Genomic DNA, 288358 nt, shown 5'->3' with positions numbered 1-288358 from the left:
GTATATTTGTTTTGCTTTTAATTAATCTTTTTGGCTCTTTATAATGTCTGCTATTAGAACATTCATTATGTTCTTGATATTGTTCAATGCAAATAACACAGGTAGAGATGTAGAACTGTTGACTCTAAAAAGATTAATTACATAACACCGTGACCTATGTAACCCCTGTGAGGGGAGACTTGTGTATAGAGTCTGACAGGAGCAGACAGTGGTTCTCAGTAACAGACAGGAAATATATATATCTTGGTACCCTGCTAGCCAGTGGATAGAAAAATATTTAGAATTGAGAGTCCTCAGTGGTTGATACCTTTTAATGGCTAACTGAAAAGATGGTAACAAATTGCAAGCTTTCGAGACTACTCTGGTCCCTTCATCAGGCATAGACTAATAGAAATTCTGAAGAATCACATATTTATGCATAACACAGCACAGAAAAATGCCATTGATAAGACAGGTGACGTGAAGCAGAATTACCATTATGTGAGTGATAAACAGTTATGTCTGTAAATATTGGAACAGTTCATAGATAAGGAGTGTGAATGGTTTACTGTCCTCTGATTGGGGTCTGGTTCTCTGTTATGATGCCCCCACACAGTCTGAGGAGCAAATTCCGTAATTGATGTAAAAATACATAAATACATGCAACACATTCATTCCTGCACTGAGTGTCAAAGGTCATCATCAGATTATATTCCCAGACTCTTCTGTCTCTCTGAGATTTGCAGTTACCCTTTAATACAAGTAATTACATGTCCATAATGCTGTGATCAGGGAGACAAAAATGTATTGCCACAGGTAGATCCATTCTTTTCTCTCGTATGGCGATGAGAGTTCATCCTTGTTCTCAGTTTCTGCCCTGTCTCCCCTACATAAAGACCCCCAGTTGGACATTTAGTACAAATAATTAGATACAGCACATTAGATGTGATGCAGCTGAAAGTTCCTCGGATATTGTAGTGCTGATGTGAATTGGGGATCTTGATCTGGTCCGTGGTCATTATAAATGGACAGGATCTACATTTTTTTCTGGTTGCAAGGAAAGGTTCCTGCAGCTGTTTGAAAGGACAGAGAGCTTCTGACAATGATACTTCTTAGATTAGGGGGCTGCCTAAAACACAGTAGTGGGGGGTCTGGAAAAATGAATTGTAAGCCGGCATGTTTTTGTAGTAAAGGTTGTAATTTCCGTGCAGCTCCCCTTAGCACCTCCAGATTTGGATTGTAGGCGACTACTAGAGGCACCCAATTATTTTCTTCTTTAGCTTTGTAATGCAGCAGGTGATTCCTTGATATTCTAGTTGCTCTTGTAATTTGTTTTTGAATTGTTCTTGGATGGTAGCCCTGATTCAAAAAGGTCTTTCCGAGGCGACCAAGGTGTTCATCTCTATACATGGGGTTGGAACATATACGATTATATCTGATGGTTTGGCTGTAGACAATAGAATTTTTTGTGTTTTGGATGGAAACTGTCCCATTTAAGGTATGTTGGGTGGTCGATTGGCTTCTGATACAGGGATGTTTCTATTTCATTGTTCTGCAGCTTAATGATGATGTCCAAAAAGTTAATTTCAGTGCAGGAGTAGTTGAGTGTTAAGTTGATGGTAGGATGAAATTGATTAAACTGTTCATGGAACATCTTTAGCTGTGGCTCAGACTCCGTCCAGATGATTAAAATATCATCAATGTAGCGGTAGTAGGCCAGAGGCCTGATGGCAGAGGCGTAGCTAGAGCTTTTGCCGCCCGGGGCTGTTCCCGAGCTTGGCCCCCTCTCTTCCCCCCCCAGCAGGAATAAGACCTCAGATGTAGAACTTTAATTGTTTCGCCGGTGAATGTTACCATCACATGATCGGGACTGCAAAAAAAAAAAAACAAGTTCTGCTTACCTGACCGCGCTCCTGCTCTCTCCACGCAGCTGAAGCGTGCACTCGCCGGCGACTGACAATGATGTCAGACGCCGGCGACATGCACACTGGGACTGACGTCAGCTGCCAGCCTCAGATTGGCTGGCGGCTGTTAACTATTGACGGGCGGGCGCGTCAATAGCGTTAAACAGCTGCAGCGCCGGCCACGGCCCGGTGACCCACGCCCAGGGCTGGCTCCAGGTTTTTGAGGGCCCCGGGCAAAAGAGTCTCAGTGGGTCCCCCCTTTAACACATACCACGATTCATGATGCCCAGATACAGCAGAGAAATCTAGGTATAGTACAATGCCAGATTTCACTTCTAACATGAGTGACAGCTATTGCAAATTCTACAGTGTATATATACAGGATAGGAGAGGTACTGTGCAGTATATATATACAGGACAGGAGGAGCGGTACTGTGCAGTGTATATATACAGGATAGGAGGAGAGATACTGTGCAGTGCATATATACAGGGGAGTGATGGTACTGTGCAGTGTATATATACAGGGCAGTGGTACTGTGCAGTGTATATATACAGGGCAGTGGTACTGTGCAGTGTATGTATACAGGGCAGTGGTACTGTGCAGTGTATGTATACAGGGCAGTGGTACTGTGCAGTGTATGTATACAGGGCAGTGGTACTGTGCAGTGTATATATACAGGGCAGTGGTACTGTGCAGTGTATATATACAGGGCAGTGTTACTGTGCAGTGTATATATACAGGGGAGTGATGGTACTGTGCAGTGTATATATTTCAGCAGCCGCCCAGGCCCCCAGCACCTGTCCTGTATATATATTATATATACTATCATACAGGCTGTACAGATACAGTATATACATATACAGGACAGGTGCTGGGGGCCTGGGCGGCTGCTGACGTATATAATATACACTATATCACCTGTGGCCGCCCCAGGTCACCCAGACTGTCAGAATACAGGGATACATCGCACTCACTCAGGGCGGCAAGGCTTGCCAAGGAGCTCCTCCGGAATCTGCCTGTTCTGATAAGTTCAGCAGCCAGCGAGGGGCGGGCGGGAGAGCAGAGCAGGAGAACGTGCTCTCTCCGCCCACAAACAATGTCACGCTGGCTGCGTTCTTAACCCCGATGTGCCTGGCCCTGCACTGACTGAAAAGATGCTTGTGCCAGCACGGCTAGATGCCCGCCCCCCGCATTGTGCTGCCCGGGGCGGCCTGCCCCCCCCTGCACCCCCCTTCCTACGCCACTGCCTGATGGGACATGAGGACAAATAGTCGCTTTCAAGCTTGGCCATGAAAATATTTGCATACTGTGGGGTCATTTTACTTCCCATTCCTGTGCCAGTCTCCTGTAGAGATATAATGTTGTCAAATTCAAACTAATTGTGGGTGAGGATGAATTTTATAATTTTCAGCACAGAATCAGCATCAGTCCCTGTGTTTTCCAGGAAGAATTTGCAGGCATTTAATCCATCCTGGTGTGGGCTATTAGAGACCTGTGGCAATACATTTTTTGTCTCCCTGATCATAGCATTATGGACATGAAATTATTTGTATTAAAAGGTAGCTTCAAATCTCAGAGAGACAGAAGAGTCTGGGAATATAAGCTGATGATGACCTTTGACACACTCAGTGCAGGAATGAATGTGTTACATGGATTTATGTATTTTTACATCAATTATGGAATTTGCTCCTCAGACTGTGTGGGGGCATCATAACAGAGAACCAGACCCCAATCAGAGGACAGTAAACCATTCACACTCCAATCTACGAACTGTTCCAATATTTATGGACATTACTGTTTATTACTCACATAATGGTAGTTCCACTTCACGTCACCTGTCTCACTTATGGCATTTTTCTGTGCTGTGTTGTGCATAAATATGTGATTCTTCAGAATTTCTATTAGTCTATGCCTGAGGAAGGGAGAGAGTAGTCTCGAAGGCTTGCAATTTGTTACCTTTTAATGGCTAACTGAAAAGATGGTATCAGCCACTGAGGACTCTCAATTCTAATTACATTTAGGTAAGAACAGACATTATTTCCGGCTTAGCTACATTGCTTGGCAGTCTGAAAGGAGAAGAGGAGCAGCAGCAGAGGACAGGGCTGATTGGCTGACCAAGCTGGAGAACAAGGGAGGATGGGACAGTGCTAGAGAACATGAGGGTTGTCAGCAATTACTGAGAAGAGACCGCAGTGATCCAGGAGGAGAGCACAGTGTGTGGACTGATAGTTCTGCAGCTCCATGTGAGAGGACTGTGAGCCTTGGTGCTGCACCACAACTGCAGACTAGGGTTGAGCGACTTTTACTTTTTTAGGGTCGAGTCAGGTTTCGCGAAACCCGACTATCTCTAAAGTCAAGTCGACTGAAATCGGCCGATTATGGCGAAAAGTCGGGGATCGACCGAAACACGAAACCCAATGCAAAGTCAATGGGAAGTTTTTTTTCTCTCTCTCTCTCTCTCTCTCTCTCTCCATCCACGCCCCTAAGACCTATGTCATCACTCTGCCCACGCTCCTTCATTGGCTGAAAAAATGGCGCCAAGCACGTCATACGAAACGCAACTTTGGCGCGAAAGCCGCGTACCGCATGGCCGACCCCGCACAGGGGTCGGGTCGGGTTTCATGAAACCCGACTTTGCCAAAAGTCGGCGACTTTTTAAAATGAACGATCCGTTTCACTCAACCCTACTGCAGACCAGTCTGGTTGCCCACCTCCTTCTGGCTTCCCATAAAGGAGAACAACTCCACCTTGTATCCCTAAGCAACTGAATTCTGAAGCTCCAGGTTGCAACCCTGTGTGCCTTCAGAACTGCCACATCATGGAGTGAGTAGCTTTCTGGGACTTTTGGTTCCACTGGGGACAATTATATAAGACATATCTATAAGTGAGCATTGCTGGGACTTGTGGTTTAGCACATTTGGAGTTATAATAGAACCAACCATGGAGGGGATCTTTTTCCTATGGCATTATGTGCACCAATGGACCATCAACTGTGTCCCAACATTGAACTGTTTCCATTGCTGCAGCCATTTATAGTTTAGTCAGTTTTATTTAGTAGAGTGCTTTTGGGATTTAAAGTGGAAGCCTTATCCCTAACATTCAGGTTATATTGCATTTGTATTTGTAGATTAATTGTTCCAACCTCATCTCTTGTGAGTGCATACAGAGTGTGGACAGGGATTTCCCAAGTCGACCCCTGGTAGAAGAGGAAAGCCCTCCTGTATCCAACTACAGCTCCCAGCAAGATTTGGGTAAAGCACTGCGCCATATTGAATTGAGAACTACCAAACACTGCCTACGGAGGCGGCTTAAAGGGGTGTTACAACTATATCAACACTGTGGTTTAAGATGGAATTCCATTCTACGATATCAAAGTGGAGAAGTGCAGGCTCTAAGTGTCAATGTCAGAACTGATTGCAAAAGTGTCTGAATGTATTTACTGCATTTATCATTGCAACCTTTAGGTTATGGTAAGAATAGAGGTTGTTTAGATAATGGGGTTTGGCTGCAAAGACTATGGTCACCTTTGTATGTCATGTTATAATTTATATATACGGAATGAGCTTATCAGTACATATCAGTGTAGAGCTAGGGGTAAAACGGTTGTCCGGTCCGAAATGAAAAGTCTGAAGTCACTCTCTGTGACTGCAGACTTGTGACTCCTCCCAGCGCATGTACTCGCTCATTGCATCTGTGTATAACGACTAGACAGCGTGCAGCCTAGCTCCATGCACTTGTATTATTTTGGTCATGGGTTTAGCCCCTTTCAATGTGGGTGATATGCAGCAAAATCTGTGATAAAAATCCAAATGTAAGCCATGTTAACTTTGCCTATGTTTTCACCACTTATTTGTGGTGGAATTTTTCCATTGCAATTGTCTTGCGTAGATATATGGAAGTGGGTCATTTACAGGTGTCTAACCTATGACCTTTAACTTGGTACTTCACAGAAACAATGTTCAACTGCAAGGCATTTACAATGAGTACATAATCTATGTAGTTATACTACAGAATAAAGGCAATAAGGGACTTTGGGGTTACACAGGGATGATGAGGCAAGTTTCTTGGAACAGACTCTTAGCACAGTTCACAATATAACTCACAGCATGTAATTGTAGGGTTTAGCTGGATAGATCAGGTGATAGTCTTAAGGCCGGAGTCACACAAGACTGTAATACGGCCGAGGTTAATGCGATAAAAAATCGCATAGCACTCGTCTCAATGTTAATCAATGGGGCAGCTCCTATTATCCGTTGTTTTCTCGGCCGTATTCAGGATCCGAGTGAAATCGCAGCATGCTGCGATTGTCAGCGTATCTCGGCCGAGAATCGCCAATAAAAGTCTATGGGGGCAAGAAAAATACGGATCACACACGGACCATCAGTGTGACTTGAGAGAAATACGCACCGGTGTTCTATAGAAAAGCCGGCAATCCAGCGCGGTGTACAGTAAAATCACACTGACAGAATAGAATAGAATAGGTAGAATAAATGTGTACACATAGTATAGGTACAGTGGGGCAAAAAAGTATTTAGTCAGTCAGCAATAGTGCAAGTTCCACCACTTAAAAAGATGAGAGGCGTCTGTAATTTACATCATAGGTAGACCTCAACTATGGGAGACAAACTGAGAAAAAAAAATCCAGAAAATCACATTGTCTGTTTTTTTATCATTTTTTTTGCATATTATGGTGGAAAATAAGTATTTGGTCAGAAACAAACAATCAAGATTTCTGGCTCTCACAGACCTGTAACTTCTTCTTTAAGAGTCTCCTCTTTCCTCCACTCATTACCTGTAGTAATGGCACCTGTTTAAACTTGTTATCAGTATAAAAAGACACCTGTGCACACCCTCAAACAGTCTGACTCCAAACTCCACTATGGTGAAGACCAAAGAGCTGTCAAAGGACACCAGAAACAAAATTGTAGCCCTGCACCAGGCTGGGAAGACTGAATCTGCAATAGCCAACCAGCTTGGAGTGAAGAAATCAACAGTGGGAGCAATAATTAGAAAATGGAAGACATACAAGACCACTGATAATCTCCCTCGATCTGGGGCTCCACGCAAAATCCCACCCCGTGGGGTCAGAATGATCACAAGAACGGTGAGCAAAAATCCCAGAACCACGCGGGTGGACCTAGTGAGTGAACTGCAGAGAGCTGGGACCAATGTAACAAGGCCTACCATAAGTAACACACTACGCCACCATGGACTCAGATCCTGCAGTGCCAGACATGTCCCACTGCTTAAGCCAGTACATGTCCGGGCCCGTCTGAAGTTTGCTAGAGAGCATTTGGATGATCCAGAGGAGTTTTGGGAGAATGTCCTATGGTCTGATGAAACCAAACTGGAACTGTTTGGTAGAAACACAACTTGTCGTGTTTGGAGGAAAAAGAATACTGAGTTGCATCCATCAAACACCATACCTACTGTAAAGCATGGTGGTGGAAACATCATGCTTTGGGGCTGTTTCTCTGCAAAGGGGCCAGGATGACTGATCCGGGTACATGAAAGAATGAATGGGGCCATGTATCGTGAGATTTTGAGTGCAAACCTCCTTCCATCAGCAAGGGCATTGAAGATGAAACGTGGCTGGGTCTTTCAACATGACAATGATCCAAAGCACACCGCCAGGGCAACGAAGGAGTGGCTTCGTAAGAAGCATTTCAAGGTCCTGGAGTGGCCTAGCCAGTCTCCAGATCTCAACCCTATAGAAAACCTTTGTAGGGAGTTGAAAGTCCGTGTTGCCAAGCGAAAAGCCAAAAACATCACTGCTCTAGAGGAGATCTGCATGGAGGAATGGGCCAACATACCAACAACAGTGTGTGGCAACCTTGTGAAGACTTACAGAAAACGTTTGACCTCTGTCATTGCCAACAAAGGATATATTACAAAATATTGAGATGAAATGTTGTTTCTGACCAAATACTTATTTTCCACCATAATATGCAAATAAAATGTTAAAAAAAACAGACAATGTGATTTTCTGGATTTTTTTTTCTCAGTTTGTCTCCCATAGTTGAGGTCTACCTATGATGTAAATTACAGACGCCTCTCATCTTTTTAAGTGGTGGAACTTGCACTATTGCTGACTGACTAAATACTTTTTTGCCCCACTGTATATATATATTTAATTCAGCGCTAGATAGCAGAAAAGCCGGTAATTCAATTGCCGGCTTTTCCTATCTCCTTCCCAAACCCGACAGGATATGAGACATGGTTTACATACAGTAAACCATCTACTATCCCTTCTTTTATTACATATTCCTCTTTAGTAATGTAAGAAGTGTCTTTGTGTCAAACTTGGGGTCTCTAGCTATTAAATTAAAGGGTTAAATCCCGGAAAAAATTGGTGTGGGCTCCCGCGCAATTTTCTTCGCCAGAGTGGGAAAGCCAGTGACTGAGGGCAGATATTAATAGCCTAGAGAGGGACCATGGTTATTGGCCCCCCCGGCTAAAAACATCTGCCCCCAGCCACCCCAGAAAAGGCACATCTGGAAGATGCACCTATTCTGGCACTTAGCGCCTCTCTTCCCACTCCCCTGTAGCGGTGGGATATGGGGTAATGAAGGGTTAATGTCACCTTGCTATTGTTAGGTGACATTAAGCCAGGTTAATAATGGAGAGGCGTCAATTATGATACCAATCCATTATTAATCCAATAGTACGAAATGGTTAATAAAACACACACACATTATTAAAAAGTATTTTAATGAAATGCAGGGGAATGTACTGTAGTTACCTCGAGTTGCGCAGATGCGCCCTCTGCTGGATGAACTCATATGACCTCGAGCGTGGGAAAATATTCTGAAAAGTTCCCACAATGCGGATTTTGCTGCGGATCCGCATCGATTTTGACGCTGCGGATTCGCAGCTGTTTTGCCTGAGTTTACAGTACCATGTAAACCTATGGAAAACAAAATCTGTAGTGCACATGCTGCGGAAAAAAACACGTGGAAACGTAGTGTTGTTTATTCCGCAGCATGTCAATTCTTTGTGCGGATTCTGCAGCGGTTTACACCTGCTCCATAATAGGAATCTGCAGGTGTAAAACCGCATGTGAAATCCACACAAAAACCGCAAAAAAAAAATGCGGTAATTCCGCAGGTAATCCGCAGTGCGGATTGGTAGGCAACCCCTACATGTACTTATGCTGGCTAACAGATGTAAATCATTCAGCTGGGGCAAGAAAAGCTAAATCTCCGAGCACTAAAAAATACTCGGAGGACCACCGAGCGTGCTCGAGAAATCTCGAGTAATGAGTATATTCGCTTATCACTATTCAATACATGAAAGACCCTGCTCTGCCTTCAATACCGGCTGACACACAGGCATCCCTAGAGCAATCATTTGAAGGAGAGGAGTTACTTCCGGTCATGAAAAGCTCCCCATCTAATAAATGCCCTGGTCCAGATGGTTACTTTGCCAAATTTTATAAAGCATTTGCTACGCAATTAACACCATTCTTAACCAAAGTATTTAATTCAGTTTCAACTTCAAATCCTTTTCCAATATTCATGAAATCCCAGTTGGGCACAAATCTCATAAACTGGCGTTATATGCAGATGACCTCCTATTTTACACCACTAATCCTAAAACATCACTGCCCTCTATTCTGAAAGAATTTGAGACATATAGCCGACTGAGTAGTTTTAAGGTAAATCTTTCTAATAGATTTTGAACATCAATATACCATAGGAGGAGGCACAATTATTAAAGGGCTCCTTTCCTTTCCATTGGGGTAATGGTTCTATGAAATATCTTGGAGTCCAATTGCCCTCAGACTTGTCCCAGTTCTTCCATCTAAATCCTGAGCCTTTGCTCATTTGTTTCAAAGCTGAGCTCAAGGCTTATGACAAAACATGATTATTCTGGTAAGTAGAATTAATGTATTAAAGATGGACATTCTTCCCAAACTGCTTTATGTATTTCAAGCGGTTCCAATTGCACTCTCCTGTTCCTTTTTAAGCAACTAAATACAGTCTGTAACAATTTAATTTGGAGATCAAAAAGATTGAGACTGGCCATTACATTTTTGGTTAGATCTAAATCTCAAGGGGGCCGGCCTCCCAAATTTTCAACTCTATCATGCTGCAGATGTGCTGGGGCAGATGGTGGACTAGTTTCATGCTGCGAATCAGAAGCATTAAGTCACACTAGAGTAATTTCTATTGTGCATAGACTTAACTTCTCTACACTGGATTTCTAAACACTTTTGTTCTTCAAAGGGACCGCTCCCCACATTAACAGTTGATCTTCTCAGAGTTTGGAACCAATTGGTAAATTTAACATCATTGACAATCCAGAATTCCCCCCTGGAGTTGGAGTGAGTAAATTCCTGGTCTTCAACTATGAAACTAGACTCAATCAGGTCCTTGCAAATTTCATTAATATATCATTGCTAAACGAGCTTAAAGCTCTCTACCCCAATCAAACCATACCTTGGTTTTCATACCTCCAGTTCCATTCATTCATTGATTCCCTTCAGCTGTTCTCGGTGCTCAAGACTGACCCTTCTCAGTTTGATTCGTTGCTGATCGGAAAAGTTGCACCCAAGCATATGATCTCCCAAATATATTATATTTTGTCATCTCAGACTAATACAGCGCTCCTATGGTTCAAGAAAGAGTGGGAGAGAGAGATTGGGATGACCTTCTCTGAGGAGCAATGGAACAAAACTTTCTTTTGCACACACAGACTACTATTGGCTTGCAAATCTCAAGAAAAAAAAATTACAAATTACAAAATCATAACTAGATGGTATCGTTGTCTAGCAGATCTTCCTAAAATATTTCCCTATGTCTTTAATAAATGCTGGATATGTGAAAATGCTGAAAGTACTATGCTTCTTATCTGGTGGGAATGTCCTCAAATAAGTGGCCTCTGGAGCAAAGTCTTTGATGTTCACAAACACATTACAGGGGAATCATCATCTAGAACTCCCCAGATTGGACTTCTTTCTATGATAACAGGGCCTTTTAAATCTATCAAAAGATGATTGCTGAGACACTGATAATCTGCCACTAGAATGGTCAATCCCAGACACTGACGTTCTAGAATCACATCCATCTATCCAATAATGGTCTCTTGAAATTGATTTTTTTGTGTAGAATGGAAAGACTCTCTGCTCATAACAAAATTAGCTCAGACAACTTTTTCCTTATTTGGTAAGGATGGATTTTATTCAGAGATTCCCCGGAATACTCCTCAATCCTTCTGTCGTGATGAAGACACAATGTATTGTACTTGTACATACTGAATCTGGGTGGATTCATAAACCTTGCTCATCTATTCTTCTCCCGTCCTCTCTTCTTGACTTTTCTATTTTGTTATAATTTTCTACTAAAAGTTATTTTCTTTCCTTTGTCAGGCTTGACAAAGCCCAACTTGATTGCAAGAAGTTAATGAACAATTTGCTATGTCATACTTTTCTTTAAAAAAAATGGGATAGTAATATGGTTTGAGCCTGCTTTGCTGCATCTTGGCTAGGACACAGGAACACATGGGCTACTTGCACAGTGAACAAGTCTGTATGATCATGTTCACACACCACCAAGAAACCTGAAGACACAAAAGAGAATAGTAAAACCAAAAACACTCAGTTTGAAAAAATGTTGCAGTAATCCGCAAGTGCTAGTAAAAGATGTAAAAAACATTTAAAAACCTGATCATCTGTCATCTGTATATAACCTGTGTGAACAGGGTTCAGAGAGGAAAAATCCATGTGTGCATACAGGGCAGAACAGCTTTTGTGCAGATAGCCCAAGTGCAAGTAGCCCATGTGTTCCTGTTTCCATTATTGTTCTCTTGTGTCTACAAGACTGGGGAGTTCCACCACTCCTCTTGGGCTATCTGCACAAAAGCTGTTCTGCCCTGTATGCACACATGGATTTTTCCTCTCTGAACCCTGTTCACACAGGTTATATACAGATGATCAGGTTTTTAAATACATCAGATAGGGATTGCATACATTAGTTAGGACTGCTCTGATAAGGGTATACCGTGAAGATTGGTAGAGCAGCTTAGTATACATTTTTTGCAAAAAACGTATCAACCAAATACCCTGTTTTTTACATCTTTTACTAGCACTTGCGGATTACTGCAACATTTTTTCAAACTGAGTGTTTTTGGTTTTACTATTCTCTTTTGTGTCTTCATCTTGGCTAGGACGTCTGACATCATTGATGGAATAGTGAATTCAGAATTACACCAGAAAATTCTAAAGGAAAATGTCAGAGCATCTGTCCGTGAGCTGAACTATAACAGAACTTGGGTCATGCAGCAAGGCAACCAAAAGCACACAAGTCAGGCTACAAAGCAATGGTTAAATCCTGTATAAATGTTATGGAAAGACCTGAAGTAAGCGGTTCATTAGAGAAAACCCACCAACAGAGCAGAAGCTGTTTTGCTGGGAGGAAATGGATAAAATGCCTCCAAACCAAAGTGAAGAGCTAATCCACAATACTGGAAATGTTAAGATGCAGTTATTGTGGGTCACACCACATCCTGAGAACAAAGGTTCACATATTTTTGCCACTCAAGGACATGATATTGGATCATTTTTTCCAGTAAAAAATAGCACAGTCAAATATTTTTCACTCGTTTGACTTGGTTCTCCTTATCTGATTTTAAGACTTGTGTAAAAATCTGAGTGTTAGGTCAAATTTATGTAGAAATATGGAAAATTGCGAAGGGTTCACAAACTTTCAAGCACCATTCTTTAAGGCTGCCGTCACACTAGCAGTATTTGGTCAGTATTTTACATCAGTATTTGTAGCCAAAACCAGGAGTGGAACAATTAGAGGAAAATTATAATAGAAACCTATGCACCACTTCTGTATTTATCACCCACTCCTGGTTTTGGCTACAAATACTGATGTAAAATACTGACCAAACACTGCTAGTGTGACGGCAGCCTAACATAGTATGTGATAACTATGCATAATATGACAAGTCCAACAGTTTCTTCACTGGCAGTTCATGGTTACATAACGTAGGAAAATTCGCTTCATACTCAGTCTCCATTGAAGCACCCCTTACATGTACCCCCCGTAGTCTTGAGTTCATGGCTTTAGGAAGCATGGCATGTGATGTCCCAATTCTGCTCCATATAACACCAACAATGAGGGTGTGCAGCGCGACACGCTCGCATGAAGCATACTCTAAACAAAGTGGAGAGAACAGATTCAGAGTCAGTGGCCTTGTAAAAACGTGTACTGAATGAGGGTGGGGGAGTAAAAACAAAGGGAATTTTATGAATTTTTTTAAATATTTCATTTTAAATAATGTTATGCTGCTAAACTTATTAGTTTCGTTGCCATAATGTGCAGAAAAAAAACAGTAATAAGTCACATGCCGTGTATGTGTTCTGAACATCTTAAATTATAGAAAACTCTGGATCAACTTTTCTAATTCATTACGAACATTGCATTGCTTTTGGCAAAGGACTTATTAAAGTTAAACTAATAATCTACAGTAAAGTCTCTATAATAATATCTCTCCTAATATAAAGTTTTAACATGTAGACTTGTTCTTGCTTATTAAAATAAAGCCTTAAGGTATAACCACTCCCTGTATCTGCTAAATCCGACTGAGGGGTCTGATGTATTTCAGGTTTATTCATAAAATATTTTCCCAGATTTAGTTCCTTTTAACTTAAATACTTCACTATATTAGTAGTACAAGGTCAAAAATAAGGTTTTGATCCCCAATCTAACAAGGTTTTCTAGACTGCGACATTGATAACTTATCCCTGGAATTGATCTTCAGATCTAAGCTCAGCTGTTACCAGGTCATGCAGTCATCAGAAGCAGTGCAGTGACTGCTCTCGGGTACTGCAGCTGAAGTCTCATTGTAATCCGGTAAATGGGAGAGGAAGATGTGGTAAGGATATACAAAGGAGCAGTGCAGTGTGCCTCGTGGTCATATGTAAAAAAACAAAAAAAACAGAAACAAAACAGTGTGCTAGTTGCTAATCTAAGTGCTCCAGTCCTGAGCTGAACCAGTAAGGAGAATATGGGGTTGGAGTTGGGGCTTTTGAAAGAATCAACAACCGCAAGATCCAACAGAATGAACCCCTTCTTGACATGTGCCGTACATATACTGCACTGCGGGAGTGCAGCTCCCGCAAAGAGAAGTATATGTACAGTGCTATGATCGCGCAAGTTCACGCTGAGCGGCGCTGCAATCAAATGTGAGTTTCAGCTCTATATGAGAGCTGGCACTCTGCAGCAACATCTACGAACAGTGCTAGCACCTATCGTGGGCATTTAACCACAGTAATGCAGCGTTCAATAGTGACAGTGACATCGCGGGGCATTGTAGACGGAGGGAGCTCCCTCTGTGCTCTCATGGGCTCAACATGATGCAATCGTGTTATGCAGATGGTCTTGTCATCAAGGGACATGGTCTCTCAACTCGTGCTGAGAGCATGAGCCGACACGCCTCCTCCTTGCATGTCAGATGCTGACGTAATGCTCTGCAATGCAGAAGCATTAAGACACAAAAGAGAATAGTAAAACCAAAAACACTCAGTTTGAAAAAATGTTGCAGTAATCCGCAAGTGCTAGTAAAAGATGTAAAAAACAGGGTATTTGGTTGATACGTTTTTTGCAAAAAATGTATACTAAGCTGCTCTACCAATCTTCACGGTATACCCTTATCAGAGCAGTCCTAACTAATGTATGCAATCCCTATCTGATGTATTAAAAACCTGATCATCTGTATATAACCTGTGTGAACAGGGTTCAGAGAGGAAAAATCCATGTGTGCATACAGGGTAGAACAGCTTTTGTGCAGATAGCCCAAGAGGAGTGGTGGAACTCCCCAGTCTTGTAGACACAAGAGAACAATTATGGAAACAGGAACACATGGGCTACTTGCACAGTGAACAAGTCTGTATGATCATGTTCACACACCACCAAGAAACCTGAAGACACAAAAGAGAATAGTAAAACCAAAAACACTCAGTTTGAAAAAATGTTGCAGTAATCCGCAAGTGCTAGTAAAAGATGTAAAAAACAGGGTATTTGGTTGATACGTTTTTTGCACAAAATGTATACTACGCTGCTCTACCAATCTTCACGGTATACCCTTATCAGAGCAGTCCTAACTAATGTATGCAATCCCTATCTGATGTATTAAAAACCTGATCATCTGTATATAACCTGTGTGAACAGGGTTCAGAGAGGAAAAATCCATGTGTGCATACAGGGTAGAACAGCTTTTGTGCAGATAGCCCAAGAGGAGTGGTGGAACTCCCCAGTCTTGTAGACACAAGAGAACAATTATGGAAACAGGAACACATGGGCTACTTGCACAGTGAACAAGTCTGTATGATCATGTTCACACACCACCAAGAAACCTGAAGACACAAAAGAGAATAGTAAAACCAAAAACACTCAGTTTGAAAAAATGTTGCAGTAATCCGCAAGTGCTAGTAAAAGATGTAAAAAATGTAAAAAACAGGGTATTTGGTTGATACGTTTTTTGCAAAAAATGTATACTAAGCTGCTCTACCAATCTTCACGGTATACCCTTATCAGAGCAGTCCTAACTAATGTATGCAATCCCTATCTGATGTATTAAAAACCTGATCATCTGTATATAACCTGTGTGAACAGGGTTCAGAGAGGAAAAAACAGGAACACATGGGCTATCAACCAAATACCCTGTTTTTTACATCTTTTACTAGCACTTGCGGATTACTGCAACATTTTTTCAAACTGAGTGTTTTTGGTTTTCCTGTTTCCATAATTGTTCTCTTGTGTCTACAAGACTGGGGAGTTCCACCACTCCTCTTGGGCTATCTGCACAAAAGCTGTTCTACCCTGTATGCACACATGGATTTTTCCTCTCTGAACCCTGTTCACACAGGTTATATACAGATGATCAGGTTTTTAATACATCAGATAGGGATTGCATACATTAGTTAGGACTGCTCTGATAAGGGTATACCGTGAAGATTGGTAGAGCAGCTTAGTATACATTTTTTGCAAAAAACGTATCAACCAAATACCCTGTTTTTTACATCTTTTACTAGCACTTGCGGATTACTGCAACATTTTTTCAAACTGAGTGTTTTTGGTTTTCCTGTTTCCATAATTGTTCTCTTGTGTCTACAAGACTGGGGAGTTCCACCACTCCTCTTGGGCTATCTGCACAAAAGCTGTTCTACCCTGTATGCACACATGGATTTTTCCTCTCTGAACCCTGTTCACACAGGTTATATACAGATGATCAGGTTTTTAATACATCAGATAGGGATTGCATACATTAGTTAGGACTGCTCTGATAAGGGTATACCGTGAAGATTGGTAGAGCAGCTTAGTATACATTTTTTGCAAAAAACGTATCAACCAAATACCCTGTTTTTTACATCTTTTACTAGCACTTGCGGATTACTGCAACATTTTTTCAAACTGAGTGTTTTTGGTTTTACTATTCTCTTTTGTGTCTTCAGGTTTCTTGGTGGTGTGTGAACATGATCATACAGACTTGTTCACTGTGCAAGTAGCCCATGTGTTCCTGTTTCCAATGCAGAAGCATTGAAGAGTATTAGATCAGCGATCTGTCAATGTGAAGTGGATGAAAGTAAAAAAAAAGTTAATAAAAATTGAAAAATATTTAAAAAAATCATAAAATAAAGAAGAAAAGAAAGAATATTAATCAAATAAATACATTTATGCAAAAAAAGGACACATTTGGTATCGCCTCCTCCAGAACGACCCAACCTATAAAACTGTCCCTCTAGTTAACCCCTTCAGTTAACATTATTAACCCCTTTCTGACATCTGACGTACTATCCCGTCGAGGTGGTATGGGCCCATATGACCACCAACAGGATACTACGTCATCACCGATCCCCTCATGAGCACGGCCGATCAGGGCCTGGTGTCAGCTGACTATCGTAGCTGACATCTGGCACTATGTGCCAGGTGCGGTCACGGACCGCTGCTGGCACATTAACCCCCAGCACACTGCGATTAAAGATGATCACAGCGTTCTGGCGGCACAGTGAAGCATCGCGCAGGGAGGGGGCTTCCTGCGTGATTCCCTGAGACCCTCGGAGCAATGTGATGTGATAGCATTGCTCCGAGGGTCTCCTACCTCCTCCTCCCTGCAGGCTCGGATCCAAAATGGCTGAGGGGACCCTTCCGCGTCCTGCAGGGAGGTAGCTTGCAAGCACCTACTCAGAGCAGGCGCCAGCAAGCCTCCTTCAGTGCCTGTGTGATCGCTGATCTGACACAATAATGTGATGTCGTCGTCCCCTTCCCTCTTGGGGCAATGTAAAAAAGTAAAAGAAAAAAAAATATTTACACGTGTAAAAAAAACAAAAAATCAGAAAAAAAAGAAAAAAAAATTGTTCCAATAAATACATTTCTTTGTCTAAATAAAGAAAAAACAATAAAAGTACACATATTGAGTATCGCCACGTCCATAGCGACCAACCTATAAAACTGTCCAACTAGTTAACCCCTTCAGTGATCACCGTAAAAAAAAAAAAAAAAAAAAAAAACGAGGCAAAAAACAGTGGAATAACACGTGATAAAAAAAAAGTGATATAAAAAAAAAACCATGGTACCGCTGAAAACGTCCTCTTGTCCCGCAAAAAACAAGCCACCATACAGCATCATCAGGAAAAAAATAAAAAAGTTATAGTCCTCAGAATAAAGCGATGCAAAAATAATTATTTTTTTATATAAAATAGATTTTATCGTATAAAAGCGCCAAAAGATTAAAAAATTATATAAATGAGGTATTGCTGTAATCGTACTGAACCGAAGAATAAAACTGCTTTATCAATTTTACCAAACGTGGAACGGTATAAACGCCTCCTCCAAAAGAAGTTCATGAATAGCTGGGTTTTGTTCATTCTGCCTCACAAAAATCGGAATAAAAAGCGATCACAAAAATGTCATGTTCCCGAAAATTGTACCAATAAAAACGTCAACTCATCCTGCAAAAAAACAAGACCTCACATGACTCTGTGGACCAAAATATGGAAAAATTATAGCTCTCAAAATGTGGAGACACAAAAACTATTTTTTGCAATAAAAAGTCTTTTAGTGTGTGACAGCTGCCAATCATAAAAATCTGCTAAAAAACCCGCTATAAAAGCAAATCAAACCACTCTTCCTCACCCCCTTAGGGAAAAAAATAATAAAATTTAAAAATGTATTTATTTCCATTTTCCCCTTAGGGTTAGGGCTACGGTTAGGGCAACAGTTAGGGTTGGGGCTACAGTTAGGGTTGGGGCTACAGTTAGGGTTGGGGCTACAGTTAGGATTAAGGTTGGGGCAAAAGTTAGGGTTGGTGCTAAAGTTAGGGTTGAAGAACCTAGAATATAAGACATAATTTCAGTTGTTTCACACTTTTTTGTTAAGTACGGTGCAGACCAAAAGTTTGGACACACCTTCTCATTTAAAATTTTTTCTGTATTTTCATGACTATGAAAATTGTACATTCACACTGAAGGCATCAAAACTAACACATGTGGAATTATATACTTAACAAAAAAGTGTGAAACAACTGAAAATATTCAGTTCTAGGTTCATATTCTAGGTTCTTCAAAGTAGCCACCTTTTGCTTTGATGACTGCTTTGCACACTCTTGGCTTTTTCTTGATGAGCTTCAAGAGGTAGTCACCGTAAATGGTTTTCACTTCACAGTTATGCCCTGTAAGGTTTAATAAGTGGGATTTCTTGCCTTATAAATGGGGTTGGGACCATCAGTTGTGTTGAACAGAAGTCTGGTGGATACACAGCTGATAGTCCTACTGAATAGACTGTTAGCTTTATTCTTGCCATAATACAAATTCTAAGTAAAGAAAAACGAGTGGCCATCATTACTTTAATAAATAAAGGTCAGTCAGTCCGAAAAATTTGGAAAACTTTGAAAGTGTCCCTAAGTGCAGTTGCAAAAACCATCAAGCGCTACATAGTCATGAAAATACAGAATATATATATATATATTATAATTATTAATATTTTTGGCTGGGAAATGGGGTTGCTATTACAAATTCAGGACAAATTAGACAACTTTTGGGGTCCAGTTTCTCCTGTTACCCTTGGGAAAATACAAAACTGGGGGCTAAAAAATAATTTTTGTGGAAAAAAAAATAATTTTTATTTTCACAGCTCAGTGTTATAAGCTGCAATGAAACACTTGGGGGTTCAAAGTTCTCACAACACATCTAGAAAAGTTCCTTGGGGGGTTTAGTTTTCAATATGGGGTCACTTGTGGGGGTTTCTACTGTTTAGGTACATCAGGGGCTCTGCAAACGCAATGTGACGCCTGCAGACCCTTCCATCTAAGTCTGCATTCCAAACGCCGCTCCTTCCCTTCCAAGCTCTGACATGCGCCCAAACAGTAGTTTTCTCCCACATATGGGGTATCGGCGTACTCAGGAAAAATTGGACAACAACTTTTGGGGTCCAATTTCTCCTGTTACCCTTGGGAAGATACAAAACTGGGGGCTAAAAAATAATTTATGTCGAAATTTTTTTTTGTATTTTCACGGCTTTGCATTATAAACTGTAGTGAAACACTTGGGGGTTCAAAGTGCTCACCACACATCTATATATGTTCCTTAGGGGTCTACTTTCCAAAATGGTGTCACTTGTCGGGGGTTTCAACGTTTAGGCACATCAGGGGCTCTCTAAAGGCGACATAGCGTCCCATCTCAATTTCAGTCAATTTTGCATTGGAAAGTCAAACGGCGCTCCTTCCCTTCCCAGCTCTGCCATGCACCCAAACAGTGGTTTACCCCCATATATGGGGTATCAGCATACTCCGGACAAATTGCACAACAACTTTTGGGGTCCAATTTCTTCTGTTACCCTTGGGAAAATAAAAAATTGGGGGCGAAAATATCATTTTTGTGAAAAAATATGATTTTTTATTTTTATGGCTCTACATTATAAACTTCTGTGAAGCACTTGGTGAGTCAATGTGCTCACCACACATCTAGATAAGTTCCTTAGGGGGTCTACTTTCCAAAATGGTGTCACTTGTGGGGGTTTCAATGTTTAGGTACAAACGCAACATGGTGTACCATCTCAATTTCAGTCAATTTTGCATTGGAAAGTCAAACGGCGCTCCTTCCCTTCCGAGCTCTGCCATGCTCCCAAACAGTGGTTTACCCCCACATATAGGGTATCAACATACTCAGAACAAATTGTATAACAACTTTTGGGGTCCAATTTCTCCTGCTACTCTTGGTAAAATAAAACAAATTGGAGGTAAAGTAAATTTTTTATGAAAAAAAAAGTTCATTTTTTTGAAACATTCCAAAAATTCCTGTGAAACACCTGAAGGGTTAATAAACTTATTGAATATGCTTTTGAGCACCTTGAGGGGTACAGTTTTTAGAATGGTGTCACACTTGGGTATTTTCTATCATATAGACCCCTCAAAGTGACTTCAAATGTGATGTGGTCCCTAAAAAAAAATTGGTGTTGTAAAAATGAGAAATTTCTGGTAAACTTTTAACCCTTATAACTCCCTACCAAAACAAAATTGGGGTTCCAAAATTGTGCTGATGTAAAGTAGACATGTGGGAAATGTTACTTATTAAGTATTTTGTGTGACATAACTCTGTGATTTAAGGGCATAAAAATTCAAAGTTGGAAAATTGTGAAATTTTTGCCAAATTTCCATTGTTTTTTTCACAAATAAACGCAGATAATATCAAAGAAATTTTACCACTGTCATGAAGTACAACATGTCACAAGGAAACTGTCAAAATCACTGGGATCCGTTGAAGCGTTCCAGAGTTATATCATGAGGGACAGTGGTCAGAATTGTAAAAATTGGCCCAGTCATTAACGTGCAAACCACCCTTAGGGGTAAAGGGTTTAAAAAAAAATTAAGAAAAATATGAGGCAAAAAAAAAAAAAATGTCTTATCATTATACCTTCAAACAAAAAATCGAATAAAAGGCAATCAAAGAGACTAATGTAAATAAAAATGGTACTGCTGAAAACATCATTGTGTCCGGAAAAACAAAAGCAACTATACAGCTCCATCAGCGGAAAAATAAAAAAGTTAGAGCTGGCAGAATAAAGTGATGCAAAAATAATTATTTTTTCTATAAAATAGTTTTTATTGGGTAAAACACTAAAACATAAAATATATAAAATATAAATGTGGTATCACTGTAATAACACTGACATGAAGAATAATGGCATCTAATCACTTATACCGCATGAGTAACGGACTAAAAAATAAATAAAACCAATTCTTCACTTGCTGTTGATTTTGTTTTTCAATTTATCTCCCAAAGATCGCAGTAAGGCTCAGCGCACATTTATTTTGCTCCTTAGCACTTTTCCAGAGCCTTTGTACTACCGGAAATGTGGAAGCGAGCATAAAAGCGCTGTCCGCCACAGTTTTGTGCACCTCTAAAAAGAAGGACATCTCTGAACAGAGGCCAGATAGAGTCCAAAGTAACTCTGCTGCCACATTATAGTGAGTGGCTCCCTCAGGGGTTTCATCTGAATCACATCACTCGGACATTTAGATGAAAATCCCAATCTAAGTGCTCAGTGTAGAGCGCCGGGTTTATGTGATCCCAAATGTTATGTAAAATGTTCCCAACAAAAGCTGTCGGGGTCGTCACGACAATACCCTTCATCCACCAGTCATTCCAAATCAGAATAAAAGCATGTTGGTACCGGATAAGAATGAGTCAGACACAATGCTGGTTCAAACTCATTGCATGCTCGTGTGTAACGTCACAGCAACTACTTTATTTTCTAATACACAACACTATATGACTTATTGGGGGAAGGTGTGCAGAGGGCGGGGTTAGGCGGGGTTTAAGCAATGTATCTAGTATTCAGTCCTTCTGGTTGGCTCTGACATCATATGATGGATCCTCCTTCCTCCACGTCACTTTAAGTTTCCATTTCTCCAGAAACGATACTTTAGCTTCAGAAACGAAAGTAGATTCTTGGCAAGTACAAAAACTAAGGCAAAGGTGAATACTGGCAGTCATCTTAAATACAATTACATATGCATTAGCAAACGTAAAGGAAAAACTTATTGTTTCACAGCATAAGAATATATAAAAGTACAAAAGTGTATAAAGACATATTTTCACCTTGACAATCCCCCTAAACACTAAGTTTTTCCCTAAAAAGAAAGATCCTTCGAGACTGTCCATGTGATGGAGAAAGGGGAAATGGATTTCTTCATCCAGACACCTCAGAAGCTCTCCCCTTGTGAGAGGCCTCCAGGCAGCTGAACCCTTCACTAGCTTCACATGGAGTTCTCCCACTATCCCTAAACTAAATCTCTTTGCATCATCTGAGAATAAAGGGTATTGTCTAACTTCTTGAGGGGGACGTACTTAGGGATCTCCCCTGGATCAGTGCTATCGTACTCTGATGGGTCTACTTCTTGGTTAAGGAAGGTGCCAGTCGGAGTTGCCTCAGTGATGACCTTTTTATACAGGGGAATAACACAACAGAGGATTATCGATCCAACTACAAGAAGGGCAATCAGTACTAGACAAGCTCGTTGAAGAAATCCTTTGAGCCCACCCAACCAACCGGAAAAGAAAGATGTCTACTCCAGCATTAGATATTAATTCTGCTGCTAACCCATTTAACTTTTTAAGGGCTATCATGGTCTTTCCATTTACCCCAGAGTTCTGGGGGATATAGGTACAACATTCCTCTCCCACCATCCCACAGACTCCTCCTTTCTCAGCTAAGATCATATCAAGGGCGAGTCGGTTTTGGAGGGTCATTCTAGTATTAGGGCTCAATTCCTCAACTATACCTTGGAAGGCATCACAGGTAAAATTGACGAACCTTTGTTCACTGTAATATATGTAATTGATCCAATCAACATTTTTGTTAATCTGCACCTGTGGGATTATAGAAGCAAAGCCAGCATAGATCTGGTTCTGGGCTTTAAATTAATCAGGCACCCCCCTTGGCACTCCAATGCCATCAACATAAACCAATGGATTTTCTTCATAACTCATGTGGAGCTGATCGAGACTTCTCCTCTTTCTGGTATATTCATCAGGTGTCTCTGGATCCCAAGGTAAAATCTTAAACTGCACAGCTAGTTTAACAAGGGTGCATTGACCTGTCCAGGCATTAGGCAACCTAGGACGGAGCTTACCATCTCCACATAACCAATAAATGTCGTACATATACTGTGTATGATTAGCTAGCAAATCAATATCTAGAGAACTGTTCTCTTTGCAGAAACCTGTCTCGAAGACCCCTACTGGTGTACCTGTAGTGTCATGGAAATTATAGCAGGTATAATTATCAGCTAATACGGTTATCCCTCCTGGGACCTTTAGTTTGGGTGCTTCATGAATTAGTGGAACATAATCTGAGCAATCAGTGGGCTTTAAACCCTTCAACAGATTCATAACACAGGCAGTAGTATTAAGTATCAGGAAAAAATAATGCATGTGTGTATAGATATATATTCGCTGCAGCACAAGCAATACATCCTACAGAGATATTCTGGACTCTTACATTGTATCTTACCCATTCTAACCATAAATTTGTCCTTGGGGCGGTTTGTGTTTCTATGGAGAAAACTTCTTGCCAACTAAGACCTGGAATGGGGATTACTTCGTTAACTATATTTTGCAAACGTTCACCTGGGCCTGTTTTAGGTGTACTGGTAACGGGGGCCTTGGTTGGTCTGAAGCTAATATCCTGGAGCTTTATATGGCCTAAGTTCCCATAGTATCCACCATTAAAAACATTATGAAAATATCTTCCCAGCACAATTGTTATCTCTGGTAACACATATATAATACTGGATAATTCCCTCTACCTCTCACTGAGTCTCGGGGCACTTGACTACATCGCAGAAATCAAATCACCAGATATTTACCGGGGCCGTTAGGTTTACCCAGAGAAAAGCGGCACCGGAATTCTTATTTACAATAGGGGCCGAGGAAGTAGGGATGAGGATAACCCCTGGCCCTAGGACCAAAAACAACAACAACATTTTTCTTTAATCACTGCTGCGGCTAGGCGCTGGTCCGGTCTCTTTTGCAGTGTGAAGCGTGGATCCAGGTGCTCTTTCCTTCAAGTTTTACTGACATAGCTTTTCACGACCATAAGACCACCAGGCTTCAAATTGTGACCAATATCGGTTTCTGCTGAATCTGGAAGGGAAAAAGAAACTAAAACATGGGTGTTAGCAACATTTTTACTAAGCTGAATAACATATTGAACAGCACAGTCAATTTCTTCTGACAACTACTGAGACTGAAAATGTGCAACTGAGAACCTAGCACCAAACAATATCTCATATGGGGACAGGCCATATTTTGCAATGGGGGTAGTACGAATGTGTAAGAGCCCTGGCCATGGAGCCGTAGTCTCCTGCATCATTTTGGTCAATTGTCCCTTCAGTGTGCCATTCAGCCTCTTAACTTTCCCACTAGATTGTGGATGGTACGGAGTATGGAGGGCTACAGTGGATCCAAGCATTGTCAGAACCTCCTGATACACATGAGAAGAAAAGTCCGGGCCTTGGTCACTTTCAGCAACTTCTGGAACACCATATCTGCATATAACTTCCATCACCAGTTTCTTTGCTGTGATTTTTGCAGTCACGTTGGTAACGGGGAATACTTCTGGCCAACTGGAGAACATGTCGACAACCACGAGACAATATTCATACCTTCCAGACTCAGACAACGTGATATGGTCCTGTCGTCCACCTGTAGCTTTTGGAAAGGATAATCGGGCTTAGCAAGATGCTTCGGGGGTACACGTTGAAGTTGACCGGGTTTGCAGGTCTGACAGATACCTCGATGTGTGGGCCCATGCGCCCACGTGACAATAGCAGGGTACATCCGCTTAGGGAGACACACAAGTTGGTCCTTTTTCCAGCGACCATGTCCATACGTGCTCCATCAGCTTTCCACTGCTTCACTTCTTCCTTTGGAGACATTCTCTGCATCGTCATTAAGCGGTCTCGCGGGTTCCGACAGAAGACCTCAGTCTGGCATAGATCATCAGGTTCCTGTAGAGTCAGTGTTTCTTGTAACTGTTTACGCTGAGAGCGTGTGGTCACCATAGCTGGTATGGTCTGTTCAACGGGTAGAAGAGCAGCGGCTTTTGCTTGCATATCCGCAAAGGCGTTACCACCAGTCTGTGGACTGTTCCTAGGACCGTGCTCCTTAACTTTGATAATGGCCACCTGAGTAGGTAATTTGATTGAGTCCATGAGGGTTTTAACAGCTTCAACATTCTTCACTGAGTCCCGGCAGTAGTAACAAACCCTCGATTGGTTCATAGGGCTCCGAAATCATGAGCAATACCAAATGCATACTGTGAGTCCGTGTATTTATTAGCCCGCCTGTCTTTGGCCAAAGTACATGCAGTAGACAGATCCTGAAGTTCTGCTTCTTGTGCTGACAGGAAGGGAGGGAGTGCAGCTCCGTGCACTACAGTGTCTTCCGTAGTAACAGCGTATCCGGTGTGAAATCTGCCAAAATCATCACCATATCTTGAACAGTCTTTCAGGGCCTTGTAGAGAAATTGCATTATGCGGGATGCGTCCGGTATCCACTGACAACAATAAGTACATAGTCCAAGGAAACGCTGGAGCTCAGTCACATCTTTTGTAGCTGACGGCTATTTTTCTTTCTTCTGTGAGGTGTCTGGCACCCTGAAGGAGACAGTGACCCAAAAATATCACTTGACCAAGGCAGAACCGAAGTTTCGAGGCCGAAACCCGACAGTTCAGATCTGCCAGATACTTGCGAAAACTAACAGTGGCAACAATGGCTTTCTGCTCTGTCTGTGTACACAACAAAAAATTACCCACATACTGAAGCAGCATGACATAAGGATATTCTAACTGACAGGGTTAAAGACACTATCCCCCCCGCTTTTTTTTTTTTTTTACAAACTGATCGGGAAAGGGCATGTAAGATACACATCTCATTATATTCATCTGCATAGGGGTTATATAAGATAAATACCATCTCACTATCATCTTGGCTCACCAACTCTCTAGGTCTGCTCAGGTGCACTTATACGTCCATCATATTATCTTTGTCTGTAAAATGGGAAAGGTTTGTTCTCAGGGTCAGCCAATTATTTTAGCGTAGCTAGCTAGTCAGAGGGCTTCCAGGGATAATACTCCTGTATCTGTCTTACACTACCTGATGTGGTTGGTTCTCTGGTGGTGGGGGTGACTAGATGACCGTTTGGGGGTGACATGACATGCTGGTCTACAGCTCCTTCCCAAAAGGATTACTGTCAGCCTACTCCCAAAAGTTAATGTCCCCACTAACCACAATCCTGTGTCAGCTTCTTATATCACTACATGTGATCTTATCTGGACAGAATTCAGCGTAATTCACTTAGGTTGGGTTGCAGCACAGATTATACAAGCATTTCTCCAGTCTGGGTTTGTCTGACCGCAATGTTTACAAATCCATCTGTCTTGTCTTGGTCTGAGAATTAACATGGCGAGAGAGATTTCCAGACACAGGGTTAAAATGGATATTGGAATATGACACTGGATTTGTGTAAGGGAGGGGGGCTGGAGCTGAAATCTGTTTCTGCTTGGGCCACTGATAAGGAAGCGAGCTGCGAGCTGTGTCCTTGAAGCTGTGGCGGGGAGGAGGGGGACTAGAGAGCGAATAAAGATCGCTGCAGCTGCTGATACAGAATGGGTTAAGTTCTTCTGAAAACTTTGGCCCCCCTTTCTCTGGCCCGCAGCACAAAGAGGAAAAATCACAAACAATTCGCGCAGGGGTTCACCCCTCCCATCGGCTATAAACACAGAGATAAGAATTTACAGCATTCCTCAACACAAAAGAAGAAAAACAACAACGCAGCTATTTGACTCCCCCCTCCCATTGGGTGTCTCAGAAAACCACACAGAGTAGCGGAATACAGCAATTCTCAGACTTAATTCATTTCTACAAAACCTTCACACAACTCATATACCAAAACACCTTAGAAAAACTAATGATTGAGATATTTTATAGCTCTGCATCCGCTCATCCTCCCTCTCCATCAACCTTTTTCCATTCCTCGTTCTTTAAACCTCGCGCAACTCGCAGATGAGCTTGCACTTGTTCTAACAGTCCTTCATCTTTCAACATTCTTGACTGCCTTCTTGCCCTCCCGTGACTCTACTATTGTCTTGACTTCCACAGCATCCTCACTTAACTCATGGGGCACGGACTTCTTCTGCTTCAAGAGACGCAACATGACTCACAGAATACTACGCCCTTCTGCAGCAGGCCGCTGACAGCAACGACAACACTGGGTCCTTAACACGGAGCCTCGCGCTCGACGTGTTATGAATAAAGAGCCTCGCGCTCAATATTTTTCCCTAACCTGAACACCAGTGATTACAGTCTGTCCTGTCACGATATTCTAAACGTTGGGAGGCTGTCTCCTAGTGAGACCCCTCCACTGTGTTTCTGGTGGTCCCCCTCTTGGGACGTCTTAATTACCGATATGTGCAAGTGTGTGCAAGTGTTTCTGGTGGTCCCCCTCTTGGGACGTCTTAATTACCGATATGTGCAAGTGTGTGCAAGTGTTTCTGGTGGTCCCCCTCTTGGGACGTCTTAATTACTGATGTATGTGCGTGCAATATCACAGAGGCTACGTCTCCTATCCCTTCCTCTAAGCCGCCCCCAATCCACAAACTTCTCAATCTTTCACTCTATCACTACTAGGTAACAGTTACGGGTAGGGTGGTTGAATGGAGTACAATGACCGGTGGAGGAGGTGTGGTGTACACGAGGACGCGCAGAATGCGACGTCTCTCAGTTGCTGGTTCGAAGCGTGGCACGGGATCGCGCTCGGTCTCACCACTCGACCGGTCACTCCCCAGACCCAAGGAGACCACAGACTAACCAATAACGGCTGAAACTCTAGCAAGTGTGACTCATACATAGTCTGTGATCTCCACTTACCGTGTTTGGAGGGTGATCAGTCCTCGAGGTCAGCCACTACGGGTGTCGTCCACGGACGTCCAGGCATGAGTCCAGGGGGTCTCGGATCGCCGGCCACGCCCCACGTTGGTTGCGCCAAATTGTCTGGGTCATCACGACAATACCCTTCATCCACCAGTCATTCCAAATCAGAATAAAAGCATGTTGGTACCGGATAAGAATGAGTCAGACACAATGCTGGTTCAAACTCATTGCATGCTCATGTGTAACGTCACAGCAACTACTTTATTTTCTAATACACAACACTATATGACTTATTGGGGGAAGGTGTGCAGAGGACGGGGTTAGGCGGGGTTTAAGCAATGTATCTAGTATTCAGTACTTCTGGTTGGCTCTGACATCATATGATGGATCCTCCTTCCTCCACGTCACTTTAAGTTTCCATTTCTCCAGAAACGATACTTTAGCTTCAGAAACGAAAGTAGATTCTTGGCAAGTACAAAAACTAAGGCAAAGGTGAATACTGGCAGCCATCTTAAATACAATTACATATGCATTAGCAAACGTAAAGGAAAAACTTATTGTTTCACAGCATAAGAATATATAAAAGTACAAAATTGTATAAAGACATATATTTTCACCTTGACAAAGCTTAAACTCGATCCACAAAAAATAAAGCTCAGGTTCATCATCTGTTAATGGAAATATACCTGGCTTCCACATTACTGGCAGCACAAAGGCTCTGGAAAAGCGCTATACAACCCCTCGCAAAAACTATGGAATCACCGGCCTTGGAGGATGTTCATTCAGATGTTTAATTTTGTAGAAAAAAAAGCAGATTACAGACATGGCACAAAACTAAAGTGAATGAAAATTTACAAGGTGATTCCATGATTTTTGTCCTCAGAATTGAGTGATTCCATAATTTTTCCCCATTGCTTGGTTAAAAAAAGTAACCATTACTGACTACTACAAGTTCTTGATTTCTTTTAGTGTTTCTTAAAGCCAGAAAGTTGCCATTTGAAATGACTTTAGTTTTGTGCCATGTCTGTGATCTGCTTTTTTTCTACAAAATTAAACAACTGAATGAACATCTTCCAAGGCCGGTGATTCCATAATTTTTGCCAGGACTTGTAGCTCCTCGACCCAAAAAGAAATTCAGCAAATTCTACGCTTCCAAATTCAAATGCCACTAACTTCTGAGCACTAGTGTGCCTAAACCACATTTAACGTCCACATGTTTGGCATTTTTGTAGCAATGACAACCTGCTTAATTTACGGGTGCCTGTCTCCAGAAGCATGAGCTGGGCAGCACAACGTACTGGTGATTACAACGTACTGTTGACAGCAGGGCCGGACTGGCCATCGGGCAGTTCTGGCAAATGCCAGAAGGGCCGATGGCAGTAGTGGGCCGCTCGAGTGCACCGCTGTCGGCACAGTTCGAGTCCCCCCCCCAGCTGTCGGCACACTCCCGGGTCGGCCCCGCATTCAACTATACCGGCGTCATAGACGCCGGTACAGTTGAATGCAATGATGGGGAGAGAGCGTCTGCTGTCGCTCCCTCTCCCATCATTCCCCGCTCTGTCTGCCGCTTACACTGCGGGTGCGCGATGACGTCATATCATCGCGCACCTGCTGTGTGACCGGGCGGGCAGACTGCAGCTGCTGAGACCGGAGGCTGGAGCAGCGTGGGGCAAGAGGAAAGGTGAGTAGAGTCAGTGTTTTTTTTTTATTATTATTACATGGCATGGCTACATTACATTCTATGGGGCTGTGCTGCATTACATTCTATGGGAAAGTGCTGTATTACATTCTATGGGGCCTGTGCTGCATTACATTCTATGGGGCTGGCTGCATTACATTCTATGGCGACTGGCTGCATTACATTCTATGGGGGCTGGCTGCATTACATTCTATGGGGACTGGCTACATTACATTCTATGGGGCTGTGCTGCATTACATTCTATGGGGGCTGGCTGCATTACATTCTATGGGGCTGGCTGCATTACATTCTATGGGGGCTGGCTGCATTACATTCTATGGGGACTGGCTACATTACATTCTATGGGGGGCTGTGCTGCATTAAATTCTATAGGGGGCTGTGCTGCATTACATTCTATGGGGCCTGTACAGCATTACATTCTATGGGGACTGGCTGTATTACATTCTATGGGAGCTGGCTGCATTACATTCTATGGGAGCTGTGCTGTATTACATTCTATGGGGGCTGTGCTGTATTACATTCTATAAGAAAGTGCTGTATTACATTCTATGGGAGCTGTGCTGTATTACATTCTATGGGGTCTGTGCTGCATTACATTCTATGGGGCTGTGCTGTATTACATTCTATGGGGAAGTGCTGTATTACATTCTATGGGGACTGTGCTGTATTACAATCTATGGGGCCTGTGCTGCATTACATTCTATGGGGCCTGTGCTGTATTACAATCTATGGGGCCTGTGCTGCATTACATTCTATGGGGACTGTGCTGTATTACATTCTATGGGGGCTGTGCTGTATTACATTCTATGGGGGTTGTGCTGCATTACATTCTATGGAGGCTGTGCTGCATTACATTCTATGGGGCTGTGCTGCATTACATTCTATGGGGAGCGGGCTGCATTACATTCTATGGGAGCTGTGCTGTATTACATTCTATGGGGGCTGGGCTGTATTACATTCTATGGGGGCTGGCTGCATTACATTCTATGGGGGCTGGCTGTATTACATTTTATGGGGGCTGTGCTGCATTACATTCTATAGGGGCTGTGCTGCATTACATTCTATAGGGGCCGTGCTGCATTACATTCTATGGGGGCTGGGCTGTATTACATTCTATGGGGGCTGGCTGCATTACATTCTATGGGGGCTGGCTGTATTACATTCTATGGGGCTGTACTGTATTGCATTCTATGGGGGCTGTGCTGCATTACATTCTATAGGGGCTGTGCTGCATTACATTCTATGGGGCTGTGCTGTATTACATTCTATGGGGGCTGTGCTGTATTACATTCTATGGGGGCTGTGCTGTATTACATTCTATGGGGGTTGTGCTGCATTACATTCTATGGAGGCTGTGCTGCATTACATTCTATGGGGCTGTGCTGCATTACATTCTATGGGGAGCGGGCTGCATTACATTCTATGGGGGCTGGCTGTATTACATTCTATGGGGGCTGTGCTGCATTACATTCTATAGGGGCTGTGCTGCATTACATTCTATGGGGGCTGTGCTGTATTACATTCTATGGGGGCTGTGCTGCATTACATTCTATGGGGGCTGTGCTGTATTACATTCTATGGGGGCTGTGCTGTATTACATTCTATGGGGGCTGTACTGTATTACATTCTTTGGGGGCTGTGCTGCATTACATTCTATAGGGGCTGTGCTGCATTACATTCTATGGGGGCTGTGCTGTATTACATTCTATGGGGGTTGTGCTGCATTACATTCTATGGAGGCTGTGCTGCATTACATTCTATGGGGCTGTGCTGCATTACATTCTATGGGGAGCGGGCTGCATTACATTCTATGGGAGCTGTGCTGTATTACATTCTATGGGGACTGGGCTGTATTACATTCTATGGGGGCTGGCTGCATTACATTCTATGGGGGCTGGCTGTATTACATTTTATGGGGGCTGTGCTGCATTACATTCTATAGGGGCTGTGCTGCATTACATTCTATAGGGGCCGTGCTGCATTACATTCTATGGGGGCTGGGCTGTATTACATTCTATGGGGGCTGGCTGCATTACATTCTATGGGGGCTGGCTGTATTACATTCTATGGGGCTGTACTGTATTGCATTCTATGGGGGCTGTGCTGCATTACATTCTATAGGGGCTGTGCTGCATTACATTCTATGGGGGCTGTGCTGTATTACATTCTATGGGGGCTGTGCTGTATTACATTCTATGGGGGCTGTGCTGTATTACATTCTATGGGGGTTGTGCTGCATTACATTCTATGGAGGCTGTGCTGCATTACATTCTATGGGGCTGTGCTGCATTACATTCTATGGGGAGCGGGCTGCATTACATTCTATGGGGGCTGGCTGTATTACATTCTATGGGGGCTGTGCTGCATTACATTCTATAGGGGCTGTGCTGCATTACATTCTATGGGGGCTGTGCTGTATTACATTCTATGGGGGCTGTGCTGCATTACATTCTATGGGGGCTGTGCTGTATTACATTCTATGGGGGCTGTGCTGTATTACATTCTATGGGGGCTGTGCTGTATTACATTCTTTGGGGGCTGTGCTGCATTACATTCTATAGGGGCTGTGCTGCATTACATTCTATGGGGGCTGTGCTGTATTACATTCTATGGGGGCTGTGCTGCATTACATTCTATGGGGGCTGTGCTGTATTACATTCTATGGGGGCTGTGCTGTATTACATTATATGGGGGCTGTGCTGTATTACATTCTATGGGGGCTGTGCTGTATTACATTCTATGGGGACTGTGCTGTAATGCTGGATACAGCTGTAATTATGTTCTATAGTCGTGTTACACTCCCCTCACTTCTTGTAACCTACAAGTGTACAAAGATATTATACAGTCACCATGCGACAAGTGGGCCTGTGTAACTTCAAACGCCAGGGCTGAATTTTAGTCCCAGTCCGGCCCTGGTTGACAGCAACGTACTGGGCAATACAATGGCAGTTTGTAATTTGCACTCAGCAACATCCACTGCTGGTTGTTTGTGGAAAAAACCCACTGAATCAATATCATCAATACACGTGTAGATAAATTCCCAAATGGGTATAATTTCCAAAATGAGTTCACTTGAGAGGGGTACCGTATTTTGCGGTTTATAAGACGCACCAGATTATAAGATGCACCCCAAATTTTAAGGAGAAAAATAGGAAAAAAACAATCCATGCATCTTATTGCTTACCGGGGGTGGTGGCTGAGGTGAAGTGGGGTCCCAGGGTTGCTGCTGACAGAGGCATGAGTGGAGCGATACTGCAGACCCCAGACTGGGGATGTTCGGATGTGCGACGCTAAGGGTGTTCGGTGGTGCAGGGGCTCCGCCGACATTTTGTGAAAGCCCGGAGCCCTCGTGCTTCCATGGTTTACTTTGTGATCGACTCGATGAAAATGGCTGTTGGGGCCGGCGCATGCGACGATAGACGAAAAGTTCTGGACTGGACCAAGGGAACCCAGTGGACGTAGTGTATATGAACTTTTCAAAAGCTTTTAATACGGTGCCACACAAAAGGTTGATACATAAAATGAGAATAATGGGGATAGAGGAAAATATGTGTAAGTGGGTTAAGAGCTGGCTCAGGGATAGGAATCGAAGGGTGGTTATTAATGGAGCACACTCGGACTGGGTTGCAATTAGCAGTGGGGTACCACAGGGGTCAGTATTGGGCCCTCTTCTTTTTAACATATTTATTAATGACCTTGTAGGGGGCATACAGAGTAGAATTTCAATATTTGCAGATGACACTAAACTCTGAAGGTTAATCAATACAGAGGAGGACAATTTTATATTATAGGATGATTTAAGTAAACTACAAGCTTGGGCTGATAAATGGCAAATGAGCTTTAATGGGGATCAATGTAAGGTCATGCACTTGGATAGAAGTAATAAGATGTATAACTGTGCTTAATTCTAAAACTCTGGGCAAAACTGTCAATGAAAAAGACCTGGGGGTATTGGTGGATGACAAACTCACATTTAGTGGCCAGTGTCAGGCAGCTGCTACAAAGGCAAATAAAATAATGGGATGCACTAAAAGAGGCATAGATGCTCATGAGAAGAACATAATTTTACCTCTATACAAGTCACTAGTTCGACCAATCTTAAAATACTGTGTACAGTTCTGGTCTCCGGTGTATAAGAAAGACATAGCTGAACTAGAGCGGGTGCAGAGAAGAGCGACAAAGGTTATTAGAGGACTGGGGGTTCTGCAATACCAAGATAGATTATTACACTTGGGCTATTTAATTTGGAAAAACGTAAGCTAAGGGGTGATCTTATTTTAATGTATAAATATATGAGGGGACAGTACAAAGACCTTTCTGATGATCTTTTTAATCATAGACTTGAGACAGGGACAATGGGGGCATCCTATACATCTGGAGGAAAGAAGGATTAAGCATATTAACAGATGCAGATTCTTTACTGTAAGAGCAGTGAGACTATGGAACTCTCTGCCGTATGATGTTGTAATGAGTGATTCATTAAGAGGGAACTGGATGCCTTTCTTGAAAATTATAATGTTACAGGTTATATACAGTGAGGCAAAAAAGTATTTAGTCAGTCAGCAATAGTGCAAGTTCCACCACTTAAAAAGATGAGAGGCGTCTGTAATTTACATCATAGGTAGACCTCAACTATGGGAGACAAACTGAGAAAAAAAATCCAGAAAATCACATTGTCTGTTTTTTTTAACATTTTATTTGCATATTATGGTGGAAAATAAGTATTTGGTCAGAAACAAAATTTCATCTCAATACTTTGTGTTCTCTCCCTCTACTAACCTACCTTTGCCTGACATTGCCATCTCCGTGTGCGGTTCCACCATTACTCCAAAGCAACATGCCCGCTGCCTTGGGGTCATCCTTGATTCTGACCTTTCATTCACCCCCTACATCCGATCACTGGCTCGCTCTTCTTACCTGCATCTCAAAAACATTTCTAGAATTCGCCCTTTTCTTACTTTCGACTCTGCAAAAACTCTGACTGTTTCACTTATTCATTCTCGTCTGGACTATTGTAACTCTTTACTAATCGGCCTCCCTCTTGCAAAACTCTCCCCGCTCCAATCTGTCCTGAATGCTGCAGCCAGGATCATATTCCTCACCAACCGTTACACCGATGCCTCTACCCTGTGCCAGTCATTACACTGGCTACCCATCCACTCCAGAATCCAGTACAAAACTACTACCCTCATCCACAAAGCACTCCATGGCTCAGCACCACCCTACATCTCCTCTCTGGTCTCAGTCTACCACCCTACCCGTGCCCTCCGCTCCGCTAATGACCTCAGGTTAGCATCCTCAATAATCAGAACCTCCCACTCCCGTCTCCAAGACTTTACACGTGCTGCGCCGATTCTTTGGAATGCACTACCTAGGTTAATACGATTAATCCCCAATCCCCACAGTTTTAAGCGTGCCCTAAAAACTCATTTGTTCAGACTGGCCTACCGCCTCAATGCATTAACCTAACGATCCCTGTGTGGCCTATTTATAATTAAAAAAAAAAAAAAAAAAAGTTCCTCGCATCATGTTCTCATACACTTTATGCAGTATTAGCCCTCTGTGTCTGTACTGCTACATACTTAGGCAGTTAACTGGTTCATGCAGCTTTACATGAACACCTGAGCCTTACACTATAGCTGGTCCGAATAACTAAAGCAATTGTTACCATCCACCTCTCGTGTCTCCCCTTTTCCCCATAGTTTGTAAGCTTGCGAGCAGGGCCCTCACTCCTCCTGGTATCTGTTTTGAACTGTATTTCTGTTATGCTGTAATGTCTATTGTCTGTACAAGTCCCCTCTATAATTTGTAAAGCACTGCGGAATATGTTGGCGCTATATAAATAAAAATTATTATTATTATTATTATTTGTAATATATCCTTTGTTGGCAATGACAGAGGTCAAACGTTTTCTGTAAGTCTTCACAAGGTTGCCACACACTGTTGTTGGTATGTTGGCCCATTCCTCCATGCAGATCTCCTCTAGAGCAGTGATGTTTTTGGCTTTTCGCTTGGCAACACGGACTTTCAACTCCCTCCAAAGATTTTCTATAGGGTTGAGATCTGGAGACTGGCTAGGCCACTCCAGGACCTTGAAATGCTTCTTACGAAGCCACTCCTTCGTTGCCCTGGCGGTGTGCTTTGGATCATTGTCATGTTGAAAGACCCAGCCACGTTTCATCTTCAATGCCGTTGCTGATGGAAGGAGGTTTGCACTCAAAATCTCACGATACATGGCCCCATTCATTCTTTCATGTACCCGGATCAGTCGTCCTGGCCCCTTTGCAGAGAAACAGCCCCAAAGCATGATGTTTCCACCACCATGCTTTACAGTAGGTATGGTGTTTGGAGGAAAAAGAATACTGAGTTGCATCCATCAAACACGACAAGTTGTGTTTCTACCAAACAGTTCCAGTTTGGTTTCATCAGACCATAGGACATTCTCCCAAAACTCCTCTGGATCATCCAAATGCTCTCTAGCAAACTTCAGACGGGCCCGGACATGTACTGGCTTAAGCAGTGGGACACGTCTGGCACTGCAGGATCTGAGTCCATGGTGGCGTAGTGTGTTACTTATGGTAGGCCTTGTTACATTGGTCCCAGCTCTCTGCAGTTCATTCACTAGGTCCCCCCGCGTGGTTCTGGGATTTTTGCTCACCGTTCTTGTGATCATTCTGACCCCACGGGGTGGGATTTTGCGTGGAGCCCCAGATCGAGGGAGATTATCAGTGGTCTTGTATGTCTTCCATTTTCTAATTATTGCTCCCACTGTTGATTTCTTCACTCCAAGCTGGTTGGCTATTGCAGATTCAGTCTTCCCAGCCTGGTGCAGGGCTACAATTTTGTTTCTGGTGTCCTTTGACAGCTCTTTGGTCTTCACCATAGTGGAGTTTGGATTCAGACTGTTTGAGGGTGTGCACAGGTGTATTTTTATACTGATAACAAGTTTAAACAGGTGCCATTACTACAGGTAATGAGTGGAGGAAAGAGGAGACTCTTAAAGAAGAAGTTACAGGTCTGTGAGAGCCAGAAATCTTGATTGTTTGTTTCTGACCAAATACTTATTTTCCACCATAATATGCAAATAAAATGTTAAAAAAACAGACAATGTGATTTTCTGGATTTTTTTTTCTCAGTTTGTCTCCCATAGTTGAGGTCTACCTATGATGTAAATTACAGACGCCTCTCATCTTTTTAAGTGGTGGAACTTGCACTATTGCTGACTGACTAAATACTTTTTTGCCCCACTGTATATACTAGATTCCTTGATAGGGCGTTGATCCAGGGAACTAGTCTGATTGCCGTATGTGGAGTCGGGAAGGAATTTTTTTCCCAAATGTGGAGCTTACTCTTTGCCACATGGTTTTTTTTGCCTTCCTCTGGATCAACATGTTAGGGCATGTTAGGTTAGGCTATGAGTTGAACTAGATGGACTTAAAAGTCTTCCTTCAACCTTAATAACTATGTTACTATGATAGAGATCTTGGCACCGAGATCTACATCTGTGCATGCGCTACCCCCGGCAGCCATTTTTCTGGAGCCAACCGCAATATAAACCATGGAAGTGTGGAGGTCCTGGGCTTTCACATAATGTTGGCAGAGCCCCTGCACCACCGAATACCTGCAGTGTTGCACCTCCAAACACTCCCTCATCCCAGCCTGTGGCTTGCAGCAACGCACCACTCTTGCCTCCTCCAGCAACGACCCCGGGACCCTGCTCCACTGCAGGTGGTAAGGTATATTCGACTTCCCCATTTTCCCCCCAAATTTGGGGGAAAAAAGTGCATCTTAAAATCTGAAAAATATGGGATCTGGTTTTCTAGCACTTAGGAGCACTGTATGTGGAATATGCAAACTACATTAGCAAAATCTGCGCTCCAGGAGGAAAATAGCACTTTGACCCTCTCAAGTCTTGCCGTATGGCTAAACAGTACTGTACATCCACATATGGGGTATTTCCATATTCAGCAGAATTTGTGGGACAAATTGGTCCCATTTTAACCCATTTCTTAGTATCAAAATGTAGAATCTGGGGTTAAACTAAATTTTGGTGGTAAAAATGTAATTCTTTTTTCTTCACTGCCCAATGGTATAAAATTCTGTGACACACCTGGGGTGTTAATATGATCACTGCATCCATAGATAAATTAATTGAAAGGCGTAGTTTCTATAATGGGGTCACTTAATGTGGGTTATGCTGTTCTGGCACCTGAGGGACTCTACCAATGTGACATGGCATCCTCAAACCAGTAGTCTCTCTCCCTGCTGGATCAGTTTTCGCCGATGTGCTGTGTCCTATCCTGGACACAGTACATCGACGATATTTTACTGATCTGGCAGGGATCATGTGATGATCTTCATAAATTTATGAGATCTCTGAATGACAATGACCAAAATATCTTCATCACCTATAAATGCGACTCAACATCTATAGAATTTCTGGACGTAACCCTCAAAAAAGATTGTAAAGGAGAGTTGCAGACAGATATTTTCCGCAAGCCTACCTCCACAAACATGTTATTACGTGCATCCTGGGGGTTCAAGGTACTCGCCTGTTGTGAATTCTGTTGTCAGGCTCCCTCCTGTGGTCATGAATGGTACTTCGGCTGGTTCTGTCCATGGACTTTCTCTGGTGCCTCTGGGTGTTTCTGAGTTTCCTTCCACAGGTGACGAGGCTAATTTGTTAGTGGGCTGCTCTATTTAACTCCTCTTAGATCTTTGCCCCATGCCAGCTGTCAATGTTGTACTATGGCTCTTGTTCGCTCCTGGATCGTTCCGAGTTCCTGTTGCTCCAGCAGAAGCTAAGTTCCTCTGTGCTATTTTGCTTGTTTGCTATTTTTTCTGTCCAGCTTGCTTTTGTCAATATTGCCTTGCTTGCTGGAAGCTCTGGGACGCAGAGGGGCGCCTCCCGCACCGTGAGTCGGTGCGGAAGGTATTTTTCCCTGCACTCTCTGCGTGGTCTTTTGTAGGTTTTTGTGCTGACCGCAAAGTAACCTTTTCTATCCTCGGTCTGTTCAGTAAGTCGGGCCTCACTTTGCTAAATCTATTTCATCTCTGTGTTTGTATTTTCGTCTTTACTCACAGTCATTATATGTGGGGGGCTGCCTTTTCCTTTGGGGAATTTCTCTGAGGCAAGGTAGGCTTTATTTTTCTATCTTCAGGGCTAGCTAGTTTCTTAAGCTGTGCCTAGTTGCATAGGGAGCGTTAGGCGCAATCCACAGCTATTTCTAGTGTGTTTTGATAGGTTTAGGGATTGCGGTCAGCAGAGTTCCCACGTCCCAGAGCTCGTCCTTATTATCAGTAACTATCAGGTCCATTATTTGTCCAAACCACCGGATCATAACACTCGCCACACATCTAGGTAAGTTCCTTGGGTGATCTAGTTTCTAAAATGGGGTCACTTCTGGAAAGGTTTGCAATCTTTAGGCACATCAGGGGCTCTCCAATCCGCTAATGATTTCAGCAAATTTTGCATTCAAAAGTCAAATGGCGCTCCTTTACTTCTGAGCCCTGCTGCGAACACCCAAATAGTAGTTTTCCTCCACATATTGGGTATTTGCATACTGAGGAGAAATTGCACAACAAATTGTATGGTGCATTTTCTCTTGTTACGTGAAACTAAAACGATTGAGGCTTAAAGAAGATTTTTTTTATTTTTACGGCTCAACATAATAAACTTCTGTGAAGCACCTGGGGGTTCAAGGTGCTCACCACACATCTAGATAAGTTCCCTGAGGGGTCTAGTTTCCAAAATGGTGTTACTTGTGAGCAGTTTTGATTATTTAGGCACATCAGGGGTTCTCCAAATGCAACGTGGCATCCACTAATTATTCCAGCAAATTTTACATTCAAAAAGTCAAATGGGGCTCCTTCCCTTCCGAGACCTGCTGTGTGCCCAAACAGTAGTTTTCCCCCACATATGGGGTATTGGCGTACTCAGGAGAAATTGCACAACAAATTTTGCAGTCCATTGTTTCTTGTTACCCTTGCAAAACTAAACAAATTGGGGTCTAAAGTAAAATTCTTGTGAAAAAGTGAAATGTTTATTTTTTTCCTTCCACATTCCGTTAATTTCTGTGAAGCATCTTAAGGGTTAATACATTTTTTGAATGTGGTTTTGAACACCTTGAGGGGTGCAGTTTTTAGAATAGCATCTCTTTGGGAATTTTCTGTCATACAGGTCTCTAAAAGTCACTTCAAATGTGATGTGGTCCTTAAAATAAAAATGGTTTAGTACATTTTGATTGAAAAATTAGAAATTGATGGACAATTTTGAACCCTTATAACTTTCTAACAAAAAAAAAGTAAAAAAAAAATGCTGATGTAAAGTAGACATGTGGGAAATGATATTTATTAACTACTTTGTGTGACATAATTCTGGTTTAAGGGCATAAAAATTAAGTTTGAAAATTGCTAAATTCTAGCCAAATTTCTGGTATTTTCACAAATAAATGCAAGTCCTGTCGAACAAATTTTATCCACTATCATGAAATACAATCTGCCACGAGAAAATAATTTCAGAATCTGTGGGATCTCGTTGAAGCATTCCACAGCATTCAATATAAATTGACACTGGACAGAATTGTAAAATTTAGCCTGTCAGGAAGGTAAAAACAGGCTTTGGAATGAGAGGGTTAAAGGGGCATTCTCAGATATTTGTTGTATAATTATCTCCTCTGTCACCCTCAAATATGTTTATACATTCATATACGGGGCTTAACACCTATAAAAAAACATTTGTGCAGATTTTACTTACATACGGTAATTAATAAAATGCTTTTTTTAAAATTAAAAACGCAGTGTGGGGGCTTAGAACTCAGTACACCATATCACCCCCTTAATTACTTCCCATTATGTTGATTGAGAGCTCTTGCTTTGGAGCGCATCTATATCTTTAAAAAAATTAAGAAATATATTTTGATTATACTTTGAACAGAGTGTGGTTTGAGTGTCATCACTTACGTGGGGAAGAAATAAGGTTTTCCATATTCCCCTTTTTTTCTTAACTGCTCCAATATCTACTCCCACAACTGTCTCTCCCTTTACCTTATTGATAGGTCTTCACTCAGTTTTTATTACTGCACTATTCTATGTCTTGTTGTGTATATATATGTGACTCTTCAGATTTTGTGTTATACTATGGCTGATGAAGAGACCCGAGTAGACTCGAAATCCTGCTATTTATTACCATCTTTTCAGCTAGCTGTTATAAAGCTGTCAACCACTGAGGACCCTAAAATATAAATATTTTTCTATATATTGGCTAACATGGTACAAAGATATATTTTTCCTGTATCCAGATTCTCCCGACAATCCGTGTAAATCGGACTGAACTCTGATGTCATTTAAGCGCTGTCCGATTTTCTCAGACCCATAGACTTGCATTGCTGATTTTGATTCTATGCTTGGATCAAGATCGGACATGTCCCCGATATATGCTCAGTTGAAGAAAATAACTGGACATGTGCACAGCCTCAGAATATCACAGATATTAGCTCTGTCCATGAAATCCACAGACATCACTTGTACTATAAAATTGGCCTGTGAACTAGCCCTAAAGTGAGTCCTTAGCCTTGAACATCGTGTCAGTGTGTACAGGTGCTTTGTTATCTTTCTCTCTCATATCTGCAGAGGCCACTCACTGCGCACAGGATCACACAGAAGCGGGCGGCTGATCCTGACAGGAGATGACAGCGGGCATATACATTGACACCGTCAGGCTTTCTCCTCGTTGCAGTCATACTAATGTACTTTGGATATGGACTAGGGATCTTGTGATAGTGTCAGTGTGCCACGTATTCTTTGTATTGCACAGATCTCTTAGATGTGAGACTAACTCATCCCTGGCTTTCAACTTTTATCCTATATACAGGTGCTTCTCACAAAATTAAAATATCATCAAAAAATTATAAATTAGAATACTTTATAACACCATCTTGAAAAATTATTTTAAAATCCAAAATGTTGGCCTACTGAAATGTATGTTCAGTCAATGCACTCAACACTTGGTCACGGCTCCTTTTGCATCAATTGCTGCATCAATGCGGCGTGGCATGGAGACGATCAGCCTTTGGCACTGCTGAGGTGTTATGGAAGCCCAGGTTGCTTTTATAGCAGCCTTCAGCTCGTCTGCATTGTTGGGCCTGGTGTCCCTCATCTTCCTCTTGACAATACCCCATAGATTCTCTATGGGGTTAAGGTCAGGCGAGTTTACCACCAATCAAGCACAGTGATACTGTTGTTTTTAAACCAGGTAAAACAGTTAAGTCCTATTATATGAGCAGGTTTTAATTGTTTACGTAGCCATGGTTTTATTTAGAACTGAAGGTTCCTCTACCACATTATCTTATGTCAATGGGTAATCACAGTTCACAGTAAAAGCAAAAAATGATTTTACTAAATTTCTAAATACGTAAATAAGTGACAATGTAGCTGAAAGTAAAAAATACATACAGGTGCTTCTCTCAAAATTTGAATATCAAAAATTTAATTTATATCAGTTCTTCAATACAAAAAGTGAAACCCATATAGAATCATTACAAACAGAGTGATCTCTTCCAAGTATTTATTTCTGTTAATTTTGATGATTATTGCTTACAGCCAATGAAAAACCAAAAGTCATTAATTCAATAAATTAGAATAAATTGACAAAAAACACCTACAAAGGCTTCCTAAGCGTTTAAAAAGGCCCCTTATTCTATTTCAGTAGGTTCCATAATCATGGGTAAGACTGCTAACTTGACAGATGTCCAGAAGGCAGTCGTTGACACACTCCACAAGGAGGGTAAGCCACAAAAGGTCATTGAGAAAGAAGCTGGCAGTTCACAGAGTGCTGCATCCAAGCATATTAATGGGAAGTTGAGTGGAAGGAAAAAGTGTGGTAGAAAAAGATGCAAAAGCAACCGGGATAACTGCAGCCTTGAAAGGATTGTTAAGAAAAGGCAATTAAAACATTTGGCAATTCACAAGGAGTGGACTGCAGCTGGAGTCATTGCTTCAAGAGCCACCACACGCAGACGTATCCAGGACATGGGCTACAAGTGTTGCATTCCTTGTGTCATGCCACTCACGACCAATAGACAATGCCAGAAGCGTCTTACCTGGGCCAAGGAGAAAAAGAACAGGACTGTTGCTCAGTGGTCCAAGGTGTTGTTTTCAGATGAAAGTAAATTTTGCATTTAATTTGGAAACCAAGGTTCCAGAGTCCGGAGGAAGAGTGGAGAGGCACACAATGCAAGCTGCTTGAGGTCTAGTGTGACGTTTCCACAATCAGTGATGGTTCGGAGAGCAATGTCATCTGAGGGTGTAGGTCCACCGTTTTTTTAGCAAGACCAAAGTCATTGCTGCAGTCTACCAGAATATTTCTGACAAGCTTTTTGGAGATGGAAAATTAATTCTGCAGCCGGACTTGGCACCTGTTCACACTGCCAAAAGTACCAATATCTGGTTTAAAAACAACAGTATGACTGTGCTTGACTGGCTAGCAAACTCACCTGACCGTAACCCCATAGAGAATATATTGAGTATTGTCAAGAGGAAGATGAGAAACACCAGACCCAACAATGCAGGCAAGCAGAAGGCTGCTATCAAAGCAACCTGGGCTTCCATAACACCTCAGCAATACCACACGCTGATCGCCTCCATGCCGCGCCGCATTGATGCAGTAATTGATGCAAAAGGAGCCTCGACCAAGCATTGAGTGCATTTACTGAACATACATTTCAGTAGGCCAACATTTCAGATTTTAAAATAATTTTTCAAACTGGTGTTATAAAGTATTCTAATTTACTGAGATAATGACTTGGGTTTTCATTGGCTGTAAACCATAATCATCAACATTAATAAAAATTAACAATTGAAATAGATCACTGTTTGTAATGACTGTATATAATATCGGAGTTTCACTTTTTGTATTGTAGAACTTATATAAATTAACTTTTTGATGATATTCTAAATATGTGAGAAGCACCTGTATTACATTTTTTTGTAAAAAAAAAATGCCATATGGATGACAACACAAATGAAAAATTGTCTGTTCTTTACTGATAAAAATGGATTTTGGTTAGGCTTATCTAAGCATGGCCTTAGGCAGGGAGCTGTCGCTATCAGTGCTGCAATTCACTTATTCTGCACAGCACTAATTTTCTTGCACATGTATGGGGTGCTTTCTTTTCAGCCAATATTGCTGTATTTTCAGCATTGGTAGCAACAGTGAAAAACATAGCAGCTAATGTACAACCAAAAGATCAATACCTTCCGCGGGCAGATCTACTTCTGTTGTCCTCTCGGGGCCGCTGCTGCTGTTGGAATAGGCTCAAAAGCATCAAACTTAGGGAAAGATTTGGTGGCAGAAATGACCATTGATTGTGGAGACTATGTGAGGGATTCTCTTATGTGGAAATTTTACTCTGCATTGCCAAAGAAAAATAGTATTGCGGTGTGCATTCTCTGCAGGAAGAGAATAAGCCATAGCCATACAGTCACAAATTTAGGAATTCTAGCTCTCCATTAGCATGTGAAGTGGCATCATCTGCTGGGAAAACGAGCTGGCCATCAATGTGTGCAAGACTGTTTTCCTCCTCATTGTCATTTGAGTAGACAGGCTGCAACCACAAGTATTACACAGTCATTACAGTCATCATCTACTGCTTGTCTTACTATTCCTCCTTTGTTCATCATCAGTAATCTATACCTGAATGCACAGCCAGAAAAGAAAACACGAGCCCAGTCATCTGCTTGTGTGCCAACTTATATCCCACATGATCAAATTGCTGGCGATGCACTTAGCGGAATGCACTACCATTATTATTTCTCCAAGAAGGATAAGGGGCGCAATAAGTGACAAAAATAAAGGATTTAGAGAATTAAAGGAAGTAGGTAGTGATGAGGCATTAAATAAATACAGAAAATTAAATAAGTTCTGTAAAAAGCAAATCAAGGCAGCAAAGATTGAGACAGAGAGACTCATTACTAGAGAGAGTAAAAATAATCCCAAAATATTCTTTAACTACGTAAATAGTAATAAACTAAAAAATGATAGTGTTTGCCCCCTTAAAAATAGTCTGGGTGAAATGGTGGATGAGGATGAGGAAAAAACCAATATGCTAAATAACTTTTTTTCATCAGTATTTACACAAGAAAAGTCCATGGCAGACAAAATGATCAGTGATAACAAAAATTTCCCATTAAATGTCACCTGCTTAACCCAGCAGGAAGTGCGGCGGCATCTAAAAATCACTAAAATTCACAAATCTCCGGGCCCGGTTGGGATACACCCCCGAGTACTGCAGGAATTAAGTACAGTCATTGATAGACCATTGTTTTAATCTTCAAAGAGTCCATGATAACAGGGTCTGTACCACAGGACTGGCGTATAGCAAATGTGGTGCCAATATTCAAAAAGGGGACAAAAACTGAACTCGGAAATTATAGGCCAGTAAGCTTAACCTCTACTGTTTGTAAAATCCTGGAGGGCATTCTAAGGGATGCTATACTGGAGTATCTGAAGAGTAATAACCTCATGACCCAATGCCAACATGGGTTTACTATGGACCGTTCGTGTCTGACTAATCTGATCAGCTTCTATGAAGAGGTAAGTTCTGGAATGGACCAAGGGAACCCAGTGGACGTAGTGTATATGGACTTTTCAAAAGCTTTTGATACGGTGCCACACAAAAGGTTGATACATAAAATGAGAATAATGGGGATAGGGGAAAATATGTGTAAGTGGGTTAAGAGCTGGCTCAGGGATAGGAAACAAAGAGTGGTTATTAATGGAGCACACTCGGACTGGGTTGTGGTTAGCAGTGGGGTACCACAGGGGTCAGTATCGGGCCCTCTTCTTTTTAACATTTATTAATGACCTTGTAGGGGGCATACAGAGCAGAAATTCAATATTTGCAGATGACACTAAACACTGCAGGGTAATCAATACAGAGGAGGACAATTTTATATTACAGGATTATTTATGTAAACTAGAAGCTTGGGCTGATAAATGGCAAATGAGCTTTAATGGGGATCAATGTAAGGTCATGCACTTGGGTAGAAGTAATACGATGTATATCTATGCGCTTAATTCTAAAACTCTGGGCAAAACTGTCAATGAAAAAGACCTGGGTGTATGGGTGGATGACAAAATCACATTTAGAGGCCAGTGTCAGGCAGCTGCTACAAAGGCAAAGAAAATAATGGGATGCATTAAAGGAGGCATAGATGCTCATGAAGAGAACATAATTTTACCTCTATACAAGTCACTAGTTCGACCACACATAGAATACTATGCACAGTTCTGGTCTCCGGTGTATAAGAAAGACATAGATGACCTAGAGCGGGTGCACAGAAGAGCGACCAAGGTTATTAGAGGACTGGGGGGTCTGCAATACCAAGACAGATTATTACAATTGGGGTTATTTAGTTTGGAAAAACAAAGGCGAAGGGGTGATCTTATTTTAATGTATAAATATATGAGGGGACAGTACAAAGACCTTTCTGATGATCTTTTTAATCATAGACCTGAGACAGGGACTAGGGGGCATCTTCTATGTCTGGAGGAAAGAAGGTTTAAGCATAATAACAGATGTGGATTCTTTACTGTAAGACCAGTGAGACTATGGAACTCTCTGTCGTATGATGTTGTAATGAGTGATTCATTATTTTATACTTAGCCACAATTCCTGTCTCTAGCCAGGGAGGCGGGTACTCACTCCCCAGCTCTAACCGCTCCTCTGCCGTCACTCCAATCTTCCTGCGCTTTTGGCGCCGCCCACTCAGCGCTTTGTACGTTTCAAAACCGGCGCCTGCGCAGTGTACTGCTGTGCTGCGCAGATGAAGTAAGCTCTGGCCGTCTGACATCCCAGCCAGGCTTGCAGACTGCGCCTGCACGGGCATTGCGGCCAGCCACCTTTGGAATCCCCGCCCCACACTGTGTTATGCATTATGCACAGTGCGGGGCGGGGATTCCAAAGGTGGCTGGCCGCAATGCCCGCGCAGGCGCTGTCTGCAAGCCTGGCTGGGATGTCAGACGGCCAGAGCTTACTTCATCTGTGCAGCACAGCAGTACACTGCGCAGGCGCCGGTTTTGAAACGTACACAGCGCTGAGGGGGCGGCGCCAAAAGCGCAGGAAGATTGGAGTGACGGCAGAGGAGCGGTTAGAGCTGGGGAGTGAGTACCCGCCTCCCTGGCTAGAGACAGGAATTGTGGCTAAGTATAAAAACACTTTATTTGGGGTATACTTGAACCTAAAACTAAAAGAGCCACCTTGTTAGAATGCAGCATTACTGCTGCACAAGGTGGCTCTTTTAGTTTATAACGGCTGGAGGGGGGTGACAGTGGCCCTTTAAATATAAGAGGGCACTGGATGCCTTTCTTGAAAAGTATAATGTTACAGGTTATATATACTAGATCCCTTGGTAGGGCGTTGACTCATGGAACTTGTCTGATTGCCGTATTTGGAGTCGGGAAGGATTTTTTTCCCCAATGTGGAGCTTACTCTTTCGCACATGGGTTTTTTTTTTGCCTTCCTCTGGATCAACATGTTAGGTTAGGCTATGGGTTGAACTAGATGGACTTAAAGTCTTCCTACAACCTTAATAACTACGTTACTAAGAAAGCCGTTCCTGCCATTTTCTGTCAAAAGTGGAGAACTTGGGCCTCTCATTGGAATTGTTGTGCAGTAAAGTACACTGCACCATCATGTGGTGCAACCATTACAGCCACGGATAGTACATGCCTTTCTCAACCCCCTGGATCAATGTTTTACGAGGCAGTGATGCACCACAGCAATGAGTCCAAGTGCTTGTGACACCTCCCTCGTTGGGCACGTCTTGTTCTAACATTAAGTGGCACTTATCCAATTCCACTATAATCCTCAATGGACATCTCATTCCCAGCTGTAATAGGGCAGAATGTGGCTTCCATTTCTCACCGCTTTCATGTGTATAATGTTAGGTTTCACTCATTTTTAGGTCACTGGTATCCCTTCACACAGGTACAAAGCTTCTTGGTGCAAACTTGAAAGTTTATTAGAATTCGTAAATTTCTCAAACAAAAAAAAAAACATTTTCCCGGCAAAACAAAATAAACAAAAAGCCCCCCCTTCCCCCCAGAAAATAAACAGTCCATATAGCAGTTTTGGCTTCACAGAGCTTGCTTGCTGGTTCACAAATATATCCAGACTTAGTCAGCCACTGGCAGGGCTGACCAGTATATAGCAGGTCGTTCACCTTGATAGACACCAAGCCAAGTCCAGAGGCATTTCCACTTCTCCTCCCAGACATAATTCTGAGGAAGTTCAGCTCTACCAGTTGTTCCTAAAACCCGGAACCAAAAATCCAGGTCCATTAACAAACCTCTCAAGACCTATATGTGCTGTATCTTTCTTTTCCAGGCGACACATACACTCCATCCAGTACCTGCCCAGCTGCAAGCCTACATGCTCCCTCTTCTGCCCAGAGCCATCATACAATGTACAAGTGACAGTACATCCGCATTCGTGTGTTGCTATCCGGGCCTATACATCCCCTTATAGTTAAAATCCTGCAGGGCCAGAAACTGCCGGGTAACGTGGGCATTGTTCCTCTTCTTCTCCGTCATCCATCTCAGTAAGGCATGGCCAGACACTAACCTAAATTTTCTGCCCAACAAATGGTACCTAAGAGCATCCAATTCTCACTTAATGGCCAGTCATTCTTTTCTCCACTATGGAGTTCTTCTCGTACGTGGACAGCTTCTGACCTAGGTAAATGAGGCACGGTGCATCTCCCTGTCAATCTCCTGGGGCAAGTCTGTGCCAGTCTGACATCCTACGTATGTGTCTGGACCACAAACTCCCTGGAAAAGTCCATTGCAACACTGGCTATCTACAGAGAGCTAGTTTCAGTTCCTGAAAGACTGCCTCAGCTTCCAAGGACCATTTATCCATTGCCAACTTCATACACTGCTCAAAAAAATAAAGGAAACACTTAAATAACAGAATATATCTCCAAGTAAATCAAACTTCTGTGAAATCAAACTGTCCACTCAGGAAACAACACTGTTTGACAATCAATTTCACATGCTCTTGTGTAAATGGAATAGACAACAGATGGAAATTATTGGCAATTATCAAGACACACTCAATAAAGGAGTGGTTCTGCAGGTGGGGACCACAGACCACATCTGAGTACTGTTATGGCTGGCAATCAGGCAACACAGCGTGCAGTAATCAGCGCACATACAGAGATCTGGCAATAACCAAAAACAATAGGACGAGCTCTGAGACGTGGAATCTCTGTAGACTGCAATACCTGATCTATCCTCACACAACTATAAGCAGCAGTGGATTGCGCCTATCACTACCTATGCAACTCGGCACTGCCTGAGGAGCTGACTAGCCTGAAGACAGAAATACAAGCCTGACTTACCTCAGAGAAATACCCCAAAGGAATAGGCAGCCCCCCACATATAATGACTGTTAGCAAGATGAAAAGACAAACGTAGGAATGAAATAGATTCAGCAAAGTGAGGCCCGATATTCTAGACAGAGCGAGGATAGCAAAGAGAACTATGCAGTCTACAAAAAACCCTAAAACGAAAACCACGCAAAGGGGCAAAAAGACCCACCGTGCCGAACTAACAGCACGGCGGTGCACCCCTTTGCTTCTCAGAGCTTCCAGCAAAAGTTAATAGCAAGCTGGACAGAAAAAACAGAAAACAAACTAGAAGCACTTATCTAGCAGAGCAGCAGGCCCAAGGAAAGATGCAGTAGCTCAGATCCAACACTGGAACATTGACAAGGAGCAAGGAAGACAGACTCAGGTGGAGCTAAATAGCAAGGCAGCCAACGAGCTCACCAAAACACCTGAGGGAGGAAGCCCAGAGACTGCAATACCACTTGTGACCACAGAAGTGAACTCAGCCACAGAATTCACAACAGTACCCCCCCCCTTGAGGAGGGGTCACCGAACCCTCACCAGAACCCCCAGGCCGACCAGGATGAGCCACATGAAAGGCACGAACAAGATCTGGGGCATGGACATCAGAGGCAAAACCCCAGGAATTATCTTCCTGAGCATAACCCTTCCATTTGACCAGATACTGGAGTTTCCGTCTAGAGACACGAGAATCCAAAATCTTCTCCACAATATACTCCAATTCCCCCTCCACCAAAACAGGGGCAGGAGGCTCCACAGATGGAACCATAGGTGCCACGTATCTCCTCAACAACGACCTATGGAATACATTATGTATGGAAAAGGAGTCTGGGAGGGTCAGACGAAAAGACACCGGATTGAGAATCTCAGAAATCCTATACGGACCAATAAAACGAGGTTTAAATTTAGGAGAGGAAACCTTCATAGGAATATGACGAGAAGATAACCAAACCAGATCCCCAACACGAAGTCGGGGTCCCACACGGCGTCTGCGATTAGCGAAAAGCTGAGCCTTCTCCTGGGACAAGGTCAAATTGTCCACTACCTGAGTCCAGATCTGCTGCAACCTGTCCACCACAGAATCCACACCAGGACAGTCCGAAGACTCAACCTGTCCTGAAGAGAAACGAGGATGGAACCCAGAATTACAGAAAAATGGAGAGACCAAGGTAGCCGAGCTGGCCCGATTATTAAGGGCGAACTCAGCCAACGGCAAAAATGACACCCAATCATCCTGGTCAGCGGAAACAAAACATCTCAGATATGTTTCCAAGGTCTGATTGGTTCGTTCGGTCTGGCCATTAGTCTGAGGATGGAAGGCCGAGGAGAAAGATAGGTCAATGCCCATCCTACCACAAAAGGCTCGCCAGAACCTCGAGACAAACTGGGAACCTCTGTCAGAAACAATATTCTCAGGAATGCCATGTAAACGAACCACATGCTGGAAGAACAAAGGCACCAAATCAGAGGAGGAAGGCAATTTAACCAAGGGCACCAGATGGACCATTTTAGAAAAGCGATCACAGACCACCCAAATGACCGACATTTTTTGAGAAACGGGAAGGTCAGAAATGAAATCCATCGAAATATGTGTCCAAGGCCTCTTCGGGACCGGCAAGGGCAAAAGCAACCCACTGGCACGTGAACAGCAGGGCTTAGCCCTAGCACAAATTCCACAGGACTGCACAAAAGCACGCACATCCCGTGACAGAGATGGCCACCAGAAGGATCTAGCAACCAACTCCCTGGTACCAAAGATTCCTGGATGACCGGCCAGCACCGAACAATGAAGTTCAGAGATAACTTTACTAGTCCACCTATCAGGGACGAACAGTTTCTCGGCCGGACAACGATCAGGTTTATTAGCCTGAAATTTCTGCAACACTCTCCGCAAATCAGGGGAGATGGCAGACACAATGACTCCTTCCTTGAGGATACTCGCCGGCTCAGATAACCCCGGAGAGTCGGGCACAAAACTCCTAGACAGAGCATCCGCCTTCACATTTTTAGAACCCGGAAGGTATGAAATCACAAAATCAAAACGAGCAAAAAATAACGACCAACGGGCCTGTCTAGGATTCAAGCGCTTGGCAGACTCAAGATAAGTAAGGTTCTTATGATCAGTCAAAACCACCACGCGATGCTTAGCACCCTCAAGCCAATGACGCCACTCCTCGAATGCCCACTTCATGGCCAGCAACTCTCGGTTGCCCACATCATAATTACGCTCAGCAGCAGAAAATTTCCTGGAAAAGAAAGCACATGGTTTGAACACTGAGCAACCAGAACCTCTCTGTGACAAAACCGCCCCTGCACCAATCTCAGAAGCATCAACCTCGACCTGGAACGGAAGAGAAACATCAGGTTGACACAACACAGGGGCACAGCAAAAACGACGCTTCAACTCCTGAAAAGCTTCCACGGCAGCAGAAGACCAATTAACCAAATCAGCACCCTTCTTGGTCAAATCGGTCAATGGTCTGGCAATGCTAGAAAAATTACAGATGAAGCGACGATAAAAATTAGCAAAGCCCAGGAATTTCTGCAGACTTTTTAGAGATGTCGGCTGAGTCCAATCCTGGATGGCCTGAACCTTAACCGGATCCATCTCGATAGTAGAAGGGGAAAAGATGAACCCCAAAAATGAAACTTTCTGCACACCGAAGAGACACTTTGATCCCTTCACGAACAAGGAATTAGCACGCAGTACCTGGAAAACCATTCTGACTTGCTTCACATGAGACTCCCAATCATCTGAGAAGATCAAAATGTCATCCAAGTAAACAATCAAGAATTTATCCAGATACTCACGGAAAATGTCATGCATAAAAGACTGAAAAACAGATGGAGCATTGGCAAGTCCGAACGGCATCACCAGATACTCAAAATGACCCTCGGGCGTATTAAATGCCGTTTTCCATTCATCTCCCTGCCTGATTCTCACCAGATTATACGCACCACGAAGATCAATCTTAGTAAACCAACTAGCCCCCTTAATCCGAGCAAACAAGTCAGAAATCAATGGCAAGGGATACTGAAACTTAACAGTGATCTTATTAAGAAGGCGGTAATCAATACACGGTCTTAGCGAACCATCCTTCTTGGCTACAAAAAAGAACCCTGCTCCCAAAGGTGACGACGATGGGCGAATATGTCCCTTCTCCAGGGACTCCTTCACATAACTGCGCATAGCGGTGTGTTCAGGTACGGACAAATTAAATAAACGACCCTTAGGGAATTTACTACCAGGAATCAAATCGATAGCACAATCACAATTCCTATGCGGAGGTAGGGCATCAGACTTGGACTCTTCAAATACATCCTGAAAGTCCGACAAGAACTCTGGGATGTCAGAAGGAATGGATGACGAAATAGACAAAAATGGAACATCACCATGTACTCCCTGACAACCCCAGCTGGTTACCGACATAGAGTTCCAATCCAATACTGGATTATGGGTTTGTAGCCATGGCAACCCCAACACGACCACATCATGCAAATTATGCAGTACCAGAAAGCGAATAACTTCCTGATGTGCAGGAGCCATGCACATGGTCAGCTGGGCCCAGTACTGAGGCTTATTCTTGGCCAAAGGTGTAGCATCAATTCCTCTCAACGGAATAGGACACCGCAAAGGCTCCAAGAAAAATCCACAACGTTTAGCATAATCCAAATCCATCAGATTCAGGGCAGCGCCTGAATCCACAAACGCCATGACAGAATACGATGACAAAGAGCACATTAAGGTAATGGACAAAAGGAATTTGGACTGTACAGTACCAATAACGGCAGAGCTATCGAACCGCCTAGTGCGTTTAGGACAATTAGAAATAGCATGAGTAGAATCACCACAATAGAAACACAGTCTGTTCAGACGTCTGTGTTCTTGCCGTTCTACTTTAGTCATAGTCCTGTCGCACTGCATAGGCTCAGGTTTACTCTCAGACAATACCGCCAGATGGTGCACAGATTTACGCTCGCGCAAGCGACGACCGATCTGAATGGCCAAGGACATAGACTCATTCAAACCAGCAGGCATAGGAAATCCCACCATTACATCCTTAAGAGCTTCAGAGAGACCCTTTCTGAACAAAGCCGCTAGTGCAGATTCATTCCACAGAGTGAGTACTGACCACTTCCTAAATTTCTGACAATATACTTCTACATCATCCTGACCCTGGCATAAAGCCAGCAGATTTTTCTCAGCCTGATCCACTGAATTAGGCTCATCGTAAAGCAATCCCAGCGCCTGGAAAAATGCATCAACATTACTCAATGCAGAATCTCCTGGTGCAAGAGAAAACGCCCAGTCCTGTGGGTCGCTGCGCAAAAAAGAAATAATAATCAAAACCTGTTGAATAGGATTACCAGAAGAATGAGGTTTCAAGGCCAAAAATAGCTTACAATTATTTCTGAAGCTCAGGAACTTAGTTCTGTCACCAAAAAACAAATCAGGAATCGGAATTCTTGGTTCTAGCATCGATTTCTGATCAATAGTATCTTGAATCTTTTGTACATTTACAACGAGATTATCCATTGAGGAGCACAGAGCCTGAATATCCATGTCCACAGCTGTGTCCTGAAGCACTCTAATGTCTAGGGGAAAAAAAAGACTGAAGACAGAGCTAAGAAAAAAAAATGATGTCAGGATTTCTTTTTTCCCTCTATTGGGAATCATTGGTGTGGCTCCTTGTACTGTTATGGCTGGCAATCAGGCAACACAGCGTGCAGTAATCAGCGCACATACAGAGATCTGGCAATAACCAAAAACAATAGGACGAGCTCTGAGACGTGGAATCTCTGTAGACTGCAATACCTGATCTATCCTCACACAACTATAAGCAGCAGTGGATTGCGCCTATCACTACCTATGCAACTCGGCACTGCCTGAGGAGCTGACTAGCCTGAAGACAGAAATACAAGCCTGACTTACCTCAGAGAAATACCCCAAAGGAATAGGCAGCCCCCCACATATAATGACTGTTAGCAAGATGAAAAGACAAACGTAGGAATGAAATAGATTCAGCAAAGTGAGGCCCGATATTCTAGACAGAGCGAGGATAGCAAAGAGAACTATGCAGTCTACAAAAAACCCTAAAACGAAAACCACGCAAAGGGGCAAAAAGACCCACCGTGCCGAACTAACAGCACGGCGGTGCACCCCTTTGCTTCTCAGAGCTTCCAGCAAAAGTTAATAGCAAGCTGGACAGAAAAAACAGAAAACAAACTAGAAGCACTTATCTAGCAGAGCAGCAGGCCCAAGGAAAGATGCAGTAGCTCAGATCCAACACTGGAACATTGACAAGGAGCAAGGAAGACAGACTCAGGTGGAGCTAAATAGCAAGGCAGCCAACGAGCTCACCAAAACACCTGAGGGAGGAAGCCCAGAGACTGCAATACCACTTGTGACCACAGAAGTGAACTCAGCCACAGAATTCACAACAGAGTACCAATGCTTTTGGGCTGATGTTTTGGTCACTTTTGAATGTTGGTTGTGCTTTCACACTCGTAGTAGCATTAGACAGACTCTACAACCCACACAAGTGGCTCAGGTAGTGCCTCTCATCCAGGATGGCACATCAATGCGAGCTGTGGCAAGAAGGATTGCTGTGTCTGTCAGCGTAGTGTCCAAAGGCTGGAGGCGCTACCAGGAGACAAGCCAGTACACCAGGAGATGTGGAGGGGGCCCTAGGAGGGCAACAACCCAGCAGCAGGATCGCTACCTTAGCCTTTGTGCAAGAAGGGACAGGAGGAGCACTGCCAGAGCCCTGTAAAATGACCTCCAGCAGGCCACAAATGTGCATGTGTCTGCACAGTTAGAAACCGACTATGAGGATGGTCTGTGTGCCCGACGTCCACAGATGGGGGTTGTGCTCACAGCCCAACACCGTGCAGGACTCTTGGCATTTGCCACAGAACCCCAGGATTGGCAAATTTGCCACTGGTGCCCTGTGCTCTTCACAGATGAAAGCAGGTTCACACTGAGCACGTGACAGACGTGACAGTCTGGAGACACCGTGGAGAGCAATCTGCTGCCTGCAACATCCTTCAGCATGACCGGTTTGCCAGTGGGTCAGTAATGGTGTGCAGTGGCATTTCTTTGGAGGGCCGCACAGCCCTCCATGTGCTCACCAGAGGTAGCCTAACTGCCATTAGGTACCGAGATGAGATCCTCAGACCCCTTGTGTGACCATATGCTGGTGTGGTTGACCCTGGGTTCCTCCTAATGCAGGACAATGCCAGACCTCATGTGGCTGGAATGTGTCAGCAGTTCCTGCAAGATGAAGGCATTGAAGCTATGGACTAGCCCGCCCATTCTCCATACCTGAATCTGATTGAACACATCTGGGGCATCATGTCTTGCACCATCTACCAACGTCACGTTGCACCACAGACTGTCCAGGAGTTGGCGGATGCTTTAGTCCAGTTCTGGGATGAGATTCCTCAGGATACCATCCGCCGCCTCATTAGGATTATACCCAGGCGTTGTAGGGAGGTCATACAGGCATGTGGAGGCCACACACACACTACTGAGCATAATTTCCTTGTCTTGAGGCATTTCTACTGAAGTTGGTTCAGCCTGTAACTTAATTTTCCACTTTGATTTTTGAGCATCATTCCAACTCCGGACCTCTGTGGGATATTAGTTGTGATTTACGTTGATAATTTTTAGGTTTTATTGTTCTCAACCCATTCCACTATGTAATGAATAAAGATTTACAACTGGAATATTTCATTCAGTGATATCTAGAATGTGGGATTTTAGTGTTCCCTTTATTTTTTTGAGCAGTGTACCTATCAGGAGATCTGTCAGAAGGGCTGCTATTTTAGTGGGAACACAGAGGGATTTTGATATTGACCCAAATAATACGGAATGTGTTTATATAGGCCACTACTGGGTGAGAGTGACCTCTCTGATTAAACAAGTATTTGGCATACATACAACTTGATCCTAGGGTGCGCATACTGGGCCTTCTGGGGGTGGGGGTAGATTTAAGATCCCCTGTGGCTACCGCCATTCTGAGAATACGGTTTCTGGCCAGGAAATTGTTAGCATTGCAATGGTTAGACCATAATCCCCCAACATTGGAGGAATTGAAAGCTAAAATTAATAATACCATATGTCTGGAGAGAGGTACTTGCATTTCATGGAACTCAATGAAAATGTTTATAAATATATGGGAACGGTGGCTGGTCACTCCTGGGATGGCATCTGTGGACCTACTCAGAATAACTGTACTAGATCGGTTGGCTATTTTGCCTTTTTGAATATTGGATGTTAAGGACATATAGATACCAATTACTTTCTGTTCGTAAACTTGTTTGTGAACATACAACCAATACTAGTTTTGTTATGATCCCTGTATTTAATAACGTGTCACCAGTCTTTGGGAAAATTTTCATTTGAAAAAAATTGATAACTTTGGCATGGAATACCTTGGCAGGTATAGCACTATATAAACTTTAAGGGTTAAATTTGTTTATTAAATTTATTGTGTTTGTACTATATTGTGTAATGTATGTAATTGTTTATAAAAATCAAATAATCAATAAAAATTTTCTGATTTAAAAAAGAAGGGCTGCTATCAGATCATCAGCATTCTGGGGATCTTCCTGGGCAACCCAGCATTGAAGCAGCCTCAGCAGAAACTATGAATCGGTCCATCACTAGTCTGTCCACCATATGGCTGGGGAAGAAGTCTCAGGCTGCAATCATCTTTGCACCAAGTGTAGGTGGTCAAACATCTGGGACTGGGGACATTTGTCCCTTTGGTAACCCCAGTGATGCACCCGTTGTGTCCTGACTGCCAGTGCTACACCTGAGCCAAAAATCTCTGCCTTCAGCTTGGAGAGTCAGGACATAATATGTGTTCTGTGGTTCCCCAGTCAGCTATGGTGCAAGAACCTCCACCCACTACTCCGGAGGCAATATCTCCCTGTCAGCTATGCTCTCGAACACCGCTAGGAACGCCTGGACATCGTTACTTGAAGTCATCTTTTGTAATGCTTCTCTTACAGTCTTCTTCTCTTGGGTCTCATCACATTGCCGTGGGACAGGGCGGTTTTCTGGACCCAGACAACTTCTGCCAGAAGATCCTTCTGCTGTTGAATCTTTTGTTGATGCTGCTGTTGTTGGATCTGCTGAATTAAGTCTGTTGGGCTCCCGCTGGGCCTGCTGCTGCAGGACCAGTTGCTCGACAACCTCCTGCATTTTGTCCAACGGTGCTTTTTCTGCTGCAGCTGCCTTTTCTCAGGACATATGGATTTACCTAGCAATCGCTTGTGCGCTTTGGGATTTATGCACTCTTTCTTTACCAATTTATGGATTCACTCTCTGGTAGCGTTCACACAGGCACCAAGTTTCTCGGTGCAAGTTGAAAGTTTTACAACTCAAACTTTCCAAACGAAAGCAAAACAGCCTTTTCCGGCAAAAAATATCAAACAGAAAATAAACAAACTAATATCATGGTGTTCCAGAAAAGAAAGCAGAAACCCACTGGCAATCCTACCTTTATGATAGACAACCGTCCACTTACTGAAACCAACAGGTACACCTACCTGGACCTAGAACTCAGCCAGTCAGGGAGCTTCAAGCAAGCCATAGAGTCACTAAAAGACAAGGCATCCAAAGCCTTCTATGCCATCAAAAGGCGTCTGTACCACCTCAAGGCACCAGTAACCGTATGGCTAAAAATTTTTGACTCCATCATTGCCCCAATATATACGGTAGTGAGGTCTGGGGCCCAGTCTCATATCCAAACTGGTCAAAGTGGGACGCTGGGCCGACAGAAATATTCCACCTAGATTTCTGCAAGCATCTTCTCCAAGTCCATCGAAGCACATCAAATAGCGCCTGCCGAGCAGAGCTGGGCAGATTCCCACTACACATCGCAATAAAGAAGAAGGCGCTGTCATTCAAGACTCATCTACAAAGTAGCAGTCTCAGCTCCTACCATCACAAAGCCCTCCTACACCAGGAAGCCTCCCAAGAAAAAGTACCCAAAGCCAGTCTGACCAAGCCATCAACCTCCATGACATGACAAAAGGTGAAATCCAGAAAACGGTACACAAAGTCAAAGAGGAATATCTCAACATCTGGAGGAACGACATAAACAAATCCAAGAAACTCACAATATACCGGAATCTACAGAGGGAGTACAAACTGGCCCCATATCCAGAGAAACTAGAAAACCCCAAAGATCGACAGATCCTGAGCCGGTACAGACTGAGCGCACACTGCCTACTCATCGAATCCGGGCGGCACCGACAGAACTACAAGCCCCGAGAGAGCAGACTCTGCCAGCAGTGCCCCCAGGAGGCCGTGGAGGATGAGGCCCACTTCCTGCTGAGGTGCCCCAAATATTCCGCAGTGAGTGACACTCACTTCAAGAGACTGTCTGATCTCCTCCCAGACTTCACTTCCAAGGAGGAGGAAGAGAAACTACCGATAATACTGGGGGAAGAGGAAAGTGCAGTGGCCGTAGCAGCGGAATATGTCAGTGCCTGCCACAGACTAAGAGGAGCCTGATATGTCATGGACTCCCGTACCCCAACACTGGACATATCCCTATCCCCCAACTAAAGAGCCTGATATGTCATGGACTCCTATACCCCACCCTGGAAACATCCCCTATCCTCTAAAAGGAATTTGATATACCCTGGACGTCTATATGCCTCCCTCCCCCACCCCCGTATTTTTACCATATGCTTTGGCAATGCTAATGTCAAGGTGAAAATATATATCTTTATACTCTTTTGTACTTTTATATATTCTTATGCTGTGAAACAATAAGTTTTTCCCCTTCATGCTTATTAATGTATATGTAACTATTTAAGATGGCTGCCAGTATTCACCTTTGCCCCAGATTCGCCCTGCTGAAGAAGCAAGTTACACATTCCGGAAGGACAAGTATAATTTCTCTGGAAATGATACTTAAAGCGATGTGGACAAGATGTGGACAAAGGAAGATTCATCAGATGATGTCAGAGCCAACCAGAAGGACTGAATACTAGATACATTGCTTAACCCCTGCATATCCCCGCCCTCTGCGCACCTTCCCCCAATAGATCATGTAGTGCTGTGTATTAGGAAATAAAGTTAGTTGCTGTGACGTTCCCACTACGTGTGGACACACGAGCATGCAATGAGTTTGAACCAGCATTGTGTCTGACTCATTCTTATCCGGTACCAACATGCTCTTAATCTGATTTGGAATGACTGGTGGATGAAGGGTATTGTCGTGACGACCCCGACACTAACATGTACTTAGTCCTGCCAATAAAGCTCATTTGAATTGTAGCAGTAATGGCTTCACAGAGCTGTCTCATCCTTTCAAAAGTATACCCAGACTTATTTAGCCACTGGCAGGAGCTGACCAGTATACAGCAAGTCTTTGACCTTCACTTAGAGAGCCAAGTCTCAGAGGTCATTCTGCTTCTCTCCCCAGGCAGTTCAGCTTCTCTTTTAACACAACTGAATCTCCTGGATTGGAGGATTTGAATGACCAGTCCCACCCTGCTCTACCAGTTGTTCCTAAAACCCGGACCCAAAAATCAAGGCTCATTAACAAACCTCTCCGCACCTATCCGTGCTGTAGCCTTTTTCTCCATGTTTCACATCACCGAGGCTAGGCACCTTGCAGACACTTAGGCTGCTCTCACACTAGCAGTATTTGGTCAGTGTTTTACATCAGTATTTGTAAGCCAAAACCAGGAGTGGAACAAATAGAGGAAAAGTATAATAGGAAAATATGCACCATTTCTGCATTTATCACCCACTCCTGGTATTGGCTTTCAAATACTGATGTAAAACACTGACCAAATACTGCTAGTGTAACTAACCACCGATCGACCAAACCACTGCACGACCAGCTCTATCCTCACCCATCCCTTGTAGATTGTGAGCCCTCGCGGGCAGGGTCCTCTCTCCTCCTGTACCAGTTATGACTTGTATTGTTTAAGATTATTGTACTTGTTTTTATTATGTATACCCCTCCTGATATGTAAATCGCCATGGAATAAATGGCGCTATAACAATAAATAATAATAATAATAATAATAGTGTGACGGCAGCCTTACACTCCCATCCTGCACCTGCCCAGCTGCAAGCCTATAGTAAGCTGAAGAGCTGCCATACTTGCAGCTGTTGAGTTTGGGTTAGCTATACAAAGTAGTACCACCTTGCATCAAGCAGCAAATTTCGACAGTTTTTTTTTTTTTGGATGAAATCTGTCATGTCCAAAAATACTATTTGCTTGTAAATATATGGTTAATCTGCACTCAGGCAGGATTTTACCATTATTTACCTGCAGATTAACACTATATCTACAGGTAAACAGGGCTTTTAAAAATGACAGTTTCCCTTTAATATTACAATAGAGGAAATTTTGTGGGTATCATCTGCGCTGCTGTACAAAAGGCAATACAAGCGTGTAGAAAGTAAAGGATGGTTTTATTTCCCCAACGCGATTCGAAGTCAAGGAGTCCTGTAGACTTTGAAATGCGTTGAGGAAATAAAACCATCCTTTACTATCTACACGCCTGGATTGCCTTTTGTACAGCAGCGCAGATACCCACAAAATTTCCTCTATTATAATACTATGATTCGGTCATTTGTTTGACCTGTGGCTCTGCTGCAGCTGTTTCGGATGAGTCTGTATGCTTGATATCGTGAAATATCAGGTGAGTGCAAACTAATCAAAAAAACCTTGATTAATCATCGGATAAGACCCTATTGGCGCTTTTCTCTCCTGTAGCGTTTCTTTGAGTTTCCCTTTAATAACATAGCTTGTGAAGGTAGTGTCAAATGCCACTATACTACGTATCTCAATCATTCTTATGTGGCTAAGAACGCCCTCCTAAACTTTCAGCAATGGACAGGCTTTACTGAGTGATTTGCAGAGTTAAAACTTGCAGGAATTCCACCTTCCATATCGTGGTCCATCGATAGAAGCAAATGGTTCCATTATGCATCAGAAAACAGGGAGGAAGTGTTATTTTGAGATCAAGCATTGGCAGATCATAAGGGACACGTCACCTTCTCAGCCACTTCAAAAAGGGCCGCCAGATTTGTGAGTAGAGACAACGGTGGCATCAACGATATCATCCCACCTATATTTATATTAGAGCTCATATTTATGTAACAAAGAATGTAGAAAGAGCTGCTTCTAAATCTTGCTCGCTGCTCTGGGGCTGTTGGAGACCCACATGGACAATCTCAGAGGAAAAGTTGGATGTGTTCCTCGGTTATACTGGCGAGCATAGAAAGCTGCATGCTTGGTTGCTTACGTGCTGACAGACGTTGATACATCAAAGGGTTGACTATTGGATAGCTATGCTATAAAATCAAAATGGGGAACTTTTCTTCCTTATACAAAGAAGGTGAATTTGGCGTGTTACCAGGATAAGCCAGCTTTCACCTAGCTGATGCCTGCTGGCCGTAAGGCTTCTGTCCACTTCATCTCCTATGCCAGCGCTACTGCTACAAAGTGTCCTCAGTAGCAGCCAATACAGTTTCTTGAGCAGATGGACCAATTTTTTTCTTTAATCTGCTGCACCAACCTAACCATAAGCAAATTGGGATGCCCGAACAACCAGGTTCAGTCACATCTGGACTGTGCATTTTCTCCGGCAGATACCCTGAGCCCTGACTCCATGAACTTCTGGGTCTGCACATAGGCCTTGATGTGTATAAACACCGGAGGGCACCTGCTCCCTAAAATCTTTGAGGTTTGGACTGGTTTTATTTTTCCTTTCGGATAGTGCAGTGTTTCTAAACACAGGCTGTTTACAACTTCCATTTAGCTTCCATAGCTATATATGTGATGTCACTGACATTACTAAGTTTAGTCTTTTCTATAAAGAGGACCTGTCACGAGGTCAAAGGTTTTTGCACTTATTTTATTTTCGCTGCTCTTGAGTATTATAATTCTCTTTTATATGGGCCATATGGTTTCAGAGATATGGACCTTTTTATTTAGCTCTAATGTTTATAGCCTTTTTCAAAGGGGCAATGCTCAAAGGATTATCTTGAGAACCATATGGTGGGTGAAAAAAAACAAAACTCTGGAGCAGTAGGAATAAAAAATGAGAGAAAAACTAGCCACTTTTCACCTGGTATCACAACCTCTTTAACCTCTTAAAGGTCTAGGGGTATTTCAGATTCGATTTTTTGCTCCCCTGCTTTGCACGGCCATAACTTTTTTATTTTTCCATCAATATGGCCATGTGAGGGCTTGTTTATGGCGTTTTTTTGAGTTGTACTTTTGAATGGCACCATTGATTTTATCATATCGTCGTGTACTGGAAATTGGGAAAGAAATTCCAAATGCGGTGAAATTGCAAAAAAAGTGCAATTCCACAATTGTTTTTTGGATTTTTTTTTACCATGTTCACTAAATGCTAAAACTGACCTGCCAATATGAGTATCCAGGTCATTACGAATTCACACCAAACATGTCTAGGTTAGTTTTTATCTAAATGGTGAAAAAAAATCCAAAGTTTGTAAAAAAAAAAAAAGTTGCCATTTTCCAAAACCCTTCGGGTATGTGCACACGTATTCTGGGTCCACTGCGGTTTTTTTCTGCAGTGGATTTCAGCAGATTTGATAAATCCGCAGTGGAAAACCGCTGCGGATTTACCGTGGTTTTTCTGCGGTTTTCACAACTGCGGTTTTCCATAGGGGCAGTTGTAAAACCGCTGCGGAATCCGCAGAAAGAAGTGACATGCTGCAGAATGTAAACCGCTGCGTTTCCGCACGTTTTTTTCCGCAGCATGTGCACAGCGTTTTTGGTTTCCCATAGGTTTACATTGAACTGTAAACGCATGGGAAACTGCTGCGGACCCGCAGCTGCGGAAACACTGCAATCCGCATCGTGTGCACATACCCTTAGAGTTTCCATGTTTTGTGATCTGGGGCAGGGTGAGGGCTTATTTTTTGCGGGCCAATCTGATGTTTTTAATGATATCATTTTGGTGTATACGATCTTTTGATTGCCTGTTGTTGCATTTTATGGCAATGTTGCAGCGACCAAAGAAACGTAATTCTGGCTTTCCATTTTATTTCTCGCTATGCCGTTTACCGATTGGATTAATTCTTTTTATATGTATTTTTGTATATTTGATTTTGTTTATTGTTTTATTTTGAATGGGGAGAAAGGGGGGCGATTTGAACTTTTATATTTTTTAAATCATTTTTTTTTTAACTTTTTACCTGCTTTAATAGACTTCATGGGAGACTAGAAGCTGCAATTCTCCGGTTGCCTCTGGTACACATAGAGCATGGCTGCAACCCCGCTGTGTAGCAGAAATGCTCAATAGCTATGAGTGCTGACCGCTGGGCGGCGCTCATAGCTATAAGGCTATGACAACCACAGAGGTCTCCTGCAGACCCAGGGTTGTCATGCCAACCCATCGGCGACCCATGGTCATGTGACACCCCAATAGGCAGGATTAATGACGCACTTCTTGTGTGTGCATTTTAAATATCACTGTCAGAGTTTGACAGCGGCATTTAACATGTTAACAGCCACAGGTAGATCGCGATTCCACCCGCTGCTGTTGAGGGCACATGACAGCTGATCAGATCAGTTGTCATATGCTGGAAAAGGTGCGGGCTCATCGCCGGAGCCGCACCAAACACGGGGAGGCGTCCAATGTCGGATATATCCGTCATTGGACGTTAAGGGGTTAAAGAACTTGAACAGAGTTGGCTTTGGTCCTAAGAGACCTTTGAGCAGGGGTGGGGAACATTTTTTTTCATACTGAGGACTAAGAACACAGCTGTGTTCGAAACGCATTCAGTGCAGTGAGAGCTGCTATGTGATTCCTTTGTTATACCACTTGTCATTGGAATCCACATTTTAATTTTTTTCATGACAATAAAGCTATTTTGGATTTTATCAGAGACTATTTCTCTTTCCTGCTGGATCTCCCTCGTTCCTTAACATTTTTTTTCTACAAAGTGCCATTTGCATATTTAGACCATAACTCACCCCTAATATGATGGCTGGAACGGCTTCTGTTTGGTGCGGCTGTGATGGTAGATGGTATGGATGATGTTGAAACTCATAACTGCTTTTCCAGATTTGTGTCGGTCTGGAGCACAGGCGACTCTTTGCAATGATAAGTTTTGTAAAGAACTCACACAGTAAGTTATACTGAACACAGATGTATGTTACACTGCAGGGGAAAATTCATAACTGCTCACGTTACATTAATAGAACTAAAGCAGTGGGTGATCTACAGTATACATAACATAGGAGACACCAAGATTGCAGTGTATACATCTCATAGGAGACACCAAGACTAATGTATACATCACCTAGGAGACACTGAAACTGTTTTATATACATCACATAGCAGACATGGTGCTGGAGAATATTAATCACATAGGATACACTGGGGTTGGAGTATAGAAATCACAGGAGTCATGAGGCTGCAGTATATACATCACAGGCGACGGGGCTGTGGTAAAAACATCACAGGAGACATGGGGCTGCAGCATAGACCTCACATGAGACATAGGGGCTGGAGTATAGAAATCACAGGAGACATGAGGCTGTGGCATAGACCTTACAGGAGACATTGGGAGGTGGTATAAACATCAATGTAGACTTGGAGGCTGCAGTATAGACATCACAATAGACATGGGGCTGTGGCATAGACCTTATAGGAGACATGGGGCTGCGGTAGAGACATCACAGGAGACATGGGGGCTGCGGTATAAAAATCAAGGAAGACATGGGGGCTGCGGCATAGACCTTCCAAGAGACATGGGGCTATGGTATAGACATCATGACAGACATGGGGGCTGCGGTATAATCAAGGGCGAAATGGGGCTGCGGTATAGATATCACAGGAGACATGAGGCTGCGGCATAGACCTTATAGGAGACATGGGGCTGCGGCATAGACCTTACAGGAGACATAGGGGCTGCGGTATAGACATCACAGGAGACATGGAGTTGTGGCATAGACCTTACAGGAGATATGGGGGCTGCAGTATAGACATTATAGGATACATGGGGCTGTGGCATAGCCCTTACAAGAGACATTGGGCTGTGGTATAAACATTAATGTAGACATGGAGGCTGCAGTATAGACATAAACATCAATGTAGACATAGAGGCTGCAGTATAGACATTACAGGAGACATGGGGCTGTGGCATAGACCTTATAGGAGACATGGGGGCTGCGGTATAGACATCACGGGAGACATGAGGTTGTAGCATAGATCTTACAGAAGATATGGGGCTGCGGCATAGACCTTACAGGAGACATGGGGCTGCAGCATAGACCTCACATCAGACAAGAAATCACAGGAGACATGAGGCTGTGGCATAGACCTTACAGGAGACATTGGGAGGTGGTATAAACATCAATGTAGACTTGGAGGCTGCAGTATAGACATCACAGTAGACATGGGGCTGTGGCATAGACCTTATAGGAGACATGGGGCTGCGGTAGAGACATCACAGGAGACATGGGGGCTGCGGTATAAAAATCAAGGAAGACATGGGGGCTGCGGCATAGACCTTCCAAGAGACATGGGGCTATGGTATAGACATCATGACAGACATGGGGGCTGCGGTATAATCAAGGGCGAAATGGGGCTGCGGTATAGATATCACAGAAGACATGGGGCTGCGGCATAGACCTTATAGGAGACATGGGGGCTGCGGTATAGACATCACAGGAGACATGGAGTTGTGGCATAGACCTTACAGGAGATATGGGGGCTGCAGTATAGACATTATAGGATACATGGGGCTGTGGCATAGCCCTTACAAGAGACATTGGGCTGTGGTATAAACATTAATGTAGACATGGAGGCTGCAGTATAGACATAAACATCAATGTAGACATAGAGGCTGCAGTATAGACATTACAGGAGACATGGGGCTGTGGCATAGACCTTATAGGAGACATGGGGGCTGCGGTATAGACATCACGGGAGACATGAGGTTGTAGCATAGATCTTACAGAAGATATGGGGCTGCGGCATAGACCTTACAGGAGACATGGGGCTGCGGCATAGACATCACAGGAGACATGGGGCTGCAGTATAGACATCACAGGAGATATGGGGCTGTGGTATAGACATTACAGAGACAAGGGGCTCCTGTTAAAATATCACAGGAAACAATGCTGATTGTGTGGGATGGGAGCGCATCACGTGCTAGCTCCACTCACAGAGCAGAGTGCCTCCAGATGCTGGGATTGACCAACATCAGAACGCAATGTTTCACTGCATGCACCGCAGTGTTCAGTAGTGAGAGCAAGAAGAAATTAAAGGGCCGGCAGCCGTCAAAACGTAGCTGCTGGCCCGAGCACTGTGGTCCCCCGGAATCTGCCCAAGGGCAGGAAAGGTCCCGCTGGCCTGAGGTTGAGAGAATGTGTTTAACACAACCCAAATGGTTTCGTGCCTCTAAACCTTAGTTTTTAAGGCTTAGAGGCACTAAACTGTACGGCTTGTGTTAAACACAATCTTATCAAAATACACAGTTTATATCCAAATTTTCTTATCTGAGCCCATTCATACCATTAAATTCATGAAACTTCAGATTAATACAGTTCTCACTTTATTTAAGAAAGTACATACTTAAATGTGAATTTAGAGGGAAAAAAAGTGTGATTCAACTAACATAAAATTATATAATCAGTCGAAGGCACAAATTCATTTCAACATACTGTATTTATGGATAAATTCACAACATTTTGTGTTAATTTTTTTACTTTAAGGGGTTTTCCCATGAACAAAGTTAATTTTAATCAACATTTTAATCAATAGATCTCTGAATAATAATAAGTTTCACAATTGGATGTGATTAAATAAAATGTTCCTGTGCTGAGATAATCTTATAAATGTGCCCCTGCTATGTACGGTGTGATGGCTGTGTCTGACCGTACAAAACATTTAAAAGCAGGCAGTTAAATGTTTTGCCTCACAGAAAGCATCAGCTGTGACCCTGTGCTGTCCTGCCTGTATACTCTTTTGCTTCCTCCCCTGCCCAGGAGCTGTAGTATGATCAGACCATGTCCCTGTATGGTCAGACACGGCCATTACACAGTACACAGCAGGGGCACATTTATAAGATTATCTCAGCACAGGAACATTTTATTTAAATACATTCCATTGTGGAAGTTATTATTATTCTAAGATCTATTGATTAAAATGTACTTTGTTTGTGGAAAACCCATTTAATGAATAGTGTTCACCATCTAATGCCCAATCATAGCCCTTAATCATGAAGTGTTCAAAAAAGGATTAAACATTTGAAAATAAGATAAAGAAAACTACAACCTATTTCTCTAAGGATGAAGGAATTTAGATAAAGTAGTGTATACTTGGCAGTGTGCATGGAAAGTGTACCCAACTCTCTGGGAAAGATGCAGCTTTTGGCAATTGACGATGTCACCAGTTTTCATGGGCCTTATGATTGGGCCATACGACATCATAGTCCACATACCGAGAAGGCTCACGAAGCCGAGTGCTGGTAATAAGATTATGATGTGGTGAACATTTCATGGACTGAAGGTGCAGTCATCTACGTATATTACTTCTGTAGTATAAAAGTCAAGTATAATTGAGGCTGCCAAATGAGACAACTGTAAAAACCATATTGTACAATAGCACTTGCATTCAGGTCTTGTCAGATGCTCGATAGCTTTAGGTTACATTGAATTTCATAGAAACACACTTAGGCAATGTTGGAGATGAATGTATTGTAGCACATTATAACGGGCAGCTGCGAAACACTATTTAAACACTGCGTAACACGTAGCACAAGAAAATGTGCTTAATATGCACTCTAACATAGAGCACAGACTCAACAAATTGTGCGACTAGACGCATTTCCTCCATAGTGGAAAAGTGCAATAGTTAAAATGATGTGGCTTTATACCAAATCTCAGACAGTCCTGTAAATGCTCGGCCTCCGATCGTACACTGATGGAATGAATCAGTTTGTAGTACTGGTCCACAAGTGTCATGCTCACGATCTATAGTAAGAAGGTATGGCGCATTGCTTCCCATAGGTGCTGCCTGACTAACGCATTTTGGTGATCCTCCAGTGTGTCGGGCAGAATGGTCCAGTGTGTTAAAAAAACACACACAATGGAGTCCATATACAAAAAAAGTGTAAGAAAAGTTGTTGGCACGTTTGTCTTTGACACAGTGAGAGAAGGTCTGACACTTCGCAGTTTCCTTCGCTTTATGGTGAATTTTAGCTCTGAAGGCGGAGAGATAAGAAAGAAAGTTGGTTCATGTTTCCGTCTGCCCCACCTTATGTCCCAATAACAGGTATTTGGAATAGTGTCTTTGTATAAAGCAATACCAAAGTGGCACCAATGAAACCATTGGCTTTAGAAGTGCAGCCATCACCTACACAATAAATGCAGCCATACCCTGGATGGTCCTACGTTCATCTGGTCACTTTGCCCTCAGTGATGTAAGAAGTTACCACCGAGCTACTTAGCGAGCAGCAGCTTTCCTGATACAATGGCTGTCTAGACTGTGTGTTGATGACAAGGGCACTTAAGTATTTTTGCATGTCCAGTAGCAGCGATGTCTCAGTCAATGTCTCAGAGGAAGACATTTCTGAAGTTTATCCTGTGCTAAGAGCTTTGGACCAAGCGTCTATAATGGGGCATAACCTCATGCTCTGGGAGGTGAAGAGCAAATTCCAAGGCAACCAGGACCGGAAACTCGAATGCCATTAACTCGCGTCTGTTTAGACGAAACTTTTCTTCCAGTTTCTACGAAGAGAGTCAAAAAAGACCCTTGTTAACAGCTCTACATTTCAAGTTTAATAGATGGCAAAAGAACGGAATACTCTAAATAACACCATTTTTGTCATTGATAGGCTACGAACCAAAGCAGACAGCCTCAAAGGACAGCTGGTACAGAGGTAGTGTATGGGTAACAGCCAAAACTTCACTTCCGGCAACCTTAGTACGAAAGAGTCTGTTGTGTGTGAACTTAACCTACGTAATGGCTGGGGTTTGCCATCAGTTATTAACCATGGGACTCTTATTAGCAAATCACCAGAAAACTTACAGCTCTGGACTGATCCCATTGTCAGTACTGCACTGATAGCATAGCATAGCATAGCACTGAGCAGATATTCCAACTAGCGAATTAACGCAACAAGGAACATTTCAATTACTTGCACGATGTCAGATACCAACTTCATCGTATGGATCAATGGGGTCTTCAGAGTATTCACACCTATTATGAGCAGTAGCTCATGTATTCTATCATGAATATGGGGTCCTGGAACAGTAAATCATCAGTCTAACAATGTATCCAATGTATTATGCCAAGTCCAGGACCTGAAGTAGTAATACATGACACGAAGCTTAAATATTGCAGAAGACAATGAAATAACATCTTGCGTCATGCACCGCCCAACGGGCCTGTTCTTTCAATGACATGACGTATCAGCTCTTCACTTAAAAACCCCGGTAAATTTCTACATGGTAGATAAATTAAGGATGATGATTGTATGAAGGACTTACATCAATGAGGTGTTTCACTTCATGCTTTCGCAGGTCACTCCCAATTTTGGCAGCCAACAGGATACAAGCTCCAGCACAAAGCTTTCTGTTCTGTTTGTTCAGCTTCCCCTTCAATGCCAGCTTCTCAAAATATACAAATGCCATGGCTACTGTGGGTTCTTCATAGCCACAATCATCCTGGGCTAACTTCCGAATGTCCCGCTTAAGGCTATGAAGACAGCAGCATAAAGAAAAATCATCACTGTAATAAGTGAGGGCTAATGGCTCCTGCTAGATTATAATTGGGATACAATACATAAAGAAGGGCGTAACAGGGATACCTAAACTATTGCAATGCCCTGCACACGAGGTAAGTGACAGCTAATCAGGAGAACTATACTACATGTCTAATATTTGCTAATATTAGAAGTATTACGCCTACTACATATTGGGATAGGATCTTGGAGATAGAGAATCCCATTTAAGATCAGGTGGCCAGGATGATTTGAAGGGTATTGAAAAGGTCTGCCTTTTGGGAAACAAAGCCACTAAATTAAAATGATTTATGCAGATGCCATTCCGGATTTCAGTACCAATTCTGATTTGTGGTAAACCTATTTTTTTTTTTTTTTTTAGGTTTTCCGCTATATCGGTCTATGAAGTCGCTTTATGGCTTGCTTAATGTTGTGGCTTTTTCCTTAAATAATAAGTATAGTAGAGAGATTGACAGATAATCATTTCATGTGATGATCATTTACAATTAGTTGCCATGACCCCTCTTGAGGGGATGCAGTTAATTTTGACTATTTTAGTTCATTTACCATCATTAAAGAACCTGTAAAACTAAAAAATGCTAATCTATTACTTTCTTATATTCCTGGAGGCGTCCATTATAAGTGTTTGGTTGACAGCCATCTAAGGTTTATGGCCTCCTTCAGGGTATGTGAATCGAAGCAGAAGATTGTTTCAGAAAAAGGCCGAAGACGTTTTTCCTGAATGGTCTTTCCTAGTGCATCTCCGGACACTTTTTTTCATTTCATGTATAACAAGGTGGCGGAGCGATCACTTCCAAAGTCTCAAGTGAATATAAAAAGTTACAAAAGACAGAGCCATATGCAATAGCTGGTAGTCTGACGATGTCGGGCATATGTTCATTCATTTGGGCGTTTTGTTTCTAGTGTGGGTTCCCAGCTGGAATCTGCCTAAAAGAGATAGTGTGCACATACCCGAAGGCCTCATTCTCACGTCAGTGCTTAGTCACGTACGTGAAAAATACGGTACTGGTGTCATCAGTGTATGGGATCAGTGTTATTCACGGACGGATAAAGAAATCTAGAAATGACAACGTTTCTCCTACGCTTTGCCATGTTAAATACGTACATTACATGGAAGCCAAGTCTTTTTTACAGACTTTGAATTGGCCCTTTTCATCTGTACTGCCGAAAAAAATGACATGGTCTCCGTGTGTTTTCCACGTACACACGGTCCGTGAAAAAACAGGGACATGTGAATAGCACCACAGATTATAATGGATACATGATCTATTCCTGAAAAAAAAAACTGGATACAACATGGATGTCTGAATAAGGCCTAACACTGCTTTGTTTCTAGCTATAAAAAGTCCCTATATTCGCTGACTGTGTCAGACAGAAAGAAAAACATAAAAGTGTTCATCCCTTTCTACAGAAAAAAAAGAGCTATATTCACTTTTCCTGGGTCCACCACCGAATCTCAATGCTGCTTCCAGTGTCTGACTGCAGCGCTGAATTCATGTTTACAGCGCTGCAGTCAATCAGTGAGCTCAGCAGCTCTGAGCAGGGGGTTCCCATGTAGACAGAACGCCCCGCTCAAAGCCACTAAGATCACTTATTGGCTGCCACGTTGTCATCATGACGTCAGCAGCGCAGCTAATGCCAGACGGCTGATGGACCTGGGAAGGTGAGCACAGCCCTTTTTTTTAAAATTTATAATAGTCTGCAGCCAAGGATTAACATTTAATGAAAGGAAACAAACCCTTTAAATAAGCCACGTCACCTTACCGAAATCCGGAGCCAATAAACGTGTGATAGGCTGACTGCTCCAGAACATGCAGATGGCAGACCACCACATAAGAAAAGGTTTGCTTTGTATTTATTCTCATTATTTGTGGGGTTAGTGTAGATTTAGCTTTACCTCTGTAAAATAAACCCATCTGCTCCTAGATTGTGTGTGAAGCTACTTCAGATTTTAACGAACCATATAAAACATCGGACTCGCGTTATATGTTGTCATATACGGGGGGCTCCGTAATACAGTTTCATGTTACCCATGTGGTTGGCATTTCCACATTATTAGTACATACCTTCTTATTTTACTGAGGGTCAGCTTAATATGAGGAAACTTCTCCTTAAACGTTTCATTCATATCTTTCTTGAGGTCAGATGGTTTCACGTATTCTAGAACCGTGGTCTGTACATGAAAGCTAGAGTCAGTGTACACAGGTGAGGACACAGTCGAAGGGAGTCTCATTTTTTTTGCCAGCAAAGCTCAACAGATTAATGCATCTTATGCTCAAAGTTCCAAAAGGGTATAATAAAATGTAGCCCTCAAGGAAGAGAAAAGGGAGCTTACTTCGATAAATCCTATCCCTACAGGCACATGTGTTATATGTCTATTATCGGAGATCGGCCTCATCAGGGGCCATTCCTTTCATAATATGGCCATTAGCTCCAGGCAAACAATTGATTATACCGGGAGGACAGAGCCAGCCAGGAAAGACTGCATCAGCGATCCATGTAATACAAGGACGACTTACGACTGCCACAATGGAACAGCTTGTACAGAGCAGCTCTACGTTCTGGCTCTTTGGAAGAAGAGGTGAGCTTCGGAAGGGAAAAGCCCCCTCCATAATGTCTATGTCCTAATAGGGTCTATAGACAGGAGTTGTCGTCAAGAAACAATCAATTTAAAATGAACCTACCACCGGGTTTTTGCTATGCTCAACTGAGAGCATCATGTCATCATAGAGACAGATATCCTGATTCCAGAAATGTATCACTCGGCTGATTGCTGTAGTTTTAATAACATCATTGTTTTCTCTGTTGCAGATCTATCAGTTCTCTGAATACTGAGCTCCATATACCCCCATCCACACCACTGACTGGCTGCTTTGTGTACACTGTGCATAGGCAGAAAGCTGCCAATCCATGATAGGGGATGGGTTTATTTATAGCTCATGAATATGGAGGACTACATGTCAGCAGGTTTACTAGTCCTCTAGTGATAATCTCCTGCTGATAAAACTGACTTTATAAGAACTACAGCAATCAGCTCAGTAAAAGACACATTGCTAGAATCAGTGTCTCTGCCACTATGTTATACTGCTCTCAGATTAGGTAGTAAAAACCTGGTGACTGATTCCCTTTAAGTAAATAAACATATATTTAGGCTGAACTTCAGAGAGAAAATTTTAATACGTATTAGGAACTTTGAGTAGTGCACATATTAAGTAATTTGAGATTTTTGTTGCCAAAAACTAACCGCAAAGAAAATATCAAATATTAACACTGATCATATAAAAGGATGACACACAAGTAGTAAATATGCATCTAAGCTTTAGGGTGAGGCCACATGTAGCAACCTAAGGGTCGACCTCTAATCGGTGCAGTTGCACATTTTTCTCTGGGAAAATATTTTGAACATGGCTGCACATCGCCTGCTATATGTGGCCTGACCCTTCAAGTGAACTATTTGATTAATAATTGGGCAAAAAACATTACTGACACTAGGCACTTGTGTCTTTGTAGGAAATTACAGGTCAACGGTGATGGTTTCAGAAGGTGACAGGTTTGTACAAGTTCACACCCGTTTTAGGACTCAGATTTTTGCAACGGCAATGTACATTTATTCCAGGAATTGGGGTGAAGTTCTCAACGATGACTTTCTGCCCTGTCTCAATAACGTCAATAGATGCGTAAACTAAAACCTTTCCTGTGATCTAATAATCAACACTAAGGGGGCTGTTATACAATCAAAGTATGTTTTAATCAATAGATCTTGAAATAATAATAATAAGCTCCACAATTAGATGTGTTTTAAAAAAATATTCCTGTGCTGAGAGGACCTAATAAATGTGTCCCTGCTGTATACCGGTATTTGCTGTGTACGACCATGCAGAGCTGCTCCAGTTCATGGTGGACGCATACCATAGCACCTAGCCAGGGGAGTATGCATAAATCACTTATGATAAGAGAGCATGCAGGCAAAACAGCAGGGGTTCGCAGCTAATTACTCCAGTAACATTTTCCCTCCTGTTTTATCACAGGAGCAAGTGTTTTCATTATGTCTCCAGCCCTCTGAGCGCATGGTAAGTCAGTGACATATAAACTCAGTGGCCGCGGAGCTTCTATGTCACTGACTTGATTTATGACGAGCTCACAGGACTGGTGGTGTGGCAGAAACACTTGCTCCTGTGATACAACAGACAAGCAGGGAAATGCCATAAACCTCTGCTGTTTAGTCTGTATGTACACCAACAGTGGCATGTAAAAGTTTGGGCACCAATGGTCAAAATTACTGTTATTGACACCAGTTAAGCAAGTTGAAGATAAAATGATATGTGAAAGGCCTAAAATTAAAGATGACACATTTCCTTTCTATTTCAGGCAAAAGAATAATATATATATCATCATTTTTTTACATTTTAAAAATTACCAAAAGGAAAATGGGCAGATGCAAAAGTTTGGGCACGCTTGGAGATTTGTGTGCTCAGAAAACTTTGACCAAGCGAAATTAGGATTATTTAGTCTAGAAAAAAGACGACTGAGGGGCGATCTAATAACCATGTATAAGTATATAAGGGGACAATACAAATATCTCGCTGAGGATCTGTTTATACCAAGGAAGGTGACGGGCACAAGAGGACATTCTTTGCGTCTGGAGGAGAGAAGGTTTTTCCACCAACATAGAAGAGGATTCTTTACTGTTAGGGCAGTGAGAATCTGGAATTGCTTGCCTGAGGAGGTGGTGATGGCGAACTCAGTCGAGGGGTTCAAGAGAGGCCTGGATGTCTTCCTGGAGCAGAACAATATTGTATCATACAATTATTAGGTTCTGTAGAAGGACGTAGATCTGGGGATTTATTATGATGGAATATAGGCTGAACTGGATGGACAAATGTCTTTTTTCGGCCTTACTAACTATGTTACTATGTTACTATGTCTCAGAAGTTATTTAGCCTATTAGGGTAACGGCTTATATTCAGTATCATAGTTAGAAAAGACTAGGTGATGTAAATTCCCCAGCTTTATAAAAACCTAGCCTCTAACTTTCTGCCAAAAAACAGCAGCCATGGGTTCTTCTAAGCAGCTGCCCAGCACTCTGAAAATGAAAATGGTGGATGCTCACAAAGCAGGAGAAGGCTATAAGAAGATAGCACTGTGTTTTCAAGTTGCCCTTTTCTCAGTATGAAATGTAACTAAGAAATGGCAGTTAACAGTGGAGGTCAAGATAAGGTCTGGAAGACCAAGCAAAATTTCAGTGAGAGCTGCTTGTAGGATTGCTAGAGAGGCAAATCAGAACCCCAGCTTGACAGAAAAAGACCTTCAGAAAGATTTTGCAGACTGTGGAGTTGTGATGCATTGTTCAATCATGGTTTGGGGTTGTGTTGCGGACAATGGCACGAGGAACATTTCACAGGTAGTAAGAAGAATGGATTCAATACATTTCAACAAATTCTTGATGCAAACGTAACAACATAACACATAAAAAAGCTGAAGTTGAAAAGAGGATGGCTTCTACCAATGGATAAAGATCCTAAAACACATGTCAAAATCCACAATAGACTACCTCAAAAGGCGCAAGCTGAAGGTTTTACAATGGCCCTTACAGTCCCCTGATCTGAACATCATTGAAAATATCTGGCTAGAACTCAAATTAGCAGTGAATGAAAGACGACCCTGGAACATCAGGGAACTGAAGAATTTTCCAAGGAAGAATGGATGAAAATCCTTCAAACAAGAATTGTGAAAGACTCTTGTCCGGTTACAAAAAGCGTTTACAAGCTGTGATAATTGCAAAAGGGGTGATACTAGGTACTAAGCATGCACTTTTGTACTTTTGCATTGGCCCATTTTCTTTTTTGTAATTTTTAAAAATATAAAAAAAAATCTGAATTTTTTTCTGTGCCTAAAATAAAAAAGATCACACATTTCATTTGTATTTTTTCAATCAGTTCATTTTTCATTGTGAAAAATGTCAAGATATATTCACATTCTGATTTTGGTTTTAGAACAATCAAAACTAAATAAAACAAGCACACAAATAAAAAAACATATACGTCATTACAAATCAAATAAATAAAAAAAAAAACCTGATCATATTAACATTCATCGTAGGGATTATCATTGCTTACTACTGTTTACATACATCTTTACAGATATAAATGAATGCCATCTGACTGGGAATGTGTCATCTTTAACTTTTGCCCTTTCAGGCTATGTGCACACGTCAGGATTCTTTGCAGAAATTTCCTGAACAAAATCGGACTTTTTCTGCAGGAAATCCACATGCGTTTTGTTTTGCGTTTTTCTCGCGCATTTTTCGGAGGTTCCCAATGCATTAAATAGCGGGAAATCCACGAAAAATCCACAAAATTAATGAACATGCTGCGTTTTTTACCGCGATGTGCACAACATGTGCACAATAATTGCGGATTGCATTCTATTAATAGGATGCTTAATGGATGCAATTTTTTTGCGGTTTTATCGCGTTTTTCGCTATAAAAACGCGATGAATACGGAACGTGTGCACACGGCCTAAGAGATAATTTCTTCTTCATCTTGCTTGACTGCTCACAACAACAGTAATTTTGACCAGAGGTGCCCAAACTTTTACATGCCGCTGTATCATAATTGACTTATGTTTTTCCCTGACCAGGAGCTGTGGAAAATGCCGGCCATGAACTCGAGCAGCGCTACATGGTGAGATGCAGAAATTAACAGTATATAACGGGCACATTTATAAGATTATCTCAGCACGGGAACATTTTTTTAACACATCCAGCTTATTACAATACCAAAATCTATTCATTAAAATGTACTTTGTGAGACAAACGCTTTAACGTCTGTAGTAAAGACTGAAAATGAATAATTCATGATCAGACTCATTTGTGAGTAATCTGTGACTACTGGGTAGAGGATTTAGTGAACGCTTACAAGTTGCTGTTAAATCGGGGCCAAATGGTGCAGTTTTGGGGGTGTTTGACCACAACGTGTTACCTCCTTTTTAAGAAAAAAGTTTAAAACTGCGTATATACATAGTGTAAACTGACCATAATGGGATATTGCATCGTAATTATTACAATCTAAGTAACCCCAACATCACCATCCGTGTGCACCCACACTCACCATGTAGGAAGGGAATATTAAGACCCGTTTATGCTTGCCACATGGCCACTGGGGATCATCCAAGAGATTTGGATCGTACTCTGTGAAGTCTCCTATGTCACTACCTGTAAGGATGAACAATAGCAAGAAAGGCTAAGTTAATCAATCATGTTAGATTTGAAGCAATAATGTTTGAGCCTATATTCATTTATGATTGCCAAAAAGTACAATAGAAAGATGCAAAGGTGTGCACCAGCTCTGGGGAGCCAAACCACCTGGAAAAGTCAGTATGATATAAAGATGGGAATCGCCCTTTATGTTTATCACTGACAATGTGGCCCCTGGAAGAGAAAAGTAGGAGCACTTCTGTTATGGACCAAATGTCTAAGTTACTGAATTCCGGACTGGAATTTTGCATTTGCAGCTCTTGTACAAATATAGGTTTCCAGATTATTGTAGACTAGAAATAAAAAAAAAAAAAAAAAAACAGGACAGGAGGTAACAAGACTGAGACCAGGATCAAAATATACAGGATTCATGTCTAGTCGATTACCATGGGGACAGATGGGTCTACAGAGAAGATGTAGATGCAAAACAATAAGACGTTTTTTCAATAAAAGGATTTGTAAACGTTTCTTCATTTTTTTTTTTACCAGTTTAGCTGCAAAAGAGCAAAAAATGAATAGAAAAAAAATATGGAGAACTGCAAGCCTTTTTGGCCCTGTCATCTATGCATCTGACAGGTTCAAAAGTGACAATGTGAAGGTGCAGTGAGCAGGTAAACCAAAAATCTTCAAATAGAACCATACGCAAGAAAAAAGCCATACAAGCCTTTCTCCACAATATGAAGTAATAAACATTTCACTAATAAAGAACCTACAATGTGCAGATTAAATGTAACAAGTACAGAGAAGAGGCTGAAACCAATATCCCGAGTGTAATTCCATTCCCCGATATAGCATTGTAAGGTATGCCACTAATGTGATCCCATCACCTGTATCAATGCTCCCCTGGATACTGTTGGCTCTCCCCAGCGTAAGGTTACGATGACTTGCATTCCGAAACTGAGAGAAGGAGCATGTGGAGTCTATGGTGTTTCTCCGGGCTCCCAAGGCATTGGTTGGGTACAAAAACTGTGTATATGATACAGTCTGGGGGAAGAAACAAATGTCAGATGCCAACATTAAACATTTACACACAGGGTTGTCCTCCTTCCTGGCACTGCTATTCATGGTTATGCAGGATGGGTCTTGTTATGTAAAGAAACAGGAGATTTATTTTTTTAAGCAATTTTTAAAATGACCAATACATAATGAGACAACTTATTGGGAACAATCCAGACTTTCTGTTTACCACAAGCACTCGATATGGAGAATTGGTAAATTTCCATTCTCTTTATGCATTAATTATGACACTAGCACAACAGAACATTTAAGCATGGAAAATAGCTGACTGATTGCAATTTTATTATATAAAGACCTAAAGCTTTAACGTAAACGGCAAATTAACAAACACCTACAGAACTGTGTCTTCATACAGTAATGTACAAACGTTTTAGGCTGGTGTAGAAAAAAAAATGCCTTAAAAAATAAAATTGTTAATAGTTTAATTTTTGTCAATTAACACAATGGAAAGTGAATGAACAAAAAAGACAAATCTAATCAATATTCGGTGCGATTGCCCTGTGAATGTTGATAAAAAAAAAAAAAAACTATTAACACTTCTATTTTTGAAAGCATTCTTACTTTGCAGCATTTTTTCCGCTGGCTTAAAACAGCACAGCACTGTATATTTTTGAAAAAACTACACGCTGAAGCGTTTCTTCTTCAAATCACTCTGTAAGTAAGTGAGTTTTTATTTAGCTGATTTTTTTATTCATTAAATTGACTGGTAAGGACAGTTCATGGTTGGACTCATGACTGCAACCAATAAGTACAAACAAAAGAATACGGCTGTATGCAAGCACTGAATATATGACACCTGAACTGCATTACTGCTATACAGAATGCACTTAGAAAAGTGAAGGCGCATTAATTAGCCAATTCACGAGAGCCCATGAGCCACGACAAGGCATACCTCAATTTGAAGGGACCCTAACCTAATAGCATACCTGTCCCTGGCTAAAAGCCTACAAATTTAAAGTGCAGGTAGGATTCATCCCTAGGCGATGGGAGTAGTGCTCAGTCAGAGAACAATAAGAATATATCGTTTTATTACTAAAGAAATCCAGTGTTTTGTCTGGTTAGAAGCAGAATGAATTGAAACATTACTGAGATAAGAAGATTATAAAGGAAACGAAGATTCAGAGCCACAAACTACTAGGAAAAAAGAAAGTGGAACATTCCATCAGTTTTGGGATAACTGGTAAAGGGGCAGATAATCCGTTACAGAATAGTGGTGGCATCTAAGAGAGGAACATAATCTAAAGCCGCGGAGAATTGAGGTTCTCAATATATTCACATAATGTGACTCCCGGAAATGCTGCAGTCATTGTGAACGAGATACTTGCACATAATCTTACATGACCAGAGCGACCCACGGTTCCTTGTCTCATTCATTACTTGTCCCTTTTGTGACATAGAATATTAATGATTAAACCGTTAGATACCAATGTACCTGTGCGCTGTTACCGCGTACATCATGTACTGAGTGATATCGTAAATGACCTTGTCTGTAGAGGACGTGAGCACATGATCAGACACGGAAAGCTCTGGTCTCGCTTCTGACTGCACTAACTTCAGGGGAACAGTTATGTTACCCATATCCCCCATGTAAGGGGCACACCCACCCTGACAATAATAAAAGGGAGGTTTCAGGAATACAAAGGGATTAAGCTGATGGCAGGGAAAAAACTATTCCCCTGGTAATTTCCTTCCCCGCACAGTCCCAGTGGGTCTTGTTGAATTGTCCTGCAGTGATCGTACAGATGTACAGATGTACATGACCACCGAAGGCCTCGTGCCCATGACCGTAAAAATCGAACAAGTGCCAGCTATCATTTTAACAGACACTACTTGTCTCCCACGTTATTCTATGGGCCACACACATCTGATTTTTTTTTCTGGTTATCGGATCACACTCCACCATTCATATCTGTGAGTCCATGGGAAAAAAATCTGACTGCACTCTGATGACATTCAAGTGCAATTTGATTTTTATGGTATAACAGAACAGTGAAGATGAGGAATTCTTTTTTTCTTCTTCACATCCCAAAGTTTTGGATCAAACTCTGATCTGAGTGCGATTAGCATAAAATCGGACAGTTTCTCGAATGAGAGATAAACGGTCGTTTGACCCTAGCCTAATGCTGACATTAGCAGTGGGTGCTGGAGCGGAGGGGAAGTTACCGAGTAAGTAATGATTTATCTTGTACTTCTTCACATTTTCTGCCATCAACTCAATTCATTTTGTAAAGAAGCATTTCCATCCAAGTTTTTATCCTTTTAATATATTGCAGTCATCATATTGTGTGGCACTGTACACTTACAATTGCTCATTTCGTTCTTCTACCCAATTCATTTTTCTCTTTTCTATTAGGTCTATGACATCACGTAATTAAAAACTGACTACCTCCTGAACCCCATTGAAAACCTCAGGAATGTAATCATGGATGATGGATAGTCACAAGCCACCAAACAAAGAAGAACTGCTTACATTTTTGCGCCAGAAGCGGTGTGAAAAACTGGTGGAAAGCATGCCAAGATGCATGAAAGCTGAGATTAAAAATCATGGTTATTCCACAAAATATTGATTTCTGAACTCTTCAGATTTCTGAACTCTAGTATTGTTGTTTCTAAATGATTATGAACTTGCTTTATTTGCATTATATGCACTGGGTTTTTTGTGTTTTTTAACCATTTTTCTTTGTCAGAAAAAAAAATACAAAATGTATTGTTTGGAAATTTGCAGTAGTTTATAGACTAAAAGAACAATCTACATTTTACTCAAAAATATACCTATAAAGAGAAAAATCAGACAAACTGAACATTTTGCAGTGATCTCTTAATTTTTGCCAGAGCTGTATATAGAAACAGGAATTCTTTTTTTCCTGCATGAGTCATCATCAGAACTACAATTCTACATCAATGCAAAGTCCTTGGCAGCCCAGCTCCACCTCCTCTTCAATTCCTGACCTAGCTGCTCCGATCTTCCCCCATCCACAGACTTTGCAGTGATGTAGAATTGTAGTTCTAATGATAACTCACGCAGGGAAAAGAAACTACGTTCTACATAAAGCTTAGGAGGATTTTTCTAGTCTGTTTTTAATCAAGTGATGTCATAGATCTAATGGAAAAGAGAAGAAGGGAAAATGAGCAATGGCAAATACACAATGGCATATAGGATGATGACTGCAATATATTAAAAACTTGGATGGGCGTGCTTCTTTAATCCTTAAATACTCGCAGAAATTATGTCACCTTAGGTTGTAATCTGCTGATTTGTGTAGATGCCAGAGTTCAGACCCAGTGATAGCCTAGCCTAACAGTATGCCATCAAAAGTCCTATAATAGGAGTTCAGCTATCATGAGAAATACAATACACACCATCCGTAATACTGGGAACCTGACTACTGGATGTCATCGGGACACAGTCCCCAGAATGGTAGAGTTTATTCTGGGTGTTTATTGAGCGCCACAGTGATGAGTTACAATTCCCCATTTATGTCTGGTAGGAAATCATTATTACCAATGACTTATACAGGAAAAAAAGACAAATACAAAGAAACATTTAATATCATACCATAGTCAAAAGCCATGGTAATCAGAGTAAGTCAAAATTTTTCTACATAATCAAAATTTTAACGCATATTGAGGAGAGCCGAGAAAGCAAATGCAATGGGTACGATTGCAGACAAGATGGAAAAAATATGCAAAAAGTCATTCTCCAAACCAACCTGAGCGTATGAGGTGCTTTACAAGCAATGCTTACATTCTCACCTTCCCATCAGCTCCAAGCTCAACTCCTTCAAGGCCAAGAATCATTTCTCTTGTATTCATTCCACCGGAGGAATGTCGCTGCCTCGTACCTTCCAGTTTTATGTCCCTGTGAATGGCATGAACACAGTGAGAGACGGTTTAACCACCATCAATATCCAACAAGCAAGAAATATTAAGCTCAGCTAGTCAATTAATAAGTTGTTATATTATCAGACAAATATACTGTATATACACACAGGCGTGTTCTAAATAAACAGCTTGGCATTATTTGGTGGTGGAATCAGGTACTACTATTTCTCCAAAATCTCCCGTGAGCGTTTTTTTTTTAACACGACAGCACCTGGCTGTGAAGTCATTGGTTGGCAATTACAAAAGGAGCTGCTAGCAGCGGATCTTGATGATTTATATGCCCAAGTGCATTCAGCGTGGCCAGAACATTCCTCAAACATCAACCTCTTCCTGACTAAGTAATTTTCTGTTTTTGAGCTTTCGTTTCTTCCTCCTCTTGGCTCAAGAGCCATAAATGTTTTATTTTTTCTGTTGACAAAGACGTATGATGGCTTTTTTTCCCCCCAGACTTGCAGCAATGATCCAGGTGATTGACAGGTCTCTCCCATAGAGATCACCTATGGTACTAGGCTAGTGTCGCCTCTGGCTATGGTCACCAGCCGATCTTCAAAGTGTATTTTCGGAGAATCGCTGGTGCATTTTAGAGAGGCACAGTCTAGTTGCACGACTGCACAAATGAACTGATGCATTGAGAAGTAAAGAAATGTGGAAAAGATTGTGCAACTGGCCACCTGCAGAGTAGCAGCAGGTGGACTTTGTGAACGCTGACATGCTCAATTAGGTACAGGCAGAAAGCCATTCCATTGTGTAGTTCTACTGATTCACAGTCCTGCAAAGTAGTTTTGTTTCAAAATACAATCTTAAGAAGTAAAATGGCAATTCTTCCATTAATTCTAATGGAAGATTATGAATGAACATACAACTGGGTATTACCATTCTGCTCGTCTAAAAACTGGACCACTATATAGTATTATACCATCCAATCAGTGTAGGGCCATAACCTGCTTCAATCTCATTATGGGCTGTTTGTTCCCATCCCCATTAATCACAAGAAGTATCTAACTGAGGTCTTTAAGGGAATCTGTCAGCAGGTCTTTCCTATGTAATCTGAGGTAGAAGCTGAGACACTGAATTTAACAATGTCATGAAAAAAACAACACAAGAAATAGACCATAAAAGGGGATCACCCAAGGCAATGGATTAAATATGAAAATTACAAATTTTATTAGAATAACACTCATGGACATAGGAAACAACCACATGGAGCACACAATTAAAAGCATTTAAAATTGGTCACACATAGGACCTAGAAACATGAACAAATGGCCCATAATAGAACCCTCCTCCTAGATGCGATCCCTCCCCAAACGCACTGTAATGGCTAATAATAATATATAGTACAGTGTAAGATGTCTGCATGAACAGCACTATTGGAATATAGGGTAAAGCAACACAACCTAAGGAGTATAGTTGTAACCATGATATATAATGCACCAGCCTGTATATCATGGTCACAACTATACTCCTTAGGTTGTGTTGCTTTACCCTATATATGAGTGTTATTCTAATAAAATTTGTAATTTTCATATTTAATCCATTGCCTTGGGTGATCCCCTTTTATGGTCTATTTCTTGTGTTGTTTTTTCATGGCTTAGTATAGCATAGACCAGGTTGGATCCCCGTTTCCTATGTGGTGCCCCCGCTCTAGTTATTATGAATTTAACAATGTGTCACTTTTTTGGCTGTGTGCTGTTTACTTACAATGAAGGTTTTATCACTAGGAGATAAACTGTAGTAAGTTCATATGGGGACTGAAGAGACCTCGACTTGCTTGCTCACTGCTTAGTAAACCCAAATCAGATGGGCATGCCAAACTTGAGAAACTACCATCAGGGAGCCATAGTAATACTGGCCTTGGACTGGTTTAATGATCAGGGAGGAAAACAATGGGTCTCGAAAGAAAGGTCTCTTTCACCACTGGTACGGACTTCACTACTTTGGACCTCTAAGATACATCGTAACTGGACCAACTCCCTACCTTTTCTGACACGTGATCAACTTAAAATTTGGGAGTCCTCTATTTTGGCACAGAGTTTCTGAAACAGCCCCGGTCCCATGACCCCAGTGTTTGACAATCCAGAGTTTCCCCTGGATGTTGGATGACCCCTGACATGGTTTGTTATGCTTGAAAAAGACCTTCGGGTCGAAACGTTGTTGTAACATGGCTCAATAAAGTTCTAATTTGGAATATTACACCCGGATGGAGCGCTGGTTCTTTACTTGTTTATTAAAGCTGAGAGTAAGTCATGGTTTGCTTTGGATTGGGAACGGGAGATTGGGCTAGAGTTTTCTTTTGAGCAATGGAAAAAAGCTTTTTTTTTTTGTGTACCATGCTCCATATATGGGGTGGTCCACCAATTAAAAGACTTTGGAATAAAGTCTTTGAATGATGTCACCAGAAACCTTTGAATAAATTTCAAAGTAACCCACAGCTGGGCCTACTCTCAATGATCGCAGGCTCCTTCAGGAGCATCAAGGTAGGACTCCTAAAACATTGCATAACGGCCACTCATACTATCATTCCTAGGAAGTGGCATTTTCAGACAGCCCCAAATATCGGGGATTGGATAGATGAAACGGAATTCCTATGTAGGATGGAGAGGCTATCCACCATTACGACACAGCGTGAGGACGCGTTTTACAAAACATGGCAGGAATGGATTAGTTTTCGCGAATCGCCTGAATTCCTAACACTCTTGGAGACAAATTAGTGACGTAGGGTAGAACAAAGATGCAGTTAACACAAACGGAAGACATTCAACTCTCCTACTTCACCCCTCAGTTCCCTTCTCTCCCACCCCCCACTTTCTTCCGTCCTCTAAATCAGACACCCCCCATTTCCTCCTTTCTCTTTTTCCGTACTTTCTATTACCTACCTTACACGCTTTTCTTCTTTTCATTTTATTTTGTTTATCGTATGTTAATGATGATAAGGAATACGATACTCAAAACAGCATTATGGCAACGCTCCGGACAATCAATGAATGGTTATTGAGTGAATCCGACTCATGTAATGCGGTTATGCTTCACTTGATTATCTTGCTGTTTTACTTGACTGTTTTGCGGTGTTTGCTTTTCTTTGTCCTTGCATGGACACTTTTTACTTTTTGTATATTACATATGAAAATATTCAATAAAAACTGTTTAAGTAAAAAACTAGGAGATAATCACTGCTCCCAGTAAACTAAGTGATACATCGCTGGAATCAGGCTCACTTGCCCTATATATTTTGCTACTCTCAGATTAAATAGCAAAAAATCTGCTGACCTATTCTCTTTGAGGGCTCTTCAGATGATGATCGTTAATAATCATGCCCCATGACCAAATGATAATTCACCCATTTGTTGTTTGCATCTTCAGTACATCTGTTGAAGTAAGCAGCTCCGTAGTATGAAGGGAGAGCAGGGAAACAAACATCGCTTGTATCTTGTATGGCAACCTGTACGATTATTGAAGCATAAATGTAAGTAAATGAGTTTGGACCGACTTCCCTTTCTGCATTTGGAGATCTTCATTTTATCTGAGGCTGCCACAGCCGGAGTTACAGAAATGTAATATTGGTGGTGAATTGCTCTCTAATAATGCAATTCCGTGTAAACACCTTCCCGTTACAAGTGATTCATAGGAAAACTCTGTATTTATAAATTATATTCCTCTGATTTCATACATAGGAACGCGGCCTTTTTTATGTGAGCCTGTAAGTGTCAGTAAAGTATGAATGAATATACGTCGATTCACGAGAATTAATCTTGCAGGGAGGGAGTAACTGTGTTTCCAGCTCGGCCTTTGAAGGAAGACAGCAACGTTTGAGTAATTGTGACCCTGAAGAAATTGCATTAGATCCCATTACTTTCCAGTTCAGGAATGTGCGTCTGCTGAATTCTGCATGATTGCATTGTCAGTAATACACAAGAAAAAGATTATTTTTCACATTTTCAGACGGCTAGGAAAGTGTAAGGCTATATTCACACTTTGCGGATTTTGCTGCGGATCCGCAGCGGATTTGACCGCTGCGGATTCACAGCAGTTTCCCATGAGTTTAGATTACAATGTAAACCCATGGGAAACAAAAAACGCTGTGCACATGCTGCAGAAAAATCCGCGCGGAAACGCTGCGGATTACATTCCGCAGCATGTCACTTCTTTTCTGCGGATTTTCACCTGCTCCAATAGAAAAAACTGCAGTTGAAAATCCGCAGAAGAAAACGCAGTAAAAACCGCGATAAATCCGCAGTAAAAACCGCGATGGGTTTTCACTGCGGATTTTGCAATTCCGCTGCGGAAAAATCCGCAGTGGAATCTGCAAAGTGTGCACATAGCCTAAAGCACACACAGCAGGACAACGAGGCGCTCGCTGGTAAAGCTACAACATCAAGCAATTATTTATGAATTATTTAGGCCGTAGATTAAATATTTAGCAAACTGAACAAAACAGATAATTTAGCCATCCTTGCAAAAGAGCGAGATTGAGACATCGCTGTCACTGCAAAGGAGCCGAGACGTAAAAACCTTCAGAACAACTTTTTTGGTTTTAAGATTAAAGGAGTATTTAGAATTCGGGCCAACCATGCCATGAAGCGTCACATTCCCCTCAGAATGGCATTTACTCCCATGATCGGTGTCACAGAACAGTTCTTTACATTTCCGTAGGCCTGTTAGGACTTGTATGTGAAAAACTATTTTTCACAGACAGACCTCACAGCCATTATCGTGTATGGGGCAAGGAAACAGATGAAATTCGCCAATGCGAGTATCAGTCCGTGAAAAGAACTAGACCGCACTCAGACTCCATTAATGTGTCATCCGTTTTTCACTGAAGTTTGAGAAACCTCCATCGGATTTTTTTTTTTTATGAGGAAAACTGATAAAACTCTGACTAAACTCTGATGAAAATCTGATCTAAAACACTGATGAAAATCAGTCAGTATTTTGCATGTGAAAAAAATCATTGATGTCTGAATAAGGCCTGACATTGTATGATTGATGTGGATAAACACTTTGCTTCCAAAAGTCAGCCTGTGCCTAATTTGACATGTGTCTACGCACCCATGAAGTTTCGTAGCCATAAAGATAGCTATAGGCCCAACTTTCAGAGACAAATCAGAAAATGTCACTATAATATATAATATATATATGATATATATATATATATATTAAGGATCCATGAGATGGGACTAGGGCCAATCACTACACTGAAGGCACCGCTCCCCTCCAGCTTTAACACCAAGTACATGCACTTCTGGAGATGTTGGCGCTAAAGCTCAATATTAGGGCAGGGCCAGACAGAAGGTCATTTTCTGTGGAAATGAATGAGAGAGCTTGAAAAATTAAAAATACAACAAGGGATTCATTTATTTTTGGGGTCCAAGCAGCCAGACATAATAATGGGAAAATCCCTTCAAAAGGAAACATGCACCCAGCACAGAATTCCTTTAGATCAATGCTTCCCAAACTTCATTCCCCCATCACGTTGTGTTTTCAGGATTTCCTCAGTATTGCACAGGGGATTCAATTATTATGAAGGCATCGGGCACTGCCACATGTTCTCACCTGTGATACTAAGGAAATCCAGAAAATAAGATGTGTTGTGAGGACGGGGTTTGGGAAAAACAGCTTTAGATTATCGATACATGATCCAAAATGAACCCACAGAGTGGTCCTAAAATGAACCCACAGATTGGTCCTAAAATGAACCCACAGAGTGGTCCTAAAATGAACCCACAGAGAGGTCCTAAAATGAACCCACAGGGTGGTCCTAAAATGAACCCACAGAGTGGTCCTAAAATGAACCCACAGAGTGGTCCTAAAATGAACCCACAGAGTGGTCCTAAAATGAACCCACAGAGTGGTCCTAAAATGAACCCACAGAGTGGTCCTAAAATGAACCCACAGAGTGGTCCTAAAATGAACCCACAGAGTGGTCCTAAAATGAACCCACAGAGTGGTCCTAAAATGAACCCACAGATTGGTCCTAAAATGAACCCACAGAGTGGTCCTAAAATGAACCCACAGAGTGGTCCTAAAATGAACCCACAGGGTGGTCCTAAAATGAACCCACAGAGTGATCCTAAAATGAACCCACAGAGTGGTCCTAAAATGAACCCACAGATTGGTCCTAAAATGAACCCACAGAGTGGTCCTAAAATGAACCCACAGAGTGGTCCTAAAATGAACCCACAGGGTGGTCCTAAAATGAACCCACAGAGTGGTCCTAAAATGAACCCACAGAGTGGTCCTAAAATGAACCCACAGAGTGGTCCTAAAATGAACCCACAGGGTGGTCCTAAAATGAACCCAGAGTGGTCCTAAAATGAACTCACAGAGTGGTCCTAAAATGAACCCACAGAGTGGTCCTAAAATGAACCCACAGAGAGGTCCTAAAATGAACCCACAGAGTGGTCCTAAAATGAACCCACAGAGTGGTCCTAAAATGAACCCACAGAGTGGTCCTAAAATGAACCCACAGAGTGGTCCTAAAATGAACCCACAGAGTGGTCCTAAAATGAACCCACAGGGTGGTCCTAAAATGAACCCACAGAGTGGTCCTACAATGAACCCACAGAGTGATCCTAAAATGAACCCACAGGGTGGTCCTAAAATGAACCCACAGAGTGGTCCTAAAATAAACCCACAGAGTGGTCCTAAAATGAACCCACAGAGTGGTCCTAAAATGAACCCACAGGGTAGTCCTAAAATGAACCCACAGAGTGGTCCTACAATGAACCCAAAGAGTGATCCTAAAATGAACCCACAGGGTGGTCCTAAAATGAACCCACAGAGTGGTCCTAAAATAAACCCACAGAGTGGTCCTAAAATGAACCCACAGAGTGGTCCTAAAATAAACCCACAGAGTGGTCCTAAAATGAACCCACAGAGTGGTCCTAAAATAAACCCACAGAGTGATCCTAAAATGAACCCACAGGGTGGTCCTAAAATGAACCCACAGAGTGGTCCTAAAATGAACCCACAGAGTGGTCCTAAAATGAACCGACAGAGAGGTCCTAAAATGAACCCACAGGGTGGTCCTAAAATGAACCCACAGAGTGGTCCTAAAATGAACCCACAGAGTGGTCCTAAAATGAACCCACAGAGTGGTCCTAAAATGAACCCACAGGGTGGTCCTAAAATGAACCCACAGAGTGGTCCTAAAAAACTAACCAGATATGTAGAAGAAGTAAGCTCAATCCCTCCAGTTCCTAAACAAAATGTAACTTCCCTAACTCTAAGGGCTCGTGCTAACGGCCACATTATCTGTCAGAGTGCAATCTGGCAAAACAAAACATTGGATAACACCCGGACCACTAGTATGCTATGGGGCCGTGCACATGTACGATTATTTCTTCAGGCAGAGTCTGTCTGAGGAAAATAATCCCTGCATGCCCGAGTTCAATCAAGTATTCAACCATGCAATTCACTGAGTGTGTGGGAAACATCAGACTGCACTCAGATGACATGTAAGTGCAGTCCGATTTCCACCCTCTGATGATAAAAATGGAGAAGATGGGGAAACTTGAAGCTCCCTCTTCTCACAGTGTTGTCAGATTCTCTCATCCAAGCGAATTGGATCACACCATGCTGACGTGCTAATCAGAGTTTGATCAGAGTATCATTTGCATAATTGGCCCGGTTCTCTCAGATGACAGAATCTACGGCGGTGAAATGGTGACGGGGAAGAGGCGGCCTATGTCGCTGCGGCCTTGTTCTCAGACCCCACACTTCGATCGCTCAGCAGAGTTGTCATTCTTCCTAAATAATTAGAACATCTCCTTCAACAAATAAGAAATTCACACACTGTACATTCTGAAATCAATGAGATTTTATTGCTGCGGACCTGAGCATCATCGTGTTGCCGTGGTAACCTTACGTTGTGAATGTTTTCCTGCATTCTGACAACCCGTGAGTCACAGCCAGTTTGTTTATCAAGAAAACTTGACAAGCGATTGAGTCAGAATTTTTGTTCCCCTCTACAACCCACGTTAAGATATGAACAGCTATAAAATAACAGAAGGTAAAATTGGAATATTTTCATCTGCTTTCAATACCTGCAATAAGGATCTACCTATAACGTCTCCATAACTTACAGATTGGTGGGGGTCCGACTCCTGAGATCACCACCGATCGCTCAAGAAACTGCTCGGAAGAAGCACTGACCTTACACCTTTTTTTTTTTTTTTTTTATCGATTCATCGGTGGGTTTATTTAGGACCCGAACCCCTACCAATCTGCACCCTGATGTATGTCACAGAAATCATCTTTTTCTTTATTAGATATATACTCTTTAAAAACTGCATAGAAAGGGATTCTAAAATCGAATTTGGAAAAGCATAGCTATTGTAGTATGAATATGATTAACAATACAAGGATTCAATGAATGGATCAGCAGCTCCGATCATCTGCTGATTATTTTCTGCTACTTTTACTGTTCTGGATGTTTTATAGTTATATACACTGGAGACATTCTGAATATATTTTAGCTAATGCAGAAAAGACGCTCCAAGTGGCGTCTCGGAGATTCTGGCTCGTCGCGCAGTGATGAATGGACGCTGAAGATCTAAACCAATAAATGTATAAACTTGGTGCAACATTGGCTTCTCCAAAAATAATCACTCTCTTGACACAATTGGACTAAAGACCAACGCAAACAATATCTTAAAGAGTTATTAATCTTAAGAAGCATAAAGATAACGTATCTGATTATGGCTGAAACATGATTTATTTATACTGCATCATTTTAACAGGGGATGCCCAACTTTGGGGACAATTTTATTTAATTGTAGTTTTTGTTGCTTATAAGTAAATGCATTTATTTAGGGTTAAAAATTATATTTGCAATTGGGTTCCATTAAAATGTTGCAGTTTCGCTTTTATGGGGTCATTGTTTCACTACACATTAAACTTTGATGTGGTCTGAGGAGCTCAGTACAAGACATAGAAAAAGAATTGGAAACTCCCAGTCAGACAGTAGTAGGGAGTTGACTGGTGAATTCTCAGTTAACTCGTTCTGCAACCAGAAAAAGACGGTGCAACAAAGGCTATAGAAAGCAAACGGTGAAACATTTGTAATGAAACCCAGTTACAACATAATAACTTTTAGCCGGAAGTACATACATTTAAGAAAAAAAATGTCCCCAAAGGTGGAAAACCCCTTTAAATAATGCTTAACGAGTCCAGTATAGGTGTACCTACCCAACATGTGTACAGTCTCGATATGGCAACACAGAAAATATGCTGCAAAAGGATCTTCTTCCACTTAACAGAACGATTCTGTGAAATCAAGAGAACATTAATGTAAATCAAAAAGCAGAACAGGTCAATGGCAGTGATAGGGCACCACTACAATGCTTCACTGTGTGCCCGAACAATAGCAGTGTACTCTGGGCACGGAGAAGGGGCAGGTTTGTGGTTCAGGGTGCTGACCAGAGAACAATAATGTTGCCGGAATCCAGTCATCAGCAACTTGTGACCTTGGACATTTTGTTTATTTCTGTGTCTCTTACGCCAAAAATTACATTGTGGCTCTAGAAACTAAAACCAATCCATGTCCAAAGCTGTAAGAATTACATCATAAATCGATACAAGAAAATCCATGTTTCCTGCTCTATTGCATTGATATATTAGGCTGGCTTCACATTTATCCTCCTTTCTGAGCACTGCTTTGTGGTTTTCATCTAGATTTGTAAAAATGGGATTCACAAGAATCCTCAACAGAGCCATTCACTATAATTAGGCAGAGGGAGTCACGTTGGACACCAACAGGCCTCCGTTTCAGTGGTGTCTGCCACTGGTGTCTGTCCAGACCTTAAAAAGGGGCTTTTTTCATATATCACAATTAACCCATGGCCTTCAAATGTATAAGAAAATAATCAAGCTCTAACCACCCATTTATTACCTGCAGTGACTCCCAGCACCGCCTTTTCGATCCTCCACACCACTCTTTATCCTGCTACAGCGTTTATGTTCATATTCCTTATGTGACCACTGCAGCCAATCACTGGTCTCAGCAATATACAGCACAAGCCCTGCACTGATTGACTGCAGTGGTCACACAAGGTGTACAGACTAGCAAAGAGACAAACTGGAATTACAATTGGCTACGAACTATGACCTAGACATAATATGCATCCTATATGTATAGGTGGACTAAACTGTAGACTCTAAGAGCCAGTTAGACAGTTTCACAATTACAGTAAAATAGGGGTTAAACGGGAGTATTGGTACACTGATGAGACTTGAACCATTACAAGACTAAACTTTAGAAGATACATGATCACTCTGTCATCTGTAGATTTATAGGTACGGAGTTATGGTGTTTATAGCCCATTTGTCACCTTTTGTGTGCTTAACACTGCATCTATATAGCTTCAGTTTTAAGAGCACCAAAGGTGACAAATGGGCTATAAACGCCATAACTCCGTACCTATAAATCTACAGATGACAGAGTGATCATGTCGCATGTCTGCGTCACATTACATCAAGATGGTAATGTCGCCTCACAACATCAGAGGAAGCATGACTCATGCGAAACGGCTGTGAGCCAAATTTTGCCTCAACATTCCTGTTATTTATGGAACCGCAATAAAAGAAACTTTTTAACGCCAAGTAGTGAGTGCCCCGTTCGTCTAGCTTTACTAGCCCCAGACTTATGTTGCATCCACATCGAATAACTGTTTTACAAAAAACTACTATGCTTCTTATTATTCTGCTGGGAACCTTGGCTTCCAGCAGCTTGAATAGATAACAATGAGGCTCAAGAAAGAATAACACAATCTACCTGGTTCTGGAGATTACATACAGAGGAAATGTGCCTGTGGTGTTACCTGCCACTCCTCGTGTCGTGCTGTCTCATGTTCTTAATAAAATGAACCTTCTTAAAGTTCTTTGGTCTGGGAGAACCGGACAGAGTCCGACATCTGAAAAATAAGTCAATTAAAGCCTGAAGTGAGATCTTACATGCCGTCTCCGAACAAAGACAGGAAGGAAAAAAAAAAATCATACAAGTGTCTGCAGTCTAGTCACATTTCACAGACAGCATAAGTGCAAAGCACAAAGCCACTCGGGACAGGAGGGAACAATCAGAATTCGCCAACATTGTAATATTGTCACTAATGGGCAAGGATTTTCCTTGTATTCACTGCGAGGGCTTCACAATAGACAATGAAAAACATGTTTAATAATACATAAAATTAAAAGGTTTTTTGTTATAAAATAAAAGTACGATTCCCGTGTTCCATTATTTAAAGTGAATAGAATAAAGCATTTTCATATAATGATACACCAAAATGTGATACCGGTGTAATTATGGCAGGTAATTCTGCGAATGACCGTTAAATCTAGGTCTTGGTTACGCTGTAAGTCAATGATTGAGGTCACAAGTTCCTTTTGGTCCTAGTGTATCGACCCCAAAGGCTTTAATGATAGCAAAGAAAACGGCAACTGGTGTTCAGGACACAAAGGACTGTCCATCTATCGGTTGGGGCGAAGGAGCTTAAAGAGTAACCAATGTTCTAATTGTTGTTTCATAAATCAAAGCTAAACATGAAAATAAGCAACTCTGTAATATTTCCAATCAGCAAAAAATTTACTTCTTTATCCTCCTGGATTGTTCATTCACTCCCAAATCAAGAATAAAACCTGTGCTCAGTGAAGACAGACTTCAGCCTTTCACCGTACTGACAGAAGATGGCTGTTGGTGCTCATAGAATTCTATGGAGAAGGCGGAGAGTTTGAGGAGCTAGAGGCAGACAGAGGCTGCAAGTTCTCCTGAAACCACAGGCTCTCCATGGAACTTTATGAGCGTCATCGGCCATTTTTCCAAGTGATGAGAAAATCTCTTGTCTTAAGACAAATTTTACCCTTGAATTGAATATGCAAATTGTCTCTTCAGAGAGGAAGAGCGCTAGTGCCACCTATTTGAAGTAACAATCCTAAAAGCCATCATCAACCCTTTAATGAGCCTTAAGTCATATCGCAAGGCTCATTAAAGGGATGATATTGACTTGCTACTTCCAATAGGTGGCACTAGAGTTCAAGTCCTCTTCCTCTCTGAAGAGACAATTTGCATATTTAATTTCCCAGAGGAGCATGCGAGGTATTTAAGTCTCCTCACACTGGCATGCCACACCTGACTTGTCACTCTCCAAAAGGAGAAATCTTATCCCTTAGATCCCTTGAATTGAGAATTCTTGGAATGAATGATTAGTCCTGAAGGAGAAACAAGCAGATTTCTCCCAGAAGATATATTACAATGTTTCTTATTTTCACAAGTACCGTTTACTAGGCCTCTTTCACACTTCAATCTTTTGGCGTCAGTTTGAATCCGCCGTTTTCATCAAATAGCGGATCCGCCATTTTTTTGGGGCGGATCCGCTATTTTCCCATAGACTTGCATTAGCGACGGATTGTGGCGGATGGTTGTCCGTTCCATCCGCCATGTGACAGATCCGTTGAAATTTGGTGGACGTCATCTAGACATTGACGGACATTGCAACGTTTTTTGTCTGCGCCGAAATGGCGGTTCATGACGGATCCGTCGCGTCCGCCATTTCCTAGAATGGCCACTTATGGGCGACGGATCTGTCGCGACCGTCATTTGGCGGATCCGTCACCCCAATCCGCTTTTTCAATTGAGCATGCTCCAAAAAGTAGATACGTTTCCCAGATACACGGATGCATCCAAAAAACGGATCCGTTAGAACCGTTTTCTCAACAATTGTGACGGATCCGTCACGATGTCGGAGCTAACTGACGCCAAACAACTGAAGTGTGAAAGAAGCCTAAGAGCTGGAACATTTTAAAAGATGATAACTCTTCAAGGCCCCCATACAAAGTAGATAGAAGCCAGCAGAATCCGTCTTTTTCAGTGGAGTCAGTCGACTAATGTGTATGGAAGCCTCTCGACTCACCACCAACAGATGAACTTCAATGGCAGATCCTTTTTTTCCCCCGTGGAGATAAGTTGCTGCCAGAGGAGTTTGGCAGAGGCTGAATTGGGTGTTTCAGTGTATGGGGGAGTCATAAGAGATGGCGGTCATTTGAATGATCATGTTTATGGCAAGCTTTCAAGCTTTTTTTCCAGCCATCATACACATTCAAGCGTGTGGTTTTTAAAAAGTTCTGAATTATACTGATAATGGAGTACTGTAGAACAGTAAAACAGGTTGCATATCCTAGGAATACCAGGGGACCCAGAAATCTCAGAGAAACTGGAGTTTGGGGAACTTCTCTTTAAAAAGAAAAAAAAACAACAAAAACCTTTACTGTGCGGCTAAAACCCAAAGCCTACCGGTAAATAGCCTGTGTAATCAAAGAAAGTTGATGTACATCCCAAGAAAAGATAAAGAAGTTTAATGTAAAGCGCCATGGAATAAATGGCGCTATAATAATAAATAATAATAATAATCACTTTTCCACCGAATGACCTCTATAATTGTGAGATGCACCAGATACACCAAAAATTACAAATGAGAAAATAGAAAGAATAGGAAATATACCTCCGTAAAGGAGCATTTTCTTCAATGTCTTCAAGTGTTTCCAGTGAAGACCGCTGAGAGATCAGACGTCGCCTATGGAGAAAACAATGCAATATATTGTTAAAAAGGATAATAAAAATCAATGACAAGTGAAATATTAGTGACAGAACAATCAGGAATAAGAAGGAAGATGACGATACCCAGTGTAGCAAAGCAGTGTCCATCTTTTTTTTTTTCAACATTATAGACCACTCACTGGTCATACATGAAGAGGAATCGGTCCGTTTGAATGCGGACAGTTCCCATGAATTCTCACGGGTTACATAAAAGGAAACAGTCATCATAAAAATGTTGTACATTATTCTGGTAGGTTGTTACAGAGCAGGAGGAGCTGGGCAGATTGATATATAGTTTACTGGGAAAAGATGTACGGTAATATAGATCATATTTTACTTACATAAACCCGTACTCATTCTTGGCTCTGAAGTCCAGTGAGCGGTCCTAATCAATGACCGATCACCTCCAGTCACAGATTAGCACCGCCCACTGGGCCTCTGAGCCAAAAATGAGCAAGAATTAAAATGATATAAAGTTTAATAGGAAAAGATTCAGTATAAATTATATTCAATTTGCTTAGCTCGTCCTGCTCTACAACATGATGCTGGCGGATCAGACTGCTTGTTCATTGTGAAAGGTTCCCTTTAAACACCTAAACTAATTCCTTAAACAGGTTTTCCCACTAACAAAGTATTTTTAATCAAAAGCTCTTTGAATAATAAGTTCCATGATTGAATGTGCTTACTTTTTTTTCCTGTGCTGCGACAATCTTATAAATGTGCCCCTGCTGTGTACTGTGTAATGGCTGTGTCTGCCCGTGTAAGAACATGGTCTGTACGTAGCATAGCTCCTGGCCAGGGAGGGACACACAAAAAATAAAAGAGTATACAGACAGGACAGCAAGGGGTCGCAGTTGATTCTTTCTGTGAGGTAAAACATTTCCCTACCTGTTTTAAACAATGTTTTACCTCAAAGAAAGAATCAGCTGTGACCTGTGCTGTCCTGCCTGTATCCTCTCTTTTGCTTCCTCTCCTGCCCAGGAGCTGGGGTATGATCAGACCATGTTCCTGTACGATCAGACACAGTCATAACACAGTATACAGCAGGAGCACATTTATAAGATTATCTCAGCACAGGAACATTTTTTTTTAAACACATCAAATTGTGGAATTTAATATTCAAAGATCTATTGACTAAAATTTTGATGAAAATTAACTTTGTTCCTAGGAAAACCCCTTTAAAGAGCCTTTTACCAACATTCCAAATACTCCAAGATCATCTTACAAAGCACTGTTGGCAGTATATTGTAAACTTGCAGAATATGCTGTAGCAGTAGTGGAGATGATTAGGGGATATCGTAGAGAAGAGGCTCCTGATCGTAGAGAAGAGGCTCCTGTGTTAGGCTATGTGCACATGTTGCGGAATGGGGTGCAGAATTTTCTGCACAAAATCCGCATCTCCTGGCAGAAACCGTAAGTGCAGATTTGCCGCGGATTTTATGCGTTTTTTATGCGGATTTTGTGCGGTTTTACCACTGCGGATTTCTATAATGAAAGGGGGCAGAAACGCTGCAGATATGCACTTCTTTTAAATCCGCAGCGTTTCCGCCTGGATTTTTCCGCACAGCTTTTTTTTTCCCCATTGATTTACAGTGTACTGTAAATCACAGTGCGGATCTGCAGCGTTTCTGCGCGGAAAAATCCGCTGCGGATCCGCACTAAATCCTCATCGTGTGCACATAGCCTTATTGTGCACTAACCGCTTGAACTACCCACATGACATTATTTTTTTGTAAATCGACAGTTGCTTTTTATTTAATTGACGGGAGGATCCAATATACAATCGTGACATGAGATTAAATACTAGATTATTAAACTTTCTGTGCATCTTTCCACAAAGCATACAATCCATTTACTATATAAAATTCATTTTTAATACAATTCTCCAATCATTTTATTATAATTATTTGTTACTCCGCACCTCCATTTATATTGTGTGGTGTGGCTACAAAGAACAGTACGATGATCTATCATAACCAGTCATCCGCTTTATTTCGGCAGCACGGTGATGAATTCGTAAGACCTTTATTATGTGGGAGTACAATACTCATTACTTTTTCCTCTGTTAAATGAGAAGGTGAAGACAAATTTGTTTTGAGTTGCACTTGTGAAGTGAAGCAGGAGACAGATCTGATCCAGACAAAACTTGACAAATGGCCAGTCCTTCCAGTACACGTCTGTATTTTGCTCCCACTCGTACAGTCCCGTCAACACATGCTTTCAGATCCACTATGTACACTGGTGACAATTAAGTGACTGCCAATGACTGGATGTAACATTACGGCTGCCAGCTTTTGTTTTTTTTAATTCAGGCGATGCCTGTAACCTTTTCACGGTAAAGCTCCAGCTCAACCTACATAAAACACAATAGGAGAGCCAAAAGTCTGATGTAATATTAGCAATAGATGTGGAAGCACGGTTACATAAGGTGACTTCCATTTAAAGGGACTTTAAACTTAAGGGCTCTATTATATCCATTTCAATACAGTTAATTATTTTCAGTAATCAGCCATTTGAGGCTGAGCTAAAGCAGATTGTCAAGGTATTAAATAGGAATTCTGACAGTATGTCCAGGAAAATGTCGGCCTCAGCAATCACTGCTTTATGTCACATTTTATACATACGATTAATATGAGACGCGCTTTTAGAAAGGTTTCATCGGTTTGAAGTTCCTTAAAAATTGTGATCTTGCAAAAATGTATCCAAATCTCTATTATTTATTGTGTCCATTTATATCAGTATGTCTTTAGTGTGGGAGGAAACCCACGCAAACATGTTGTGATGATGACCGTGGCAAGATTTAAACCCAGGACCCCAAAGCAACAGTGCTACCCTCCGTGCTGCTCTACAAACTGTGCACGCAAATAAATACAATTATTAATGTTTTCTGTTGTTCTTCTTCCAACTCCTGGAGCACTTGAATACTCCATGCATGACATGTACAGATGTTGTACACCCGGGTAATAATAGCAGAGCACAGTGCTAGCTTCTATAAAGAAAAAAAAAAGGATTGTCTTCTTTATCAAATAATACCCATAAGATAATGCAGGAAGATCTTGTTAAAACATTATGAACAGCTAACAAAGTTTGATATGTCAGAATTCAGGATTTATTTGCGATAAAAATGCTTCTTGTATTCTTCGCACAACATTGTGACATGGCCTCAAAACAACAAATAAAAGAAACTGCAACATTGATAACCAAACTTATTGGCACAAAGTAAGACAACTAACTACATGGTGCAAATTCATTAAGGAGTAAGATGTGCCCAATTCATTCAGAGATGCATGCCACTTAATGAACTAAGCGCATCTTCCAAGTGCCGTGCACCTTCAGGAGAAATGTTACCGTAATCCAGTCCTGGACTAGAGTACATTTCTTAAGTACGGTAAGTTACTGCCGAAAGTTTTCATAAATTTAAAGGGTTTTACCACAAAGAAAGTGCATTTTAAATCAATAGATCTTTAATTATTAATAATAATAATAATAATAATAAATCTTCCTGTGCTGAGATAATCTTATAAATGTGCTCCTGCTACGATCACTGCTGATTCTTTTGTTAGGGTGGTCTGTCAGACCCTCAGGGATATTGGATGGCTGCCAGATATGAGGATGCTCCAGAGCAATGATGGACAGAGACAGACGTAATCTGTTTCAGAGGCCATAAGGTTTAATGGTTACATGCAGTTATATACCCTTCTACCCTTTTCGTGCGCGAATCAGCTGTTTATTACATATGAGACCATCATTAATTCATCAGGTAATTTCCACATTAACAGGTAACCTGCGGACAGGCACGTACTGTCTTAAAGTTCATCTAACCTCACCCTTGTCAGCAATTCTAATTGATAATCAATAGTCAGCAGAATGACTTAGCAAAGCTTGGACATGTCCGGGCATATTCTGTTAGACTAAGAAATATATACCGTATGTGGATTATAAGAATATATCAAGGTGGTCCCTGATTTCCCCATCACTTTCTGTGAGGTAAAACATTTTTCTGCCTGTTTTTAAACAATGTTTTATCTAAAAAAAAAAAAATCATCTGCAATCCCATAACGTAATGTCTGTATACTCTGGGGGGTTCTATATATTTGAACCCCCAAAAAGTGACACAATTTTCAATACTGAATCCCTCAAGGTACTCAAAATTGCTTAGGAGTAGTTAATTAACCCTTCAGTTGCTTTCCAGGAATTAATGCAAATTGACATGACAGGAATGAAAAAATTTATTTTTACCACCTAAATTTTGATAACTTCTGAATAGGCAGCTATAGCCGGCAGACTTTAAGGCTGTTATTTGGCAATGAGTTGCCATGTCAAACATCAGGACCACACGATCAAGATCTTTGGGTGCCAATGGGGTTGAAGAGGGAACCAACACACTGTTAACCATCTAGATGCTGTAGTTACTATTGACAGCAGCATTCAAGGGGTTAAATGACCATATTCGGTGCCAACACTGATCGTGGCTGATGCAAGTTGTCAGATATAGTGTACAGCCGACAGCTGCTGGATTGTCACCCGTTGGAAGATGCTAGTCTCTTATATCATAGGTCAGTTAGAAGACATATTGGTGGTCACTAAGGGGTTAAACTCATCCAATTGTGGAAAATATTATTGTTCAAAGATCTATTGATTAAAATTAACTTTGCAGGAAAACTCAACATATTGTCATAGCTGGCCAGGACTGATATGAAATTGCCAAAAGTCACTATATTTTGCGCAACTTACATGTTGCACTAAAATATTGAGACTTATTGAGGTATTAAAACCTTAATCAAAGCGGCCACTTTGTCCCCAAAAATGCACAAAAGAGCCAACTCTAGGAACTGCATGCATTTAGGAAACAGAGCTTGTCTCCTGCCCTGGTTCTCTTATGTTCACTCCTATCAGAATGATGAAAATGGCCAAGAACGCTATGAACATTGCAAATTCTGTGGATATGCTGTAAATGCACAAGATAGGAATATCACTTTAAAAATAGAAATGGTAGAATACTTAGTATAGAAATTGTTCTTTTTTCCAAGTACATCACAATTACATCACTGCAGTGTGGAAGTAAAGTAAAAGGGGTGTATGGCAGCTTTTCTTTTTCAGTTATTTGCCTATTTACTAACGGTTATAGAAACCCTTTATATGTTAAAGAAAAAAAAATCAACATGTCCAACATGCTGACTTTGCATTATATGGGTCCATCACTAGAATTCTGAAAACAAATCAGCAATGTTTTTCAAACACAGAATTTTCTATTCTCCAAATGCAGCCAAGATAGCAAATGGTCTCCTTATCATTGAGAACTTATCACTCTACATTTCCCTGGAGATAGTACACAGGAAAACAAGACACAAATTGCATATTTCCTAGATATAATTACACTGGATATATTTGTGTGTACACACTATATTTAGCTCTTGTCCTGATAAGAGTAAATGACCGAGTTCAACAACTTCACAAAGTTTGTAACATCGTTGTTTTGTGTCATAGCGGAAGAAAACAAACCAATTTTGGCTCAATGCCCTGGCTGTTCAGGTAATACATTGAAAGAAAAGGTCAAATGGGTAAAGCAGAGTTCAAGAGTCCAAAACGGAAAATTACGGAGTGCTCTACAGTCTTGGCTACAGTCACGGTGGACATACCAAATATTGAACTACTTAAAATACAAATCAGGCATCACTTGACCGCCACCTTTAAAATATTATCTTAGTAGAACAATGCATAATGAAATTTACCTTATTATATGACAGTCAACCATATAGCAATACATGGTCTCCAAGTTTTGCAGTGGCTAAGATGTTGGTGGAGCACAGTCCTGACAAGATATCACGTTGGCTACTGAAGTGGAAAGACAAAATTCCACATTTCATGTATATTTGTGGTCAAATACTAGAGAAATATAAGTTAATAACATAAAATAAATCATCATTTCCTCATGTAACATGCATTACACTTCTACCAGGGTACCAACGTCATTTATTTCTGCTCCTCAATACGCCTGAAAAAATTCATTTTTCTATATGCATGCTGCCTACAGTCATGGACAAAAATTTTGAGAATGAGAGAAATATTAATTTTTCCAAAGTCTACTGCTTCATTTTTTCTAATGGCAATTTGCATATACTCCTGAATGTCAGAGTGATCAGCTTAACAGCAATTACTGTACTTGCAAAGTCAATATTTGCCCAGAAAATGAACTTTAACCCCCAAAACACATTTCAACATCATTGCAGTCCTGCCTTAAAAGGAGCAGCTAACATCGTTTTAGTGATTGATCCATTAACACAGGTGTGGGTGTTGATGAGGACAGGGCTGGCAATCAGTCATGATTAAGCAAGAATGACATCACTGGACACTTTAACCCCTTCCCGACCTGTGACACAGCGTATGCGTCATGAAAGTCGGTGCCAATCCAACCTGTGACGCATATGCTGTGTCACAGAATGATCGCGTCCCTGCAGATCCGGTGAAAGGGTTAACTCCCATTTCACCCGATCTGCAGGGACAGGGGGAGTGGTAGTTTAGCCCAGGGGGGGTGGCTTCACCCCCCCGTGGCTACGATCGCTCTGATTGGCTGTTGAAAGTGAAACTGCCAATCAGAGCGATTTGTAATATTTCACCTAAAAAACTGGTGAAATATTACAATCCAGCCATGGCCGATGCTGCAATCTCATCGGCCATGGCTGGAAACACTTTTGTGCCCCCCACCCCCACCCCACCGATCTCCCCCCCCAGCCCTCCGATCTGTGGTCCGCTCCCCTCTGTCCTGTGCTCCGCTCCCTTGTCCCCCTGTCTGCGCCCCTGTGCTCCAATCCCACCCCCGTGCTCCAATCCACACCCCCTGCACACCGATCCACCCCCCCTGCACACCGATCCACCCCCCTGCACACCGATCCACCCCCCCTGCACACCGATCCACCCGCCCGCACACCGATCCACCCGCCCGCACACCGATCCACCCCCCTGCACACCGATCCACCCCCCTGCACACCGATCCACCCCCCCGCACACCGATCCACCCGCCCGCACACCGATCCACCCCCCATGCCCTGATCTCCCCCCCCCCTTATACTTACCTAGCCTCCCGGGGTCCGTCCGTCTTCTTTCCTGGGCGCCGCCATGTTCCTGGGCCGGCAGATTCGTTCCAATGTGAAGTTTGATCACTGTGATAAAACCTATCACAGTGATCAAAGTAAAAAAACAGTAAATTACCCCCCCCCCTTTGTCCCCCATAGGTAGGGACAATAATAAAATAAAGAATTTTTTTTTTTCCCCCACTAAGGTTGGAGTTAGAACTAGGGTTAGGGGTAGGGTTAGGGTTAGGGTACGGTATGTGCACACGTATTCTGGTCCTCTGCGGATTTTTCTGCAGCGAATTTGATAAATCCGCAGTGCTAAACCGCTGTGGATTTATCGCGTATTTACCACGGTTTTTCTGCGCATTTCACTGCGGTTTTACAACTGCGATTTTCTATTGGAGCAGTTGTAAAACTGCTGCGGAATCCGCAGAAAGAAGCGACATGCTGCGGAATGTAAACCGCTGCGTTTCCGTGCAGTTTTTCCGCAGCATGTGTACAGCGATTTTTGTTTCCCATAGGTTAAATTGAAATGTAAACTCATGGGAAACTGCTGCGGATCCGCAGCGTTTTCCGCAGTGTGTGCACATACCTTTAGAATTAGGCTATGTGCACACGGTGCGGATTTGGCTGCGGATCCGCAGCGGATTGGTCGCTGCGGATTCGCAGCAGTGTTCCATCAGGTTTACAGTACCATGTAAACCTATGGAAAACCAAATCCGCTGTGCCCATGGTGCGGAAAATACCGCGCGGAAACGCTGCGTTGTATTTTCCGCAGCATGTCAATTCTTTGTGCGGATTCCGCAGCGTTTTACACCTGTTCCTCAATAGGAATCCACAGGTGAAATCCGCACAAAAAACACTGGAAATCCACGTAAAATCCGCAGGTAAAACGCAGTGCCTTTTACCCGCGGATTTTTCAAAAATGATGCTGAAAAATCTCACACGAATCTGCAACGTGGGCACATAGCCTTAGGGTTAGGGTTGGAATTAGGGTTGTGGTTAGGGTTGTGATTAGGGTTATGGCTACAGTTGGGATTAGGGTTAGGGGTGTGGGGGTTAGGGTTAGAGGTAGAATTGAGGGGTTTCCACTGTTTAGGCACATCAGGGGGTCTCCAAACGCAACATGGCACCACCATTGATTCCAGCCAATCTTTTATTCAAAAAGTCAAATGGTGCTCCCTCACTTCCGAGCCCCGACGTGCACCCAAACAGTGGTTTACCCCCACATATGGGGTACCAGCATAGTCAGGACAAACTGCGCAACAATTACTGGGGTGCAATTTCTCCTGTTACCCTTGAGAAAATAAAAAATTGCTTGCTAAAACATCATTTTTGAGGAAAGAAAAATGATTTTTTATTTTCACGGCTCTGCGTTGTAAACGTCTGTGAAGCACTTGGGGGTTGAAAGTGCTCACCACATATCTACATAAGTTCCTTGGGGGGTCTAGTTTCCAAAATGGGGTCACTTGTGGGGGTTTCTACTGTTTAGGCACACCAGGGGCTCTGCAAACGCAACGTGACGCCCGCAGACCATTCCATCAAAGTCTGCATTTCAAAAGTCACTACTTCCCTTCTGAGCCCCGACGTGTGCCCAAACAGTGGTTTACCCCCACACATGGGGTATCAGCGTACTCAGGAGAAACTGGACAACAACTTTTGGGGTCCAATTTCTCCTGTAACCCTTGGGAAAATAAAAAATTCTGGGCTAAAAAATTATTTTTGAGGAATGAAAACGTATTTATTATTTTCACGGCTCTGCGTTATAAACTTCTGTGAAGCACTTGGGGGTTGAAAGTGCTCACCACATATCTACATAAGTTCCTTGGGGGGTCTAGTTTCCAAAATGGGGTCACTTGTGGGGGGTTTCTACTGTTTAGCCACATCAGGGGCTCTGCAAACGCAACGTGACGCCCATAGAGCATTCCATCAAAGTCTGCATTTCAAAACTTCACTACTTCACTTCCGAGCCCCGGCATGTGCCCAAACAGTAGTCTACCCCCACATATGGGGTATCACCGTACTCAGGAGAAACTGGACAACAAATATTGGGGTCAAATTTCTCCTGTTACCCTTGGGAAAATTAAAAATTGCGGGCTAAAAAATCATTTTTGAGAAAAGAAATTTTTTTTTTTATTTTCATGGCTCTGCGTTATAAACTTCTGTGAAGCACTTGAGGGTTCAAAGTGCTCACCACACATCTAGATTAGTTCCTTTGGGGTCTAGTTTCCAAAATGGGGTCATTTGTGGGGGATCTCCAATGTTTAGGCACACAGGGGCTCTCCAAACGCGACATGGTGTCCGCTAATGATTGGAGCTAATTTTCCATTTAAAAAGCCAAATGGCGTGCCTTCCCTTCCGAGCCCTGCCGTGCGCCCAAACAGTGGTTTACCCCCACATATGGGGTATCTGCGTACTGAAGACAAACTGGACAACAACATTTATGGTCCAATTTCTCCTATTACCGTTGGCAAAATAGGAAATTCCAGGCTAAAAAATCATTTTTGAGGAAAGAAAAATTATTTTTTATTTTCATGGCTCTGCGTTATAAACTTCTGTGAAGCACCTGGGGGTTTAAAGTGCTCAGTATGCATCTAGATAAGTTCCTTGGGGGGGTCTAGTTTCCAAAATGGCGTCACTTGTGGGGGAGCTCCAATGCATAGGCACACAGGGGCTCTCCAAACGCGACATTGTGTCCGCTAACAGTTGGAGCTAATTTTTCATTCAAAAAGTCAAAAGGCGTGCCTTCCCTTCCGAGCCCTGCCGTGTGCCCAAACAGTGGTTTACCCCCACATATGAGGTATCGGCGTACTCGGGAGAAATTGCCCAACAAATTTTAGGATCCATTTTATCCTATTGCCCATGTAAAAATGAAAAAATTGAGGCGAAAAGAAATTTGTTGTGAAAAAAAAGTACTTTTTCATTTTTATGGATCAATTTGTGAAGCACCTGAGGGTTTAAAGTGCTCACTAGGCATCTAGATAAGTTCCTTGGGGGGTCCAGTTTCCAAAATGGGGTCACTTGTGGGGGAGCTCCAATGTTTAGGCACACGGGGGCTCTCCAAATGTGACATGGTGTCCGCTAAAGAGTGCAGCCAATTTTTCATTCAAAAAATCAAATGGCGCTCCTTCCCTTCCAAGCCCTGCCGTGCGCCCAAACAGTGGTTTACCCCCACATATGAGGTATCGGCGTACTCAGGACAAATTGGACAACAACTTTCGTGGTTCAGTTTCTCCTTTTACCATTGGGAAAATAAAAAAATTGTTGCTGAAAGATCATTTTTGTGACTGAAAAGTTAAATGTTCATTTTTTCCTTCCATGTTGCTTCTGCTGCTGTGAAGCACCTGAAGGGTTAATAAACTTCTTGAATGTGGTTTTGTGCACCTTGAGGGGTGCAATTTTTAGAATGGTGTCACTTTTGGGTATTTTCAGCTATATAGACCCCTCAAACTGACTTCAAATGTGAGGTGGTCCCTAAAAAAAATGGTTTTGTAAATTTCGTTGTAAAAATGAGAAATCGCTGGTCAAATTTTAACACTTATAACTTCCTAGCAAAAAAAAAATGTTGTTTCCAAAATTGTGCTGATGTAAAGTATACATGTGGGAAATGTTATTTATTAACTATTTTGTGTCACATAACTCTCTGGTTAACAGAATAAAAATTCAAAATGTGAAAATTGCGAAATTTTCAAAATTTTCGCCAAATTTCCGTTTTTATCACAAATAAACACAGAATTTATTGACCTAAATTTACCACTAACATGAAGCCCAATATGTCACGAAAAAACAATCTCAGAACCGCTAGAATCCGTTGAAGCGTTCCTGAGTTATTACCTCATAAAGGGACACTGGTCAGAATTGCCAAAAACGGCAAGGTCTTTAAGGTCAAAATAGGCTGGGTCATGAAGGGGTTAAAAGGAGGCTGGTACTTGGTATCATTGTTTCTCTTCAGTTAACCATGGTTATCTCTAAAGAAACACATGCAGCCATCATTGCACTGCACAAAAATGGCCTAACAGGGAAGAGTATCGCAGCTACAAAGATTGCACCTCAGTCAACAATCTATCGCATCATCAAGAACTTCAAGGAGAGAGCTCCCATTGTTGTCAAAAAGGCTCCAGGGCGCCCAAGAAAGACCAGCAAGCGCCAGGACCGTATCTTAAAACTGTTTCAGCTGCGGGATCGGACTACCAGCAGTGCCGAGCTTGCTCAGGAATGGCAGCAGGCTGGTGTGAGTGCTTCTGCATGCACTGTGAGGCGGAGACTCTTTGAGCAAGGCCTGGTTTCAAGGAGGGCAGCAAAGAAGCCACTTCTCTCCAGAAAAAACATCAGGGACCGACTGATATTCTGTAAAAGGTACAGGGAGTGCACTGCTGAGGACTGGGGCAAAGTCATTTTCTCTGATGAATCCCCTTTTCGATTGTTTGGGACATCTGGAAAACAGCTTATTCGGAGAAGAAGAGGTGAGCGATACCACCAGTCTTGTCTCATGCCAACTGTAAAGCATCCTGAAACCATTCATGTGTGGGGTTGCTTCTCAGCCAAGGGAATCGGCTCACTCACAGTCTTGCCTAAAACACAGCCATGAATAAAGAATGGTACCAGAATGTCCTCCAAGAGCAACTGCTCCCAACCGTCCAAGAGCAGATTGGCGCCCAACAATGCCTTTTCCAGCATGATGGAGCACCTTGCCATAAAGCAAAGGTGATAACTAAATGGCTCATGGAACAAAACAAAGATTTTGGTTTCCATGGCCTGGAAACTCCCCAGATCTTAATCCCATTGAGAACTTGTGGTCAACCATCAAGAGACGGGTGGACAAACAAAAACCAACAAATTCTGGCAAAATGCATGCATTGATTATGCAAGAATGGACTGCTATCAGTCAGGATTTGGTCCAGAAGTTGATTGAGAGCATGCCAGGGAGAATTGCAGAGGTCTTGAAGAAGAAGGGTCAACACTGCAAATATTGACTTGTTGCATTAACTCATTCTAACTGTCAATATAACCTATTGGTACTCATAATATGATTGCAATTATATTTCTGTATGTGATATAAACATCAGACAAACACTAATAAAAACCAGAGGGCAGCAGATCATGGGGAAATATAATTTTGGTGTCATTCTCAAAAATTTTGGCCATGACTGTACAGTGAAACACGATGGTAGCAGTGACCTTATGTGGGTCTACATGAGAGCTGCTGGTGCCAAGGAGCTACATTTCATTGATGGCATCATGAATTCACGTGTATGTATTGCTCTATAGTCAAAGAGAAGAGGCCACCCTCATTCTGTGCCCTTGGTAGACGTGCGCTTTGTTTACATAATAATGTTCTGAAACACACATCTGTTGCATTTCTGAAGAACAGGGTCGATGTGATTCAGTGGCCAAGTATGTCTCCTGATCTGAATCCAACAGAACATCTATGGGGAATTCTGAAGAGAAAAGATGCTCATCACTCTACATCCTGCATTCAAGCTCAAAAAGAGGTCGCTCTTGAAGAATGGGAAAAGACAGATGTTGAAATATGTCGCCAGCTTCTTCATTTTATGCCTAGAAGACTTGGCGCTTTCCTAAAAAATCATAGAGGTCTTACAAAATACTAGATGTAGTAGTTCTTCGTGTGCAGCGTATTCATTTTTGAAACAACTGAGTAAAACTGAAGATTTTCAAATGAAATTTATACCATTAACCTTATTTTCATGTTATGAGTAAAAAAAATGTACTATGAAACTTAGTTTTGTTAAAATGTTGCAAGCTGTCCTGGTGTCCAGTGAGATATTGATTAAAATCTTGCTTCTCAAAGGGGGGTATAGATTATTTTTCATTCTTTATTGCACGTTTCTATTTTTTGAAGGATGCAGCAAGGCCCTTTAGTGTTGGTTGGGTGAACCGGGGCTTCTATCTTGTGGGGTGCACTTATATAGTGCCTGATCTAAGGCCATGTTCACACGTTCCTGATTTCCCTGCTGTTTTTTCTGCACTAAAAACCGCAGCTCTTGGCAGAAAATGCAGGTCCTTTTTTTGGTGCGTTTTTGGTGCGTTTTTTGATGCATTTTGATGCGTTTTTCAGTGCGTTTTTTAATGCAGTTTTCTATGCAGAGTCTGTGTGTTTTCTAGGAAGTTTTTTAGGGTTAAAATGGCTGAAAATACCCTACCCCTACCCCTTACCCTAACCCTACCCCTACCCCTATTCTAACCTTAGTGGGGAAAAAAAAAATTCTTTATTTTTTTATTGTCCCTACCTATGGGGGTGACAAAGGGGGGGGGTGGGGTCATTTACTATTTTTTTTTATTTTGATCACTGAGATAGATTATATCTCAGTGATCAAAATGCACTTTGGAACGAATCTGCCGCCCGGCAGATTCGGCGGGCGCACTGCGCAAGCGCCCGCCATTTTGGAAGATGGCGGCGCCCAGGGAGAAGACGGACGGACGGACGGACACCGGGAGGCCGGGTAAGTATAAGGGGGGGAGATGAGGGCACGGGGGGGCGTCGGAGCACGGGGGGTGGCATCGGAGCATGGGGGGGTGGGATTGGGGCACGGGGGGCAGCCACACTGCAGCGGTTCTGCACCACAAACCGCAGAAAGCCCGCAGATATTTTTTTCATCTGCGGGTTTTACTGCGGGTTTGACCTCACAATGGAGGTCAATGGGTGCAGAACCGCTGCAGTTCCGCTGCAGTTCCGCAAAAAGAAGTGACATGGTACTTCTTTTTTACCGCAGCTATTCAGCGCGGCTTTTTTACTTAATTCCCGCATCATGTGCACAGTGGTTCCTGTTTTCCATAGGGTACAGTGTACTGTACCCTGCATGGAAAACAGCTGCAGAGCCGCAGCGGCAAAATCGCGGCGGTTCCGCAGTAAAAAAAGCACTGTGTGAACATGGCCTTATAGTGTGGGCGTCATTAACAAGCTGTACGCCAGACACTGCATCACACGTATCTGTGTGACTGGCGTCCAACGCAAGACTCATTTGTGTGCATTATTCATTAGGCAACCACCCCCTCCATGAAGGGTTAGGTGTGAGTGCCTTTATCATGGGGGTGATCTGACCTGGTGTTGGCAAGGCTGTTTCTTTTCCTGATGTGCTGTTTTTAACAAAAGATGGTGCACTCATTTATGCGGAGCACAGTACTTGTAAGAACGACTTGCTTTTCATACATTCTGTATTTTGAACTTCTTTTTATTGCTTCTGGTTTCCAAAGACGCCAAGCAGATAACAGAAGTGACCTTGCCACATTTCAGGCGTTTTCCACTCTGAAAATACTCTAATCTTTACAATATAAGTCAATGGCATCTTTTTGAGCATTCTGCCAGCGTCTGGAAAATGAGAATAAAAAACACAGCTGGAAAACTGCTAAAAAAAAAAAAAACGGCAGTCCCAAACATCCAAAATAGCTTAGGAAACAACAACAATAAATCATCAGGTTTGTCAACCTGCTGGCACATACCCTTAAAGAGCAATGTATTTCACCTTTCTAGGCTAGGTCTGGACCTCAGCTAGAGATATAAGATGTTATGTGGGAACAGAACAATTTCACACCTTAAAGCACTACTCTAACTTTCCTTTTATTTCACCATTGGAGTGGTATCACTAATGCATGCTCCCTGCCGGTAAAAGAAATACTTACTTCTGTTTTCGATGCCACTCCGGCCATCTTTTGCAGGTTGTTACCGCTTCAGTGTTTACTGTGTAGACCAGAAGTCACTTCTCAATATAAGTCTATGAGAGTCAGAAGGTGGTCAGGACATGGATCTCGGACATACGGTGGCTGGTAATTTATATTACAACGGGTAGTAAATACGTATTAGTGACACCACTCCAACGGCAAACAAAAAAATACCGGAACCGTGTTTTGATGAATCCGTCTCTATGTATTGTGTTTCATAGTATGTCAGTTGTCAAGTCAGAAGAGTTCTAGAGTAAAACATCTCCAGGAAACACAATCTCCAGAATTCGCACCTGGTTGAATTCAAGTGGCCTATATGGTAGATGATGTAGAAATGGAAACACCATTGCTAAGAACCAGCACATTGATGACAGGGTCTCAACTGCTTACATGTGACTTACTAAATTACTAGAGAAATTTGATATCTACCATTTCCTTGTAAAAGCGCTGATATTTCCATAAACACATCTCAAGTGTTTTGTCTTTTTGCTACACTAACCTGTAAATCCAGTTTGAAACCACTAGAACCATGAATGTCAAATGTAAAGGTCTTTGGAGGCTAGCAGAAAATGCACAAGGTAAAAGAAAAACAAACAAAAAAGAAACAACACACAAATATTCCCCATTTTGTGTAGCATTGCTCCAACCTCAATGCTTGTGTGGTCCAGTGCTGGTCTTTGGCTGTAGCGCACAGTGCCAATCACTGGCCTCTGGTCACATCTTATCCTTACCGGCACCAGTGATTGTCTGCTGGTATGGCAAACATCGCTGCGGAATGTGTGACGCGGAGGCCAATGGAGCATCGGTGGGGCAGCACTTTGAATTTTTTGTATTGCTTGTTAAAATTCAGACAAAATCTTTTTAGTACGAATGAGCAGCAATAGTTGTGGCTTTATGCATAGCAGCAGGCCCTGGTAATCCATAGCCTGATACTAGAGATATGCCAGGCACATTGATCTCCGTGCGGCTGGTATTATGCCACACTGTGACCGGCCGTCACCTCATCGTCATACAGACCGGGAGAAATGTATTGACCTTATGTTGCACTTCTATGTGTGGCAGCAGCAGTACGTGGCTCTAAGCTTTGGCATATGTAAGACATTTGGAGACTTCTATGTGTGGCAGCAGCAGTACGTGGCTCTAAGCTTTGGCATATGTAAGACATTTGGAGACTTCTATGTGTGGCAGCAGCAGTTCGTGGCTCTAAGCTTTGGCATATGTAAGACATTTGGAGACGATGTTCCCCATTTAATTATTGTAAACAAGAAACATGTACTTTAAGAAGGAAAAAAGCATTTCCCCGATAGCCCTAAAGTAATAAAAGTGAAAAACAGTGTTAAGTGGGCACTTCTAACTCTCGCGTCACTTAGCAACTGTCTAATCGGAGGAAGTCTGCTGCAATCCAGACTGTCTCAATGTGAGCTGGAGCTGCTATCTGCGCTCAACACCTGCCAAGAGGTGGAGTGGCCTCAGAGCGAAGTGGAGGAGTGTGCTCAGGACTGCATGGGAATTAGAGGCAAGCATGGACAATAGGCCGAGCAGATAAGTGGAGGCTGAGCCCAAAAACAACAACCTGTTTCCCTGTATCACAGAATTAACTGTCAGCACTGTGCTGCTCTTGTGTAACCAAGCCTTGCACATCCAGAAGCATCTGGCAGATTAAGTGTTGTCTGTTAACACATCAACAGCTTTTTATGACTAGCCAAGCACTTCTGTTTTGTGGGTGATGTTACACAACTAACCTGTAATGATGCCGATTCCGATAACACACCATGCTCACTCATCAGTTATAATGGCTACGATGGAATCATCCAATACTATGGTAAACAGGATTTCTGCAATCATGACAGATTACAACTATTAAGGGAGCAGCCACATTGCTTTAAAGCTCCACAATGAATATTCTGTTAAGGGGTTATGTCTGAATAGATTAAAACAGTATTCAGATGTGCCCCTGCTTGTACCCATCCATTAAAAAATTATACACTGCTCAAAAAAATAAAGGGAACACTAAAATACCACATCATAGATATCTCTGAATGAAATATTCCAGTTGCAAATTTGTATTCATTGCATAGTGGAATGTGTTCAGAACAATAAAACATAGCAATCAATGTAAATCAAAATGAATATCCCATGGAGGTCTGGATTTGGAATGATACTCAAAATCAAGGTTGAAAATCAAATTACAGGCTGATCCAACTTCAGTGGAAATGCCTCATGACAAGGAAAAGATGCTCAGTATTGTGTGTGGCCTCCATGTGCCTGTATGACCTCCCTACTGTACAACACCTGGGCATGCTCCTGATGAGGCGGCGGATGGTCTCCTGAGGGTTCTCCTCCCTGACCAGGACTAAAGCATTAGCCAACTCCTGGACAGTCTGTGATGCAGCGTGACGTTGGTGGATGGTGCGAGACATGATGTCCCAGATGAGGTCAATCGGATTCAGGTCTGGGGAACAATGAGACCAGTCCATAGCTTCAATGCCTTCATCTTGCAGCAACTGCTGACACACTCCAGCCACATGAGGTCTGGCATTGTCCTGCATTAGGAGGAACCCAGGGCCAACCGCACAAGCACATGGTCTCACAAGGGGTCTGAGGATCTCATCTCGGCATCTAACGGCAGTCAGGCTACCTCTGGCGAGCACATTGAGGGCTGTGCGGCCCTCCAAAGAAATGCCACCCCACACCATTACTGACCCACTGCCAAACCAGTCATGCTGAAGGATGTTGCAGGCAGCAGATCGCTCTCCATGGCATCTCCAGACTCTGTCACGTCTGTCACATGTGCTCAGTGTGAACCTGTTTTCATCTGTGAAGAGCACAGGGTGCCAGTGGCGAATTTGCCAATCCTGGTGTTCTGTGGCAAATGCCAAGTGTTCTGCACGGTGTTGGGCTGTGAGCACAACCCCCATCTATGGACGTCAGGCACTCAGACCATCCTCATGGAGTCGGTTTCTAACCGTTTGTGCACATTTGTGGCCTGCTGGATGTCATTTTGCAGGGCTCTGGCAGTGCTCCTCCTGTTCCTCCTTGCACAAAGACGGAGGTAGTGGTCCTGCTGCTGGGTTGTTGCCCTCCTACGGCCCCCTCCACGTCTCATGGTGTACTGGCCTGTCTCCAAGTAGCGCCTCCAGCCTCTGGACACTACGCTGACAAACACAGCAAACCTTCCTGCCACAGCTCGCATTGATGTGGCATCCTGTATGAGCAGCACTACCTGAGCCACTTGTGTGGGATGTAGAGTCCGTCTCATGCTACCACGAGTGTGAAAGCACAACCAACATTCAAAAGTGACTGAGATGTGGTCTGTGGTCCCCACCTGCAGAACCACTCCTTTTTGGAGTGTGTCTTGATAATTGCCAATCATTTCCATCTGTTGTCTATTCCATTTGCACAACAGCATGTGAAATTGATTGTGAAACAGTGTTGGTACAGAACCCCCAGCACCAAGAATATGTTATGCAGTATATATTATGTATAATTGGTTCTATGTGAAATGCATCAGTCCACAGGCTGCGCCCCTGGTCAGAGGGGACAAGATATTCTCCTTCTGACCTCCCCCACCTTTGTAATTCCCACAGTAAATATCAGCAGGCTCCGGCCCCCTGCGGCTATTGTAATGTATGTCTGGCCTGCTTTTTCTATTGACCTGCCCTGTGTATCTGTGTTATATATTCTGTGTGCTGTGAATAAAGTGTGTTCTTTTAGACTGAAAATACGTGGAGTAGCAGTCAGCTTTTATATGCTCTCACGTAATCAAGGAATTCCAGCCAGCGTCCTTCATTCAGAATCCAGCAAAAGCAGAGTGCACCTCCTGAAACACGGGGGGTGCTGAAAGAGGTACTACAGCACAGTAGACCCCGTTACACTGGTGGCAGATAGCGGGATGTGATACCCCTTCTACAGGAGGAAAGGAATGAATGGAAGACAACTACCAGAAGTTAAAGAGGACTACATTAAAAGATCTGGTGGAAGCCCGAGGGTTAATCGCCAGCAACAAAACAAAAGCGGATTTGATAGCAGCCATCATGGAACACGACAGTGCAGCGCCCCCCAATGTGAACGTGGAGGAGACTGAATTCCAGAGGGAGGTAAAGAACAGACTGGCGTTCTATGGCCCAAACACTGCAGTAGAGATCATACGAGAGGTGATGGCTGATGTGCGTACTGATCTGAAGGAAGAGATGGCCGAGCGGACCAGGATAGAGCTAACCAAGATGGAGATGGCAGAGCGGAGAGAGGAGAGTCAGCGAGCAAGGGGAGCTCTGGCCCCAGGTACCTTCAACAGTAAGCCACAAAAAGATCCAGTATAATGCTTTCCGACAGTTGGGGGAGGCAGAGGAAGACATTGATGACTTTCTGCAGGACTTTGAGCGGCAGTGTGCCCTTCATCAAGTGAAGCCGGAGGAACGGGTTCAGATTCTGGCCAGCAAGCTGACAGGCCGGGCAGCGGACGCCTATCGCACGGTACCTGATGAGGACTGTATGGACTATGAGCGGATCAAAGAAGTGATCTTGGCCCGGTATGCGCTGACACCAGAGGCATACCGCCAAAAGTTCCGCGGACTTATAAAACGAGTAACCGATACCCACGCTGAATGGGCCTGTAAATTACGGCGGTCACTGCTACAGTGGGTACAAGGGAGCCAAGCAACCACTAAGGAGGACGTCCTCCAGCTCTTGTTAGAACGATTCTTTAATGGACTAAACCCCGAGACACAGGAATGGCTTCAGGACAGGCAGTCAATGACTCTTGAGGAAGCCGCTCGTCTGGCCGATGAACATCATGACGCCAGGAGGCCTCAGTTGTCCGGATCAAAGATGGTCACTAGGGGTCCGCCCATGGACCTGGAGGGCCCCAAACCACCGAAGATTGTAGGGGGACCAGCTAGAAACCCGGCCTACCACAGTTCCCCTGGGGCGCGATGCCACACCTGCCGTCAGCTGGGCCACCTGCAAAGACAATGTCCCAACCGGACTCAGCATACCCAGTGGCCAAAGGCGGGAACAGCTACCTTCCGCCGGGCCGCTGTACACTGCTACCAAGGCGAAGCTGACCCGGCATTGGGGGCTACAACTAACCAAGGGGTGGAAGACATGGAGGAAGTGCTGCATGAAGCAGACCCCGTGCAGGCAGCCCGGGCAGATAATCGACAACAGCATCGACAGGTCGTGTGGGTTAATGGGAAACGCATGCAGGGACTAAGATTCCGGAGCAACTTTGACCCTTGTGAAGCCTCATCTCGTCCGGGACCAAGAGAAGACGGACCGGACAGTGGCAGTCCGTGTAGCAGGGGGAGCCACACCCACTGCCAGGATTCACCTGAACTGGGGAGTTGGGGATGGCCTTGTTGAGGTCGGCTTGATGGAGGATTTGCCTGCAGACGTTTTGCTGGGAAATGACTTGGGGCCCATGTTGTCTGCCTTCTCGGTTGCCCCTCTGGCTGAGACATATCCTGTGACCACCCGGAGACAAGCTCGAGCTGCGGAGGCGGAATCACACTCAGATGAGGCCCAGGTAAGACATCCCAGCCCTACACGTATTCCCATAGCCAGACACATTTCTTGGGCCACTCCAGATGAATTTAAGAGGTAGTTACTGGAGGATCCTTCATTGGAGGGATATCGTGGGAAGGCACAAGAGGGGAGAGGGGTACTGGAAGGGGAACAGATTATATATAGAAGCAGGGACTCCTCTACCGGATCACAGAACAGCACCACACAGGGACGAGCCCCACTATAAAATGAAAGCTGGTAGTTCCCAAGAAGTATAGGCAGGAGTTACTGCGAATCTCTCATGACATACCCTTGGCCGGGCACTTCAGCGTCAGTCGCACCAGGCATCGTCTGACACAAAACTTCTTTTGGCCGGGGGTAACCTATGATGTTCGTCAATACTGGCAGACCTGCGACAGTTGCCAGCGCATTGGCAAGAGGGGATATCGATGCATGGCCGAATTACGCCCCCTCCCCATTGTGGAGGAACCATTTAGCCGAGTAGCGGTCGATCTGATAGGGCCGTTAGCCAAACCCAGTCCATCAGGGAAAAGGTATATATTAACAGTGGTAGATTATGCCATATGGTATCCAGAGGCGGTTGCGTTACCTAACATACTGGCAGAGACCGTGGCGGCTGCCCTGCTCCAGGTTTTCTCACGGGTTGGATTTCCCCGGGAGATTATCTCAGACCAGGGTACCCAGTTTACAGCAGAGGTGACCAACCAAATGTGGAACCTGTGCGGCATAAAGTCCATTAGAAGCGCCCCGTACCACCCGCAAACCAATGGGTTGTGTGAACGCTTTAACGGGACGTTAAAACAACTCATTGGGACTTTTATCAGGACCTATAGGCACTGGGAGAAATTCTTGCCTCACCTCCTGTTTGCCTATCAAGAGGTGCCCCAAGAATCCACGGGGTTCTCCCCATTCGAACTGGTATACGGGAGACGGGTAAAGGGACCCCTAGACTTGGTGCTAGAACACTGGGAAGGGGAGGGCATCATAGAAGGGGTACCTATTGTAGCCTATGTGCTGGAATTCTGGGACCGCCTACAGGAGCTGACCCAGGCTGTACGTGGGAACATGCAGGTGGTCCAGCGGCGCCAGCGTGTATGGTACGATCGGAGGGCCAGAGAGCGCACCTTGGAAATAGGGCAGAAGGTCCTGGTGTTAGAGCCCACTAGGCAGAACAAGTTCCAAGCTGCATGGCAGGGGCCCTACCAGATAGTGGGGAAAATAGCCGACACCACCTATAATGTCGCCGATTGTGACGACCCCAGGGTTATCCGCATGTTCCACGTGAATATGCTGAAGCCCTATCGGGAGCGCCCTGAAGAGGTAGTGGCCATCTGTGCACCTGAAGCAGAGGATTTAGCCGGACTTCCCTTGCCTGATGTCTTAGGGGAGAGGACTCAGTCTAAAACATGGGACCAGGTACACTGGGGTGAAGACTTAGGTCCCCGGGAGAGACAGCAGGCGGAGGAGTTGTTGAGGCAGCGACAGAGGATGTTTTCGGGGAAACTCACCTGGCACAACACAAGGTTGAGACCCAGGATCAATCCCCCCTGCGGCAACCCCCCTTCCGCGTCCCTGAGTCTGTACGAGAAGGGATGCGACAAGAGATACAAGAGATGTTGCGTTTAGGGGTCACTGAAGAGTCAGATAGTCCCTGGGCATCCCCCGTAGTGTTAGTGCCCAAGAAGGATGGGACTACACGGTTTTGTGTAGACTATCATAAGCTCAATGAGAAGACAGTGACGGATGCGTATCCCATGCCGCGTGTGGATGACTTGTTAGACAGGCTGGCAGGGGCAAAGTATTTGACCACCATCGATCTATGCAAAAGCTACTGGCAGATTCCCCTTAGTCCTGATGCTATTCCCAAGTCACCCTGTTTGGCTTATTCCAGTTTCGAGTTATGCCATTCGGGATGAAGACTGCCCCGGCGACCTTCCAGAGGCTGGCTGACCAGCTTCTGGATGGTCTCCAGGACTATGACATACATACATACATACATTCCAAAGACATACTGATAGGGATTCTAGATTGTGAGCCCCATCGGGGACAGTGATGATAATGTGTGCAAAACTGTAAAGCGCTGCGGAATATGTTAGCGCTATATAAAAATAAAAAAATAAAAGAGATTATGAGAGATTATGCATGTGCCTACCTGGATGACATCGCCATCTACAACGCGACATGGCAAGAGCATCTAAATCACCTAGAGACAGTATTAGACAGGATCCACAAGGCCGGAATCACCCTGAACCCAAACAAGTGTCACGTGGGCAAAACAGAGGTTCAGTATTTAGGGCATTGGGTGGGAAGTGGGAAACAGAGACCAGAACCAGCCAAGATTGAGGCCATAGCCAAATGGCCCACCCCACGAACTAAAACCCAGGTCATGGCGTTTGTAGGGACAGCGGGGTATTACAGGAAATTTGTTCCCTATTATAGCAGCGTGGCCAAGCCCCTCACTGATCTCACCCGTAAGAACCAACCCCGCCAGGTAAAGCTACTTTCACACTAGCGTCGGAATTCGGCCCATCGCATTGCGTCGGGCCGAGATTCCGACGCTAGCGTTGTTAGCGCCGCACAACGGGTACAGCGGTTGCATTCTCCAGCGCATCCGCTGCCCCATTGTGAGGTGCGGGGAGGTGGGGGCGGAGTTCCGGCCGCGCATGTGCGGTCGGAAAAAGCGGTCCGTCTGGAGCAAAAAAACGTTACATTTAACGTTTTTTGCTCCCGGCGGTCCGCCACAACCGTCGCACGACGGTTGCAACGTGTGTTAATACGTCGCAATGCGTCGGTAATGTTACTCTATGGGGCAAAAACGCATTCTGCAAACAACTTTGCAGGATGCGTTTTTTCCCCTAAACGACGCATTGCGACGTATTAAAAAAAACGCCAGTGTGAAAGTACCCTAACCTGGACCCCAGAGTGTGAGGAAGCCTTCCGCCAGCTAAAGGACGCCCTCACCAATACCCCTGTATTGGCCGCACCCGATCCAACTAAACGTTTCCTTGTTCACACAGATGCTTCTATGTTTGGATTGGGGGCAGTACTAAGCCAAGTCGGGCCGGACGGCCAAGAACACCCGGTAGCTTACCTGAGTCGGAAGCTACTGCCCCGTGAAGTGAGCTATGCGGCCATCGAGAAGGAGTGTCTGGCAATAGTATGGGCACTCAAAAAGTTTTTCTTTATTTTTGCACTCAAAAAGTTACAACCATATTTGTATGGACGACAGTTTTCCCTCCTAATGGACCATAAATCCCCTAGTCTGGCTTAATCGGGTCTCCGGAGACAACGCCAGATTACTGCGGTGGAGTTTAGCGCTACAACCTCTGGACTTCACCATCCACTACAGACCCGGCAAACAAAACGGTAATGCCGATGGACTAAGTCGACAAACGGAACTTGTACCAACCCCATAAACTTCGGTCATCCCTAAACCGATCCGTTAAGGATCAGACTGTGTATGCCGATCGCGTCGCTGAAAAAGGGAGCCGTATTACAGAACCCCCAGCACCAAGAATATGTTATGCAGTATATATCATGTATAATAGGTTCCATGTGAAATGCATCAGTCCACAGGCTGCGCCCCTGGTCAGAGGGGATAAGATATTCTCCTTCTGACCTCCCCCACCTTTGTAATTCCCACAGTAAATATCAGCAGGCTCCGGCCCCCTGCGGCTATTGCAATGTATGTCTGGCCTGCTTTTTCTATTGGCCTGCCCTGTGTATCTGTGTTATATATTCTGTGTGCTGTGAATAAAGTGTGTTCTTTTAGACTGGAAATACGTGGAGTAGCAGTCAGCTTTTATATGCTCTCACGTAATCAAGGAATTCCAGCCAGCGTCCTTCATTCAGAATCCAGCAAAAGCAGAGTGGACCTCCTGAAACACGGGGGGTGCTGAAAGAGGTACTACAGCACAGTAGACCCCGTTACAAGTGTTGCTTCCTAAGTGGACAGTTTGATTTCACAGAAGTTTGACTTACTTGGAGTTATTTTCTGTTGTTTAAAGGGAACCTGTCACCCCCAAAATGGAAGTTGAGCTAAGCCCATCGGCATCAGGGGCTTATCTACAGCATTCTGTAATGCTGTAGATAAGCCCCCGATGTATCCTGAAAGATGAGAAAAAAGAGGTTAGATTATACTTATCCAGGGACGGTCCCGCTGCAGTACGATGGGCGCCGCGGTCCGATCCGGGGCCTCCCATCTTCATAGAATGACATCCTCTTCTTGTCTTCACGCTGCGGCTCCGGCGTACTTTGTCTGCCCTGTTGAGGGCAGAGCAAAGTACTGCAGTGCGCAGGCGCCGGCCTCTCTGACCTTGCCCGGCGCCTGCGCACTGCAGGGCAGACAAAGTACGCCTGCTCTGGAGCCGTAGCGTGAAGACAAGAAGAGGACGTCATCGTAAGAAGATGGGAGGCCCTGGACCGGACCGCGACGCCCATCGGATCAGACCGCCCACCCAGGCGAGTATAATCTAACCTCTTTTTCTCATCTTTCAGGATACATCGGGGGCTTATCTACAGCATTACAGAATTCTGTATATAAGCCCCTGATGCCGGTGGGCTTAGCTCAACTTCCATTTTGGGGGTGACATGTTCCCTTTAATTTTTTTGAGCAGTGTATATATAATTGAAAAACACTAAAGCACCACTCCAGCGTCTTTATTTCAATGCCAGTGGAGTGGTGTACTAATCTAAGTTGCCTGACCATAGTCTTATATTTACCAGCCTGTCTTATGACTGACCGCAAGTCAGAGGGAATGTTCACAACCTCTCAAAGCAAGTTTATGACAGGCTCAATCTGGCTCTAAGACATTCATTGAGTTGTGACTTCAGGATCGCTCCACCAAAAACTGGAGCAATGCGTCAGGTCACAAACTGTTGGATACTGACAGGAGCAGCACCGATAACAGACGAAGACGATGGCTGGTAAGTATAAGACTAGGAGCAGGGAACTTATATGAGTAGCACCACTCCAGCACACAATAAAAAAAAAGAAGCACTTAATTTCCTGCATGTCACGCTCACGCCCTGACTGGTGGGCGTGAGCCAGGGGGTTTGTGGACCCACTGTGCCACCAACCAGACTACCCTGAAAGGGGCGTGACTAGGACAGTTGCCTTGGTTTTCGCTGGAGCCTCTGATGGTGAGGTCAGGCTTGTGCAGCAGGCAGCTGCCAGGTGCTACTCAAGGGTGGTGTCTGGCTGTGGCTGCTGATCCCACCTGGTAAACAGGAACACTAGGACAGGTGTGGGCGACAGGCAGGACTGGCAGATGAGCACGGTTGATACTCGGACGAGTAGGCAAGCAGGCACGGCTGAGACACAGGGCCGGCAGGCACGGCTGAGACACAGGGCCGGAAGGCACGGCTGAGACACAGGGCCGGAAGGCACGGCTGAGACACAGGGCCGGAAGGCACGGCTGAGACACAGGGCCGGAAGGCACGGCTGAGACACAGGGCCGGAAGGCACGGCTGAGACACAGGGCCGGAAGGCACGGCTGAGACACAGGGCCGGAAGGCACGGCTGAGACACAGGGCCAGAAGGCACGGCTGAGACACAGGGCCGGAAGGCACGGCTGAGACACAGGGCCGGAAGGCACGGCTGAGACACAGGGCCGGAAGGCACGGCTGAGACACAGGGCCGGAAGGCACGGCTGAGACACAGGGCCGGCAGGCACGGCTGAGACACAAGGCAGTTGGTGTGGTGTATGAAGGAACAAGTAGAGACCTGTTCACACAGCAGAAGCTAGTACCGGAACAGACAGGAAAGAGTGGTGTATGACGGAACAGGTTGGGGCCTGCTCACACAAGAGGTGCAGGTACAGTTGCAAGCAGGAAGGAACAGGTTGGGACCTGTTCACACGGGAGATGCAGGTACGGAAACAAGCAGGAAGGAAAGGAGTATGAAGGAACAGGTTGGGACCTGTTCACACCGGAAGAGAACCGCAAGGCTGCGGATAGGAGCGGTAGAGCAGCAAGAGATAGAGCAGCAACAGAAGCTAAGCAGAGCGGAACTGCAAGGAATACGGAGAGGAGCTGCAGCAAGAGATTTCTGCAGCAGCAGGAGCGGAGCAGAGCAGAACCACAAGGAATGCGGTGAGGAGCTACAGAAAGATTTCTGCAGCAGCAGGAGCGGAGCAGAATAGAACGGAGCAGAACCGCAGGAGTGCAGAGCAGAGGTAAAGCTGCAAGAGAGCGGAACACAGGCAAAGTCACAAGGGTACAGAGCAGGAAGAGCCGCAAGAGTGTGGAGCATAAGCAAACAAGAGGACACAAGGAAAGACACAGCAGGGAAAGAAACCACAGACAGGGAGACAGAGGTAGGACAAAGTTCAGACAAGGTAATGGAACAAGACAAGGTACAAGAACAAAGACACGGACCAGGATATTCTGCCTCCTGGAGGGCAGACAACAAAATCAAGGTAAGGCTAGAACAAAGACACTGAGACCAGGATATACAGCCTCCTGGAGGGCAGACAAACAAGATCAAGGCAAGGAGAAAAGCCTCCAGAGAAGGAGTAACACCGAGCAAGGCTAGGCAGCTCAGAAGCTAGACACTATCTGAGTTTAGACATTGCACGGGCCCAGTCCACAGGGTGGAGCTGCCCTAAATACTGGAGGCCTCTTGGTAATTGGTCAGGAACACATTAGACCGGTGCGCCCTGATTCTATAAGAACCAGAGAGTTCTGGCACCGCCCCCCTATGCACACAGCCAGGAAGCATGCAGAGAGCAGGCAGAATGCAAGAGACACAGAGCATGGAGCTGGCAGCAGACAGAGACCACAACATGACCTGGAGCAGTGGGTAAGATGGTGTGTGAGAGATGAGAGGCCATGCCGAGATGCCAGCAGAGTTGTTACACTGCAGTGTATGTCCTCTTCGTTGGACATAAAAACATGGTAGACTAAAGTATTGTGTCCCATCAAAATCATACACCATTATAAAAGAGATAATGTTATTATAAAGTACAGTTCTTTCTAGGACTTTGTTTACCTTATTAAAACTAGTGGATACATATAGAGAAGAGATGTCAAACTCAAATATACAGCGGGCCAAAATTAAAAACGTGGGACAAAGTCTCGGTCCAACCTTGATATTTATTACAAAAATGTCTACAATTGAGGAAGTTTTTCCTTATCAAATATAATGATGAACCTTTTCAAATGGAAAACCCCACAAAGTATGATACCCCCAAAGTGAATTTCTCCACACACACACACGGTATGATGACCCTACTATCCCCCCCAGCAAAGTATGGTGACCCCAACACAATATGATGCCCCAACTCTGATCCCCATACAGCCCTCCACACAGTATAATAACCCCACATAGTACACAGTCCTCCTTTTAGTATACTGGTCCAACGTAATCCTCCATACAGTATACTGTGCCCCGCATAGTCCTCCATACATTATACTGGCCCCACATAATCCCCCATACAGTATAATGGGCCCCACAGTCCTCCATACAGTATAATGGGATCCACATAAAAAAGTCACCTCTTCTCATTCCCTGCTGCTCTGGTCTACACAGCGAGCGCTCTGCAGCTCTTCATTGCTCAGCATACTGATGTCATAACGCTCGCTGTGATGAAATGTCAGACACAGAAAGAGAATGATGACGGACGATGCATCAGTTGATGCTCCCTCTTCCATAATTTAATTCATAAACATAGGAAACCAGGATACTGATATAGTTGAAAGTGCAATGCCAGGTAGGGGAGGTGGAGGTGCCAGTGTAGCAGGAAAATATAATCACCCTACGGGCCAGAGATTTACCTGTGATCTAGTCGCAGATCCTCATATAATTTTTAAAGAAAAAAGACAGCCGACAGCACATCAGATAAACATCAGGATGCACGCTCCAAGTCCATAGACCCAACTGCATCCAATCCAGGTGAATGGCGGAATAAAGATTCCTCATAGAACTTATGTCTATTCTGCAAAACTATATATTGGCGATTCAATTATAAGCCCCTGACAGAGTCCTCAAGGGGTTAATGCAATGTGAACGCACACTAACACTTGATGAATGTAACTGAAGAAGACCTTTTTAAATAGGAGCTGAACTGTAGGATCCGGCAATGGCCACTAAACAATGTGATGGGGCTGTGGTGTTGGCTTAGTACATTGTTTACAACCAGCTACTGCCGGCACCGAAAACAGCGAGTGAGTGTCAGACTCCCACCAATCTGATGACCTATTATAAGGACAAATCAATATCAGAGTGGTGGAAAAGGAATTCTTCCCAAAAGGAAAGTATTCATGCTGAATAAGTCCCGTGACACAGGTCCAGTTGGATCATTTTATGTAGAAAGTTATAGGAGAAGTTGAGGAATTTTGCATAGAAATAAAACTCATGGGGTAGCTATAAGCGGGTGAAGAGGTAGAAATCATACAATCGGCACTGGGACATAAAAAGGCTCAAAAATGAAACGCCACCTAAGAAACAAGTATTGCAAATAATACACAGATGTGGTTGATATGGGAACAGCATGATATTAGGAATAGATGCAAGCATACACTACAGCAACAAATTATAAAAAAATGTATATGCCTTTCATTCATCAGGACATGAAATGGTAAAGAAACAAAGGGAAATCCTATTATAAGGTTGGCTGCCAGCTGTTCCTCATAGGGAATCCACTTGAATAAATTATATTTTTCCTAAAATGCTGTGACCTTTATAAAATTATTATATAAATGGCATGAAGAGCTTACTAGAAAAAAAAAAAATCACACGGCACACTGGACTTTGAGAACATGGGGGGTGTTTGTGTAAGCAGCAACTACCGTACTTAAAAATTGGGTTCAACATGTTTGACACTTACTTTTTTTGCAATGCAAAATGGTCCCTTGAAGAACAAATCAAAAGAACCGTGATTGAGGTGTTGGTTAGATTCCAGATTTAGGATGAATGCATTTACACCTACTATTATTTGGATGAAAATATTAAATATGGAAAAAGTCCGTCGTTTTGTTTTTCACTGTCAAAATACTCCTACTACCAGCTTTCAGAAGAGGCACATCCAGGCAGGCGGGTGTTCAGACAAGAGCTGCAAGGTCAAGCCAGCATCCATGTCTGCCCGTACAAGCACAAAGAACCATTATTTTTCACAACTAATGCTCAGACTGCCAAAGACTTTTTTCTCTCCTTACAAAGACATAAATCAGTGAAAAGAAAAACACATTTATGTCTAAAAATAGAGCATTACATAAAAATGAAAAAAGCATACTCAAGAAAACAAGGCACAAAGCAAAATGACTCATTCAGAGGAAATTAAATGAGTCACGCAGCGCACATCTAGAGTAGTTACATACAAGGCGCAAAATTTAGCAATTGGCTAAACTCATTCAGAAGGATTTACGGCACTCAAAATGAACGTTTGAGAAAGATTTTACTTACAAAATCTGTGGAAATGGCTGTGTAGGTCGTAAAACAATAAAAACTATACCCGTTTCTTAGCAATGTAAAGCGCCGAGGCTGAGAAATCTAGCTTTGAAATCACATGCAAATTAGCACAGTAGTGCGTTGGAGGTGTCTCTTCAAGTCAACTGACTCACCCCTACCTCACTTCCAGGCTAATTGGGATATGGCTTTACACCTCCCATTTTTCAGTGATGACCCATCCAATTACTACAAAACAGGTATATTTTTGTTTTTCTATGCATGATGCTATTCTTGGAGGCATTGGTATTTTTAGGAGGTATCACATGCGATATTATATTTTTTTTTTAAGCCCCCTAAGTATGTATTTTTGTTTATTGTAAAGAGGTGACATGGTGTTCCTCAATGTGGATTTTCAGTAAAATTTTGAATGGCGGCAAAACTATAGCAGGGAGGTGGGGGGTCGTAGTTCTTAGCTCCTGAATGTCGTCCTCCACATAGTTGCAAGCACTGAATCCTGACTGTCTGAGGAAGGTTAATTATTAAGTCCAAAACACACTTCTGCATGGTCTATAGATGCTTAACACAAAATTGCATAAGGAATCAACTGCCAAGTTTTAATTTAATACTTGTAACAGTTAATTATTAGTATTATTGTTAAATATTTCACATGGCATGAAAATAAATCAACAGAAAATAATCTTACAAGTAAAGTTCTGGACATGATCGAATACATTCACAGGTCCCTGATCCAATAGTCGGTGGTCACAGGACGTGAACCAGGAGATCAACCTCCTACCGGACAGCATTCGAGCACCTACTTTGATTTATAGGCCTGATACATCATTGCAGCATGATGAACTCATGGCGTCACCGGTAGGAGGCAGTTAACAGAGCGCCGTCTGACCGCCACAGACTACCAATGTGGCTGCTGGATCAGGTTCCTGTGAATCAGTTCACTCATCTCAGCTGTTTTTTTTATGCTTCTTTTTGCAGGGTTACTGCGCCAAAATGCTAGAGAAAATTGCTTCAAATAGGCTTGCGGCAAATATCCTATTTATTTGAATGTGCCTTTAGTGCACATGTAACTTGTTTACTTAAAAAAAAGCATGTTGTAAATTCTTTGGCACATTTTTGGACCAGAAATTACAGAAAAATTTCAGTATATTGTGTGGGTTTTTGTTATATTTATTCATTTTTTGGTAAGGTGTTTGCAGTGATAACGAGCAAAAAAAAAAAACACTATTTCTACACCTCCTATTAAGATTTTTAAAAAAGCATCAAATGAAAATTTAAATAAAATAAAAACCGCATCAAAGCAGTGTCAGAATCATCGTGTTCTCACTAAACTGCTCCAAAAACCAGGTGTCTGTTAGCAGCAGCTTTTGAATGGTTTTTTTTTACAATAATTAGCTATCTGTTTTTCTTTCATTTCAAACGGATCCGTTTTTTTTGTTCACTGAATCAGTTTCAAATGTAAGAAAAGGGATGGCGAATTAATGGATCTGCTTTCCATAGACTTCAATGTTAACAAAACATATCCAGTTGAAATTATTTTTTTTTAGTCAGACAAAAAAAAAAATTGTGTGTGCACAACTATTTTGTCAATGGATTGCTGCTGGTCTGAGCAAATTAAACATTGGCAAATCCGCTCACACAAGATGACATTGATCTACGGATACTGAGGGATTGCACATTTTCTGTTAGTACAATAAACCTCATTTCAAGGCAGAAACATTACTGTGTCCAACAGTTATTAGATATATGAAACTGAAATAGCTGTTGCAAAATAAAAAATAATTTTTATAAAACATTAAGCTTAAGATTAATAGGGGTGCCCAAACTTTTTCATATAACTGTAATAACTGACAATAGGTATGGATTCATGAAAGATAAGTCGTCATGTCTAACCAACATGTTGGGCTTCTATGAGGAGGTAAGTGCAAATCTGGATGTTGGTAATGTGGCTGATGTGAATTATCAGGACTTTCATAATGTACCACATAACAGCCTTATACTGAAGCAACAGAAGCAAGGACTGGGGGAATGAGGAACTATATGCAGATGGTTAAGGAATTGGCTAAATGACAGGAAACACAAATGGTACATTCTCTAAATGGGATACAGTCAGCAGTGGGGACTGCAGGGATCTGTGCTAGGACCGATTTTTTAAAATCTCTTTATTCATGACCTAGTGGATGGGATTGAGAGTAAAGTGTCAGTCACCGTGTCTGCGAATTGAGATATTGATTTGGCTTTTATCCTAAGTCATATTGCACGACTCGTTAAAGGGTTGATTGTGAGTTGTAGGATCGCTACTTCCAACAGGTGGCTCTATAGAGTTTAAGTCCTCTTTTCCTCAGAAGAGGCAATTTGCATATTATATTTCCCAGAGGAGCATTGCATGGCGAATAAGCCTCCTTACCTTGACAAGCCAGAGAAGGTATGTCACTCTCCATAAGGAGAAATGATACCTCTTAGTCCCCAGTCCAGAGCCTCTCACCTAGCCAAATTAGTTCTCATGCTTCGCACTGATGAGGGCCAACAGCCCGAAACACCGTGTCTGCGAATTGAGATATTGATTTGGCTTTTATCCTAAGTCATATTGCACGACTCGTTAAAGGGTTGATTGTGACTTGTAGGATCGCTACTTCCAACAGGTGGCGCAATAGAGTTTAAGTCCTCTTTTCCTCAGAAGAGGCAATTTGCATAGTCTTTGCTGACGACACCAAATATTACAAAACGATCTGGATAAGAAGTCTGAATGGGCAAACACTTGGTAAATGAGATTTAGTGTTGGTAAATGTAGAGTAATTCACCTAGGATGTATTAATCCTAGGTGACTACAGAAAAGGAGAAGGACTTGCGGCCGTCACAATCCGTCGGCGCGACGTATCGATGCGTCAAAAATCGTCACAAATAGTGTAAAACAGATGCAATGGATCTAGTTTTTCTACGGATCCGCTAGACGGTTCCGTTGAAAAACTAGATCCGTTACATCCTTCTTTTCCATCCGTTTTTTACGGATCCGTTTTCCATACCTCCAAATGGGATTGGCTACTGGAAAATAATGGAAACCTACGTTTGGAGTGTTTTAACACCCCATCTTTGAGAGGGTTTAGAGCAAGTGGCAGAAATGATAGGAGTTATAGCAAATATTGTGACCATCTATGCATTTATCCATCAGGCAGGCTGGTGGCAGGCATCTTGCTTGTATGCTTCTTGCTGGAACATTGAGGAATGAAGCCACATGGCAGGTTTATATAAATTTGGGGCTGTCTGGCCAATTGGCTACTAAATACTGATTTGGAGCATGCTCAGTGTAAAAAAAAAAACAGAATCCAGCGCTGGATTCCATCATTTGACGTACCATGACAGATTCTGCGTCCATAGGCTTCCATTCTAGCCAACGACGTTTGCCGCACGATCTGTCGTGGCACGTTTTTCCGACGCAGACAAAAAACGTTTCATTGTACATTTTTCCAGATGATGTGTCACCAAATTCCGACGGATCCAGTGCACGACGGACGGAACGTGTTACCATGCGTCGCGATCCGTCGCGAATACAAGTCTATGAGGAAAAACGCATCCTGCGGGCAAATTTGCAGGATCCGTTTTTTTTCACAAAACAATGCATTATGACAGCAAATGAAAGACGGAAGTATGAAAGAGGCCTAAGCTGAGCAGCAGTACTCAATGTCAAGCAGGAGCCGCAAAAGCAATCAGGATTTTAGGGTGTATAAAAAGAGAGAAAATCCTGTGATCCCATAGGGGATCTCATTTCATAGAATGATAGAGTTGGAAGGGACCTCCTGGGTCATCTGGTCCACCCCCTGCTCAAAGCAGGATTCACTAAATCATCCCAGACAGATGTCTGTCCAGCCTCTATTTGAAGACTTCCATGGAAGGAGAACTCACCACCTCTCGTGGTAGCCTGTTCCACTCAATCACCCTAACTGTCAAAAAGTTTTTTCTAATATCTAATCTGTGTCTCCTCCCATTCAGTCTCATCCCATTGCTTCTAGTCTTTCCTTGTGCAAATGAGAATAAAGATGATCCTTCTACAATGTGACAGCCCTTGAGATATTTGTAGACAGCTATTAAGTCTCCTCTCAGTCTTCTTTTTTGCAAGCTAAACATTCCCAAATCCTGTAACCGTTCCTCATAGGACACGGTTTGCAGACCGGTCACCATTCTGGTCGCTCTTCTCTGAACTTGCTCCAGTTTGTTGATGTCTTTTTTTAAATGTGGTGTCCAAAACTGGACACAGTAATCCAGATGAGGTCTGACCAAAGAGGAGTAGAGAGCAATAATGACTTCACGTGATCTAGACTGTATGCTTCTGTTAATACATCCCAGAATTGCATTTGCCTTTTTTGCTGCTGCATCACACTGTTGACTCATGTTCAGTTTATGATCTATTAGTAGTATACCCAAGTCTTTTTCACATGTGCTGTGGCTTAGCCCTATTCCTCTCATTCTGTAAATGATTTCTTCATTTTTATTGCCCAGATGTAGTACTTTGCATTTTTCTTTGTTAAAAACCATTCTGTTAGTTGCTGCGCGCTGCTCCAATTTAATTTATATCTTTTTGAATCCTCTCTCGCTCTTCTCTAGTATTAGCTATCCCTCCTAGCTTTGTGTCATCAGCAAAGTTAATTAGTGTACCCTCAACTTCTTCATTTAAATCATTGATAAAGATGTTGAACAATACAGGGCCCAGGACAGAGCCTTGTGGTACCCCACTTGAGACATTCTTCCAACAGGATGTGCAGCCATTAACATGTATAAATACATGTATGGTCAATACAAAGAACTGGCACATGACGTATTCCTTCCAAAGACCATAATAAGGACCAGGGGGCACTCATTACATGTGACAGAAAGAAGATTCTGGCTGGCAGCTAAATAGGCAGACAATATACCATATATACTCGAGTATAAGCTGACCCGAGTATAAGCTGAGGCACCTAATTTTGCCACGGAAAATTAGGTAAGCTTAATGACTAGAGTATAAGCCGGGTATGCATTGTCCCCTCATCCCTGTCCTGGTATGCATGGTTTCCCCATCCCTGTCCTGGTATGCATAGCTCCCTGGTCCCGGTCATTGTATGCATGGCTCCCCGTCCCGGTACCTTTCCTGCTGTGCATGCCTCCCCCATCGCTGTACTGGTATGCATAACTCCACGGGCCCTGTCATTGTATGCATGGCTCCCCGGTCCCTGTCCTGCTATGCATGGCTCCTTATCCCCTATCCTTCTCACCCTCCAGCGTGCCCTCGCAGCATCTTGGTGGTCCCAGAGTCTCTGCAGCATCTCAATGGTGGCTTCGGCTTCTTGCAGCTCTTCCTGTGCTAAGCAATCACGTGGCGCCACTCATTAAGGTAATGAATATTCCCTCCACGAATTTATGAATGGAGACGCGTGCATATTCATTACCTTAATGAGCGGTGCCACGTGATCGCGCCGGAAGAGCTGCTGGAAGCCGGAACCACTGAGATGCTGCGAAGGCGCCGGGACCACCGAGATGCTGTGAGGGCATGCTGGTGGGTGAGTAGGATGTCTTCTGGAAGCCGGCGGCTGTCACTGTGCGCTGCTATAAGAGAAAAGAATATTCGGCTTATACACGAGTATATACGGTAACAGCTGGGCTCGATGATTTTTTTCTGTACTTATAATATTGTGGGTTATAGATAATTCGTGACAAAAATGTGTAATTGGCGGAGAAAGGTTAAAGTTGATGAACCTAGGTCTTTTTTCAAACACACAGTGATACAAGATAAACATTCACTCATTGTTGGTTTGTTTTTTTACATTCGTGTCGTGAATTGCCCGACATGCCTGGCACAAGGCACAGCGGAGCATATGATTTGCTTGAGTGTTCCCATAAATATTTCTCCATCTACTAAAGGAAATCTTAAAAATCGTTCCTTCAGCCTTCTGATCAGATATGCTTTGGTAATAATTACATATATAATGTGTATTTCAGGACTGGACATCCAATAGACAATGTATTATATCGTATTTGGAAGTTAATGTCTGACGTCTAAACCAGCTGAATAAAGAGTGCCCCTTTGTGCCCCATCCTGAGAAATTCATGCTAATTGATGTCCTACTTTTGTAAAAAAAAAAACAAATAAAAACCCAACTCTCAATTTGAACAAATATACAACCCGAATCCACAATTTTAGATGGATTTTGTCCAGCACAATTATGAGAGTAGACTCAATCTTAAGGTCCTGGAGAAACATGGTCTATTCCTTGGCCAGATTTTTGATCTTCACCCTTCCATTCTTCTTTCTAAAACTACACAAAGCTATTTATTTATCCAATAGTCAGCACTTGTCCATGTTTCAAGAAGTACAGCCAAGCCTAAATGGCACAAAATATTAGAGAACAAAGAATGTCAGTGACTTCAAAAGATCTGCAGTGACAATGTTGTGGTAGAAACATGGAATTGGTGCATGAGCCATTACGAATCAAAGGGGTCACTATGTTCTCTCATCCGCTTTGAAGGTGAAATGCATAATGCATCCTTGATACATAATTCTTTCATAGATGATCAAATACAATTCTAAAAGGACATTACTCACTGGAGACTGGATACTGATAACTTTGAAGCAAGTAAAAAACGGTTATTGAACGCTATTCAATAATATAATAAAACTTAACAGTTGCTCTTCGACAAACCAAAAAATAATAAAAGGGTTGGAATTAAAAGTTTACATCCTTCAAAGAATTGGAAATTTTTTCAAGAAAGAGAAATATGGCACCAAAAGTAGCTTTGGCTTCCAACAAAGTGATCCAACAAATCCCAACTTCATATGTTGGTGTTGGGATAGTCTAGGGTATCCAGGAATGAAAACAAGGCGAACCAAGGTATTCAGCTGTTTGGATATAAAATTTCACCAATTTATTAATACAGTTTAAAAGGTTCCGGGTACATTAAATATATTGCATCAAGGCAAAAACCGACGCTTTTTGGACATAGAACTGTACTTGGTAAAGACAGTTCGTCCTAAACTCATTGTTTTTTGCCTTAATGCAATATTTTTAGTGTAACTAGAATCTTTTAAGTTGTACTAATAAATTGATGATATCTGATATCGAAATGACTGGACACCTTTGTTTGCTTTGCCTGCATTTAAAGCCAACCAGGGGTTTTTCCTTTCTGTGATTTTTAGCTTCAGGAGTTGCGAATTATCTACTTTAGGGAAATCCAGCAATGAATCTTCTCTATTTCCTACAGTAGGAAACACCATTGTAAAGATTTGGAAAGGGTTAAAACAATGAAGAAGAAAAAAAAAAAAACACAAAACTGGGCCCCCGCACCTATAGTATTAAACCAATATGCAGGTGCACAAATAGGCTCTGGCTAACATAAAAAAACACTATGCATCAGCAGACTGCAGTGTGAAGGATGCTAACGCACAGAGGGTTTTATTCGTATTTTAGAGAACAGATGACTGAGTCTTTTATAAAGATTCCTAGTGGCTTGACTCCTCAAAATGAACCCAAATAACTGCATTACGTAGTATTACCTGCAAAATAATCTCACAGCTCAACTATCTGTCAAGAGTTAGGACACCAAATCGTGGAGGAACTAGTGTCACTTATGCCAATAGTCTGTTCAGAGAGGAAAAGGACAGGGACTCTACTGCTACTTATAGTATGTAGTAATCCTAAAAGCCAATATACAGGTCCTTCTCAAAAAATTAGCATATAGTGTTAAATTTCATTATTTACCATAATGTAATGATTACAATTAAACTTTCATATATTATAGATTCATTATCCACCAACTGAAATTTGTCAGGTCTTTTATTGTTTTAATACTGATGATTTTGGCATACAACTCCTGATAACCCAAAAAACCTGTCTCAATAAATTAGCATATCAAGAAAAGGTTCTCTAAACGACCTATTACCCTAATCTTCTGAATCAACTAATTAACTCTAAACACATGCAAAAGATACCTGAGGCTTTTATAAACTCCCTGCCTGGTTTATTACTCAAAACCCATCATGGGTAAGACTAGCAACCTGACAGATGTCAAGAAGGCCATCATTGACACCCTCAAGCAAGAGGGTAAGACCCAGAAAGAAATTTCTCAACAAATAGGCTGTTCCCAGAGTGCTGTATCAAGGCACCTCAATGGTAAGTCTGTTGGAAGGAAACAATGTGGCAGAAAACGCTGTACAACGAGGAGACCGGACCCTGAGGAAGATTGTGGAGAAGGACCGATTCCAGACCTTGGGGAACCTGAGGAAGCAGTGGACTGAGTCTGGTGTGGAAACATCCAGAGCCACCGTGCACAGGCGTGTGCAGGAAATGGGCTACAGGTGCCGCATTCCCCAGGTAAAGCCACTTTTGAACCATAAACAGCGGCAGAGGCGCCTGACCTGGGCTACAGAGAAGCAGCACTGGACTGTTGCTAAGTGGTCCCAAGTACTTTTTTCTGATGAAAGCAAATTTTGCATGTCATTCGGAAATCAAGGTGCCAGAGTCTGGAGGAAGACTGGGGAGAAGGAAATGCCAAAATGCCTGAAGTCCAGTGTCAAGTACCCACAGTCAGTGATGGTGTGGGGTGCCATGTCAGCTGCTGGTTTGGTCCACTGTGTTTCATCAAGGGCAGGGTCAATGCAGCTAGCTATCAGGAGATTTTGGAGCACTTCATGCTTCCATCGGCTGAAATGCTTTATGAAGATGAATATTTCATTTTTCAGCACGACCTGGCACCTGCTCACAGTGCCAAAACCACTGGTAAATGGTTTACTGACCATGGTATTACTGTGCTCAATTGGCCTGCCAACTCTCCTGACCTGAACCCCATAGAGAATCTGTGGGATATTGTGAAGAGAAAGTTGAGAGACGCAAGACCCAACACTCTGGATGAGCTTAAGGCCGCTATTGAAGCATCCTGGGCCTCCATAACATCTCAGCAGTGTCACAGGCTGATTGCCTCCATGCCACGCCGCATTGAAGCAGTCATTTCTGCCAAAGGATTCCCGACCAAGTATTGAGTGCATAACTGAACATTATTATTTGATGTTTTTTTTGTTTGTTATTAAAAAACACTTTTATTTGATTGGATGGGTGAAATATGCTAATTTATTGAGACAGGTTTTTTGGGTTATCAGGAGTTGTATGCCAAAGTCATCAGTATTAAAACAATAAAAGACCTGACAAATTTCAGTTGGTAAATAATGAAATTTAACACTATATGCTAATTTTTTGAGAAGGACCTGTAGATCCTTTAAAGAGTCTTGCCACATGACTTAAGAAAAAGTCAAGACATGGTTTAGGAAGAAGCTAAACAAGACACGCATTTCTGGGTGTTTGCTCTTGATCAGTGCAAAATAGGAGGGGAACTGATAAAGCTGGGTTGGAGGCCTATGACAGATAGCGTAAGGGGTCAAGTTTTATCTTGTGGAGAGTGCCAAGTCGGAGTAAGGACTAATAGGCCATGCAATGCTTCGCCGGGAATTTAAATATGCAAATAGCTTCTTCAGAGAGGAAGAGAACAAGAATGCTTCTAAAGGTACCTTCACACATAACGATATCGTTAACGATATCGTTGCTTTTTGTGACGTAGCAACGATATCGTTAAGGAAATCGTTATGTGTGACAGCGACCAACGATCAGGCCCCTGCTGGGAGATCGTTGGTCGCTGAACAAAGTCCAGAACTTTATTTCGTCGCTGGATCTCCCGTGGACATCGCTGGATCGGCGTGTGTGACGCCGATCCAGCGATGTCTTCACTGGTAACCAGGGTAAACATCGGGTTACTAAGTGCAGGGCCGCGCTTAGTAACCCGATGTTTACCATGGTTACCAGCGTAAAAGTAAAAAAAACAAACACTACATACTTACCTACCGCTGTCTGTCCCCGGCGCTGTGCTCTGCACTCCTCCTGTACTGGCTGTGAGCGTCGGTCAGCCGGAAAGCAGAGCGGTGACGTCACCGCTCTGCTTTCCGGCCGCTGTGCTCACAGCCAGTACAGGAGGAGTGCAGAGAAGCAGAGCGCCGGGGACAGACAGCGGTAGGTAAGTATGTAGTGTTTGGTTTTTTTTACTTTTACGCTGGTAACCAGGGTAAACATCGGGTTACTAAGCGCGGCCCTGCGCTTAGTAACCCGATGTTTACCCTGGTTACCCGGGGACTTCGGGATCGTTGGTCGCTGGAGAGCTGTCTGTGTGACAGCTCTCCAGCGACGCTGCAGCGATCCGGATCGTTGTCGGTATCGCTGCAGCGTCGCTTAATGTGAAGGGGCCTTAAGTCACATATGATTGTTTTTAATTTAAAGGAGTTGTCCACCATTAGGACAGCCCCTTCTTGATCAAAATGTTTGGCCCCGATAAAATAAAGCCTACACTCCCCTCCCATGCCGCCGTGTTCTCACATTCTCGGCAGTAGCTCTTTCCGGAGCTCTCATGCGGTGTTGTGACATGTGACGCCAGCACCCAATCAGCACTGGAGTCACTGTTCCTGCCTTTAGGCAAAACGAACATGAAGAGGAAGTCCGAGATCAGTTACAACCCAGACTTCTTCTTCATGCTTGATTTGTCTGAAGGCAGGGACAGTGAAGCCAGCGCTGATTGGACGCCAGTGTTACGTGTCACAATACCACACGTGAGACCCAAGAAGGGCGACTGCCGACACTGCGGGAATGGTGCCAGCATGGGAGGGGAGCATAAGGCTCATACTCACCTGCGAGAAACTCAGATGAGTCTTGCACGTCAATGCCCAGCACTCAGGAGCGGAGCGTGCGGCCGCATAACAATAGATGCAGCCGCACGCTCCTGAGTGCCGGGTGCAGTGCCGAGCACTGACGTGCGAGACTCATCAGAGTTTCTCGCAGTTCAGTATGAGCCCTAAGCTTTATTATTTTATCGGTGCCAAGCAAGGAGTATGAGAAGAAGTTCTCCAACAGTGGACAACTTCTTTAAAGTAAAAAACGAAAATAACCAAGTTTCCAAAATTTTCGCACGACTGATAATATTTGTTTTAGCATAAAAAGGTGCTTCTTAAAAAAAAATTGCTTTGAGATTTCCTATCCACTGGTTAATTCCTATGCTTTTTAAACTGTGAAGCTGACCTTCCCAGTGAGGTGGCCCGATTTGTTGGTGAGGCACAGCAGTTTTTATCAAAGAGATCACATGTTACACAGTCTTTTCCACAGATACTGTAATCTCTGTTTTATTAATGCAATTGTCTAATTCTCTAAATAGTTTAATGTACAAGAGACAAAAAAAAAAATTATTTTGAGAATTTTCAATCTAATCATGGAGTTTCCCCACAGATGGTGATGTCCCAAATATCATCTAGGTATGTTTGAGGAGACCCCAGTAGAAAGCTTTTAAGAAGTCCACTTGTGTCATACTGGACAAATATTTTGAACAAAAACAGAATTAAACATAAAACATTGAAGGCTGTTTGAAGACAAGACTGCTCAGAAAACAGATCACTATATGTAACAAAAGTAGATCTTCTCCTCCATAAAACTAGACAATGCCACTGAAGAAAAATAAGAATGCCAAAAATGCTTTAGTTAGGCCCAAAAAATTCAGCTCTAGTTTCTCTCCCGCAATCTTGCCTTGCACGGGCGTGTACTATGGAGGACAGAGAATGAACTTCAATCCAATATTGCAGCCAGCATGCAGCCAGCGGGTGAAGAAAGGGTGAATCAAACACCCCAAAACCCCGCCCCTATGGCTGAAAATTGTTCCCTCCAAATTCAGGTGACAGAGTCCCTATAAGCCCCAGACCATGAGACTCCTCCCCATGTGACTGAACACATCACTGTGACATCACACAGGTCCTGTCAGCACATGGCGGTGCTGGCTCCGCAGGTGGAGATAAGGTGGACATCCTCCCACCCACTCTATGAATGTCCACATAAACGTCAGCCCATTTATGCAACTTAGCTTAATCCTCACACAGGGGCGGATTATCAGAGGGTCAATATGGGCGGTAGCCCAGGGCCCAGTGGTCTGGGGGGGCCCTGGGCTACCGCACAGATTGACCCTCCGCTAATGGTCTGTGACTGCCCGCCGGGCGGCGTTTGTGTGCCCCCGGACCCGGTGGGCAGAGAGAGGGGGCCCGCATTGGGCCTCTTCTCATCTGCTCACCGGGCCCCTTCCGGCGCTGCGGCGGTTTCCTATTGACGTGCGGGCACACGCCCGCACGTCAATAGTTAACAACAACAGCCGCCAGCCAATTGGAGGCTGGCAGCTGAAGTCGGCCGCAGCGCACACGTCGCCGGCGTCTGACGTCATTGTCAGTCGCCGGCGAGTGTGCGCTGCTGCAGGGAGCTCGACGCCTGGAGCGCGGACAGGTGAGGAGACTGCTTGTTTTGTTTTTTTTGATCAGTTATCGGTGGACACACTGGGGGGCAATGCTGGCCTGGAGGACACACTGGGGGGCAATGCTGCAGGACACGATGGGGGGCAATGCTGGAGACACTGGGGCACTGGGGCAGATTGGAGGACACACTGGGGGGCAATGCTGGAGACAGTGGGGCAGATTGGAGGACACACTGGGGGGCAATGCTGGAGACAGTGGGGCAGATTGGAGGACACACTAAGGGCAATGCTGGGGACACTGGGGGGCAATGCTGGAGGACACACTGGGGGGCAGTGCTGGAGGACACTAGGGGGCAATGCTGGAGGACACACTGGGGGGCAATGCTGGAGGACACACTGGGGCAGATTGGAGGACACACTGGGGGGCAATGCTGGAGACACTGGGGCAGATTGGAGGACACACTGGGGGGCAATACTGGAGACACTGGGGCAGATTGGAGGACACACTGGGGGGCAATACTGGAGACACTGGGGCAGATTGGAGGACACACTGGGGGCAATGCTGGAGGACACACTGGGGGGCAATGCTGGAGGACACACTGGGGGGCAATACTGGAGACACTGGGGCAGATTGGAGGACACACTGGGGGGCAATACTGGAGACACTGGGGCAGATTGGAGGACACACTAAGGGCAATGCTGGAGGACACTGGGGGGCAATGCTGGAGGACACACTGGGGGGGCAATGCTGGAGGACACACTGGGGGGCAATGCTGGAGGACACACTGGGGGCAATGCTGGAGACAGTGGGGCAGATTGGAGGACACACTAAGGGCAATGCTGGAGACACTGGGGCAGATTGGAGGACACACTGGGGGCAATGCTGGAGACAGTGGGGGGGCAATGCTGGAGACACTGGGGCAGATTGGAGGACACACTGGGGGCAATGCTGGAGACAGTGGGGCAGATTGGAGGACACACTGGGGGCAATGCTGGAGACACTGGGGCAGATTGGAGGACACACTAAGGGCAATGCTGGAGACACTGGGGCAGATTGGAGGACACACTGGGGGCAATGCTGGAGACACTGGGGCAGATTGGAGGACACACTGGGGCAATACTGGAGACACTGGGGCAGATTGGAGGACACACTGGGGGCAATGCTGGAGACACTGGGGCAGATTGGAGGACACACTAAGGGCAATGCTGGAGACACTGGGGCAGATTGGAGGACACACTGGGGGCAATGCTGGAGACACTGGGGCAGATTGGAGGACACTAAGGGCAATGCTGGAGACACTGGGGCAGATTGGAGGACACACTGGGGGGCAATGCTGGAGACACTGGGGGCAATGCTGGAGACAGTGGGGCAATGCTGGAGACAGTGGGGCAGATTGCTGGAGGACACACTGGGGGGCAATGCTGGAGACAGTGGGGCAGATTGCTGGAGACAGTGGGGCAGATTGCTGGAGATACTGGGGCAGATGATTGCTGGACACACAGGGGCAATGCTAGAGACACTGGGGCAGATGATTGCTGGACACACTGGGGCAATGCTGGAGACACTGGGCCAGATTGCTGGACACACTGGTGGTAATATGATGGACACACTGGGGCAGATTGCTGGACACACTGTCTGGGGGCAATATGCTGGACATACTGGGGCAGATTGCTGGAGACACTGGGGGTAATATGCTGGACACACTGGGGGTAATATGCTGGACACACTGGGGGCAGGACTGGAGGCATGGGCAGAATGGAGACACGGGGCATGATTGGAGACATGGGGCAGGATTGGATCATGGGGCAGGATGGATACGATGGAGACAGATGGGGCAGGATGGGGAGATCATATGGTGTAGAATGGATACTCATGAGTGCAGGATGGGAGAACATATGGCTGGAGCCAGGAATGAGATAAACGGGGCCAGGGTGGGGAATATTATTACCATAGGGGCTAATTAAGGGATATTATTACTGCAGTGATGTATTTACCGTATTTTATTTTTTGAGTATACAGGTCCTTCTCAAAAAATTAGCATATAGTGTTAAATTTCATTATTTACCATAATGTAATGATTACAATTAAACTTTCATATATTATAGATTCATTATCCACCAACTGAAATTTGTCAGGTCTTTTATTGTTTTAATACTGATGATTTTGGCATACAACTCCTGATAACCCAAAAAACCTGTCTCAATAAATTAGCATATCAAGAAAAGGTTCTCTAAACGACCTATTACCCTAATCTTCTGAATCAACTAATTAACTCTAAACACATGCAAAAGATACCTAAGGCTTTTATAAACTCCCTGCCTGGTTCATTACTCAAAACCCCCATCATGGGTAAGACTAGCGACCTGACAGATGTCAAGAAGGCCATCATTGACACCCTCAAGCAAGAGGGTAAGACCCAGAAAGAAATTTCTCAACAAATAGGCTGTTCCCAGAGTGCTGTATCAAGGCACCTCAATGGTAAGTCTGTTGGAAGGAAACAATGTGGCAGAAAACGCTGTACAACGAGAAGAGGAGACCGGACCCTGAGGAAGATTGTGGAGAAGGACCGATTCCAGACCTTGGGGAACCTGAGGAAGCAGTGGACTGAGTCTGGTGTGGAAACATCCAGAGCCACCGTGCACAGGCGTGTGCAGGAAATGGGCTACAGGTGCCGCATTACCCAGGTAAAGCCACTTTTGAGCTACAGAGAAGCAGCACTGGACTGTTGCTAAGTGGTCCCAAGTACTTTTTTCTGATGAAAGCAAATTTTGCATGTCATTCGGAAATCAAGGTGCCAGAGTCTGGAGGAAGACTGGGGAGAAGGAAATGCCAAAATGCCTGAAGTCCAGTGTCAAGTACCCACAGTCAGTGATGGTGTGGGGTGCCATGTCAGCTGCTGGTGTTGGTCCACTGTGTTTCATCAAGGGCAGGGTCAATGCAGCTAGCTATCAGGAGATTTTGGAGCACTTCATGCTTCCATCGGCTGAAATGCTTTATGGAGATGAAGATTTCATTTTTCAGCACGACCTGGCACCTGCTCACAGTGCCAAAACCACTGGTAAATGGTTTACTGACCATGGTATTACTGTGCTCAATTGGCCTGCCAACTCTCCTGACCTGAACCCCATAGAGAATCTGTGGGATATTGTGAAGAGAAAGTTGAGAGACGCAAGACCCAACACTTTGGATGAGCTTAAGGCCGCTATTGAAGCATCCTGGGCCTCCATAACATCTCAGCAGTGTCACAGGCTGATTGCCTCCATGCCACGCCGCATTGAAGCAGTCATTTCTGCCAAAGGATTCCCGACCAAGTATTGAGTGCATAACTGAACATTATTATTTGTTGGTTTTTTTGTTTGTTATTAAAAAACACTTTTATTTGATTGGATGGGTGAAATATGCTAATTTATTGAGACAGGTTTTTTGGGTTATCAGGAGTTGTATGCCAAAATCATCAGTATTAAAACAATAAAAGACCTGACAAATTTCAGTTGGTGGATAATGAATCTATAATATATGAAAGTTTAATTGTAATCATTACATTATGGTAAATAATGAAATTTAACACTATATGCTAATTTTTTGAGAAGGACCTGTACTGTTTTAAATGAGGGGGCGGTCCTGTTACTGTGCAGAGTGACACTATATCGCCTTTTTATCTTCATGTGGTGTAATGTAGAAGTTGTGAAAAATTAAGTAATGTGTTCTGCAAGCGGAGCTCGAGATAACTGTGTTATTTCCTGCAGAAACGAGTCCTGGCTGGAAGAAATGATGGCGGTCTGTGCTGGATGAAAGATGAAGGACTTCACCTAGAGACGTCACTGGTGAGTCAGTGTTACCTATACACTGACACTATACACTGTATACTATATACAAAGGTCCTGTGTACAATGTCACCAGTGATCACTGTATTACCTATACATTATATACAGAGCTCCTGTGTATAATACCACCAGTGATCTCTGTATTACCTCTACACAGACACTGCATACTAATTGCAGATCTCCTGTGAATACTGGCACTTATGGTGATAGTATTGTGTTTTTTTTTCATTACTGATCAGTATTGTAGTATTCAGTCACTATGTGGTGGTAATATGTGGTCTGGAAATGGTGTTGTGGTATTTATCCCTTGTATGTGCTATTTGGTCACCAAGTGGTAATATGTGGTCTGGTCATGGTGCGGTGGTATTTGTTCCTTGTATGTGATATTATTGGTCAAGATATACCTAAATTGTATTGCAGATTTTAACAAATATTTAATAGGTTACAGTAGAGAAGGGCCCGGCCATTTTTCTGGAATAATCTGGTTCGGGTATATCATGACCCCAGTCTCATGACCCCCGTTACATGACCCCCGTCTCATGACCCCCGTCTCATGACCCCCGTCACATGACCCCCGTCACATGACCGGGGGGCCCACAGTGTGTGAACAGCCCGGGGCCCTGGCTACCCTTAATCCACCCCTGTCCTCAGAACACTTAGGGTGCTGAAGGAAAATACTCAGGGTATCACATCACTGACGCCATTAAGCATAGCAGGGCTTTGGAGTCGGTAAGGCAAACCTCTGACTCAGACTCATCAATTTCCATGACACCGACTCCGACTCCACAGCCCTGAAGCATAGTGCACATATCTCCCTTCCAGTACTTTACCAGTGATTGTCACAAATAAAAATATATATTATAACTAAAGTCATCAACAGTATATACAAAAAAATTGTAAGCAATCATCATAACCAGGCAAACGAGTTTTACTACTCTACTTGAATAGGTTAGAAAAGGTGTCATAAAAATAGGAGTGGCGGCAAAGTACACCTGAAATCACCTGATGTTTGCCTACGCTGCAAACATGATGTAATTCTGACATGTCAGCATTATTAATAGCAGCAGCAGAATGTCATACACGTGTCACGTAACACAAGCCATTCTCCCTTTCAGACAGCTTTCTTATTTTGCCCTTTAGTTTCATATAGTTTCGTTGTTGAAACGCTAGACTTATTTCCCCAGATTCATCAGTCTTTGCACTCGTTTTCTGGAATAATTATGGCTTGAATACTGACTTTTGTGTTGACACTTAATTCATTAATTTAATTTGTGCCTCTTTTAAAGTTAACCACTTGGATTCTTCTGGGGTTTTTGTTTGGCATTATGGTTGCGGTTCTCCAAATGTTTTCGTTTAATTCATCATTTGCAACTTTTCGAAATATTGCAAAATTTTGGCACAATTGTAATCCAGTACCCCTAGTGGAGTACAAAATGTATCTAACTTTATTTTTCAGCAGTGAAGACTGAAGTGCAATATTTCAAAGGAAATACAGTTTTTACTCTAAAAAGGATAAAGAAAAAGGAAAAAAAAAAGAGCAACTTCAATTTTATGCAAAATTCATCAACTAGAATGCACCATTTTAAAGATTTTGATGCTAAAAACAGCAAAGAAAACTAGAAGTCAAAAAACAAAAGTCAATAATGAATAGGCCCCATCGAGTCTAACTTATAATCCTAACTTGTTGATCCGTACAAAGGTAAAAATCCTATGAGGCAGATGCTAATTTTCCTATATTAGGGAAAAAAATCCATCCGTCTCCATATACAGAAATCAGACTAGTTCCTTGGATCAACATCCCATCACAGAATTTTGTACCCTTAACCTGGCATCCCGGCTCTTTTTGTACTTGTTTAATGACTCGTCCATTAAAACATATGGGGGCAGAGAGTTCCAAAGTCCCTCTGCTTGGACAGTAAATATTCGCCATCCGTAACATGTTCTTCCCTTTCATACCCACAAGATGGGTGACAAATGTTGAATCACAAAGGGCTCTACCATGAGGATCCTACAAACTAGTATTGGAGTCACTTTCCCCAAAGAATCATATTTCCAGTTCAATTTTGCAGAACAATCAATGAAATAAAAATAGACCCCCCAAAACGGTAGTGGAATTGTTTGGGTAGCAATAGCACCATGGTCTGCCATGTACAAAAGCCTATGAAGTTCTTGTAGGTACATAAACTTTTTACTGTATTATGCAATGTTTTACTATACAGTACAAGAACTATGATTATTATCATCTCATTCATAGTGACCTGTACTATAAAAAGGAATACAATTAACCTGCATGATAAATGTCATAAGTAACTGAAAAAAAGTCTAAGAAAAGAGAAAAATATAAAACCCACACAAAGACAAAATCAAGTCACAGATGCTTAAGGTCGAAGGCTCATCTATAAGAGACGTGCTGCTCATCGAAGCTTTGTCTGCACAACACTAGCCACTGCTACAACTCTGTACAAGAGTATAACTATATATCAGCAAACTGTACATCAGATGTATAACCTGACCCTCAGTACCTTTCCAAACAAGACAAACAATTTCAGCAGGGTAGGTAATGAAATCTAAAACATAACTTTTAATGAGATCCCATAAAAAGAGGCTCCTGGCCACAATACATGTGCAGACAACCAAACCAAAAAGTGCAAAAAACAACTGTGCTCAAGATAAAAAGCTGGTATGGTCTCACCCATGTAGAGAGTTTCCTTCATCCCAGTTACAGCAATGCCACTTTACCAGGGAATGTAAACATCCCTTTCCTTTCAGCCAATGGGGTATAGATGAAAAATCGAAAAAGAGGGGTGGGGTTTTTTATTTTTAACTTTACCACTCCGTGTCATACCCCTGCATTGCTGCTGCCCTAATAAGGGCAGTACCCTAGTGTGGCCCGATTAAAAAATTACCCATAACCTTATGGGGAGGCTACATAAGGTTATGTAGCCTGCCCAATGCGTTTCCCCCTCATCAGGGGGTTAATGAAAAGTCAGGAGCAATGTCTGTACGGGTCCCTTGCACTGGCAAATGGAACCTACTGTAGACCGACAGTCAGTCCATTCAGCACCCGTCTGGGGTAAGACCCTTTTTTTTTCCAGACAGGGGTGCTGAGCGGACTGGCCAGCAGTCTAGGTTCCACTTGCCAGTGCAAGGGACCCGTACAGACATTGCTCCTGACTTTTCATTAACCCCCTGATGAACCCTCTGTACCGAGGGGGAAATGCGTTGGGGAGGCTACATAACCTTATGGGTAATTTATGAATAGGCCCACACCAGGGTAAACTATAACCCTAACAACGGTAAATTTCGGTTTTATTTCCCCACCCATAAAACCCCCCCCAAACACTAAAAATAAATCAGCAAAACATAATCAATACTTTGTGCACACGCCAAACCGATGCAATTGAAAAATATTGACTCCGGTAATAAAAACTATGCCTACATACAGCTATGTCAATGGCAAAAAAAGAGAAAGTATGGCTTTCAGGAAGCAAAGATGAAACTAGAGCCAGGACAAACACTTCAAGTAATACAACATTCAAAGAGTAGCTACCGCCAAGACAATTGTGCTCATTCACTGCTTTCAATAAATGTATTGTTTGAAATTATAGAACATTGTATGATAGTCATGTCTTTTCTTTACTGTGCAGGTTATTTCGGAAAAACGATAAAAGAATCTAAACTGACGTTAATGCAAATCTGTCATCAGGAATTTGCTAAATGAGCTACAGGCATTGTCAGGCAGCCTGCTGTTATACTGATTAAAATGATACCTGGAGTGAAGAAATCCATCTTGTGGTTCTTGTTTCATCTGTGATGACAAGGAGGCCAGAGCACGAAAAAAAATAGCCGCCCACAGTCCCACCCCAGAGCACGAGCATCTCATTATCTGAAAACTTCTACACTGATTACACAAGAACCATAGGACGGATTTCTCCATTTCAAGTATCATTTTAATCAGTGTAACAACGACAACCTGACAGTGTCTGTAGGTTACTTAGCAAAATCCTGATGACATGTTCACTTTAAACTCCCCCACATTTCTGCAAGTAAATCCAACTTATAGAAAAAAGGAGACTAACAGTGGTTTTCACTTTTGGATTTTATGGTGTTGCAATGTTTTCATGCAACGTAAATGCCTGCTTTTTTGTGTGTGCAGAAAAACTGCTGTATTTATCATTTTAAGCAAACTGGATATGATTTTCATAAAATCTAATGGGCAAAGTGCATTAAACACGCTGTTAATTGAAGGGTATTTTATATGTGGAGCGTGAAAAAAAGGATGCAAAAAAAATGTAATTAGGTTTTTAGGTCCGAAATCTTAGTTTTCCTGCACTAAAAAAAACCCCAAAATAAAAAAAACTAGAAGACTCCTTAAAAAAACAACAGGATAAACAAAATAACCAGTGCTATTGTGGATTTTGGTGAAGACCTTGCATTTTCGCAAGTGGGAGCATGGTCTTATACTTTGCATCACAGGGGTTATCCAACCTATAGAACAAAGCAGTATTGTCAGCTCACTACTCTTGATGATGGAGATCCTCCCATGCATGAAAGCCATGAGACAGGGCGACAAGATGAAACATGTCAGGCAGTACACACAGGCTCCTTATGAGGATTTTAATAGGATTTGAAAAAGGTTTTAATGAAGTGCTCCCCGAATGTATTACCTATTATTCAACCAATAACCCTACTCCTGACACTGACAATTTTCATTTCTCGCTTACGTTTTGTTCATGTTCACTTAGCCAAATGATCTTTGCCGAGATGAGTTGTAGTTTGGAATGACACCATTCACTTTACTATATAATATTGAGAAGTGAGAGAAAAAAAGTTGGATAAATGGGGAAGGGGGAAAAAAAAAGCAATTCCACTTTATCTTTTTAACCAACATTCAGTGTGTGGTAAAAGTTACCTGGACACTAAATGCTGCCGCTGTTCTGCAGAAACTGAAGTTTAATAAAATATGTTGATTAGGGTGCTCAGTGTACCTTGGTACAGCAAATAAGCTCAGTGCACTCTTTCGCCAACTGATTTGGCGTCAAAATGGACCTCTGCCTCGGACCGCAACACAATCTGCATTCAGAGGCAAGTGGCAATTGTATAACATAGCCAGCACCAACATCCAGATGGCCCAGATCACACAGCCCTTACATCACACCAAGAAGATCCCATCCATTCAGCAAAAAGATACAAACAAGTGACCTGTTTTGTAACAGATACGCTTTACGGTATGTTTCCACGTTCAGGATACGGCAGCGCTTTGGTCGCAGCACATATCCGATCCATCCAAAGCGCTGCCAGCTTTTGTATGCGTGGTGATTCCGCATGTCTTCATTGAACCATGCGGAATCACTGCATCATATACATAGGATGCTCCGTCTCCGCAAGATAAATTGACATGCTGCGGTCTAGAAAGACGCGTTCCATGTCCGGTTACACAGGGAAGCCAGAGGCGTCCCTGCACCCATAGTGGAGATGGGATTTCTTCAAATTCCCTCCACTATGCTGTAATATCTACCCGCTGCGGATTGGACGCTGCGGCTGTATGCAGCGTCCAATCCGCACCTTTTACTGACTGTGGAAACATACCCTTAGGCCTCATTCTGATTGTTTTCAATCTGAATTTTATCAGTGTTCGATCTGTGTGTCAGAATTAACGATCAGTGCTTTTCACATATGAAGAAGAAAAAAAAATGTTGTAAAGCGTCTATTCACTGCAATTTTATGGAGAGCACACCGAATGCACATCGATTCAATTACTGCGCAGTCTTTGATTTTCACGGACCTACAATCTTTTGCATGTACAGATCTGTGATGCAGATCCAAAACATACATGTCTCCGTGATTATTTTGAGGGCAAGTAATCTGCATAAAAACACGGGCATGTGAAATCCTTTATGATTTTTATGATTTAAGTTGTGCTGCTGTGATACCATAATTTCCCACGGGATCAATAAAGTGTATCGTATCGTATCGTATCGTATCGTAACAGCTCTATAAATTATAACGGGTTTATGTTCTGTCTGTGAATAACATTCTGTAGATCTCACTTTTCAGCAATCATTTCATGATCCTTACAGGGAGGACAGTCAGATGGTCAGTCCGTGGATTGCAATGCGATCATTGGGCGAGTAATACGGCAGTCTGGCTAAAACACCAATGCTGGCATGGATGGGTGGGTGGGATTAAATGGCAAGGGATGAATATTCAGTATGCATTTACATACGTTTGGCTGGGGCATCCCTGGGTAGAAGGGCTAAGGCTAGTTTCACTAGCATTCGGCAGGGCTGCAGATGAAAGCCTTCTTCCTCTGCGGAGCCCCGCCCCACTGCCACGCCTCTTCCTTCAGCTCTGCCTACATCTGCATGCGTTCTGTGTACCCCATCTTTAACATTGGTCCTGCCGAACGCTAGTGTGAAGCTAGCCTAAGAGAGCTGTCTCCCTGGGTAGCAGGGCTAAGAGAGCTGTCTCCCTGGGTAGCAGGGCTAAGAGAGCTGTCTCCCTGGGTAGCAGGGCTAAGAGAGCTGTCTCCCTGGGTAGCAGGGCTAAGAGAGCTGTCTCCCTGGGTAGCAGGGCTAAGAGAGCTGTCTGTTATGACCTGGTGGTCAGGACAATAATGGACCTGGTGGTTAAGAGAACACGGAATGACCTGATAGTTACTGATAATAAGGACGAGCTCTGGGACGTGGGAACTCTGCTGACCGCAATCCCTAAACCTATCAAACACACTAGAAATAGCCGTGGATTGCGCCTAACGCTCCCTATGCAACTCGGCACAGCCTAAGAAACTAGCTAGCCCTGAAGATAGAAAAATAAAGCCTACCTTGCCTCAGAGAAATTCCCCAAAGGAAAAGGCAGCCCCCCACATATAATGACTGAGTAAAGATGAAAATACAAACACAGAGATGAAATAGATTTAGCAAAGTGAGGCCCAACTTACTGAACAGACCGAGGATAGGAAAGGTTACTTTGCGGTCAGCACAAAAACCTACAAAAAGACCACGCAGAGGGCACAAAAAGACCCTCCGCACCGACTCACGGTGCGGAGGCGCTCCCTCTGCATCCCAGAGCTTCCAGCAAGCAAGACAACAAATTAAATAGCAAGCTGGACAGAAAAATAGCAAACCAAAGAAATACAAGCTGGAACTTAGCTTCTGATGGGAAGACAGGTCACAAGAACGATCCAGGAGTGAACAGACCAATACTGGAACATTGACAGGTGGCATGGAGCAAAGATCTAAGTGGAGTTAAATAGAGCAGCAGCTAACGAATTAACCTCGTCACCTGTGAAACTCAGAAACACCCACCAGAGGAAGTCCATAGACAGAACCAGCCGAAGTACTATTCATGACCACAGGAGGGAGCCCGACAACAGAAATCACAACAGTACCCCCCCCCCTTGAGGAGGGGTCACCGAACCCTCACCAGAGTTCCCAGGCCGACCAGGATAAGCCAAATGAAAGGCACGAACCAGATCGGCAGCATGAACATCAGAGGCAAAAACCCAGGAATTATCTTCCTGACCATAACCCTTCCACTTGACCAGGTACTGGAGTTTCCGTCTCGAAACACGAGAATCCAAAATCTTCTCCACCACATACTCCAACTCCCCCTCAACTAACACCGGGGCAGGAGGATCAACGGATGGAACCACAGGCGCAACGTATCTCCGCAATAACGACCTATGGAACACATTATGGATGGCAAAAGAAGCAGGAAGGGCCAAACGAAATGACACAGGATTGTTAACCTCAGAAATCTTATACGGACCAATGAAACGAGGCTTAAACTTAGGAGAGGAAACCTTCATAGGAACATAACGAGACAACAACCAAACCAAATCCCCAACACGTAGTCGGGGACCCACACAGCGCCGGCGGTTAGCGAAACATTGAGCGTTCTCCTGGGACAATGTCAAATTGTCCACCACATGAGTCCAAATCTGCTGCAACCTATCCACCACAGTATCTACACCAGGACAGTCTGAAGACTCAACCTGCCCTGAAGAGAAACGAGGATGGAAACCAGAATTGCAGAAAAACGGCGAAACCAAAGTAGCCGAGCTGGCCCGATTATTAAGGGCGAACTCAGCCAACGGCAAAAAGGACACCCAATCATCCTGATCAGCAGAAACAAAGCATCTCAGATATGTTTCCAAAGTTTGATAAGTTCGTTCGGTTTGGCCATTTGTCTGAGGATGGAAAGCCGAGGAAAAAGACAAATCAATGCCCATCCTAGCACAAAAGGATCGCCAAAACCTTGAAACAAACTGGGAACCTCTGTCAGAAACGATGTTCTCCGGGATACCATGTAAACGAACCACATGCTGGAAAAATAATGGCACCAAATCAGAGGAGGAAGGCAATTTAGACAAAGGTACCAAATGGACCATCTTAGAAAAGCGATCACAAACCACCCAAATGACCGACATCTTTTGAGAGACGGGGAGATCCGAAATAAAATCCATAGAAATATGCGTCCAGGGCCTCTTCGGGACCGGCAAGGGCAAAAGCAACCCACTGGCACGAGAACAGCAGGGCTTAGCCCGAGCACAAGTCCCACAGGACTGCACAAAAGAACGCACATCCCGCGACAAAGACGGCTACCAGAAGGATCTAGCCACCAAATCTCTGGTACCAAAGATTCCAGGATGCCCAGCCAACACTGAACAATGAATCTCAGAGCTAACTCTACTAGTCCATCTATCAGGGACAAACAGTTTCTCCGCTGGGCAACGGTCAGGTCTATCAGCCTGAAATTTTTGCAGTACCCGCCGCAAATCAGGGGAGATGGCAGACAAAATTACCCCCTCTTTGAGAATACCCGCCGGCTCAGGAACACCCGGAGAGTCAGGCACAAAACTCCTTGACAGGGCATCAGCCTGCACATTCTTAGAGCCCGGAAGGTACGAAACCACAAAATCAAAACGGGAGAAAAATAATGACCATCGAGCCTGTCTCGGATTCAACCGTTTGGCAGACTCAAGATAAGTCAAATTCTTGTGATCTGTCAAGACCAACACGCGATGCTTGGCTCCCTCAAGCCAATGACGCCACTCCTCGAATGCCCACTTCATGGCCAACAATTCACGATTACCAACATCATAGTTACGCTCAGCAGGCGAAAACTTTCTAGAAAAGAAAGCACATGGCTTCATCACCGAGCTCTCAGAACTTCTTTGCGACAAAACAGCCCCTGCTCCAATCTCAGAAGCATCAACCTCAACCTGAAACGGAAGCGAAACATCTGGCTGGCACAACACAGGGGCAGAAGAAAAACGACGCTTCAACTCCTGAAAAGCCTCTACAGCCGCAGAAGACCAATTGACCACATCAGCACCCTTCTTGGTCAAATCAGTCAACGGTTTAGCAACACTAGAAAAATTAGCGATGAAGCGCCGATAAAAATTAGCAAAGCCCAGGAACTTTTGCAGGCTCTTCACAGATGTCGGCTGAGTCCAATCGTAAATGGCCTGGACTTTAACAGGGTCCATCTCGATAGTAGAAGGGGAAAAAATGAACCCCAAAAATGAAACCTTCTGAACTCCAAAGAGGCACTTTGACCCCTTCACAAACAAGGAATTCGCACGAAGGACCTGGAACACCATTCTGACCTGCTTCACATGAGACTCCCAATCATCCGAAAAGACCAAAATATCATCCAAATACACAATCAGGAATTTATCCAGGTACTCTCGGAAGATGTCATGCATAAAGGACTGAAATACTGATGGAGCATTGGAAAGCCCGAATGGCATAACCAGGTACTCAAAATGGCCCTCGGGCGTATTAAATGCTGTTTTCCATTCATCGCCTTGTTTAATACGCACAAGATTATACGCCCCTCGAAGATCTATCTTGGTGAACCAACTAGCCCCTTTAATACGAGCAAACAAATCAGACAGCAACGGCAAAGGATACTGAAATTTGACTGTAATTTTATTAAGAAGGCGGTAATCAATACAAGGTCTCAAAGAACCATCCTTCTTGGCCACAAAAAAGAACCCTGCTCCTAACGGTGATGACGACGGGCGAATATGGCCTTTCTCCAAGGATTCCTTTATATAACTCCGCATAGCAGCGTGTTCTGGCACAGATAAATTGAACAATCGGACCTTAGGAAACTTACTACCAGGAATCAAATTAATTGCACAATCGCAATCCCTATGAGGAGGTAGGGCACTGGCTTTGGGCTCATCAAATACATCCCGATAATCCGACAAAAACTCTGGAACTTCAGAAGGAGTGGAAGACGAAATAGACAAAAATGGAACATCACCATGTACCCCCTGGCAACCCCAGCTGGACACAGACATAGATTTCCAGTCCAATACTGGATTATGAACCTGTAGCCATGGCAACCCCAAAACGACCACATCATACAGATTATGCAACACCAGAAAGCGGATATCCTCCTGATGTGCAGGAGCCATGCACATGGTCAATTGGGTCCAATACTGAGGGTTATTCTTGGCCAAAGGCGTAGCATCAATTCCTCTCAATGGAATAGGATACTGCAAGGGCTCCAAGAAAAAACCACAGCGCCTAGCATACTCCAAGTCCATCAAATATAGGGCAGCGCCTGAATCCACAAATGCCATAACAGAATAGGATGACAAAGAGCAAATCAGAGTAACAGACAATAGAAATTTAGACTGTACCGTACCAATGGTGGCAGACCTAGCGAACCGCTTAGTGCGCTTAGGACAATCGGAGATAGCATGAGTGGAATCACCACAGTAAAAACATAGCCCATTCCGACGTCTGTGTTCTTGCCGTTCAGCTCTGGTCAAAGTCCTATCACATTGCATAGGCTCAGGCCCATGCTCAGATAGTACCGCCAAATGGTGCACAGCTTTACGCTCACGCAAGCGTCGATCGATCTGAATGGCCAAGGACATAGACTCATTCAGACCAGCAGGCATGGGAAATCCCAAAGAGAAAAGGAGTTTGTAGCCAGCTCACCGGTAAATCACCGCAGGTGCACGGAACTCCGCTGCAGGAAGACGATCCAATCATCAGAGAAAAGAAAAAAAAAAAGTTGAATTCCAGCTCCTTAAAACATGACGTTTATTGTATCCAAATAAAAAATCCAAATGTCCATGGTGTGCAACCTCCCACCGGTAAGTGCCTGGGATGACAGAGATAAACGGCTACGCGTTTCGATCGGAGTGATCTTTATCAAATCCCACCATGACATCCTTAACCCCTTCATGACCTTGGGATTTTTCTTTTTCCGTGTTCGTTTTTCACTTCCCTCCTTCCCAGAGCCATAACTTTTTTATTTTTCCGTCAATTTGGCCATGTGAGGGCTTATATTTTGCGGAACGAGTTGTACTTTTGAACGACATCATTGGTTTTAGCATGTCGTGTACTAGAAAACGGGAAATAAATTCCAAGTGCGGTGAAATTGCAAAAAAAGTGCAATCCCACACTTGTTTTTTGTTTGGCTTTTTTGCTAGGTTCACTAAATGCTAAAACTGACCTGCCATTATGATTCTCCAGGTCATTATGAGTTCATAGACACCTAACATGACTAGGTTATTTTTTATCTAAGTGGTGAAAAAAAATTCCAAACTTTGCTAAAAAAAAAAAAAAAAAAAAAAAATTGCGCCATTTTCCGATACCCGTAGCGTCTCCATTTTTCGTGATCTGGGGTCGGTTGAGGGCTTATTTCTTGCGTGCCGAGATGACGTTTTTAATGATAGCATTTCGGTGCAGATACATTCTTTTGATCGCCCATTGTTGCATTTTAATGCAATGTCGCGGCGACCAAAAAAACATAATTCTGGCGTTTTGAATTTTTTTCCCGCTACGCTGTTTAGCGATCAGGTTAATGTTTTTTTTTTAGTTGATAGATCAGGCGATTCTGAGCGCGGCGATACCAAATATGCGTAGATTTTATATTTTTTTTATTGATTTATTTTGATTGGGGCGAAAGGGGGGTGATTTAAACTTTTATATTTTTTTAATTTTTTTTTCAACTTTTTTTTTTTACTTTTGCCATGCTTCAATAGCCTCCATGGGAGGCTAGAAGCAGGCACAGCACGATCGCCTCTGCTACATAGCAGCGATCTGCTGATCGCTGCTATGTAGCAGAAATGGAGGTGTGCTATGAGCGCCGACCACAGGGTGGCGCTCACAGCCACCGGCGATCAGTAACCATAGAGGTCTCAAGGACCTCTATGGTTACAATGGAGACGCATCGCCGACCCCCGATCATGTGACGGGGGTCGGCGATGACGTCATTTCCGGCCGCCCGGCCGGAAGCGGTAGTTAAATGCCGCTGTCTGCGTTTGACAGCGGCATTTAACTAGTTAATAGGTGCGGGCAGATCGCGATTCTGCCCGCGCCTATTACGGGCACATGTCAGCTGTTCAAAACAGCTGACATATCCCGGCTTTGATGCGGGCTCACCGTGGAGCCCTGCATCAAGGCAGGGGATCTGACCTCGGACGTACTATCCCGTCCGAGGTCAGAAAGGGGTTAAGGGCTTCAGAGAGACCCTTTCTGAAGATTGCTGCCAGGGCACATTCATTCCACTGAGTGAGCACAGACCACTTTCTAAACTTCTGACAATATATCTCCGCTTCATCCTGACCCTGACACAGAGCCAGCAAGATTTTCTTTGCCTGATCCACTGAATTAGGTTCGTCATAAAGCAATCCAAGCGCCAGGAAAAACGCATCAACATCACGCAATGCCGGATCTCCTGGCGCAAGGGAAAATGCCCAGTCTTGAGGGTCACCACGTAACAAAGAAATAATGATCTTTACTTGTTGAACAGGGTCACCTGAGGAGCGAGGTTTCAAGGCAAGAAACAATTTACAATTATTTTTGAAATTCAAGAACTTAGATCTATCACCAAAAAACAAATCAGGAATTGGAATCCTAGGCTCTGACATCGGATTTTGAACCACAAAATCTTGAATGTTTTGTATCCTTGTAGTGAGATTATCCATCCAAGAGGACAGACCTTGAATGTCCATGTTTACACCAGTGTCCTGAACCACCCAGAGGTAAAGGGGAAAATAGAGACAAAACACACTGCAAAGAAAAAAAAATGGTCTCAGAACTTCTCTTATCCCTCTATTGAGATGCATTAGTACTTTGGGCCACCTGTACTGTTATGACCTGGTGGTCAGGACAATAATGGACCTGGTGGTTAAGAGAACACGGAATGACCTGATAGTTACTGATAAGGCCGGCTTCACACTTGCGAGTTTTACGGACGTAAGAGCGCAGAAACTACGTCCGTAAAACTCGCAAAAAATACGGCACAATTATTCTCTATGCCCCTGCTCCTATCTGCCGTATTTTACTGATCAGTATTATACGGCTTTCTACGGCCGTACAAAATCGCAGCATGCTGCGTTTGTCACCGTACTGCGCAAGAAATACGCCAATGAAAGTCTATGGAAGCGTGAAAAATACGGATTACACACGGACAAGCAGTGTGACTTGCGAGAAATACGCAGCGGTGTTAGAGAGAAAAGCCGGTAATTCAGTGCGGTGTACAGTAAAATCACACTGACAGCTTACAGTCCAATAGGTAGAATAAATGTGTACACATATATATATATATATATATATATATATATATATATATATATATATATATATATGTCAGTGAGACACATATATGTATATATATTAATATTTATTCCAGCGCTATACAGCTTGAAAGCCGGTAATTCAATTACCGGCTTTTTCTTTCTCCTTCCTAAAACCCGACATGATTTGAGACATGGTTTACATACAGTAAACCATGTCTTCTCTCCATTTTTTTTGCAGATTCCACACTACTAATGTCAGTAGTGTGTATCTGCAAAATTTGGCCGTTCTAGCTCTTAAAATAAAGGGTTAAATGGCGGAAAAAATTGGCGTGGGCTCCCGCGCAATTTTCTCCGCCAGAGTAGTAAAGCCAGTGACTGAGGGCAGATATTAATAGCCTGGAGAGGGTCCATGGTTATTGCCCCCCCCCTGGCTAAAAACATCTGCCCCCAGCCACCCCAGAAAAGGCACATCTGTAAGATGCGCCTATTCTGGCACTTGGCCACTCTCTTCCCATTTCCGTGTATCGGTGGGATATGGGGTAATGAAGGGTTAATGCCACCTTGCTATTGTAAGGTGACATTAAGCCTAATTAATAATGGAGAGGCGTCAATTATGACACCTATCCATTATTAATCCAATTGTAGTAAAGGGTTAAATAAAACACAAACACATTATTTAAAATTATTTTAATGAAATAAGAACAATGGTTGATGGAGTATTTTATTCTACGCCCAATCCAGTCACTGAAGACCCTCGTTCTGTAAGTAAAAAAACATAATAAACCAACAATATACTTACCCTCCGCAGATCTGTAACGTCCAACGATGTAAATCCTTCTGAAGGGGTTAAAACATTTTGCAGCAAGGAGTTCCGCTAATGCAGGCTGCTCCTTGCTGCAAAACCCCGGGGAATGAGGCTAAATATAAATCAATGATCTATATTTAGCTTCATTTGCGGTGAGGCGCCCTCTGCTGGATGTTCATAGATCGTGGGAACTTACCTAGAAAGCTCCCAGGACAGATGTTTTTAGCCAGGGGGGGGGCCAATAACCATGGACCCTCTCCAGGCTATTAATATCTGCCCTCAGTCACTGGCTTTACTACTCTGGCGGAGAAAATTGCGCGGGAGCCCACGCCAATTTTTTCCGCCATTTAACCCTTTATTTTAAGAGCTATAACGGCCAAATTTTGCAGATACACACTACTGACATTAGTAGTGTGGAATCTGCAAAAAAAAAATGGAGAGAAGACATGGTTTACTGTATGTAAACCATGTCTCAAATCATGTTGGGTTTTAGGAAGGAGAAAGAAAAAGCCGGTAATTGAATTACCGGCTTTCAAGCTGTATAGCGCTGGAAAAAATATTAATATATATAGTATATATTAGTATATATATATATATATTTTTTTTCTTTTTGGGACACATGGATCACTTCTATAGCGGTATGTTGGTTTTGCAAGCCTGCGAGAAAACCACGCAGTACGGATGCCATACGGATTACATACGGAGGATGCCATGCGCAAAAAACGCTGACACACCCTGCCTAAGGAGGAGCTACGGACCACTATTTTCGGGACTTTTCAGCGTATTACGGCCGTAATATACGGACCGTATTTTCATACGCTGAGTGTGAAGCCGGCCTAATAAGGACGAGCTCTGGGACATGGGAACTCTGCTGACCGCAATCCCTAAACCTATCAAACACACTAGAAATAGCCGTGGATTGCGCCTAACGCTCCCTATGCAACTCGGCACAGCCTAAGAAACTAGCTAGCCCTGAAGATAGAAAAATAAAGCCTACCTTGCCTCAGAGAAATTCCCCAAAGGAAAAGGCAGCCCCCCACATATAATGACTGTGAGTAAAGATGAAAATACAAACACAGAGATGAAATAGATTTAGCAAAGTGAGGCCCGACTTACTGAACAGACCGAGGATAGGAAAGGTTACTTTGCGGTCAGCACAAAAACCTACAAAAAGACCACGCAGAGGGCACAAAAAGACCCTCCGCACCGACTCACGGTGCGGAGGCGCTCCCTCTGCATCCCAGAGCTTCCAGCAAGCAAGACAACAAATTAAACAGCAAGCTGGACAGAAAAATAGCAAACCAAAGAAATACAAGCTGGAACTTAGCTTCTGATGGGAAGACAGGTCACAAGAACGATCCAGGAGTGAACAGACCAATACTGGAACATTGACAGGTGGCATGGAGCAAAGATCTAAGTGGAGTTAAATAGAGCAGCAGCTAACGAATTAACCTCGTCACCTGTGAAACTCAGAAACACCCACCAGAGGAAGTCCATGGACAGAACCAGCCGAAGTACCATTCATGACCACAGGAGGGAGCCCGACAACAGAATTCACAACAGCTGTCTCCCTGGGTAGCAGGGCTAAGAGAGCTGTCTCCCTGGGTAGCAGGGCTAAGAGAGCTGTCTCCCTGGGTAGCAGGGCTAAGAGAGCTGTCTCCCTGGGTAGCAGAGCTCAGAGAGCTGTCTCTGGGTAGCAGGGCTCAGAGAGCTGTCTCTGGGTAGCAGGGCTCAGAGAGCTGTCTCTGGGTAGTAGGGCTCAGAGAGCTGTCTCTGGGTAGTAGGGCTCAGAGAGCTGTCTCTGGGTAGTAGGGCTCAGAGAGCTGTCTCTGGGTAGTAGGGCTCAGAGAGCTGTCTCTGGGTAGTAGGGCTCAGAGAGCTGTCTCTGGGTAGTAGGGCTCAGAGAGCTGTCTCTGGGTAGCAGGGCTCAGAGCTGTCTCTGGGTAGCAGGGCTCAGAGCTGTCTCTGGGTAGCAGGGCTCAGAGAGCTGTCTCTGGGTAGCAGGGCTCAGAGAGCTGTCTCTGGGTAGTAGGGCTCAGAGAGCTGTCTCTGGGTAGTAGGGCTCAGAGAGCTGTCTCTGGGTAGTAGGGCTCAGAGAGCTGTCTCTGGGTAGTAGGGCTCAGAGAGCTGTCTCTGGGTAGTAGGGCTCAGAGAGCTGTCTCTGGGTAGTAGGGCTCAGAGAGCTGTCTCTGGGTAGTAGGGCTCAGAGAGCTGTCTCTGGGTAGTAGGGCTCAGAGAGCTGTCTCTGGGTAGTAAGCTAAGAGCTTTTTCTGGGTAATGGAGCTAAGAGAGCTTTAGGCCATGTGCACACGCTGCGGATTGCATTGCGGAATTTTCCGCAGCGGATTTGATTAAATCCGCAGTGCGAAAAGTACTGCGGATTTATCGCGTTTTTTTGTGCGGTTTCCACTGTGGTTTTAGACACCTGCGGATTTTTAATATGGAGAAGGTGCCAAACCGCTGCGGATTCCGCACAAAGAATTGACATGCTGCGGAAAATAAAACGCAGCGTTTCCGCGCGTTTTTTTCCGCAGCATGTGCACAGCGGTTTTTGTTTTCCATAGGTTAACATTGTACTGTACACCACATGGAAAACTGCTGCGGATCCGCAGCGTCAAAACCGCTGCGGATCCGCAGCAAAAACCGCAACGTGTGCACATACCCTTATCTGGGTAATGGGGCTAAGAGAGCTGTGCCAGATCTCAGAATACAAGATAAACTGCTCCCTATGCAACGTACTGGCTGCATCTGCTCTGATTCAAATATGAAATCACAAAAAAGTCCTGGCTGCCTATGTTCACAGTTTTTGCTGGCTGAATGGGACCACTGCGTTCATCATTGGTGCAGCCTGACTTTGTTCACCCCTTGGGCTGCCTGACTGTGATCACTGCTTTCACAATTGTGCAGGCTGACTGTGCTAAATGCATTCACTGTTTGTGCACGCTGACTGCATTCAAAGATGGCACCTGCTCCATGCACTGGAGCCGCCTCTCTATTTACCACTGACTACATCTGCTCAGACTTGAAGATCGCATGGGCCCCCTGTGCCGGGGCTCTAGGGGCGGACACAGACAGCTTGGGGCCCCTGTGCAGGAAATGGGTATGGGACCCCCTCCTTTTAAGGTGGCAAAGCTACATATATACATTATATATGCCGTATATATATATATATATATATATATATATATATATATATATATATATATATATATATATTATATATACACATTATATGTATATATATATATATATATATATATATATATATATATATATATATATATATATATATATATATCTCTTAGATGGTGGCCCAATTCTAACGCATCGGGTATTCTAGAATATGCATGTCCACGTAGTATATTGCCCAGCCACATAGTATATTGCCCAGCCACGTAGTATATTGCCCAGTTACGTAGTATATTGCCCAGCCACGTAGTATATTGCACAGCCACGTAGTATATTGCACAGCCACGTAGTATATTGTCCAGCCACGTAGTATATTGCCCAGCCATGTAGTATATTGCACAGCCACGTAGTATATTGCCCAGCCATGTAGTATATTGCACAGCCACGTAGTATATTGCACAGCCACGTAGTATACAGCACAGAGCCATGTAGTATACAGACTTAAAATAAAAAATAAACATATACTCACCCTCCGTTGAAGTCCTGGCCCTGTGTGCGGTGCACGCGGCAGCTCCCGGTCCCAGGGTTGGTATGGGCGCAGGACCTGTGATGACCGTGACATCATGGCAGGTCCTTGTCGCATACCATCCTTGCCACCGGAACCTGCCGCTTGCATGGAGCGGTTACCGGAGCGTCGCGAGGAGCGGGAAAGGCGCCGGAATGTCAGTATATGATGATTTTTTATTTTTTTTTAATTATTTTTAACATTAGATCTTTTTACTATATAGGCTGCATAGGCAGCTTTAATAGTAAAAAAGTTGGTCACACAGGGTTAATAGCAGCGTTAATGGAGTGCGTTACACAGCGGCATAACGCGGTCCATTAGCGCTGCCATTAACCCTTTGTAAGCGCTGACTGGAGGGGAGTACGGAGCGGGCACTGACTGCGGGGACGGGGAGGAAGGAGCGGCCATGTTGCCGCCGGACTGCGCCCATCGCTGATTGGTTGTGGCAATGGACGTGGGCGTTTTGCCACGACCAATCAGCAACTTGGATTCCATAACAGACAGAGGCCGCGACCAATGAATATCCGGGACAGACAGAAAGACGGAAGTGACCCATAGACAATTATATAGTATAGAAACTGACCATGTACCAGAGCCTACAGAGACTACAGACTGGCGCCATATCTGGAGAAACTCCCGGACCCCAGAGACCGCCAGATCCTGAGCCGATATAGACTCAGCGCCCACAGTCTGGCCATCGAATGTGGCCGACACAGGCAGAGCTACAAGCCCAGGGAGGAAAGACTGTGCCAACACTGTGACCAGGAGGCCATAGAGGACGAAACCCACTTCCTGCTACACTGCTCCAAATACTCAGCAGTGAGGGACACTCACTTCAGGAGACTCTCACATCTCTTCCCAGACTTCATCACAATGAAGGAGGAAGAGAAAACATATATCCTGCTGGGAGAAGAAGAGAGAGCAGTGGAGATAGCAGCGCGGTATGTGAGCGAATGTCATAGACTGCGAGAAAGAGAACTATGATGCCATGGACTATAGCCCCCCACAATGGATCTGCCCCATCCACCTCCCCTATGCCATGGACTATACCCCCCACAATGGATCTGCTCCCATCCACCTCCCCTATGCCATGGACTATAGCCCCCACCCTGGATCTGCCCCCATCCACCTCCCCTATGCCATGGACTATAGCCCCCACAATGGATCTGCCCACATCCACCTTCCCTACAGCTCCTACCCAACATCCCCACAGTCCCTATCCCTATTGCCTTTATACACTTGCTTTGGCAAAACTGATGTGTATTTGGTCCTGCCAATAAAGCTTCTTTGAATCTTGAATCTATATATATATATATATATATATATATATATATATATATATATATATATATATATATATACCGTATATACTCCAGTATAAGCCGAGATTTTCAGCCCAAATTTTTGGGATGAAAGTGCCCCTCTCGGCTTATACTCGAGTCAAGGTGTGTGGCAGGGTCGGCGGGTGAGGGGGTGAGGGCGCTGAGGCATACTTACCTAGTCCCAGCGATCCTGGCGCTGTCCCTGCTGTCCCACGGTCTTCGGTGCTGCAGTTCTTCCTCTATCAGCGGTCACGTGTGACCGCTCATTAGAGAAATGAATAGGCGGCTCCACCTCCCATAGGGGTGGAGCCGCCTATTCATTTCTCTAATCAGCGGTAACGGTGACCGCTGATAGAGGAAGAAGCTGCGGCACCGAAGACAGCTGTCCGGGAGAAGGAGCCGGACGCCGGGACCAGGTGAGTATCGCATATTCACCTGTCCACGTTCCAGCCGCCGGGCGCCGCTCCATCTTCCCGGCGTCTATCTGCACTGACTGTGCAGGTCAGAGGGCGCGATGACGCATATAGTGTGTGCGGCGCCCTCTGCCTGATCAGTCAGAGCAGAGAGACGCCGGGACCGGACGTCGGGAGCTGCAAGCAAGAGAGGTGAGTATGTGTTTTTGTTTTTTTTTTACTGCAGCAGCAGCAGCGACAATGGCAGAGCATCTATGGGGAAGTATGAACGGTGCAGAGCACTATATGGGGCACAGCTATAGGGCAATAATGAACGGTGCAGAGCACTATATGGGGCACAGCATAGGGCAATAATGAACGGTGCAGAGCACTATATGGAGCACAGCTTTAGGGCAATAATGAACGGTGCAGAGCACTATATGGGGCAGAGCTATAGGGCAATAATGAACAGCGCAGAGCACTATATGGGGCACAGCTATGGGGAAATAATGAACGGTGCAGAGCACTATCATCATCATCATTGCCCTCTCCATCAACCCAATCATTGCCTTCTGCCCCATCACCCCCATCATTGCCCTCTCCTCCACCTACACAGCACCATTCACCTCTCTGCACACACATGAACCACACTACACCACACCTCACCTCTACGCACGGTATCCTGAAGCCACACCATCGCTGGCAGCTTCGTGTCTCGCACAGCCGTGGCGCTAAATGATTATGTCATTCCGCCACTACTGTGCGAGACTGGAAGCGTGGGAAGGAAGCAGGAAGGATCCCTGCAACTCTGCTCCACTGCCATTTTCTCTTGCAGGCAGCGGAGCTGCAGGGATTGCTCCCTGCCCGCCGCACATGAGGGCAATCTGGCCGGGGCCTCCCAGAGCCTCGGGCCCGGATTAACTGGCCAGATTGCCCTCATTATTAGCCACCCTGCAGGGGTCCCCCAGAGCCTCCGGGCCCCGTTGCAGCCACCCCGATTAAACAGGCGGTATATCCGCCCATGGCCGTCTCTGCCCCTCTGCTAAGCACTGACTGTCGCCAAAGAATGTACTCAGTACTTAGTAGAGGGGGTGGTGCCATCACATATTTTGAGTTCTGGCTCACATTTCAACACTGCTCCAACCGGCTCTCAGCTTTCCACGTATGGAGAGCTGGTTGGAGACATGTTGAAGTGTGTCCTGACCTCACTGGCCCTATAGAATGACATGGCAGGCTGGATTTGGTGCACGGGTCTTGAGTTTGACATCTCTGAGTTATACTATCCTTATACATCAATGCAAACTCAAATATTTCAACTCTACTCTATTTTAATGTTAGACCAAGAAGTTTTCCAAGCTCAGGCTTCAAAAGTAACTAGGTTCAGCTCCTGACGAAGACAGCGAAACGTGCGTAGGTGCAGCAGGTCGGGGGTTCTATTTACATCTCGTTATGTGAGCATTGGCTTTAGCTGCACTTAGTCACTTTAGTGTTTGCACAGCAGGTTTCTTCCCAACACTAATCTCACTTTAATTGATATTCGGCATAGCTTCTAGTGTATAGGTACCGTCACACTTAGGCTACGTTCACACTAGCGTTCTGCTAGTGTGCGTCGCCTTAGCGTCGGGCGACGCAGCGGCGACGCACGCGTCATGCGCCCCTATGTTTAACATGGGGGACGCATGCGTTTTTGTGTGTTGCGTTTTGCAACACTTGCGTCTTTTTTGCCGCTAGCGTCGGACCAAGAAAACGCAGCAAGTTGCATTTTTCTTGCGTCCGATTTTCGGCAAAAAACGACGCACGCGTCGCAAAACGCAGCGTTTTTGCGTGCGTTTTGCCGCGTTTTTGTGTGCGTCGTGCGTTGCGTCGCCGACGCAGCGGCGCGCAACGCTAGTCTGAACGTAGCCTTAGCGACGCTGCAGCGATACCGACAACGATCCGGATCGCTGCAGCGTCGCTGTTTGGTCGCTGGAGAGCTGTCACACAGACCGCTCTCCAGCGACCAACGATGCCGGTAACCAGGGTAAACATCGGGTAACTAAGCGCAGGGCCGCGCTTAGTAACCCGATGTTTACCCTGGTTACCATCCTAAAAGTAAAAAAAAACAAACACTACATACTTACCTACAGCTGTCTGTCCTCCAGCGCTGTGCTCTGCACTCCTCCTGTACTGGCTGTGAGCACAGCGGCCGGAAAGCAGAGCGGTGACGTCACCACTCTGCTTTCTGGCTGACCGACGCTCACAGTCAGTACAGGAGGAGTGCAGAGCACAGCGCTGGAGGACAGACAGCTGTAGGTAAGTATGTAGTGTTTTTTTTTTTTTACTTTTAGGATGGTAACCAGGGTAAACATCGGGTTACTAAGCGCGGCCCTGCGCTTAGTTACCCGATGTTTACCCTGGTTACCAGTGAAGACATCGCTGAATAGGTGTCACACACGCCGATTCAGCGATGTCTGCGGGGAGTCCAGCGACCAAATAAAGTTCTGGACTTTCTTCCCCGACCAGCGACAGCACAGCAGGGGCCTGATCGCTGCTGCCTGTCACACTGGACGATATCGCTAGCGAGGACGCTGCAACGTCACGGATCGCTAGCGATATCATCTAGTGTGACGGTACCTTATCTTCCACCTCACACATGAGGATAAATCCTAATAGTATGGAGATTTGGATTAGTGGCTAGATTATTTCAACGCCTTTTGTCCATATTGCAGCCTCTGATTCAGTGTGCTGCCATATATTTAACTCTTGGTGCACTTTCTAGGGCCTGACTTACAATAGTCATTATTTTATATGATTAAGTGTGTACTTATGTGAATCGCATTGATCTCTCTTACTTAATTTGGAAATAATTTTTGCCTTGCTCATATATACGGTAGTTAACCCCGTGGTGCTGCATTTAGTAGTGCTACTCTGTTTTAACCTATGTTAGATATTTGTATCAATAAAAATTGTTAATCATGGTTAGAATACTCTTTTTCCTTTCTTTGCTTTAATATGTTCAGTCTGGTTTGTGTTCTATTTTAATGTTACAGTATGTCTGATATTGTTTGAATTTTAAAGTTCCGTGGAGTATGTTGTTGTTTATGGTCTGATCTCCTTAACAATAATACTTTTTAATTCTAAAGCACCATTTCTTAACTGTCCACAGAACCTATGATAAAGGATTAATTGCTGGGATCTCACTGATCTCTGGAACGACGGTCCTTTGTCTATTGTTATAGAGCGTTTGAAGGAGAGACAGTAATACACGCACACTACTGCTCTATTCATTGTCTAAGGGAATGATGGAGATGGTTGACATAGTTGTCTGTCATTGAAAATTTCCATTACTAAAAGACACTGAATTCAGGTGTAGGTAGTGCACATAAAGGACCTCACCTTATCAGGAGTCCAAACGTTGGTATCCTCCAGCGAACATACATTTTTTCCCTATTCGGTGGCTTGAGCAGAAATTCCATTTGTGTTCCAACTCAACTCTGTTAATGCTCTTGTAGAGAATAAACAATTTTTTATGTGCAAATGTAAAAAGCACAAATAATAATAAAAAAAGGGCTTTTACAAATGCTCCTTTCTCTTTATGAATTTTGAAAATGGAGATACAAGCACCACTTATATTGGAGGTTGCATCTCTAGGACTTGTAGCTTCCATGAACATCATACCCACTGTAAGGGTGTGTCTACAAAAAGCAGATTTGCTTCAGCTGAAATATCAATTCCATATCTCTGAATAGAGATGTTGCTTCAGTTTGTGGAGGTTGCATGACAGGTTCCCTTTAAAACTTAGTTAAAGCTGAACTATCATCTTTTATATTATAAATGTGTGAAAGGAGCGGTTTCATCATCATCAGGAACTGTGATAGAAGACATCTCTCTCCCCTTACATTTTCCTGTGGAGAACTTCAGTGGCATGGCCCATACAGTTTCCTTATACAAGACCATCTAAATGATGATGATGACTTCTTAAAAAAACAAAACATAACGGCATGCAATTCCCACAGATCACCATGTGATATAGTTTCAGATAGAAAGGAACAATTAAATAAGGTAATAATAACTAAAATATATCAAATCACTAAATGCCTGCTTAAATATCAGGGAAAGTACTTTGGGGAAAACAATATTATTTTCATGCTACCAGGGTTGGTTTTGGGGGGTGACCAGAGAAATAGAGAGTGCCGCTAACATCTAGGCTGTTGCACATGCTTCTATGTTTTTATAGGGAACCTGTCACCTCAAATTGGAGGATTATGTAAATGCCTTTTTTCCGATCCAATGGGCGGCGTTTCATCTTAATTTCTCCACCCCATCCGTCCCTGTTGTCCGCAATATGTTCAAGATTTAGAGTATTTGTCCTCCATAGTTCGCGCATGCGCAATGCAATATTCGCTCGCGCACGTGCAGTATGCTTTGCCCAATTGCGGGCAAAGCTGAAAAGCATTACTGCGCATGCGCCCGTGCACTATGTCCCAGAACACAGCAAAATATGTCTGGAACATAGTGCACGGGCGCATGCGCAGTAATGCTTTTCGGCTTTGCCCGCAGTTGGGCAAAGCATACTGCGCGTGCACGAGCGAAGATTGCATTGCGCACACGCGAACTATGGCGGACAAGTACTCTAATTCTCGAACATATTGCGGACAACAGGGACGGATGGGGTGGAGAAATGAAGACGAAACACTGCCCACCGGACCGGAAAAAGGCATTTACATATCCTGCCAATTTGAGGTGACAGGTTCCCTTTATGAGTGAGGGTCATAAAGCGGGCTAAGCCATTACTATTGTAACTCAAGCTTACAATGAAATGAACTCCATAGACTGTTATAATTATCACTTTTTGCTTCAATATTTTTGTGGACAAATAAATTACAACATAATAAAGTGTGGCTGTAACAACTTCCAGACCACAATTACAATCTACTGTTTAACAACACAAAAAAAGACTTGAAAGTCACTAAGACATAATCTGGCAGATCCTAGCTGACAACATACCATGATAAATAGCAGAGAGGACTAAAACAATAGTGTACTACAAAGCAAGAGATGTTATGGCTTATTCAAGCAAAATGACATCACATCAAAAAAATGGAATTATCCCTTTCAGACTGTGGAATGGTTAGGCATAATGGGAGATGTGACCGAAATCTAATGCGGGACCAGATTGTTCATGACATCAGCCTAACCATTTCTTAAGTACATATGACTATTGTTTCAATCCTAAAAAAGGAACACTTGAGACAAGAGATGAAGGATGCCAGGTCAGAAATGGCATAAACATGCAAGATTATATGTAAGTGTAGATGGTAACATCTGCAGAAGTTCATCTAAAGTGCACAATCATCCCTACAGTCACCGGGCCATCTGCCTATTGTCCACATGTTGTCTGTGTCCTCTGTATAGGTCAGCATGTTTGGCACACTGCTGTCACTTGTTGGCTAACGTTTATGGCCAATGTCCAGCGTATTCTAAAGGGGAGCGGTATAAAACTGGAGATGTATGCTCATGGCCTCATTCTATATGTCCATGGCTGTCCTTCAGCACCATCAAGCTTTGATTTGTACGCTCTGCTGGTCGTTGCGGTAGTGGTTTGTAGCAAAATTTCTCATCAACCCAGATACAGTATATTTGACTTTTTCTACTAACATGGAGGCTGGCATAAATGATTAAAGGGGACCTGTCACCACTCCGGTTTGTTTTAGTACCCATGAAACAACAATTCTGGAGCATCATTTCTCATAACTTTGCACTCTCGTAATCTGGGCATTATAATATAGTCTTGTCAAAGGGGCGGGTTAGAGACAGGCTGTTCTCATAGGATCTGAGACACTGGCATTAAAGGGAATCTGTCACTAGGTTTTTGCTACCCCATCTGAGAGCAGCAGAATGTAGAGGCAGAGATCCTGATTTTCGGGATGTGTCACTTACTGGGCTGCTTGCTGTAGTTTTGATAAAAAATCAATGCTTTATCAGCTGAAGCTCACCACTAGAGGACTAGTAAACCTGTTAAGATGTCCTCAAAATTCATGAGCTGTGTATGACCTCACCACCACCACCGATGATTAGCAGCTTTCTGCCTATGAACAGTGTACACAGACAGCTGCCAATCAGAGGTGTGGACAAGTATGGTGGGGTTCTGGAAGAAGGCAGACATATTTTTCTAATTCTAGACAATGCCTGCAAGGTGTGTTGTAAGCCATACCAGTCCTATCTTACAGAATGGCTGAAGACACAGGGCTCCATTCATGAATGTGTTTGACAGTTTTCGGGTGTGAAACACCTTCAAATGTCACGAAGTTGCCCCAAAATTATGTGACTTTTGGCATTTTCACGGCAGTTTTGGTCAATTGCACCAAAGTGGTTGGAGTTAGGACTGGTCAGTCAAATTCGCGAAAAGTTGTGGCATACCATACCCCAGAAATGTTACTCCAGACTGGTGTAACGTTTCTTGTGGAGGAGTAAGCTGGTTGTAAGATATGAATCATTTATTAAATATCATGTGCCCTTTAACAAATTAGACGCATCTCATGCCTCTCGCCCGCAGTCTTTAATGATGTATGACAGACGAAGCCGGGCAGGGAACACATCAAGTAGACACATAGAGATACAAAAAATATCCATCAGAATAATAGAGATTGGTAAAGGGGTTGTTGATGCGGACTGGAGTGGCGCGGACATCACACATGTACACACCGGCCAGGATGTGCGTTTGTTTCACAGGTATTATGGCCATGTCCTATACTAATATGACCGATGCACAAGGCCTACCGTACTGATTATGTATGTGACACAGGTAGTACATGTATGGGCGCCGGTCACTGCCAAATTTGAAAAGGAGCAGTATCGGACATCCACTAACAAAATAGTGTTTACGTAGGAAAGTGGGACACAAAATGTAAATGACCTAAAATAAACTCAGCAGTTACTCACTCTCCCTGGGTCCAGCGCTGCTCTTCCTATGATCCTGGTGTTTCATGTCAACAACACACAGCAACGCTATAGTCAGTGACTGAGCTCAGCAGTTGTGCCGAGGTCGACGCCATGTGCCGCTGAGCACCAAGATCAGCACCTGGCTACAGCGGTGACAACAGGGTCAGAGAAGCGGTGTTGGACCGAGGGAAGGTGAGTACCTGTTGAGTTTGCCATCTCTGAATGGGAAAGTGCTGCGCAATTTGTTCGTTCTACAAAAATATAAATCTATTATTTTAGGGATTTTACGCACTTTGGGGCCTACTTTCCTGAAAGTGGACAACCCCTTTAATATAATAAATGCCCTGCACATAAATACACATTTGTAACACGTTCCTTACCGTGATCTCTGGATTTCAAAGGCACTTCCGCCTCCACATTGGATTTGGTCACTGCAGCTGAAAATGGGAGCAGCAGAAGTCCTGCAGAATGCAGCAGGTAGAATGGCAGAGGTGAGAGAGTTCAGGCGGCCCCTGCTCCCTGCACAAGGTGGTGGGGGGACAGGGATCCCTGCAGCATTGCTGGTAAAAGCATCCTCCTCCTCTTCCTCATCATACTCACTTAAGTGGTGTTTCTTCCCCTGCTCCATCATCTCCTGCCTCCCACCCAACGCACAAGGCAATGGTCCTGATGGTGAGGTCACTGCTGTCTTGCTGTGTTGTGTAAGGAGTTGATGATTATTAGCAGGCAATGTATTAAGAGATGTATTATGCATGGCTTCTTTTTCTGCAAGCTGGAAAGTCTGTCGGATTTTGCTCACTGCACATGCAGTGCCCTCCCTTGTTGCACCATTACCCTGCAGGGGTCGCCCATCCAGTGAGATGTTGGTGAGGAAGGAAAGGGCAGCCTGTCTCCTGCGAGGATCCATGCGCTGTTGCCTTCTAATATGATCCAGACTATATGAGCCAGGAGACTGCATTGACCCCCCAATCAGCCCATTGATACTGCTTTTACTGCTCGTGGCAGTGGCCATGGTTGTTGTATTTGAAAAGATCAGTGAAGGCTGCAGGATTGCTTCATAGCAGCAGAGCACGAGCATGCACGCCAAAGAACAGCGCACACAGCAGCAAGGCACTGCTTGTTATTGCTGGGTGTTGGGCGGGATCACAGATGACATGCTTCCTTTCTTCCCCTCCCCTGTTTATGTCTACTGCACGTGTGCAATAATGGGATGGTTCTCCCCCAATTTACTGCCAAAAGTGGCTTTTTACAGATCAACTGCTCCCCCTAGTGAGCATTTTAGGTACTACATTGAAAAACATCTGCACTGGCAAAACAGTTTTCCCTCCCCTGCTTGAGCATGTGCCTTCTCTTGTGTAAAACAGGACTATTTAGAAAGAGACTGAACCCCTATAAAATGCATGTGGAAGTAGGCGGAGTTAAGGAAAAAAGTCTGCAGCACCAAGCTGAAGACTCAAATGCTAATGTGAACCCGGCCTTAGTGGAGAATGTGCTGTGTAGCCCACCTGATCTAATAGTATGGGAGTTATTGACAGGCATGATGGTCAACACGTGACCATGTGACTGGCACAGTATACCGTGGCTTGCAAAAGTATTGGTCCTCACTCCCACCTCCCTTGATTTTTTACCTAGTTTGTTACATTACAACCTGTGTTTAAATATGTTGTAATCCGATTTGTGTGTGATGCATAAGCAATAAAATAATCTAAGTTGGTTAAGTGAGAAAAATATAGGCAAATTAAATTAAATTTATGGGATCCAATAACTAAAAATTGGCACGTGCATTCACCTCTTTTGCAATGGAGCCCCTAAAAATTTCTGGTGCAAACAATTCCCTTCATAAGTCACATACTTAGTGACAGGAAGTCCACCTGTGTGCAATCTAAGTGTCCCATGGGCTGTCAGTATATACACACCTTTTCTGAAAGGCCACAGAGGCTGCAACACCATTAAGAGACACCACTAACTAAACAACACCATGAAGACCAAGGAGATCTCCAAACAAGTCAGGGACAAAGTTGGTGAAAAAGTCAGGGTTGGGTTAAAAAAAAAAATATCCCAGTCTCTGATGATCCCTGGAGCACCAACAAATCCATTATCATCAAATGGAAAGAACATGGTACCACAACAAACCTGTCAAGAGAGAGGGCCGCTCACCAAAACTCTCAGCCGGGGCATAGAGGGCACTGATCAGAGAGTCAGAATCATGAAGGAGCTGCCGAGTTCCCACGCAGTGACTGGAGTATCTATCCATACGATCACAATAAGCCGTACACTTCGTGGAGGTGGCCTTTATGGGAGAGTGGGCAGAAAAAGCTTTTACTTACACACAAAAATTGTAAGGCTTGCTTTGAGTTTGCCAAAAAACTCGTGGGAGACTCTCCAAATATATGGAGGAAGGTTCTGAGGTCATATGAGACTTTCAGCTGTCATCTTGTGTGTGGGAGATCATACTGTTTGTTGGCAAGCTATGGGGCACCTAATATACATGAAAAGGGGAAAGTATGGGGATGGCTGTGGAGACTGAAGAATATGAGGGGTTAATGGCATGCCAATTGACAGTAGCATATCCAGGATTATAGATTATAATCCTCTTTCAAAGTGTGAAGCTGAGAAAGAACACCTGGATCAGCTACAGCAGCTCAAAAAAATACAAATTCACACTTCCAGCAGCCTAGCTGGTGCCATGGCACTCTTGGCAGGATGAACTGTTTCTCCAGTCTCTTTGGAACCATAATTTCATAAGGAGATTATGGAGTTATCATACATCCTAACCATATACTGGTTACATTTTTAAGATCTCTGGAAGGGTCTTAATCCGTTTTAGTACCCCACGGCAGGGAGATACATCGAGCGGCTATTAGGAGCCAGGTAGCAAAATCGTGTTTAGTCTCCAAGTGTAAAGGGGCCTCAGCCGGATCCGATGGTGTCCAAACCGCTGCCCTATGACCTTCAGTTGAGAAGTTATGACATCATAGGTTTTGGAGTTTCAGCTACCAAGGCTACAGAGGAAGGGGACAAAAGCTATCCTGGGGGTGGAAAAGAGAGTGACCGACCAAGGGAAAAAGTGCTCCTGTGATGCCATGTGGCCTTTGCTACACTTCTGAAGGGGGGGGGGGGGGTGAAACACGATGGGCGTCATGTTGGAAGAAACCGGAAACAGCTGGCACCCCACACCTCACATGTGGTCCAGCTCACTGAAAATAAAGCTGGTAACTGACATGTTTCATTGCTTATACCTTTTGTACTACCACCTGTATATGCATATCTGACCATTATATATATACTAGCTGAAGAGCCCGGCGTTGCCTGGGCATAGTAAATATCTGTGGTTAGTTATAGCCCCAAAAAAGAAGAGAATGTCCAGCTTCACTGAATCCGTAGAAAATAGTTTTCTTTATTCACAAACTTTAAGCATAGAGGATACAGACTTCAGCACGAACCATATGGGTAAGAATCTCAATGCGTTTCTGGAGACTAAGCTCCCTTAATCATGGACTCTTTTTTACGGATTCAGTGAAGCTGGACATTCTCTTCTTTTTTTGGACTTTATACGCCTGGAAACAGCGGGTCCATGCTCCTGAAGTTTGGTTTATGCATCACGGGTGAGCTGGCTTATATTTCTTCTTTTGGTTAGTTATAGCACCTCACTTCTCTTATTTTCCCATCACGCCTCTCATTTTCCCCCTCACATCTCATTTTTTTCCCCCTCACTCCTCTCATTCCCCCCTAAGGCTGGTTTCACATTTGCGTTTTTGGCGCTGCGTTTTAGCGCAAAAAAACGCATGCAGTTTTTTTTCCTAAATTTAACATTAAAAACGCATGCGGTTTTTTTGTATGCGTTTTGCCGCGTTTGACGATGCATGCGTCGTTTCTCTGCTTGCGTTTGGTTGCAGAAATGCAACATGTAGTAATTTCTAGAGGCGTTTTTTGCCGCAAAAACCATGCTTTTTTTGCGGCAAAAAAACGTATTGCTGTCTATGTAAACGCATGCGTTTATAGCACATGCGTTTGGATGCGTTTTTAAACGCATGCGTTTCCATAGAAAAAAACAAGTCTACACACTGATAAGCCACCCACCACCATCAAGGTGATAAAGGGATCCAAACCCTAACCCTAATCCTAACCCTAACCCCCCACCATCAAGGTGATAAAGTGATCCTAACCCTAACCCTAGGGATCCAAACCCTAACCCCCCACCATCAAGGTGATAAAGTGATCCTAACCCTAACCCCCCACCATCAAGGTGATAAAGTGATCATAACCCTAACCCTAGGGATCCAAACCCTAACCCTAACACTATTCCCCCACCATCAAGGTGATTAAATGATCATAACCCTAACCCCCCACCATCAAGGTGATAAAGGGATCCTAACCCTAACCCTAGGGATCCAAACCCCAATCCTAACCCTAATCCTAACCCTAACCCCCCACCATCAAGGTGATAAAGGGATCCTAACCCTAACCCTAGGGATCCAAACCCTAACCCTAATCCTAACCCTAGCTATTTCTAGTGGGTTTTCTAGTTGATTTTGATGATTGGCAGCTGTCACACACTTCTCATCATGCGTTTCAAAAATGCAAACGCAGGAAAAAAACGCATGTAAACGCATCAAAATGCCGCGTTTTTTTTACCGCATACGAAAACGCATGCGTCTAAAAAATGCAGCGTTTGCACGCGTTTACATGCGTTTTTTTCACCACCTGCGTTTGCGTTTTTAACGCTGCGTTTTTAAACGCAAATGTGAAACCAAACTAACACCTGTCATTTCGACCTCACATCTGTCATTTTCCGATCACGCCACTATTTTCCCTCACTCCTCTCATTTTGCACTCACATCTTTTCATTTTCACCTCACACCCCTCATTTTCACCTAACACCTCTCATTTTCCCCTCAGTATATACAGGTTTGTCATCTCCCTTATATATAGTTATATAGTATACACCTGTATGTCATCTCCTGTATATAGCATATACCTGTATGTCATCTCCCCTGTAAATAGTATATACCTGCTGTATGTCATCTCCTCCTGTATACTGTATATACCTATGTGTCATCTCCTCCTGTATATAGTATATACCTGCATGTCATCTCTTCTGTATATACTATTTACCAGTATGTCATCTCCTCCTGTATATAGTATATACCTGTGTGTCATCTCCCCTGTATATAGTATATACCTGTGTGTCATCTCCCCTGTATATACTATATACCTGTGTGTCATCTCCCCTGTATATACTATATACCTTTGTGTCATCTCCCCTGTATATACTATATACCTGTGTGTCATCTCCCCTGTATATAGTACATACCTGTATGTCATCTCCTGTATATAGTATATACCTGTGTGTCATCTCCCCTGTATATAGTACATACCTGTATGTCATCTCCTGTATATAGTATATACCTGTGTGTCATCTCTCCTGTATATAGTATATATCTGTGTGTCATCTACCCTGTATATAGTATATATCTGTATGTCATCTCCTCCTGTATTAGGTCATGTTCACATGTTATTTGGTCAGTATTTTTACCTCAGTATTTCTAAGCTAAATTGGCAGCCTGATAAATCCCCAGCCAACAGGAAGCCCTCCCCCCTGCCAGTATATATTAGCTCACACATACACATAATAGACAGGTCATGTGACTGACAGCTGCCGTATTTCCTATATGGTACATTTGTTGCTCTTGTAGTTTGTCTGCTTATTAATCAGATTTTTATTTTTGAAGGATAATACCAGACTTGTGTGTGTTTTAGGGCGCGTTTCATGTGTCAAGTTGTGTGCGTTGAGTTGCATGTAGCAACTTTTGTGAGATGAGTTTTGTGTGGCGACGTGTGTAGCAACTTTTTGTGTGTCGAGTTGCATGTGACAGGTTAGTGTAGCAAGTTGTGTGCAGCAAGTTTTGCGCATGGCGAGTTTTGTGCGTGGCGAGTTTTATGTGTGGTGCGTTTTGAGTATGTACAAGTTTTGTGTGAGGCAACTTTTGCATGTGTTGCAACTTTTGTGCATGTGGCAATTTTTTCGCGTGTGCAAGTTTTGCGTTAGCCTAGTTTTGCATGTGGAGAGTTTTGCGCGTGGCGAGTTTTGAGCGGTGACTTTTGTGTTTCGACTTTTATGTGGCGAGGTTGATGTATGTGTGGTGAAATGTGTGCTGAGGGTGGTATATGTGTTCAAGCACATGATAGTGTGTGGCGCATTTTGTGTGTGTGTTCATATCCCCGTGTGTGGTGAGTATCCCATGTCAGGGCCCCACCTTAGCAACTGTACGGTATATACTCTTTGGCGCCATTGCTCTCACTCTTTAAGTCCCCCTTGTTCACATCTGGCAGCTGTCAATTTGCCTCCAACACTTTTCCTTTCACTTTTTCCCCATTATGTAGATAGGGACAAAATTGTTTGGTGAATTTGAACGTGCGGGGTTAAAATTTCGCCTCACAACATAGCCTATGACGCTCTCGGGGTCCAGACGTGTGACTGTGCAAAATTTTGTGGCTGTAGCTGCGACGGTGCAGATGCCAATCCTGGACATACATACACACACACATTCAGCTTTATATATTAGATAACCATTGTGTATATAGCATTTTGTCTAGGGATTTCTTAAGGGGTTTAAATATCTAATTTGTCCTTGCACTGCTCTTTTTATTTCGATCCACAAATCTACACATCCATAGCCTTGGTTTAACTTCACGTGCCAACGGGGCTTGTTTCTGGCCTGACAATCCAGTTAACGGACCAGGATTATATCCAACGAGGAACTGGTGACAGCCCTATCGAAGGCTCCATTTCATTGATGCAGTTAAAGGGTCCTCTCAGCCTGTCAGGATTGTGAGCCAGTGTTGTGCCAATCCAGTGGCTGTGTAGGCTTAATTTTTTTTACTCCCTGTGCCTTCCTGAGCCGTGTGGACAGAGGTTGTGAGAGTAAAACTATGCCAAGCTGACGTTATATATCCCCAGGGTGACCGGAACGTCACTTTGCTGCAATTGAGGAGACCCCACCGTGTGAGTTCTCTGATGTAATTGTGACGTCAGATGGGGTAGCAAGGTGTGGTTCTTCACAGAGACATCATACTTTTGGGAGGGGACACTAGGGGCATCATACTATGTGTCAAAGTTGAACAAAGTGATATATGCAATCTTATGTCATATTCCAGACAAAATTCATGCTTTTCTTAATATGTAAATTAACTGTTATGATCTATGGGCCAGACAATGATCTCCCTGAGAATCTGCCTCCAGAGTTTATAATAAATCAAAGCAGTCAGTTACTGTAGAGGCAGTTTCTCTGGGAGATCATTGTCTGGCTATTAAATGTTTGGCCCCGATAAAATTAAAACCCTAATGGCTCCATTACGGTAGGCGAGTATATGTTTTTTTATTTTATTGGGGTCAAACATTTTGTTCAAGGCATTGTTAATTTACATATTAAGAAAAGCATGGATTTCTCTAGAATAAAGGTACCGTCACACTAAGCGATGCTGCAGCGATACCGACAACGATCCGGATCGCTGCAGCGTCGCTGTTTGGTCGCTGGAGAGCTGTCACACAGACCGCTCTCCAGCGACCAACGATGCCGGTAACCAGGGTAAACATCGGGTAACTAAGCGCAGGGCCGCGCTTAGTAACCCGATGTTTACCCTGGTTACCATCCTAAAAGTAAAAAAAACAAACAGTACATACTTACCTACAGCCGTCTGTCCTCCAGCGCTGTGCTCTGCACTCCTCCTGTACTGTCTTTGTGAGCACAGCGGCCGGAAAGCAGAGCGGTGACGTCACTGCTCTGCTTTCCGGCTGACCGACGCACACAGCCAGTACAGGAGGAGTGCAGAGCACAGCGCTGGAGGACAGACGGCTGTAGGTAAGTATGTACTGTTTGTTTTTTTTACTTTTAGGATGGTAACCAGGGTAAACATCGGGTTACTAAGCGCGGCCCTGCGCTTAGTTACCCGATGTTTACCCTGGTTACCAGTGAAGACATCGCTGAATCGGTGTCACACACGCCGATTCAGCGATGTCTGCGGGGAGTCCAGCGACCAAATAAAGTTCTGGACTTTCTTCCCCGACCAGCGACAGCACAGCAGGGGCCTGATCGCTGCTGCCTGTCACACTGGACGATATCGCTAGCGAGGACGCTGCAACGTCACGGATCGCTAGCGATATCGTCTAGTGTGACGGTACCATAAGACATCAGTATTAGGTATTATTTTATTTAACTTTCTATGCCTTGCGTGATCATATAGACACTTAGGAGGGTTGATCCTACTGACAGATACCCTTTCAATGTGGCACCAACATAAGATGACATTTTTGCTACAGTTCATTAAATTTCTAAGCTGCCACATTTAAATTGTAACAGTTTCAGAACTTGCGTCTGAATGTCTGTGTCTGCCTATGAAGCTTCCTTCCTCCTCTCTCCATAGAACTTTACAAGCACCAACTGTCATCTCTTCTCTCAGTATTGGGAAAAAAAATCTGTATTCACTGAAGACATCTTTGCTTGTAAATTGAGAATGAAAGCTCAGTCTATTGATTTATAGAAAAAATAAAATTATGGTTACTTCTTAACTATAAATGCTCTTACATTACCTAGTGGAATCAAGTAGGAGTAATAATGATGTAGACCATGCAAACACACAGGTTTCGGCTCTCAAACTGGAGATTAACACAAGTCTAAGATCTCCAAATGCAATGTCTGGAGCACTAGAAATATGTTCTCCTAAAGGTACCGTCACATTAAGCGACGCTGCAGCGATATAGACAACGATGCCGATCGCTGCAGCGTCGCTGTTTAGTCATTGTGTGGTCGCTGGAGAGCTGTCACACAGACAGCTCTCCAGCGACCAACGATGCCGAAGTCCCCGGGTAACCAGGGTAAACATCGGGTTACTAAGTGCAGGGCCGCGCTTAGTAACCCGATGTTTACCCTGGTTACCATTGTAAATGTAAAAAAAAAAAAAAAAAAACACTACATACTTACATTCCGGTGTCTGTCGCATCCCCCGGCGTCAGCTTCCCTGCACTGTGTAAGCGCCGGCCGTAAAGCAGAGCGGTGACGTCACCGCTGTGCTCTGCTTTACGGCCGGCCGACGCTGACACAGTGCAGGGAAGTTGACGCCGGGGGACGCGACAGACACCGGAATGTAAGTATGTAGTGTTTTTTTTTTTTTTACATTTACAATGGTAACCAGGGTAAATATCGGGTTACTAAGCGCGGCCCTGCGCTTAGTAACCCGATGTTTACCCTGGTTACAAGTGAACACATCGCTGGATCGGCGTCACACACGCCGATTCAGCGATGTCAGCGGGTGATCCAGCGACGAAATAAAGTTCCAGACTTTCAGCTCCGACCAGCGATGTCACAGCAGGATCCTGATCGCTGCTGCGTGTCAAACACAACGATATCGCTATCCAGGACGCTGCAACGTCACGGATCGCTATCGTTATCGTTCTAAAGTTGCTCAGTGTGAAGGTACCTTAAGTGAGATATCATGATTCACTATCTTGAGGTCTAATGGACAGATCTAGGTTTGGCTAATGCCCAGAAAACACTACTTACTGAAATGCATTGTGCCTACTGAACATTTGATGGAGGAGGGTTAATAGTAAGGGATGGTTTTTCAGGTGCTGGCCTAGGTCCTTTCTATTCAGTGAAGAGAATTCTTAATATTCATCATATGGAGACATTTTGGACAATGTTATGCTTCCATCTTTGGCAAAAGTTTGGGAAGGCCATTCCAGTTCTACGATAAATGCGCCCCGGTAACCAAAGTAAGGTCCAGAAATTTTAAAGCTTTCACAAATTATAGACTTTTTTCAAATTGAAAGCAAATTAGTATGCTTCTAATTTTTGGGAGAGTTTTTTTTATCTTCTTAAAGTATTTGCTGAAATGGTTTTTAAAGGGTTTTGGTTTGCAAGAGTTTTTTTTTTTTCTCCTTAAGTGTTTTTTGTAACATTTTAGTAGTAAATTACCTTGTTTGGTGCCAATTTCACTGGGATCAGGGTCAAAAAGGGACATGTACTTTTTTCAAAAACACTTTGGGGGGTAAAAAACAAAACCAAACCTCGAAAATTACTCGCATAAAGTTCAAAGTGGATTTCCCATAGAAATGAATAGGACATTAAGATAAATATTATTTAGCTTGATATGTTATGTTGATAGTTATGTATATATAGTTATGTATATAGTTATGTTGATAGTTATGTATATATGTTGATAGTTATGTATTTTATACATAACTTGATAAATTCGAGAGGATATGGGGTCCTTGGTTGTCCACTCCAGAGTTACCCTCAAACCTCTTACTCAGAGATGGAGATAGTATTGCAAATACTTTTTCTTAAGTCTAGTTTTGAAAAATGTACTCCTATACGTATTTGAGACAAAGAGGGAAATTTTCTCTGTTTTGTTAATGTTTAATTTAGTAATGATGCAATGTGAAATTACATCTAATACCCTTTCTTTTTATTCTGTAATGTAAAATGGTACAGCTATGTTTGATAATCGAAAATGGAAAATTATTTAACCCCTTTCTGACATCGGACGTATTATCTCGTCCATGTGACCTGGGACTTAATTTCCATGAACGGGAGAATACGTCATATGCGATCAGCCACGCTTACGGAGGGAGTACGGCCAATCGCGGACGGGTATCAGCCGATTATCACAGCTGACACCCAGGACATTAACCCCCGGAACACTGCGATCAAACAAGATCGCAACGTTCCAGTGGCATAGGGAAACATCGCGCAGGGAGGGGGCTCCCTGCTTGCTTCCCTGAGACACTCAGAACAACGCGATGTGATCGCGTTGTTCCAAGGGTCTCCTCCCTGCAGGCCCCCGGATCAAAGATGGCTGTGGGGTCCTTCCGAGTCCTGCAGGAAGATGGCTTGTCAGTGCCTGCTGAGAGCAGGCGCCGGCAAGCCTCCCTGCACTGCCTGTCAGATCGCTGATCTGACACAGTGCTCTGCAAAGTGTCAGATCAGCGATCTGACTTTATACAGTGATGTCCCACCCAGGGACAATGTAAAAGAAAAAAAATTAACATGTGTAAAATATATATTTTTTTTTAATTTCTAAATAAAGAAAAAGTATATATATTTTTCCCAAAAAATATTTTTTTTTATGTAAATGAGAAAAAATTAAAGTACACATATTTAGTATTACCGCGTCCGCAATGACCCGACCTATAAAACTGTCCCACTAGTTAACCCCTTCAGTGAACACCATAAAAAAATAAATAAAAAACGAGGCAAAAAACAATGCTTTATCATCATACCGCTGAACATAAAGTGGAATAACACGCGATTAAAAAGATGGATATAAATAAACATGATACCGATGAAAAAGTCATCTTGTCCCACAAAAAAAACGAGCCGCCATACAGCATCATCAGCAAAAAAGTAAAAAAAAGTTATAGCCCTCAGAATAAAGCGATGCAAAAATTATTTTTTATATAAAATAGTTTTTATTGTATAAAAGCTCCAAAACATAAAAAATAATAAATGAGGTACTGCTGTAATCGTACTAACCCGAAGAATAAAACTGCTTTATCAATTTTACCACACGCCGAACGGTATAAACACCCCCCAAAAGAAATTAATGATTTACTGGTTTTTGTTCATTCTGCCTCCCAAAAATCATAATAAAAAGCGATCAAAAAATGTCATGTATCCGAAAATGGTACCAATAAAAACGTCAACTCGTCCCGCAAAAAACAAGACACCACTTGACTCTGTGGGCCAAAATATGGAAAAATTATAGCTCTCAAAATGTGCTGATGCAAAAACTTATTTTTTGCAATAAAAAGCATCTTTCAGTGTGTGACGGCTGCCAAACAAAAACCCGCTATAAAAACCCGCTATCAACAGTAAATCAAACCCACCTTTCATCACCCCCTTAGTTAGGGGAAAAAAATAAAATAAAATGTATTTATTTCTATTTTTCATTAGGGTTAGGGTTTGGGATAAAGTTAGGGTTTGGGCTAGAGATGTGGTTAGGGTTTGGATTACGTTTATAGTTGGGATTAGTGGTGGTGTTAGGGTTAGGGGTGTCAAGTTTTAGGGGTGTGGTTAGGGTTATGGGTATGGTTGGGATTAGGGCTAGGGCCGTGTTCGGGTTAGGGGTGTGATTAGGGCTATGGTTGAGATTAGGGGTGTGTTTGGGTTGGAGTTAGAATCGGGGGTTTCCACTGTTTAGGCACATCAAGGGCTCTCCAGACGCGAAATGGCATCCGATTTCAATTCCAGCCAATTCTGCATTGAAAAAGTAAAACAGTGCTCCTTCCCTTCCGAGCTCTGCCCTGCGCCCAAATAGTGGTTTACCCCCACATATGGGGTATCAACGTACTCAGGACACATTGCACAATTGCAGAACAACTTTTGGGGTCCAATTTCTCCTGTTACCCTTGGGAAATAAAAAAAATTGGGGGGCGAAAAGATCATTTTTGTGAAAAAATATTTTTTATTTTATGGCTCTACATTATAAACTTCTGAGAAGCACTTGGGGGTTCAAAGTGGTCACCACACATCTAGATAAGTTCCTTAGGGAGTCTACTTTCCAAAATGGTATAATTTGTGGGGGGATTTCCACTGTTTAGGTACATCAGGGGCTCTCCAAACGCGACATGGCGTCCTCTCTCAATTCCAGCCAATTCTGCATTGAAAAGTTAAACGGTGCTCCTTCCCTTTTGAGCTCTGCCATGCGCCTAAACGGTGGTTCCCCCCACATATCGGGTATCTGCGTACTCAGAACAAATTGTACAACAACTTTTGGGGTCCAATTTCTCCTGTTATGCTTGATTAAATAAAACAAATTGGATCTGAAGTAAAAAAATTTGTGAAAAAGTTAAATGTTCATTTTTTTTTTAAATATTCCAAAAATTCCTGTGAAGCACCCGAAGGGTTAATAAACTTCTTGAATGTGCTTTTGAGCACCTTGAGGGGTGCAGTTTTTAGAATGGTGTCACACGTGGGTATTTTCTATCATATAGACCCCTCAAAGCGACTTCAAATGAGATGTGGTCCCTTAAAAAAATGGTGTTGTAAAAATGAGAAATCGCTGGTCAACTTTTAACCCTTATAACTTTCTAACAAAAAAAATTTTGGTTCCAAAATTGTGCTGATGTAAAGTAGACTTGTGGGAAATGTTACTTATTAAGTATTTTGTGTGACATATCTCTGTGATTTAAGGGCATGAAAATTCAAAGTTGGAAAATTGCGAAATTTTCTAAATTTTTGCCAAATTTCATTTTTTTCACAAATAAATGCAAGTAATATTGAGGAAATTTTTAACACGGACACGAAGTACAAAAGGTCACGAGAAAATGTCAGAATCACCAGGATCCATGCAAGCGTTCCAGAGTTATAACCTCATAAAGGGACAGTGGTCAGAATTGTAAAAATTGGCCCGGTCATTAACATGCAAACCACCCTTGGGGGTTAAGGGGTTAAAAGAGAAATTAGTATGAAGTGTTTACCAAACAGTTTTATACAAATTATCTCTTCAGAGATGAAGAGAACTAGAACTTTAGTGCCACCTGTTGGAGGCAGCAATCCTACAAGTCAATGTCAACCCTTTAACGAGCCTTGTCACATGACTTAGGAATAAGCCAAACCAGAATCTCAATTTGCAGACACTGTGTTTCGGGGTACTGCCCCTCGTCAGCGCAAGGTGGAGATCTGGTTTGGCTGTGTGAGAGGCGTCCGACCGATATCCAAACAGTTTTGAAGCGGTTTTTGAAGGATCCATTAAAAAAAACTCCTAAAAAAAAAAAAACCTGTAGGAACCACACTTCTGGGTATATTCATGCACTCAATTTGCAAAAGGGAAAAACAGTTGTTGATTTTGAACATAATTCATGTCAGCTAGAACTTTGTTGTTTTTTTGTGCCGAAGTTTGGCATATAAATAAGCTCCACAGTACAAAAATACTAATCTGTAGCTAATCCTGACTTTTTTTTTTCCAGAGAATGAAATACCCAATTTATTTGTTAGCTGGATGGTTGTAAATCTTCCTTTAGATTTAGGCATGGAATCTAAATCTGATAGCTTAAAAACATGTGCACTAGAGAGCAGCAAATCGGATTCGTGTAGAATTGTTAGGAAGTTATTGAACTCAGCTTGTTCGAACAATTTGCTTCATGCAAATTGCCTAATTGCCAAATTGCCATAATTGCATCAGCCAGAGAAGGACCACATATCCTCAGGTGAGACCAGGTGGGCTTCCGCATGACAAGTTGCAGCTATCACATCACATGGTATAGTACAGTCAATCAGGAGAGACTATCAAAGCCTGTATAAAAAGCAGAGGCAAGGAATACAGCAGCCATTTGTGGTGAATCTGCATAGTGATGTCATAGCACATAGGACATATAGTATGTGACAGCACAATAATAAAGATTAGTGTGAGGAACAGACTGCTGGTTACCATCGGTTTACCTACAGTCATATTTGCTGAGGTCACTTTGACATTACTAAAGCAGCATTTGTGTTAAACAGTTGAATGGGCTTTCATACAGCACATATTTTCAGGGCAGTTGGAGGCTTTGGAATACTTGGTTATCTTAATTGGTAGGTCTTTATTATCCAGGCCTCTTTTTGGGATGTAACTCATCTAAATCTAACTATCACCACTTTCATTTTAGTGCAGTTCTCAATTTCACCTCCACAACTTGACTTTGGTTTCATCACAATCCTCTGAATCCTCCCCGTAACACTCTCCACCATACAATGTAGGCCAGAGTGGAAACTCCTTTGTCTGAATTAATGATGAGCGAGCGTACTCGGATAAGGTTTTTCTCCGAGCACGCTCGTGTCCTAATCGAGTATTTTCGGCGAGCTTGCAAAAAAAAAATGCTCGAGTCGCTGCGGCTGCATATCTCGCAGCTGTTAGACAGCCGCAATACATGTAGGGATTGCCTAACAAACAGATAACAGATAACATTCTCCTTGTATTAGCCTATCCCAGAGGCATCTATCAAACTACCAAAGGAGCGATTGAGAATCATCACTCGGTAGAACACATTAACACTGTTTCAGAGTCATGTGACTACTTAGAAACATAGTTATTAACCCCTTTACCCCCAAGGGTGGTTTGCACGTTAATGACCAGGCCAATTTTTACAATTCTGACCACTGTCCCTTTGTGAGGTTATAACTCTGGAACGCTTCAACGGATCCCAGTGATTCTGACATTGTTTTCTCGTGACATATTGTACTTCATGACAATGGTAAAAATTATTTGATAGTACCTGCGTTTGTGAAAAAAACGGAAATTTGGCGAAAATTATGAAAATTTCGCAATTTTCCAACTTTGAATTTTTATGCAATTAAATCACAGAGATATGTCCCACAAAATACTTAATAAGTAACATTTCCCACATGTCTACTTTACATCAGCACAATTTTGGAACCAAACATTTTTTTTGTTAGGGAGTTATAAGGGTTAAAAGTTGACCAGCAATTTGTCATTTCTACAACACCATTTTTTTTTTAGGGACCACATCTCATTTGAAGTCATTTTGAGGGGTATATGATAGAAAATACCCAAGTGTGACACCATTCTAAAAACTACACCCCTCAAGGTGCTCAAAACCATATTCAAGAAGTTTATTAACCCTTCTGGTGCTTCACAGGAATTTTTTGAATGTTTAAATAAAAATGAACATTTAACTTTTTTTCACAAAAAATTTAATTCAGCTCCAATTTGTTTAATTTTACCAAGGGTAACAGGAGAAAATGGACCCCAAACATTGTTGTACAATTTGTCCTGAGCACGACAATACCCCACATGTGGGGGTAAACCACTGTTTGGGCGCATGGCAGAGCTCGGAAGCGAAGGAGCGCAATTTGAGTTTTCAATGCAAAATTGACTGGAATTGAGATGGGACGCCATGTTTCGTTTGGAGAGCTCCTGATGTGCCTAAACATTGAAACACCCCACAAGTGACACCATTTTGGAAAGTAGACCCCTTAAGGAACTTATCTAGATGTGTGGTGAGCACTTTGACCCACCAAGTGCTTCACAGAAGTTTATAATGTAGAACCGTAAAAATAAAAAATCATATTTTTTCACAAAAATTAACTTTCCACCCCCAATTTTTTATTTTCCCAAGGGTAAGAGAAGAAATTGGACCCCAAAAGTTGTTGTACAATTTGTCCTGAGTACGCTGATACCCCATATGTGGGGGTAAACCACTGTTTGGGCGGATGGGAGAGCTCGGAAGGGAAGGAGCGCTGTTTGACTATTCAATGCAAAATTGACAGGAATTGAGATGGGACGCCATGTTGCGTTTGGAGAGCCACTGATGTGCCTAAACATTGAAACCCCCCACAAGTGACACCATTTTGGAAAGTAGACCCTCTAAGGAACTTATCTAGAGGTGTGGTGAGCACTTTGACCCACCAAGTGCTTCACAGAAGTTTATAATGCAGAGCCGTAAAAATAAAACAAAAAATTTTTCCCACAAAAATTATTTTTTTAGCCCCCAGTTTTGTATTTTCCCGAGGGTAACAGGAGAAAGTGGACCCCAAAATTTGTTGCCCAATTTGTCCTGAGTGCGATGATACACCATATGTGGGGGGAACCACTGTTTGGGCGCATGGGAGGGTTCGGAAGGGAAGGAGTGCCATTTGAATGCAGACTTAGATGAAATGGTCTGCAGGTGTCACATTGCGATTGCAGAGCCCCTAATGTACCTAAACAGTAGAAACCCCCCACAAGTGACACCATTTTGGAAAGTAGACCCCTTAAGGAACTTATCTAGATGTGTGGTGAGCACTTTGACCCACCAAGTGCTTCACAGAAGTTTATAATGTAGAACCGTAAAAATAAAAAATCATATTTTTTCACAAAAATTAACTTTCCACCCCCAATTTTTTATTTTCCCAAGGGTAAGAGAAGAAATTGGACCCCAAAAGTTGTTGTACAATTTGTCCTGAGTACGCTGATACCCCATATGTGGGGGTAAACCACTGTTTGGGCGGATGGGAGAGCTCGGAAGGGAAGGAGCGCTGTTTGACTTTTCAATGCAAAATTGACAGGAATTGAGATGGGACGCCATGTTGCGTTTGGAGAGCCACTGATGTGCCTAAACATTGAAACCCCCCACAAGTGACACCATTTTGGAAAGTAGACCCCCTAAGGAACTTATCTAGAGGTGTGGTGAGCACTTTGACCCACCAAGTGCTTCACAGAAGTTTATAATGCAAAGCCGTAAAAATAAAACAAAAAATTTTTCCCACAAAAATTATTTTTTAGCCCCCAGTTTTGTATTTTCCCGAGGGTAACAGGAGAAATTGGACCCCAAAATTTGTTGTCCAATTTGTTCTGAGTGCGCTGATACCCCATATGTGGGGGGGGGGGACCACTGTTTGGGCGCATGGGAGGGCTCGGAAGGGAAGGAGCTCCATTTGGAATGCAGGCTTAGATGGAATGGTCTGCAGGTGTCACATTGCATTTGCAGAGCCCCTAATGTACCGAAACAGTAGAAACCCCCTACAAGCGACACCATTTTGGAAACTAGACCCCCTAAGGAACTCATCTAGATGTGTTGTGAGAGCTTTGAACCCCCAAGTGTTTCACTACAGTTTGTAACGCGGAGCCGTGAAAATTGAAAAAAAAAAATCTTTCCCCCAAAAATTATTTTTTAGCCCCCAGTTTTGTATTTTCCCGAGGGTAAGAGGAGAAATTTGACCCCAAAAGTTGTTGTCTAATTTGTCCTGAGTAGGCTGATACCCCATATGTTGGGGGGAACCACCGTTTGGGCGCATGGGAGGGCTCGGAAGGGAAGGAGTGCCATTTGGAATGCAGACTTAGATGGAATGGTCTGCAGGCGTCACATTGCGTTTGCAGAACCCCTAATGTACCTAAACAGTAGAAATCCCCCACAAGTGACCCCATATTGGAAACTAGACCCCCATGGAACTTATCTAGATGTGTTGTGAGAACTTTGAACCCCCAAGTGTTTCACTACAGTTTATAACGCAGAGCCGTGAAAATAAAAAATCTTTTTTTTTCCCACAAAAATTATTTTTTAGCCCCCAGTTTTGTATTTTCCCAAGGGTAACAGGAGAAATTGGACCCCAAAAGTTGTTGTCCAATTTGTCCTGAGTACGCTGATACCCCATATGTTGGGGTAAACCCCTGTTTGGGCACATGGGAGAGCTCGGAAGGGAAGAAGCACTGTTTTACTTTTTCAACGCAGAATTGGCTGGAATTGAGATCGGACGCCATGTCGCGTTTGGAGAGCCCCTGATGTGCCTAAACAGTGGAAACCCCACAATTATAACTGAAACCCTAATCCAAACACACCCCTAACCTTAATCCCAACAGTAACCCTAACCACACCTCTAACCCTGACACACCCCTAACCCTAATCCCAACCCTATTCCCAACTGTAAATGTAATCTAAACCCTAACCGTAACTTTAGCCCCAACCCTAACTGTAGCCTTAACCCTAGCCCCAAACCGAACTTTAGCCCCAACCCAAACTGTAGCCCTAACCCTAACCATAGCTCTAACCCTAACTTTAGCCCCAACCCTAACTGTAGCCTTAACCCTAGCCCTAACCATAGCCCTAACCCTAGCCCTAACCCTAGCCCTAACCCTAACCCTAGCCCTAACCCTAGCCCAAACCCTAACCCTAGCCCTAATGGAAAAATGGAAATAAATACATTTTTTTAATTTTTCCCTAACTAAGGGGGTGATGAAGGGGGGTTTGATTTACTTTTATAGCGGGTTTTTTAGCGGATTTTTATGATTGGCAGCCGTCACACACTGAAAGACGCTTTTTATTGCAAAAAATATTTTTTGCGTTACCACATTTTGAGAGCTATAATTTTTCCATATTTTGGTTCACAGAGTCATGTGAGGTCTTGTTTTTTGCGGGACGAGTTGATGTTTTTATTGGTAACATTTTCGGGCACGTTACATTTTTTGATCGCTTTTTATTCCGATTTTTGCGAGGCAGAATGACCAAAAACCAGCTATTCATGAATTTCTTTTGGGGGAGGCGTTTATACCGTTCCGCGTTTGGTAAAATTGATAAATCAGTTTTATTCTTCGGGTCAGTACGATTACAGCAACACCTCATTTATATCATTTTTTTATGTTTTGGCGCTTTTATACGATAAAAACTATTTTATAGAAAAAATAATTATTTTTGCATCGCTTTATTCTCAGGACTATAACTTTTTTTTTTTTTTGCTTATGATGCTGTATGGCGGCTCGTTTTTTGCGGGACAAGATGACGATTTCAGCGGTATCATGGTTATTTATATCTGTCTTTTTGATCGCGTGTTATTCCACTTTTTGTTCGGCGGTATGATAATAAAGCGTTGTTTTTTGCCTCGTTTTTTTTTTTTTTTTTCTTACGGTGTTTACTGAAGGGGTTAACTAGTGGGCCAGTTTTATAGGTCGGGCCGTTACGGACGCGGCGATACTAAATATGTGTACTTTTATTGTTTTTTTTTTATTTAGATAAAGAAATGTATTTAGGGGAATAATATTTTTTTTTTTTTTTTCATTATTTAGGAATATTTTCTTTTATTTTTTTTTTACACATTTTGAAATTTTTTTTTTAACTTTTTTACATTGTCCCAGGGGGGGACATCACAGATCAGTGATCTGACAGTTTGCACAGCACTCTGTCAGATCACTGATCTGACATGCAGCGCTGCAGCCTTCACAGTGCCTGCTCTGAGCAGGCTCTGTGAAGCCACCTCCCTCCCTGCAGGACCCGGATCCGCGGCCATCTTGGATCCGGGGCTGGAGGAAGCAGGGAGGGAGGTGAGACCCTCGCAGCAACGCGATCACATCGCGTTGCTGCGGGGGGCTCAGGGAAGCCCGCAGGGAGCCCCCTCCCTGCGGGAAGCTTCCCTATACCGCCGGCACATCGCGATCATCTTTGATCGCGGTGTGCCAGGGGTTAATGTGCCGGGGGCGGTCCGTGACCGCTCCTGGCACATAGTGCCGGATGTCAGCTGTGATAAACAGCTGACACCCGGCCGCGATCGGCGGCGCTCCCCCCGTGAGCGCCGCCGATCGCGCTGGACGTACTATCCCGTCCATGGTCATGGGGGCCCACCCCACCTCGACGGGATAGTACATCCCATGTCAGAAAGGGGTTAAGGTTGAAGGAAGACTTTAAGTCCATTTAGTTCAACCCATAGCCTAACCTAACATGCCCTAACATGTTGATCCAGAGGAAGGCAAAAAAAAACCCATGTGGCAGTGAGCTCCACTTTGGGGAAAAAAATTCCTTCCCGACTCCACATACGGCAATCAGACTAGTTCCCTGGATCAACACCCTATCAAGGAATCTAGTATATATACCCTGTAACATTATACTTTTCAAGAAAGGTATCCAGTCCCCTCTTAAATTTAAGTAATGAATCACTCATTACAACATCATACGACAGAGAGTTCCATAGTCTCACTGCTCTTACAGTAAAGAATCCGCGTCTGTTATTATGCTTAAACCTTCTTTCCTCCAGACGTAGAGGATGCCCCCTTGTCCCTGTCTCAGGGATAAAAAGATCATCAGAAAGGTCTTTGTACTGTCCCGTCATATATTTATACATTAAAATAAGATCACCCCTTAGCCTTCGATTTTCCAAACTAAATAGCCCCAAGTGTAATAACCTATCTTGGTATTGCAGACCCCCAGTCCTCTAATAACCTTGGTCGCTCTTCTCTGCACCCGCTCCAGTTCAGCTATGTCTTTCTTATACACCGGAGATGAGAATGGAACACAATATTCTAAGTGTGGTCGCACTAGTGACTTGTATAGAGGTAAAATTATGTTCTCCTCATGAGCATCTATGCCTCTTTTAACGCATCCCATTTTTTGATTTGCCTTTGTAGCAGCTGCCTGACACTGGCCACTAAATGTGAGTTTGTCATCCACCCATACACTGGGTTAAGCTGGTGACATTTAATGGGGAATTTTTGTTATCACTGATCATATTGTCTGCCATGGGATTTTCTTGTGTAAATACTGATAAAAAAGTCATTTAACATATTGGCTTTTTCCTCACCCTCATCCACCATTTCACCCAGACTATTTTTGAGGGGGCCAACACTATTATTTTTTAGTTTCTTACTCTTACTATTTATGTAGTTAAAAAATATTTTGGGATTATTTTTACTCTCTCTGGAAAGAAGTCTCTCGGTCTCAATTTTTGCTGCCTTGATTTGCTTTTTACAGAATGTATTTAATTTTCTATATTTATTTACAGGAAAGATATATATCTTGGTACCGTGTTAGCCAGTAGCCATTTTCAGTTAGCCATTAAAAAGGTATCAACCACTGAGGACTCTCAATTCTAAATATTTTTCTATATTTATTTAATGCCTCATCACTACCTACTTCCTTTAATTCTCTAAGGCTGTGTGCACACGTTGCAGAATGGGGTGCAAGTTTTCTGAACAAAATCTGCATCTCCTGGCAGAATCCGCAGGTGCAGATCTGCCACGGATTTTATGCGTTTTTTTATGCTGAATTGATGCAGATTTTCTGCGGATTTCTATAATGGAAGGGTGCAGACACGCTGCAGATCCGCACAAAAGAAGTGACATGAACTTATTTTAAATCCGCAGCGTTTCCGCGCGGATTTTTCTGCACAGCTTTTTTCACATTGATTTTTTTCACATTTACATTGTACTGTACATCACAGTGCGGATCTGCAGCGTTTCTGAGCGGAAAAATCCGCTGCGGATCCGCACTAAATCCGCATCGTGTGCACATAGCCTAACTGCTTTCTTTTTGTCACTTATTGCGCCCCTTACAGCTCTATTTAGCCATAGTGGTTTGCTATTTCTAGTATGTTTATTCCCATACGGTATATACTGTGCAGGGGTCCTATTCAGGATGCTAATAAACGTCTCCCATTTTCTTTGTGTATTTTTAGGTCTCAGGATATCGTCCCAGTTAATTGCACATTTGCCCTCCTGACGTTTAGTGTCCTTGTAAGCAGGCGCGGGCTGGCCCAGGTGGCAGAAATGCATATGCCCCCCGGGCCGGTGTCTAAGCAGCTGCACAGGGCCGCTGGAGGACTGGCAGTGACTAATACATAGCGCACCTGTAGTGCGTGATGGTGTCATCCCGCCAGCAGCCCTGACATGCAGGCTGCAGGGGTATGTGATGAGCAAGCTCCTATGCGCCACTGCCACTCTGAGGGAGAGAGCCAGCAGCCAAGATGAAAGGTCAGCATACCGCCATACCCGCCTGTGTGTGCACGGAGCTCCGGCTTCTCCTGCGCTTATCTGCTATCCCGGCAGAGAAGGAGAGATGCCGGGACAGTGCAGAGCTGTGAGCAGGAGAAACTGAAGAGCTGCACATGGACATCAGCCGCCCCTGCACCACAGAGGAGAGTGTCTGTGACTGTGTATGAGGAGAGAGTGTGTGTGTATGAGGAGAGTGTGTGTGTGTGTGAGCTGCGTGCGTGTGTGTGTGAGCTGCGTGCGTGTGTGTGTGAGCTGCGTGCGTGCGTGTGTGAGCTGCGTGCGTGCGTGTGTGTGTGAGCTGCGTGCATGTGTGCGTGTGAGCTGCGTGCATGTGTGTGTGTGAGCTGCGTGCGTGTGTGTGAGCTGCGTGCGTGTGTGTGAGCTGCGTGCGTGTGTGTGTGAGCTGCGTGCGTGTGTGTGAGCTGCGTGCGTGCGTGTGAGCTGCGTGCGTGTGTGTGAGCTGCGTGCGTGTGTGTGCTGCGTGCATCTGTGAGCTGCATGTGTGTCATTATACAGTGGGGCCGTGCGTGTGTGTGTCATTATACAGTGGGGCCGTGCATGTGCCTGTCATTATACAGTGGGGCCGTGCGTGTGCCTGTCATTATATAGTGGGGCTGTGCTTGTGCCTGTCATTATACAGTGGGGCTGTGTGTGTGTGTGTGTGTGTCATTATACAGTGGGGCCGTGCGTGTGCCTGTCATTATACAGTGGGGCCGTGCGTGTGCCTGTCATACAGTGGGGCCGTGCGTGTGCCTGTCATTATAGAGTGGGGCTGTTGCGTGTGTGCGTGTGTGTGTGTGTGTCATTATACAGTCGGGCTGTGCGTGTGTGTGTCATTATACAGTGGGGCTGTACATGTGTGTGTGTGTGTATGTCATTATATAGTGGGGCTGTGTGTGTGTCATTATACAGTGGGGCTGTGCGTGTGTGTGTCATTATAGAGTGGGGCTGTGCGTGTCATACAGTAGGGCTGTGCGTGTGCCTGTCATTATATAGTGGGGTTGTGCGTGTGTGTCATTATACAGTGGGGCTGTGGGTGTGTGTTTGTCATTATACAGTGGGGCTGTGCGTGTGCCTGTCATACAGTGGGGCTGTGCATGTGTCATTATACAGTGGGGCTGTGCATGTGTGTGTCATTATACAGTGGGGTTGTGCGTTTGTGTGTCATTATACAGTGGGGCCGTGCGTGTGCCTGTCATTATACAGTGGGGCCGTGCGTGTGCCTGTCATTATAGAGTGGGGCTGTTGCGTGTGTGCGTGTGTGTGTCATTATACAGTCGGGCTGTGCGTGTGTGTGTCATTATACAGTGGGGCTGTACATGTGTGTGTGTGTGTATGTCATTATATAGTGGGGCTGTGTGTGTGTCATTATACAGTGGGGCTGTGCGTGTGTGTGTCATTATAGAGTGGGGCTGTGCGTGTCATACAGTAGGGCTGTGCGTGTGCCTGTCATTATATAGTGGGGTTGTGCGTGTGTGTCATTATACAGTGGGGCTGTGGGTGTGTGTTTGTCATTATACAGTGGGGCTGTGCGTGTGCCTGTCATACAGTGGGGCTGTGCATGTGTCATTATACAGTGGGGCTGTGCATGTGTGTGTCATTATACAGTGGGGTTGTGCGTTTGTGTGTCATTATACAGTGGGGCCGTGCGTGTGCCTGTCATTATACAGTGGGGCCGTGCGTGTGCCTGTCATTATAGAGTGGGGCTGTTGCGTGTGTGCGTGTGTGTGTGTGTGTCATTATACAGTCGGGCTGTGCGTGTGTGTCATTATACAGTGGGGCTGTACATGTGTGTGTGTGTGTATGTCATTATATAGTGGGGCTGTGTGTGTGTCATTATACAGTCGGGCTGTGCGTGTGTGTGTCATTATAGAGTGGGGCTGTGCGTGTCATACAGTAGGGCTGTGCGTGTGCCTGTCATTATATAGTGGGGTTGTGCGTGTGTGTCATTATACAGTGGGGCTGTGGGTGTGTGTTTGTCATTATACAGTGGGGCTGTGCGTGTGCCTGTCATACAGTGGGGCTGTGCGTGTGTGTCATTATACAGTGGGGTTGTGCGTGTGTGTGTCATTATACAGTGGGGTTGTGCGTGTGTGTCATTATACAGTGGGGCTGTGCGTGTGTGTATGCCATTATACAGTGGGGCTGTGTGTGTATGCCATTATACAGTGTGGCTGTGCGTGTGTGTGTGTGTCATTATACAGTGGGGCTGTGTGTGTGTGTCATTATACAGTGGGGCTGTGCGTGTGTGTGTGTCATTATACAGTGGGGCTGTGTGTGTGTCATTATACAGTGGGGCTGTGTGTGTGTCATTATACAGTGGGGCTGTGCGTGTGCCTGTCATTATACAGTGGGGCTGTGCGTGTGCCTGTCATTATACAGTGGGGCTGTGTGTGTGTCATTATACAGTCGGGCTGTGCGTGTGTGTGTCATTATACAGTGGGGCTGTACATGTGTGTGTGTGTGTATGTCATTATATAGTGGGGCTGTGTGTGTGTCATTATACAGTGGGGCTGTGCGTGTGTGTGTCATTATAGAGTGGGGCTGTGCGTGTCATACAGTAGGGCTGTGCGTGTGCCTGTCATTATATAGTGGGGTTGTGCGTGTGTGTCATTATACAGTGGGGCTGTGCGTGTGCCTGTCATACAGTGGGGCTGTGCATGTGTCATTATACAGTGGGGCTGTGCGTGTGTGTCATTATACAGTGGGGTTGTGCGTGTGTGTGTCATTATACAGTGGGGTTGTGCGTGTGTGTCATTATACAGTGGGGCTGTGCGTGTGTGTATGCCATTATACAGTGGGGCTGTGTGTGTATGCCATTATACAGTGTGGCTGTGCGTGTGTGTGTGTGTCATTATACAGTGGGGCTGTGCGTGTGTGTCATTATACAGTGGGGCTGTGCGTGTGTGTGTCATTATACAGTGGGGCTGTGTGTGTGTCATTATACAGTGGGGCTGTGTGTGTGTCATTATACAGTGGGGCTGTGCGTGTGCCTGTCATTATACAGTGGGGCTGTGCGTGTGCCTGTCATTATACAGTGGGGCTGTGTGTGTGTCATTATACAGTGGGGCTGTGCGTGTGTGTGTGTCATTATACAGTGGGGCTGTGTGTGTCATACAGTGGGGCTGTGTGGGTGTCATTATACAGTGGGGCTGTGGGTGTCATTATACAGTGGGGCTGTGCGTGTGTTTGTGTCATACAGTGGGGCTGTGTGTGTCATACAGTGGGGCTGTGCGTGTGCCTGTCATTATATAGTGGGGTTGTGCGTGTGTGTCATTATACAGTGGGGCTGTGGGTGTGTGTATGTCATTATACAGTGGGGCTGTGTTTGTCATTATACAGTGGGGCTGTGCGTGTGCCTGTCATACAGTGGGGCTGTGCATGTGTCATTATACAGTGGGGCTGTGCGTGTGTGTGTCATTATACAGTGGGGTTGTGCGTGTGTGTTATTATACAGTGGGGCTGTGCGTGTGTGTATGCCATTATACAGTGGGGCTGTGTGTGTATGCCATTATACAGTGTGGCTGTGCGTGTGTGTGTGTCATTATACAGTGGGGCTGTGCGTGTGTGTGTCATTATACAGTGGGGCTGTGCGTGTGTGTGTCATACAGTGGGGCTGTGTGTGTGTCATTATACAGTGGGGCTGTGTGTGTGTCATTATACAGTGGGGCTGTGTTTGTCATTATACAGTGGGGCTGTGCGTGTGCCTGTCATACAGTGGGGCTGTGCATGTGTCATTATACAGTGGGGCTGTGCGTGTGTGTGTCATTATACAGTGGGGTTGTGCGTGTGTGTTATTATACAGTGGGGCTGTGCGTGTGTGTATGCCATTATACAGTGGGGCTGTGTGTGTATGCCATTATACAGTGTGGCTGTGCGTGTGTGTGTGTCATTATACAGTGGGGCTGTGCGTGTGTGTGTCATTATACAGTGGGGCTGTGCGTGTGTGTGTCATACAGTGGGGCTGTGTGTGTGTCATTATACAGTGGGGCTGTGTGTGTGTCATTATACAGTGGGGCTGTGCGTGTGCCTGTCATTATACAGTGGGGCTGTGCGTGTGCCTGTCATTATACAGTGGGGCTGTGCGTGTGCCTGTCATTATACAGTGGGGCTGTGCATGTGCCTGTCATACAGTGGGGCTGTGTGTGTGTCATTATACAGTGGGGCTGTGCGTGTGTGTGTGTCATTATACAGTGGGGCTGTGTGTGTCATACAGTGGGGCTGTGTGGGTGTCATTATACAGTGGGGCTGTGGGTGTCATTATACAGTGGGGCTGTGCGTGTGTGTGTGTCATACAGTGGGGCTGTGTGTGTCATACAGTGGGGCTATGTGTGTGTCATTATACAGTGTGGCTGTGTGTGTGTGTGTCATTATACAGTGGGGCTGTGTGTCATTATACAGTGTAGCTGTGTGTGTGTCATTATACAGTGGGGCTGTGTGTCATTATACAGTGTGGCTGTGTGTGTGTGTCATTATACAGTGGGGCTGTGTGTGTCATTATACATTGGGGCTGTGTGTCATTATACAGTGTAGCTGTGTGTGTGTGTCATTATACAGTGGGGCTGTGCATGTGTCTGTCATTATACAGTGGGGCTGTGCGTGTGTGTGTGTGCCATTGGTGCATTCACTCTGTCATTCTTTGGACTGCAGACTTGTGCTTCTCACATTGCTGGCAGTGCTGTGGTCATTTGGCGGGTGTGTGGCTGTAAGTTTGTGATTTGCATACATGCGGTCACATGCCGACCAGACTTGCATGGCCTAATGCAACTGTATTGAACAAGGCCCAAAACAGTCTAGTCGAAATGTGGCTGGGAATATATACAGGTCCTTCTCAAAAAATTAGCATATAGTGTTAAATTTCATTATTTACCATAATGTAATGATTACAATTAAACTTTCATATATTATAGATTCATTATCCACCAACTGAAATTTGTCACGTCTTTTATTGTTTTAATACTGATGATTTTGGCATACAACTCCTGATAACCCAAAAAACCTGTCTCAATAAATTAGCTTATTTCACCCATACAATCAAATAAAAGTGTTTTTTAATAACAAACAAAAAAAACATCAAATAATAATGTTCAGTTATGCACTCAATACTTGGTCGGGAATCCTTTGGCAGAAATGACTGCTTCAATGCGGCGTGGCATGGAGGCAATCAGCCTGTGACACTGCTGAGATGTTATGGAGGCCCAGGATGCTTCAATAGCGGCCTTAAGCTCATCCAGAGTGTTGGGTCTTGCGTCTCTCAACTTTCTCTTCACAATATCCCACAGATTCTCTATGGGGTTCAGGTCAGGAGAGTTGGCAGGCCAATTGAGCACAGTAATACCATGGTCAGTAAACCATTTACCAGTGGTTTTGGCACTGTGAGCAGGTGCCAGGTCGTGCTGAAAAATGAAATCTTCATCTCCATAAAGCATTTCAGCCGATGGAAGCATGAAGTGCTCCAAAATCTCCTGATAGCTTGCTGCATTGACCCTGCCCTTGATGAAACACAGTGGACCAACACCAGCAGCTGACATGGCACCCCACACCATCACTGACTGTGGGTACTTGACACTGGACTTCAGGCATTTTGGCATTTCCTTCTCCCCAGTCTTCCTCCAGACTCTGGCACCTTGATTTCCGAATGACATGCAAAATTTGCTTTCATCAGAAAAAAGTACTTGGGACCACTTAGCAACAGTCCAGTGCTGCTTCTCTGTAGCCCAGGTCAGGCGCCTCTGCCGCTGTTTATGGTTCAAAAGTGGCTTTACCTGGGGAATGCGGCACCTGTAGCCCATTTCCTGCACACGCCTGTGCACGGTGGCTCTGGATGTTTCCACACCAGACTCAGTCCACTGCTTCCTCAGGTTCCCCAAGGTCTGGAATCGGTCCTTCTCCACAATCTTCCTCAGGGTCCGGTCTCCTCTTCTCGTTGTACAGCGTTTTCTGCCACATTGTTTCCTTCCAACAGACTTACCATTGAGGTGCCTTGATACAGCACTCTGGGAACAGCCTATTTGTTGAGAAATTTCTTTCTGGGTCTTACCCTCTTGCTTGAGGGTGTCAATGATGGCCTTCTTGACATCTGTCAGGTCGCTAGTCTTACCCATGATGGGGGTTTTGAGTAATGAACCAGGCAGGGAGTTTATAAAAGCCTCAGGTATCTTTTGCATGTGTTTAGAGTTAATTAGTTGATTCAGAAGATTAGGGTAATAGGTCGTTTAGAGAACCTTTTCTTGATATGCTAATTTATTGAGACAGGTTTTTTGGGTTATCAGGAGTTGTATGCCAAAATCATCAGTATTAAAACAATAAAAGACGTGACAAATTTCAGTTGGTGGATAATGAATCTATAATATATGAAAGTTTAATTGTAATCATTACATTATGGTAAATAATGAAATTTAACACTATATGCTAATTTTTTGAGAAGGACCTGTATATCGCATGCTTGCAGTCACAAGACCACCTATTGCCGGCACCAGAGAATCTTCATAGCGCATGATATGAGGATTCACACATAGTGTCTGTAGACATGTAGCATAAGATCCGACAACCCCTTTAAGGATGAGCCGCTACTCATGGGCCACTGCTGTGTGCTTGCCCCCCAGGCTAAAATTTGCCAGTCAGCCCCTGCTTGTAAGGCTGGGATCACACTTGCGAGAAACACGTCTGTGTCTCGCATGTGAAATCCAAGCTCTGGCACCGGCACTTGGGAGTGGAGCGAGCGGCCGCATACCAACACATGGAGCCGCACGCTCCGCTCCACAGTGCCGGCGCCAGAGCTTGGATTTCACATGCGAGACACGGACGTGTTTCTCGCATGTGTGATCCCGGCCTAAACCCTATACTACACATCTTATTAAAGGATACATGAAAACTTATTATTTTGTGATCACGATTACCCAAGTGACCCCCAACCCTTATATTTGATATGCGTTCTGGCCTGTTGGTTAACATTAGGTCTAGTAGTGCCCCCCTTCTTGGGTCCTGAACCAGTTGTACTTCATTCCCTCTCCGCTGACATCCCCACTATCATCTTGGGTGACTTCAACATCCCCATTGACACTTCCCTTTCAGCTGCCACTTAGCTTCTATCTCTCACTCAATGGTCTTCTACAGCCACCCACAAAGATGGCCACACACTGGACCTCATCTCCACCCACCTCTGCTCCCTATCTAACCTAACTCACCTCTTCCTCTTTCTGACCACAACCTACTCACATTCTCTTCCCTCTCCACTCCTTGTCTACAATCCCCAACCCACAAACTTGCACACCCTAAAAGAAATCTTAAACACCTCGATCTACACTCACTCTCTGAATCCCTTCTCCCTCTTACAGAAATAAGTTCCCTACACAATGCGGATGCTGCTGCCGCTCTATATAACACCACAATAGCTGTACCTTTGAACTCTGTTGCCCCTCACACATACCAAAGCTCTCAAAATCAACAGACAGCCCTGGCTCACCAGCCTGACCAAAGAACTGAGGCGAGCTTCCAGGGCTGCTGAACGGGGACGGAAAAGATCCCACTCCAATGAGCACTTCATCGCACTCAAACAGCCTCTCACTACTTTCAAGGCCACACTCACCACAGCTAAAGAAACCTACTTCTCATCTCTCATATCCTCCCTGTCTCACAACCCTAAACAGTTATTCAACACCTTCAATTCTCTCCTCCATCCCCCAGCACCTCCTCGCTCCCCTCTCATCTCAGCTGAAGACTTTGCCTCATTTTTCAAGCAGAAGATTGATAACATCAGAGACAGTTTTGGTCGACAACGCCCAGAGCCCTTCCTCCCAACTGTCCAGCCTTCCACCTACAAATACAACTTCTTCACCATTACAGAAGATCGACTCTCCACTCTACTCTCAAGATCGCATCTCACCACCTGTGCACTTGACCCGAACCCATCCCACTTCATCCCAAACCTCACCAGTCTTCATCCCAACCCTAACCCACCTCTTCAACCTATTACTAACAACTGCCGTTTTCCCCTCAAGCTTTAAACATGCTTCAATCACACCTATCCTCAAAAAGCCCTCTCTTGACTCATCCTCTGTATCTACAGTACAGACCAAAAGTTTGGACACACCTTCTCATTTAAAGATTGTTCTGTATTTTCATGGCTATGAAAATTATAAATTCACACTGAAGGCATCAAAACTATGAATTAACACATGTGGAATGATATACTTAATAAAAAAGTGTGAAAACTGAAAATATGTCTTATGTTCTAGATTCTTCAAAGTAGCCACATTTTGCTTTGATGACTGCTTTGCACACTCTTGGCATTCTCTTGATGAGCTTCAAGAGGTAGTCACCAGAAATGGTCTTCCAATAATCTTGAAGGAGTTCCCAGAAATGTTTAGCACTTGTTGGCCCTTGTGCCTTCACTCTGCGGTCCAGCTCACCCCAAACCATCTCCATTGGGTTCAGGTCTGGTGACTGTGGAGGCCAGGTCATCTGGCGTAGCACCCCATCACTATCCTTCTTGGTCAAATAGCCCTTACACTGCCTGGAGGTGTGTTTGGGGTCATTATCCTGTTGGAAAATAAATGATGGTCCAACTAAACACAAACCGGATGGAATGGCATGCTGCTGCAAGATGCTGTGGTAGCCATGCTGGTTCAGTATGCCTTCAATTTTGAATAAATCCCCAACAGTGTCACCAGAAATGCACCCCCACCCCATCACACTTCCTCCTCCATGCTTCACTCTGGGAACCAGGCATGTAGAGTACATCCGTTCACCTTTTCTGCATCGCACAAAGACAAGGTGGTTGGAACCAAAGATCTCAAATTTGGACTCATCAGACCAAAGCACAGATTTCTACTGGTACAATGTCCATTCCTTGTGTTCTTTAGCCCAAATAAGTATCTTCTGCTTGTTGCCGGTCCTTAGCAGTGGTTTCCTAGCATCTATTTAGGGGCAGCATGGTGGCGCAGTGGTTAGCACAGCAGCCTTGCAGCGCTGGAGTCCTGGGTTCAAGCCCCACTAAGGACAACATCTGCAAAGAGTTTGTATGTTCTCTCCGTGTTTGCGTGGGTTTCCTCTGGGCACTCCGGTTTCCTCCCACATTCCAAAGACATACTGACAGGGAATTTAGATTGTGAGCCCCAATGGGGACAGCAATGATAATGTGTGTAAAGCGCTGCGGAATATGTTAGCGCTATATAAAAATAAAGATTATTATTATTATTATCTATTTTACCATTAAGGCCTGCTGCACAAAGTCTCCTCTTAACAGTTGTTGTAGAGATGTGTCTGCTGCTAGAACTCTGTGTGGTATTGACCTGGTCTCTAATCTGAGCTGCTGTTAACCTGCGATTTCTGAGGCTGGTGACTCGGATAAAATTATCCTCAGAAGCAGAGGTGACTCTTGATCTTCCTTTTCAGGGGCGGTCCTCATGTGAGCCAGTTTCTTTGTAGCACTTGATGGTTTTTGCAACTGCACTTGGGGACACTTTCAAAGTTTTCTTAATTTTTCAGACTGACTGACCTTCATTTCTTAAAGTAATGGGCACTCGTTTTTCTTTACTTAGCTGCTTTTTTCTTGCCATAATACAAATTCTAACAGTCTATTCAGTAGGTCTCAACCCCATTTATAAGGAAAGAAATCTCACTTACAAAACCTGACAGGGCACACCTGTGAAGTGAAAACCATTTCCAGTGACTACTTCTTGAAGCTCATCAAGAGAATGCCAAGAGTGTGCAAAGCAGTCATCAAAGTAAAAAGGTGGCTACTTTGAAGAACCTAGAATATAAGACATTTTCAGTTGTTTCACACTTTTTTGCAAAGTATATAATTCCACATGTGTTAATTATGTGTTAATTAATTCATAGTTTTGATGCCTTCAGTGTGAATGTACAATTTTCATAGTCATGAAAATACAGAAAAATCTTTAAATGAGAAGGTGTGCCCAAACTTTGGTCTGTACTGTAGCTATCGCCCTATATCACTTCTCTCCTATGCCTCAAAACTACTGGAACAACACATCCATCTTGAACGGTCCTCCCATCTCTCTTCGTGCTCCCTCTTCGACCGCTTACAATCAGGCTTCCGGTCACACCACTCCACTGAAACTGCCCTAAGGTCACCAATGACCTATTAACCGCCAAGAGCAAGCGACACTACTCTGGCCTCCTCCTCCTGGACCTGTCCTCTGCCTTCGACACAGTGGACCATTCCCTATTATTACAGACCGTCTCATCCCTTGGCATCACAGCCTTGGCCCTATCCTGGATCTCGTCATACTTAACAGACCGGAGTTTCAGTGTCTCCCACTCACACACCACCTCCTCACCTCGCCCCCTATCTGTCGGAGTCCCGCAAGGTTCAGTCCTAGGGCCCCTGCTCTTCTCCATTTACACCTTTGGCCTGAGACAGCTCATAGAATCTCACGGCTTTCAGTATCATCTCTATGCTGATGATACACAGATCTACACCTCTGGACCAGATGATACCACCCTACTAACCAGAATCCCTCAATGTATGTCCCCAATTTCATCCTTCTCTGCTAGATTTCTAAAACTTAACATGGACAAAACAGAATTCATCATCTTTCCTCCATCTCACCCAACCCCCCCCCCCCCCCCCCACAATGAACCTATCTATTACGGTAAACGGCTGCCCACTCTCCCCAGTCCCACAAGCTCGCTGCCTTGGTGTAATCCTTGACACTGATCTCTCCTTCAAACCACATATCCAAGCCCTTTACAGTTCCTGCTGCCTTCAACACAAAATTATTTCACAGATCCGTACATTCCTAAACAAAGAATTTGCAAAAAACCCTAGTCCATACCCTCATCTCCCGCCTTGACTACTGCAACCTCCTGCTCTGTGGCCTCCCCTCGAACACTTTCGCACCCCTCCAATCTATCCTAAACTCTGCTGCCTGACTAATCTACCTGTCCCCACACAATTCCTCGACCTCTCCCCTCTGTCAATCCCTTCACTGGCTCCTTATTGCCCAAAGACTCCAGTACAAAACCCTATCCATGACAAAGCCATCCACAACCTGTCTCCACCATACATCTGTGACCTCGTCTCCTGGTATTTACCTGCCCGCAACCTCTGATCCTCACAAGATCTCCTTCTCTACTCCCCTCTTATTGCATCTTCCCACAATCGCATACAAGATTTCTCTCGCGCATCACCCCTACTCTGGAACTCTCAACCACAACATATCAGACTCTCGACTACCATCGAAACCTTCAAAAAGAACCTGAAGACCTACCTCTTCCGACAAGCCTACAACCAGCAGTAACCACCGATCGACCAAACCACTGCATGACCAACTCTACCCTCACCTATTGTATTCTCACCCACCCCTTGTAGATTGTGAGCCCTCGCGGGCAGGGTCCTCTCTCCTACTGTACCAGTATTGACTTGTATTGTTTAAGATTATTGTACTTGTTTGTATTATGTATACCCCTCCTCACATGTAAAGCGCCATGGAATAAATGGCGCTATAATAATAAATAATAATAATAATGTGACTGAGCACATTACACTACTCCATCTGATGCCTGGTATTGTGCTTGGTGATGTAATGCTTGAATTCAGCTGCTCAGTCATGGAAAAACATGCCTTCAAGTTCCTAGCATTGTGCTGATGTTAAGGAGGTTATACACTACATTTTCATTGATGACCTATCTTTAAGATACGTCACTTGGGGAGCTGGCCATCTTCTGATAGTGGCCACCGCAGGGTACTACACATTCGCCTCCTATTCATTTGAATAGGAGGTAGATATGAGGTACCAAGCTTTGACCACTGCCAAAAGGTAAACAGCTTCGCAAGAGAGTACTTCCAGCCGATACTGAGAGAAGCTCATTGGCGGGGATAACGGGTGTCGGTCCCCGATCGATCAGACATTGATGATCTATCCTAAGAATACATCAATGAAAAAGTAGTGGACCACCTCTTTACTGTATGAGGTTTGGACTCAGCCGAGTGATGGTACCTCAGCACCTGTGGACCCCGTTCTGTAAATTTGTTTGGTTGTAACAGATTTCATGTTCCTAACCTATTCCACTTTTCAATAATATCGCTAACAGTTACTCTTGGAATATCAAAGAAGAAAAAAGTGTCACAATCTGATTTGTTCCACCAGTGACAGTCATGCTTGAACTCAGTGAAACCTCTAGAATGAGCCATTGTATCTCAAGAGTTTATAAAGGCACCTGTATGGCGAGGGATGGGATTCTATGCAGAAGTGTGATGGAATGACAAAATATCTGATTTTAGTAATGAAGAGATGTGTCCCAAAACTTCTGTTAGTGTAAATATAACAGAATATGTGGAGGATTTTAAATTGTGTAACTGCTCTATTTACTGTTCTTATAAATGTGAGGGGCAATGAATACATTTGCACCCGTAAATCAATTCCACTTTGTTTGGAGGTGTTTACTAACCTTGTTATGCAAAGGCCCTTTAATACACTTTTCATTTAAAAAAAAAAAAAACATTTCAAAAAAGGCTAAAATATTAAACTTTGCTCGCAGAAAGTACAAATGTGAGCCTAGGCTTATTTAATAAAATCTCTGGTGATCCCAATAAAACATCTTAAATGCCACAGAGTAAAGCAGTGAGTGTAATGAATGAATTCAGTGTTCGTGGGTATAAAGCTCAGTATCCTTAGTGCGCGGGGATTACATGTACAGTAGATGTTCTCATTATGTAACACTGGAGATCCACAATAACTTGATTAGTCTCTCAGAATAAACGTGGACCCACCTGACCCATACGAGCAAGCCAATACTAATCGGACGGGAGCCATGTGATAACGATTGTTAGATTTATGCCCAATGTGTTTGTTATCAGAATCCCCAGCAGCGACCGCCACATGACAGATGGCTTTAATGAGGCAGAGATGCAGTTTTCAAACTGACTGCCTAAAAATTCAATTTTGGGCAATTTTCACCCGTGTAACAATGGCCGCTGAGTGGGACTCTACCATCATAAAAATGGCAAAAAAAATTTTTGTGTGTTACATTTTGCCCTGTGTATGGAACAGTCAAACCCTTATTTAAATCAGCCTTATTTTAATAGGAGACGACTTTAGGATACGTTCCAGGGATGAGTATTTGATGTTGCGGATTTTCTGCACCTATTAGGTAGATTAGGTTACTTGTGTTATTTTCATTGCATTTTTGAGTACATTCTTTTTATACACGTTTTGATCACATTTTGAACCATACGGTTTTTGTCTCTTTTTGGTATGTAATTTTTTTTTTTAAATAAAGCTACTTTCTTTTTGATACCTCCTTGTATTTGGCTGTGACAAGATTTTATTGATACAGTCAAATGTGGATTATGTGCATTTTTAGTGCATTTCTGAAATGGAAATGCACTACAGATGCAAATTTTGTGGGGAAAATCTGAACATAAAGCTCAGTGTACCCGCAAGAGAAATTGACATGTTGCATTCAGTTTACACAGAGTAACAAAAAAAAAAAAAACAATACAGAGGGGAATGAGATTTCTATAAATCCCATCCACTTTGCTGGAACTGTAAAATACTGTTTTTGAACTTAACCGTAAAGTGATTGTCCACTTTTGAACTCTAATTCATTTTAAATGGGCTTAACCTTTTTACCCCAAGGGTGGTTTGCATGTCAATGACCAGGCCAATTTTTACAATTCTGACCACTGTCCCTTTATGAGGTTATAACTCTGGAACGCTTCAACGTACTTCATGATAGTAGTAAAATTTCTTTGATATTACCTGCGTTTATTTGTGAAAAAAACGGAAATTTGGTGAATATTTTGAAACTTTCGCAATTTTCCAACTTTGAATTTTTATGCAATTAAATCACAGAGATATGTCACACAAAATACTTAATAAGTAACATTTCCCACATGTCTACTTTACATCAGCACAATTTTGGAACCAAAATTTTTTTTTGTTAGGGAGTTACAAGGGTTAAAAGTTGACCAGCAATTTCTCATTTTTACAACACCATTTTTTTTTTAGGGACCACATCTCATTTGAAGTCATTTTGAGGGGTCTATATGATAGAAAATACCCAAGTGTGACACCATTCTAAAAACTGCACCCCTCAAGGTGCTCAAAACCAAATTCAAGAAGTTTATTAACCCTTCAGGTGTTTCACAGGAATTTTTGGAATGTTTAAATAAAAATGAACATTTAACTTTTTTTCACAAAAAAATTACTTCAGCTCCAATTTGATTTATTTTACCAAGGGTAACAGGAGAAAATGGACCCCAAAAGTTGTTGTACAATTTGTCCTGAGTACGCCGATACCCCATATGTGGGGGTAAACCACTGTTTGGGCGCATGACAGAGCTCGGAAGCGAAGGAGGGCAATTTGAATTTTCAATGCAAAATTGACAGGAATTGAGATGGGATGCCATGTTGCGTTTGGAGAGCCACTGATGTGCCTAAACATTGAAACCCCCCACAAGTGACACCATTTTGGAAAGTAGACCCCCTAAGGAACTTATCTAGAGGTGTGGTGAGCACTTTGACCCACCAAGTGCTTCTCAGAAGTTTATAATGCAGAACCGTAAAAATAAAACAAAAATTTTTTCCCACAAAAATTATTTTTTAGCCCCCAGTTTTGTATTTTCCCGAGGGTAACAGGAGAAATTGGACCCCAAAAGTTGTTGTCCAATTTGTCCTGAGTACGCCGATACCCCATATGTGGGGGGGAACCACCGTTTGGGCTCGGAAGGGAAGGAGCGCCATTTGGAATGCAGACTTAGATGGAATGGTCTGCAGGCGTCACATTGAGTTTGCAGAGCCCCTAATGTACCTAAACAGCAGAAACCCCCCACAAGTGACACCATTTTGGAAAGTAGACCCCCTAAGGAACTTACCGTATATACTTGAGTATAAGCCGAGATTTTCAGCCCATTTTTGGGGGCTGAAAGTCCCCCTCTCGTCTTATACTCGAGTCATACCCGGGGGTCGGCAGGGGAGGGGGAGTGGGGGCTGACTAGTTATACTTACCTACTCCCGGCGCGGTCCCTGCAGTCCCTGCTTCTTCCACCACTGCATCTTCTTCCTGTGCTGAGCGGTCACATGGTACCGCTCATTACAGTCATGACTATGCGGCTCCACCTCCCATAGAGGTGTAGCCGCATATTCATGACTGTAATGATCGGTAACTGTGACCGCTCAATACAGGAAGAAGATGCAGGGGTGGAAGAAGCTGGGACGCGCAGGGACCGCGCCAGGAGCAGGTAAGTATATGGGGAGGGGAGCGCTGCGCGATATTTACCTGCTCCTCGTTCCGGTGCGGCTCCGTCTCCAGCGTCCTCTGGCTGTGACGCTCAGGTTAGAGGGCGCAGTGATGTAGTCAGTGCACGCCCTCTGCTGAGCGTTCGTGCTGGAGACGGAGCCGCACGAGGAGCAGGTAAATATTGAAAGCGCCTGCGTCCTTGAGCAAAGGGAGGGGAGTATGTGATTTTTTTTTCTTGCAGCAGCAGCATTATATATGGCACAGCTTTATATGGAGCATCTGTGGGGCCATAATGAACGGTGCAGAGCATTATATATCGCACAGCTTTATATGGAGCATCTATGGGGCCATAATGAACGGTGCAGAGCATTAGATATGGCACAGCTTTATATGGAGCATCTATGGGGTCATAATGAACGGTGTAGAGCATATATGTGGGGCACAGCTTTATATGGAGCATCTATGGGGCCATAATGAACGGTGCAGTGCATTATATGTGGCACAGCTTTATATGGAGCATCTTATGGGGCAATAATGAACGGTATGGAGCATCTATTTTTATTTTTGAAATTCACCGGTAGCTGCTGCATTTCCTACCCTAGGCTTATTCTCGAGTCAATAAGTTGTCCCAGTTTTTTGTGGCAAAATTAGGAGGGGTCAGCTTATACGTGGGTCGGCTTATACTAGAGTATATATGGTATCTGGATGTGTGGTGAGCACTTTGACCCACCAAGGGCTTCACAGAAGTTTATAATGCAGAGCCGTAAAAATAAAACAAAAATTTTTTCCCACAAAAATTATTTTTTAGCCCCCAGTTTTGTATTTTCCCGAGGGTAACAGGAGAAACTGGACCCCAAAAGTTGTTGTCCAATTTGTCCTGAGTACGCTGATACCCCATATGTGGGTGGGAACCACCGTTTGGGTGCATGGGAGGGCACGGAAGGGAAGGAGCGCCATTTGGAATGCAGACTTAGATGGAATGGTCTGCAGGCGTCACATTGCGTTTGCAGAGCCCCTAATGTACCTAAACAGTAGAAACCCCCCACAAGTGACACCATTTTGGAAAGTAGACCCCCTAAGGAACTCATCTAGATGTGTTGTGAGAGCTTTGAACCCCCAAGTGTTTCACCACAGTTTATAACGCAGAGCCGTGAAAATAAAATATATTTTTTTCCCACAAAAATTTTTTAGCCCCCGGTTTTGTATTTTCCCAAGGGTAACAGGACAAATTGGACAACAACTTTTGGGGTCCAATTTCTCCTGAGTACGCTGATACCCCATATGTTGGGGCAAACCCCTGTTGGGGCACACGGGAGAGCTCGGAAGGGAAGAAGCACTGTCTTACTTTTTCAAACAGAATTGGCTGGAATTGAGATCGGACGCCATGTCGCGTTTGGAGAGCTCATGATGTGCCTAAACAGTGGAAACCCCCCAATGTCTAACTGAAACCCTAATGCAAACACACCCCTAACCCCAACGGTAACCCTAACCACACCTCTAACCCTGACACACCCCTAACCCTAATCCCAACCCTATTCCCAACCGTAAATGTAATCCAAACCCTAACCCTAACTTTAGCCCCAACCCTAACTGTAGCCTTAGCCCTAACCCTAGCCCTAACGGGAAAATGGAAATAAATACATTTTTTTAATTTTTCCCTAACTAAGGGGGTGATGAAGGGGGGTTTGATTTACTTTTATAGCGGGTTATTTAGCGGATTTTTATGATTGGCAGCCGTCACACACTGAAAGACGCTTTTTATTGCAAAAAATATTTTTTGTGTTACCACATTTTGAGAGCTATAATTTTTCCATATTTAAGTCCACAGAGTCATGTGAGGTCTTGTTTTTAGCGGGACAAGTTAACGTTTTTATTGGTAACATTTTCGGGCACGTGACATTTTTTGATCGCTTTTTATTCCGATTTTTGTGAGGCAGAATGACCAAAAACCAGCTATTCATGAACTTCTTTTGGGGGAGGTGTTTATACCGTTCCGCGTTTGGTAAAATTGATAAAGCAGTTTTATTCTTCGGGTCAGTACGATTACAGCGATACCTCATTTATATCATTTTTTTGTGTTTTGGCGCTTTTATACGATAAAAACTATTTTATAGAAAAAATAATTATTTTTGCATCGCTTTATTCTGAGGACTATAACTTTTTTATTTTTTTGCTAATGATGCTGTGTGGCGGCTCGTTTTTTGTGGGACAAAAGGACGTTTTCAGCGGTACAATGTTTATTTATATCCGTCTTTTTGATCGCGTGTTATTCCAGTTTTTGTTTGGCGGTATGAGAATAAAGCGTTGTTTTTTGCCTCGATTTTTTTTTTTTACGGTGTTCACAGAAGGGGTTAGCTAGTGATATAGTTTTATAGGTGGGGTCGTTACGGACGCGGCAATACTAAATATGTGTACTTTTATTGTTTGTTTGTTTTTTATTTAGATAAAGAAATGTATTAATAGGAACAATTTTTTGGGGAATTTTTTTTTTACACATTGGAATATATTTTTTTTTACACTATAACATTGCCCCGGGGGTGGGGGGGGACGGGCATCATGTCATAGTGTAAGATCGCTGATCTGACACTTTGCTGTGCAGTGTGTCAGATCAGCGATCTGACATGCACAGCTCCAGGCTTCAGAGTGCCTGCTCTGAGCAGGCGCTGTAAAGCCACCTCCCTCCCTGCAGGACCCAGATGCCACGGCCATCTTGGATCCGGGCCTGCAAGGAGGAGGAGGAGGAGGTAAGAGACCCTCGCAGCTGTGGGGGTCTCAGGGAAGCCCGCAGGGAGCCCCCTCCCTGTGCGATGCTTCCCTATACCGCCGGCACACCGCGATCATGTTTGATCGCGGTGTGTCGGGAGTTAATGTGCCGGGGGCGGTCCGTGACCTCTCCTGGCACATAGTCCTCCGTATTCATGATTTTTATTGGGGTTTTCTTGCTATAATTTTAAAGCTGAGAGGGTTTTCCTAACCAACCTTGCAGAAGCACCCCCTAGCTGTGAGTTTTGTCTGATTGGTTCAAGAAAATAGGGGGGAACCCACGTCGGGTTTTTCATTACGGTAATTTATTTCCGAACAATTGCATCTGGCGGCTGTGGAATATGTCATGATTCCAATGGCAGGGAATCACAAAAGGACAAGCACCAACGAGCTCTAGGGTGATGGAACCTGAGCTGACCGCGACCCTAAACCTGAACACACAAATAACAATAGCCGGGGAACGTGCCTACGTTGATCCTAGACGTCTCGCACCAGCCGAAGATCTAACTTCCCCTATTAGAAGAAACACAGACCTCTCTTGCCTCCAGAGAAATACCCCACAGAAATAGCAGCCCCCCACATATAATGACGGTGAAATGAGAGGAAGGCACATACACAGTATGAAATCAGATTCAGCAAAATGAGGCCCGCTAAAACTAGATAGCAGAGGATACAAAAGTAAACTGCGCGGTCAGCAAAAAACCCTTCAAAAAACCATCCTGTAATTACTTGAACTCATGTTCCAACTCATGGAACATGAGGAGCAATTACAGCCCGCTAGAGCAACCAGCAGCAAAGAAACAATTATATGCAAGCTGGACAAGACAAAAATAAATCAAAACGTGGAACAAGAAAATCAAAAACTTAGCTTGTCCTGAAGATTACTGAAGCCAGAAGCTGTGGTAACAAAACACTCTGATAACCTTGATAGCCGGCGGGGAAATGACAAGAAAGCCCGGTTAAATAGGAAACTCCCAAATCCTAATAGAACAGGTGGACAACACCAGAGACAGCAGAACACAAATCACCCAGTACCATCAGTAACCACCAGAGGGAGCCCAAAAACAGAACTCACAACAGTAACCCCCCCTTGAGGAGGGGTCACCGAACCCTCACGAGAACCACCAGGGCGACCAGGATGAGCCCTATGAAAAGCGCGGACCAAATCATCAGCATGAACATCAGAGGCAACCACCCAAGAATTATCCTCCTGACCAGGACCCTTCCACTTGACCAAATATTGGAGTTTCCGTCTGGAAACACGAGAATCCAAGATCTTCTCCACAACATACTCCAATTCTCCCTCCACCAGCACCGGAGCAGGAGGCTCAGGCGAAGGAACAACAGGTACCTCATACCTCCGCAACAACGACCGATGGAACACATTATGAATAGCAAACGATGCCGGGAGATCCAAACGAAACGACACAGGGTTAAGAATTTCCAAGATCCTATAAGGACCGATGAACCGAGGCTTGAACTTAGGAGAAGAGACCTTCATAGGAACAAAACGAGAAGACAACCACACCAAGTCCCCAACACGAAATCGAGGACCCACGCGGCGACGGCGATTAGCAAACTGCTGAGCCTTCTCCTGGGACAACTTCAAATTGTCCACCACATGACCCCAAATCTGATGCAACCTATCCACCACCATGTCCACTCCAGGACAATCAGAAGGCTCCACCTGACCAGAGGAAAAACGAGGATGAAACCCCGAATTACAAAAGAAAGGAGAAACCAAGGTAGCAGAACTAGCCCGATTATTAAGGGCAAACTCGGCCAGCGGCAAAAAGGTAACCCAGTCATCCTGATCAGCAGAAACAAAACACCTCAAATAAGTTTCCAAGGTCTGATTAGTTAGCTCCATCTGGCCATTCGTCTGAGGGTGGAATGCAGACGAAAAGGACAAATCAATGCCCATCTTAGCACAGAACGTCCGCCAAAATCTAGACACAAACTGGGATCCCCTGTCAGAAACGATGTTCTCCGGAATCCCATGCAAACGAACCACGTTCTGGAAAAACAGAGGGACCAACTCAGAGGAGGAAGGCAACTTAGGCAAGGGTACAAGATGAACCATTTTAGAAAAGCGGTCACACACAACCCAGATGACGGACATTTTTTGAGAGACAGGGAGATCCGAAATAAAGTCCATGGAAATGTGCGTCCAAGGCCTCTTCGGGATAGGCAAAGGTGACAACAATCCACTGGCTCGAGAACAGCAAGGCTTAGCCCGAGCACAAACCTCACAAGACTGCACAAAAGAACGCACATCCCTAGACAAGGAAGGCCACCAAAAAGACCTGGCCACCAAGTCTCTAGTACCAAATATTCCAGGATGACCTGCCAACGCAGAAGAATGGACCTCAGAGATGACTCTACTGGTCCAGCTATCCGGAACAAACAGTCTCTCAGGCGGACAACGATCAGGTTTACCTGCCTGAAACTCCTGCAAAGCACGTCGCAAGTCTGGGAAGACGGCCGACAAAATCACCCCATCCCTAAGGATACCAGTGGGCTCAGAATTTCCAGGGGAGTCAGGCACAAAACTCCTAGAAAGAGCATCCGCCTTCACATTCTTTGAACCTGGCAGGTATGAAACCACAAAATTGAAACGAGAGAAAAACAGTGACCAACGAGCCTGTCTAGGATTCAGACGCCTGGCAGACTCAAGGTAAATCAGATTTTTGTGATCAGTCAAGACCACCACACGATGTCTAGCACCCTCCAGCCAATGACGCCACTCCTCAAATGCCCACTTCATGGCCAAAAGTTCCCGATTACCCACATCATAATTCCACTCAGCGGGCGAAAATTTTCTAGAAAAGAACGCACATGGCTTCATCACCGAGCAATCGGAGCTTCTCTGTGACAAAACCGCCCCCGCTCCAATCTCGGAAGCATCAACCTCAACTTGGAAAGGAAGTGAAACATCAGGCTGACGCAACACAGGAGCAGAAGAAAACCGGCGTTTAAGTTCCTGAAAGGCCTCCACAGCCGCAGGAGACCAATCAGCAACATCAGCACCCTTCTTAGTCAAATCCGTCAAAGGCTTAACAACACTAGAAAAATTAGTTATAAAACGACGATAGAAATTAGCAAAGCCCAAGAACTTCTGCAAACTCTTAAGAGATGCAGGCTGCGTCCAGTCACAAATAGCCCGAACCTTGACGGGATCCATCTCAATAGTAGAAGGGGAAAAAATATACCCCAAGAAAGAAATCTTCTGGACTCCAAAGAGACACTTTGAGCCCTTTACAAACAAGGAATTAGCCCGCAGGACCTGAAACACCTTCCTGACCTGCTGAACATGAGACTCCCAGTCATCAGAAAAAACCAAAATATCATCCAAATACACAATCATAAATTTATCCAGATATTCACGGAAAATATCGTGCATAAAGGACTGGAAGACTGAAGGAGCATTAGAAAGTCCGAAAGGCATTACCAAATACTCAAAATGGCCCTCAGGCGTATTAAATGCGGTTTTCCACTCATCACCTTGCTTTATTCGTATAAGATTATACGCACCCCGGAGATCAATCTTAGTGAACCATTTAGCCCCCTTAATGCGAGCAAACAAATCAGTCAACAAAGGCAAAGGATACTGATATTTTACGGTAATCTTATTCAAAAGACGATAATCTATACAAGGTCTCAAGGACCCATCTTTCTTGGCCACGAAAAAAAAAACCTGCTCCCAAAGGGGACGAAGATGGACGGATATGTCCCTTTTCCAAGGACTCCTTAACATAATCCCGCATAGCAGTATGCTCTGGCACTGACAGATTGAACAAACGACCTTTAGGAAATTTACTACCAGGAATTAAATCTATAGCACAATCGCAATCCCTGTGAGGAGGAAGCGAACTGAGCTTAGGCTCCTCAAAAACATCCCGATAATCCGACAAAAATACAGGAACCTCAGAAGGAGTAGATGAAGCGATAGAAATCGGAGGTGCATCATCATGAACCCCCTGACATCCCCAGCTTAACACAGACATTGTTTTCCAGTCAAGGACTGGATTATGAGTTTGTAACCATGGCAGACCAAGTACTAGAACATCATGTAAATTATACAACACCAGGAAGCGAATCACCTCCTGATGAACGGGAGTCATACGCATGGTCACTTGTGTCCAGTACTGAGGTTTATTCATAGCTAAAGGTGTAGAGTCAATTCCCTTCAAAGGAATAGGGACTTCCAGAGGCTCAAGACTAAACCCACATCGCTTGGCAAATGACCAATCCATAAGACTCAGGGCAGTGCCTGAATCTACATAGGCATCGACGGAAATGGATGATAATGAGCAAATCAGAGTCACAGACAGAATGAACTTAGACTGTAACGTACTAATGGCAACAGACTTATCAACCTTTTTTGTGCGTTTAGAGCATGCTGATATAACATGAGCTGAATCACCACAATAAAAGCACAACCCATTTTTCCGCCTACAGTTTTGCCGTTCACTTCTAGACTGAACTCTATCACATTGCATTGTCTCAAGTGCCTGTTCAGAAGACACCGCCAAATGGTGCACAGGTTTGCGCTCCCGTAAACGCCGATCAATCTGAATAGCCATAGTCATAGACTCATTCAGACCCGTAGGCGCAGGGAACCCCACCATAACATCTTTAATGGCCTCAGAAAGGCCATCTCTGAACTTCGCAGCCAGGGCGCACTCATTCCACTGAGTAAGCACTGACCATTTCCGAAATTTTTGACAATATATTTCTGCTTCATCTTGCCCCTGAGAGAGAGCTAATAAAGCTTTTTCAGCCTGAATCTCTTGGTTAGGTTCCTCATAGAGCAAACCCAATGCCAGAAAAAACGCATCCACATTAAGCAACGCAGGATCCCCTGGTGCCAATGCAAATGCCCAATTTTGAGGGTCACCCCGCAGGAAAGATATAATAATCTTAACCTGCTGAGCAGGGTCTCCAGAAGAGCGAGATTTCAAAGAAAGGAACAGCTTGCAATTGTTCCTAAAATTCAGAAAACTAGATCTATCTCCAGCAAAGAACTCTGGAATAGGAATTCTAGGTTCAGACATAGGAGCATGTACAACAAAATCTTGTATATTTTGAACCTTAGCAGCAAGATTATTCAAGCTGGAAGCTAAACTCTGGACGTCCATGATAAACAGCTAAGGTCAGAGCCATTCAAGGATTAAGAGGAGGAAAAAAAAAAAAAAAATCAGCCAGGCTGCAATTAGGGCTAGGCAGCAACCTCAGAGGAGAAAAAAAAAAAACTTCCTCAGACTACTTTTCCTCCTACTTCAGCCCAAACATTTTTGGCCGGCTATACAGTCATGATTCCAATGGCAGGGAATCACAAAAGGACAAGCACCAACGAGCTCTAGGGTGATGGAACCTGAGCTGACCGCGACCCTAAACCTGAACACACAAATAACAATAGCCGGGGAACGTGCCTACGTTGATCCTAGACGTCTCGCACCAGCCGAAGATCTAACTTCCCCTATTAGAAGAAACACAGACCTCTCTTGCCTCCAGAGAAATACCCCACAGAAATAGCAGCCCCCCACATATAATGACGGTGAAATGAGAGGAAGGCACATACACAGTATGAAATCAGATTCAGCAAAATGAGGCCCGCTAAAACTAGATAGCAGAGGATACAAAAGTAAACTGCGCGGTCAGCAAAAAACCCTTAAAAAAAACCATCCTGTAATTACTTGAACTCATGTTCCAACTCATGGAACATGAGGAGCAATTACAGCCCGCTAGAGCAACCAGCAGCAAAGAAACAATTATATGCAAGCTGGACAAGACAAAAATAAATCAAAACGTGGAACAAGAAAATCAAAAACTTAGCTTGTCCTGAAGATTACTGAAGCCAGAAGCTGAGGTAACAAAACACTGTGATAACCTTGATAGCCGGCGGGGAAATGACAAGAAAGCCCGGTTAAATTGGAAACTCCCAAATCCTAATAGAACAGGTGGACACCAGAGACAGCAGAACACAAATCACCCAGTACCATCAGTAACCACCAGAGGGAGCCCAAAAACAGAACTCACAACAGGAATACCCCAATCATTTGCACCTACTGTCACTTATTAGCGGCAGCAGGTGTCAGATGATGAGGGTAAGAGTCCCAAAAGCACCAACCTGCTGTCATCGTTTGGACTTTAATATAACGCTCATCATTCTCCTCTGCCCACCGGCAGAGCAGGGGTGAATGATGAGAGCCTGCTTCAGCACCTGCCACCGGGGAACAGCGCTTACTGCAGCACTTCTTCTCCGATGCCGATGTGTGTCACACGGAGGACATCAATGTGTGTTCTCCGTTTGCGGGACGTTTTGCTGACCGTGCGGACGGTAAAAATTGGACATGTCAGCGTGTTTTGAGAAGGGACACGGTCCGTGGAAACACACTGACATGTGCACAGACCGGTGTATGTGTCTCCGGTACACGTGAAAATTGTCACCACACATACCGGAGACACGGACGTGTGAAAGAGGTTTTACCTTGAAAAATATTTCAGGAAAACTTTTAGAGACCAAGAATTTAAACGGGTTGTGTAGAGTTCTTAAAATTGCAAAGTAATTGCGAAAACAAACTTTGCAATTTATCTCTGGGTTCTCAGGCACAGAGGCATTTCAAATCCTATAGTGTACAGCTCATTGCTTATGGTACATTGCACCCTGCAGTCTCAGAGTGGCCGTTACCTGGGTGAGGAGCACACACCGCAGTAAGTCTACTTGCACTGCTCTGAAGCTGGCCGAGAACATGACAAACACAACAAGAACCTTGTAATACAATCTATACACACACACGTTCATAAACTGCAAAAAAATCCTCTGCAGATTCTATAACCAATCTGCATATGTGACGTAGATTTGACTGCACATCACCCTACCTCATTAAGAAGAATTGTACAAGGTGAAATTGGCACTGACAATCTGCACAACGATAAGCACATTGAAGATATGAAAAACAGCAGCACGTTCTAATTTTTGTCAAGATTTGCTCTGCAATGTGTGAATGGGGTTTTGAAAACACCATTCACTTGTACTGTAAATTGCTCCGGATTTGCCGTGCAGAATTAGCTCTGTAAATCCTGAACGTGTACAAATACCCTGTGTTTCCGGTAGTGGTGTCACGTACGTAATACCATGTTCTACTGGCGACCACAGACAGAAACAGTATATGGCTCCTTTGCAGTCCCATAGCTCATCATAATGCACAATTCCACATGCTTTGGAGATATAAATGGCTCCTCTTACTTCTTGGGTCCCTCTGCGCCTGCACAGGCTGCACCATTGATATGTCCGCTGCCGACATGGTCACCTCGTGGTTGACACAATTTTATGGCTAATTTCTGTATTGGCACTTCCATTTACTACAACTCCTGGCAAAAATTATGGAATCACCGGCCTTGGAGGATGTTCATTCAGTAGTTTAATTTTGTGGAAAAAAAAGCAGATCACAGACATGGCACAAAACTAAAGTCATTTCAAATGGCAACTTTCTGGCTTTAAGAAACACTAAAAGAAATCAAGAACAAAAAATGTGGTAGTCAGTAATAGTTACTATTTTAGAACAAGCAGAGGGAAAAAATTATGGACTCATTCAATAATGTGGGAAAAAAATTATGGAATCACCCTCTAAATTTCAATTCCCAAAACTAACACCTGCATCAAATTAGATGTGCTCGTTATTCTGCATCTAAAAAGGAGTGATCACACCTTGGAGAGCTGTGGCACCAAGTGGAGTGACATGAATCATGGCTCCAACACGAGAGATATCAATTGAAACAGGAGAGGATTATCAAACTCTTAAAAGAGGGTAAATAATCATGCAATGTTGCAAAAGATGTTGGTTGCTCAGTCAGCTGTGTCCGAAATCTGGACCAAATACACCAAGGAAGACATCAAAGCGGCAAGACCGGAAACTTAAACCAATATGTCTCCAAAACAGGAAATGCACAACAAAACAAATGAACGAATGGGAGGAAACTGGAGGCAACGTCTGTGAGGCTACGTTCACATTAGCGTTGTGCGGGGCAGCGTCGGGCGCAGCCGCGGCGACGCATGCGTCATTCGCCCCTATATTTAACATGGGGGGCGCATGGACATGCGTGGTCTTGCGTTTTGTGACGCATGCGTCATTTTGGCGCAACTGTCAGGGCGCAGAGGACGCTGCATGATGCAGGTTTTTCTGCGCCAAAAATCATGCAAAAATGAACGCATGTGTCACAAAAAGCTGCGTTGTGCATGCGTTTTTGCATGCGTTGTGCCGCCGACGCTGCCCCGCACAACGCTAATGTGAACATAGCCTGACTGAACTGTAAGAAACCGCCTAAAGGAAATGGGATTTACATGCAGAAAAGCTAAACGAAAGCCATCATTAACACCTTAACAGAAAAAAACAAGGCTACAATGGGCTAAAGAAAAGCAATCGTGGACTGTGGATGACTGGATGAAAGTCATATTCAGTGATGAATCACGAATCTGCATTGGGCAAGGTGGTGATGCTGGAACTTTTGTTTGGTGCCATTCCAATGAGATTTATAAAGATGACTGCCTGAAGAGAACATGCAAATTTCCACAGTCATTGATGATATGGGGCTCCATGTCAGGTAAAGGCACTGGGGAGATGGCTGTCATTACATCTTCAATAAATGCATAAGTTTATGTTGATATTTTTGACATTTTTCTTATCCCATCAATTGAAAGGATGTTTGGGGATGATGAAATCATTTTTCAAGATGATAATGCATCCTGCCATAGAGCAAAAACTGTGAAAACATTCCTTGAAAAAAGACACAAGGTAATTGTCATGGCCTGCAAATAGTCCGGATCTCAATCCAATTGAAAATCTTTGGTGGAAGTTGAAGAAAATGGTCCATGACAAGGCTCCAACCTGCAAAGCTGACCTGGCAACAGCAATCAGAGAAAGTTGGAGCCAGATTTATGAAGAGTACTGTCTGACACTCATTAAGTGAATGCCTCAGAGACTGCAAGCTGTAATAAAAGCCAGAGGTGGTGCAACAAAATACTAGTGATGTGTTGGAGTGTTTTTTTTGTTGGTTTTTCATGATTCCATAACTTTTTCCCACATAATTGAGTGAGTCCATAATATTTTCCCTCTGCTTGTTCTAAAAAAGTAACAATTACTGACTACAACATTTTTTGTTCTTGATTTCTTTTAGTGTTTCTTAAAGCCAGAAAGTTGCCATTTGAAATGACTTTAGCTTTGTCTCATGTCTGTGATCTGCTTTTTTCTACAAAATTAAACAACTGAATGAACATCCTCCAAGGCCGGTGATTCCATAATTTTTGTCAGGGGTTGTAGGTGTGATCCCCGAATCAAGACAATCGGCTCTGAACACTACAAATCAGGAAATCTTACTGCTTCCGTGCTTTCAAAACAACGGCTCCTGAATAACATCCAGTGCTGCCACTAATACGACTAAAAGGGCTCAACAAGAATCACAAATTTTGTAAAGATAAGTTACTCAGTGACAGCTGCATATGAGGTCTTACTATTGCTAGCTCGGAAAACCACATACAGACAGGCCGGCAATAATATACAGTGAGGGAAATAATTATTTGATCCCTTGCTGATTTTGTAAGTTTGCCCATTGAAAAAAAGACAAGAACAGTCTATAATTTTAAGGGTAGGTTCATTTTAACATTGAGAGAAAGAATATCAAAAAAAAAAAACATTGTCTTGCTGGAAGACCCAGCCGTGACCAATTTTTAATGTCTTGGTGGAGGGAAGGGGATTGTCACTCAGGATTTTACGGTACATGGCTCCATCCATTCTCCCATTGATGTGGTGAAGTAGTCCTGTGCCCTTAGCAGAGAAACACCTCCAAAACATGTTTTCTCTTCCATGCTTGACAGTGGGGACAGTGTTCTTGGGGTCATAGGCAGCATTTCTCTTCCTCCAAACACGGCAAGTTGAGTTAATGCCAAAACCTCAATTTTTGTCTTATCTGACCACAGCACCTTCTCCTAATCACTCACAGGATCATCCAGGTGTTCATTGGCAAACTTCAGATGGGCCTGAACATGTGCCTTCTTAAGCAGGGGGATCTTGCGGGTACTGCAGGATTTTAAACCTTTACGGCATAATGTGCTACCAATGGTTTTCTTGGTGACTGGTCCCAGTCCTAGTTTTAGGCTGACCTCTCACCTTCCTCATCATCAAGGATACCCCACAAGGTGAGATTTTGCATGGTGCCCCAGATCAATGTCGATTGACAGTCATTTTGCATTTCTTCCATTTTCTTACTGTTGCACCAGCAGTTGTCTTCTTCTCACCCAGCATCTTACTTATGGTTTTGTAGCCCATACCAGCTTCGTGCAGGTCTATGATCTTGTCGGTGACATCCTTAGAAAGCTCTTTGGTCTTGCCCATGTTCTATAATGCTGTAGAATAAGCCCCTGGTCTAACCTGAAAGAGAAGAAAAACATATTATATTCACCCACGGGGCAGTCCGATCCGATGGGTGTCGCAGGTCCGGGTCCGGCACCTCCCATCTTCATGCAATGTCGTCATCCTGCTTGCTTCGTGCCACGCGCCTGCGCAGGCGTACTGATCTGCCCTGTTGAGGGCAGAGCAAAGTACTGCAGTGCGCAGGTGCTGGGAAAGGTCAGAGAGGCCCAGCGCCTGTGCACTGCAGTACTTTGCTCTGCCCTCAACAGGGCAGACCAGTACGCTTGCGCAGGGGAACAGCACAAAGCAAGCAGGATGACGACATCGCATGAAGATGGGAGGCGATGGACCTGCGACACCCATCGGACCGCCCCCCGGGTGAGTATAATAAAACTTGTTTTTTTTCTCTTTCAGGTCGGACCGGGGGCTTATCTACAGCATTATAGAATGTTATAAAAAAGGAAAGAGCACAAAAAACACAGTCCTGAAGTCCAAGATGGTATAGTCAATGTACAAAAAATCTTTATTAGTAATCAGAAAAATGGGGCTAAGATGTACACACAGAACCAAAATCCATCTAGAATGCTGTAGATAAGCCCCGAAAGGTAGTGGCCGCATCTTATAGCAGCAAAACCTGGTGACAGGCTCCCTTTAATGGTTGGTAAGGGATCAAATACTTATTTCTCACAGCAAAATGCAAATAAATTCATATAATTTATGCAATGTGATTTTCTGGATTTTATTTTTGATATTCTATCTCTCAATGTTAAAATTAACCTACCCTTAAAATTATACATTGTTCATGTCTTTGTCAGTGGGCAAACTTACAAAATCAGCAAGGGATCAAATACTTATTTCCCCCACTGTATATAATCACTGAGTTTTACAAAATTTATGGCATCGCTGTAACTTTCGCCTTTGCTCAGTGCAGCACATTTACTGAAATATGCTTCTTCATCAACTGAAGTGACAAATCCAGATAGGGTTAAAGGAAGCAAATGATTTATGACCTACGGAGCATGTAAATCAACAAATGAAGATGGCACTACGGCTTCTTGGAGTGCACAGCTCTTGTAATGAGCGGCTTCATCTGCAGAGTGGGTCACAGGTCACTGCGTGCCCCTCATACGTCCTACTGAATAGTGAAATCACTTGGCACTTTCCCAACCAGGCTGAGAAGCGAGAGGTTTTTCATGTGATAAAGCTGAAAGGAAAATCTACAGACAGAAGAAAATGTAACTTCAACATTATCATTTAAAAGGCAAAGTTCACACAACTGTATAGGAGAAAACAATTGTCTGATTTTCATAAAAAAAAAAAAATCATGGACGATTATTCAGTCAGTATTGTCATCTTTTGTTTCATACATCAGGAGTGAATAAAATGTAAAAGATCAAAAGCAGTTTACGATATTAAATAGCAAAGTATCCATAAAAATGGTTGCTCCCTGTGGTATCAATTATTTTTATTGATATAGGAGTCTGTATTTGGCCTTTTATTGTAGGCTGACGTATAAAAAACGATGCCATATGGATGAAAATGCAGATGTAAATCATCTGGTTTTTTTCTGGATGATCAAACAATTGTTTATATGCTCGTGTGATCTTACCCTTATTGTAATAAAGGTATATTTGCCTTTTAATTATAAGTGACTTTATAACTTCGGGTAGGGCTACACGGGAATACTGGTCATGTGACATGAAAATTATGGTGTGAATTTGCATCAAATGATTGCCAATGAGGACATGCTGTGATCCATGACCTGCCACGATGCGCCCATCCCAAAAAGTTCCAACCAATATTGCTATGCATAATCACATTTTAGATTGTGCATGCTTACCCATGAAACAAAGGGAAATCCCACCACACTTCACCTCACCCGGGAGGATTTCCCTTTGTTTCATGGGTAAGCATGCACAATCTAAAATGTGATTATGCGTTTTATGGTTACTTTTCTGGGAATAGGGTGATATGTTATTGATGCTCTGTTGAGCTCTTTACTATTCTCGGAACCTAATGATTTATATATATTGTGTGCATCCTTTAGGGATGAATTCCTGTTAAACCACATGTAACCTGACGTACCGTCATGTCTCCTCTGTCTTCTTCTCCTGTTTGATATATACTGCATACAGCAGATATAAGTACATATGTTTTTGGTATTTACCGTATATACTCGAGTATAAGCCGAGATTTTCAACCCAAATTTTTGGGCTGAAAGTGCCCCTCTCGGCTTATACTCGAGTCACGGTGGGTGGCAGGCTCGGCGGGTGAGGGGGAGAGGGCGCTGAGGCATACTTACCTAGTCCCGGCGATCCTGGCGCTCCCCCTGCCGTCCCACGGTCTTCGGGTGCTGCAGCTCTTCCCCTCTTCAGCGGTCACGTGGGACCGCTCATTAGAAAAATGAATATGGACTCCACTCCCGTAGGGGTGGAGCTGCATATTCATTTCTCTAATCAGCGGTAATGGTGACCGCTGATAGAGGAAGAGGCTGCGGCACCGAAGACCAGCTGTCCGGGAGAAGGAGCGGGACGCCGGGAGCAGGTAAGTATCGCATATTCACCTATCCACGTTCCACACGCCGGGCGTCACTCCATCTTCCCGGCGTCGCTCCATCTTCCCGGCGTCTCTGCGCACTGACTGTACAGGTCAGAGGGCGCGATGACGCATATAGTGTGCGCGGCGCCCTCTGCCTGATCAGTCAGTGCGGAGAGACGCCGGGACGAGACGCCGGGAGCTACAAGCAAGAAAGGGGAGTATGTGGTTTTTTTTTATTATTGCAGCAGCAGCAATGGCAGAGCTTTCTATGGTACATCAATGGGGCAATAATGAACGGTGCAGAGCACTATATGGCACAGCTATGGGGCAATAATGAACGGTGCAGAGCACTATATGGCACAGCTATGGGGCAATAATGAACGGTGCAGAGCACTATATGGCACAGCTATGGGACAATAATGAACGGTGCAGAGCACTATATGGCACAGCTATGGGACAATAATGAACGGTGCAGACTATATGGCACAGCTATGGGACAAAAATGAACGGTGCAGAGCACTATATGGCACAGCTACGGGGCAATAATGAACGGTGCAGAGAACTATATGGCACAGCTAAGGGGCAATAATGAACGGTGCAGAGAACTATATGGCACAGCTAGGGGGCAATAATGAACGGTGCAGAGCATTGTATATGGGGAACAGCTTTATATGGAGCATCTATGGGGCAATATTGAACTGTATGGAGCATTATATGGGGCTCCTGATTCAATATGGATATTCAAAAACATAACCTACTGATGTCTCAATTAATTTTACTTTTATTGGTATCTATTTTTATTTTTGACATTAACCGGTAGCTGCTCCATTTTCCACCCTAGGCTTATACTCGAGTCAATAAGTTTTCCCAGTTTTTTGTGGCAAAATTAGGGGGGGTCGGCTTATACTCGGGTCAGCTTATAATCGAGTATATACGGTATTTGTATAATAAATTTTGGATGTGTTTTTTAAATATGTTGTTTGGGACTGGTTTACTCCATTTTTTTCTGTTTCAACACTTCTGGAGTTGTCCAATTGAGTGGTTGACCTTGGGGCATCCAGGGAGAGTTTTATACTCTCAGGTTGACTATAAATTGGTGCATTTTGATTACGCATATACAATATTGCTATGTGGTGTAACAAGCAACTTTGCCGGCACACGCTTTAATGTACCATATTTTTCGGATTATAAGACGCACTTTTTTCCCCCCCTATCAACGTGCTGCTGCTTGGTGTCCTAGTGGTCTCATCTCCCGAGATCTCGATCTGCGCATGCGCAGCCTCCCGGCGGCCATTTTCCCGGAGTCCACCGCCGCTGCACAGGAGTCAGGATGGAAACCATGGAATAACTTGCGGAGGGCTCTGGCCTTTTACAAAATGTCGGTAGAGCGCGGCGTAGCACCGGGGATACGGCGCATTACCGGGGACACGGCGCAGCATCGGGGACACGGCGCAGCACCGGGGACACGGCTGTTATGGACCTGGTGGTTAGGAGCACCCGGAACGACCTGATGGTTAAACTCACACAGGACAAGCTCTGGGAAGTGGGAGCTCTGCTGACCGCAACCCCTAATCCTATCACACAACTAGAAATAGCCGTGGAGCGTACCTAACACGACCTAGACGCCTCTTCACAGCCTAAGAACTAACTAGCCCTAAAGATAGAAAATAAAGCCTACCTTGCCTCAGAGAAATTCCCCAAAGGAAAAGACAGCCCCCCACATATATTGACTGTGAGTTAAGATGAAAGTCACAAACACAGAAATGAAACAGGTTTCAGCAAAGGGAGGCCAGACTTACTAAACAGACTGAGGATAGGAAAGGTATCTTTGCGGTCAGCACAAAACCCTACAAAAAGACCACGCAGAGTGTGCAAAAAGACCTCCACACCGACTCACGGTGCGGAGGTGCCACTCTGCATCCCAGAGCTTCCAGCTAGCAGGGCAAGATCATGATAGCCAGCTGGACAAGGAAACAATGAACAAATAAATAACTAGCAGGGACTTAAGGTACCGTCACACTAAGCGACGCTGCAGCGATACCGACAACGATCCGGATCGCTGCAGCGTCGCTGTTTGGTCGCTGGAGAGCTGTCACACAGACCGCTCTCCAGCGACCAACGATGCCGGTAACCAGGGTAAACATCGGGTTACTAAGCGCAGGGCCGCGCTTAGTAACCCGATGTTTACCCTGGTTACCATCGTTAAAGTAAAAAAACAAACACTACATACTTACCTACCGCTGTCTGTCCCCGGCGCTCTGCTTCTCTGGTCTGGCTGTGAGCACAGCGGCCGGAAAGCACAGCGGTGACGTCACCGCTCTGCTTTCCGGCTGCCCGGCGCTCACAGCCAGACCAGAGAAGCAGAGCGCCGAGGACAGACAGCGGTAGGTAAGTATGTAGTGTTTGTTTTTTTACTTTAACGATGGTAACCAGGGTAAACATCGGGTTACTAAGCGCGGCCCTGCGCTTAGTAACCCGATGTTTACCCTGGTTACCAGCGAAGACATTGCTGAATCGGTGTCACACACACCGATTCAGCGATGTCTGCGGGGAGTCCAGCGACGAAACAAAGTTCTGGACTTTCTTCCCCGACAAGCGACAGCACAGCAGGGGCCTGATCGCTGCTGCCTGTCACACTGGACGATATCGCTAGCCAGGACGCTGCAACGTCACGGATCGCTAGCGATATCGTCTAGTGTGATGGTACCTTTAGCTTCTGCTGGAGTAGACAGGTCACCAGAAAGATCCAAGAGCGAACTGAACCAGTACAAGAACATTGACAGCTGGCATGGAGTAACGATCTGAGTGGATTTAAATAGAACAGCCAGCCAAAGAATATACTACGTCACCTGTGGAAGGAACCTCAGAAGCAGCAGCTCCACCCACAGCCACCAGAGGGAGCCCATGGACAGAACCCACCGAAGTACCATCCATGACCACAGGAGGGAGTCCGATAACAGAATTCACAACACACGGCGCAGCACCGGGGACACCGGCAGCGGCGTGCTGCAATTTGGAACACTAACTCATCCCAGCCTGCAGCATTGCCCCACTCTTGCCTCCTCCAGCAGCGACCCTGGGACCCCGCTTCACCACAGCCACCACCTCCGGGAATGCCATAAGACGCATGGATTATAAGAGGCACCATTTTATTAAAAAAAAGTTTTTTCCTCTTTGTCTACTCGAAATTTAGGGTGTGTCTTATAATCCGAAAAATACGGTAAGCTGTGTGAAACGTGCATGAGACCTGTCTGCGATTTAGCTGTGGCTTCCCCCCCCCCCAGCTTTAGAAACAGAGCCATGAAATCAAAGTGGCAGTTTTTAGCCACGCAACTTGTCTCGGGGCGCTTTCACATTGCGCTTATCTTCACATTCATGGCTCCTGTCAGGACTTGTGTCCAATCTCCCCTTGCAATACGGGACTCGGACATTTTCACCAACAGGGCCATAGACTTCTCCTCCAGTAGGTGTATACGCCCATAAATGATGCGCGTCTGTTATGAACTGGTGATTTAGAACCACAATGGACCTGGTGGTTAAGAGCACTGAAAATGACCTGATAGTTACTAATAACATAGGACGAGCTCTGAGACGTGGGAACTCTGCTGACCACAATCCCTAATCCTATCACACCACACTAGAGGTAGCCGTGGAGCGCTCCTGACCAGACCTAGGCGCCTCGGGCACAGCCTGCGAAACTAGCTAGCCCTGAAGATAGAAAAATAAACCTACCTTGCCTCAGAGAAATTCCCCAAAGGAAAAGGCAGCCCCCCACATATAATGACTGTGAGTAAAGATGAAAATACAAACACAGAGATGAAATAGATTTTAGAAAAGTGAGGCCCGACTTACTGAATAGACCGAGGATAGGAAAGATAGCTTTGCGGTCAGCACAAAAACCTACAAACAACCACGCAGAGGGCGCAAAAAGACCCTCCGCACCGACTAACGGTACGGAGGTGCTCCCTCTGCGTCCCAGAGCTTCCAGCAAGCAAGACAAACCAATATAGCAAGCTGGACAGAAAAAATAGCAAACAAAAATAACACAAGCAGAACTTAGCTTATGCAGGGCAGACAGGCCAAAAGAACGATCCAGGAGAGAGCAAGACCAATACTGGAACATTGACTGGAGGCCAGGAACAAAGAACTAGGTGGAGTTAAATAGAGCAGCACCTAACGACTTAACCTCGTCACCTGAGGAAGGAAACTCAGAAGCCGCAGCCCCACTCACATCCACCAAAGGAAGCTCATGGACAGAACCAGCCGAAGTACCACTCATGACCACAGGAGGGAGCCTGACCACAGAATTCACAACAGTACCCCCCCCTTGAGGAGGGGTCACCGAACCCTCACCAGAGCCCCCAGGCCGACCAGGATGGGCCAAATGAAAGGCACGAACCAGATCGGCAGCATGAACATCAGAGGCAAAGACCCAGGAATTATCTTCCTGACGATAACCCTTCCACTTAACCAGGTACTGGAGTTTCCGTCTCGAAATACGAGAATCCAAAATCTTCTCCACTATATACTCCAACTCCCCCTCAACCAAAATCGGGGCAGGAGGATCAACGGATGGAACCACAGGTGCCACGTATCTCCGCAACAATGACCTATGGAATACATTATGGATGGAAAAAGAAGCTGGGAGGGTCAAACGAAAAGACACAGGATTAAGAACCTCAGAAATCCTATACGGACCAATGAAACAAGGCTTAAACTTAGGAGAGGAAACTTTCATAGGAATACAACGAGACGACAACCAAACCAAATCCCCAACACGAAGTCGGGGACCCACACAGCGCCTGCGGTTAGCGAAACGTTGAGCCTTCTCCTGGGACAATGTCAAATTGTCCACTACATGAGTCCAAATCTGCTGCAACCTATCTACACCAGGACAGTCAGAAGACTCAACCTGCCCTGAAGAGAAACGAGGATGGAAACCAGAATTGCAGAAAAACGGCGAAACCAAAGTAGCCGAGCTGGCCCGATTATTAAGGGCGAACTCAGCCAAAGGCAAAAAGGACACCCAATCATCCTGATCAGCAGAAACGAAACATCTCAGATATGTTTCTAAGGTCTGATTGGTTCGTTCAGTTTGGCCATTTGTCTGAGGATGGAAAGCCGAGGAAAAAGACAAATCAATGCCCATCCTAGCACAAAAGGCTCGCCAAAACCTCGAAACAAACTGGGAACCTCTGTCAGAAACGATGTTCTCCGGAATGCCATGTAAACGGACCACATGCTGGAAAAACAATGGCACCAAATCAGAGGAGGAAGGCAATTTAGACAAGGGTACCAAATGGACCATCTTAGAGAAGCGATCACAAACCACCCAAATGACCGACATCTTTTGAGAGACGGGGAGATCCGAAATAAAATCCATAGAGATATGTGTCCAGGGCCTCTTCGGGACCGGCAAGGGCAAAAGCAACCCACTGGCACGAGAACAGCAGGGCTTAGCCCGAGCACAAATCCCACAGGACTGCACAAACGAATGCACATCCCGCGACAGACGGCCACCAAAAGGATCTAGCCACCAAATCTCTGGTACCAAAGATTCCAGGATGACCAGCCAACACCGAACAATGAACCTCAGAGATAACTCTACTCGTCCATTTATCAGGGACAAACAGTTTCTCCGCTGGGCAACGGTCAGGTCTATCAGCCTGAAATTTTTGCAGCACCCGCCGCAAATCAGGGGAGATGGCAGACAAAATTACCCCCTCTTTGAGAATAACCGCCGGCTCAGGCAAACCCGGAGAGTCGGGCACAAAACTCCTAGACAGGGCATCTGCCTTCACATTCTTAGAGCCCGGAAGGTACGAAACCACAAAGTCAAAACGGGAGAAAAACAGCGACCAACGAGCCTGTCTAGGATTCAACCGTTTGGCACACTCGAGATAAGTCAAGTTCTTGTGATCAGTCAAGACCACCACGCGATGCTTAGCTCCTTCAAGCCAATGACGCCACTCCTCGAATGCCCACTTCATGGCCAGCAATTCTCGATTGCCAACATCATAATTACGCTCAGCAGGCGAAAACTTCCTGGAAAAGAAGGCACATGGCTTCATCACCGAGCCATCAGAACTTCTCTGCGACAAAACAGCCCCTGCTCCAATCTCAGAAGCATCAACCTCGACCTGGAACGGGAGCGAAACATCTGGCTGGCACAACACAGGGGCAGAAGAAAAACGACGCTTCAACTCCTGAAAAGCTTCCACAGCAGCAGAAGACCAATTGACCACATCAGCACCCTTCTTGGTTAAATCAGTCAACGGTTTAGCAATACTAGAAAAATTATTGATGAAGCGACGATAAAAATTAGCAAAGCCCAGGAACTTTTGCAGACTCTTCAGAGATGTCGGCTGAGTCCAATCATAAATGGCCTGAACTTTAACAGGGTCCATCTCGATAGTAGAAGGGGAAAAAATGAATCCCAAAAATGAAACCTTCTGAACACCAAAGAGACACTTTGACCCCTTCACAAACAAAGAATTTGCACGCAGGACCTGGAACACCATTCTAACCTGCTTCACGTGAGATTCCCAATCATCCGAGAAGACTAGTGTTGAGCGATACCGTCCGATACTTGAAAGTATCGGTATCGGATAGTATCGGCCGATAACCGAAAAATATCGGATATCGCCGATACCGATACCAATACAAGTCAATGGGACATCAAGTATCGGAAGGTATTCTCATGGTTCCCAGGGTCTGAAGGAGAGGAAACTCTCCTTCAGGCCCTGGGATCCATAGGGATGTGTAAAATAAAGAATTAAAATAAAAAATATTGATATGCTCACCTCTCCGGCGGCCCCTGGACATCACGCTGCTAACCGGGTGGCTTCTTTGTTTAAAATGCGCGCCTTTAGGACCTGCGAATGACGTCCCGGCTTCTGATTGGTCGCGTGCCGCCCATGTGACCGGCACGCGACCAATCAGAAGCCGCGACGTCATTCGCAGCTCCTGAATTCCTAGAATTAGGAGTTTTTGTGAATGAGAATGACATCGCGGCTTCTGATTGGTCGCGTGCCGGTCACATGGGCGGCACACGACCAATCAGAAGCCGGGACGTCATTCGCAGGTCCTAAAGGCGCGCATTTTAAACAAAGAAGCCTCCCGGTTAGCAGCGTGATGTCCAGGGGCCGCCGGAGAGGTGAGCATATCAATATTTTTTATTTTAATTCTTTATTTTATTTTACACATCCCTATTGATCCGATACCGATACCCGATATCACAAAAGTATCGGATCTCGGTATCGGAATTCCGATACCGCAAGTATCGGCCGATACCCGATACTTGCGGTATCGGAATGCTCAACACTAGAGAAGACCAAAATATCATCCAAGTATACAATCAGGAATTTATCCAGGTACTCTCGGAAGATGTCATGCATAAAGGACTGAAATACTGATGGAGCATTGGAAAGCCCGAATGGCATAACCAGGTACTCAAAATGGCCCTCGGGCGTATTAAATGCTGTTTTCCATTCATCGCCCTGTTTAATACGCACAAGATTATACGCACCACGAAGATCTATCTTGGTGAACCAACTAGCCCCCTTAATCCGAGCAAACAAATCAGACAGCAGCGGCAAGGGGTACTGAAATTTGACTGTGATTTTATTTAGAAGGCGGTAATCAATACAAGGTCTCAACGAACCATCCTTCTTGGCCACAAAAAAGAACCCTGCTCCCAATGGCGACGACGACGGGCGAATATGACCCTTCTCCAAGGATTCCTTTACGTAACTCCGCATAGCGGCGTGCTCAGACACAGACAAATTAAACAGTCGACCTTTAGGAAACTTACTACCAGGAATCAAATCGATAGCACAATCGCAATCCCTATGCGGAGGTAGGGCACTGGACTTGGGCTCATCAAATACATCCCGGTAATCTGACAAGAACTCTGGGACCTCAGAAGGGGTGGATGATGAAATAGACAGAAATGGAACATCACCATGTACCCCCTGACAACCCCAGCTGGACACAGACATTGATTTCCAATCCAATACTGGGTTATGGACTTGTAGCCATGGCAACCCCAACACGACCACATCATGCAGATTATGCAACACCAAAAAGCGAATATCCTCCTGATGCGCAGGAGCCATGCACATGGTCAGTTGGGTCCAGTACTGAGGCTTATTCTTGGCCAAAGGCGTAGCACCAATTCCTCTCAATGGAATAGGATACTGTAAAGGCTCCAAGAAAAACCCACAGCGCCTAGCATACTCCAAGTCCATCAAATTCAGGGCAGCGCCTGAATCCACAAATGCCATGACAGAATAGGATGACAAAGAGCAGATCAAAGTAACGGACAAAAGAAATTTCGACTGTACCGTACCAATGGTGGCAGACCTAGCAAACCGCTTAGTGCGCTTAGGACAATCGGAGATAGCATGAGTGGAATCACCACAGTAAAAACACAGCCCATTCCGACGTCTGTGTTCTTGCCGTTCAACTCTGGTCAAAGTCCTATCACATTGCATAGGCTCAGGTTTATGCTCAGATAATACCGCCAAATGGTGCACAGTTTTACGCTCACGTAAGCGATCGATCGATCTGAATGGCCAAAGACATAGACTCATTCAGACCAGCAGGCATAGGAAATCCCACCATGACATCCTTAAGGGCTTCAGAGAGACCCTTTCTGAAAATTGCTGCCAGCGCACATTCATTCCATTGAGTGAGCACAGACCACTTCCTAAACTTCTGACAATATATCTCTACCTCATCCTGACCCTGACACAGAGCCAGCAAATTTTTCTCTGCCTGATCCACTGAATTAGGTTCATCATACAGCAATCCGAGCGCCAGAAAAAACGCATCAATATCACATAATGCAGGATCTCCTGGCGCAAGGGAAAATGCCCAGTCTTGAGGGTCGCCACGTAATAAAGAAATAATGATCTTAACTTGTTGAACTGGGTCACCAGAGGAGCGGGGTTTCAAAGCCAGAAATAGTTTACAATTATTTTTAAAACTCAGAAATTTTGCTCTATCTCCAAAAAACAAATCAGGAATAGGAATTCTAGGTTCTAACATAGAATTCTGAACCACAAAGTCTTGAATATTTTGTACTCTTGCAGTGAGATGATCCACACAAGAAGACAGGCCTTTAATGTCCATCACTACACTTGTGTCCTGAACCACCCAAATGTCTAGGGGAAAAGAAAGACAAAACACAGTGCAGAGAAAAAAAAAATGGTCTCAGAACTTCTCTTTTCCCTCTATTGAGAAGCATTAGTACTTTGGGCCTCCAGTACTGTTATAAACTGGTGATTTAGAACCACAATGGACCTGGTGGTTAAGAGCACTGAAAATGACCTGATAGTTACTAATAACATAGGACGAGCTCTGAGACGTGGGAACTCTGCTGACCGCAATCCCTAATCCTATCACACCACACTAAAGGTAGCCGTGGAGCGCTCCTGACCAGACCTAGGCGCCTCGGGCACAGCCTGAGAAACTAGCTAGCCCTGAAGATAGAAAAATAAGCCTACCTTGCCTCAGAGAAATTCCCCAAAGGAAAAGGCAGCCCCCCACACATAATGACTGTGAGTAAAGATGAAAATACAAACACAGAGATGAAATAGATTTTAGCAAAGTGAGGCCCGACTTACTGAATAGACCGAGGATAGGAAAGATAGCTTTGCGGTCAGCACAAAAACCTACAAACAACCACGCAGAGGGCGCAAAAAGACCCTCCGCACCGACTAACGATACGGAGGTGCTCCCTCTGCGTCCCAGAGCTTCCAGCAAGCAAGACAAACCAATATAGCAAGCTGGACAGAAAAAATAGCAAAAAAAAAAATAACACAAGCAGAACTTAGCTTATGCAGGGCAGACAGGCCACAAGAACGATCCAGGAGAGAGCAAAACCAATACTGGAACATTGACTGGAGGCCAGGAACAAAGAACTAGGTGGAGTTAAATAGAGCAGCACCTAACGACTTAACCTCGTCACCTGAGGAAGGAAACTCAGAAGCCGCAGCCCCACTCACATCCACCAAAGGAAGCTCATGGACAGAACCAGCCGAAGTACCACTCATGACCACAGGAGGGAGCCTGACCACAGAATTCACAACACGCGTCCAAGCACATGGTCACTCGGACGCAACCCACGAACATGAAGATAAGCGCAATGTGAAACCACCCAGAGTCGCTGTGCAGCTCCAACATTAGTTCAGGTTCAGACGGATGTATTTTAAGGTCTGTTTACTGACTACAACACCTGAAACCGTGGGTCTCCATACCTGAACTACCTGCCTCATAGGCATACAGTGGGTACGGAAAGTATTCAGAGCCCTTAAAAATTTTCACTCTGTTTCATTGAAGCCATTTGGTAAATTCAAAAAAGCTCTTTTTTTCTCATTAATATACACTCTGCACCCCCATCTTGACTGAAAAAAAAACAAATGTAGAAATTGTTGCATATTTATTAAAAAAGAAAAACTGAAATATCACATGGTCATAAGTATTTAGACCCTTTTTTCAGACACTCATATTTAAGACACATGATGTCCATTTCCTTGTGATCCTCCTTGAGATGGTTCTACTCCTATATTGGAGTCCAGCTGTGTTTAATTAAACTGATAACACTTGATTTGGAAAGGCACACACCTGTCTATATAAGACCTCACAGCTCACAGTGCATGTCAGACCAAATGAGAATCATGAGGTCAAAGGAACTGGCCAAGGAGCTCAGAGACAGAATTGTGGCAAAGCAAAGATCTGGCCAAGGTTACAACGGAATTTCTGCAGTACTCAAGGTTCCAAAGAGCACAGTGGCCTCCATAATTCTTAAATGGAAGAAGTTTGGGACCACCAGAAGTCTTCCTAGACCTGGCCATCCAGCCAATATGAGCAATCGTGGGAGAAGAGCCTGGGTGAGAGATGTAAAGAAGAACCCCAAGATCACTGTGGTTGAGCTCCACAGATGCAGTATGGAGATGGGAGAAAGTTCCACAAAGTCAACTATCACTGCAGCCCTCCATCAGTCGGGCCTTTATGGCAGAGTGGCCCGACGGAAGCCTCTCCTCAGTGCAAGACATATGAATGCCCGCATAGAGTTTGCTAAAAAAAAAAAAAAAAAAACCACACATGAAGGACTTCCTGACTGTGAGAAATAAGATTCTCTGGTCGGATGAGGCAAGGACAGACCTTTTTGGTGATAATTCTAAGAGGTATATGTGGAGAAAACCAGGCACTGCTCATCACCTGCCCAATACAATCGCAACAGTGAAACATGGTGGTGGCAGCATCATGCTATGGGGGTGTTTCTCAGCTGCAGGGACAGGACGACTGGTTGCCATTGAAGGAAAAGTGAATGCGGCCAAGTACAGAGATATTGTGGATGAAAACTTCTTCAAAAGTGCTCTGGACCTCAGACTTGTTCGAAGGTTCACCTTAAAACAAGACAAGGACCCTAAGCACAAAGCTAAAATAACGTTCGCAATCCAACCTAACGGAACTGGAGAGGATCTGCAAGGAAGAATGGCAGAAGATCCCCAAATCCAGGTGTGAAAAACTTGTTGCATCATTCCCAAGACGACTCATGACTGTACTAGCTCAAAACGGTGCTTCTACTCAATACTGAGCAAACGGTCTGCATACTTATGACCATGTGATATTTCAGTTTTTCTTTTTTAATAAATGTGCGAACATTTCTAGATTTCTGTATTTTTCAGTGAAGATGGGGTGCAGAGTACATTTTTTTCTCATTAATGAACTTTTTTGAATTTACCAAATGGCTGCAATGAAACAGAGTGAAAAATGTAAAGGGGTCTGAATTCTTTCCGCACCCACTGTATATGACAATAACTTTGGATCAACAGTCCCTTGGCCAGCCCATGTATTTTGGTCTGCACACAGACAAGAAAATATGGCCATCTGAATCCTGCCATTTCATCAGCTGAGTACAGTCAATTCACAGCGTGAACCGTCAGAATAGAATAGAAGAAAAAAAATGGTGTGGGGTTCCCCATATTTTTCTTAACCAGCTGAATGAAAGCCGACAGCTGGAGGCTGATTTTTATAGTTTGGGAAGGGGGTAATAAACATGCAGCTTCCCAGGCTATTAATTTTAGCTCACAGCTATTTACTTAGCTTTTACTTGATATTAACACAGGGTGACCCCCTGAAAAAAAGTTACGTAGGGTCCCCCTATTATTTACCCCTTAAGCCCCAAGGGTGGTTTGCACATTAGTGACCGGGCCTATTTTTACAATTCTGACCACTGTCCCTTTAAGAGGTTATAACGTTGGAACGCTTCAACAGATTCTGGTGATTCTGACAATGTTTTCTCGTGACATATTGTGCTTCATGATAGTAGTAAAATTTCTTTGATATTACCTGCGTTTATTTGTGGAAAAAAAAAACGGAGATTTGGCGAACATTTTGAAAATTTCGCAATTTTCCAACTTTGAATTTTTATGCCCTTAAATCACAGAGATATGTCACACAAAATGCTTAATAAGTAACATTTTCCACATGTCTACTTTACATCAGCACAATTTTGGAACCAAATTTTTTTTTTATTAGGGAGTTATAAGGGTTAAAAGTTGACCAGCAATTTCTCATTTTTAAAACACCATTTTTTTATTTATTTTTAGGGACCACATCACATTTGAAGTCATTTTGAGGGGTCTATATGATAGAAAATAACCAAGTGTGACACCATTCTAAAAACTGCACCCCTCAAGGTGCTCAAAACCACATTCAAGAATTTTATTAACCCTTCAGGTGTTTCAGAGGAATTTTTGGAATGTTTAAATAAAAATGAACATTTAACTTTTCACAAAACATTTACTTTAGCTCCAATTTGTTTTATTTTACCAAGGGTAACAGGAGAAAATGGACCCCAAAAGTTGTTGTACAATTTGTCCTGAGTACGCCGATACCCCATATGTGGGGGTAAACCACTGTTTGGGTGCATGGCAGAGCTCGGAAGGGAAGGAGCGCCATTTGACTTTTCAATGCAAAAGTGACTGGAATTGAGATTGGACGCCATGTTGCGTTTGGAGAGCCACTGATGTGCCTAAACATTGAAACCCCCCACAAGTGACACCATTTTGGAAAGTAGACCCCCTAAGGAACTTATCTAGAGGTGTTGTGAGAGCTTTGAACCCCCAAGTGTTTCACTACAGTTTAACGCAGAGCAGTGAAAATAAAAATTCTTTTTTTTTTTCCCACAAAAATGTTTTTTTAGCCCCCCAAATTTTTATTTTCCCAAGGGTAACAAGAGAAATTGGACCCCAAAAGTTGTTGTCCAATTTGTCCAGAGTACGCCGATACCCCATATGTTGGGGTAAACCCCTGTTTGGGCGCACGGGAGAGCTCGGAAGGCTAAGGAGCACTGTTTTACTTTTTCAACGCAGAATTGGCTGGAATTGAGATTGGACGCCATGTCGCATTTGGAGAGCCCTGATGTGCCTAAACAGTGGAAACTCCCAATTGTAACTGAAACCCTAACCCAAACACACCCCTAACCCCAACACACCCCTAACCCTAACCACACCCCTAACCCTAATCCCAACCGTAAATGTAATCCAAACCCTAACTGTAGCCCCAACCCTATCTTTAGCCCCAACTTTAACTGTAGCCCTAACGGGAAAATGGAAATAAATACATTTTTTTAATTTTATTATTTTTCCCTAACTAAGGGGGTGATGAAGGGGGGTTTGATTTACTTTTAAAGCGGGTTTTTTAGCGGATTTGTATGATTGGCAGCTGTCACACACTAAAAGACGCTTTTTATTGCAAAAAATAGTTTTTGCGTCTCCACATTTTGAGAGCTATAATTTTTCCATATTTTGGTCCACAGAGTCATGTGAGGTCTTGTTTTTTGCAGGACGAGTTGACGTTTTTATTGGTAACATTTTCAGGCCCATGACATTTTTTGTTCGCTTTTTATTCCGATTTTTGTGAGGCAGAATGACCATAAACCAGCTATTCATGAATTTCTTTTGTGAGGTACGTTTATACCGTTCCACGTTTGGTAAAATTGATAAAGCAGTATTATTCTTCGGGTCAGTACGATTACAGCGATACCTCATTTATATCATTTTTATATGTTTTGGCGCTTTTATACGATAAAAACTTTTATAGAAAAAATACCGTATATTCGAGTAAAAGCCGAGATTTTCAGCCCAAAAAATGGGCTGAAAGTGCCACTCTCGGCTTATACTTGAGTCTTGGAAGGCGGGAGGGTCGGCGGGTGAGGGGGAGCGACGCCTGTCAAATACTCACCTGCTCCCAGCGCTCCTGACGCGGTCCCTGCATGTCCCACGGTCTTCGGGCGCCTGCAGCTTCTTCCCCTGTTCAGCGGTCACTGGTACCGCTCATTAAAGTTATGAACAAATTATTTTATTTACTTACTGATTGATACAAGAATGTGCAAATTGTATTCCCCTTTTTTTTTTTTTTTTTTTTTTTTTTTGTGTGTGTTTTATCTAAATTTTATATCTGTATTGTCAAAAAAGTTTAATAAAAGCATTATTGGAAAAAAAAAAGTTATGAATATGGACTCCACTCCCATAGGGGTGGAGCCGCATATTCATTACTGTAATGAGCGGTACCAAGTGACCGCTCACTACAGGAAGAAGCTGCCGCTCCTGAAGACCGTGGGACATTCAGGGACCGCTTCAAGAGCACCGGGAGCAGGTGTGTATGCCATATTCACCTTTCCGCGTTCCACCGCCGCCTCGTCTTCCCGTCCTCTTGCTTTGACTGTTCAGGTCAGAGGGCGCGATGACGTATTAGTGTGCGCGCCACCCTCTGCCTGAACAGTCAGTGCGGAGAGACGGGACGCTGAGGAGCATTTTTTTTTTTTTAGTGCAGCAGCATTACATGTGGCACAATGCATGGCAAGAACTGCATGGAGCGTCTATGGGGCATCTATGGGGCCATAAGTGCATGGAGCATTATATGGGGCCATAAAGATCTGCATGGAGCATTACATGGGGCATCTATGGGGCCATAACTGCATGGAACATTATATGGGGCATCTATGGGGCCATAACTGCATGGAGCATTATATGGGGCATCTATGGGGCCAAAAAGAACTGCATGGAGCATTATATGGGTCCATAACTGCATGGAGCATTATATGGGGCCATAACTGCATGGAGCATTATATGGGGCATCTATGGGGCCAAAAAGAACTGCATGGAGCATTATATGGGGCATCTATGGGGCCAAAAAGAACTGCATGGAGCATTATATGGGGCATTTATGGGGCCATAACTGCATGGAGCATTATATGGGGCATCTATGGGGTCAAAAAACTGCATGGAGCATTATATGGGGCATATTTTGTATGGAGCATCTTATGGGGCCATAATGAACTGTATGGAGCATTATATGGGGCCTATTTTGTATGGAGCATCTTATGGGGCCGTAATGAACTGTATGGAGCATTATATGGGGCTCTTGATTCAATATGGATATTCAAAAACACAACCTACTGATGCCTCAATTAATTTTACTTTTATTGGTATCTATTTTTATTTTTAACATTTACCCGTAGCTGCTGCATTTTCCACCCTAGGCTTATACTCGAGTCAATTAGATTTCCCAGTTTTTTGTTGCAAAATTAGGGGGGGGGAGGGGTCGGCTTATACGAGTACATATGGTAATTATTTTTACATCGCTTTATTCTGAGGACTATAACTTTTTATTTTTTCGCTAATGATGCTGTATGGCGGCTCGTTTTTTGTGGGAGATGACTTTTTCAGCGGTACCATGGTTATTTATATCCATCTTTTTGATCGCGTGTTATTTCACTTTTTGTTCGGCGGTATAATAAAGCATTTTTTTTGCCTCTTTTTTTCTTATGGTGTTCACTGAAGGGGTTAACTAGTGGGACAGTTTTATAGGTCGGGTCGTTACGGACGCGGTAATGCTAAATATGTGTACTTTTATTTTTTTTATTTAGATAAAGAAATGTATTTATGGGAACTAATTATATATATATATATATATATATATATATATATATATATATATATATACAGTTAGGTCCATATATATTTGGACAGAGACAACATTTTTCTAATTTTGGTTATAGACATTACCACAATGAATTTTAAACAAAACAATTCAGATGCAGTTGAAGTTCAGACTTTCAGCTTTCATTTGAGGGTATCCACATTAAAATTGGATGAAGGGTTTAGGAGTTTCAGCTCCTTAACATGTGCCACCCTGTTTTTAACCCCTTCACGACATGCACTGTACATCTACTGCGCATGCCGTGAATCCCCCTTTGATGTGGGCTCCGGCGGTGAGCCCACATCAAAGTCGCGACATGTCAGCTGTTTTGTACAGCTGACATGTGCGCGCAATAGCGGCAGGTGAAATCGCTATTCACCCGCCGCTATTAACCTGTTAAATGCCGCTGTCAAACACAGACAGCGGCATTTAACTACCGCATCCGGCCGGGCGGCCGGATATGACGTCATCGCCGACCCCCATCACATGATCGGGGGTCGGCGATGCATCAGGAAGGTAACCATAGAGGTCCTTGAGACCTCTATGGTTACTGATGCAGGCCTGCTGTGAGCGCCCCCCTGTGGTCGGCGCTCACAGCACACCTGCATTTCTGCTACATAGCAGCGATCTGATGATCGCTGCTATGTAGCAGAGCCGATCAGGCTATGCCAGCTTCTAGCCTCCCATGGAGGCTATTGAAGCATGGCACAAGTAAAAAAAAAATGTTTTTAAAAATATGAAAAAAATATAAAAAATATAAAAGTTTAAATCACCCCCCTTTCGCCCCATCCTAAATAAAACAATAAAAAAAAAACCAAACCTACACGTATTTGGTATCGCCGTGTTCAGAATCGCCCGATCTATCAATTAAAAAAAAGCATTAACCTGATCGCTAAACGGCGTAGCGAGAAAAAAATCCGAAATGCCAGAATTACGTTTTTTTGGTCGCCGCAACATTGCATTAAAATGCAATAACGGGCGATCAAAAGAACGTATCTGCGCAAAAATGGTATCATTAAAAACATCAGCTCGGCACGCAAAAAATAAGCCCTCACCCGACCCCAGATCACGAAAAATGGAGACGCTACGGGTATCGGAAAATGGCACTTTTTTTTTTCTTTTTTTTTAGCAAAGTTTGGAATTTTTTTTCACCACTTAGATAAAAAATAACCTAGTCATGTTAGGTGTCTATGAACTCGTAATGACCTAAAGAATCATAATGGCAGGCTAGTTTTAGCATTTAGTGAACCTAGCAAAAAAGCCAAACAAAAAACAAGTGTGGGATTGCACTTTTTTTGCAATTTCACCGCACTTGGAATTTTTTTCCCGTTTTCTAGTAAAAGACATGGTAAAACCAATGGTGTCGTTCAAAAGTACAACTTGTCCCGCAAAAAATAAGCCCTCACATGACCATATTGACGGAAAAATAAAAAAGTTATGGCTCTGGGAAGGAGGGAAGCGAAAAACGAACACGCAAAAATGAAAAAGGGCCGCGACTTGAAGGGGTTAAAGGGACCAAAAGTAATTGGACAATTGACTCCAAGGCTATTTCATGGACAGGTGTGGGCAATCCCTTCGCTATGTCATTCTCAATTAAGCAGATAAAAGGCCTGGAGTTGATTTGAGGTGTGGTGCTTGCATTTGGAAGGTTTTGCTGTGAAGTAAACATGCTGTCAAAGGAGCTCTCCATGCAGGTGAAACAAGCCATCCTTACGCTGCGAAAACATAAAAAACCCTTCCGAGAAATTGCTACAATATTAGGAGTGGCAAAATCTACAGTTTGGTACATCCTGAGAAAGAAAGAAAGCACTGGTGAACTCATCAATGCAAAAAGACCTGGGCGCCCATGGAAGACAACAGTGGTGGATGATCGCAGAATTATCTCCATGGTGAAGAGAAACCCCTTCACAACAGCCAACCAAGTGACCAACACTCTCCAGGAGGTCGGCGTATCAATATCCAGATCTACCATAAAGAGAAGACTGCATGAAAGTAAATATAGAGGGTTCACTGCACGGTGCAAGCCACTCATAAGCATCAAGAATAAAAAGGCTAGACTGGACTTTGCTAAAAAGCATCTAAAAAAGCCAGCACAGTTCTGGAAGAACATTCTTTGGACAGATGAAGCCAAGATCAACCTCTACCAGAATGATGGAAAGAGAAAAGTATGGTGAAGGCGTGGTACAGCTCATGATCCAAAGCATACCACATCTTCTGTAAAACAATGTGGAGGCAGTGTGATGGCTTGGGCATGCATGGCTGCCAGTGGCACTGGGTCACTAGTGTTTATTGATGATGTGACACAGAACAGAAGCAGCCGAATGAATTCTGAGGTATTCAGAGCCATACTGTGTGCTCAGATCCAGCCAAATGCAGCAAAACTGATTGTCGTCATTTCATACTACAGATGGACAATGACCCAAAACATAAAGCCAAAGCAACCCAGGAGTTTATTAAAGCAAAGAAGTGGAATATTCTTGAATGGCGAAGTCAGTCACCTGATCTCAACCCAATTGAGCATCCATTTCACTTGTTAAAGACTAAACTTCAGACAGAAAGGCCCACAAACAAACAGCAACTGAAAACCACCGCAGTGAAGGCCTGGCAGAGCATCAAAAAGGAGGAAACACAGCGTCTGGTGATGTCCATGCGTTCAAGACTTCAGGCAGTCATTGCCAACAAAGGGTATTCAACCAAGTACTAAAAATGAATATTTTATTTAAAATTATTGAATCTGTCCAATTACTTTTGGTCCCTTTTAAAACAGGGTGGCACATGTTAAGGAGCTGAAATTCCTAAACCCTTCATCCAATTTTAATGTGGATACCCTCAAATGAAAGCTGAAAGTCTGAACTTCAACTGCACCAGAATTGTTTTGTTTAAAATTCATTGTGGTAATGTCTATAACCAAAATTAGAAAAATGTTGTCTCTGTCCAAATATATATGGACCTAACTGTATATGTATTTTTTTTTTAGCACATCTAAATATGCTTTTTTTTTACATTATAACATTGCCCCAGGCGGGACATCACTATATAGTGACAGATCGCTGATCTGACACTTTGCAGAGCACTGTGAAAAATCATCGATCTGACGTGCACTGCTGCAGGCTTACAGGTGCCTGCTCTGAGCAAGCGCTTGTAAGCCACCTCCCTTCAGGACCCGGAAGTAGCCCGTGGCCATTTTGGATCTGGGGCCTGCAGGGAGGAGACGCTCGGTATAAGGTGGGCACATCGCCTTGTACCGAAGGGTTTCAAGGAAGCCCACAGGGAGCCCCCTCCCTGCGTGATGCTTCCTTATGCCCCTGGAACGCTGCAATCATGTTTGATTGCAGTGTTCCGGGGGTTAATGTGCCAGGGGCGGTCCGTGACCGCTCCTGGCACATAGTGCCGAATGTCAGCTGCATATGACATACTATTATATTTGACCGCTCATCAAAGAATCCAGATGTAGTCGAGTTGGGCTTGTCACAGGACAAATGGATTATCGGCCGACAGGTGAGGATTTTTTTGGGATATTAATAAATGAATAAAAGAGGATTGTTGAGTTTTTATTTCAAATAAAGGATTTTACTCTGTCTTTATTACATTTTACTATGGTGTTAGTAATGGGAGTGTCTTATAGACACCTATCCATTACTAACTCCTGGGCTTGATGTCAGATAACATTACAAAGGTGACATCAACCCCAATACTATTACCACCACACCAGGGCAAGTGTGAAGAGCGAGGCAAAGCGCCAGAATTGGCACATTTAATCAATGCGCCATTTCTGGGGTGGCTGAGGGCTGATGTTCTTAGTCTGGGAGGGGCCTAGCCTGTGCTTGGTCACTGTATTTTTCGCTTGTATATATCAACTAGTAAGCGGCTTCCAAGTGGAAACCACCTGAGGAGTGGGCCAGTCACTTCTTTTAAGTACTTTGTATCTTTGCAAATGTGAGGCGGTTAAAAGATGATCAAAAGACTTAATATATGGATAGCGAGTAGTTTTTACCTTACACGGCATACTGTATCTTCATTTTTTTTTAAGGTTTATTGAGTGCTTTCTTAGCTGGGTTATGGAGTCACGGTCCGGGGCCTCCCATCTTCTTACGATGACGTCCTCTTCTTTGCTTCCTGCCACGGCTCCGGCGTACTTTGTCTGACCTGTTGAGGGCAGAGCAAAGTACTGCAGTGCGCAGGAGCCGGGCCTCTCTGACCTTTCCGGATACCTGCGCACTGCAGTACTTTGCTCTGCCCTCAACGGGTCAGACAAAGTATGCCTGCGCTGGAGCGTGAAGACAAGAAGAGGACGTCATCATAAGATGGGAGGCCCCGGACCGGACCGCGACGCCCACCGGATCGGATCGCAGCAAGACTGCCCCTGGGTGAGTATAATCTAACCTCTTTTTCTCATCTTTCAGCATACATCGGGGCTTATCTACAGCATTACAGAATGCTGGGCTTAGCTCAGCTTCCATTTTGGGGGTGACATGTTCCCTTTAATTTTTTTTGAGCAGTGTATATATAATTGAAAAACAGGGCAGACAAAATACGCCGGCGCCGCAGCGTGAAGACAAGAAGATTATGTCATCCTATGAAGATGTGAGGCCCCGGATCGGACCGTGGCGCCCATCGCACCACAGCGGGACCGCCCCTGGGTGATTATAATCTAACCTCTTTTTCTCATCTTTCAGGTTACATCGGGGGCTTATGTACAGCATTCCAGAATGCTGTAGATAAGCCCCTGATGCCGGTGGGCTTAGCTCACCTTGATTTTGGGGGTGACAGGTTCCCTTTAACAGGTAGAGAGTCTGTAAGCTGGCGGGCAGGACCCTCACACCTCCTGGTATCTGCTATTATGTAGTGTCTTTATTGTCTGTACAAGTCCCCTCTGAAATGTAAAGTGCTGCGGAATATGTTGGCGCTATAGAAATAGATTATTATTACATAGTAGCATGTGGGCGAGCGCTAGGGTATTGTGGCTTTACTGTAACAAGGTGCGGAGAGTTGATGCAGTGTATGGATGCGCTCAGCCTCTCGCTGCAGCTCCTGGGTCCGGAGCATATGGTCCCAGTGTCACCTATAGTCCCCACATCCAGGGACAGTATAGGGGGCTGAAGAATCGGGGTCCGACATCCCCACTGTACAGAGGTTGATGGCTGAACACAACGGCTGCAGCAGCCATAGGACAATACATACATGTCTATACACCCAGCGATAATAATTAGCAATACGCTGCACTGGTGACGTCACATGCACAGTGCCGGCTGATGACGTAACACTGGAGAATAAAGCCTCCTCACCTGGCCCTGGGGATGTCCATGGCGCTGGAGAGCAGCCCCTGCAGGGGGTCAGGGCAGGACGTCCTGGGGAAGGCAGCTGGCAGAATGCCATAAGTGAAGGAGTTGAGGCGCCCCCTGATCACAGGCGCCATGGACACAGGAGTAAAGGCGTCCTCAGCCTCTGCCAGCTCCAGTCCTGCCCCCGGCCCCTCGTCCTCCTCCGCCGGACACACGGGGACAAGTTGTGGAGGGGCCCAGCTGGCAGTGCCCTGCGGGACGTGCGCGGGGGTGACAGGTAGCGGAGCGCCGTCCTCTGCTGCACCTGCCTGACTTATCGCCTGCAGAGGGCGCCCGTCCAGAGAAATGCTAGTGAGGAAGGAGAGGGCAGCCTGTCTCCTGCGGGGGTCCATGCGCTGCTGCTGCTGCCTCCTGACGTGCTGCAGGCTGCGGACACCGGGGGACTGCACGGCGCCTCCTATCATGAGCCCATTACTGCAGTTGGCAGCCGCCATGGCGCATGTGTGAGCGGAGCGCCCGGTGCAGAGCACACCGTGCAGAGCACACCGTGCGAGCGCTGCAGCAGCGCCTGTAGTGCTGGAGCGGGGCGGGTCTGAGGGCAGGATCCGTCCTCCGGTGTGAGCGCTGCAGCGGGGGCCGCCACTTCCTCCATGTGCTGCGGCCGGGCTCTTGTCATCTGCCGTCAGCTCCGAGATCTGCTGCTCCGGCACAGGGCTCTGTATGGCGGAATACGCACAGTGCGGCCATGTAGCGGTAGTGCCGCATTCTCCTAAAGATTTTATAATGAGTCCCTCCTCCAAGTGCTCCTGCGCTACTGATTCTGGAACAGTTCGTCTTTTTTCCTGTGCTCCTCCATCCTCCCACCTAGGAAATAAAAAAGCACATTTCTAAGTTCAGCCAACTGGGCGTGCGCCAGACTTCTCTGGGGGGCGTGTACTAGACTTCTCTGCAGGCGCGCTAGAGTTCTCTGCGGGGGTGTACCAGACTTCTCTGGGGGCGTGTACCAGACTTCTCTGGGGGCGTGTACCAGACTTCTCTGGGGGCGTGTACCAGACTTCTCTGGGGGCGTGTACCAGACTTCTCTGTGGCCATGTACCAGACTTCTCTGGGGGCGTGTACCAGACTTCTCTGGGGGCGTGTACCAGACTTCTCTGTGGCCGTGTACCAGACTTCTCTGTGGGCGTGTACCAGACTTCTCTGTGGCCGTGTACTAGACTTCTCTGGGGGCGTGTACCAGACTTCTCTGGGGGCGTGCGCTAGAGTTCTCTGGGGGCGTGTACCAGACTTCTCTGTGGGCGTGTGCCAGACTTCTCTGGGGGCGTGTGCCAGACTTCTCTGTGGCCGTGTACTAGACTTCTCTGGGGGCGTGTACCAGACTTCTCTGGGGGCGTGCGCTAGAGTTCTCTGGGGGCGTGTACCAGACTTCTCTGTGGGCGTGTACCAGACTTCTCTGGGGGCGTGTGCCAGACTTCTCTGGGGGCGTGTACCAGACTTCTCTGGGGGCGTGTACCAGACTTCTCTGGGGGCGTGTACCAGACTTCTCTGGGGGCGTGTGCCAGACTTCTCTGTGGGCGTGTACCACACTTCTCTGGGGGCGTGCGCCAGACTTCTCTGGGGGCGTGTACCAGACTTCTCTGTGGGCGTGTGCCAGACTTCTCTGTGGCCGTGTGCCAGACTTCTCTGTGGCCGTGTGCCAGACTTCTCTGGGGGCGTGTACCAGACTTCTCTGTGGGCGTGTACCAGACTTCTCTGTGGGCGTGTACCAGACTTCTCTGTGGGCGTGTACCAGACTTCTCTGTGGCCGTGTACTAGACTTCTCTGGGGGCGTGTACCAGACTTCTCTGGGGGCGTGCGCTAGAGTTCTCTGGGGGCGTGTACCAGACTTCTCTGTGGGCGTGTGCCAGACTTCTCTGGGGGCGTGTGCCAGACTTCTCTGTGGCCGTGTACTAGACTTCTCTGGGGGCGTGTGCCAGACTTCTCTGTGGGCGTGTACCACACTTCTCTGGGGGCGTGCGCCAGACTTCTCTGGGGGCGTGTACCAGACTTCTCTGTGGGCGTGTGCCAGACTTCTCTGTGGCCGTGTGCCAGACTTCTCTGTGGCCGTGTGCCAGACTTCTCTGGGGGCGTGTACCAGACTTCTCTGTGGGCGTGTACCAGACTTCTCTGTGGGCGTGTGCCAGACTTCTCTGTGGGCGTGTACCAGACTTCTCTGGGGCCGTGTACCAGACTTCTCTGGGGGCGTGTACCAGTCTTCTCTGTGGGCGTGTACCAGGTTTCTTTGTGGGCGTGTACCAGACTTCTCTGGGCGTGTACCAGACTTCTCTGTGGCCGTGTACCAGACTTCTCTGTGGCCGTGTACCAGACTTCTCTGTGGGCGTGTACCAGACTTCTCTGTGGGCGTGTACCAGACTTCTCTGTGGGCGTGTACCAGACTTCTCTGTGGGCGTGCACCAGACTTCTCTGTGGGCGTGCACCAGACTTCTCTGGGGGCGTGTGCCAGACTTCTCTGCGGGCGTGTGCCAGACTTCTCTGCGGGCGTGTGCCAGACTTCTCTGTGGGCGTGTGCCAGACTTCTCTGTGGCCGTGTACCAGACTTCTCTGCGGGCGTGTACCAGACTTCTCTGTGGCCGTGTACCAGACTTCTCTGGGGGCGTGTGCCAGACTTCTCTGTGGGCGTGTACCAGACTTCTCTGGGGGCGTGTGCCAGACTTCTCTGGGGGCGTGTACCAGACTTCTCTGGGGGCGTGTGCCAGACTTCTCTGTGGGCGTGTGCCAGACTTCTCTGTGGCCGTGTACCAGACTTCTCTGGGGGCGTGTGCCAGACTTCTCTGTGGGCGTGTACCAGACTTCTTTGGGGGCGTGTGCCAGACTTCTCTGTGGGCGTGTACCAGACTTCTCTGTGGGCATGTAGTACCAGACTTCTCTGTGGCCGTGTACCAGACTTCTCTGGGGGGGTGTGCCAGACTTCTCTGTGGGCGTGTACCAGACTTCCCTGGGGGCGTGTACCAGACTTCTCTGTGGGCGTGCGCCAGACCTCTCTGGGGGCGTGCGCCAGACTTCTCTGTGGGCGTGCGCCAGACTTCTCTGGGGGCGTGTACCAGACTTCTCTGGGGGCGTGTGCCAGACTTCTCTGTGGGCGTGTACCAGACTTCTCTGGGGGCGTGTGCCAGACTTCTCTGTGGGCGTGTACCACACTTCTCTGGGGGCGTGTACCAGACTTCTCTGTGGGCGTGTACCAGACTTCTCTGTGGGCGTGCGCCAGACTTCTCTGTGGGCGTGCGCCAGACTTCTCTGTGGGCGTGCGCCAGACTTCTCTGGGGGCGTGCGCCAGACTTCTCTGGGGGCGTGTGCCAGACTTCTCTGCGGGCGTGTGCCAGACTTCTCTGGGGGCGTGTGCCAGACTTCTCTGCGGGCGTGTGCCAGACTTCTCTGCGGGCGTGTACCAGACTTCTCTGTGGGCATGTAGTACTAGACTTCTTTGTGGGCATGTAGTACTAGACTTCTTTGTGGGCATGTAGTACTAGACTTCTCTGTGGCAGGATCCGTCCTCCAGTGTGAGCGCTGCAGCGGGGGCCGCCACTTCCTCCATGTGCTGCGGGCTCTTGTCATCTGCCGTCACCTCCGAGATCTGCTGCTCCGGCACAGGGCTCTGTATGGCGGAATACCGCACAGTGCGGCCATGTAGCGGTAGTGCTGCATTCTCCTAAAGAAGCTCACACTGGATTTTATAATGAGTCCCTCCTCCAAGTGCTACTGATTCTGGAACAGTTTGTCTTTTTTCCTGTGCTCCTCCATCCTCCCACCTAGGAAATAAAAAAGCACATTTCTAAGTTCAGCCAACTGGGCGTGTACCAGACTTCTCTGGGCGTGTACCAGACTTCTCTGTGGGCATGTACCAGACTTCTCTGTGGCCGTGTACCAGACTTCTCTGTGGCCGTGTACCAGACTTCTCTGGGGGCGTGTGCCAGACTTCTCTGTGGGCGTGTACCAGACTTCTCTGTGGGCGTGTACCAGACTTCTCTGGGGGCGTGTACTATACTTCTCTGTGGGCGTGTACCAGACTTCTCTGGGGGCGCGTACCAGACTTCTCTGCGGGCGGGCGCCAGACTTCTCTGCGGGCATGTGCCAGACTTCTCTGCGGGCGTGTACCAGACTTCTCTGTGGGCATGTACCAGACTTCTCTGTGGGCATGTACCTGACTTCTTTGGGGGCGTGTACCAGACTTCTTTGTGGGCGTGCACTAGACTTCTCTGCGGGCGTGTGCCAGACTTCTCTGCGGGCGTGTGCCAGACTTCTCTGGGGGCCGGCGCCAAACTTCTCTGTGGGCGTGTACCAGACTCCTCTGCGGACATCCGCTAGACTTCTCTGCGGGCGTGCGCTAGACTTCTCTGTGGGCGTGTACCAGACTTCTCTGTGGGCGTGTATCAGGCTTCTCTGCGGGCGGGCGCCAGACTTCTCTGTGGGCGTGCATTAGACTTCTCTGTGGGCGTGTACCAGACTTTTCTGTGGGCGTGTACCAGACTTCTCTGGCGGCGTGTACTAGACTTCTTTGTGGGCGTGCACTGGACTTCTATGTGGGCGTGTTCCAGACTTCTCTGCGGGCGTGTGCCAGACTTCTCTGGGGGCCGGCACCAAACTTCTCTGTGGGCGTGTACCAGACTCCTCTGCGGCCATCCGCCAGACTTCTCTGCGGGAGTGCGCTAGACTTCTCTGTGGGCGTGTACCAGACTTCTCTGTGGGCGTGTATCAGGCATCTCTGCGGGCAGGCGCCAAACTTCTCTGTGGGCGTGCATTAGACTTCTCTGTGGGTGTGTACCAGACTTCTCTGTGGGCGTGTACCAGACTTCTCTGGGGGCGTGTTCCAGACTTCTTTGTGGGCGTGCATTAGACTTCTCTGGGGGCGTGTACCAGACTTCTCTGTGGGCGTGTACCAGACTTCTCTGGGGGCGTGTACCAGACTTCTCTGGGGGCCGGCGCCAAACTTCTCTGCTGGCATGTACCAGACTTTTCTGTACCAGACTTCTCTGCGGGCGTGCACCAGATTTCTCTGTGGGCGTGCATTAGACTTCTCTGTGGGCATATACCAGACTTCTCTGCGGGCGTGTACCAGACTTCTCTGTGGGCGTGTACCAGACTTCTCTGTGGCCGTGTACCAGTCTTCTCTGCGGGCGTGTACCAGACTTCTCTGCGGGCGTGTACCAGACTTCTCTGCGGGCGTATGCCAGACTTCTCTGTGGGCATGTACCAGACTTCCCTGCGGGCATGTACCAGACTTCTCTGGGGGCATGTACCAGACTACTCTGCGGGCATGTACCAAACTTCTCTGTGGGCATATACCAGACTTCCCTGCGGGCATGTACCAGACTTCTCTGCGGGCATGTACCAGACTTCTTTGTGGGCGTGTACCAGACTTCTTTGTGGGCGTGTACCAGACTTCCCTGCGGGCATGTACCAGACTTCTCTGTGGGCATATACCAGACTTCTCTGCGGGCGTGTTCCAGACTTCTCTGCGGGCATGTACCAGACTTCTCTGCGGGCATATACCAGACTTCTCTGCGGGCATGTACCAGACTTCTCTGCGGGCATATACCAGACTTCCCTGCGGGCATGTACCTGACTTTTCTGGGGGCGTGCGCCAGACCATCTCCTATGTTCTCACATTTTTCAGGAGAAATCCTCCTTACTGGGACTTTTTGACCTCATTCTGGGTATATTATCCTATACTATTTTTTTTCAATGTCGCCACCCCAGGTTTCTTGATCCTTATAAAGACAACACTGCAGCAGTCGGGTATGTGTATGCATCATATCTTCTTCCCCTCCCCCTCCTACCTACTAACCATGCACGATTCACTTTTTTGGTTATGAGATATGTTGTATTATTTGAGACTATGTTTATAGCTGTATAGTTGGTTACTATGTATTTTCTTTTATTCACCAATGTTGTAATTAAGTATAGGTCAATGCTGACCGATACGTTTATTAACATTGTACTGCTATAAATAATTCTTCACCATACCTACATAAGTTGAGTGCCAAATTTTATTTCTAACTATACTATTGGTCTGGGAACCTGTTTGAGCACCAACACAGCTGTGCCACAATATACTTTCTACTGGAGATAATCGAGACCTGAAATTCTTATTCGCCAGCTATGTCAAAATGATGCGATTATAGTAACATAGTAACATAGTTAGTAAGGCCGAAAAAAGACATTTGTCCATCCAGTTCAGCCTACATTCCATCATAATAAATCCCCAGATCTACGTCCTTCTACAGAACCTTATGTGATGTGGAACAGCTCAGACTGTTGAGCCCCTTTCAATTGCTTTAGTCCGTACAGTACACAGCCTATATACAGATCTGTCTGACACTCCATATACAGACCGCAATGCCCAACCTGACCGCGGGTGTCCCAACTCGAATTTACAGCCTCAGTCACACTTGTAGCTGTAAGATCGGGTTGAGAGATCCAGTGTCCATCCGGGCATGGCGGTCTGTACATAGAGTGTGACATACTCCCGTCTGACAGCTTAGAGCTCATGCAGATGTTCGGTCCATTCACGGACCTTTAATGCCCAGGCTGGCCACAGCTCTCCCGACCCGAGCTGGATACCCTCATATATTTCTGGAGTGGGATTTCTGGCATAGGGAAAATAGCTGGGCTGTGGCGTCATGTCCGTATCCGGCTCAGCACAATTTGGTGCAGCTGGAAGAAGCTGGTGTAAAGATGTCAAAAGTTGGAAAATTAAGGCTGAACTCTAAATTGCACCTAAATTTGGTAACATCAAAGCTTCTACACTACAATTCTGGCACGAAATCTTTAAGGAATCGGACTCAATGGTTTTTTATCCAACTGTGCAAAAGTTATCCGTTCATTTAGGAGCACTAAGGCTACGTTCACATTTGCGTTGTGCGCCACTGCGTCGGCGACGCAGCACACAACGCAAATAAAAACGCACCAAAATGCATGCAAAAACGCTGCGTTTTGCGACGCATGCGTAGTTTTTTGCCGAAATTTGGACGCAAGAAAAATGCAACTTGTTGCGTTTTCTTGGCCCAACGCTTGCGGCAAAAAAAACGCATGCGTCGCACAATACAGCACACAAAAACGCATGCGTCCCCCATGTTAAATAAAGGGGCGCATGACGCATGCGTCGCCGCTGCGTCGCCCGACGCAAACCCGACGCAAACACGCAAAACGCTAATGTGAACGTAGCCTAACAGGTCACCTGTTTTGAAAGTGACTGGCTTTTTGGCTTTTTTCAACAAGTTGTGCTAATGGTCTATTAATTTTGGATCATCAACAGGTTTGCTGTTTACAAAATGAAGAAATAATGACTTTTTACCAAGCCATCCAATAATTATCCACTTTTTTGAGAAGCAGGAAAAGTTTAACTGCTTTACAACTGAAGAAGTAATGGCTTCACAAAAAGCAATTATGCTCTGCCGGTCTGTCCTCGCTGAGGCGGTGTTATCGCGCACTTAGGTGATGCGACTACTCACGGTGGTGCCTCGTGTGTAGAAGGGTAGAAGGGGTGAACGATGTGTGAACACAGGACGCCGTGCTTTTTCACTTGTTTTGCGGTGCGGGAGACATGAGACCCTGTGTCTCCCAGTTGTCAGGAAACGCAGAACGCTACCTTACCTGTTGTTATTCAGTGGTAGAAATGTGTGCATCCTTCTGTACAGGTGAGCAGGGAGTGCCTCCATGGACATGACTGGGAGGAATGCATGATTATCCTTAGATTTGGCCTGCTATTTAACCCCTTCATGAAATGCTCTGTACTAGTACTCCCCCTTTTATGTGGGCTCTGGCGCTGAGCCAACATCTTTCCCAGCACATGTCAGCTGTTTTGAACAGCTGACATATGCCTCTAACAGCTGTGGGTGGAATTGCGATCCACCCACAGCTGTTAACCTGTTAAATGCCACCGGTAATCTCTGACAGCGGCATTTAACACGCTCTTACGGCAAGCGTGCCGGAAATCCACCCATCAGCGCCCGTGTCACGTGATCGCAGGTCACCGATGGAATGGTATGACAACCAGAGGTCTCTAGCAGACCTCTATGGTTGTCATAGCCAGACTGCTATGTGCGCCGCCCAGTGGTTGGCGCTCATAGCAAGTGAGCAATTCTGCTTCATACAAGCGATCTGATCATCACCTGTATGTAGCAGAGCCGATCAGATTTATGGCAGCTTCTTGTCTCCTATGGAGACTATTGAAGCATGCAAAAATTAAAAAAAAAAGTTTCTAAAAATATAAAAAATATATAAAAGTTCTAATCACCCCCCATTCGCCCCATTCAAAGTAAAACAATAAAAAAAAAAAAACATACACATATTTGGTATTGCTGCATTCAGAACTGGCCGATCTATCAAGGTGTAAAAAAAAGTGCAATCCGTAAATGGAGTAGCGAAAAAAGTAAAAACGCCAGAATTAGGTTTTCTTGGTCGCCGCAACATTGCATTAAAATTCAATAACAAGCGATCAAAAGATCGTATCCACACCAAATTAGTAGCATTAAATATGTCAGCTCAGCATGCAAAAATAAGCCCTCACCCAACCCAACATCATGAAAAATGGAGACTCTACGGGTATCGGAAAATGACTCAATTTTTTTTTTTTTACAAATTTTGGATTTTTGTAACCACTTAAATAAAAGAGTACCTAGACATGTTTGGTGTCTATGAGCTCGTAATGACCTGGAGAATCATAATGGCAGATCAGTTTTAGCATTTGGTGAACAATGGTAAAAAAATCCATAAAACAGTTGTGGAATTGCACTTCTTTTTAAATTACACCGCACTTGGATTTTTTTTTCCTGTTTTTGAGTACATGACATGGTAAAACCAATGATGTTGTTCAAAAGTACAACTTGTCATGCAAAAAATAAGCCCTCACATGGCCATATTGATGGGAAACTTAAAAGTTATGGCTCTGGGAAGAACGGGAGCGAAAAAAAGAAACGCAAAAATGAAAAAGGGCTCCGTCATGAAGGGCTTAAACCCTGCTTCTAGTCCAGTTCAGTGCTGTTTATTCAGTTCTCTTGCTCAGTGGTATGGTGAGTGCTTCCTGGTATGGTGAGTGCTTCCTGGTATGGTGAGTGCTTCCTGGTTGGACTTGGGTTGCTTCTCAGTAGTTGCTAATGGTCGTTATTGGTTCTTCTTTCTAAGCTATTGTCCCAGAGTTTCCCTTTGGTTTTCATTTGTTTTTTTTTGCTAGCTTTGGATTTATTTGTGCACCTTACTCTACATCATCCACGTCACCACATGCCCGCTATCCTGCAACAGCAGTCTATGAAGGGCTCGTGAAGTCCCCTCCCCTTCGGCAGTGGTTGAAGAATATCCTGGCTCTTAAGGTCTAGCCTACCAGTGGAGGCTTGCGCAAAGTGCGTCTGTGACTGTGCTTTTGCTGGTCTGATGTGAGTTGCTATAGAATAATTTATTCCTGTACATAACACATTTCCATGCAGATCTATCTCCAATTCAGTCTCTCAACCCTTTACTGACCCAAATTCGTCAGCCTCATGTCTGTCAATGGAACTGCCGAGCTTAGGTCAGGACACCAATGTCCGGTTTATGGATCACAGGCAATACTTAGACCATAAAATATGGATGTGTTAAAGCGACTGGAGATATTTTTCTATCTAGTAATGGGTAAAAAAAAACCTGGTAGATCCATCAAACCCAATGGCATCGGATCTAGTATGCTTCAATTTGACTTATTATATAACCTATTAATAAGACAGGTTAAGAATTTATTTAGGCTAGTGTTTCATATTCTTGTACCCAGCTTGAGTAAGGTATGACCGACTAATAAACTTGGTGGCTGTTTTGGGCTCTCAATGTTTCAGAATATGAACCACACCAGCTAGGGCTTGGTTAGATTTCAGCAACAATCTATGCCAGTGGAGCGCCCCCAGACACAGGGCCACAAGTCACTCGGTACCGGTCCCTTCTTCTTCGGTCCTGCGGTTGTCACGGTGGCTGGACCCGGTCGTGACCCTGCTAAGGGGCGTCCAATGAAGGTGGTAGTACAGTCTGTCAGGGGTTCGTGACGCCACCTGTGGTGTTCGGTCAGGGTGACCGACGCTGCTGTGGGGTCCGCTGGGGTGATGGAATGGCAGCTGGATGGTATACCTTCCCACAGGTGAAGTATGTCCCCAGGGCTTCCCAGTAAGGTGGATGGTGATGGTGTGAGGTGCAGGCAATAACGAGGACACAAGGTTGCAGTCTCTTTACCTTTTTACTGAAGGCTTCAATATACTCAGTCCAGAGCACGTTCAACCGGGCTATCAGAGACCGGCCGGTCCGATGAGCACATCCAGAGTTTCCCTCGCAGATGGAAATCGTTGCCTACCAATAGCGCCTGTGTGTTGTAGTCCTACCCTGCTGAGCATTCGGAATAGTCCTCACAACTGCTGTTCTCTTTCGTTCGTTCTCTACAGCTTTCTCTCTCTCTCTCGTTCTTTGGTTCCAGATGTTGCAAGTTTCTAACGTCCCCCAGGTATATTTTGGCTAGGACGCCACCCGTATGACGGGAAGGCTTGGAGGTCTTCCGGGACCCTAAAGACGCCCCTCTCCCAATGTTGCCCCTTATGTCTTCGTAGGTGTAGAAGGTAGACAGCCAACCTATAATCAACTGTCCAGCGGAATTTGAAGTAAGGCCTGAAGTCAGTTACTCCTACGGTGATCCGGCCACCGACTACGCGCCTCAGTAAGATGTTGCCTTTCCCTCTCGGCACGACTCTTACTGGCTCTCCTTTGTGCTGATCTCGTTTACATGTTTCCACAATATCCTTCCCTTCTTGTCTCTTTCTTAGGATACCGCCGCAAGGTGTGCAGGCGCGGTTCCGTTACGTTCTGTTCTGTTCGCTAGGCACCTGCCAGGTTCCCACGCCTGAGAGGGACCCCCCTGTGCCTTCTCCCTTCAACACCCCCTGCCACGGGATGTTGCCTGGTTCCAACCCAGTCAGCTTCTCACTAACTTCCTCCCCAGCCCCTAGTTTTACCAGTGTGAGGAGTGGCCCAATAAATAAAGCCTTTTTCTCCCCCTAGTGGCCGGAGTGTGAAGTGTAATGTGTTCTGGTGATACCTGGTCAGGAGAACTCCTTAGTGCCATCAGACGTACCGCTGCTCCCCTTAGTGGCAGAGCGCTATACTGCAACGACCAGGTCTCTGGGGCGCTGCAACAGCATTCTAGTGTACATAACACTAAATGTGTTGCATGTCAATAGACTATGTCAATTTTACAAAACTCACCCACCTTTTTAGCCAAGGGATTGCTAAAATGAGAATGAGCAAAGAAAGTCCACTAACTCACCACCAGGTGCACAGATCACATTACCTGTAGACAGTATTGAAAAGAAGAAAAAACAACCAGCTGCAACAATCCAGTAAAATTTCGTTTTAGCTTTATTGAGTAATCCACAGAAAATAGAACAGACATAGGTCAATAAAAATTACACGTTTCTGGAGTGACCATCTCAGTCTCCTGACCTCAATATCATTGAGCCACTCTGGGGAGATCTTAAGCGTGCAGCTCAATCTAGACAGCCCAGGAATCTACAGGAACTGGAGACTTTTTGCCAAGAAGAGTGGGCAGCTTTACCTTCTGAGAAAATAAAGAGCCTCATCCACAACTACCACAAAAGACGTCAAGCTGTCATTGATGTTAGAGGGGGAAATACACGGTATTAAGAAATGGGGTATGTGTATTTTTGATCAGGGTCATTTGGATGTTTTGGGTTGTCATTATGATTTAAAAAGAGAAAACACAGTAGTTTGACAATAAATGGCTTCACCCAACCACTAACCATGAGTGGAGAAAAAGTTTTGGTGTTATCATTCATACTCTCTCAAAAAAGGCCAAGAAAGCAAAATTCTGCTGGGGGATGTAAACTGTTGAGCACAACTGTATGTAAAAAATGGTTGTATTGCCTCCACGTTGACATCCCAAATGAATAATAGGTCGTCAATGTAACGGCCATACCAATGGCTCTCTGAGTATCCTCCCCTGTCACCAAACAAGAAAATTATTTTCTCAATAAGCAATTTAAACATTGGCTAATGACGGGGCGACCTTAGTTACCAGCAAAGCACCATGTACAGCAGGGGTGTCAAACTGCATTCCTCGAGGGCTGCAAACCATGCGTGTTTTGAAGATTTCCTTAGCATTGCACAAGGTTCTGCAATCATTATGTGTGTAGGCAGGGCCGGCTCCAGGATTTTGTGGGCCCCGGGCAAAAGAGTCTCAGTGGGCCCACATACCACGATTCATGATGCACAGATACGGAGGAGAAATATAGATATATTACATAGGGCCTAGCCTTCCCCCTCATCCTTCACATAGGCAGATATGCACACACACAATACGCAGACATGTACACACACACACCCACACACACACACACACACAATACGCAGACATACACACATCTACAGTATGCAGACATGCGCACTCACACACACACAATACGCAGACATGCACACACACAAATACGCAGACATGCACACACACACACAATACGCAGACATGCACACACACAATACGCAGACATACACACACACACACACTATGCAGACATACACATACAGTACGCAGGCATGCTGCACACACATACAGTACTCAGACATGCACACACACACGCAGCACTCAGACATGCACACACACAATACGCAGACATGCGCGCACACACACACAATACGCAGACATACACACACACACAATACGCAGACATACACATACAGTACGCAGACATGCTGCACACACATACAGTACTCAGACATGCACACACACAATACGCAGACATGCGTGCACACACACACAATACGCAGACATACACACACACACAATACGCAGACATACACATAGAGTACGCAGACATGCTGCACACACATACAGTACTCAGACATGCACACACACACACAGCACTCAGACATGCACACACACACAATACGCAGACATGCGCACACACACACAATACGCAGACATGCACACACACACAATACGCAGACATGCACACACACACACACAATATGCAGACATACACATGCAATACGCAGACATGCATACAAATACAATACGCAGACATGCACACAAATTCAATACACAGATATACACATACAATACGCAGATATTTACATACATATATTTGAAGACAAATTCACAAAAATACATAAATATGTACAGCCAAACACACTGATATACACAGATATGCACATCATACAGGCATACACAGACATACAGACACAACACACAAGCCTCACTCACCTCCCCCAGGCTTGTCACCCATCAGGCTCCTCTGGCATGTGGATATGGAGGGAGTGCTGCTTGATCGATGGCCGTCACTTAAACAGACATGGCCACCCACAGTGAACGCTGCAGCTGTGTCTGTTACTAATGATGCGGTCAGGCAGACACTGTGCCTTTAACTTTGCTTGTGTGTCCGCCCGGCCGCGTCATTACTAGCAGAAGCAGAGACATCGCTGCAGAGTGCACTGTGCGCGGCCATGTTTATTTAAGTGACGGCTGAGCTCAAGTAGTGGCGGAGCTGCTGGGGGAGCAGCCCGGGCTCCCTGGTATCCCGGCCACGAGTGGGCCCCCCCATTTGTTCAGGGCCCCGGCATTTGCTCCGGTACGCCAGGTGCTGACGCCGGCCCTGTGTGTAGGTGATTAAATTATCACCTGTGCAGTACAAGGAAATCCTGAAAACATGACCTGTTTGCAGCCCTCGAGGAATGCAGTTTGACACCCCTGATGTACAGTACAGACCAAAAGTTTGGACACCTTCTCATTTAAAGATTTTTCTGTATTTTCATGACTATGAAAATTGTACATTCGCACTGAAGGCATCAAAACTATGAATTAACACATGTGGAATTATATACTTAACAAAAAAGTGAGTGTGAAACAACTGAAATTATGTCTTATATTCTAGGTGCTTCAAAGTAGCCACCTTTTGCTTTGATGACTGCTTTGCACACTCTTGGCATTCTCTTGATGAGCTTCAAGAGGTAGTCACTGGGAATGGTTTGCAATTCACAGGTGTGCCCTGTCAGGTTTAAGTGGGATTTCTTGCCTTATAAATGGGGTTGGGACCATCAGTTGTGTTGTGCAGAAGTCTGGTGGATACAAAGCTGATAGTCCTACTGAATAGACTGTTAGAATTTGTACTATGGCAAGAAAAAAGGAGGTAAGTAAAGAAAAACAAGTGGCCATCATTACTTTAAGAAATGAAAGTCAGTCAGTCTGAAAAATTGGGAAAGTGTCCCCAAGTGCAGTGGCAAAAACCATCAAGCGCTGCAAAGAAACTGGCTTACATGAGGACCGCCCCAAGAAAGGAAGACCAAGAGTCACCTCTGCTTCTGAGGATAAGTTTATCCGAGTCACCAGCCTCAGAAATCGCAGGTTAACAGCAGCTCAGATTAGAGACCAGGTCAGTGCCACACAGAGTTCTAGCAGCAGACACATCTCTACCACAACTGTTAAGAGGAGACTTTGTGCAGCAGACCTTCATGGTAAAATAGCTGCTAAGGAAACCACTGCTAAAGACAGGCAACAAGCAGAAGAGACTTGTTTGGGCTAAAGAACACAAGGAATGGACATTAGACCAGTGGAAATCTGTGCTTTGGTCTGATGAGTCCAAATTTGAGATCTTTGGTTCCAACCACAGTGTCTTTGTGTGACGCAGAAAAGGTAAACGGATGGACTCTACATACCTGGTTCCCACCGTGAAGCATGGAGGAGGAGGTGTGATGGTGTGGAGGTGCTTTGCTGGTGACACTGTTGGGGATTTATTCAAAATTGAAGGCATACTGAACGAACATGGCTACCACAGCATCTTGCAGCAGCATGCTATTCCATCCGGTTTGCGTTTAGTTGGACCATCATTTATTTTTCAACAGGACAATGACCCCAAACACACCTCCAGGCTGTTTAAGGGCTATTTGACCAAGAAGGAGAGTGATGGGGTGCTACGCCAGATGACCTGGCCTCCACAGTCACCTGACCTGAACGCTGAGCGGAGAGTGAAAGCAAAAGGGCCAACAAGTGCTAAGCATCTCTGGGAACTCCTTCAAGATTGTTGGAAGACCATTCCCGGTGACTACCTCTTGAAGCTCATCAAGAGAATAGCAAGAGTGTGCAAAGCAGTTATCAAAGCAAAAGGTGGCTACTTTGATGAACCTAGAATATGAGACATAATTTCAGTTGTTTCACACTTTTTTGTTAAGTATATAATTCCACATGTGTTAATTCATAGTTATGATGCCTTCAGTGTGAATGTACAATTTTCATAGTCATAAAAATACAGAAAAATCTTTAAATGAGAAGGTGTGTCCAAACTTTTGGTCTGTACTGTTTATGTAAATAATAACAATCATCCCAAAAAAATATGTTTAAGGAGAAAAAAACGAGGAACATAAAAGATCTCTTAGGTCAATCCCATATGTGCTGTAGGTTTCAAGAAACCATGTAAGGGCTAACATGGTGATGTTATGTTCCGAAAAACATTATAGATTGACATATTATACTTGCTGTAAGCCATGCAAATGAAGGCTGCCCCTTGACATCCTGTATAACCCTTAATACCAAAGTGATATCTTGTATGTACCTAGGAATTTGAATGATCAATGCTTGGAGGAAGCTGTCAACCCAAGAACAAAGTTTTTCATTAAGAGATCCATTTCCAGCAACAAATGCTCTAAAAGCCAGAGGTAAAAGGTATCAACCACTGAGGACTCTCAATTCTAAATATTTTTCTAAAAGTAGGAGGAAATTCATTTTTATGTATTTTAGTTACAGAATGGAAATTGCAGTAATGGAATGAGTATTGAAAATAAAATCTCCTTGTTCGCGGTTAAGAATCCACAGGTTGATACGCTACTCCACCAAAGTAGATAATTGGGCACCATATAGTGAGTGAGGAGGGATTAAAACCCAGTTTCACGTATGCAGTATGATCAGTCAATATTAACCATTCTATATAGATCATGGTCAAAAACAACTACTGCACCTCCCTTGTCAGCCTGTCTAAATATAAGATCAGGAGAATCAGTTAGCTGATGTGGAGCAGTTTTCTCACAGGCTGATTACTATTAGCATGATCAATATTTTTATTTTTATAGAAATTAATTCAGACTCAACCAATCCTTAAAAGTGGTCAAGCGAAACACAGCAGGACTGAACAGGGTAAAATAATGGATTAGACCAGGAGTAGGCAATTCATTTTCCAGAGAGGCCACATGAGAGACCATGACTATTGTGGAGACCAAACCAATAGGCTGAAATTAATTCTGCTCAATATTAATATCAATATAGTAATTTAGTAATAATAATTATTATTCTATTAACCCCTTAACCCCCCAAGGGTGGTTAGCACGTTAATGACCGAGCCAATTTTTACAATTCTGACCACTGTCCCTGTCATGATCCCAATGGCAGGGGACCACAAAAGGACAAGCACAAAAACAACACAAGCTCTAGGGTGATGGAACCTGAGCTGACCGCGATCCTGAACCTAAACACACAACTAGCAGTAGCCGGGGAACGTGCCTACGATGATTCCTAGACGTCTCGCGCCAGCCGAAGGATTAACTTCCCCTATCAGAAGAAACACAGACCTCACTTGCCTCCAGAGAAATACCCCACAGAAATAGCAGCCCCCCACATGTAATAACGGTGAAATGAGAGGAAAGCACATACGTAGTTATGAAAACAGAATCAGCAAAAATGAGGCCCGCTAAAGCTAGATAGCAGAGGATACAAAAGTGAACTGCGCGGTCAGCGAAAAACCCTTCAAAAAACCATCCTGAAATTACTTGAACTCATGTGCCAACTCATGGAACATGAGGAGTAATTTCAGCCCACTAGAGCCACCAGCAGCAAGGAATCACATATCTGCAAGCTGGACTAAGACAAAAATTAAGCAAAACGTGGAACAGGAAAATCAAAACTTAGCTTGTCCTGAAGATTACAGACGCAGGTAGCAGAGGTAAAAAGACACACTGATTACATTGATAGCCGGCGAGGAAATGACAAGAAAGCCAGGTTAAATAGGAAACTCCCATAACCTGATGGAACAGGTGGACACCAGAGACCGCAGAGAACACAAGTCACCCAGTACCATCAGTAACCACCAGAGGGAACCCAAAAACAGAACTCACAACAGTACCCCCCCCCTTGAGGAGGGGTCACCGAACCCTCACGAGAACCACCAGGGCGACCAGGATGAGCCCTATGAAATGCACGGACCAAATCGGCAGCATGAACATCAGAGGCAACCACCCAAGAATTATCCTCCTGACCATAACCCTTCCACTTGACCAAATACTGGAGTTTCCGTCTGGAAACACGAGAATCCAAGATCTTCTCCACAACATACTCCAATTCACCCTCCACCAGCACCGGAGCAGGAGGCTCAAGGGAAGGAACAACAGGTACCTCATACTTCCGCAACAACGACCGATGGAACACATTATGAATAGCAAACGATGCCGGAAGATCCAAACGAAACGACACAGGGTTAAGAATTTCCAAGATCCTATAGGGACCGATGAACCGAGGCTTGAACTTAGGAGAAGAGACCTTCATAGGAACAAAACGAGAAGGCAACCACATCAAGTCCCCAACAAGAAGTCGAGGACCCACGCGGCGACGGCGATTAGCAAACTGCTGAGCCCTCTCCTGGGACAATTTCAAATTGTCCACCACATGACTCCAAATCTGATGCAACCTATCCACCACCATGTCCACTCCAGGACAATCAGAAGGCTCCACCTGACCAGAGGAAAAACGAGGATGAAACCCCGAATTACAAAAGAAAGGAGAAACCAAGGTAGCAGAACTAGCCCGATTATTAAGGGCAAACTCGGCAAGTGGCAAAAAGGTAACCCAGTCATCTTGATCAGCAGAAACAAAACACCTTAAATAAGTTTCTAAAGTCTGATTAGTTCGTTCCGTCTGGCCATTCGTCTGGGGATGGAATGCAGACGAAAAGGACAAATCAATGCCCATCTTAGCACAGAACGTCCGCCAAAATCTAGACACAAACTGGGATCCCCTGTCAGAAACGATGTTCTCCGGAATGCCATGCAAACGGACCACGTTTTGAAAAAACAGAGGGACCAACTCAGAGGAGGAAGGTAACTTAGGCAAGGGTACCAGATGAACCATCTTAGAAAAGCGGTCACACACAACCCAGATGACGGACATTTTTTGAGAGACAGGGAGATCCGAAATAAAGTCCATGGAAATGTGCGTCCAAGGCCTCTTCGGGATAGGCAAAGGTAACAACAATCCACTGGCCCGAGAACAGCAAGGCTTAGCCCGAGCACAAACTCCACAAGACTGCACAAAAGAACGCACATCCCTCGACAAGGAAGGCCACCAAAAAGACCTGGCCACCAAGTCTCTAGTACCAAATATTCCAGGATGACCTGCCAACGCAGAAGAATGGACCTCGGAGATGACTCTACTGGTCCAATTATCCGGAACAAACAGTCTCTCCGGCGGACAACGATCAGGTTTATCCGCCTGAAACTCCTGCAAAGCACGTCGCAAGTCTGGGGAGACAGCCGACAAAATCACCCCATCCCTAAGGATACCAGTGGGCTCAGAATTTCCAGGGGAGTCAGGAACAAAACTCCTAGAAAGAGCATCCGCCTTCACATTCTTTGAACCTGGCAGGTATGAAACCACAAAATTGAAACGGGAGAAAAACAGTGACCAACGAGCCTGTCTAGGATTCAGACGTTTGGCAGACTCAAGGTACATCAGATTTTTGTGATCAGTCAAGACCACCACACGATGTCTAGCACCCTCAAGCCAATGACGCCACTCCTCAAATGCCCACTTCATGGCCAAAAGCTCCCGATTACCAACATCATAATTCCGTTCAGCGGGCGAAAATTTTCTAGAAAAGAACGCACATGGCTTCATCACTGAGCCATCGGAGCTTCTCTGTGACAAAACCGCCCCCGCTCCGATCTCGGAAGCATCAACCTCAACCTGAAAAGGAAGCGACGCATCTGGCTGACGCAACACAGGAGCAGAAGAAAACCGGCGCTTAAGTTCCTGAAAGGCCTCCACAGCCGCAGGAGACCAATCAGCAATATCAGCACCCTTCTTAGTCAAATCCGTCAAAGGCTTAACAACGCTAGAAAAATTAGTTATGAAGCGACGATAAAAATTAGCAAAGCCCAAGAACTTCTGTAGACTCTTAAGAGATGTAGGCTGCGTCCAGTCACAAATAGCCTGAACCTTGACGGGATCCATCTCAATAGTAGAAGGGGAAAAAATATACCCCAAAAAAGAAATCTTCTGGACTCCAAAGAGACATTTAGAACCTTTTACAAACAAAGAATTGGCCCGCAGGACCTGAAACACCTTCCTGACCTGCTGAACATGAGACTCCCAGTCATCAGAAAAAAACAAAACATCATCCAAATACACGATAATAAACTTATCCAGATATTCACGGAAAATATCGTGCATAAAAGACTGGAAGACAGAAGGAGCATTAGAAAGTCCAAAAGGCATCACCAAATACTCGAAATGGCCCTCAGGCGTATTAAATGCGGTTTTCCACTCATCACCCTGCCTTATCCGCACAAGATTATACGCACCCCGAAGATCAATCTTAGTGAACCATTTAGCCCCCTTAATGCGAGCGAACAAATCAGTCAACAATGGCAAAGGATACTGATATTTGACTGTAATCTTATTCAAAAGCCGATAATCTATGCAAGGCCTCAAGGAACCATCTTTTTTGGCCACGAAAAAAAAACCTGCTCCCAAAGGGGACGAAGATGGACGGATATGTCCCTTTTCCAAGGACTCCTTAACATAATTCCGCATAGCAGTATGCTCTGGCACTGACAGATTGAACAAACGACCTTTAGGGAATTTACTGCCAGGAATCAAATCTATAGCACAATCGCAATCCCTGTGAGGAGGAAGCGAACTGAGCTTAGGCTCCTCAAAAACCTCCCGATAATCAGACAAAAATACCAGAACCTCAGAAGGAGTAGATGAAGCGATAGGAATCGGAGATGCATAATCATGAACCCCCTGACATCCCCAGCTTAACACAGACATTGTTTTCCAGTCCAGGACTGGGTTATGAGTTTGTAACCATGGCAGACCAAGCACTAAGACATCATGTAAATTATACAGTACCAGGAAGCGAATCACCTCCTGATGAACGGGAGTCATACGCATGGTCACTTGTGTCCAGTACTGAGGTTTATTCATAACCAAAGGTGTAGAGTCAATTCCTTTCAAAGGAATAGGAGCTTCCAGAGGTTCCAGACTAAACCCACAGCGATTGGCAAATGACCAATCCATAAGACTCAGGGCAGCGCCTGAATTCACATAGGCATCGACGGAAATGGATGATAATGAACAAATCAGAGTCACAGACAAAATGAACTTAGACTGTAAAGTACCAATGGCAACAGACTTATCAACCTTTTTTGTGCGTTTAGAGCATGCTGATATAACATGAGCTGAATCACCACAATAAAAACACAATCCATTTTTCCGCCTATAATTTTGCCGTTCACTTCTGGACTGAATTCTATCACATTGCATTATCTCAGGTGCCTGTTCAGAAGACACCGCCAAATGGTGCACAGGTTTGCGCTCCCGTAAACGCCGATCAATCTGAATAGCCATAGTCATGGACTCATTCAGACCTGTAGGCGCCGGGAACCCCACCATAACATCTTTAATGGTCTCAGAAAGGCCATCTCTGAATTTTGCAGCTAGAGCGCACTCATTCCACTGAGTAAGCACCGACCATTTCCGAAATTTCTGACAATATATTTCTGCTTCATCTTGCCCCTGAGAGAGAGCCAATAAAGCTTTTTCAGCCTGAATCTCTAGGTTAGGTTCCTCATAGAGCAAACCCAATGCCAGAAAAAACGCATCCACATTGAGCAACGCAGGATCCCCTGGTGCCAATGCAAATGCCCAATTCTGAGGGTCACCCCGCAGGAAAGATATAACAATCTTGACCTGCTGAGCAGGGTCTCCAGAGGAGCGAGATTTCAAGGAAAGAAACAACTTGCAATTGTTCCTAAAATTCAGAAAACTAGATCTATCTCCAGAAAAAAACTCTGGGATAGGAATTCTAGGTTCAGACATAGGAGTATGTACAACAAAATCTTGTATATTTTGAACCTTAGCAGCAAGATTATTCAGGCTGGAAGCCAAACTCTGGACGTCCATGATAAACAGCTGAGGTCAGAGCCATTCAAGGATTAAGAGGAGGAAAAAAAACAGCCAGGCCGCAATTAAGGCTAGGCAGCAAACACTGAGGAGGGGGGAAAAAAAAAAAAAAATTTCCTCAGACTACTTTTCCTCCTACTTCAGCCAAAACGATGAGCAATTTTTTCAGGCCGGCTATACTGTCATGATCCCAATGGCAGGGGACCACAAAAGGACAAGCACAAAAACAACACAAGCTCTAGGGTGATGGAACCTGAGCTGACCGCGATCCTGAACCTAAACACACAACTAGCAGTAGCCGGGGAACGTGCCTACGATGATTCCTAGACGTCTCGCGCCAGCCGAAGGATTAACTTCCCCTATCAGAAGAAACACAGACCTCACTTGCCTCCAGAGAAATACCCCACAGAAATAGCAGCCCCCCACATGTAATAACGGTGAAATGAGAGGAAAGCACATACGTAGTTATGAAAACAGAATCAGCAAAAATGAGGCCCGCTAAAGCTAGATAGCAGAGGATACAAAAGTGAACTGCGCGGTCAGCGAAAAACCCTTCAAAAAACCATCCTGAAATTACTTGAACTCGTGCCAACTCATGGAACATGAGGAGTAATTTCAGCCCACTAGAGCCACCAGCAGCAAGGAATCACATATCTGCAAGCTGGACTAAGACAAAAATTAAGCAAAACGTGGAACAGGAAAATCAAAACTTAGCTTGTCCTGAAGATTACAGACGCAGGTAGCAGAGGTAAAAAGACACACTGATTACATTGATAGCCGGCGAGGAAATGACAAGAAAGCCAGGTTAAATAGGAAACTCCCATAACCTGATGGAACAGGTGGACACCAGAGACCGCAGAGAACACAAGTCACCCAGTACCATCAGTAACCACCAGAGGGAGCCCAAAAACAGAACTCACAACATGTCCCTTTATGAGGTTATAACTCTGGAACGCTTCAACGGATCCTGATGATTCAAAATTGTTTTCTCGTGACATATGTTACTTCATGTTAGTGGTAAAATTTCTTTGATATTACCTGGGTTTATTTGTGAAAAAAATGGAAATTTGATGAAAATTTTGACAATTTTGCAATTTTTCAACTTTGAATTTTTACGCCCTTAAATCACAGAGATATGTCACATAAAATACTTAATAAGTAAAATTTCCCACATGTCTATATTACATCAGCACAATTTTGGAACCCAAATTTTTTTTTGTTAGGGAGTTATAAGGGTTATAAATTGACCAGCAATTTCTCATTTTTACAACACCATTTTCTTTTAGGGACTACATCACATTTTAAATAACTTTGAGGGGTCTATATGATAGAAAATACCCAAGTGTGACACCATTCTAAAAACTGCACCCTTCAAGGTGCTCAAAACCACATTCAAGAAGTTTATTAACCCTTCAGGTGTTTTACAGGAATTTTTTGAATATTAATAAAAAAAAATGAACATTTAACTTTTTTTCACAAAAAATTTACTTCAACTCCAATTTGTTTTATTTTACCAAGGGTAACAGGAGAAATTGGATGGCAAAAGTTGTTGTACAATTTGTCCTGAGTATGCTGATACCCCATATGTGGGGGTAAACCACTGTTTGGGTGCATGGCAGAGCTCGGAAGGGAAGAAGCGCCGTTTGACTTTTCAAAGCAAAATTGACTGAAATTGAGATAGGACGCCATGTCGCGTTTGGAGAGCCCCTGATGTGCCTAAACATTGAAACCTCCCACAAGTGACACCATTTTGGAAAGTAGACCCCCTAAGGAACTTGTCTAGATGTGTGGTGAGCACTTTGACCCACCAAGTGCTTCACAGAAGTTTATAATGTCGAGCCGTAAAAATAAAAAATCATATTTTTTTCACAAAAATGATCTTTTCACCCCCATTTTTTATTTTCCCAAGGGTAACAGAAGAAAGTGGACCCCAAACGTTGTTGTGTAATTTGTCCTGAGTACACTGATACCCCATATGTTGGGGGGAACCACCGTTTGGGCGCATGGCAGAGCTCGGAAGGGAAGGAGCGCCGTTTGGAATGCAGACTTAGAAGGATTGGTCTGCAGGCGTCATATTGCATTTGCAGAGCCCCTGATGTATCTAAACAGTAGAACCCCCCCACAAGTGACCCCATACTGGAAACTAGACCCCCCAAGGAACTTATCTAGACGTGTTGTGAGAACCTAGAACCCCCAAGTGTTTCACTACAGTTTATAACGCTGAGCCGTGAAAATAAAAAATCGTTTTATTCCACAAAAATTATTTTTTAGCACCCAATTTTTTAGGTACCAAGGGTATCAAGGGTACCAAGAGAAATTAGACCCCAAAAGTTGTTGTCCAATTTGTCCTGAGTACGCTGATACCCTATATGTTGGGGTAAACCCCTGTTTGGGTGCACGGGAGAGCTCAGAAGGGAAGGAGCATTGTTTTACTTTTTCAACGCAGAATTGGCTGGAATTGAAATCAGACGCCATGTTGCGTTTTGAGAGCCCCTGATGTGCCTAAACAGTGAAAACCCCTCAATTCTAACTCCAACCCTAACCCAAACACACCCCTAACCCTAATCCCCACCCTAACCACACCCCTAACCCAAACACACCCCTAACCCTAATTCCAACCCTAACCACACCCCTAATCCCAACACACCCCTAATCCCAACCCTAACCACACCCCTAACTCCAACACACCCCTAACCCTAATCCCAACCATAATCCTAACCATACTCCTAACCCTGACACATCCCTAATCCCAACCGTAAATGTAATCCAAACCCTAACCCTAACTTTAACACCAACCCTAACTTTAGCCCTAACCCTAACCCTAACTTTAGCCCCAACCCTAACTGTAGCCCTAACCCTAACTTTAGCCCCAATCCTAATCCTAACTTTAGCCCCAACCCTAACCCTAACTTTAGCCCCAACTCTAACCCTATCTTTAGCCCCAACCCTAACCCTATTTTTAGCCCCAACCCTAACCCTAACTTTAGCCCCAACCCTAACTTTAGCCCCAACCCTAACTGTAGCCCCAGTCCTATCTGTAGCCCTAACCCTAACTTTAGCCCCAACCCTAACCCTAACTTTAGCCCCAATCCTAACTAGCCCAAACCCTAACTTTAGCCCCAACCCTAACCCTAATGGGAAATTGGAAATAAATACATTTTTTTAATTTTATTATTTTTCCCTAACTAAGGGGGTGATGAAGGGGGTTTGACTTACTATTTATAGCGGGTTTTTTAGTGGATTTTTATGATTGTCAGCTCTCATGCACTAAAAGAAGCTTTTTATTGCAAAAAATAGTTTTTGCATCTCCGCATTTTGAGAGCTATAGTTTTTCATATTTTGGTCCACAGAGTCATGTGACATCTTGTTTTTGGCGGAACGAGTTGACAATTGTACTAGTACCATTTCCGGGCACGTGACATTTTTTGATCGCTTTTTATTCCGATTTTTGTGAAGCAGAATGACCAAAAACCAGCAATTCATGAATTTATTTTTTTTTGGGGGAGGGGGGGGGGGGGGGGGGAAGGGGACGTTTATACCGTTCCACATTTGGTAAAATTGATAAAGCAGTTTTATTCTTTGGTTTAGTATGATTACAGCGATACCTCATTTATATCATTTTTTTATGTTTTGGTGCTTTTATACGATAAAAACTCTTTTATATAAAAAATAATTATTTTTGCATCGCTTTATTCTGAGGACTATAACTTTTTACATTTTTCGCTAAGAATTCTGTATGGCAGCTCGGTTTTTGCGGAACAAGATGACGTTTTTAGCGGTACCATGTTTATTTATATCCGTCTTTTTGATCGCGTGTTATTCCACCTTTTGTTCGGCGGTATGATAATAAAGCGTTGTTTTTTGCTTTTTTTTTTTATGGTGTTCACTGAAGGGGTTAACTAGTGGGACAGTTTTATAGGTCAGGTCATTATGGACGCGGCAATACTGAATATGTGTACTTTTATTGTTTTTTTATTTAGATAAAAAAATGTACAGTATTTATTGGAACAATATTTTTTTTTCTTTATTTAGGAATTTAATTATTTATTTTTTTACACATGTAAAAATTTTTTTTCAACTTTTGTACTTTGTCCCAGGGTGGAACATCATGCTATAGTGTCAGATTGCTGATCTGACACTTTGCAAAGCACTGTGTCAGATCAGCGATCTGACAGGCAATGCAGGAGGCTTGGCGGCGCCTGCTCTGAGCAGACGCTTGCAAGCCACCTCCTTGCAGGACCCGGAAGGAGCCCCGTGGTCATTTTGGATCCGGGGCCTGCAGGGAGGAGGACATAGGAGACCCTCTGAACAACGCGATCACATCGTGTTGTTCCGAGGGTCTCAGGGAAGCACGCAGGGAGCTGTTTGATCGCAGTGTTCCGGGGCTTAATGTGCCGGGAGCAGTCCGTGATCGCTCCTGGCACATAGAGCCGGATGTCAGCTGTAATAATCAGCTGACATCCGGCGGCGATCAGCCGCATTCCCCCCGTGAGCGCAGCCCATCGCCTATGACGTACTATCCCGTCCCTTGGATTTAAATCCCAGGTCACCTCAACAGGATAGTGCATCATATGGGATTAAGGGGTTAATAATTATATTAATAATAATTGTATCACTTAATATTGAGCAGAATTAAGTATGCTGACATCCCTCTAAGCAGGCGCGGGCTGGCCCAGGTGGCAGAAATGCATATGCCCCCCGGGCCGGTGTCTAAGCAGCTGCACAGGGCTGCTGGAGGACTGGCAGTGACTAATACATAGCGCACCTGTAGTGCGCGGTGGTGTCATCCCGCCAGCAGCCCTAACATGCAAGCTCCTATGCGCCACTGCCACTCTGAGGGAGAGAGCCAGCAGCCAAGATGAAAGGTCAGCATACCGGCCTGTGTGTGCACGGAGCTCCGGCTTCTCCTGCTCTTATCTGCTATCCCGGCAGAGAAGGAGAGATGGGGGAGGTGCCGGGACAGTGCAGAGCTGTGAGCAGGAGAAACTGAAGAGCTGCACATGGACATCAGCCGCCCCTGCACCACAGAGGAGAGTGTCTGTGTGTGTATGAGGAGAGAGTGTGTGTGTGTATGAGGAGAGAGTGTGTGTGTGTGTGTGTGTGTGTGTATGAGGAGAGTGTGTGTGTGTGTGAGCTGCGTGCGTGTGTGTGTGAGCTGCATGCGTGCGTGTGTGTGTGAGCTGCGTGCGTGTGTGTGTGAGCTGCGTGCGTGCGTGTGTGTGTGTGTGAGCTGCGTGCATGTGTGCGTGTGAGCTGCGTGCATGTGTGTGTGTGAGCTGCGTGTGTGTGAGCTGCGTGCGTGTGTGTGTGAGCTGCGTGCGTGTGTGAGCTGCGTGCGTGTGTGTGCTGCGTGCATCTGTGAGCTGCATGTGTGTCATTATACAGTGGGGCCGTGCGTGTGCCTGTCATTATACAGTGGGGCCGTGCGTGTGCCTGTCATTATACAATGGGTGTGTGTGTGTGTGTGTGTCATTATACAGTGGGGCCGTGCATGTGCCTGTCATTATACAGTGGGGCCGTGCGTGTGCCTGTCATTATACAGTGGGGCCGTGCGTGTGCCTGTCATTATACAATGGGTGTCTGTGTGTGTGTCATTATACAGTGGGGCCGTGCATGTGCCTGTCATTATACAGTGGGGCCATGCGTGTGCGTGTCATTATACAGTGGGGCCGTGCGTGTGCCTGTCATTATATAGTGGGGCCGTGCGTGTGCCTGTCATTATACAGTGGGGCCATGCGTGTGCGTGTCATTATACAGTGGGGCCGTGCGTGTGCCTGTCATTATATAGTGGGGCCGTGCGTGTGCCTGTCATTATACAGTGGGGCCGTGCGTGTGCCTGTCATTATATAGTGGGGCCGTGCGTGTGCCTATCATTATACAGAGGGGGGCTGTGTGTGAGTGTGTGTGTCATTATACAGTGGGGCCGTGCGTGTGTGTGTCATTATACAGTGGGGCCGTGCGTGTGCCTGTCATTATATAGTGGGGCTGTGCTTGTGCCTGTCATTATACAGTGGGGCTGTGTGTGTGTGTGTGTCATTATACAGTGGGGCCGTGTGTGTGCCTGTCATTATACATTGGGGCCGTGCGTGTGCCTGTCACTATACAGTGGGGCTGTGTGTTTGTCATTATACAGTGGGGCTGTGCATGTGTGTAATTATACAGTGGGGCCGTGCGTGTGCCTGTCATTATACAGTGGGGCCGTGCGTTTGCCTGTCATTATACAGTGGGGCCGTGCGTGTGCCTGTCATACAGTGGGGCCGTGCGTGTGCCTGTCATTATAGAGTGGTGCTGTTGCGTGTGTGTGTGTGTGTGTGTCATTATACAGTCGGGCTGTGCGTGTGTGTGTCATTATACAGTGGGGCTGTACATGTGTGTGTGTGTGTATGTCATTATATAGTGGGGCTGTGTGTGTGTCATTATACAGTGGGGCTGTGCGTGTGTGTGTCATTATAGAGTGGGGCTGTGCGTGTCATACAGTAGGGCTGTGCGTGTGCCTGTCATTATATAGTGGGGTTGTGCGTGTGTGTCATTATACAGTGGGGCTGTGGGTGTGTGTCATTATACAGTGGGGCTGTGCGTGTGCCTGTCATACAGTGGGGCTGTGCATGTGTCATTATACAGTGGGGCTGTGCGTGTGTGTGTCATTATACAGTGGGGTTGTGCGTGTGTGTGTCATTATACAGTGGGGTTGTGCGTGTGTGTCATTATACAGTGGGGCTGTGCGTGTGTGTATGCCATTATACAGTGGGGCTGTGTGTGTATGCCATTATACAGTGTGGCTGTGCGTGTGTGTGTGTCATTATACAGTGGGGCTGTGCGTGTGTGTCATTATACAGTGGGGCTGTGCGTGTGTGTCATACAGTGGGGCTGTGTGTGTGTCATTATACAGTGGGGCTGTGTGTGTGTTATTATACAGTGGGGCTGTGCGTGTGCCTGTCATTATACAGTGGGGCTGTGCGTGTGCCTGTCATTATACAGTGGGGCTGTGCATGTGCCTGTCATACAGTGGGGCTGTGTGTGTGTCATTATACAGTGGGGCTGTGCGTGTGTGTGTGTCATTATACAGTGGAGCTGTGTGTGTCATACAGTGGGGCTGTGTGGGTGTCATTATACAGTGGGGCTGTGGGTGTCATTATACAGTGGGGCTGTGCGTGTGTGTGTGTCATACAGTGGGGCTGTGTGTGTCATACAGTGGGGCTGTGCGTGTGCCTGTCATATAGTGGGGTTGTGCGTGTGTGTCATCATACAGTGGGGCTGTGGGTGTGTGTATGTCATTATACAGTGGGGCTGTGTGTGTTTGTCATTATACAGTGGGGCTGTGCGTGTGCCTGTCATACAGTGGGGCTGTGCATGTGTCATTATACAGTGGGGCTGTGCGTGTGTGTGTCATTATACAGTGGGGTTGTGCGTGTGTGTCATTATACAGTGGGGCTGTGCGTGTGTGTATGCCATTATACAGTGGGGCTGTGTGTGTATGCCATTATACAGTGTGGCTGTGCGTGTGTGTGTGTGTCATTATACAGTGGGGCTGTGCGTGTGTGTGTCATTATACAGTGGGGCTGTGCGTGTGTGTGTCATTATACAGTGGGGCTGTGTGTGTGTCATTATATAGTGGGGCTGTGCGTGTGCCTGTCATTATACAGTGGGGCTGTGCGTGTGCCTGTCATTATACAGTGGGGCTGTGCATGTGCCTGTCATACAGTGGGGCTGTGTGTGTGTCATTATACAGTGGGGCTGTGCGTGTGTGTGTGTCATTATACAGTGGAGCTGTGTGTGTCATACAGTGGGGCTGTGTGGGTGTCATTATACAGTGGGGCTGTGGGTGTCATTATACAGTGGGGCTGTGCGTGTGTGTGTGTCATACAGTGGGGCTGTGTGTGTCATACAGTGGGGCTGTGCGTGTGCCTGTCATATAGTGGGGTTGTGCGTGTGTGTCATCATACAGTGGGGCTGTGGGTGTGTGTATGTCATTATACAGTGGGGCTGTGTGTGTTTGTCATTATACAGTGGGGCTGTGCGTGTGCCTGTCATACAGTGGGGCTGTGCATGTGTCATTATACAGTGGGGCTGTGCGTGTGTGTGTCATTATACAGTGGGGTTGTGCGTGTGTGTCATTATACAGTGGGGCTGTGCGTGTGTGTATGCCATTATACAGTGGGGCTGTGTGTGTATGCCATTATACAGTGTGGCTGTGCGTGTGTGTGTGTGTCATTATACAGTGGGGCTGTGCATGTGTGTGTCATTATACAGTGGGGCTGTGCGTGTGTGTGTCATTATACAGTGGGGCTGTGCGTGTGTGTGTCATTATACAGTGGGGCTGTGTGTGTGTCATTATACAGTGGGGCTGTGCGTGTGCCTGTCATTATACAGTGGGGCTGTGCATGTGCCTGTCATACAGTGGGGCTGTGTGTGTGACATTATACAGTGGGGCTGTGCGTGTGTGTGTGTCATTATACAGTGGGGCTGTGTGTGTCATACAGTGGGGCTGTGTGGGTGTCATTATACAGTGGGGCTGTGGGTGTCATTATACAGTGGGGCTGTGGGTGTCATTATACAGTGGGGCTGTGGGTGTCATTATACAGTGGGGCTGTGCGTGTGTGTGTGTCATACAGTGGGGCTGTGTGTGTCATACAGTGGGGCTATGTGTGTGTCATTATACAGTGTGGCTGTGTGTGTCATTATACAGTGGGGCTGTGTGTCATTATACAGTGTAGCTGTGTGTGTGTGTCATTATACAGTGGGGCTGTGTGTCATTATACAGTGTGGCTGTGTGTGTGTGTCATTATACAGTGGGGCTGTGTGTGTCATTATACAGTGGGGCTGTGTGTCATTATACAGTGTAGCTGTGTGTGTGTGTCATTATACAGTGGGGCTGTGTGTCATTATACAGTGTAGCTGTGTGTGTGTGTCATTATACAGTGGGGCTGTGTGTCATTATACAGTGTGGCTGTGTGTGTGTGTCATTATACAGTGGGGCTGTGTGTGTCATTATACAGTGGGGCTGTGTGTCATTATACAGTGTAGCTGTGTGTGTGTGTCATTATACAGTGGGGCTGTGTGTCATTATACAGTGTGGCTGTGTGTGTGTGTCATTATACAGTGGGGCTGTGTGTGTCATTATACAGTGGGGCTGTGTGTGTGTGTGTGTCATTATACAGTGGGGCTGTGCATGTGTCTGTCATTATACAGTGGGGCTGTGCGTGTGCCTGTCATACAGTGGGGCTGTGCATGTGTCATTATACAGTGGGGCTGTGCGTGTGTGTGTCATTATACAGTGGGGTTGTGCGTGTGTGTCATTATACAGTGGGGTTGTGCGTGTGTGTCATTATACAGTGGGGCTGTGCGTGTGTGTATGCCATTATACAGTGGGGCTGTGTGTGTATGCCATTATACAGTGTGGCTGTGCGTGTGTGTGTGTCATTATACAGTGGGGCTGTGCGTGTGTGTCATTATACAGTGGGGCTGTGCGTGTGTGTCATACAGTGGGGCTGTGTGTGTGTCATTATACAGTGGGGCTGTGTGTGTGTTATTATACAGTGGGGCTGTGCGTGTGCCTGTCATTATACAGTGGGGCTGTGCGTGTGCCTGTCATTATACAGTGGGGCTGTGCATGTGCCTGTCATACAGTGGGGCTGTGTGTGTGTCATTATACAGTGGGGCTGTGCGTGTGTGTGTGTCATTATACAGTGGGGCTGTGTGTGTCATACAGTGGGGCTGTGTGGGTGTCATTATACAGTGGGGCTGTGGGTGTCATTATACAGTGGGGCTGTGCGTGTGTGTGTGTCATACAGTGGGGCTGTGTGTGTCATACAGTGGGGCTGTGCGTGTGCCTGTCATATAGTGGGGTTGTGCGTGTGTGTCATCATACAGTGGGGCTGTGGGTGTGTGTATGTCATTATACAGTGGGGCTGTGTGTGTTTGTCATTATACAGTGGGGCTGTGCGTGTGCCTGTCATACAGTGGGGCTGTGCATGTGTCATTATACAGTGGGGCTGTGCGTGTGTGTGTCATTATACAGTGGGGTTGTGCGTGTGTGTCATTATACAGTGGGGCTGTGCGTGTGTGTATGCCATTATACAGTGGGGCTGTGTGTGTATGCCATTATACAGTGTGGCTGTGCGTGTGTGTGTGTGTCATTATACAGTGGGGCTGTGCGTGTGTGTGTCATTATACAGTGGGGCTGTGCGTGTGTGTGTCATTATACAGTGGGGCTGTGCGTGTGTGTGTCATTATACAGTGGGGCTGTGTGTGTGTCATTATACAGTGGGGCTGTGCGTGTGCCTGTCATTATACAGTGGGGCTGTGCATGTGCCTGTCATACAGTGGGGCTGTGTGTGTGACATTATACAGTGGGGCTGTGCGTGTGTGTGTGTCATTATACAGTGGGGCTGTGTGTGTCATACAGTGGGGCTGTGTGGGTGTCATTATACAGTGGGGCTGTGGGTGTCATTATACAGTGGGGCTGTGGGTGTCATTATACAGTGGGGCTGTGGGTGTCATTATACAGTGGGGCTGTGCGTGTGTGTGTGTCATACAGTGGGGCTGTGTGTGTCATACAGTGGGGCTATGTGTGTGTCATTATACAGTGTGGCTGTGTGTGTCATTATACAGTGGGGCTGTGTGTCATTATACAGTGTAGCTGTGTGTGTGTGTCATTATACAGTGGGGCTGTGTGTCATTATACAGTGTGGCTGTGTGTGTGTGTCATTATACAGTGGGGCTGTGTGTGTCATTATACAGTGGGGCTGTGTGTCATTATACAGTGTAGCTGTGTGTGTGTGTCATTATACAGTGGGGCTGTGTGTCATTATACAGTGTAGCTGTGTGTGTGTGTCATTATACAGTGGGGCTGTGTGTCATTATACAGTGTGGCTGTGTGTGTGTGTCATTATACAGTGGGGCTGTGTGTGTCATTATACAGTGGGGCTGTGTGTCATTATACAGTGTAGCTGTGTGTGTGTGTCATTATACAGTGGGGCTGTGTGTCATTATACAGTGTGGCTGTGTGTGTGTGTCATTATACAGTGGGGCTGTGTGTGTCATTATACAGTGGGGCTGTGTGTGTGTGTGTGTCATTATACAGTGGGGCTGTGCATGTGTCTGTCATTATACAGTGGGGCTGTGCGTGTGTGTGTGTGCCATTGGTGCATTCACTCTGCCATTCTTTGGACTGCAGACTTGTGCTTCTCACATTGCTGGCAGTGCTGTGGTCATTTGGCGGGTGTGTGGCTGTAAGTTTGTGATTTGCATACATGCGGTCACATGCCGACTAGACTTGCATGGCCTAATGCAACTGTATTGAACAAGGCCCAAAACAGTCTAGTCGAAATGTGGCTGGGAATATATATATCGCATGCTTGCAGTCACAAGACCACCTGTTGCCGGCACCAGAGAATCTTCATAGCGCATGATATGAGGATTCACACATAGTGTCTGTAGACATGTAGCATAAGATCCGACAACCCCTTTAAGGATGAGCCGCTACTCATGGGCCACTGCTGTGTGCTTGCCCCCCAGGCTAAAATTTGCCAGTCAGCCCCTGCCTCTAAATATTTTATGAACCCCAGTACAGCCACTTATATACTGTACGAGCCCCCACACAGCCTTCCCTGTTGTGAATTCTGCTTTTGGGCTCCCTCCGGTGGTTGTAGATGGTAATGCAGTTGTGCCTGGACTGCAGGATTGGACAGGTGTATCTGCTAATTGCAAGGCTGACTGGGGTATTTAGCTTTGCAGGACTCTTTAGTCCCTGCCAGTTGTCAATGTTTCTTGTGAAGTGTTGGATCACTTTCTGGCTTCTCCTGCTCGCTGCCAATTTCAGCAAAGATAAGTGTTTGGTTTTTTTTGTTTCTGTGGCACACTGCCGGTGTGCTTGTTTCAGTTTAATTCCTGCTCTGATTGTAGGATTCACTGGAGTTGCAGATATACGCTCCTGCATCTTTTAGTAGATGTAGGAAGTTTTTGTATATTCTGCTGTGGATGTTTTGAAGGGTTTTATACTGAACGCACAGAACTCTGTCCTATCCTGTCCTATCTAGCTAGAGTGGCCTCCTGTGCTAATCCTGTTTTTTCTGCCTGTGTATGTTTTTTCCTCTCCGACTCACCGCCAATATTTGTGGGGGGCTGTCTATCCTTTGGGGATTTTCTCTGAGGCAAGATAGTATTCCTATTTCCATCTTTAGGGGTATTTAGTTCTCCGGCTGTGACAAGGTGCCTAGGTGTGTTAGGTACACTCCACGGCTACTTCTAGTTGCGGTGTTAAGTTCAGGATTGCGGTCAGTACAGTGGCCACTATCTCCAGTGAAAGTTCTCATGCAGCTCCTAGGTCACCGGATCATAACACTCCCCATATACATTATGAGCCCTACACAGCCTCCCCATATGCAGCATGAGCTCCATACAGCTTCCCCATATAAAGCATGAGCCCCCCACAGCCTCCCTATATACAGCATTAGCGCTGCACTGCCTCTCCCATATGCAGCATGAGCCCCACACTGCTTCCCCATATACAGCACGAACCCCACACAGCTTCCCCATATACAGCATGAGCCCCACACAGCCTCCCTATATGCAGCATGAGCCCCACACAGCTTCCCCATATACAGCATAAGCCCCACACAGCCTCCCCTATATACAGCATGATCCCCACACAGCCTCCCCTATATACAGCATGAGCCCCACACAGCCTCCCCTATAGACAGCATGATCCCCACACAGCCTCCCCTATATACAGCATGAGCGCCACACAGAGTCCCCCATATTATTATTATTTATTATTATTATACATTTTTTTTATAGCTTCATTTATTCCATGGCGCTTTACATGTGAAAAAGTGGGCAAATATAGACAAATACAATAAACATGAGCAAAAAACAAGGCACTAACAGGCACAGAAGGTGGGAGGACCCTGCCCGTGTAGGATCACAGTCTACAGGGGATGGGTGAGGATACACTAGAAGAGGGTAGAGCTGATTGCGCGGCGGTTCAGTAGGTTGAGGATCACTGCAGGCTGTAGGCTTGTCGGAAGAGGTGAGTCTTCAGGTTTTTTTGAAGGTTTCTATGGTAGGCGAGAGTCTGATGTGTTGGGGTAGAGAGTATTGGGGAAGTACGGGAGAAGTATTGGATGCGGCTATGGGAAGAAGAGATAAGAGGGGAGTAGAGAAGGAGATCTTGTGAGGATCAAAGGTTACATGTAGGTAAGTGTTGTGAATTCCGTTCTGGAGCTCCCTCCTGTGGTTGCTAATGGTATTTTTGTGAGTTCTGCCCTTGGGCTCCCTCTGGTGGTTTCGAGTGGAACTGCTGCTCCTTTAGGTAGCTGTAGCAGCTGCCTTCACTAATCGCCTTGCCTGGGTTTGTTATTTAAACCTGCTCTGGGCTTTAGTCCATGCCTGCTGTCAATGTTCTTGGTTGGATTTGGTTCTCTCCTTGGAATTTTCATATGGCCAGTCCTTGTCTGCAAAAGATAAGTTTTTGCTAGTTTTTGTTTGTCCATTTGTTTGGACTCTATTGCTTTGCAAATATGTCTCTTTTTGTCCAGCTTGTCACTATGTCTTATTTAGGCTAGCTGGAAGCTCTGGGAAAGCAGATTTGCCCCTCCACACCGTGAGTCGGTGTGGAGTTCATTTTTGTAAACTCTGCGTGGATTTTGTAGTTTTTTATACTGTCCGCACAGTATCCTTTTCTCTCTGTCTATCTAGTTTAGTATTGGCCTCCTTTGCTGAATTCTGATTTCATTTCTGTGTACGTCATTTCCCTCTCCATTCACAGTCAATATCTGTGGGGGGCTATCTTTCCTTTTGGGGGTTTTCTCTGAGGCAAGACAGCTTTCTATTTCCTTCTTTAGGGGTAGTTATTTCTTAGGCTGTAAAGAGGTGTCTAGGGAGAGTCAGGAACATCCCACGGCTATTTCTAGTGTTGTTGTTAGGATTAGGGACTGCGGTCAGTAGAGATACCACCTTCTCAGAGCTCGCTCCATGTTGCGTTTTAGCCACCAGGTCATATCAGTGTGGCCTCTTAACCACCAGGTCATAACAGGTAAGTACCGAGAGACCATGTCACAGATCTATGGAGGAGCATGATCCCCACACAGCCTCCCCTATACAGCATGATCCCCACACAGTCTCCCCTACATACAGTATGATCCCCACACAATTTTCCCACATATCCTCCCCAAATACAGCATGGGACCCCCATAGCCTCCCCATGACCTGCATGAGGCATCCATAGCCTCCCCATGCCCAGGATGAGGACCCCATAGCATCCCCATGTCCAGCATGAGACTCGCATAGCCTCCCCATGTCCAGCCAAACATCCCATACACATGAAAGAAAAAAACACCACATACCTCAATCCCATTCCCCTGGCGCTCTGCTTCTGTTCCTATCTTTGTGTCTGACTCTCCGCAGTACACAGCTAATGCAATGAAATGACGCCGGAGGCCCCACCTCCACCAATGAAGTCAGCTCAGATGGAGACAGCGAGCAGGCGGGCTTGGGAGAGCATGGTTTTCCAGCCCCTCTGCTGTCTCAGTCCACGGGCTAGACTGGAACAGCCAGAGGGCCGGTTGTGGTCTGCGGGCCGCACTTTGCCCAGGTCTGGATTAGATGTAGAAAAAGAAGTTGTAGATACAGACACTTAATCACATGCAATAGATTCAGTCTGCACATGTTGTAAAAGTTTAACATGGAGTGGAGCGGTAGGTCAGCTGATGTGAGTGGTGACCACTCCCACCATCCTTTAAATGGTCACCTGATGCATCAGCTGACCGTCGGTGATAGAGCAATCTACAGTGACCAAACCTGGAGGAAGGAGCTCGCTGGCTGCTGTGGTGTATCAGCTGGTTTCGTGAGCTCATGATCCTGGTGCCTTTATTCTGCTGTGCGGTGTGCTGCAGAAGAGGACGTTAAAGCTAAGTTGTGTTTTTACCCCATCCCTTTTGTGTCTGTCACTGTCCCCTGTGTGGTATTATCTGCAGTGGTGAGGCTAGCGCCCCTTGCCGGCCACTGCACTAGCCAGGGCAGTATTAGGTGACAGCGAGGGACGAGGTTCCTGATGGTGGTGGGGGGAAGGACCCACTTAGGGCATTATTGGAGTGCAGGGACAGGCTAAGTTTTGAGCTCAGGTGGTGACCATCCCCCATTTCCCTATCAGTAGGGCCTTCCTCTCCCCATTTCCATCCCGTTGTTAGTGCGTTGCGCCGTCCGCTGACCGAACCCCCATTGGGTCGTGTCTCATCGTGACAAACCGGGTCCTGACTGGGTATGCATGTGTGTGGTCGGGTTGCTGCTGTGGACACCTTCATGTTCAGCTCTGCCACGATTTGTGCGACACCTGACCTCTTGAAACCTACAATGAGGAAACCAGACTGGGTTGTAAAAATAAACTTTTTGATAACATTAAAACTTATGTACAGAGGGTAGCAGGAAATATGCCTGCTGTTTTCTTCTGTACAATGCAGAGGCACATTCTTATTGGTTTTGGATAGCAGCACAATACTTGTGGTAAACGTTACAGATGAACAACTTGGACAAATTGGGTGACTCCATCTTCCTGGTACAGCTTTCCATGGGTCAATGTGTTTGATTGTGACCACTGCACCCTAAGTGTGCTTCTTGAGAATAACATAAGGGAACTCCTCCAACTACCACCTTACTAAAAGTGCCCCGAGCCCAGCTGACTCTGCCTTACATTACAGCAGATTCCAGATTGCTGTGGGTGCCCCGATTTACTTGCTTAAGGAAGAACACTACCACCACTGAAGAGCTCTTGCTGGAACCTTTTCCTGGTTTCTTCTCATACACCCACCCAATGATGATCACTTTCCTCTGAGGGTGTCCTTTCTTGTCTTCAACTCATTAATATCTCTGTAATTAAACAGGTCCCCAATCCTTCTCCCAAACCATGGGCCGGCCCGACAGTTAACCCTGTCATAACTGACTAACAGGAAAGCAGCCTCTCAGAGGATAACACATACAATGCAGTACATTTTACTACAATTAAAGGCAACCTATCACCAGTTTTGGCCGATATAAGATATGGCCATCACCTTTCAGGACTGATATACAGCATCCTATAATGCTGTTTATAAGCCCCCAACCCGACCTGCAAAAGAAGAAAAATAACTTTTATTATACTCACCTGCAGGGCAGTCTGGTCCGAGGGGTGTCGCTCGTCTTGGTCCTGCGCCTCCCATCTTCTTGTGATGCCACCCTCCTGCTTGTTTCGTGTGGATAACGCGTCCCTGCATCATCCACACAGTCTCCTCAACACCGCGCTCCTGCGCAGGCGTACTTATCTGCCCTCTCTGCTTTTTGACCTTTTCTGGCACCTACACACTGCAGTACTTTGCTTTGCCCTCAACAGGTCAGAGACGTATGCCTGCGTAGGAGCGTGGTGTTGAGGAGACTGTGTGGATGATGCAGGAATTCATCATCCACACGAAGCAAGCAGGAGGGCGGCATTTCAAGAAAATGGGAGGCGCCAGACCAAGAAGAGTGACGCATCTCGGACCGGACCGCCCTGCAGGTGAGTATAATAAAAGTTATTTATTACTTCTCTTACAGGTTGGGTTGGGGGCAGATATACAGCATTATAGAATGCTGTGTATCAGCCCTGAAAGGTGATGGCTGTATCTCGTATTGGCCAAAATTGCTGACAGGTTCCTTTTAACACAACAGAGGAAAGAGCAGAAGATGGCAGCTAGTAAATATATTACTAATGACAGAGAACTTACATTAGTGGCACCATTCCAGCGCAGAAATAAATTTGCCTTTTTGTTTTTCTTCCCCTTCGTTCCAAAGCCATATCTATTTTATTTTTCTGTCCAATTAGACATATCAGGGCCTGTTTTTTGCGTAAGGAGTTGTATTTTGGAATGACACCATTCATTTTGCCACATGTGTACGATGTGCATTTTGAGGTAAAAATGACCTCGCAAATATAAAAATTCTGCTCATCAGTACAATTATAGCGATACCAAACAAGTCCAGTTTTTTTTTGGGGGGGGGGGGGGAGGGGGGAAGGTTGCTTTTTTAACCTTCATCCGGCTGAGTAGGTACAATTGTAACTATTCCATTTTAAAATTGCAATAACTTTTTTTTTTCGAAAAGCCGTAGAGGGCTGAAATTTCGTGACATCTCTGCAGTTTTGGTCCAGAATATATTGGCCAAATTTCAATAAAATATATATGAAGGTACAATTGTACCTCTGCAGCCTGTTAACGTTGTAAAATTATGCAGCCTGACGAAGGATAAAGATCCCGTAACTTTTACCCTTTCCAGTGCATGGAGCTGTGTGACTGCTTATTTTTTGAAGGGCAACATTTTATTAATACCATTTTGGGATACATGTGACATTTTAACCTCTTAATTCACGGAGGTATTTTAATTTTTGCGTTTTGGTTTTTTGCTCCCCTTCTTCCCAGAGCCATAATGTTTTTATTTTTTTGGTCAAAATGTGAGGGATTGTTTTTTGAAGGATGAGTTGTACTTTTGATCAACACGATTCGTTTTACCATATCCTGTACTGGAAAATGGGAAAAAAATTCCAAGTGCTGTGAAATTGCAAAAAAAGTGCAATTCCACAATAGTTTTTTTGTTTTGCTTTTTTACTAGGTTCACTAAATGAAAAAAAAAAAAAACAGCAAAAAGGCAGAGATCCTTACCTGCCCAGGCCTCCAAACAAATGCACTAACAGGATGTGTTTTTTGCCCTTTTTATCAGGGTGCAGTTGGGCTCATTTTGTCTTGTAAACTGTGGTGCATGCTCACATGGGATCCATTTTGATAGCGCCGGGCAGTCCGCCTGATCTAATAGAAGGGTGTAACTACTAGGCTGTTAATCTGGATGCTGTGTTTTGCCATAGTGTGAACAGTGTCACATACAAGTCTTTATTGTGCATCAATATACCAAGCAACCGCCCCCTCCATAAATTGAGACAAAGAGTTTGTTAACACTTAAAGGGTGAGATAAATTCTATATACCATATATATATATATGTGTGTGTGTATATATATATATATATATATATATATATATGTATGTATAAAACTTTTTGGTGAACCCCAGTGATAGCAAATGAGTTGAGTGGGAACCACTCACATGAATAGCAAATACCAACCACCAGAGTTATAGACCAAATACCAAGAAATTAGTGGCACGAATATACGTTTTATAAAATATTACTTTATTTGAACTGGTAACAACATATTTTATGTGCACATGTTGGAGAACATAAAATCAATATAGTAGGTGACATATGTATAAAAATGATCAATATATAAAAACCGAAATAGGCATGAGGTGTACCATATAAGGAAGGGTTAATCTCAGGACTCCGATAGAAAAAATATAAAATACTGTGTACCACTAGTGATGAATATATATGCAGTGTATAAGCTTAAGGTATGGGGTTAAAATATATTACCCACGATGCAAGCCGTAGGCTATATGCCTGTGCAAACAGTGCAATGTGCAATGTGCAAAAAATGAAGCCAAGATAAAGTGCTATGTGCTAAGGATAAAAAGTACAATATATATTGGTGATCATTTTTATACATATGTCACCTACTATATTGTTTTTATGTTCTCCAACATGTGCACATAAAATATGTTGTTACCAGTTCAAATAAAGTAATATTTTATAAAACGTATATCCGTGCCACTAATTTCTTGGTATTTGGTCTATAACTCTGGTGGTTGGTATTTGCCCCTCCATAAATTGGTAGGCTGGGAGCGGTTGCCTCATTGGTATTCTTGCACCTGTATAACGGCCATCTTAACTATATGGGTCCACTGCATCCGGATAGTGCATTTGTTTGGAGGCCTAGGCAGGCACCAAATAGGTCTAGGTTCTTTTTTATCTAAGTGGTGAAAAAAATTGTTAAAACAAACAAAAAATTGCACCATTTTCCGATACCCGTACCAAATCCATTTTTCGTGATCTCGGGTTGGGTGAGGGCTTATTTTTTGTATGCCGAGCTGACATTTTTAAAGATACCATTTTGGTGCAGATACAATCTTTTGATCGCTCGTTATTGCATTTTAATGCAATGTTGCGGCAACCAAAACCGTAATTCTGGCGTTTTTACTTTTTTCTTGTTACAACGTTTCACAATTGGGTTAATTCTTGTTTTATATTGCTAGATCATGCAGCGATACCAAATATGTGTATGATTGATTTTTTTTATTGTTTTATTTTCAATGGGGCAAAAGCGGGGTGATTTGATCTTTTGTATTTTTTAAATATTTTTAAAAACATTTATTTTTTACTTTTGGCATGCTTCAATAGTCTCCATACAGACGGTGATCAAATCACCTGTATGTAGCAGAATTGCTGACTTGCTATGAGCACCGACCACCAGGCGATGCTCATACCAATCTGGCAGTGCCATCTATAGAGGTCTGCTGGAGACCTCTGGTTGTCATGCCAACCCATTGGCGGCCCGCGGTCATGTGAAGCACGTGTTAAATGCAGCTGTTAGAGTTTGACAGCAGCATTTAACGAATTAACAGCTGCGGGAGGATCGCGATTCCTCCCACGGCTGTTAGCGGTACATGTCAGCTGTTCAAAACCGTTACCAGTAATAGAGATCCCATTTGAGCGAATTGCCTTTGACCTAGTAGGTCCTTTAGTTAAGTCTGCACAAGGGCACCAATATATCCTAGTGGTCATGGACTATGCGACCCGGTACCCTAAAGCAGCACCCCCAAGGAACTCTTCGGTTAAGAGTATCGCCTGGGAGAAAGATTATGGATGGCTTTGTAGGTCAGTGTTAGTAATTTAAACTGGATACGCTGGGAAATTGGGAGCCAGTGAAGGGATTTGCAAAGAGGCGAATCAGGAGCGTAGTGAGGAGAGAGATTAATTAACAGCAGAGTTAAGGACGGACTGGAGGGATGCGAGAGTATTGGAAGGTAGGCCACAGAGGATGCTGCAATAGTCGAGGCGGGAGATGATTAGGGCATGCACAAGCATTTTGGTAGAGTGATGGTTGAGGGTTCTGGAAATATTTTTGAGCTGGAGGCGACAGGAGGTGGCGAGAGCTTGGATGTGAGATTTGAAGGACAGGGCAGAGTCAAAGGTTACTCCGAGGCAGCGTATTACTGGGACAGGAGACAGTGAGAATTAATTTATTGTGATAGATAGATCAGGTAGGGAGGGTATGCGAGAATGGAGGAAAGATGATTAGTTCAGATTTATCCACATTGAGTTTGAGGAAGCGAGAGGAGACGAAGGAGGATATGGCTGATAGACACTCCGGGATACTGGAGAGCAGAGAGTTGACATCTGGGCCAGAGAGGTAGATCTGAGTGTCATAAGCATTTAGATGGTACTGAAAGCCATAGGACTTTGCGAGTTGTCCCAGGCCAAGGGTATAGATTGAGCAGAGAAGGGGTCCTAGGACAGAGCCTTGAGGGACACCAACAGAGAGGGGGCAAGATGAAGAGGTAGTACTGGAGTAGGAAACGCTAAATGTGCAGTTGGTAAGGTTTGAGGAGATCCAGGATAGAGCAAGGTCTTTGACACCAAAGGAAGAGAGGATCTGCAGTAGGAGGCAGTAGTCACTGTGTTGAAGGCAGAGGACAAGTCTAGAAGGAGGAGTATAGAGAATTGTCTGTTAGCTTTGACTGTAAGTGAGTCATTTGTAAGTTTGATCAGGGCAGTCTCAGTGGAATAGTGGGAACGGAAGCCAGATTGTAGGTTGTCGAAGAGCGAGTAAGATGCAAGGTGAGAGGAAAGTTCAACGTGGACGTGCTGCTCAAGGAGTTTGGAAGCAAATGAGAGCAAAGATATGGTGCGATAGCTGGACATAATGCTCGGATCAAGGGATGGCTTTTTGAGGATAGGTGGGATTGTGGCATGTTTGAAAGCAGAGGGGAAGGTACCAGAAGTTAGTGATAGATTGAAGAGATGGGTTAGGGATGGGATTAGTGTAGTGGTGAGGTTGGGGAGGAAGTGGGATGAGGTCAAATGCACAAGTGGTGAGGTGTGATTTGGAGAGAAGATGAGCAAGCTGTCCTTCAGTGATTTTGGAGAGGGAAGTTATGGGGTTAGGGCATCAGTCTGGCATACAAAGGGTTGTGGTAGTCCGACAACAAAGACTTGCCTTGTTTGGTCTATCTTATTTTTGAAGTGCGTGGCAAAGTCTTCGGCAGAGATTAGGGAAGTCGGAGGGGGCAGTGGTGGGCGGAGGAGGGAGTTAAAAGGGTTCACCAACTGTTTGGGGTTGTGGGATAAGGAAAATATAAGGGGTGTAAAGTAGGCCTGATAAGCAGAGGTGAGAGCTGATTTGAATGCGAGTATTGCTTGTTTGAGTGCAGTGAAATCACCTTGCGAATGCGTTTTCTTCCAACGCCGTTCTGCAATTCTGGATACTTGCTTTTTATTGATGTTATTGTGCCAAGGTTGTCTATTGATTTGTCGCACTCTGCTATACATGACAGGGGCGACCGAGTCGATGGCTGATGCAAGAGTGGCTTTGTAGAAACTAGTGGCCGTGTCTGTGTGATGGAATGAAGCTAAGGAGGACAGTGGCTGAATAGAGTCAGAGAGTGTGCGAGTGTCTAGGTGTGCGACGTTTCTGCGGGGTGCGCAGTGCGCATGTTGCTGGACCTGGGTGACAGGTGTGGAGGACAGTGGTGAGAAAGTGAGTAGATGGTGGTCATATAGAGGGAAAGGGGAGGTTGTGAAGTTAGATAGGGAGCAGAAACGGGTGAAGACCAGGTCTAATGTGTCTGTCTGTGTGGGTGGTTGAGGACCACTGAGTAAGTCCAAAAGATGAAGTAAGGGCCAGGAGTTTGGAGGCTGCTGACTGGTGGCAGTCAATAGGGATGTTGAAGTCACCCATGATGATGGTGGGAATGTCAGCAGAGAGAAAGTGAAGTAGCCAGGTGGAGAATTGGTCAATAAAGTCAGTGGTCGGGCCCAGAGGTTGGTATATGACAGCCATTTGGAGGTTGGAGGGAGAGTAGATGCGGACAGAGTGGACTTCAAAAGAGGGGAGAATAGGAGAGGGAAGAGGTGGGATTGAGTTAAAGGTGCAGTTGGAAGAAAGGAGAAGGCCCACTCCTCCACCATGTCTGTTGCCATGGCGAGGAGTGTGGGTGAAGTGGAGACCGCCGTAACATAGCGCAGCAGTGGAGGCTGTGTCAGAGGGTGTCAGCCATGTTTCGGTGAGGCCCAAGAAAGAAAGATTACGAGAGTTAAAGAGGTCATGAATCACGTGGAGTTTATTGCAGATGGAGCAGGCATTCCAGAGTGATCCAGGGAGAGGGAGCAGGGTGGTGGGCATCAAGGGCATGGGTTTGAGGTGGGCAAGATTTCGGGTTTTTACATTGGGTTGGGAGCGATAGAAGGGGGTAATAATGGGAGGTATGAGATGTGGCGGTCCAGCATTGGGAGATATGTCGCCAGCAGTGAGGAGAAGCAGAGAGAGACAGAGCAGGTGGGAGAAGGAGAGTAGATGGCTTGTTTTGTGTTTTATTAGGAGAGATCTGAGGTTGAGGAGCAGGTCAGTGGAGGAGGTCAGGTGGAGAGGCAAGAGGGAAGGAGAGATTATTACTTGGTTAGAGGGTGCTGGGTTTTGAGGATAGTGAAGGAGAGTGAGGAGTAATGGAGCCAAAACTGAGAGTAAGTATGGAGGAAAGAGAAAGAAATTTAGTATATTTAATAACCGTGGTTAGGCGTACCTTCTGTTCACTTCTGGCTCATTTCTGCTGTATCCTTTTAGAGACATCCTTATGGAGATAGACCATGGTCAAAACAGACCTGTGACTCTGAATTTATAACAAACTAAGTGCACATGAAATAGGCCAGGTGTGATCAGGAGGGAGGGGCAGCAGGAAGGCTGATCACAGACAGAGGAGGGGATTAATTAAAAGTCAGAAGGGAAAATGCAAAAGGAAATAGTCAGGTCCAAATGGAAAGATAAAGCCAACTGTGTGTTAGCATCAAAGAATTAAGGTGAGAAAACATGCAAGAAGAAAAAAAACAGTAATAGCAGACAGACACAGGGTGAGTGGGATCAGGAAACATGGGTGATGGTGATGGGATTGCAGCCAGTGGACATACCAGGAATAGCAGACGGATACAGGGTGAGTGGCATCAGGAAAGATGGGTGATGGTAATGGGATTGCAGCCAGTGGACATACCAGGAATAGCAGACGGATACAGGGTGAGTGGGATCAGGAAAGATGGGTGATGGAGATGAGATTGCAGCCAGTGGACATGCCAGGAATAGCAGACGGATACAGGGTGAGTGGGATCAGGAAAGGTGGGTGATGGTGATGGGATTAGCATACCTCAATGACATAGTTGTCATTAGCCCCGACTGGGCTAGTCATCTGTCAAAGGTACTGGTGGTTCTGGATGCTTTAAGAAATGCGGGGTTCACAATACATCCGAAAAAATGTGCCATAGGGAAGGAAGAGGCCAAGTACCTAGGCTTTGTCGTCGGGAAAGGTGAAATTAAGATGCAAATCAACAAGACCGAGGCAATTCAAGAGTGGCCGCAACCGCTTTCCAAGAAGCAAGTGAAGGTGTTGAATTGTGGAGTACTATCGGCGATTCATTATGAGTTTCGCTGCTATAATCACTGCGCCATTGACAGATCTTCTTAAAGGCACCAAGTTGATGATAGTTAAATGGACTGATGACACAGAGATGGGGTTCCGGGAACTGAAGAGAACTCTGTGTAAACATCTGAGTTCAGCAAAGAGTTTGTGGTCCATGCAGATGCATCAGAAGTTGGCTTGGGAGCAGTGTTGTCTCAAGTAATAGAGAAGAACATCCCATCCTGTATTTGAGCCGGAAGCTCTCGTCATGCAAGAAGAACTACGCCATCGTCGAGAAGGAGTGTCTATCCATAAAATGGGCCGTAGATACATTGAGGTATTATCTAGTAGGCCAGAGGTTCAATCTTGTGTTCGATCCTGCCCCTCTGAGATTGTTAAGGGAGAAAAAGGGTAAGAACGCCCGGGTGACTAGGTGGTTCTTAGGCCTCCAGGATTTCAAGTTCCATATAGAACGCATGCATGGGAAGTCACACGGGAACATATATGCCCTCTCATGAATTAAAAAAAGGAAAGAAGCCAGCACTGCTTATGGTCAGAACGCAATACCTGAAGTGCAATTGCACATAAATTCTAACTGTATTTCAAATATGAGACATTTAGCAAACAATTGATCAATTCTTTGAGCTACCCCACCACTTCACGGCATTCTCATAATGGGGCAGTCCTAATCTACGTATTTTATTTACGTTGTGCCATTATGGCCTCCTGAATGTATAAAGAGTATAAAATAAAATAATTAAAAAAAAGGACCACATTACATGCGAACTGTACCTGGAGCATTTTCAGAATCACTCCCTTGGTGCCAGAAAAGGCAAGCGCAGGTAAAGGCCGATCAGGTCCAGTGCGGACATTTCAGATCTGGCTTCCACACTGCCAAACCCGCACCAAAGATGAAAGGTGAGACAGGCTGAGACACAGGTGCACAATTAACTGGAGCCTGAGGCAAGGCAGGGCTGCTGTGTGTGTGCACAGCAGCCTATCAATCACAGTGAACACAGAAAGATTGGCGCACATAACCCAGCGTGCACGGCAACAGTGGTGGTCAGCCACATACCAATGCAAAGCAGAAAAAAAAGGAAAGAAGCCAGCACTGCTTATGGTCAGAACGCAATAACTGAAGTGCAATTGCACATAAATTCTAACTGTATTTCAAATATGAGACATTTAGCAAACAACTGATCAATTCTTTGAGCTACCC

At 44.3% G+C, this 288358-nt stretch overlaps 1 protein-coding gene across 2 annotated transcripts; it reads right to left on the bottom strand.

Annotated features, from left to right (window-relative positions):
* Nucleotides 1–66496: 66496 nt before the first annotated feature.
* CABLES1 (Cdk5 and Abl enzyme substrate 1) lies at nucleotides 66497–243204 on the bottom strand. 2 transcript variants are annotated; one of them, XM_069731195.1, is made up of 10 exons: nucleotides 242355–243204; nucleotides 95351–95422; nucleotides 92678–92770; nucleotides 91047–91124; nucleotides 81732–81837; nucleotides 77789–77945; nucleotides 76816–76919; nucleotides 71772–71878; nucleotides 69452–69659; nucleotides 66497–68689 (listed from the first exon to the last, which is right to left on the bottom strand). In XM_069731195.1, exons 1-10 carry the CDS (start codon nucleotides 242843–242845, stop codon nucleotides 68549–68551), a joined length of 1557 nt encoding a protein of 518 aa, XP_069587296.1. In that variant the 5' UTR covers nucleotides 242846–243204; the 3' UTR covers nucleotides 66497–68548. The 2 variants fall into 2 exon arrangements, with proteins under 2 accessions (XP_069587296.1, XP_069587295.1); XM_069731194.1 differs by lacking the exon at nucleotides 242355–243204 and adding an exon at nucleotides 168301–169039.
* Nucleotides 243205–288358: the final 45154 nt, after the last annotated feature.

This window comes from Ranitomeya imitator, chromosome 6, assembly GCF_032444005.1.
Source record: "Ranitomeya imitator isolate aRanImi1 chromosome 6, aRanImi1.pri, whole genome shotgun sequence".
Lineage (NCBI taxonomy): Eukaryota > Metazoa > Chordata > Amphibia > Anura > Dendrobatidae > Ranitomeya > Ranitomeya imitator.
This window is presented reverse-complemented; position numbering and strand designations above follow the sequence as displayed.

Coding starts and splice junctions, on each gene's coding strand:
- CABLES1 (XM_069731194.1), bottom strand. CDS start 168,998: ATGCTCGTGCTCTGCTGCTATGAAGCAATCCTGCAGCCTTCACTGATC. Junction 76,920..77,788: donor CCAGGGGAGCATTGATACAG/GTGATGGGATCA, acceptor TCATCCTTACAG/GTAGTGACATAGGAGACTTC. Junction 69,660..71,771: donor ACCCTCAGTAAAATAAGAAG/GTATGTACTAAT, acceptor CTGTCTTCATAG/CCTTAAGCGGGACATTCGGA.